The sequence below is a fragment of the Nilaparvata lugens genome, chromosome 1, assembly GCF_014356525.2.
Source record: "Nilaparvata lugens isolate BPH chromosome 1, ASM1435652v1, whole genome shotgun sequence".
Lineage (NCBI taxonomy): Eukaryota > Metazoa > Arthropoda > Insecta > Hemiptera > Delphacidae > Nilaparvata > Nilaparvata lugens.
This window is the reverse complement of record NC_052504.1, coordinates 67,335,883-67,595,767: the sequence shown is the minus strand read 5'-3', so window position 1 is coordinate 67,595,767 and position 259,885 is coordinate 67,335,883. Positions and strand designations below refer to the sequence as shown.

General features: G+C 34.3%; 11 protein-coding genes across 20 annotated transcripts in view; 4 read left to right on the top strand and 7 right to left on the bottom strand.

Annotated features, from left to right (window-relative positions):
* Window positions 1–36,095: 36,095 nt before the first annotated feature.
* LOC111057354 lies at window positions 36,096–43,367 on the bottom strand. The gene is made up of 6 exons (XM_039440782.1): window positions 43,116–43,367; window positions 40,611–40,822; window positions 39,726–39,955; window positions 38,545–38,911; window positions 37,172–37,369; window positions 36,096–36,815 (listed from the first exon to the last, which is right to left on the bottom strand). Exons 3-6 carry the CDS (start codon window positions 39,803–39,805, stop codon window positions 36,432–36,434), a joined length of 1,029 nt encoding a protein of 342 aa, XP_039296716.1. The 5' UTR covers window positions 39,806–39,955; window positions 40,611–40,822; window positions 43,116–43,367; the 3' UTR covers window positions 36,096–36,431.
* Window positions 43,368–57,259: 13,892 nt separating this feature from the next.
* LOC111062618 lies at window positions 57,260–74,372 on the top strand. Of its 3 annotated transcripts, none has more exons than XM_039440767.1 (3): window positions 57,260–57,392; window positions 62,589–62,801; window positions 73,360–74,372. In XM_039440767.1, exons 1-3 carry the CDS (start codon window positions 57,354–57,356, stop codon window positions 74,131–74,133), a joined length of 1,026 nt encoding a protein of 341 aa, XP_039296701.1. In that variant the 5' UTR covers window positions 57,260–57,353; the 3' UTR covers window positions 74,134–74,372. The 3 variants fall into 3 exon arrangements, with proteins under 3 accessions (XP_039296701.1, XP_039296694.1, XP_022205998.2); XM_039440760.1 differs by having other exon boundaries at window positions 57,281–57,632; XM_022350306.2 differs by lacking the exons at window positions 57,260–57,392; window positions 62,589–62,801 and adding an exon at window positions 69,695–69,907.
* A 13,678-nt stretch (window positions 74,373–88,050) lies between these two features.
* On the top strand, window positions 88,051–88,572 carry LOC120353393. Its single transcript, XM_039436993.1, has one exon. The coding sequence runs from the start codon at window positions 88,051–88,053 to the stop codon at window positions 88,570–88,572; it is 522 nt and encodes a 173-aa protein (XP_039292927.1).
* An 11,245-nt stretch (window positions 88,573–99,817) lies between these two features.
* On the bottom strand, window positions 99,818–119,593 carry LOC120354190 (protein ANTAGONIST OF LIKE HETEROCHROMATIN PROTEIN 1-like). Of its 2 annotated transcripts, none has more exons than XM_039440750.1 (3): window positions 119,490–119,593; window positions 102,225–102,537; window positions 99,818–101,014 (listed from the first exon to the last, which is right to left on the bottom strand). In XM_039440750.1, exons 1-3 carry the CDS (start codon window positions 119,567–119,569, stop codon window positions 100,931–100,933), a joined length of 477 nt encoding a protein of 158 aa, XP_039296684.1. In that variant the 5' UTR covers window positions 119,570–119,593; the 3' UTR covers window positions 99,818–100,930. The 2 variants fall into 2 exon arrangements, with proteins under 2 accessions (XP_039296684.1, XP_039296674.1); XM_039440740.1 differs by lacking the exon at window positions 119,490–119,593 and adding an exon at window positions 102,788–103,357.
* On the top strand, window positions 119,059–141,966 carry LOC111043441 (tRNA-splicing endonuclease subunit Sen2). Its single transcript, XM_022328397.2, has 5 exons — window positions 119,059–119,215; window positions 126,585–126,775; window positions 134,826–135,663; window positions 138,137–138,291; window positions 140,592–141,966. The coding sequence occupies exons 2-5, from the start codon at window positions 126,593–126,595 to the stop codon at window positions 140,736–140,738; spliced, it is 1,323 nt and encodes a 440-aa protein (XP_022184089.2). The 5' UTR covers window positions 119,059–119,215; window positions 126,585–126,592; the 3' UTR covers window positions 140,739–141,966.
* A 5,682-nt stretch (window positions 141,967–147,648) lies between these two features.
* Window positions 147,649–156,154, bottom strand: LOC111043440 (COX assembly mitochondrial protein homolog). The gene is made up of 3 exons (XM_022328396.2): window positions 156,003–156,154; window positions 150,535–150,639; window positions 147,649–148,922 (listed from the first exon to the last, which is right to left on the bottom strand). The coding sequence occupies exons 1-3, from the start codon at window positions 156,058–156,060 to the stop codon at window positions 148,723–148,725; spliced, it is 363 nt and encodes a 120-aa protein (XP_022184088.2). The 5' UTR covers window positions 156,061–156,154; the 3' UTR covers window positions 147,649–148,722.
* Window positions 156,155–158,763: 2,609 nt separating this feature from the next.
* LOC111043439 (26S proteasome non-ATPase regulatory subunit 14) lies at window positions 158,764–169,863 on the top strand. Of its 3 annotated transcripts, XM_039440708.1 has the most exons (7): window positions 158,764–159,073; window positions 162,879–163,121; window positions 165,958–166,174; window positions 167,493–167,605; window positions 168,383–168,583; window positions 169,532–169,693; window positions 169,732–169,863. In XM_039440708.1, the coding sequence occupies exons 2-6, from the start codon at window positions 162,879–162,881 to the stop codon at window positions 169,691–169,693; spliced, it is 936 nt and encodes a 311-aa protein (XP_039296642.1). In that variant the 5' UTR covers window positions 158,764–159,073; the 3' UTR covers window positions 169,732–169,863. The 3 variants fall into 3 exon arrangements, with proteins under 3 accessions (XP_039296642.1, XP_022184087.1, XP_039296650.1); XM_022328395.2 differs by having other exon boundaries at window positions 169,532–169,863; XM_039440716.1 differs by lacking the exon at window positions 158,764–159,073 and adding an exon at window positions 159,962–160,059 and having other exon boundaries at window positions 169,532–169,863.
* A 4,810-nt stretch (window positions 169,864–174,673) lies between these two features.
* On the bottom strand, window positions 174,674–191,771 carry LOC111043438 (V-type proton ATPase subunit H). The gene is given in 11 exon segments (XM_039440687.1): window positions 174,674–175,584; window positions 176,117–176,230; window positions 178,195–178,422; window positions 179,629–179,807; window positions 180,074–180,153; window positions 182,767–182,771; window positions 182,863–183,068; window positions 185,071–185,289; window positions 185,940–186,129; window positions 186,687–186,768; window positions 191,541–191,771. Coding segments are annotated over 11 exon segments (1,530 nt in total). The 5' UTR covers window positions 191,686–191,771; the 3' UTR covers window positions 174,674–175,502.
* A 7,479-nt stretch (window positions 191,772–199,250) lies between these two features.
* Window positions 199,251–206,428, bottom strand: LOC111049491. Its single transcript, XM_039440676.1, has 3 exons — window positions 204,888–206,428; window positions 203,113–203,219; window positions 199,251–199,841 (listed from the first exon to the last, which is right to left on the bottom strand). Exons 1-3 carry the CDS (start codon window positions 204,979–204,981, stop codon window positions 199,728–199,730), a joined length of 315 nt encoding a protein of 104 aa, XP_039296610.1. The 5' UTR covers window positions 204,982–206,428; the 3' UTR covers window positions 199,251–199,727.
* A 5,507-nt stretch (window positions 206,429–211,935) lies between these two features.
* On the bottom strand, window positions 211,936–217,051 carry LOC111043449 (glucose dehydrogenase [FAD, quinone]-like). Of its 2 annotated transcripts, XM_039440625.1 has the most exons (3): window positions 216,289–217,051; window positions 215,446–215,856; window positions 211,936–214,015 (listed from the first exon to the last, which is right to left on the bottom strand). In XM_039440625.1, the coding sequence occupies exons 2-3, from the start codon at window positions 215,799–215,801 to the stop codon at window positions 212,503–212,505; spliced, it is 1,869 nt and encodes a 622-aa protein (XP_039296559.1). In that variant the 5' UTR covers window positions 215,802–215,856; window positions 216,289–217,051; the 3' UTR covers window positions 211,936–212,502. The 2 variants fall into 2 exon arrangements, with proteins under 2 accessions (XP_039296559.1, XP_022184097.2); XM_022328405.2 differs by having other exon boundaries at window positions 215,446–216,291.
* A 137-nt stretch (window positions 217,052–217,188) lies between these two features.
* The window catches only part of LOC111043448 (facilitated trehalose transporter Tret1), a 66,308-nt gene continuing 23,611 nt past the window's right edge, over window positions 217,189–259,885 (bottom strand). For 3 of the 4 annotated variants that reach the window (XM_039440645.1, XM_039440652.1, XM_039440659.1), the window contains exons 2-8: window positions 256,712–256,800; window positions 245,427–245,522; window positions 240,087–240,442; window positions 236,322–236,597; window positions 234,901–235,212; window positions 228,831–228,939; window positions 217,189–221,972 (exon numbers count right to left, since the gene is read on the bottom strand). In XM_039440645.1, coding sequence (XP_039296579.1) covers window positions 221,635–221,972; window positions 228,831–228,939; window positions 234,901–235,212; window positions 236,322–236,597; window positions 240,087–240,442; window positions 245,427–245,522; window positions 256,712–256,727 — 1,503 coding nt within the window. In that variant the 5' untranslated portion in view covers window positions 256,728–256,800 and the 3' untranslated portion in view covers window positions 217,189–221,634. Of the gene's footprint in view, window positions 221,973–228,830; window positions 228,940–234,900; window positions 235,213–236,321; window positions 236,598–240,086; window positions 240,443–243,432; window positions 243,546–245,426; window positions 245,523–256,711; window positions 256,801–259,885 lie in introns of those variants that run through there. The other variant, XM_039440667.1, reaches the window with a different exon arrangement.

The following is a 259,885-nucleotide window of genomic DNA, read 5'->3' as shown; positions in this document are numbered from 1 at the left end:
AGGCTAACAATCATGAAAATCATGAAAAATTGAATTTTTTTATTTTCTCGAAAATCCATGATGTAAATCTCAGAAAATCCATGATGTAGGCTAACCATCATGAAAATCATGAAAAATTGAAATTTTTCATTTTCTCGAAAATCCATGATGTGAATCTCAGAAAATCCATGATACAGGCTAACCATCATGAAAATCATGAAAATTGAAATTTTTTATTTTCTCGAAAATCCATGATGTAAATCTCAGAAAATCCATGATGTAGGCTAACATCATGAAAATCATGGAAAATTGAAATTTTTTATTTTCCTCGAAAATCCATGATGTAAATCTCAGAAAATCCATGATGTAGGCTAACCATCATGAAAATCATGAAAAATTGAAATCTTTTATTTTCTCGAAAATCCATGATGTAAATCTCAGAAAATCCATGATGTAGGCTAACCATCATGAAAATCATGAAAAATTGAAATTTTTTTTCTCGAAAATCCATGATGTAAATCTCAGAAAATCCATGATGTAGGCTAACCATCATGGAAATCATGGAAAATTGAAATTTTTTATTTTCTCGAAAATCCATGATGTAAATCTCAGAAAATCCATGATGTAGGCTAACCATCATGAAAATCTTGAAAAATTGAAATTTTTTATTTTCTCGAAAATCCATGATGTAAATCTCAGAAAATCCATGATGTAGGCTAACCATCATGAAAATCATGAAAAATTGAAATTTTTTATTCTCTCGAAAATCCATGATGTAAATCTCAGAAAATCCATGATGTAGGCTGACCATCATGGAAATCATGAAAAATTGAATTTTTATTTTCTCGAAAATCCATGATGTAAATCTCAGAGAATCCATGATGTAGGCTAACCATCATGAAAATCATGAAAAATTGAATTTTTCATTTTCTTGATAATCCATGATGTAATTCTCAGAAAATCCATGATGTAGGCTAACCATCATGAAATTCATGAAAAATTGAATTTTTTATTTTCTCGAAAATCCATGATGTAAATCTCAGAAAATCCATGATGTAGGCTAACCATCATGAAAATCTTGAAAAATTGAAATTTTTTTTTCTCGAAAATCCATGATGTAAATCTCAGGAAATCCATGATGTAGGCTAACCATCATGAAAATCATGAAAAATTGAAATTTGTTCTTTCTCGAAAATCCATGATGTAAATCTCAGAAAATCCATGATGTAGGCTAACATCATGAAAATCAAAAAAATTAAAATTTTCTATTCTCTCGAAAATCCATGATGTAGATCTCAGAAAATCCATGATGTAGGCTGACCATCATGGAAATCATGGAAAATTGAAATTTTTATTTTCTCGGAAATCCATGATGTAAATTCCAGAGAATCCATGATGTAGGCTAACCATCATGAAAATCATGAAAAATTGAATTCATTCATTTTCTTGATAATCCATGATGTAATTCTCAGAAAATCCATGATGTAGGCTAATCATCATGAAATTCATGAAAAATTGAATTTCTTTATTTTCTCGAGAATCCATGATGTAAATCTCAGAAAATCCATGATGTAGGCTAACCATCATGAAAATCTTGAAAAATTGAAATTTTTTTTTCTCGAAAATCCATTATGTAAATCTCAGGAAATCCATGATGTAGTCTAACCTTCATGAAAATCATGAAAATTGAAATTTTTTTTTTCTCGAAAATCCGTGATGTAAATCTCAGAAAATCCATGATGTATGCTAACCATCATGAAAATCATGAAAAATTGAAATTTTTTATTTTTTCAAAAATCCATGATGTTAATCTCAGAAAATCCATGATGTAGGCTAACCATCATAAAAATCATGAAAAATTGGAATTTTTTTTTTCTCGAAAATCCATGACGTAACACCATCAAGAAAATCATGAAAAATTGAATTTCTTATTTTCTCGAAAATCCATGATGTAAATCTCAGAAAATCCATGATGTAGGCTAACCATCAGAAAATCATGAAAAATTGAAATTTTTTATTCTCTCGAAAATCCATGATGTAAATCTCAGAAAATCCATGATGTAGGCTAACCATCATGAAATCATGAAAAATTGAATTTTTTATTCTCTCGAAAATCCATTATGTAAATCTCAGAAAATCCATGATGTAGGCTAACCTTCATGAAAATCATGAAAAATTTAAATTTTTTATTTACTCGAAAATCCATGATGTGAATCTCAGAAAATCCATGATACAGGCTAACCATCATGAAATCATGAAAAATTGAAATTTTTTATTTTCTCGAAAATCCATGATGTAAATCTCAGAAAATCCATGATGTAGGCTAACCATCATGAAAATCATGAAAAATTGAAATTTTTCATTTTCTCGAAAATCCATGATGTAAATCTCAGAAAATCCATGAGTAGGCTAACCATCATGAAAATCATTAAAATTGAAATCTTTTATTTTCTCGAAAATCCATGATGTAAATCTCAGAAAATCCATGATGTAGGCTAACCATCATGAGAATCATGAAAAATTGAAATTTTTTTTTTCTCGAAAATCCATGATGTAAATCTCAGAAAATCCATGATGTAGGCTAACCATCATGAAAATCATGGAAAATTGAAATTATTTATTTTCTCGAAAATCCATGATGTAAATCTCAGAAAATCCATGATGTAGGCTAACCATCATGAAAATCTTGAAAAATTGAAATTTTTTATTTTCTCGAAAATCCATTATGTGGGCTAACCATCATGAAAATCATGAAAAATTGAAATTTTTTTTTTCTCGAAAATCCATGATGTAAATCTCAGAAAATCCATGATGTAGGCTAACCATCATGAAAATCATGAAAAATTGAAATTTTTTATTTTCTCAAAATCCATGATGTAAATCTCAGAAAATCCATGATGTAGGCTAACCATCATGAAAATCATGAAAAATTGAAATTTTTTATTTTCTCGAAAATCCATGATGTAACACCATCATGAAAATCATGAAAAATTGAAATTTTTTATTTTCCTCGAAAATCCATGATGTAAATCTCAGAAAATCCATGATGTAGGCTAACCATCATGAAAATCATGAAAAATTGAAATTTTTTATTTTCTCGAAAATCCATGATGTAAATCTCAGAAAATCCTGATGTAGGCTAACCATCATGAAAATCATGAAAAATTGAAATTTTTCATTTTCTCGAAAATCCATGATGTAACACCATCATGAAAATCATGAAAAATTGAAATTTTTTATTTTCTCGAAAATCCATGATGTAAATCTCAGAAAATCCATGATGTAGGCTAACCATCATGAAAATCATGAAAAATTGAAATTTTTTATTTTCCTCGAAAATCCATGATGTAACACCATCATGAAAATCATGAAAAATTGAAATTTTTTATTTTCTCGAAAATCCATGATGTAAATCTCAGAAAATCCATGATGTAGGCTAACCATCATGAAAATCATGAAAAATTGAAATTTTTTATTTTCTCGAAAATCCATGATGTAATCTCAGAAAATCCATGATGTAGGCTACCATCATGAAAATCATGAAAAATTGAAATTTTTTATTTTCTCGAAAATCATGATGTAAATCTCAGAAAATCCATGATGTAGGCTAACCATCATGAAAATCATGAAAAATTGAAATTTTTTATTTTCTCGAAAATCCATTATGTAAATCTCAGAAAATCCATGATGTAATCTCAGAAAATCCATGATGTAGGCTAACCATCATGAAAATCATGAAAAATTGAAATTTTTTATTTTCTCGAAAATCCTGATGTAAATCTCAGAAAATCCATGATGTAGGCTACCATCATGAAAATCATGAAAATTGAAATTTTTTATTTTCTCGAAAATCCTGATGTAAATCTCAGAAAATCCATGATGTAGGCTAACCATCATGAAAATCATGAAAAATTGAAATTTTTTATTTTCTCGAAAATCCATGATGTAAATCTCAGAAAATCCATGATGTAGGCTAACCATCATGAAAATCATGAAAAATTGAAATTTTTTATTTTCTCAAAATCCATGATGTAAATCTCAGGAAATCCATGATGTAGGCTAACCATCATGAAAATCATGAAAAATTGAAATTTTTTATTTTCTCGAAAATCCATGATGTAAATCTCAGAAAATCCTGATGTAGGCTAACCTTTTTTATTTTCTCGAAAATCCATGATGTAAATCTCAGAAAATCCATGATGTAGGCTAACCATCATGAAAATCATGAAAAATTGAAATTTTTTATTTTCTCGAAAATCCATGATGTAAATCTCAGAAAATCCATGATGTAGGCTAACCATCATGAAAATCATGAAAAATTGAATTTTTTTTCTCGAAAATCCATGATGTAAATCTCAGAAAATCCATGATGTAGGCTAACCATCATGAAAATCATGAAAAATTGAAATTTTTCATTTTCTCGAAAATCCATGATGTAAATCTCAGGAAATCCATGATGTAGGCTAACATCATGAAAATCATGAAAAATTGAAATTTTTTATTTTCTCGAAAATCCATGATGTAAATCTCAGAAAATCCATGATGTAGGCTAACCATCATGAAAATCATGAAAAATTGAAATTTTTTATTTTCTCGGAAATCCATGATGTAACACCATCATGAAAATCATGAAAAATTGAAATTTTTTTTTTCTCGAAAATCCATGATGTAATTCTCAGAAAATCCATGATGTAGGCTAACCATCATGAAAATCATGAAAAATTGAAATTTTTTATTTTCTCAAAATCCATGATGTAAATCTCAGAAAATCCATGATGTAGGCTAACCATCATGAAAATCATGAAAAATTGAAATTTTTATTTTCTCGAAAATCCATGATGTAAATCTCAGAAAATCCATGATGTAGGCTAACCATCATGAAAATCATGAAAAATTGAAATTTTTTATTTTCTCAAAATCCATGATGTTAATCTCAGAAAATCCATGATGTAGGCTAACCATCATGAAAATCATGAAAAATTGAAATTTTTTATTTTCTCGAGAATCCATGATGTAAATCTCAGAAAATCCATGATGTAGGCTCACCATCATGAAAATCATTAAAAATTGAAATCTTTTATTTTCTCGAAAATCCATGATGTAAATCTCAGGAAATCCATGATGTAGGCTAACCATCATGAAAATCATGAAAAATTGAAATTTTTTTTTTCTCGAAAATCCATGATGTAAATCTCAGAAAATCCATGATGTAGGCTAACCATCATGAAAATCAAAAAAAATTAAAATTTTCTATTCTCTCGAAAATCCATGATGTAGATCTCAGAAAATCCATGATGTAGGCTAACCATCATGGAAATCATGGAAAATTGAAATTTTTTATTTTCTCGGAAATCCATGATGTAAATTCCAGAAAATCCATGATGTAGGCTAACCATCATGAAAATCATGAAAAATTGAATTTTTCATTTTCTTGATAATCCATGATGTAATTCTCAGAAAATCCATGATGTAGGCTAACCATCATGAAATTCATGAAAAATTGAATTTCTTTATTTTCTCGAAAATCCATGATGTAAATCTCAGAAAATCCATGATGTAGGCTAACCATCATGAAAATCATGAAAAATGAAATTTTTTTTTTCTCGAAAATCCATTATGTAAATCTCAGGAAATCCATGATGTAGGCTAACCATCATGAAAATCATGGAAAATTGAAATTTTTTTTTCTCGAAAATCCATGATGTAAATCTCAGAAAATCCATGATGTATGCTAACCATCATGAAAATCATGAAAAATTGAAATTTTTTATTTTCTCGAAAATCCATGATGTTAATCTCAGAAAATCCATGATGTAGGCTAACCATCATAAAATCATGAAAAATTGAAATTTTTTTTTTCTCGAAAATCCATGACGTAACACCATCAAGAAAATCATGAAAAATTGAAATTTTTTATTTTTTCAAAAATCCATGATGTTAATCTCAGAAAATCCATGATGTAGGCTAACCATCATAAAAATCATGAAAAATTGGAATTTTTTATTTTCTCGAAAATCCATGACGTAACACCATCAAGAAAATCATGAAAAATTGAAATTTCTTATTTTCTCGAAAATCCATGATGTAAATCTCAGAAAATCCATGATGTAGGCTAACCATCATGAAAATCATGAAAAATTGAATTCTTTATTCTCTCGAAAATCCATGATGTAGATCTCAGAAAATCCATGATGTAGGCTAACCATCATGAAAATCATGAAAAATTGAATTTTTTATTTTCTCGAAAATCCATTATGTAAATCTCAGAAAATCCATGATGTAGGCTAACCTTCATGAAAATCATGAAAAATTTAAATTTTTTATTTACTCGAAAATCCATGATGTGAATCTCAGAAAATCCATGATACAGGCTAACCATCATGAAAATCATGAAAAATTGAAATTTTTTATTTTCTCGAATATCCATGATGTAAATCTCAGAAAATCCATGATGTAGGCTAACCATCATGAAAATCATGAAAAATTGAAATTTTTCATTTTCTCGAAAATCCATGATGTAAATCTCAGAAAATCAATGATGTAGGCTAACCATCATGAAAATCATTAAAAATTGAAATCTTTTATTTTCTCGAAAATCCATGATGTAAATCTCATGAAATCCATGATGTAGGCTAACCATCATGAGAATCATGAAAAATTGAAATTTTTTTTTCTCGAAAAACCATGATGTAAATCTCAGAAAATCCATGATGTAGGCTAACCATCATGGAAATCATGGAAAATTGAAATTATTTATTTTCTCGAAAATCCATGATGTAAATCTCAGAAAATCCATGATGTAGGCTAACCATCATGAAAATCTTGAAAAATTGAAATTTTTTATTTTCTCGAAAATCCATTATGTGAATCTCAGGAAATGCATGATGTAGGCTAACCATAATGAAAATCATGGAAAATTGAAATTTTTCATTTTCTCGAAAATCCATGATGTAAATCTCAGAAAATCCATGATGTAGGCTAACCATCATGAAAATCATGAAAAATTGAAATTTTTCATTTTCTCAAAATCATGATGTAAATCTCAGAAAATCCATGATGTAGGCTAACCATCATGAAAATCATGAAAAATTATATTTTTTTTTTCTCGGAAATCCATGACGTAACACCATCATGAAAATCATGAAAAATTGAAATTTTTTATTTTCTCGAAAATCCATGATGTAAATCTCAGAAAATCCATGATGTAGGCTAACCATCATGAAAATCATGAAAAATTGAAATTCTTTTTTTTCTCGAAAATCCATGATGTAAATCTCAGAAAATCCATGATGTAGGCTAACCATCATGAAAATCATGAAAAATTGAAATTTTTTTTTCTCGAAAATCCATGATGTAAATCTCAGAAAATCCATGATGTAGGCTAACCATCATGAAGATCATGAAAAATTTTAATTTTTTATTTACTCGAAAATCCATGATGTGAATCTCAGAAAATCCATGATGTAGGCTAACCATCATGAAATTCATGAAAAATTGAATTTCTTTATTTTCTCGAGAATCCATGATGTAAATCTCAGAAAATCCATGATGTAGGCTAACCATCATGAAAATCTTGAAAAATTGAAATTTTTTTTTTCTCGAAAATCCATTATGTAAATCTCAGGAAATCCATGATGTAGGCTAACCATCATGAAAATCATGGAAAATTGAATTTTTTTTTTCTCGAAAATCCGTGATGTAAATCTCAGAAAATCCATGATGTATGCTAACCATCATGAAAATCATGAAAAATTGAAATTTTTTATTTTTTCAAAAATCCATGATGTTAATCTCAGAAAATCCATGATGTAGGCCAACCATCATAAAAATCATGAAAAATTGGAATTTTTTTTTTTCTCGAAAATCCATGACGTAACACCATCAAGAAAATCATGAAAAATTGAAATTTCTTATTTTCTCGAAAATCCATGATGTAAATCTCAGAAAATCCATGATGTAGGCTAACCATCAGAAAATCATGAAAAATTGAATTTCTTTATTCTCTCGAAAATCCATCATGTAAATCTCAGAAAATCCATGATGTAGGCTAACCATCATGAAAATCATGAAAAATTGAATTTTTTTATTTTCTCGAAAATCCATTATGTAAATCTCAGAAAATCCATGATGTAGGCTAACCTTCATGAAAATCATGAAAAATTTAAATTTTTTATTTACTCGAAAATCCATGATGTGAATCTCAGAAAATCCATGATACAGGCTAACCATCATGAAAATCATGAAAAATTGAAATTTTTTATTTTCTCGAATATCCATGATGTAAATCTCAGAAAATCCTGATGTAGGCTAACCATCATGAAAATCATGAAAAATTGAAATTTTTCATTTTCTCGAAAATCCATGATGTAAATCTCAGAAAATCAATGATGTAGGCTAACCATCATGAAAATCATTAAAAATTGAAATCTTTTATTTTCTCGAAAATCCATGATGTAAATCTCAGGAAATCCATGATGTAGGCTAACCATCATGAAAATCATGAAAAATTGAAATTTTTTTTTCTCGAAAAACCATGATGTAATCTCAGAAAATCCATGATGTAGGCTAACCATCATGGAAATCATGGAAAATTGAAATTATTTATTTTCTCGAAAATCCATGATGTAAATCTCAGAAAATCCATGATGTAGGCTAACCATCATGAAAATCTTGAAAAATTGAAATTTTTTATTTTCTCGAAAATCCATTATGTGAATCTCAGGAAATGCATGATGTAGGCTAACCATAATGAAAATCATGGAAAATTGAAATTTTTCATTTTCTCGAAAATCCATGATGTAAATCTCAGAAAATCCATGATGTAGGCTAACCATCATGAAAATCATGAAAAATTGAAATTTTTCATTTTCTCGAAAATCATGATGTAAATCTCAGAAAATCCATGATGTAGGCTAACCATCATGAAAATCATGAAAAATTATATTTTTTTTTTCTCGGAAATCCATGACGTAACACCATCATGAAAATCATGAAAAATTGAAATTTTTTATTTTCTCGAAAATCCATGATGTAAATCTCAGAAAATCCATGATGTAGGCTAACCATCATGAAAATCATGAAAAATTGAAATTCTTTTTTTTCTCGAAAATCCATGATGTAAATCTCAGAAAATCCATGATGTAGGCTAACCATCATGAAAATCATGAAAAATTGAAATTTTTTTTTCTCGAAAATCCATGATGTAAATCTCAGAAAATCCATGATGTAGGCTAACCATCATGAAGATCATGAAAAATTTTAATTTTTTATTTACTCGAAAATCCATGATGTGAATCACAGAAAATCCATGATGTAGGCTAACCATCATGAAAATCATGAAAAATTGAAATTTTTTATTTTCTCGAAAATCCATGATGTAAATTTCAGAAAATCCATGATGTAGGCTAACCATCATGAAAATCATGAAAAATTGAAATTTCTCATTCTCTCGAAAATCCATGATGTAAATCTCAGAAAATCCATGATGTAGGCTAACCATCATGAAAATCATGAAAAATTGAAATTTTTTATTTTCTCGAATATCCATGATGTAAATCTCAGAAAATCCATGATGTAGGCTAACCATCATGAAAATCATGAAAAATTGAAATTTTTCATTTTCTCGAAAATCCATGATGTAAATCTCAGAAAATCCATGATGTAGGCTAACCATCATGAAAATCATTAAAAATTGAAATCTTTTATTTTCTCGAAAATCCATGATGTAAATCTCAGGAAATCCATGATGTAGGCTAACCATCATGAAAATCATGAAAAATTGAATTTTTTTTTCTCGAAAATCCATGATGTAAATCTCAGGAAATCCATGATGTAGGCTAACCATCATGAAAATCTTGAAAAATTGAAATTTTTTTTTCTCGAAAATCCATTATGTGAATCTCAGGAAATGCATGATGTAGGCTAACCATCATGAAAATCATGAAAAATTGAAATTTTTCATTTTCTCGAAAATCCATGATGTAAATCTCAGAAAATCCATGATGTAGGCTAACCATCATGAAAATCATGAAAAATTGAAATTTTTCATTTTCTCAAAAATCCATGATGTAATCTCAGAAAATCCATGATGTAGGCTAACCATCATGAAAATCATGAAAAATTATAATTTTTTATTTTCTCGGAAATCCATGATGTAACACCATCATGAAAATCATGAAAAATTGAATTTTTTATTTTCTCGAAAATCCATGATGTAAATCTCAGAAAATCCATGATGTAGGCTAACCATCATGAAAATCATGAAAAATTGGAATTTTTTATTTTCTCGAAAATCCATGATGTAAGTCTCAGAAAATCCATGATGTAGGCTAACCTTCAGATTTATACCATGGATAGCTATTCATAAGTTTTATCAACTGACATGAGTCTCATTTCTGGGAAAATTGCAGGAGCTCCGTAATATTCTTGAGAAAAATGGTGGATAATTACTAAAAAACCATGTTATTCACGATTTTCTCAAGAATGGCTCTAACGATTTTCAACAAATTCATACCATGGATAGCTATTTATAAGCCCTATCAACTGACATGAGTCTTATTTCTGGAAAAATTGCAGGAGCTCCGTTATATTCTTGAGAAAAATGGCGGATAATTACTAAAAAATCATGTTTTTCACGATTTTCTCAAAAATAGCTAGACCTTTTTTTCAAATTCATACCCTGTATAGTTATTTATCAGCCTATCCACTGGCATGAGTCTCCGTTCTGAGAAACTGATGTGGGTCCACCCCCATCCTTGAGAAATGGACTTAGTAACCTCCTTCTCGTGCATGAGTTAGGTAGGTAGCGCAGTTCATAAAAATAATACATAGTCGAGATATTTCATCTGTAGAACAGCTGTTTTGACGACTTTGAAAAAATCCATCGAATTTCACAATTTACACAAGGGAAAAAGGACTCTGAAAAAAATTATACGTACACATACACAGAAGTCTGATCGTTGTTTCAAATATGAGCAAGGAAAGTTGTGTGAGTGTACCACGCCAGATTTTTAGCAAACTATTCATTGAGAAAAAAATGCTCCAGAGAACTAACAGAAATGAATCGACCATATGATTTTTACATGGAAGATTTTTAAACAGATAATCATGATATCAGGTTAAAATAAAAACAAAAAATCTGGTGTGGCGCACTCACACAACTTTCCTTGCTGTTATGAAAATTGATCACCTGACGCTAGTGTGCACGCGCATCTCAAGTCTACTTTTAAACAAAGATCTAAGCCAGCTGATGACAGGACAATAACGCTGGAGACATACGAGGTCTGCTATCTCTTCATAGTGAATCATTTAATAGAATCAACAGTTGCCAACAGTTTGCAATTGGAATAATAACATTTTCTCGAATTTCGTGCTTATTTTCAATTTTAGGTGAAAATGTTACTGAACATTAATTGTAGAAATTTTCATGCTTAATTTTTTCCACTCAAAATTTTTTGTTTAAATTTTATCTGAAGCCTGATAATTGGGAATCTAAAATCGAACTTTGCATAGATGGGGCGGAGCTCCTGAAATTTTTACAGATATGAGACTTGTGGCAGTTGATAGAGCTTATCAATTACTATTTTTGTATAAATTTAATCGAAATCGTTGGAGCCGTTTTTGAGAAAATCACGAAAAACCCTGTTTTTGACAACATTTTTGCCATTTCAACCGCCATCTTGAATTGCATTTGATCGAAATTGTTTGTGTCGGATCCTTATATTGTAAGGACCTTAAGTTCCAAATTTCAAGACATTCCGTTAATTGGGAGATGAGATATCGTGTACACAGACGCACATACACTCATACACACACACACTCACACATACAGACCAATACCCAAAAACCACTTTTTTGGACTCAGGGGACCTTGAAACGTATAGAAATTCAGAAATTGGGGTACCTTAAATTTTTTCGGAAAGCAATACTTTCCTTACCTATGGTAATAGGGCAAGGAAAGTAAAAAAGCGAGCGTGTGTAAAAGACTTTTTTTATTGTGTAAAAGAGTTTTTGTTTCCGGTTTCCGAGCAACGAATTCGAATAATTATGATAAAACCTATTCATGTTGAGGGGGCGTTCGGTGCTATGCTGTTGCTATTCGGAACCGAATTGAAACCGAATTATCGTTTCACACTTATCGGAATTTGCCGAAAATGAAACGAACCGAATGTGTGTCAAACTAGCCAGTTCTAATATTTACATAAGGCCTATTGCATTTTTTTAAACATGTTTTAACTTACTCATTTCAATCATAAGATTGGCCGAATCATTATTTCACATACATTTCAAATCATTCTGATGCAGAGATATTGAATTTAGGTTGGCTATATTATGTTGAAAAGTTGAATAATTCAGTGAAATTTGACAGCTATATTTTCTATTCTATTGGAGTGGTTTAAGTGTTATGAATGTACACTGTGTGTTTTCTGGTAACCTTGATAAGTGGGTAGTTTCCATTGAAGCCTCATTCATATCCTCCGACACCAAACATAACGTGTCCGACGCAAACCGTCAAGAGTATATTATTGTTCACAATGTGTAATTGGGCATGCCGTTCCGTGTCGTTGGGCTCAGTTGCCGCAGGCAGACTATGTAAATACGACCATTTAAATCACATTGAAGCATACCTTGTTGGGCACACGTTACGTGTCAGTCAATGTCGGCAGTTATGAGTGAGGCTTTGAAGGGTAGAGTACAGACTTACTTACTCCATGGCACTACAGCCCATCCAGGGCCTTGGCCTCCTCAAGAATGCCTCTCCACTCCTCTCTGTCGGCAGTCTTGCGTCTCCACCCCCAAACGCCTATTTTCCGGAGATCATCTTCTACATCCTCCAGCCAGCGCTTGCATGGACGTCCTTTCAACCTTCTTCCACCTGGGTTTTCTCTGAAAACTTTTTTAACGGCTCTTTCATCGCTCATTCTTTCTACATGACCTAAGCAGCTCAAGCGTCTCACTTTGATCTCATGTACAATAGGTGGTTTTCTGTAAAGGTCATGCAGCCCTTGATTCAAATGAAGTCTCCATTCTCCATCAATACATACTGGACCATATATTCTTCTCAAAATCTTCCATTCCCATATACTCAGTAAGGTCTTCATCCTTCTTTTTCAAAACCCAGGTTTCTGCCCCGTATAACACAACTGGTTTTATAATAGTTTCATAGATTTGTTGTTTAATTTCCCTTGACAGTGTTTTGGATCTCAAGTATTGGCTAAGTGCATAATAACATCAATTTCCTGCCGCTATTTTTGCTTTTATATCAGAAGGGTAGAGTAAAGTATCTATTTTGCTAGCCATGTTTTAAAAATATAGTGAATTCATTATAATTATTTACTTTTCTTTCTGTATAGTATACCAATCCCGTTGCATCCCACATAGCCTAGTATATTATATCCTGCTGCTCTTTTATTTAGTTTTAGTTTACCAGAGATTGACAATAATGGTGTAACAATCAAAACATGTATCTCGTATTTTAATAAACAAGTTATGTGTTGTGACAATCTCAAGTATTTTTATTCATTATAATTATTTTAGGCGGAACTTTCGTGATGATGATTACAAGAATATAATAATTTTATAACATTTTTATTAGCTCGGAACTTCTCAATGAGCTAAGTATTTGCCCCAAGCTAAGTTTCACGTGCCCCAAGTTGTACGCCTACCACAATTTGAGAACCACGACTTGTCTAATAAGTTGATTGTTTCTATTGCAGCTTACAATCACGGAAACCTGTCTGGCCTCATGGCTAGATGCAACATGAGAATTAAGCAGCACGTTCGATTGAGCATACAATGTAATTTGTCATTGTAGTGAGCGGACGATCTCGAGAGAAAGCCGAGGAATAATGAAGAAATGAATTTGTAAGTGACTCATATAATACATAGGATTTTCTATAATCAATATAGTTTTTTATTAGATATTATTTTTTTAATACATTAGATTTAAAAGTATAGTTGGAGAGGGCGCTAGTGAAGCAAAATATGGAACTTTTGTATTGGAGTAGAATGGCAAACAAATATAAAATGATTAATAACTGATTGTGATCTGCCTTCACTACAGAAACTGTGTAATCAGTAATTGGTGTGAAGTTCCTTACTTTTTGTGTCTATGATATTAATAAGAAGTGTCCACAATAATCTTTAGTATCCACTTCCTTTGGTCTACTAAAGTTGTTCAATAGAATATTGTTACTGAGATCATTCTACCTACTTTGCGGCTTTAACCATCATGAAAATAATGAAAAATTTAAATTTTTTATTTTCTCGAAGATCCATGATGTAAATCTCAGAAAATCCATGATGTAGGCTAACCATCATGAAAATCATGAAAAATTGAAATTTTTTATTTTCTCGAAATCCATGATGTAAATCTCAGAAAATCCATGATGTAGGTTAAGAAGCGGGAGGTAAGAACCCTTCAAGATAATAAACAGAGGACGACCCTAACGTTTGTAAATGTGAAGGAATCTTAACAAACAATAGCATATTCTTTCCAGCTCATCAAGCCAGTATGAATCCACAAATTCGGTCAAATTATGGAAATTTCAACACAGAGAGTAGGCTTATTTTAAAGTTTTCTCAAAAAAGGCTATCTTGGTTTCAAAATACTGATATCTTGAAAGTCTTTGATGATAAGAGCTTGTTTCAAATTGTAAAGAAAATCCCCTCTATCATAATTTATGCAATAGATAACTCTCAAAAAAGTTTTTCAATTGCATTCGATGTTTTTATCTGCAAATTGAACATTTAATTGTCAATACGTGCACAAAAGAGGAGAATTTTCTCTTTCATTTGTATCATCTCTATCATTAACACAATTTCTTAAAGACTTGGTGAAAGTTTGAAAAAATTCTTGCAAGCTTTTGCTGATTCTCTGACAATTCGATTAGTAAAGTTAAGAAAAAAGACTTATTGATTTCTGAAATGTATATTTCCTTATCCCTTGTATTCCTTCATTTGTAATTACATTTATTACTTAGTTGGTGTCTGCTAATAATTTTTTGTTTGTTTCAGGTAATACTTCTATGCTGTCCACTATGCTCCATCAACTAGCAACTAGTCTTTGATCGAGTTTTTCAACTGTAGGAGGGTAAATACCCTAAATATGCTATAATTATGCTGGCGACTTGCTGTTAATAAATAATTATCTCAAGCATATTCTTTCCATTCAAGTTTTCTGAAGCCTTGATCAATATGTTGAAACTCACATCAAATTCTTCAGTAATTTCGAATTTAGCGCCTTACCGCTCCGTCTGTTGCCAACTCAACAGCCATTGTTTTAACTATTCTCGATTTTGTCATTATTGTATTCTGTAGTTGTATTTCTTGTCTGATTTTGTATTATTGAGTATTTTTAGTGCCTCTCCATTTGGCATTGATTTGTTGATTGTAATTTTAATACGGTACTGAATATGAATTCAGATGTGTGTGGCAGTGTTTTTCTTTGCCACTTTTTCGCAATGGCTTCTTGTTTGTTCTACCACAGTGGTTCTACACACTACAGCATCTTTTCCTGGTTGTTCCTGATACATCTTTTTCAGTGACTGCAAAACTGATACTAATTCATCTAATCTTTTTGAACAATTACCTATGTATTCAAGTCGAAATTCATGAGCGGCGTCTCATTTCTCAGTGATTTCCAACAATTACTTCTCAATTTCTACAACATCGTTTGGTGACGTATTCTTATTCAGAACTCTAACCTATTATGGATTTCAAACACGTTGAAATTCGAACTAGCAATATTTATTATTATCAATTATTTTGAGAACTTTACATATCTTTATTCAACAAGACATACAAATCATTGATTTGGTTCACTTCATCAGGACTTACAATACTAGGACTCAATTTTTGCAAGCCTAGCCTAGCCTGCATTGACATACATTGTGCATGGTCCGGCCAGAGAATTCGAACTGTAGCGCCAAAATCCCAGACTACAGTTCTGCCAATAGCAGGCTTGTTTGCACCAGTGCCGCTTGTCGAGAAAAAAAGCCCCAGTCATTTTTGTTTCGTCGTTCAGTTTGTCTTGTCTCGTCCCCGTTGTTGTGAAGACCGAGTTTGTATTTTTTGTCATATAATTTCAATCGGAAATTTCTTGTAGATAATTGTTTGAGTGTAGTGTGTGTGAATTATGAGTATAACAGCGTAAATAGTGTTAAATTGAATTAATTTGAATCGGATTTGAATTTATAAAGAATCCAGTTTGAGCTTTGTTCAAAACCCAGTACATAGCCTGCAAGTTTAACACAGAATCAACGAAAAGACAGCCCGGAAGCCAGACCTGTCTTATTCCCAGATTTTCATCCCACCCTGAACCTGACCAAAACACCTAATAAAGGCTTAAAAGGGCAAGTAGACAAGATTGGATTAAATCTGGTGAGTTTTTGCTCTTTTTTATTGTTCATTAATGCAGAGTTTAACTGTACAAATAACCTGGCTCAAATTGAAGATTGAATTTTGCCCCTTGTTTGTATTTGATTATATAAATAGTAAATTACAGTCCTCTAGTAGCTCTAGCCTGAGCTTCGTTCAGAACAGTGCATCACGATTTTTCATGTAATCAGTGCCTACAAATTTTGAGATATTCCAACTTTGAACAATTATTCATCTTTAAAAACTACATTATTCTCTCCATGGTACATCATCCTTGCTGAAACCCTGGTTCCTGGATTTCAAGTTTCATTGAATCTCCTTATTCAACTCTGGTTCCTGATATTCAAATTTCTCTGGACATTGAGATTGGTTGGCAGCACACTTGAAAGGCGATATCTGTTCCTTTTATTAACTTATTCACCTGATTATTTACAACAATTCTATTACTGATTTGAATAATAGTTATTCTCATAGCTGGCCTGGAAATTTGCCAGCCATTTTGAAATTACCTGCTCAGACCTACTACAAATTTATTACATTGAATTTGAACTATTCTAATAGCTAGCCTAGAGATTTTTGCCAGTCATTTAAAATAATTTTTATTATTTAAACTACTTACTTTCACTGGCATTTGTATATTAATACATTACTTGTATTTGACTCATTTTGTATCATCCTTTGGTGATACTTAAGGTTAATAAGCTTTTTCATTTCAATAATTTACTTCATTAAGTCAAAGCAGTTTTAAACATTTTGATTGATTAATTTAAGGTTATTTTTTCTAGTTTCAATTGTTTCCAAATCAATTAAATTCTCAGATTCAATCATTCATAATTCAGTAATTTATTTTCAATATCAATTAATAGCCTACAGTTTAAATATTCCAAATTTTACTTACATTACTGATTTTTCAATTTGCTAATAAATATTAGGCTCACTACTTTTATACTATTTTTCAATACTGTATTTCTCTTCACAGATACTTTGGATTAATTTTCAATTTTGGGCATCGAATGCCATCTTAATAATATTTTTGGATTATATAGCATACCTATTTTTGACCATCCTCTATGGCATATATTCAATATTTGTAATTGTTTTACTATTGAAGCCCGGGAGCTTCCCTCATTAAAATTTATTACTATTATCATCAATAAATATTATATATTGTTGAATCTGTTTTATTATTGAATGATGCCTGCTCTTTACTTTAATTCTTGAACCTTGCTCTCTCATCTGATGATAAGGGAACAAGGCTCTGGTCCTCCTGGTTTTTATTTCACTACTATCAATTCTCATTCATTCTCCAGTGAAGTGGCACATGTTTACTCAACTCCCCAGTGGCATCAGTTGTAATTTGATCATAAGCAGTCCACTGCCAGTTGTGCGGAGTGCATGCAATGCTTCATTGTTTGGTCCTCCGGGCCGGATTTACCAGTGCATGATTGATTTATCAAATTTGAATTTTTATTTAAAATTTATTCATTCAGAATTGCTCCAGGACAACATTCTCAATGCAAAATTAACTGTATCCCATGCCTGCATCATTCAATTCAATGATACTTACTTACTTTCCGAGTCTGGTCAACACTTCCAAAAAATAGCTGCCACCATGGCATTGTCAGATGCTAAAGTTAGGTCTTCATTAGTGCAGGGTTGGTCCATGAGAGGGCAGCAGTATGAATGTTTTTGGTCTTGGATTTCTCCACATCTGCAGTTTAGGTCCATATTTCCTTCCAGGTACCCCCACTTCATCATGTTTGATTTGCAGTTTGCTACTCCCACCCGCAGTTGGTTTAGTGATTTCCATACACTGTATGTAAGGTTTCCTCCAGTCAGTAATGTCTCGGACACCGTGACATGGGCCTTCTCTTTCCATAGTTCAAGATGGGCTGCTGTAGTAGTTGTCTGCAGTAGATAGGTCCTAGCCATGAAACTCTTCCTTGACTTAAGGCGTTTTGCTTGTATCTGATGTTAGTGAAGAGGGTGATGAGGGTCAGTTTCCTGCTTAGATCTTTCCACATCACCAGCCACTTTTCTCCTTATAGCGGGAGGTGCTATTCCTGCTAGAGGGTACACTTTATCAATTGGAGTAGGTTTCAAGCATCCAGCAGTCTCATTCTTGCAGTCTCATTCACCACTGTGTCAACTTTATTTGTATGAGCAGAAGCGGACCATACTGGAGCTGCGTATTCTGCAGCTGATAAACTAAGTGCAATTGCTGATGTTCGAAGTGTATGGGGGTTGGCTCCCCATGTGCTCCCAGTTAGTTTACGGATTATACAATTTTGTACAGCAACCTTTTTTCCTGTAGTTAAACAGTGCTCCTTAAATGACAGTGTTTGATCTAAGATCACTCCCAGGTATCTTGGTGTGGCACAGTGCTGAAGCTTCTGTCCTTGTCATGTTATATCAAGCTCTCGTTTGGCATCCCTGTTTCTCAGATGAAAAGCGCATGTTTGTGTCTTGATCGAATTTGTTTTCAGGTGGTTCCTCTTGTAGTATTCTGCCATATCTTCCAGGGCAGAAGATAGCTTATTCTCGACCACATCAAAAGAAGAGCCTTGTGCTGCCAAAGCTGTATCATCAGCATACATAAAAGATCTTGTTTTGCTTGGTACTGGTTGATCATTAGTATATATATTGAACAAGATTGGAGCAAGTATGCTGCCTTGTGGTAGTCCATTCTTCTGTATGTGCCATCTGCTCTTCTTTCCTTGGAGAAAGACCTGGAAATGTTGGTTTTGAAGCAAACTTCCAATGACAGAGGTTAGTCTGAAATCCCTGGTGAAATCATACACCTTCTTCAACAGAATTCTGTGATTTACTGTATTGTATGCAGCTGTTAAATCCACGAAACACACACCTGTGATATCTCCCCTCTCAAACCCATCTTCAATGTGCTGTGTCAGATTAAGCACCTGTCCACAACACAATTCGCCTGGCCTAAAGCCTGCTTGCTCAGGTATGAACTTTGTTTCAAGGAAACCAGCTATTCGGTTTAGAATCATGCATTCAAAGGCTTTGAAAGTTTGACATAGAAGAGATACTGGCCAATAAATCTTTGGATCATTAAGGTCTTTACCAGGCTTAGGCAAGGAACAGATATTCGCTTTTCTCCATGATTTTGGCATTTGCAGTTTATTAACACAGCTATTCATCATAGCAAGCAGCCATTCAAGGGTTTTATGTCCGAAATGTTTGATCTGTTCATCCCTGATTCCATCAATACCAGCAGCTCTGTTTGATTTGAGAGACTTTATTGCAATATCAAGCTCTATTGAAGAAAATGGTGACTCAAGGAAGTTGTTTTCATTCTGAATATCACGTTGTATTTGCATATGGTGTTTGATACCACTAGTCTTTCCATTCAGCAACAGCTGAGTAGCTATCTGGTCAGCTGTCACTTTGGTTTGGATGTCCTTTGGCTCAGTAGGATCGCCACTCAGATTCTCGAGGTGCCTCCATGCTCTACGGCTGTTTATTTTCATATCCAAGTTTTCCATCAAACTAGTCCATCTTTCTCGCCTGTTTGTTGATATTATTTCCATGATTTCTTCACCGGCTTCAACTGTTTCCTCTGAAAAAGGGTCATTTTTGTACATTCTCTGATATTGCTTCAACATTTCCTTTTTGCTTCCATCAAGTCCTGGCAAATAATTAGTCCTGCATCCTCGTGGAATCATCTGTCTTGATATCCTCTGAACCTGTTCGACAAAAACCTCATAGTTTTCTGGATCTGGCTGAATGCTTTGTACTTCTTCATCAAGTGTTTCACTGAAATGCTTCCAATCGGCCTTTTTGAAATTAAACCGTCTTTTGAAGGGAACTCTTTCTGGTTTTACAGGTGCCTGCAGATGACAGATAATTGGCCTGTGTTATGATCTTGGGATTGGATTGCCCACTGTTTTGAAACATTGCCCTCCGATTTTTGAGCTGGAAAAAATGTTGTCAGGATTATATCCCCTTCTCCATCGTCCACTATTAAATGATGACGGTAATTTAGGATCATGGATCAGCTGTAGGTTGTGGGATTCTGCCCATGATTCCAGCCTTTCCCCATCTGCATTGGTGTTTGTGTAGCCCCATGATGTACTCTGGCTATTAAAATCCCCCATGATCAAGTTTACATCTTGATAATCAAAAGTGCTTGGTTCTTTGAAATTGAAAACGGCACTTGGTGGTTTGTATACAGAGGTGATGCTCAGATGTTTTGTTTTAACATTCAGGATTTCAATATCATCTCTTTCAGTGTACAATGAGGCTAGGACAGGTAAACTCGGTGTACAAAAAATAGCACTACCATATTTGTTGTGTGGCCTCTCCAAAACCAAATTCATGCCTGGAACATTTGGTCTGTGTCTTGTGCTGCCTTGATGCGTTTCTTGAACTATCAGAATATTGCATGAACTCTCCCTGCACATGTCAGATAGTAAGATTTCCTTATCTCTAGAAAAGCCTTCAATGTTAATTGAAATTGTCACAAATGGTCTTGAAAAAGACCGGTTGTGATGTTCTGATGACATCTCTAGGTGTGTTGGTGTTGCCGGTAGTGGAAGAATTTGCCATTCTACAATCGTTTCCAGGGTGCGCTTGATTGTGTTTTTCGTGCGTAGCATTTTTGTATTAGTTCACAATCTTCTGGGAGGCTTCTTCCATGCACCCCAATTCAATGATAATTTAGTTGTATACTGTATAGAATTATAGGATGTATTTATGTATAGATACTCACTTATTGTTTTCAACTTTCAGTCATATTGCTGGCTTCCAGTCATTGATCATTATCCATGCTGAGAAAACTGAGCCTTGCTGTCATCGCATTTCAAGTGAAGCTGTTCAATCTCAATGCTAAGCAACACTACTTGCCAATCAGCCTGTGCCTTTTGCACACTGAGAGCACTTCCTGCAATTTAAGGTCGTATACATTCATTTCTAAGCATGCCTGCCAACCGTCAGCAGCAAGCAGCTTTTGACAAGCTCAAAGCTTCTCAAGCATCCATGTCTACACAACTAGACTGGTTCATTGACAAGTATGACAACTATCAAGTCACTGATGAGGCAACCTTTCAAGAGTTGTCTCTCATAAAAACTGAAGTAGAAGGCATCTCTACTAAATACAAATCCAATCATGCTACACTTGTAGATCATTCTGAAGAGGATAATGATACATACTTTAGATTTTTTCAAATCTTTATTCGATTTTTAGCCAAAGTCAATGCTAACTTGAAAGGCTTCACTTACCAACAGGAACAACAGAACCATGCAACCCCTAATGTTCCTCCTTCTGTTGCCACTCAACCTGTACAACAAACATTTAGATAACCTGAAATTCCTATGCCAGTTTTATCTGGTTCCTTCCAACTTTGGAGAGAATTCAAAACTTCATTCACTAGTATTATCATTGTTTAACCATCAGTGATGCAATGAAACTTAGATATCTCAAGCAAGCATTATCTGGTGAAGCATTGGCACGAATCCAGAATATCACAGCTGGTGATGACAATTTCAAGGTAGCTTGGCGATTGCTTGAGGAGAGATATGAAAACCCACATCTAATAGCATCCAGTCATGTGTTTGCATTGGACAATCCACCAGCAATTAAAAAGAATTGTGCACAGTCACTCAGGGCTTATATAGATCATAATAAATCTAATATTGAAGCTCTTGAAGCTTTAAAGCTTGGTATTGAAATCAAAGATTTGATTTTTTCTCACAAAATATTGTCACATCTTGATCAATCCGCACTTAGGGATTGGGAAAAACGTTCCTCTTTCAACAAAATACCATCCTTGTCTATGGGAATTCCTGGAAACTCAATGTAAGGTTTGGGAAGCTATGTCTGCAAAGAACAATTCTCAACCAGCTCAAAAGCTGTTGCAGAAACCTCAAAGCAATTCAAATACTTATCAGCAAAACAGTAATCAACACGTCAATTTAATATAAGAACAAATTTTCAAACTTCCCAAATTATCACTCATAATGAGGTCTCAAATAAAAATTCAAATCAGTATTTCATGTTTATTCTGTCAAGGTCAGTCACACACTGTATTTGAGTGTGAAGCTTTATTGAAGTTGCAGCCATCTGCTCGACTTGATTCAATAAAATCAAGAAAATTATGCTTCAATTGTCTGAAGCCATATAATGCACATCACACATGCTCAACTAAAACTTGTCATCAGTGTGGCAAACGACACCACACTCTTCTTCATGATAGTTTTTCTTCCATTAAAGTAAAAGATCAAGTCATTTCCAATGCTATGGAGTCTAATTTTAATTAAGGTGACAATAGTCAACAAGATAATTTGCCATCATTGCAATTTATTCAAACCAACAGACAATCATTGTCTCCGGATCATGATAGTAACTCCGGTCAATCTGTTACTGTTCATAGCAATGTTGCTTCAGGTACTTCATCATTCAAACAATCTTTTGTTTCAGTGATACCTACAGCAAAAATTTTTGTTCAAGACAAATATGGCTGTTCAATTCCAGTTACAGCACTGCTTGATAGTGGTAGTGATTGTAACTTAATTTCCAATGAACTTGCAGTCAAGCTCAATCTTCCACCAGGCCATGTAGAAACACAAATTCACAGTGTTTGCTCTAATGAATCTGAGTCCTCAGTGTTGCATTGTCTGACTGTTAAATCCACTGATCATACTTGGTCAAGTCAGCAGTCATGTATAGTTGTTGAACAGATTTCACAAGCTATTCCTTCTTCAAAAATTGATTTGTACAATTCTACTATTCCTGACAATCTGAAATTGGCTGACCCCCAATTCTATCAATCGAAAAAATTGATATACTGCTTGGTGTTGAAGTCTTTGCCTCAATACTATCTTTTGGTCAGATCACCACTAATCCTGGTTCATTAATTCTTCAAAATAGTAAACTTGGCTGGATCATTTTTGGAAATTGTGAAACTACTTCCTCATCACAATCTTTTGATGAAGTCATCTCAAACTTTATCACTACTAGTGTATCAAGTCAACTCGAAAAATTTTGGAAGCTAGAAGAAGTTTCTAGTGTTGTTCCATTATCTGCTGAGGATAAGTTTGTAGAAGATCATTATAAAAATCATACTATTCGTCAAGATGATGGTAGGTTTATGGTCTCACTTCCAAGGAAGGATTCCTTTGATCTCTTAGGCAATTCAAGATGGCAAGCTGTCAAACGCTTTCATTCCCTGGAGAAAAGATTGTCATCCAATCCAGAATTGAAATCACAATATGTGTCATTTATGGATGAATATTTACAACTTGATCACATGATTCAAGCTCCTGAAATTGCAACAGATCAAAAGGCTTATTATCTACCAGATCATTGTGTTTTAAAACCAGATTCAACTTCTACAAAACTACATGTAGTTTTTGATGCTTCAGCCAAAACTATCAGTGGATTATCTTTGGATGATGTTTTACATGTAGGACCTACTGTACGACAAGAATTATTTCAAATTATTCTGCGCTTTAGAACTTACCCTAATCATGTAAGAACTGCTCATAACCCCTCTGATATTATATCACGTGGTTGTATGCCTCAAGAGCTTATTGATCATTGCCTTTGGTGGAATGGCCCTAAGTTTCTATCAATGCCCAGTTCTTCTTGGAGCTCAGTCTCATCAAATGTTCTTCTTTTACATGTTTCAAATGTTCTAGTATCCAATGCTAATACTCTGCAAATTTTTGTTCTATCTCAGATAATATCCAAATTTTCTGAATGTCACAAAATTATTCGCTCCACTGCTTTTCTGCTGCGATTCATTCAAAATTCACATAGTTCAATTGAGAATCATCATACTGGTTTTCCATCCATTGATGAACTTTCAAATGCTGAACTTCAACTTGTAAAGGCTGTTCAATGTGAAGCTTTTTCTACGGAATTAAACCTTCTAGCTGAGGATAAAGAGTTGTCATCAAAAAGCCCATTGAAGAATCTAACACCTTTTCTCCATTCAGATGGCACTATAAGAGTTGGTGGTCGTTTAGAAAATGCCAAAATTCCTTTTGAATATAAACATCAAGTTGTACTGCCAAGCAAACATAAATTTGTTAAAGCTTTAGTAATTGCAACTCATTTGTGCTTGCTTCATGCTGGAGTACAAAGCACCATGGCTGCTATTCGTCAGAAATATTGGATCATATCTACTCGCCGTACTGTTGAAAGTATCTTGCACACTTCTGAAGGTACTTACAAAAGACCTATCATAAGTATTGCTCCTCTTCCTCAGGACAATTCTGAATAATTCATCCTTTTGTTTCAACATATTCTCTTTATTTTTGTTTTTGTACAATTCTTTGAATTACACAACTGGCCTGGCTTATGTTGAAACTCACATAAAATTCTTCAGTAATTTTGAATTTAGCGCCTTCCAACTCCCTCTGTTGCCAACCCAACAGCCATTGTCATTAACTATTCTCGATTCTGTCATTATTGTATTCTGTAGTTGTATTTCTTGTCTGATTTTGTATTATTGAGTATTTTTAGTGCCTCTCCATTTGGCATTGATTTGTTGATTGTAATTCTAATACGGTACTGAATATGAATTCAGATGTGTGTGGCAGTGTTTTTCTTTGCCGCTTTTTCGGAATGGATTCTCGTTTGTTCTACCACAGTGGTTCTACGCACTACAGCATCTTTTCCTGGTTGTTCCTGATACATCTTTTTCAGTGACTGCAAAACTGATACTAATTCATCTAATCTTTTTGAACAATTACCTATGTATTCAAGTCGAAATTCATGAGCGGCGTCTCATTTCTCAGTGATTTCTAACAATTACTTCTCAATTTCTACAACATCGTTTGGTGACGTATTCTTATTCAGAACTCTAACCTATTATGGATTTCAAACACGTTGAAATTCGAACTAGCAATATTTATTATTATCAATTATTTTGAGAACTTTACATATCTTTATTCAACAAGACATACAAATCATTGATTTGGTTCACTTCATCAGGACTTACAATACTAGGACTCAATTTTTGCAAGCCTAGCCTAGCCTGCATTGACATACATTGTGCATCACGATTTTTCATGTAATCAGTGCCTACAAATTTTGAGATATTCCAACTTTGAACAATTATTCATCTTTAAAAACTACATTATTCTCTCCATGGTACATCATCCTTGCTGAAACCCTGGTTCCTGAATTTGAAGTTTCATTGAATCTCCTTATTCAACTCTGGTTCCTGATATTCAAATTTCTCCGGACATTGAGATTGGATGGCAGCACACTTGAAAGGCAATATCTGTTCCTTTTATTAACTTATTCACCTGATTATTTACAACAATTCTATTACTGATTTGAATAATAGTTATTCTCATAGCTGGCCTGGAGATTTGCCAGCCATTTTGAAATTACCTGCTCAGACCTACTACAAATTTATTACATTGAATTTGAACTATTCTAATAGCTAGCCTAGAGATTTTTGCCAGTCATTTAAAATAAGTTTTATTATTTAAACTACTTACGGCAAAATTCTAGCCGGCATGCTCCCCCTGTTATCTCAGTTATTATTGAAGATATCGACTCAAATTTTTTTTTTAAATAAAAGAGGAGGAAAAAATAAAGCGCGCTAGCCTATTTTTATACAATTTAGTTAGATTTTAATATTGGAAATAGCTGTTTCAAAACTAACCTTATTTTGAAGAATGGACGATTCTAAATATATTATTATCTCAACTATTTTTGAAGGTATCAACTCAATTTTTTTTTTTTTGATGAAAGAAGAAAGAAAAATAGGTGTTGCTTCTATGAATTTTATTTTGAAAGACTTTTTAAAACATTAAAAAAAAACAGTTTGAATTTCTGAAGTGAGACTCAACAATGAAGAATGAGGTTATGTAAACAATGAAGAATGAACTGTGATTAATGAAGCCAATAGCACAGCTGACTCATATTTTATGGCCGAATTAAAGATTTCAAAATAAGCGATTGCTCGAATGAATGTTCGCATCAATTCAACTTCTTCGAAAGTGATTGAAGAGGTAACTACAGGCAAGCATGGACATTGGAATACAATATAATTGATTAATCGATGAATTAAATAGAAATTAGATATTATTCTGGGGAGTTTTTCATTAAATTAACATTAACTTTCTAAAGCTGACCCTGAAACAGAACAGAAATTGGTAATTTTTGGTTTATGTGACTAACAATAATTGTATCTCACAATAAATTGTATCTCAACTATTTTTTAAGATATCAATCAATTTTTTTTAAATTGAAGAGGAAGAAAAAATAGGTGTCGGTAATATAAATTCTATCCTAAAATACTAATTTAAACATTAAAAAAACAATTAGGTTCTGGTCAATTTATGTCAGGTTCAAGTCATTTATATTTATAGTAATTAAGATGATTGAATAGAACAATTGAACATTGAGATAGGATTCAAGAGTTAAGATAAAGAGATTTTTCAATAGTGGAGACTCTTTGAGTATGGAAAGAACTATAATGTTAAGAACTAGGAGTTGAAGAAGTGGTGGACAATGTACAAAACTTTACTATTAATCACATTTTCTTATGACAATGATACATTTTAATTGAATGAACTTGTTATATATATATATTTGAACTACCGCCTCAACAGAGTAGTCAACATAAAATATTGCACAGAAATGAAGAAAACACTGATTCAATTTATTACCAACAACATTTATTTTACATGAATATGATATGAATATTACAAACATTTGCATTATAATCTAAATTATTATCCATTGTACATTTCTACACTACAACATTCAAAAAGATCAGACAGGCATTGAATTTGAAACACAAAGACAGACACATTCATAAGGCGCTGTTCACCTGTTCTAGTATTTTCTATTCTGTATCGTATTCGACTTAACAATAATATAAAGTGTTCAATAAAGATCATTGAAATAATTCTACTGAGAGTTCTTATTCTTTCAAAAATACACAACAGAACTCTTGAATCAAGTCAAATAATTACTAACTTGAACAAGTATGACCAAAGCTTACTGAGCCTGGGCCAAGAACAGATCTCTCCTAAACTAAACTTTTTCTAATCTGAGATTTTCCTAAAATTAGCTTCACCTAACTAGAGTTTTTCCCAACCTAAAGCTTTTCCTAACCTAAGCTTTAACTAACCAAAGCTTTTCCTAACATAAGCTTTACCTAACCTTAGCTTCTCCTAACCTTAGCTTCTTCTAACCTAAGCTTTCCCTAACACTTGACTTTTTCCTGACCTAAGCTTCTCCTAACCTTTGCTTCTCCTAACCTAAGTTTTTCCTAACTCAAAGCTTTCCCTAACCTAAAGCTTATCCTAACCTATGCTTTCACTAACCAAAGCTTTCCCTAACCCTAGCTTTTCCTAACCTGAGCTTTACCTAACGTTAGCTTCTCCTAACCTAAGTTTTACTAACCCAAGCTTTACCTAACCTTAACTTTTCCCAACCAAAGCTTTTCCCAACCTAAGCTTTTCCTAACCTTGGCTTCTCCTAACCTAAGTTCCTCCTAACTCAAAGGTTTTCCTCAACTAAGCCTTCACTAACCAAAGCTTTTCCCAACCTAAGCTTTCACAAACCAAAGCTTTTCCTAACCTAAGCTTCCTCTAACCTAATCTTTTCCTAACCCAACAGTTTCCTAACCTAAGTTTCTCCTAACCCAAGCTTCTCCTAACCTAAGCTTTTCCTAACCTAAAGCTTTTCCTAACCTTAGCTTCTTCTAACCTAAGCTTTCACTAACCAAAGCTTTCCTTAATCAAAGCTTTTCCTAACCTAAGCTTTTCCTAACCTGAGCTTTTCCTAACCTGAGCTTCCACTAACCAAAGCTTTCCCTAACCTAAGCTTTACCTAACCTTAGATTCTCCCAACCTTAGCTTCTCCTAACCTAAGCTTTCCTAACCAAAGCTTTTCCCAACCTAAGCTTATCCCTCACCCAAGCTTTTCTCAACCTAAGCTTTTCCTAATCAAAGCTTTTCCCAACCTTAGCTTCTCCTAACCTGAGCTTTTCCTAACCTTATCTTTTCCTAACATAGGCTTTCCCTAACCTTAGCTTCTCCTAACCTTAGCTTCTTCTAACCTAAGCTTTCCCTAACACTTGACTTTTTCCTGACCTAAGCTTATCCTAACCTTTGCTTCTCCTAACCTAAGTTTTTCCCAACTCAAAGCTTTCCCTAACCTAAAGCTTTTCCTAACCTAAGCTTTCACTAACCAAAGCTTTCCCTAACCCTAGCTTTTCCTAACCTAAGCTTTACCTAACGTTAGCTTCTCCTAACCTAAGTTTTACCTAACCCAAGCTTTACCTAACCTTAACTTTTCCCAACCAAAGCTTTTCCCAACCTAAGCTTTTCCTAACCTGAGCTTTTTCCCAGCCTATGCTTTTCCTAACCTTAGCTTCTCCTTACCTAAGTTTCTCCTAACTCAAATGATTTCCTCAACTAAGCCTTCACTAACCAAAGCTTTCCCCAACCAAAGCTTTTCCCAACCAAAGCTTTTCCCAACCTAAGCTTTCACAAACCAAAGCTTTTGCTAACTAAAGCTTTTCCTAACCTGAGCTTCCTCTAACCTAATCTTTTCCTAACCCAACAGTTTCCTAACCTAAGTTTCTCCTAACCCAAGCTTCTCCTAACCTAAGTTTCTCCTAACTCAAAGCTTTTCCTAACCTAAGCTTTCACTAACCAAAGCTTTCCCTAATCAAAGCTTTTCCAACCTAAAAGCTTTTCCTAACCTGAGCTTTCACTAACCAAAGCTTCCCCTAACCTAAGCTTTACCTAACCTTAGATTCTCCTAACCTAAGCTTCTCCTAACCTGAGCTTTCCCCAATTTTAACTTTTCCCAACCAAAGCTTTTCCTAACCCATGCTTTTCTCAACCTAAGCTTTTCCTAACCTAAGCTTTTCCTAACCTAAGCTTTTCCTAACCTTGGCTTGACCTAACCTAAGTTTCTCCTAACTTGAAGCTTTTCCTCACCTAAGCTTTCACTAACCAAAGCTTTCCCTAACCTAAGCTTCACTCAACCTTAGATTCTCCCAACCTTAGCTTCTCCTAACCTAAGCTTTCCTAACCAGAGTTTTTCCCAACTTAAGCTTATTCCTCACCCAAGGTTTTCTTAACCTAAGCTTTCCCCAACCAAAGCTTCTCCTTACCTTAGCTTCTCCTAACCTGTGCTTTTCCTAACATAGGCTTTCCCTAACCTTAGATTTTTCCAACCTTAGCTTTTCCTCACCAATTTTTCCCCAACCTAAGCTTTCCCTAACTTGTGCTTTTTTTAACCTAAGCATTTCCTAATCGAAGCTTTCCCCAACCAAAGCTTTTCCTAACCTAAGCTTTCACAAACCAAAGCTTTTTCTAACCTAATTTTTCCCAACCCAACAGTTTCCTAGCCTAAGTATCTCCTAACCTAAGATTTTCTCAACCTAAGTGTTTCTAAGCTAATGCCTCCTAACCAAATCCTTTCTATGCAAAATCTTTCCAACCTAACCTCCCCTAACCTAACCTTTTTCAACCCAAACCTTTGTAACCTGAGTTTTTTATTATCCCCAACCCAACAAAGCCTAACTCGAACTAACAAATGCAGTCCAGCCCAACCATTGAGCTCCCCTCTAACCAAGCATTTTCCAACCTAATATAACAAAGCCTTACCAGATAAAGACTGAGCAACCCTCAGACTTGCTCAGTCTTCATCACTTAAGGTTTGATAGTCACATCAAACTTTGGTAGGTAGGGTTTCATCAATATCGTTAGATACAGGAGAAAATGTGGTCAGCAGTAATTATGGTTAGCTCCATTTAAAAATATTCTCAACATTTTTCAGGCAAACAACTGGCACATTTTTGATATTTTCCAGATTTCCTATCAACTTCATCAATAGCATTAAATACAGAAGAAAATGTGGTCAGAAGTAATGGTTAGCTCTTTGATGGAATTAGAATTTTTATTCAAATTTGATACATTTGAGTTCTAATTCAAAATTATTTTTTCCCAAAATTGGATTTTTTTTTTTTAAATTGAAGATAGGTAGTGAAAATTATAACTGGAACCGTTTTAAGCATAAGTTAGCCTGTGGTACTTTTCTGTAAGTTGTATAATTCTGAATGATTGAATAAATAAATAAACTTTAATTATTAATACCTAAATGAGACTTTACAAATTTAGTACCAATTGGGGTTTCCAATTTTTTCAAAAAAAAGTTTGAATTGGTTTGTTTTTTCAGATTGGTTTCTACAAGGATGCAGGTTTGATGCCTAGTGAGATCGGACTCCCCGATTATGTATTAAGTATTCCAATTATGGGAAAAAATGTAGAACAAATTATAATTTAAATATATCAAATTGAAGTTTGTAAAACAATAACAATAAAAAAACAATAAAATAAATATTGAACTCTTGAATCATTAATCGAACAAGTTGAAATCGGAATCTTTCTTATCGAGCAATTTCAAAAACCGATGACAACTCTATTTAGCATGCTTCAAATTTGTGACCTTTAGAGAATAGAGCAGCAACTCTATAACTCTACAACTCTATGGTGCTAGTAAAAACATGATAGTATTATAGGTTGGACAAAATTCAAAATTTGCTGTTAATATTAATAACATTAAATTTCATTGATTAGAATTGTTATTCAGTTACCGACACGTATTTTTTCTTCTTCTTTCATTAAAAAAATTTAGTCCCATAATATCTTTAATAATAGTTGATACAAATCATTATAATTTAGAATCGTCCATTCTATAGAATAAGGTTAGTTTTGAAACAGCTATTTCTAATATTAAAATTAAATCAAATGGTATAAAAATATGCTAGCGCGCTTTATTTTGTCTTCCTCTTTCATTTAAAAAAAAAATTGAGTCGATATCTTCAATAATAACTGAGATAATAGGGGGAGCATACCGGCTAGAGCTTAGCCCTACTTACTTTCACTGGCATTTGTATATTAATACATAACTTGTATTTGACTCATTTTGTATCATCCTTTGGTGATACTTAAGGTTAATAAGCTTTTTCATTTCAATAATTTACTTCATTAAGTCAAAGCAGTTTTAGACATTTTGATTGATTAATTTAAGGTTATTTTTTCTAGTTTCAATTGTTTCCAAATCAATTAAATTCTCAGATTCAATCATTCATAATTCAGTAATTTATTTTCAATATCAATTAATAGCCTACAGTTTAAATATTCCAAATTTTACTTACATTACTGATTTTTCAATTTGCTAATAAATATTAGGCTTACTACTTTTATACTATTTTTCAATACTGTATTTCTCTTCACAGATACTTTGGATTAATTTTCAATTTTGGGCATCGAATGCCATCTTAATAATATTTTTGGATTATATAGCATACCTATTTTTGACCATCCTCTATGGCATATATTCAATATTTGTAATTGTTTTACTATTGAAGCCCGGGAGCTTCCCTCATTAAAATTTATTACTATTATCATCAATAAATATTATATATTGTTGAATCTGTTTTATTATTGAATGATGCCTGCTCTTTACTTTAATTCTTGAACCTTGCTCTCTCATCTGATGATAAGGGAACAAGGCTCTGGTCCTCCTGGTTATTATTTCACTACTATCAATTCTCATTCATTCTCCAGTGAAGTGGCGCATGTTTACTCAACTCCCCAGTGCCATACAATGAATACAATGATTTGAATCAAGAATTTTTCTTGAGATTTTCAAATCAAGATTTGCTAAATTCTAGAAGATAATTCATGGAAAACTCCAATTTAAAAAGTTTACAGTAGCCTATAGAAAAATAATCTAGAAACAGGACGATCATATCAAATAATAAATGCTTTTTATTATAAAATTTATTGAATAATTGTCCAGTACACAATAGAAAAATAATCATAACTACGAATTTCAGACTTTATTGAAGATTTACAAGTGATTTGTATATAACAAGTAATTTGAAGCATGAATGAATAAAAAGTGATAGAATGCAACAATTTACGAGATATATTCAATTAGGTCATCAAATTTTCTATCAATACTAGTACATTTCAAGCGGTATATATATATATTAATTTGAACATGTAACACGATGTAGATAGGTGAAAAACACTTGGAGACTTACATTATAATCCGAAATTTTCGGTGGCTACGCCAACCTAAAGCTGCCACTGGAACAACGCCAAGAAAAGGTTGGCGTAGCCAATGAAAATTTCGGAAAATAATGAAATAATGTAAGTTTCCAAGTGTTTTTCACCTATCTGTATCGTGTTACCTGTTCAAATTAGTATTATAAAACTGTAAAGTGTTATGTGAATTATTTCTTTTTCTGGCAATAAATGAATTATTATAAAAAAGCACTTTGCTAAGCTCGATCAATAATAGTAGAGAATAGAGAACATTTACATATAAATACATAGAAAATTTGAAAAAATGAACATACAAATTTACAAAGAAAAACTGAATATTTTTTAATGTTAAAGTTCAAGAATCAAGAATTTTATAAAAAAATAAAACAACATTACAAAATGTAAGCAATAGGCTCAATCAATTATTTTATTCAGAAAAATGCATTACAAAATTGGTTTCACTAAACCTAAAAGATTTTACAGCAGGTGCCTACAAATTTAATAATAAAATACATAAATAGAATGATATGCTTGCTAACTTTAACAATAAACTAAGGAAATAAAATTCATGAAAAATAGGCTTTGTCAATAAAAGGTAAAATATCACAAGGTAGACCATACAAACAATAAAATTTACACATACACATTGAGTTATTCCAGTTACTCATTAACAGAATAAAAAGCTTTAGACTTGAGCCATTCATCAACAGCAATACAAAACGTTTTCAATGGTAACTGCTTAACATTATCTGGTAGTAAATTAGACATGCAAATTTGTAGGTACTTATGACTCTTCAGAGTTTTAGTCAATCTAACTGTAGGTCTAGTTATATCATCCTTATGTCTAATGTAATGTGAATGTACAGAAATATTTATATATATTAGCCCTTTCTCTTCTGTTTTGTACCTTTCTCTTATAATGATGAATACTCTATGAACTCCTTTCAACTATCCCAATTCACATAGTCCCAATAATTTTGTCATACTTAATATTATACAACTTAACTTAACCTATAATCTAACTTACCCATATCTCAATGTTATCTCATACTTCATTGGATAACTAGAATATGTTAACTTTTTGTTAATTTCTATCTAATTCCTAACTTCACATTAGCTACTCCCCTGTGTTGAAATAACTCAATAATATATTAGCAATAGCCTATAGCCCAATATTATTGACTGACCATGCTGTCTGTTATCCTATTTTGTTAATTCCAATATTCTTATAACCTAACACTGATTACTTCCTTGTTTTTGTAATAATTAATTATTTATGAATAATAATCTTTATCCTGATATTCTCCACTCACCAACTTCTATCCTAATAGTAAATTAGCTCTCTCTACCAATTCCTATCTTGCTTTGTGATTGTTGATTTATCCTAAACTGAGCCAATCTACTTACTTCCTTGCTTTCACATTTACATAGTACTCAATATCCCTTCTCTCATTTCCCTCAACGTTAAACACCATGCTACAATTTCATCTTAACTTTGCTTGCAATTACTGGTTCCAACAAATTCATTTCCATTCCAAAAAACTCTCCAAATACATTAGTCATGTTGAATTCCTCTCCACCTTCAAGCTTCTTCAAATACCTCCAAATGGTTTATCAATACAACTCCCACTATCTGGTCTTTCTCCCCAATTCCACCCAACTTTGTTCAAATTCCAACATCAGATTTCACTGCAGTTTCTTGATATTGTTCATGAACAGTACACTCTATCTGTCAACTCCAATCTCGGTCAACTTATGTCTTTTGTCAAACTGATTAATTTCCACAATGATCCTTCCCTATCCAATATTTGTGATGAAATCCTCATGAAATCAGATTGTGCTCTAGAGAAAAACAGAAACTCTCACCTTGAAAAACTTTCTTCCCTGTACAAATCCCACTTCCAAAATTACCTGCCTCTTCAAATGCATCATTCCAACATTCCCAACCCCCCGCCCCCCTCATCTGTGACAAACCCAGCCTTGCCTCAATCTTGAACCTACCACCACCCTGCCATATTCCGCCCTCCTTACCCAAACGTAAGCCCCAACAATCTACATCTCCTTCAATTCATCAAGAAAACGTTGAAAATCCCACTGTCCTCAACCTATCCTCAAGAAACCTTTCACCTACAGATCAATCAGTCCTCAACAAGGGTCTCTCTTTTGCCCCAACTCCCAAACTTAATGCCATAAACCTTCTCTCTGATACTGTTCACTTCACTAGATATCTCAGATGGCAAGTATACTTCAGTGGCAACAACACTTCTGACCCTTCTTGCCCTCCCCCCTCGACTACTTCTGACCAAATCATCAAGAGTTTGCCCCAAAATCCAATCGTGAACCCAAGTCTCTCCCAGCCAACCACCCTGTTGAAATCTTCTGCAATTTACTCCTGAACAAAGTCAGCTCTAAAAAATTCATTGAATCCCTCACTCCAACCCCCAACCTCACACCCCAAGAGTTCAAATCCATCAAAGACCTTCACTCTGACCCCAGTATTTTCATCACCAAAGCTGACAAAAGCTCAACTGTAGTCTTACTGAACACCACAGATTACATCAATGAAGCCAACCGGCAACTCACCAACCCTGAACAGTATCAACTCCTGCCTTCTGACCCTACTCCATGAATCCAAAAGAAAGTTTTCAAATTTCTGATGCAATACAGTCCATCTGAAGGCCTCTCGGACTCAGACATCAACATCCTTTCGCCAGACTCTCCCAACACACCACACTTCTATCTTCTTCCACAAATTCATAAAGAAGGCAATCCTGGTCGTCCCATTGTTTCAAGCATAAATAGCCCAACTGAACGAATCTCTGCCCTTGTTGATTTCCACCTCCAACCCATTGTTGCCTCCCTACCCTCTCATATCAGAGATTCCTTCCACTTCATAGATATTCTAAGAAACACAACCCTTCCAACTGACCAACAACTCCTTCTTGTTACCATTGATGTAGCCTCCCTCTACACTTCCATCCCCCATTCTGAAGGCTTAAAATCCCTTGAGCATTTCCTTTCCTCACAACCCACACCCTCCACCCCTTCAACCACCTTCCTAGTAAACCTTGCCAAACTGGTACTCACAAGCAATGCCCTCAGGTTTGAAGATAAATATTATCTTCAAACCCAGGATGCAGCCATGGGCACCAGGATGGCACCATCCTATGCAAACCTATTCATGGGCCTCCTTGAACAGGATTTCCTTTCCAAACAAACCCTATCCCCCTTGATATGGCTCCGTTTCATTGACAACATATTCCTCATATTGCCTCATGGACATGATACCCTCTCCCACTTCCACAATCAACTCAACTCCAACTACTCTGTCTCTTTCACCTGGAATATTTCTGAATCCTCCATCAACTTCCTAGATGTCAATGTAATCCTTTCCAACTCCAATACCTTATCCACCAATACTTTCACCCACACTCAACAGTTCCTACACTTTGAGAGTTGCCATCCCTACCACATCAAAAGATCCCTCCCACGTTCCCTCTCAATCCGAGGCCAAAAACTTTGCAGTGATCCCCACCATCTTGACCAGTACCTCAAAAAACTCCACCAATCCCTCCTGAAATGTAACTATCCTGAAAGGTTGTTACAGAAACAAATCTCCTCCAAAACTGGCACTAATCCAACCACTAAAAATTCCCAAATCCCGCAAACTCCAAAGCTCTGTACCACCTACTTCCCTGGAATCGAAAACCTCAAACCTGTCCTTAAAGATCTGTTCCATGTCGTCTCCTCCAATCCCTCTACCAAACACCTTTTCCAGCAACCACCCACCCTCATTTATAAGCAACCTCCCAACCTCAAAAAATTTTTCAGTAAAAACAAATCGACCAAGTCATTGCTCACACTATGTATTCCTCCATAGAGGAATACATGGATAATTAGTGGATACATTTCAATAATCATGCACTTATAAATAGCTGTCCTACAGTGAAGGTTTCTGTACAAGTTTTGAAAAAATGAAATATATATTATGTAATAGTAGTTTATTATTTCATTTACTCAATTATGAAGCTCCAGATGTCCAGGTTGACACCAAAGGCGGCCAGCATCCTTGAGTGGAAACTTTCCAGATAATTGTTTGTTCTTCGAGGCGCCTGGAATGTTGACAGGCTTTCCACTCCGATCACCCCCACCCAATACCTCCTCACGTAAGCGACTGCGTTTTGCAATCGTCGATCAAGGTTTCCCTCGTCGATGTAGTTGCTGATGGCATTCAGACCATCAGCAATGCCATAAGGAGGGACCCGGTCATCGTGAGGAGGCCCCGGGTGTGGTGGCAAGTGTAGAAGAGCCATGAACATTTTTACAACTTTTTTGACCTCGAAGTCAGCCCGTATTGAAGCAGTAAGGCCTTCAGCTACCACGTAACGCCAAATCGCCTGAAAAATAAGTTACGGTTCATGTTACCTACAATTTTTGGAGTCATGTCTAGTCTAATGATATAAGAGTGAAAACTCTTTGTCATTGTCAACAGTTTAATTAATGAATTTTTAACAATTATTCTGAAGTCTATGGTTTAGGATAGTATATAATGAACAATTTCTTCTGTTAGCCACCATTCAAATGTACAATTCAAAATCCCTCTGGGTGTATTTTTGTGCTCTAAAATCTTAGATCAGGTAGAACGCTCTATCCCATATAGATTTCCTGGTACACCTGACAACAATACTTCTTGTATTGTGAAAAACACCTAATTGTTACCCTACTGATATTAACAACTTAAATCAGCACTCACTTGACAAAAGTGGAACCAGCATCCTATATGCCGCGCTTCTGGGAATACCGCCCTGATGGCATTCACCTGTCCGACTTCGAAGTCAGTGGTGATCGTCATGAAATTCCAATTTAGGAAGTTTTCACGCATGTGACTAAGCACGCGCCGGTAGCTGTCCTCCGTTCTCCTCTTCATGAGGAAGAACGCCACTGGCACAGCCTGAAACAAATAAGCCAATCACTAATCTTATTGCAAAAAAATTTGGTGTGGCACACTCACACCATTTTTTTTACCATTGTGATATTTTCAATTCATAAGCTGCGTTTCCACCAAAGTTATTAACAAAAATTTTATTCTTCTGTCCTTATAGATTTTATTAGATTGAACGGAACTTGACAAACACATTTATGTTCATTGTGTGTATGATAAGTTATGTTCAATCTAATAGAATCTATAACAACAAAGAAATAATTATTTGGTTAATAACGTTGGTGTAAACGCAGCTATAATTTAATGGCATTATTTTAGACAGAATTGAGGAACTTTCACGTCTCCCAGTATAAATCATAAAATCTTGTGAAAATCATGATACATCTTATTGATCAAGTTATTAATTGAAATATCAATTACTGTATTTCGTTTATTTTGCTGCTTTGTTTTTAACTGCATAATGTTGCAAGTTTTTAACTGAAATATTGATAACAACTAATAAACAAACTAATACAAGTTGCTAAACACATGTTCCACACGTGTGAAAAATAGCAGGTGATTCGCCACACATGTGTTAATTTCTTCCATGTAACACACGTTCAAAATATTATCAACTACACATTTTTCGGTCTATCCATGTAATAGAAATAAAATGCAATTTCTTAAAGATTTCTTCAATTTCTTTTGTGGAGGGTGAATTCTGCTGATTTCAGAAAACTCTCCTGAGCTTGAATAATTTTATTTATATCAGGCAATACCATGTAATGGAGAATCCTTAAAAATTAAATGCTTTCAATCCAGAAATTAGGATTTCAATATAGGAAATTATTAAAAACAGCTTCAGAGTTCAAGCAAGTTTTCAATAAAACTTGTCCATTACTAAATAAAAATAATTCAGAGTTCACTTGAAATGTTAACATGGAAGAAATTTCGCCAATTATATAAATTTCAAAACAAACTTTGCAATTTGAACATCAAACGTTTGAGGGGATCGATTCTATTGGGAAATATAGATTTTTTGATACCGAGATCGATCTCCTTATCTTATGATTCGTTTCTCTGATAATGCCTCGAACCGAACTGTTTATCTTACTGCTTATCAACCTCGGCTGACGTATTCTATTGAACTAGATGAAGATGTAAGTATTTGAAAATGTTTTTTAAATAATCAGCGTTTTACTCACAACATCCACGTACAAAACGTGTACTGAAAAAAATTGGTGCACTCCCTCTGGTCGTCTTGGTAGTGTTTTGAATGTTGCGTCCATGAGTAGCTGGGAGGCCTCCGCTGGGTGCCGCCGCAGATGGGCCACCATCCTCTGGCTAACGAAGCCCTCGGCCAGTGTCTCCCCGTCGGCACCCCTTATCGGCTCATCGAGGAAGAATTGTGAACCAACCGATGTGGATCGTAATTCCTCACGACCCACTTGGCTCATTTCCTCCGTCATGTCCTCAAGGGTGCGAGGAATGGCCGGCTGAGTTGCTCCTCTCGCCCTTTTCATGGCCCTGCTGGCGCCAGTAGCGGGAATCTCGTAGGAAGCCTCTGGATCTCTAAAAAAAGCATTCATTTCTCAATCGAATGTCAAAATATTATTTGTGTCATTTTCAATAAACTGTGTCATTTTCAGATCACCCGGTCTTGTCCGGTGTTTAATAAATAAGGGCATCTATTCATCCTCCTTAATTGTAACTGCCATACGTTAAAATATCATCTGTTTAATAGGGTGCCTCAATATAGGGTGCATAATGATATTTATTTCACCATAAGATTAACATTGGATCCTCTTCGGTCCTTTAGGGAACCCAATTGAGTTTGGGCTGAATTGATGGCTTATAAACCTTCTCCTTCAAATTATATATATATATATATATATATATATATATACCATGTCTCATGGCGAACGGTTCAACGGTTTCCGAGTCTGTAGACTTCATACAAACAAACCAACACTCTCTTTTATATATAAGATTTTACAATAAAAATAAAATAAATAACATTCTACTAATGAAGGACCCAAAAATGTTTGACTCTTTACCATTACTTTATTATGCGAAGATTTCTGGAAAACCAAACTGGAAATTGTGTGAACAGCATTAAATTAGCAGTGTCCTTGTGGAGGATTGTTATTCCCATTCAATATTGTGAAAAACTGGAGCATTGTGATCATATTACCGTATAAAATACAATTACCATAACATTTAAAAGTTATTATTGCAAGTCTACAGAACATTTTTCTCTACAATGTGCCTTTAATATAATTTATTGCATAGTACTAGAGTTCTTAATATAGACGCTTTTGGGATCTGCTCTACGATTTAGATTTTAAAATGACTTAGAATAAAAAAATTATTATCATGGGCATACCTCAATGCTTCTTCGTCTATGATTCTACCAACGGAAGACTCCGGCTCCTGCTGTGCCCGCTCTTTCAACCTCGCCATCATCTGCAGCCTCCTGCCTTCTACGTGGTCAGGTTGATGGTTGTGGAACTGTGTGGGCTGTTGAAGGTTGGCAGGATTGGAGACCCTTCCTCCAGTCCCATCGAGGCTCTGGTCATGCAATTTCTTTTCTTTTTCTCTTTGCACCTCAACAATCTGGAATCGATAACATCAAACCATTAAACCTACGTACTCAAGTAGCCTATCTATAATGTAAACAATTTTTTTCCACTGCAGACACAATTTAAAGAAAGTTATATTGATTTTTTAGAAATAATACCAGTTAATTATCGAATTTAGAAAGTCATCTTCAAACAATGTAAGTTAAGTGTGATACAATTAACTTATGCCATGGTCGCATGACAATATTGAGTTGACCTTATTCAAGGTAGGCCTATGCATTAGTGAGGGAGAAATAATTTTTTTGATAAAAAATAAAATATATTTTACATTGTTGGGGAACATTAGACAGGTGTTTAATAATAAAATTTAATGAATAATAGTAGATTGGATAGTAGATTGGATTGAATAATAGTAGATTCCTTCCTTCTATATGAATATACAGTCATACAAACTAGCGCCCTGTAGGGGCCTGTATACTTTTATGATTTAATGCTAGTACAGTAATTTTAAAACAATGTGTATACTATATTAATATATTATTTTAAATACTTCATGAGTAATTTATATTAAAAAATAGTAAGGTAAGTTACAGTTTCACGCACTGTACGGAAAACAAGCAAGCTGCTTTTTCCGCTGCACTGGTGGTCTTGTATTTTTGTGAAATCAATAGTCACAAACAGGCACTTACCTTCGGTTACCACGTACTCTTTCAACATGGTAGTAATAACCGTTGCCATCGCCATGTACAACACTTCCAGGCCTACTACCAGGCATGGTAATTGATGGCAATGGCTGGTTTCTGTTAGCAGGCCCTGGCTGCTGATCTGCGTCATGGCCTGCATCTCTCATGTAGAGGACGCACTTCATCAGCATTTGGAACTCCATCAAATCTATCCATTTCTGCGACAAAGATTTCTCGAGTTATTAATGCAATGTTGTATTAATTATGTCATATTTATCGTACTGTTTATGAACGATATAAATTGCATATATATGTCAATATTTCTAAATAATTCTTATTATTTCATAAGAAATAAAATACAGTATAAACTTTCAAATCATTTAGATATGAAAATTTATTGAAACTAGATAGGTAGCCTTAGAAAAACCTAAAAATCACTTGGTCAAGATCATCCAAATACTATACTTTCGAATCTGAATAATAATAATAATCAATAATCACTTTGCATCCGAATATTTCCAAAATTGCCAGAGTGGATCTAAAACTTGGATCACGCGATTAGCGTGAAAACTCTCTGGTTGGCTGAGTTCATATTGAAATAAGGCCTGCAATCTATCCAGCAAAATAAGAGCGTTCTATCAATAGTAGCCTAATTAGTTACATGCTAGTGTATACATTCCTAGATCTCAGCTTATTATCTACTAATATATATATATATATTATATATATATATATTATATATATATATATATTATATATATATATATATATATTAAAAATGGATGAGAGAACCCTTGCTCTACGTTCGCATTTTGTGCTTGAATCGCAAATACAACACTTCAAATTTCGTTCAATTCAACCAATTTCTTACAAGTTAGAGATTTTAAAATGAATTGCCATTGCTTAATAGGCAACATTTCAAAAAGTCACCGATTTGCTGCCTTCAAAAAGAGAGACCTACTGGCATATCTGTGCAGTGTGTTGTGCGCATGCACACAATGTCCGGGAATTTATTGAAAAATGAGGCATTTTTTCAGGAAATAGTATATTTCGCACCTAGAGTAGAAAATGAGATTTTTCCAGCTCGAAATCGGTTTTCAAGTCCGAGGCCGTAGGCCGAGGACTAGAAAAGATTGAGAGCTGGAAAAACATTTTTGCCCGTGGTGCGAACGATATTTTTCACCACACTACAGGTATTGCTGACAAAATAAATAAAGAATACTCATTAAGCTATCGTACCTATCTCTTGATTTTAGTGGTAGAAGATTTGCAGTCAGGATTTCAGATTCTTTTAAAATTTCACTTGGAATACCACAGTCATCTTCAAGCATTTTTGAAAATTCGGAATGCACTAATCAACAATAAATAATTGAATAAAACTGGTTACGAAGCGAATTAGTTTGATTCGAAACTGGAACTGAAATCATGGCGACTTCAGTTGTTGATGAAAGTGGACACTCGCCCGATCTAGCGGATGACTTATTAACTACTTCCATGAGCGGCTGGAAAGAGACAACTTTCTGACCTAGACCGGAAAAGAAACCCTTTTCTGACGTCGTCTGCAAACAAGGTCTTTCAGATCTACGTAGGGACTGGAAAACAGCTGCTTTCTGTGCAGTGTGGCGAAAAATTATTTTTCCTACAGTTACGTTGAAAAGTGGCCATTGCTGCACTGATTACAGAACGCAAAGAATCACTTTTCCGCTCTAGTGCGGGAAAAATTTTTCTGCACTCCAGATTTGCAACATGGCAACGCAAAATACTTAGTAGGTTATATGGAGCAACAGTGCAGCAAAATCAAAATGAAGTTGGTAACAGTGACTGCTGTGGCTGCTATAGTGAGCAGAGGTGCAACGAAGCACAACGCGCTAATTATTACTATTATATATTATATCGAGGACAGCAACAGCACAGTGCCACCACAGCACACACCACACAGCCGCCTCGCCATTCAAACACTACTAAGCTATTTGATGGATTTCAGGCAATTTTACCCATAATTACCCACTTTTCATATTCAATGGTAACTGTAGGAAAAACTTAATGTGAAATACGTGCGCAAAGTTCCTCTGCTGCACTCAAGAAACCATTCCGCCCTCGCCTACGGCTCGGGCGTAAACGTTTCTTTCGGTGCAGCAAACTGTCACTTTGCGCACTAGTTGCACAAATAACTCTTCTGATCTGGTAGCCCTAGATGGGATCATATATGACACATATTCTATACGTACGGTAACTGCGTTAATATGTGGTAGCGGTCAAGCGGTGGTCTAATATAATGATTTCAAACGATTCATCAAACGATCAAACTTATGAAACCTTATTTAATAAGCATGCCGGTACTCATATAATAATAATTATAAGCTTTCCACAATTGAATCTATTGATGGGTCACATTATGGTATGAGTTGATGAGAATCTGCATGGATTCTTGATTAAGATAGGCTAATAGCTCATCAAATTTCAGAACTATGTTTTCTCTAAGTAGGTACTGTATATTTTATGAGATCTTACCTGAATTTTGATCAGTGATATCTTAATCTAATTCCACCCTCAAGAGTCAAGAATAACTAAACAATAAGTAACTTATGTGAACTTTTAAAGTTGTAAGAGCTTATAACTTTCAGGCTATCAACGACACAAGCTGCAAACAGGAAACAGCAAGGATTGCAGGTTAACGGCGTCCAAAATGTCTAAAAAGTTGAGCCAAATATTTGAAAATTACAAAATAATTATCCGAAAGGTCGAAAAACACACGCATGGTCGCATGCCTCGTCAATGCTGTCGGAGCACTCAACCGCAGTATACATACAGTATGGAAACTTGGCTAGTACCCTGACGCTAAAATCCGCCATCTTGTTAGGAAGAGCCGCATTGTCTATATAGTGAGGTCCACGTTATAATGGTAGTGAATAAAGATAGAAGAATAGCGATGCCGATTAACAAATTATATTTTTACACTGTCAAAAACAAAATTGTCATTGTTGTGGACCAAGAAAAGGATAGTACCACCGTCTTTGTCGAATGATAGACAAGGATAGCAAAACCAAAGTTGATCAAATACTGTCATTATAACGTGAACCTCACTATAGTATTGATGGTAGGTTTGGATCACTTTAATGATCTGGATCAATTGATCTCATTCACTGCCACGAGCCAATCAGAAGACCAGGATTGGAACTTCTCAAGGTCACGTGACGTGTTTAGTATTGGCGTCATGTAAAAAGCATCGGTTAGATAGGCGATTGATTACAAGTTTCCATTCTGTACCTATTCTGTACCGCAACCACAATATACATACCGATCACTTTAGGAAATTCTGTTGGCAAGGTGTTTGAAAAATGCATGTTAATTCGTCTTCTTGAGCATCTTATGCAGAATGGAATATTGGCGCAGGAGCAGCATGGTTTTCAGAAGGATAAATCCACGAAGACGGCAATTGCATCTATGTTTGAGGACATAATTGACATGATGGACATGGGGAAAAAGACTGTTGGAGTTTTCCTGGATTTAAGCAAAGCTTTTGACTGTGTGGACCATGAAATCTTGATGAAGAAGTTGGAGAAAGTGGGTGTGAGAGGTATTGAGCTAGAGTGGTTCAGGTCCTATCTCCTGAATAGGTCTCAAGTTGTTGAGATTTCAAGGGTGGAAGATGGGCAGTTGATAAAACATTTATCGAATAGTCTATCAGTAAATGCAGGTGTCCCACAAGGAAGTATCCTTGGACCATTGTTGTTTCTTTTGTATGTGAATGACATACCACAGGGTAGAGTTTTATTATATGCTGACGACACTTCCTACATTTGTGGATCACAAGATGTGAATGTTTTAGAAATTGACACTTTTTTAAACATAAATGCCATAGCCCAATACCTTCAACAACTTAAGCATGGAATAAATGAATCGAAATCACAATACTTACAGTTTAGACATAAGAATAACTCTAGGCCAACACATAATATTAATGTCCAAGTAAATAATACAAATGTTGACAAGCCTCTTTTTGTTAAGTTCCTAGGGGTAGCTTTATACCAGTATTTATCATGGGATTACTATATTGATCAGCTTTGTAATAGAATCTCCTCAGGTGTTTTTGCACTCAGACAGATTAGAAGGTTAAATGATTCCAAACTGACAATGGCAGTCTTCCATTCCCTAATTATATCACATATTCGCTATGCCATTGTTGTTTGGGGTGGGTCCTGTCAGAATTTGGAGAGAGTTTTCAGGCTGCAGAAAAAAGCTATACGGTCAATAAAAGGAATTATGCCTCTCGAATCTTGCAGGAATCATTTCAAGGAGCTAGGCATTATCACCGTTCCCTCGCTTTACATTTATGAGGTGATTATGTACTTCAGGAGAAATAAGGCTTCGGCTAGAAATAGTGATTCCCACAGGTATCAAACCAGAAATAGAGGAGACTTTGCTTCCATGTACCATAGGACAGCTCTTTTTGAAAAGAAGCCAACATATATGGGTCTTAAATTTTTTAGAAAGCTTCATGTTGATATGAAAAACGTTGAAGATCTCAATTTATTCGGAAAGAAGTTAAAAGAGTTATTGATGGAAGGTGTATTTTATACCACACAGGAATATATGTTTAGGGAGGGGCCCTTTGTGTGTTGATATGTTTGTATGTGTGTGTATGTGTATGTATGTATGTATGTATATGAGTATGTGTCATGTGTATTTTTTCTTATTGAAAGTAATGTTTTCAAGCATTTTTTTTTTTGACAATTCTCATACTCTGTTAAGAGTCTCTGGGAAGATATTAAAAACAAACAAACATACAAACATACAGTATGGAAACTTGGCTAGTACCCTGATGCTAAAATCCGCCATCTTGTTAAGAAGCGCCGCATTGTAATAGTATTGATTGTAGATTCGGATCACTTTAATGATCCGGATCAATTTATCTCATTCACTGCCACGAGCCAATCAGAAGACCAGGATTGGAACTTCATTACAAGATACATTGATTTTTTGGCGGTACACGAAGTTCGCTTGGTAAGCTATAGTAGTACATAAATTAATGATAAATCTTCACTGTTCTTGCTGATACTGGAATTAATAAGTAACTAAACAAAATACAAAAAATACACCGCTCAACTATTATCATCTTTAGGCCTACATCATCTGTAATACCTATATCACCTTACTCTTTTCTAAGGCGGATTTAGCGCCGAAGCCGAGCTGAGCCGGGCGAATCTGCCTGCATTTGTACTGAAAGCAATTGTCAATTTCTCAATAATACAAAAAACAAAATACTGCGCAATACTGCCCACTACGTGGGCAGATCAAACTAAACTGAAAGAAGGCATAATCCGCTTAGCCGAAAACGCTTGAGTTGGGCATTAAACTGACTGCACAAATCTGCTCGGCTCAGTCCAGCGTTGGTTTGAATGATCCCGACTAAATCCTGCATAGTTAGCACACACATGGATTCCACTCAACTTGGCCCGGCCCAGCTTTGGTGTGATACCCCATTAAACTATAAATGTGGGGGCTGAAAAAAAACTGCTAAGTTCATTTCTTTCGAAATTGAGTTATTGGTACCACTGATATATGCTGTATTGTGTCTATAGTTACAGAATATTGAACTCTTACAAGCAAAAATATCTTGGAAATACTTTATTTTAATATCTGAAAAGTGGCCTTAGATGCAAAGTCTACAAAATTCAAGTTCAAATGTTGACATCTGTGAAGCAAAACCGATAAAATCCAATTCCACCTATCAGAGTCCATAATTTAGTCATGTGATCAATTTCAGTGATGGCCGCATGACCGCATCATTCTATTTGTTCTGAACAAAGCTCAGGCTAGAGCTACTAGAGGACTGTAATTTACTATTCAATTTATCAAATACTAACAAGGAGCAAAATTTGGTCTTCAATTTGAGCCAGGTTATTGGTACAGTCAAACTCTGCATTAATGAACAATAAAAAGAGCAAAAACTCACCAGATTTAATCCAATTTTGTCTACTTGCCCTTCGAAGCCTTTATTAGGTGTTTTGGTCAGATTCGAGGTGGGAAGAAATCTGGGAAAAAGATAGGTTTTCGCTTCCAGGCTGGTTTTCCGTGTTCAACTTGCAGGCTCTGTATACTGTATTTTTGAACAAAGCTCAAACTGGATTCTTTATAGATTCAAATGGATTCAATTCAACACTATTTACGCTGTTATATTTATAATTCACACACACTATACTCAAACAATTATCTACAAGAAATTTCCGATTGAAATTACATTACAAATTACAAACTCGGTCTTCACAACAAGACAACGAGACAAGACAAACTAAAATGGACGACTGAACAAGAACAAGATGACTGGGGCTTTTTTCTCCTCGACAAACCAAACAGCTGGACGATCGACACTAGCGCAAACAAGCCTGCTACGGGCAGAACTGTAGTCTGGGATTTGGCGCCACAATTCAAAAATGCTCTGGCCAAACCATACCCCCGCCTCTGAAAAACTATTTTTCAGCCAAGTTACAAAACTGAAAAAACCAAGGAAAGGAAAAAAATCCAGACATGCCAAAGAAGAACAAAAAACACCATCACAAAAAAAAACAACACAAAGAAAAAAAAATGCAACAAGCAAAACAACTATTGAGTTGGGAGTGGATACAGTTTTGTAACTGGTCTTTTATAAATACCAGTTTTTAGGCGAACACTCGCCACTCGAACCTCGCCGTCACTTCCCGGAAACACCTGTTTGATGACACCCAGTGGCCACTGCAATGGAGGTGTGTTTGGTTGGTCCACTACCACAACCGTTCCCACACTGATAGAAGTGGGTGATTTCAACCATTTTTTACGACTTTGGAGTTCGTGCAGGTACTCTCTTCTCCATCGGTTCCAGAACGATTGAATAAGTTGACCAATCAATTCATACCTGGTGAGACGATTCACAGGGACACTGTCCACGTCCCGCATGGGAAACGATTTCAACGGTGTTAGTGTCAAAAAGTGCGCTGGGGTTAAAGCCAGCGGTTCACACGGATCCTCACTCAGTACACACAGTGGGCGGGAATTCAGGACACCTTCAATCTGCACCAACACCGTGTTCAGTTCCTCATAGGTGAGAAGTTGATTGCCAATTACTCGGAACAGATGCAACTTTACAGATTTGACATTTGCCTCCCACAGACCTCCAAAATGCGGTGAACCAGGGGGAATGAATTTCCATTCAATTTTGTGTTCGGCGAGTTGACTAGTCAATGTGGTTTGAAACTCGGACGAATTCAAAAGTTGAGATATCTTTCGCAACTGTTCCTTGGCACCTACAAAATTAGTACCACAATCGGAATACATCACACGACAGGGTCCACGACGGGACAAAAAACGACGAAACGCGGCTAAAAACATGGGCGTTGATAGATCCGATACCAACTCAATATGTACCGCCTTTGTTGCCATACACACAAACAGACAAATGTAGGCTTTCAAAATACAAGGATTACGACGTCTCGTCATAGTAATACGCAAAGGACCAGCGTAATCCACACCACAATTTTCAAATGATTTGCATTTTGACACTCGACAAGCAGGCAGGTCACCCATTTTTGGAATGATTGCATTATTACTAGGTCGAACACGGAAACAACGATTACACTTAAACACACAAATACGAATAATAGAGCGAGCAGACAGTATCCAGAATTTCTGTCTGATCAAGGACAACAATAACGAAGGTCCAGCATGACAGTTCTTCTTGTGATGATAATCAATCAACATCGATACGAAAGCGTCGGATTTTGGTAGGATCATCTGATGACAAGTCTCAAATTCCAGTCCAGCATGAGACAAACGACCGCCGACGCGAATCACGCCTTTATCAATGAATGGAGACAGGCGACAAAGGCACATAGAACAATCTTCTCCCTTCTCCAATTGCACAGATTCAGATGAAAAATGTATCTTCTGCACCACTTTACATAGATACCTCTCAGCAACATCGAAATCTGATTCCTCTGATTGGGGTAAGATTCGTAAGAATTTGAGAACAAGAATTACAATTCTCAAAAGACGACCATAATCCGAACAACAACCAATCAATGAATATACTGCATTGCTGTTACAATCAGGAGATTTTGTGACTGTCAACACTGACGGTTTTTTCGCCTCCGGTGGATCCACGATCTCTTCCATTTGAGTTCGGACGGGCCAATCGCATTCGTCCTCTGCTAACCATGATGGACCTGAGAGCCACAACGGAAAGTTCACAAGCTCAACTGGTGATAAACCTCTAGACAAACAGTCAGCGGGATTTTCAATTCCGGCAACATGCATCCACTCCTGTATACAAGAATCCTGTATTTTTGCGACGCGATTACCAACAAAAGTTTGCCATTTTGCGGATGGAGCATTAATCCAACACAAGGTGACTGTCGAATCAGAGAGTGCGACAATACGAGACACATGACAACGTTCACTAATAATAGTGACTACTGAATTCATGAGTTCTGCCAACAAGAGTGCCGCACACAACTCCAAACGAGGTATTGAAACAACTTTAGATGGTGCTACCTTGGACTTGGAACACAATAATACAACTCTTGACTCCTCGCTCTCCTTCTGCGACTTCACATAGATAACTGCACCATAACCCGACAATGATGCGTCACAAAAACCAATCAAACTGATGTGAGAATCCTGAAACAAACCAACGTGACGTGGAACAGCAAATTTTAATAATAGAGGCAACTCTTTTTGACAATTCTCCCAAAGAGTGCATATAGACTCAGGCGGCTTCTCGTCCCAATCCACTCCTAATTTCCACAGTTTCTGGACAAGACACTTGAGAAATAATGTAAACGGTGACAAGAGACCAAGTGGATCATAGATACGAGCCATCACTGACAGAATAGAACGCTTAGTAGCGACGACCTCACCACACTTGACGGAAAACTGAAACAGATCAGTACTAGGTTGCCAATTCAATCCCAAGATAGCCAAGGAGTTGTCTGCTTCGAAATCCTTGTACGAAAACGATTTCTCTTCCTCCGAGAATTTCTCCAGCATTGATGGTGAATTTGACGTCCACTTTGTGAGCGAGAAACCTCCTCCCTCAAACAGCTGCTTGGACTGATGATACAGCTCCGCGGCCTCTGACTCTGTGGCGACAGATGTGACTAAGTCGTCCATGAACATGTCTCTTGGTATTCTCGCCTTGGCTGCTGGAAAACGATTTCCATCCTCCTCTACAAGCTGGTGGACGGTGCGAAGTGCCAAATATGGAGAGCTTGAAACACCAAAAACAACACAATTGAGCTGATAAATTTCGATCGGATCCTCCGGCGAAAATCTCCACAATACACGCTGATAACGACGGCAGGAATCCTCCACTAATATCTGTCGATACATTTGTTTAATGTCGGCAGTTAGTGCGATTGGGAACAAACGAAAATTAACTAACAAAACAAAAATGTCAGTCTGCAATTTGGGACCAGCATGAAGAACCTGGTTCAATGACAAACCCGATGATGTTCTGGAACCAGCATCAAATACAATTCGGATGGGCGTGGTAGTGCTGCTTGCTTTCACGATGGCGTGATGCGGTATGTAGTAACCACCTCGGTCTGTCTGATCTGCTACAAACGACATGTGACCCTGACGTAGGTAATCAATCAATATTTCATGATATGAAATACGAGTATTGCTGTCATGCTCTAGTCGTCTCTCCAAACTCAGCAGTCGGCGTTCGGCGACAGCATACGAATCTCCCAAGCTGCTGGGCGGCTCCACAAATGACAAGGCAACAACAAAACGACCAGAATTCACACGATGTACAGACTTCCGAAAATTTACCTCACACTCCAACTCGTCCGGTTTCAGTTGACAGCTTGGTGCAGGGCACGATTCCAACTCCCAAAAACGTTCCACAAAACTATCCAATGATGGACTACTAACGAATGGACCACAGATGGCTGTAAAACAATTCGACACATTCTTTGTTGAAGTGAGAATCGGCGCTCTCCCCATCAGAATGTGACCAAAGACACTATTAACAGTCATCAATTCGTGCGATTCACCTGTACTAGGACTCCCACGTAGCAAGTGAGGAACTAACTCTGCACCAATGATGCCATCTATTCTACTAGGAAGGTAGAATTTGTCGTCAGCCAGTGTGAGATTTTCAAGATGATGAAGTTTGGATCTGTCGATTTCACAAGAAGGCAACTTGTCGATGATTTTATCTACCACTGTGGCATCCATCGAAAACTTGACGGTAGGATCCAACTTCGACTGAATCGACACACAAGTACGACCTCGAACTTCACTAGTACCACCACCAAATCCACGAACAACGGTTTTCATGGGCTGGAATGGTAGTCTCAAACGCCGACACAATTTGGCTGTAACAAAATGACACTGACTCCCGGTGTCAATCAAGAAACGAACATCACAAAGCTGACCATTACAATCTCGAATATGTGCAGTGACGGTCGACAACACAACGGTCGAATTTTCTACATCATTGGATGTAGAACAACAACTAATAGGTGATGTGCCACCTGCCTTGGAGTTCGACGAGGACGCAACACCTTCATTGGAACTTGATCTGGAAAAGTGCAATAAAGAATGATGAGATTCTCGACATTGAGCACACTGAGTTTTACTACGACAATTTTTACTCAAATGATCCACATCAAGACAACGAAAACAACAAAACTTTCCTTTAATCAAACAATAACGATCCCAAGGAGTCATTTTCAAGAAACTAGCACAATCTACTAACCGATGACCCGGTTTTGAGCACTTCAGACAATTGGGATTTTTACTAGATGCATCATTAGATGAATCATTGGATTGAACCACAAACACCTTTGATTTATTATCTTTTTTGTGCTTCATATTAAACGATTCAGTCTGTTTCTCATCAGAAGGAAGAGTCTTAATTTGCTTTTCAATGAATTTGACATAATCGGCATAAGTTGGCATAGCCTTGTCACGTACGGCCGATTCAAAATTTCTACGAGAACTTGGATCCAGCAATCTCAAGCCATGATAGAGGAATATCGAGTCTGACAAATCAGTGAGTCGCAATCTCTTCACTGCATTGATGGAACTGCAAAACCCATCCAAAATCGCAATACAACCTGCCTTTGATTCTGATTTTATTGGACGAAATTCAAAATTTTTTTGAAATAGGCATCGACTTGCGCTCGTGGATCGTTATAGCGGGTCAATAATGCCTGCCAAATTATTAGATAATTATTAGCCAATGGTGGCAAATGACGACAAATATTTGCTGCTTGTCCAGTAAGTCTACTTACAAGATATTGGACCTTCTGCTGATCGTTCAAACTCTTGTTGTCATGTACCAATGCCTTAAATAATTCATAAAACACCGACCATTGAGTCTGGTTCCCATCAAATTTTGGAAGGTCGATTTTGGGCAGTACTGACTCGGACACGACCGGCTGTGCACTAGCTGCTGGAGCTGCCGAAGATTGAGCAATAGCATCAGTGGCCTCTTTCTGTTTGATAGTGTTAGCCGCTACTTCAATATACTGAAACAGATCTAGATGTGAGTCGTTGAATGCTACAACATGGTCTTTATTCAACTCAAGTTCCAACTCATTAACCACTAATTCTGTCTTTTCATAATCCGAAATGGTCTGAGACACCCGAGGATACAACACTAAAAATTGCTCAGCAACTTTTGGATCAGAGACATTTTTAGACAGGTCATAAATTTTTTGCAATCTGGCATACAATTGTTCCAGTTTAGCGCGATGAACCCTGATTTGTTTCTGTAATTTTTCCTCCATCCTGAACTCATACACAAAACAATTCAGCCCCGACAATACAAACAACAGACAAAAAAAAAAAACAAGAATGAGTTCAAAAACTAAATGGAAGGAAGAATCACGACTAGTAAGTTATCAAAGTTAAACTTTGATTATCAATTCACAAGACAAGTTACTGCTGAAGACAAAACTATATGATTAGATAATGTTCTTCCAAAAACTCACAAACAAACGATAACTTGTTGAATTGAACAAACAAAATCATGCAGGTGATTAACGTTCACTAACATGTACAATACAAAATGGACAATACAAAATCCAACAAACAAATTCCTGAGAAAAGAGCACAATGAGCCTAGTTTCAGGAAAATTTCAATTTTAACTGAAATAAATTTAATTTCAGACAAATACAAATTGACAAGAAACCTTGCTCTAGAACAAGGCTACAACAAACTAGAGTTGTGCATAGATCAGACCATTCTGAACATGCCAACATTGGACAAATACGAAATTGCTTAAATCTAATGTGTGTGAATTAATCAACAAATTACAAATTTAAATTCATCACGGTTCGGAGGCCCAGAAATGTTCTGAACAAAGCTCAGGCTAGAGCTACTAGAGGACTGTAATTTACTATTCAATTTATCAAATACTAACAAGGAGCAAAATTTCGTCTTCAATTTGAGCCAGGTTATTGGTACAGTCAAACTCTGCATTAATGAACAATAAAAAGAGCAAAAACTCACCAGATTTAATCCAATTTTGTCTACTTGCCCTTCGAAGCCTTTATTAGGTGTTTTGGTCAGATTCAAGGTGGGAAGAAATCTGGGAAAAAGATAGGTTTTCGCTTCCAGGCTGGTTTTCCGTGTTCAACTTGCAGGCTCTGTATACTGTATTTTTGAACAAAGCTCAAACTGGATTCTTTATAGATTCAAATGGATTCAATTCAACACTATTTACGCTGTTATATTTATAATTCACACACACTATACTCAAACAATTATCTACAAGAAATTTCCGATTGAAATTACATTACAAATTACAAACTCGGTCTTCACAACAAGACAACGAGACAAGACAAACTAAAATGGACGACTGAACAAGAACAAGATGACTGGGGCTTTTTTCTCCTCGACAAACCAAACAGCTGGACGATCGACACTAGCGCAAACAAGCCTGCTACGGGCAGAACTGTAGTCTGGGATTTGGCGCCACAATTCAAGAATGCTCTGGCCAAACCACTATTCTTATTGTTTACTGTTTATGAAAGATTGTAGTTGGAAAGTTTATCAAATTATTCATATTTTTAATAAGTTTTTGTTACCGCCAACCAGTTGCGGTAAGTAACCGCTACGAGCGCTGTCTCTAGTCCCTACAGAGCTATTTGAACTATCATTCACCGCTCCAAGTTACATTCATGTCAATTCTCTACAAGATTAATCGGCTCCAAGTGTTTTATTACTGTGATACCGCTTCAATATCAACCTGAGACTTATCATTGATGAGTATAATTCATAAAGACAGTATAGAACTAAGCAAGTTGTGTTTCCGCCTCGTGTAGTGAGATTCCCGCCTTCATATTATAAAGACTTTGTTTTACACCGCTTTGCTGTATTGAACTTGATTTATTTGTTTGAGTAATTCATTCGATCAACTTATTGTAGGTCTGGTCCTCCGATTATTAATAAAAGTGTATTCGTTTCAATTAGTGTTCACTCAGTCCAACCTGGCTGAACCAGTAGAAGCTACTAAGTAATTTGTTATTGCACCCACCTCAGTGGCCGTAACAAAAACCCTGATCCTCTGAGCCATGATAAAAGTGAACCAAGAAACCTATGATATTTTTAAGTATAAAAAGACTGTGAGTATTAGTTATTTGTGCAACTAGTGCACAAAGTGACAGTTTGCTGTACCAAAAGAAACGTTTACACCCGAGCTGTAGGCGAGGGTGGAATGGTTTCTTGAGTGCAGCAGAGGAACTTTGCAAATGTATTTCACATTGAGTTTTTCCTACAGTTACCATTGAATATGAAAAGTGGGTAATTATGGGTAAAATCGTCTGAAATGCATCAAATGTATATCTGTGTAATTTTATTATTAATAAATAGAATAGAATGTAGTATGTGTGTTTGAATGGCGGCTGTTTGCTGTCAGCTGCTGTCATCCACTGTTGTCCACCCCATCAAGATTCTTATAACGTGCACCACCACACTATACCACAGTTACCAACTTAATTTAGATTTTGCTGCACTGGTGCTCCATATAACCTACTAACTATTTTGCATTGACATGCTGCAAATCTGGAGTACGCAAAGTAATACTTTGTGCACTAGAGCAGAAGAGTGATTCTTTGCAGCCTGCAATCAGTGCAGAAATGGTCACTTTTCAAGGTAGGCCTATTTGTAGGAAAAAAAATTACACATTAAGTTGAAAAAGTTTGAGGTTAGATATCGATTTGAACAATCGTCAATTGTCAGTACATCAACATAACCTATACATTCCACTTCTGTTGATCTTGAACTGTTGTCTACAATGTTTATTGAGTTTTATTACCACAGAATTAGTGATTAAAATAAAGAAAACTGCTAAAAGTGACTGTGTACTTGGAATTAAAATACAAAACTATTGAAAAGGAACTCATTCTAGCAGGTAATTGCAATCAATTCCTTTGTAAAAAAATGGCAGATTTTCCGTTGCTGAATAAATTGAAAAGACTCAATCTCTGCACTTGCTAATAGATACGAATTTGAAGTCCCCATGAAGTTATGTGAATTATACCTAGATCATAACAAAGACTTCAAAAAACTATGTGATGATTTTGATCAAGTAAATGTTGACGATGTACCCTTGGATCAAATTGCTGAATTTAACACACTATAGTTCCCTAATAAATAAGTCTTTATAGTTCCTTACGCATCGTATGGAAAACTTTCAGATTGTGTCTATTTCAGATTCATGGTGTTTTTAGGTTATTTCTAGCTACAGGCAAAAACGATATCAGTTAAGTTCAGTGGTGGATCTATGGGGGGGCTTTCGGGCTCAAGCCCCCCCCCAAAACGCCTAAATTTTTTTTTGTAAGAATGTAAATTTTATACAAATATAATTAGTTTGAAGCTGGTAAAGTATATTCATTGGCAAGAATGACCTAATTCCACTACTACGTCTTCAATTGTATGATATCCGTTAACGTTTTAATACTTTGTATAATATCTTAGTTACATTTACATTGCCTGCCCGCTCCGTTTATCTGGTTTCATTGAAACAAACGCGCACTATAGAGGAAGCACATACAGTGACTTAGCGGTTTCCCCTAGAGGCGTCGGCGCTGGTTCCCCCCCCTCCTTGGCCCCCCCCCCAAATAAAATTCTAGATCCGCCACTGGTTAAGTTATAATTTTTTATGTGATATCAGCTTCAAAGTTATGTGTTTTGAAAATAATAAGGTACGTCAGCCTACAAAACTAATTTATTGTCATGCTGCAATGAGTTCACTTACATCATAAACAAGGATAATATTACAGTTACAACTTACAATATTTATGTGTATAAATTTCAACTTATGCATGAAAAGATATTCCACTTTTTTTCCTAAAAACTTCAGTGCAATTATATGCTGCGCAGGAGATTACCATTTTCATAAATAATAATCTGCTATGGAAAACAAGCTATGTTTAACAACAATGCATTGTTTAACAACAATTTAGGCCTAAGTTAAACACCACAAACGTAAGTTACACAACAAACTCAAAAAGGTTTCTATTATTTCTATACGATGCGTGACGTCACTGCTGTGACGTCAAGATGGGTGGATTTGGCAGTAGATGCCAATCGACTTTGGCAGTAAATGGCTTCATCGACTTTCAGTATGAATATACAATGGGGCGTGTCTATTCTATAACTGGTCTAAGCGTTCACCCAACGCCAATGCCACATAATAAGTACAGAATGGGAACTTGTAATAAATCGCCTATCTAACCAATGCTTTTTACATGACCCCAATACTAAACACGTCACGTGACCTTGGGAAGTTCCAATCCTAGTCTTCTGATTGGCTCGTAGCAGCGAACGAGATCAATTGATCCGGATCATTAAAGTGATCCGAACCTACCATCAATACCACAGAATATACAGAATGGAAACTTGTAATCAATCGCCTATCTAACCAATGCTTTTTACATGACGCCAATACTAAACACGTCACGTGACCTTGGGAAGTTCCAATCCTGGTCTTCTGATTGGCTCGTAGCAATGAACGAGATCAATTGACCCGGATCATTGAAGTGATCCGAACCTACCATCAATACTATTACAATGCGGCGCTTCCTAACAAGATGGCGGATTTTAGCGTCAGGGAAGTTCACCCAACGCCAATGCCACATAATAAGTACAGAATGGAAACTTGTAATAAATCGCCTATCTAACCAATGCTTTTTACATGACCCCAATACTAAACACGTCACGTGACCTTGGGAAGTTCCAATCCTAGTCTTCTGATTGGCTCGTAGCAGCGAACGAGATCAATTGATCCGGATCATTAAAGTGATCCGAACCTACCATCAATACCACAGAATATACAGAATGGAAACTTGTAATCAATCGCCTATCTAACCAATGCTTTTTACATGACGCCAATACTAAACACGTCACGTGACCTTGGGAAGTTCCAATCCTGGTCTTCTGATTGGCTCGTAGCAATGAACGAGATCAATTGATCCGGATCATTGAAGTGATCCGAACCTACCATCAATACTATTACAATGCGGCGCTTCCTAACAAGATGGCGGATTTTAGCGTCAGGGTACTAGCCAAGTTTCCGTACTGTATGTATACTGTGTCAATACTACCACAATGCGGCGCTTCCTAACAAGATGGCGGATTTTGGCGTCAGGGTATAGCCAAGTTTCCGTACTGTATGTATACTGTGCCAATGCAAAAACAAAACAAGCAACAATAACAAAAACATCATTCATAGAATTATAGAATTGAAAGTTGAAGAAATGTCTTCCAGAGAATTATTACGTAGAAGTATTTTAGAGGTTTGTCGTAGTTTAGCAATAGAAATACGACATCAACTTATACCTAAAAAGCGCATCGAAAAGACACATAATATAATTTCTAAAAAACCTAAGAAAAGGATATGGGTTAGGTCGAATATATTACGTCGGCAAATGTTAGGTACAACTTTGTTACGAAAAGATTTATCTTTTAATAATTCTGACAGCTTTTTGTCACAACTAAAATTGCCAAATGCACTTTTTGAAAATCTTCTAAGAAAGGTGAGAGATTCAATCTATTCCAATGCTTCACACCAGAAAGAAAGACTGGTTTAGGTCCAGTGCCATTATGCCTGTCATAAAATTATCACAAATTGAAAAAAATTTAGTTTCACCAACCTCACTTCAAGACTTTCCACACACCTCTGGACCTAGAATTACGCCGGTTAGAGATTTGGTTGAGTTATGTTTATTAGTGTTTAAAAGGGTAGGTTAGGTTTTTGGTTTGAGATTGCAATATGCTGGAAGTGGTTGGGCTCCAGGTTGAGGTTTTTTACTAATGTATCAAATGTAAAAGGGTAGGTTAGGAGGTTAGGTTTTTGCTTTTAAATAGCAATAATATGCTGGTAGGGGTGTGGGGTCAGATCAGTACATCTATAAAATACTGTATCGACCAATCATATTTTAAAAACTGACATGGCTGACACGATATAGGTTAAATGCATGAAAAATTGTGTTACTTTGAACTTTGTTTATTTTAAAAACAATAGTGACCGCCTTTTAATTTTTTTGATCAAAATAACATATTAAATCGATCCCAACCAAAAATTTGATGACAGGAATAACGGCAATGAACCTAGATTTACGCCCTACAGAAATAATAGGACTACTATTTATTCTTTTCATCAGGTAGGCCCAATCATAATATAGGTCTTCATTCAATTTGATGCCTCATAGGGTACACTTTAGTTAAAATTAGCCGCAGAATCCATCATTGAAACTCACATAGAGTGAAAAGGTCTTATTACCGCTACGTTGCCGTTGACCAGTTGTCGCTGGATAGGCTGTGCCAATGTTGCTTAGGCCTTATTTTTATCGGTCGCAGTCCCCTCGTCATAAATGAACTCTTCCATACTTGAATACTTGAGGTTGTTGCCAATGACTGGGGTTTCCGGATAGGCAGTATCGTAATTCTCAATAAAAATAACCTACATGGTCATTCATGCTGTGGAGGTGCTTGACTCCCAAAATAGAGTATAGACCATAGAGTATAGAGGATTGGATGCCAGCTTTCATCTCATCCTTCTCTTGAAGTCGAAATAACCCAGCCTTCTTATCTCGTCAAGCAGGAAATTGAAGAGCTTCAGCGCCAACATTGGAAATGATCCCTGAGTTCTTGAAACTCTACATCTTGAGATGCCAAGTTCCTTGCTTATCTGGTTTGGTGGTGGTGAGTCGCACCTTTGTTCATTCCTTCCAATGCTTTCCTTTACATGCATAGATTCAATTATACATTCTGACTATAGACGGTCAATATGTTAAGAGCCGAGATCAGTGGTCTGCAGTGCTCAATTCTTCCCACAGATGACAAAAAATCCGAACTGCCAAAAATTCAGAATTTTGCAGCAGCAATAAGTTACTCTTCTCATCCCTGCTGCATGACCCCACATTAGAATTCCATAGGTTACATTACTATGGAATAAGGCATGGTAGGCGGTAACAAAATAGTCTGATGGGATAGATGTCTATTTGAGATATACGCGTATGCTCGTTCCATGTCAGCTTGGGATCTATCCAAAACCCAAGTAATTTAACTGAGCATGTACTTACAGGTCTAGCCTTTTTCAACATACATATTAGGCTTTTTGTCTTGTCCTCGTTCAACTGAAGCCTATTTTCTCTGAACCAACCTTGAGCTACAGTAAGGAATCGCTCACCCTCCACCTGGACCTGTCCTATACTTCTTTCCCTAGCCAACAGGGTTATATCATCGGCATACAGCACTGATCCTTGTGGGATTCCATGAAGCACATCAAGCTTAGCCGACTGTGCCTTTTCCACCTTCACAATCTGATTTCTGTTCTGTAGATTGTTGAGCACTACACAACTCCACTTTAGTTTCTGTAGCAGAAAAGTGTGTGATACGCAATCAAAGGCTTTACTCAAATCACATAGCACCAATGCCATCAAACAGCCCGAACAAGATACATTACAGCTATAGTGGTAGATTTGCCCCTGCAAAAACCATTTTGACTCTCCACAAATAACTCATCACTCTCAAAGTGGTTGTTCCTTCATTACAGACTCTATGACTTTACCAATATAGAGACAATGGAAACTGGTCTGAAATTTGCCAAAGATTAGGATCTCCTTTCTTGTATATTGGGACATTCCTTCACTGTTTCAGCTCGTCTGGAAAAACCCCCTCAATGAGACAGGCATTAATGAGATCGGACAAAGAAGCTGCCTCATAGGGTACACTTTAGTTAAAATTAGCCGCAGAATCCATCATTGAAACTCACATAGAGTGAAAAGGTCTTATTACCGCTACGTTGCCGTTGACCAGTTGTCGCTGGATAGGCTGTGCCAATGTTGCTTAGGCCTTATTTTTATCGGTCGCAGTCCCCTCGTCATAAATGAACTCTTCCATACTTGAATACTTGAGGTTGTTGCCAATGACTGGGGTTTCCGGATAGGCAGTATCGTAATTCTCAATAAAAATAACCTACATGGTCATTCATGCTGTGGAGGTGCTTGACTCCCAAAATAGAGTATAGAGGATTGGATGCCAGCTTTCATCTCATCCTTCTCTTGAAGTCGAAATAACCCAGCCTTCTTATCTCGTCAAGCAGGAAATTGAAGAGCTTCAGCGCCAACATTGGAAATGATCCCTGAGTTCTTGAAACTCTACATCTTGAGATGCCAAGGTTCCTTGCTTATCTGGTTTGGTGGTGGTGAGTCGCACCTTTGTTCATTCCTTCCAATGCTTTCCTTTACATGCATAGATTCAATTATACATTCTGACTATAGACGGTCAATATGTTAAGAGCCGAGATCAGTGGTCTGCAGTGCTCAATTCTTCCCACAGATGACAAAAAATCCGAACTGCCAAAAATTCAGAATTTTGCAGCAGCAATAAGTTACTCTTCTCATCCCTGCTGCATGACCCCACATTAGAATTCCATAGGTTACATTACTATGGAATAAGGCATGGTAGGCGGTAACAAAATAGTCTGATGGGATAGATGTCTATTTGAGATATACGCGTATGCTCGTTCCATGTCAGCTTGGGATCTATCCAAAACCCAAGTAATTTAACTGAGCATGTACTTACAGGTCTAGCCTTTTTCAACATACATATTAGGCTTTTTGTCTTGTCCTCGTTCAACTGAAGCCTATTTTCTCTGAACCAACCTTGAGCTACAGTAAGGAATCGCTCACCCTCCACCTGGACCTGTCCTATACTTCTTTCCCTAGCCAACAGGGTTATATCATCGGCATACAGCACTGATCCTTGTGGGATTCCATGAAGCACATCAAGCTTAGCCGACTGTGCCTTTTCCACCTTCACAATCTGATTTCTGTTCTGTAGATTGTTGAGCACTACACAACTCCACTTTAGTTTCTGTAGCAGAAAAGTGTGTGATACGCAATCAAAGGCTTTACTCAAATCACATAGCACCAATGCCATCAAAACAGCCCGAACAAGATACATTACAGCTATAGTGGTAGATTTGCCCCTGCAAAAACCATTTTGACTCTCCACAAATAACTCATCACTCTCAAAGTGGTTGTTCCTTCATTACAGACTCTATGACTTTACCAAATATAGAGACAATGGAAACTGGTCTGAAATTTGCCAAAAGATTAGGATCTCCTTTCTTGTATATTGGGACATTCCTTCACTGTTTCAGCTCGTCTGGAAAAACCCCCTCAATGAGACAGGCATTAATGAGATCGGACAAAGAAGCTGCCACAACATCCACAATGGCTGTTAAAATGTAACTAGAAATACCAAATATATCTTGACTGTGGGAAATCTTGTAGCCCTTCACCATTCTTACCACATTTTCAGGACTTGTCCTCTTCTATGAAACCAGGCCAGGAGGTTGATTTTGGACTCTTTTCAGCTCCATGTATGGAGCTGACAAGAATCTAACAGTGTTGGCTACCATATTGCTTTTACGATTCATATTAAATTTAATGAATTTATACCTTATTTGAATTATTTTATTCGTGTGCTCTAGCCGTGACGGCTCTCCACGCGTCTCGACATGCCTGCTTATAGCCGCGCGTCTCGAGACTCCTCTAAGTAATTGCACATTAAATGACATTTAATGCAGTGCTGCACATTGTGTAATTCCTAAGAGGCGTTCTAGCAGCACTGCTCGAGCAGTGCAGCTTTAAGCAAGCAGAGAGCTCGCAGCTATAAGCAGTCTTGACTGCGCCAAACCTAGAACGCCTCTAGGGAATTTCACCTTAAGAGTTGTGGTCTAATTTTGGTAAAAACTCGCCAAGGATACGCCAAGAAACTTTAGTAACTGTTTGCCTCAGACTAGTTTTCTAAAACCGCTTTCTTCTCAATGAGGGCAGCATGCAGTCTTTTGTAATTAGCCTCAAATTTAGGAATGGCGATAACTTTGTTTTAGTGATGTTACTGGTGATTATCGTGGCAAAGAAGCTGGAATTATTAATAATTCCATTGTCTACTACCTATATGAATTTTCATTTTGGGACATAGGCTACTTATGATTAATGTTTGTATTATTGTTGTTCATTTTAGATCAGTCCTCAAGTAAATATTATGTTCAAAAAATATGTCAATGATATAGAATATCTCTATTATTATTGGCATGATCATATTTATAACTTGATCAAACTTGTATCAGGTAAGCTTCCTGATGGCTCACTGTTGTTCCAGCCTACTGTATGATTAATGTATGTATAAACATTATTCATTTTGGATCTGTACTCAAGTAAATATTATTTTTTTAAATAAGTCAATGATATAGAATATCTCTGTATTATTGGTGTGAGCATATTCATAACTTGATCTAATCCGAATCACATACGTTCCTGGTGTTTAACTGTTGTCCCAGCATACTGTCCTATTCAAGCCTTATTCATGAGAAGTAATGTTATATTTTTATACACTTTTACACTTATTGTGATTTATACACTTTCTAGATTTCACAATGGATGCCAATTTATACATTGATTAATGTATTTTTGTTGTAGGTGAGCCCCATAATTGGTAGAAGAGATACGAATATGAGGCTGGCATTGTCCAGTAGAGTGAAGCTGCAAATAACTTTGAGATTCCTTGCTCTGGGTTATACTTATAGTAGATTGGAAGATATTTACTCTGTGCCTAGATCCTCAATTTCTCATTTTATCAAGGAAGTCTTGGATGCTATGTCAGAAGTACTTGCAGACTACGGACCTATACAGGTAATCCTCAATTATTTGCTATTTATAAAAAACAGTATTGCATTAGAGCTCATAGAGAATGGATGTATAGTGGAGTAGTCATAATGTAGTGTAGAAGTGGTAAGTCAGCAGTTTGTTCGTGATTGAAAAGTGGGATAAAAATATTGCATCGAGTATTGGTTGTCAACCTCGGAATTTATGCAAGCAAAGCGACCTGCTTTTCGCGGCCTTTCTACAGCTCGCGCTCGCGTTTCCTTGTGCGTGAGTGTTATTGATACGAGAGCTGTTTGGTTTGAAAGGCATGTTTGCAAAATATGTCAAACTTGGTGAAGCCACCTAGTATTCCTACAGAAGAGCAAGGAGAACAGGAAGCCACTAACGACAGAATGGACACCAACAACATGCTAAATACATCAGAAATCCAATGTTCACCGGATCAGTATATCAAATTGAATGAACTTGAAACTCAAGTCGAGTTTGGCTGGAAAGAGACCGATGAGAAGAGGAAGGAATTACAGAAAACTCAATGAAAAAACTATAGCTGACAAATATCCTCTACCAAATATTGAAGATCTATTTGGAAAAATAGGACGAGCTACGTATTCTCGACGATAGATTTATATTCTGGTTTCCATCAGATTGAAATGGACCCAGAGTCTGTCCCAAAAACAGCTTTTTCAACAGAAGACGGCCACTTCGAATTTCTAAGGCTTCCCTTTGGATTGAAAAATGCACCCCCATTTTTTCAGCGTAATATGAACATACTATTTGCTAGAATGCCGAATGTTTTAGTGTATATGGACGACATAATTGTATTCTCTGACAATTTAGAGGAGCATTTGAAACATTTGAGATCCGTTTTCAAAAAATTGAAAGAACACAATCTTAAAATACAACTCGATAAAACTGAATTTTTCAAAAGAGAATTGTTGTACCTAGGACATGTAATCTCAGAAGAAGGAATTCAACCAAATCCCGCCAAATTGAAAGCAATCAAAGACTTCCCGATTCCCAAAACCGAAAAACAAATAAAAACATTTTTAGGATTAACTGGTTACTACAGAAAAATGATCAAAAACTATGCAAAAATCGCTAAGCCTCTGACTCAAGCTTTGAAAAAAGATGTCAAGGTTGACATTTCTAATAAGGAGTACGTTAATGCATTTGAAAAACTGAAAACAATGCTACAAAACAGTCCAATATTGCAGTTACCCGATTTTTACCCGAGTTACTACTGACGCTAGCAATTTGCTATTGGAGGAGTGCTTTCACAGATTTTCAATGGTAAAGATCTACCTGTTGCCTATGCTTCAAGGACATTGAACAAAAATGAGATCAATCTTTCAACCATAGAAAAAGAACTATTGGCTATTGTGTGGTGTTGTAAATATTTTAGGCCCTACTTATATGGACGTAAGTTTTTAATTCAGACTGATCACAAACCTCTCCAATGGCTTCATAGTATTAAAGAGCCAAATTCCAAATTGATAAGATGGAAACTTTTGTTAGAAGAATTCGATTTTGACATTACCTACATAAAAGGAAAACCAACTTTGTAGCGGATGCTTTGTCCCGTCCTTATGACGTCACTATGATGGAAAATAAAGAGAATGGTTTTCGAGGTTTCGAGGATGGTTTTCGAGGTTTTGTGAATGATTTTCAAGGTTTGGAGAATACTAGTGATGACCCCCACGAATATGATGATATAAGTATAGACGATTTGATAAGGTTCAATACTAACACTGACGTACCCTCGATAGATAGTAGTACCTACGAAGATTTTTTTCAACGAATAGGTACATTAGGCGAGCGGAATGATAATACTGGTAATGATAACTTAGTAAATAATGCTAATCAAGGAAACTTTGTAAATAATAATGCTTATGATGACATTGATCGTGAGAATATCGTGAGTAATGATAATAATGATGACGAACAAGAAGCCGAGAACGATAATCGCAGCTTAGCTACGATACACTCGCAAGAAAGCTCAAATGAACAGGTAGTTATAGCTGATGATGATAAGTTGCTTAATATTGAGCATAACCAACTTATTCTTGAAAGAGGTGACCAAGCCCCTCAATTAAGAAAAATTTTTGGTAAAAGACGATTGACCATTTATTTTAGGAACGCTAACGATTATGATGACATGAAAAATAAATGTATTGAGTTTTTGAAACCAAAAACAGTATATGGAGTTTTCTGTTCGCGAGAAGGTGTTTTGTATGATGAGTACGAGAAAATTTTCAACAATTTTAAAAATGTGTTATTAGAAACGTTCGATTCGATAAAACTGAAAAGGTATAGGAAAATGAATTTAGATATAGTGGATACTGATGAACAAAAACAGATAATTTCAAATCACCATGAAGGAAAGACGTACCACAGAGGTATCAATGAAACGTATAATCAGGTAAGAAGAAGATATTACTGGCCATCAATGCTACGAGACGTAACAGATTACATTAACAAGTGTGCTGTATGCCTGAAAGTAAAGTATGATAGACAACCTGTTAGAGTCACATATAAAGTCACTCCTACTCCAGATAAACCATTTGAAAAACTACAAATTGACTGTTTCCAATACGATAAAATAAAGTTTTTGACAATGATTGATTGTTTTTCCAAACGATTAACAGTCCATCCCCTAAAAAGTTTGAACCAAATCGATATTCAAGAACGCCTGAATGATTATTTTTCATCTTTTCCCCTACCCAAAATTATACAAATGGACAACGGCCGTGAGTTTGACAATGCAGGTTTACGCGACTTTTTGAGATTGTACGGTGTTGAATCCTGGACACCCAGACTCTCAGGGCTTAATTGAAAGAGCTCATTCTACGCTTATCGAAATCCTAAATGCAATTCAATTGGAGAATAAAAACTATATAAGAAAAACGAACATGAAACCAGCAGTTATAGCATTTAATAATACGCTCAACTCAACTCTGAAAATGACTCATGAAATAACTTATGGCGTATCAAACAATCCTTTTACTAACGGAGTTACGGAAAGATTGGTGACAGAACAACAGTCTCACCAATATTTAGAGAGAATGAATTTAGTTCACAAGTTGATAAATAATAAAATTGAATCCGAAAAACAAAAACGCACTGAGCAACTGAATGTCAATCGTGAAAAGGATGTAGAAATTGAAAAAGAACCTTACATTAAAACAACTTTTAACAAGAAAACTAAACCGAAATTCTTCAAAGTAAACTACAGTAAAGACGATAAACTAGCTACGAACCCTCGAGCAATTCAGAAACGCCCATTTAAAGTACACCCCAATAGAATGAAACGCCCCAAAAAACTGGTGAAACGAAAGAACTTATGTGTTACAGGACACGATGATACCAATCCTACTTCTCCTGTTGCTGGCCCCAGCAGCACCTTATGAAATGATTGATCTGAGCAAATCCTCCGGTGTTGCTCCCATTAAAATTCAGAACTCCTTTATTGTTAACACGACATACACATATGTTCATAAAATAAGTACTAGCTATTTAAGATTAGAATTAAGTAATATAGAAACATTTATTGATTTTTTAGCTAATAAGGATATTGATAAGAGTCGCCTAAGCATCATGAAATTAAATTTAAAGTATACGAAGAGTAAATTAAATCAAATCCAATCAATTAATTATAGACAAAAACGAGGCCTTTTTAATAGTGTAGGATCTGCACTTTCTTGGCTCACTGGTAATATGGACGCTAACGATAAGGAACGATATGATAAAATTTTACAAACTGTGCAATCAAACGAATACCATCTTAGTAATAATGTAGAAAAACAATTTGCTGTTAATCATAAATTAATGGAGGAATTCAACAATGAAATGAAAACAATACGATCAAATAATATGAAAATCAGTAATTACTTTAATTCATTGTATAATGAATCAAACAGAATCGAACTTAATCAGCAATCCTCATTGTTATTTGACTCTCTCTTGCTTTTAAATAATAAAATTTCTGATATTGTAACAAGCTTAGAATTTTGTAAATTGAATGTACTCCACTCGACTATTATTTCTCACGATGAACTTTTTCTCATGCACCGAAATTCGAATTTTAGCTTCATTTCAAACGATGTCAGTGTAATATGGAAACTCAGTAAAGTCCATTGTGCAATGTTTAAAGACCACATTTCTTATTTCATTGAAGTACCGCTACAGTCGGCAATTTATGAAACATTTTCCTGTTGTCATATCCTGTCATTCAAGAAAATGAAATTGTAACAACAATTGTACATCCTTCTTTTGTACTCCGTAATGATAAATTATTTTTTGGAACTTGCGAACTTATCAATGATAATTATTATTGTAGTAATATAAGTCGTATTGAAAATTTATGTATTGAACAATTGTTAGATGATAGAGATTTAAATGGATGTAATAAATTAGTTTTAAAAGATGGGTCTTCTTTAGTGAAATATATTAACATAATTGATAGTTTTATATTATTTAATGTAAGTTCATGTATAATTTACAGTTCTGCCAAGAAGAAAAATGTTACTCTCTTTCCAAACAGAAAAACTAAATTGTTAAAAATTGATAACTCAGAGACTTTAATTGGATATTACAGACCAAACATATTTTGGGAAAATGAAGTTATTGTGCCAACTAAACTTATAGAAAATAAGAAGATTTCTAATTTTAGTTTTGATGAAGTACATACTGCAAACATAAAATTTCAACAACTTGATATTATTGATGAATTACCTCTCCAAGACAATAGAATCATCTATATTGTTGTAATTACTATATTATTTATTTTGGTTGTAATTTTATTGATATTCATTTTTATTAAAATAATTTGGCAAAAACTGTCCATTTCTAACTCAAATAATTGTAATTCTGGCGTGGATAACGATATTGTTAATACCGATTCCCAACAAATGTATCCAAGATTGCCATGTAACTAATACTTAATTTTTGTACTTGGACTTAATACTATTTTATTTTTGAAGCTGAGGGCAGCTTCACACTTGGGGGGGAGGAGTTACATTTGGTAACCCCTTTATAATGCTGATGTAGCTATGCATTGTTATTTACTAGCCATTAGTTTAGTTGCTTTTTCGAGTCAGTCTGTTGCCAGAGCTCGTAGAGCGTACATCGCTTATAACCATGTATTAGATGTATTAGTATGTTGAAATAAATAATTCTTTTTAAAAAGCACTGATCCTTGTGGGATTCCATGAAGCACATCAAGCTTAGCCGACTGTGCCTTTTCCACCTTCACAATCTGATTTCTGTTCTGTAGATTGTTGAGCACTACACAACTCCACTTTAGTTTCTGTAGCAGAAAAGTGTGTGATACGCAATCAAAGGCTTTACTCAAATCACATAGCACCAATGCCATCAAAACAGCCCGAACAAGAGACAATACAGCTATAGTGGTAGATTTGCCCCTGCAAAAACCATTTTGACTCTCCACAAATAACTCATCACTCTCAAAGTGGTTGTTCCTTCATTACAGACTCTATGACTTTACCAAATATAGAGACAATGGAAACTGGTCTGAAATTTGCCAAAAGATTAGGATCTCCTTTCTTGTATATTGGGACATTCCTTCACTGTTTCAGCTCGTCTGGAAAAAACCCCTCAATGAGACAGGCATTAATGAGATCGGACAAAGAAGCTGCCACAACATCCACAATGGCTGTTAAAATGTAACTAGAAATACCAAATATATCTTGACTGTGGGAAATCTTGTAGCCCTTCACCATTCTTACCACATTTTCAGGACTTGTCCTCTTCTATGAAACCAGGCCAGGAGGTTGATTTTGGACTCTTTTCAGCTCCATGTATGGAGCTGACAAGAATCTAACAGTGTTGGCTAACATATTGCTTTTACGATTCATATTAAATTTAATGAATTTATACCTTATTTGAATTTATTTTATTCGTGTGCTCTAGCCGTGACGGCTCTCCACGCGTCTCGACATGCCTGCTTATAGCCGCGCGTCTCGAGACTCCTCTAAGTAATTGCACATTAAATGACATTTAATGCAGTGCTGCACATTGTGTAATTCCTAAGAGGCGTTCTAGCAGCACTGCTCGAGCAGTGCAGCTTTAAGCAAGCAGAGAGCTCGCAGCTATAAGCAGTCTTGACTGCGCCAAACCTAGAACGCCTCTAGGGAATTTCACCTTAAGAGTTGTGGTCTAATTTTGGTAAAAACTCGCCAAGGATACGCCAAGAAACTTTAGTAACTGTTTGCCTCAGACTAGTTTTCTAAAACCGCTTTCTTCTCAATGAGGGCAGCATGCAGTCTTTTGTAATTAGCCTCAAATTTAGGAATGGCGATAACTTTGTTTTAGTGATGTTACTGGTGATTATCGTGGCAAAGAAGCTGGAATTATTAATAATTCCATTGTCTACTACCTATATGAATTTTCATTTTGGGACATAGGCTACTTATGATTAATGTTTGTATTATTGTTGTTCATTTTAGATCAGTCCTCAAGTAAATATTATGTTCAAAAAATATGTCAATGATATAGAATATCTCTATTATTATTGGCATGATCATATTCATAACTTGATCAAACTTGTATCAGGTAAGCTTCCTGATGGCTCACTGTTGTTCCAGCCTACTGTATGATTAATGTATGTATAAACATTATTCATTTTGGATCTGTACTCAAGTAAATATTATTTTTTTAAATAAGTCAATGATATAGAATATCTCTGTATTATTGGTGTGAGCATATTCATAACTTGATCTAATCCGAATCACATAAGTTTCCTGGTGTTTAACTGTTGTCCCAGCATACTGTCCTATTCAAGCCTTATTCATGAGAAGTAATGTTATATTTTTATACACTTTTACACTTATTGTGATTTATACACTTTCTAGATTTCACAATGGATGCCAATTTATACATTGATTAATGTATTTTTGTTGTAGGTGAGCCCCATAATTGGTAGAAGAGATACGAATATGAGGCTGGCATTGTCCAGTAGAGTGAAGCTGCAAATAACTTTGAGATTCCTTGCTCTGGGTTATACTTATAGTAGATTGGAAGATATTTACTCTGTGCCTAGATCCTCAATTTCTCATTTTATCAAGGAAGTCTTGGATGCTATGTCAGAAGTACTTGCAGACTACGGACCTATACAGGTAATCCTCAATTATTTGCTATTTATAAAAAAACAGTATTGCATTAGAGCTCGTAGAGAATGGATGTATAGTGGAGTAGTCATAATGTAGTGTAGAAGTAGTAAGTCAGCAGTTTGTTCGTGATTGAAAAGTGGGATAAAAATATTGCATCGAGTATTGGTTGTCAACCTCGGAATTTATGCAAGCAAAGCGACCTGCTTTTCGCGGCCTTTCTACAGCTCGCGCTCGCGTTTCCTTGTGCGTGAGTGTTATTGATACGAGAGCTGTTTGGTTTGAAAGGCATGTTTGCAAAATATGTCAAACTTGGTGAAGCCACCTAGTATTCCTACAGAAGAGCAAGGAGAACAGGAAGCCACTAACGACAGAATGGACACCAACAACATGCTAAATACATCAGAAATCCAGTGTTCACCGGATCAGTATATCAAATTGAATGAACTTGAAACTCAAGTCGAGTTTGGCTGGAAAGAGACCGATGAGAAGAGGAAGGAATTAGAGAAAAGCAAATCAGAACTGTTGAAAAAATTCAGGATTTGGGAGCAAGATCTCTGAATATTAAGAGGAAGATTCACAGCCTACCAGTTCAGCAGCCGAGAACTAATCAACAGTTGGGCTAGCAAGAAGAGGAAGCTTTTAGTACTCCATTGCCAGAAGTCAAAAACGTGCCTGCGAAACGAAATCAACAGAATTTGAATCCTAAAATCTCTTCCATGGAAAAATATAGCACTGACGAGGAGAGGAGAAAGAAGAAAGAAGTGCCACCACCCCAATCTAGTGGATGGTATCAAGAATCTAGACGGACTCCTTAAGAGTTTGAAAAAAGTGTCGCTAGCTGACAAATTCAGAATAAAAATCTTAAGTAGAGAAACGTTCAAAATAAATGCAGTCCACTCAAAAACTTATCGATATGCTACCAGTGATTTGATTAATGACGGATTTAACTGGCACTCGTATGAAGATAAGCAGTAAAAGACCAATAAGAGTAATGATTAAAAAACTTCATCACTCTTGTAGTACGGACATGATACTGGAATATTTGAAGATACAAGGATTGAAAGTTCTAGAGGTTGTGAATAAGCTAAAGTGGAAGACAAGAGAGCCATTAAATATGTGCATAGTCTCATTGAGCGCGGAAGAAAATATAAAAAAGTTTTTGAACATAAAAATATACTCGGTTTTAGAGTGGAAGTGGAAGCACTGAAGAAAGCCAACCTGATACCGCAATGCAAACGATGCCAGAAATACTGTAACAAGGAGCCTGTGTGTTAAGTGTGCATGTGAACACCAAAGGAAAGTTCATTGTTCAAACCGAGTGGTGCTTTTCCAAAATGTATCAATTGTGGGGAAGCACATCCAGCCAGCTATCGAGGCTGCACTGTCGCAATCGAATTGCATAAGAATAGGAATTCGAATAAAACAAAAAAGATTTATGAAAGAACGCTGTGAAGAATATTTAATCAAAAATCACAGAAAATACACAAACTCACAATCCAAAAAAATGATAGTGCAGTTAAGAAATTAACTTTCGTCCAGATTGTCTCAAAAGAAAATAGACCGAAATTGGGAGAGTCAAAAAGTGAAGTAGGAGAAGGCATCAATAATATTTTGCAGCTCATCTTGGCAAAACTGAATAGACAAGAATAAATAATCACCTCACTACAGTATAAATTTCAGAAGTTAGAAGAAAGTAAACTACTGAAATTCAAATGATTCATTCACTGAAAATAATTAAATGGAAAGTTCTTACAACAGTAACAGGACTTGGAAGCAGTTCTAAACATTTAAAAAATGGATATATATAATATATATATGTCTTATATCTGAGACTCATTTTACAAAGCAGTCGTTTATATTGCGTCAGGCTTTTAGTCCATTAAGTTTTCAGTTCATCATGTTTTCATTTTGCCTTGTTTTCAGTATTTCAAGTTTATTGTCTACTCTCTCTGAGTAGATTTTACCTATTGTTATTCCAATATTTTTACCATATAGGCTAGTTGGTTGATTTCTATCCTTACTGCAAATCAGCATGTGATACTTTGCTTGAATGGTCGTAGATAAAATAGTGTATACATTAGTTTTATTTGGTCTTTATAGCGCTCGTGAGATGTTTGAGACAGACATTCGCTCACTACGCTTGCTCACGTGTGTCTTAACTCTAATTCGTGCATTAACGAACCTTTTTATAAAACTGTTGTCTGAACTAATATTTATGAAGGTACGGATTATTCGAGATAATTATGTAAATGTAATTCATTGTAATATACAGGGAGTCACACGGATGAGTAACAAGATGGACGAAATTAATCTGTTTGTGAGAGCTTCACTGATAGGCTTCATGTTCTCTGCCTATCCAAACACAAAATGATCTTTTTCTATCACATGTGTTTCAGTATTTAAAACTTATACTTAATCATTGTGGACCTGAGAGAATTGGAGGAATTTCTTGCATTCTTCTTAGGCATAATATAAATAATTGTGAACCAATCAAAGATATTGAAAAAGCAAATCTGAAGCAATATTTTGAATGTTGTGGAGCAAAAATCACTTGGGCTATGAATGTCATCAACATGAAATGTGTAGAGATCACCTGTAAATTCTAAGTTTGCAGTACATTTTTTTGGAACGTCTTAATTGGTAGTTGGATTTATGCTCTAGAAAATTTAAAGACACAAATGCATACCAAGTGTAGATTTTAACATAGATTACATTAAAAGACTCACTGCTCTGCTCTGCTAAAAAAATATTGAATTTTAAATATATTTTTTCAAATTATATTGAATTATATAAATAAATGATTAAATGACCTTACAAAATTATAATTAATCTATTCAAAGCTACTGCGCAACAAATGCATGTTTCTCAAACAAGTATTTACTATAGCGAGGTCCACGTTATAATGGCAGTGGAGAAAGATAGGAGATAGGAGAACACGTTGCCGATCCACACTATCTTGTCAATGCTTTCTCTACGGTAGCTGATACAGGTTTATTAATGTATAATATTAATTGTTCATTCTCGTTTAAAATAATCAATTATGTTTTATTAAACAATTAATCATCTTTTTCAATGATTTCATAATGAATCTTCATATTAAATATTTTGTTAATATTAATTCTACATTGTTGAAAGCCGATCTGGCAACAGAGCAAAGCGAGAGAGAGATAGTGCTGCCCGCTTTGTTGAATGATATACAAGGATAGCAATACCATTGCTAATCAAACCCTGCCATTATAACGTGGACCTCACTATAAGTACAGTGATGATGAGCTTGTCATGTTTGTTGTCGGCGCGACCTGCAAGAGAGCATCTCGCGTGTGTGGTGCAGTATGCAGCACATAAGTTTGTATACGCATCTATGCATCTCATTCATGCCACATGTTTGAGCGTTCTCCATTCATTTTAACCTGCAATGTTTCTCATTTATATTTGAATAAGTTTGTTTTTATTTGCAGGCTCACCAAAATCTTGCACATTGGAAAAAAATTCAAGAAGAGTTCATGTTGAAGTGGCAGTTTCCTTTTTGCTGCGGTGCATTGGGTGGAAAGCATGTATACATAAAGAATCCACCTCCAGGGGGTTCAGAAAATTTCAAATATGAAGGGACATTCAGTATTGTAATGCTAGCGTTAGTAGATGCCAATTACAAATTTATTTATATTGATGTTGGGAAAAATGGACGAACAAATGATGCTTCTATATTTGAAAGCTCATCATTGGATGATTTATTGTCAAATAATACATTGAATTTGCCTGATAAGTCAATACTGGTAGCAAGTGAGACATTTCCTTTAAGGAAAGAAGTGATGACACCATTCACAGGTCAACATCTTACTGATAAGCAGGTATTATTCAACCATCGTCTAGACCGTTGCCAGCGCACTGCTGAGAATGCTTTGGGAATAATGGTATCTCGGTTCAAAGTTTTCCAACGTCCTCAGAATTTGGCTTTGGACAAAGTAGATTCGATCATCAGGACTTGTGCTGTTCTACACAATTGGTTGTTAGAGAATAGTCCTAATTACATTGAATCTGGCCTGATTGATGAGGAAGATGAATTGACAGGGACTTTCACTGCTGGTAGTTGGCGATCAAACCCCAACAGTACTGGTGTTGCTGATATTCAGTATCCAACGTCCAACTCCATTCACACACAAGAAGCTGCCAATTATCGACAGAAACTGGCTGATTATTTCCTCAGCGATGATGCTCGGATTCAATTTGAATAATTATAATTAACTGTCATTCAATTCAATATTGTTGTAGGCTTACGTTTTCTGTGATACATATAGTGATTAATAATTTGAAAACAATCATAAATGATGGGCAAACTTGAATCATTATTAAAAAATATTTCTATATTACTAATAATTGAATTCATTGGAGTGTAAAAAATCCTTTATATCTCAATATCATTCTATAATACCTTACATCCTTAGAAAATAATAAAAATCATTGCAACTTTGAATCAATGCCTCAATTTTAATTCATATTTTTGAAGTTAAATACATAATCTCATTTCCTACAAAAATCTGAAACCGACATGGCTTGTCATAGTGGGGTGGTCAATTTTCTTAATAACACACATTTCATGTCTGTCATATTGTAATCTGCTTGAAAGAATATTGTAATATTGCTTCGAATTATTTTGAAAAAAATATATTCATTGAAAACTCTAGAATTTCGTTATTAAAACACTATATATAGGCTCACTATAATATCAACTCTATTAATTCTCAATTGTACTGTATCGTTCTATCTGCATATATAGACTGTCACGTTATTCTTTATATTTAAATAACGATTAGCCTCCTGCTTGGCATCAGTCGGTAAAGCATGAGATTTGATATAATTAGGTCGTGGTTTTCTAATAGTATTCAGTCTTAAAAAATCTTGATAGGCCTAGATATGGGCTTCTTCAATAACTCTTGTAATTCAATAAATAATAAATATATATATAAATGATACTTATACTATAGAGTTGAGGAATAAAAAATAAATTGCACACCATGAAAGTTTCATACATATATTACATAAATAATGCAAAGATCAGTCGAGGCAAAAAATATATATAGAGCGATAAAAAAAAATATAATATAAAAATAGAACAATAATTGAAATCAATAAAAATATCACAGGCTAACTTTATATTCTAGATTTATGGCACGAATCATTACCATGTGCCTTTATCTTAAAATCATATGCATTCTGTTGCATGTAGTTGCGATATGCGCTTGCTAATACTTGTCGACTTGGACAATTCAATTAAAAATGTGTGCTCTAAGATCAGCTTGATAAATTAGCCACTAATAATCCAAATATATATATATATTAAAATCTCTAGTACTTAGTAGATTTATTTGTATCGAATATATATTTTTATCTCAGGGTGCAAGATTCGGCACCTGACGGAATGGGTAGAGCCATTCATCTAGTGAATTAGAACTATAATAAATTATCGCAAATTGTATTGCAAAAAATTAAATATTATATGCATATGTTTTAATAGCCTAGATTTCGTACTTCTTTGATTTAATAGAATTTCTAAAATATTGATCTATATTTTGCTTTCAAATAAATACCTTTAATACTAATTTTACTTGCGCAAGTATTACTCTTATTAATTTCTCAATTTATAATAAAACCCTTTCGGCGAGCTAGCTTTGATCATCAGATTAATTCGAAGCACTAGGGCGCCCATCACTAATTCAAATTTAATCACTCACGTGTCGAAAATCTTCTTGTAAGCCGCCGATGTCGATCCAACTCCATGTGGTCCGGGAATATGGTAGCCGGAATCGTCTCCTCCAAGGGGTTATAAATTTAATTAAAAATGAAAATGACTTCTGCTTCACAATAGCATCACGAAGTCTTTTAAGAAATTTAATAATTTACTTTAACTTTAACTTTTACAAAATCATTAGTAAGGTACTTCGCTCTAAAATATTTGGGGTCCTCTTATGGTGGCATTTGGCTGGCGAGTGCTGGTTCTTCCTTCTCAAGTTTTACAGATCCTCTTTCCGACTTTCAAATTAGCATAAAATTTAAATATCTAGTCCTCCGCCATTTAGGTTCAAATAGATCTTACAAAAAATACCAAAATATTGCTTAGATTATATGATTAATAATTTCTTTGCATTCGAGCCATATCGATAACATAGATTACACAAATTTTAACACAAAATCTAGTACATTATATAAATATATAGAAATATTTTTGAACTGGCCTACAGTTGCCGCCTATTAACTGCCGTTTTACTATTGGTGCATGCAAATTTTATTCGGTATTCATGCGCCTGGTAACTCTTATTTCCTGAATACATTAAATTATTTTTATTTGGTTTTTTATTTATGCTCTTTGCATGCTAGTTAATATTCTATACATTAATATTAATTCCATGCTACCTAATAATTAGCCACGTGGACGGGTGTTTTTTCATATTGCACACCATCTGATTGCAATAAAGCTCTGCCAAGGGGTTTTGGTCAGATTCTACGTTCCTCGGTTTGATCGATCTCTAGGTCACCGATCCGTGAATACATGTACATAACCTCAATCTTCAAATATTTTATATAATAATCTATTTATGAGCAATAAACTTCCTTCAAATCCTTTTTAGGTTCTTGTACCATTTAGCCAGAATAAGCTGATGCTATCTAATCTTAGTTATTATCTATTGGCGATATTAGCCAGTTACTTTATTTCAGACCTATTACTGTTTCTGTTAGGGCTTTTTGTCTACCCAGATTTAATATGTTACACGCGCCCCTGGGTTTGAATTCAAAATATTTGAGAATCACAATGTTTTTAATGAAAACCCACCCTTCAATACATCGATATACACTATACTTTATTTATAAATTATACTCTCATACTTCTATCACAGTTCGCAGACATATTTGCTGCATCTCCTTTATACCTTTATCAAATACAATAACAAATTCTCCTCCTCAACACACATAAAATATCATAAATATAAACTTCTAAACGTACTCCTCCTGACAACACTTAACATATAGTAATTTTTAAATTCGCCGCTTGCAGGGCCGCCAACCTAACTACACACATTTCATAATTCTCACAAATGATTCCTTTTAGACAATAATTTCGATTCACAAAACTTCTGGGCTTATATCTTATAGTATTTCTTAGGTCTTAATATAATAATTTTCTATACATCAGGTACAATACTTTTCTTTTGCTAATGGCTCTTTGGTTTTGGTAGCTGGTATTCACTTTAAGTCTTTTTCAGGTAACAAACGTGGCATAATTAAAAGTAATAAATATAAAACATATAAATAAATATATCGACATTAATAAATATAATAAATAACAATAATAAATAACTTTTTGGGTACAGTATTTCTTTTTATAAACATATGTTCAACAGACGTCACATATTTGATTTAGGTGGCTTTGCTCAGCTGGTCGCTGTTCTACATTCATAGTGCTACATGTTACATCAGAATTTGCTGTCGACTTTCATAACTAACCTAACTGCTCAATTTTTTCTCTTAAAAAGGTAATTAACAAATTTTAATTTTATTATCCCCGCTTGTGTCCTTTTTTATCTGATGTATATAATTTAATTACATATTTAAAAATTGTTCTTTTCCTTATTGCAGGCTTCTAACGGCTGGAAGGAATTAAAACACTGGATTGTTGCCACGAGGTCCTATACCAATATTAAATTTATTAAGGAAGGTTAGTAATCGGTTTGATAATAATGTTTTCCTTGATTTCTTATCATATTTATTTAAAATTTGACGATATAGCATGTAGAAATGTTGTGGTTTTCCCGTATCTTCTTGCATTCTGTTTGTTGACATGATTGTTGCTGTAGACCATTCGGTTATCTGCTATCCGTTGGTGAGGCTGTCCTAATTGATAATTCTTTCAACATAAATTTAAAGCCCTTGTATCTTGTATACTTTTTTAAACAATTCCTTGATTCATTAATGGTAGATCCTTTCAATTCATTCTTTTTCCAATCATCCTGTAATTTTAATTCATCTTTCCTTTCATTTTCATTTAATACTCTCGATTTCGGTTCATTATAAATTAGTAGGCTCAAGACAATAAACATTCTTATAATATTAAATTTCCAAACATCAATAGTAGATTCATTTAACAACAACAATACAATATTTTTCCTCCTATCCACAACACAGTCTTTTATTAATATCACAGCCATTATTACAAACATTAAACACCATAACAAAACATTTATTTTCTCTTTAATAGTATTATCTCTCATCATATAGCCAGGTACTTCCTTTTTATTAGTATAATTCCTTATTTCCCTCACTCTTAGACACTGTTTATCCTTCATATATCTCCATAAGTAGTCCATTTCGTTGTTGCCCATGCATGAATCCATATTTGTTCTATCAGTAGCTCCGTTTTTATTCCATTCATTTGATCCATTTTGCCGGTCACATCGCTGATTGGCTCTCTTGAAGCGTATGTGCCGCGGATGCATGACGTCGGCAATCTCTTCCTGTCCTCCTTGGTGCCGGTCCGGAATCCTCCTTGGCCTCTTGAAGCGTGCATGCGGCCTCCATCGGTGCGCGCGGTTCCTCCGTTTCTTCCGCCTCCGGGCCTTGCGATGCATGTTCTTTTTTCGGTCATGTAGTCCATCCTCCTCGTCCTGATGCCGGTCGGGTGTCCTCGGGCGCCTCCGTCTCCGGGCCTTGCGATGCATCTTCTTCTCCCGAATGCCGTCCTCTCTGTCCTGATGTCGGTCGGGTGTCCTCGGGCGCCTCCGTCTCCGGGCCTTGCGGTGGTCGCTCCTCTTGTCCTGGATGCCGTCCTCTCGTTCTTCCATGGGGTCCTTGGTTTGCCGTGTGGTGGAATGATGCGCGGGTGTAGACTCTGTGTGCGGATGCATGGTGGTGGTCGAAACAGGTAGTATGGTGGCGGTCAAAACAGGTAGTATAGTGGTGGTCTCCTCCTGGCGGCTGTTTATTTTTAGCAGTGACTCTTCGGTGGCAGGTTGCTCTTCGGTGGGGAACAGGATACTTAAAAAGGGTTGATGTTTGCGGCTGGCTTTAATTGCATGTTTGGCGGCGGTTTTTTGTGGTAGGCTGTCTTGTATGGGCTCCTGTGTGTCTGGTGGTGGGTTATCTTGTGTTTCTTGTAACAAAGTCTCCGGTAAATCATTTCTGAATGTGGTGTATGACGTTGAAATATCCTGCTTTTCTTGGTTTGTTTCATTTGAGCTTGTGCTTGTTATATCGGGGGTATCATATAGTCCTGGTTTATGAGCTGTAGTTTTCTGTATATCTGGTGGCGGGTCGTTGGGTGCTGGGTTCCGGGTTTTTTGTTGATTCAATCCTGTTGCATGCGCTAATGTGTAGTTTGAATTTATTTGAAGAGGTGGTGGTTTGTAATTTCTGTTGTAATTGTTTTGTGTGTGATTATTATGTGAGTTTAATCGATCACGGCCATCATAGTGATTCTTACGATTGCTCTGCTGGGCATAGTGGTTGGTTGTGCGATTTTGAAATTTTTCATTATTCCAGTTACCATTTTGCCTGTGCTTATAGCGGCGTTCAAAATGAGGAGCAGATCGGTAGCGATCATATGATACCGGTTCATAATTTTGGCTGTTATACTGATTAAATTTTGAGTTATGTAGATTTGGTGCGTATCTCTGGTCTGAGCGGTGGTTTGATATTGCCATCACAGACTGTATGCCATATAGATGATTTATCAGCTGCTTACAATCAGTAATGGGTTGTGTGGCGAGTGCCATTCTAACTTGGTACGGTAGCTTCTTTAAAATAATACTTGCTAATGCCGATTCATTAATGGGCTCGCTCAATTGAGAATTTTTAAACTGTAGGGCAGTGACGAAAGTGGTACATGCACCGTCTAAGTTAGGGTTGAACTCGCATGATATGATGTCCGCTAGCACGTCCAACTGTTTACTTCTGCTCCAATACTGTTCCAGGAAGACAGCTACAAACTCATCCAATGATGTAAATTCATGGGCTCTACTCCGAAAGAACATCAGGGGTTCGCCAATCAATAAATTAGTCAAACGAAGACGCCAAAAATTCCAAGAGGTAGGTGCAAGAGTTTGTACTAATTTTATCTGATCAATGAATGGTTGAGGTTGCAAATGGCGATCAGTATTATCAAATTTTCCTAGTCCTTGTAATATACTATGTACGTTGAGGTTGTCTGTTTGAATCCCTTGAGGTCGTTGTTGAATATGATTTTCTAATGCTGTTATTTTTTCCTGTGTTATCTGCCATTGACTATTATGTGTAATTTTATTTGCGTTTACTTCTTGATTTAATTGAGTCAGAGTGGATTTTTGAATTAGTAGAGTTCCGTTTAAAGCTTTACAGGTTTCAGTATTTTGATTGATGCTACCTTGCAGTTGGTTCATTTTTGTGGACATATTAATCTGTTTATTTTGTATTTCTTTAATACTGTTAATATTTTTGTCAACTGTAGTTGTTAATGTTTGATTGGCAACGGTAATTTGTTTGTGGATTTCTTGGTGGCAATCGGCCTTAATGTTATTGGTTATATCCTGAATGGGTGTAGTGATTTGTATGGTTAGGTTATCTATCCTTTCGTTGAGCTCACATGTAACCGTATCCAACCTTTCCGATAATCCTGCCGTAACTTTATCCTGACTTTCTTTCTGTAGATTTATCATTGCTTTTAATTCTTCCCTATGATTCTCTACTTTAGCCTCAATAGTATCCAACCGTCGTTCTACTGATTTTATAGCGCCCGCTGTCTCTTTCATGCCCTGTTCCATTGTTTGCTTATTTGCCTCTTTCATTTCCACATTCTCTTTTTTAATCTCCTGCATCATTTTGTCCATTGTGTTTTGTAGCATAATATTGAACATACTGCTAGTTTGTTCCATCATTACCTTTTGAAAAGGATCTAGCTCTGTGACTGAAAATAGACTTTGTTTGCTCAGATGTGACTCGGCCTCTGGAGATGCGGGTTCGGCAGGCTGCTCCTCGCCCCCTTCAAAGTTGATCTCTACTATCCGTTGATTCAATGGTGTGTCAGCGGCGTCGATTCGAGTGGATGATAGAGGTTGCAGACCTGGTGGATCGAAGACTATCGACCCGACGCTTCCTGGTTCCCTTTCTCGTGGCGTATTGGCATCTACCGTGGTGGGGTTTGATGTGCTTGGAGTCGACAAAGTGGGATCTGTGCAACCGCCGTACATATATGAAACTTCAGAGTTTGCGGGAGTGTGATTCATTATGTCAAATATGATAAATGCTAATTAAACAGTGACAAAAATGATAAGCGAAGATGCTTAAAAAAGAGACACAAACCGGGACTTACAGTGAACAGTGATGTGTAAAGTGTTTGGATACTCTTACAACAAGGTATTTATACTTAAGTTTTTTACAATGCTCTAGCGCCCCCAATGTTTTGTTGATTTATTCTTGGCTAGTTTACAGGCTGCGACTTATTTTCCAACCGGCTTAAACACCTAATATATTTTTGACTAGAAAGTAATAGCAGTTTAGGCTTATAAAATATAATCTCTCTTTATAAACATGTAATTTTTCACAGTACTAATAATATAAAATTTTCTTTAAAACATATAATTTCTCTCTATTTAAAGCTCTTGTTTCCCCAAAAAGTAATACAAATTTCCCTTCGCCAGTTTTCCTCACAACTCGTATAAGTTATCTATAATTTTCAATATGGTTATTGACTTAATTTCAAATAATTATTCAATGAGCTTGGCTCTCATCATCAGTCCCACGTTGGTACGACATGTCTTTGTGTCACGTTATTCTTTATATTTAAATAACGATTAGCCTCCTGCTTGGCATCAGTCGGTAAAGCATGAGATTTGATATAATTAGGTCGTGGTTTTCTAATAGTATTCAGTCTTAAAAAATCTTGATAGGCCTAGATATGGGCTTCTCCAATAACTCTTGTAATTCAATAAATAATAAATATATATATAAATGATACTTATACTATAGAGTTGAGGAATAAAAAATAAATTGCACACCATGAAAGTTTCATACATATATTACATAAATAATGCAAAGATCAGTCGAGGCAAAAAATATATATAGAGCGATAAAAAAAAATATAATATAAAAATAGAACAATAATTGAAATCAATAAAAATATCACAGGCTAACTTTATATTCTAGATTTATGGCACGAATCATTACCATGTGCCTTTATCTTAAAATCATATGCATTCTGTTGCATGTAGTTGCGATATGCGCTTGCTAATACTTGTCGACTTGGATAATTCAATCAAAAAATGTGTGCTCTAAGATCAGCTTGATAAATTAGCCACTAATAATCCAAATATATATATATTAAAATCTCTAGTACTTAGTAGATTTATTTGTATCGAATATATATTTTTATCTCAGGGTGCAAGATTCGGCACCTGACGGAATGGGTAGAGCCATTCATCTAGTGAATTAGAACTATAATAAATTATCGCAAATTGTATTGCAAAAAATTAAATATTATATGCATATGTTTTAATAGCCTAGATTTCGTACTTCTTTGATTTAATAGAATTTCTAAAATATTGATCTATATTTTGCTTTCAAATAAATACCTTTAATACTAATTTTACTTGCGCAAGTATTACTCTTATTAATTTCTCAATTTATAATAAAACCCTTTCGGCGAGCTAGCTTTGATCATCAGATTAATTCGAAGCACTAGGGCGCCCATCACTAATTCAAATTTAATCACTCACGTGTCGAAAATCTTCTTGTAAGCCGCCGATGTCGATCCAACTCCATGTGGTCCGGGAATATGGTAGCCGGAATCGTCTCCTCCAAGGGGTTATAAATTTAATTAAAAATGAAAAATGACTTCTGCTTCACAATAGCATCACGAAGTCTTTTAAGAAATTTAATAATTTACTTTAACTTTAACTTTTACAAAATCATTAGTAAGGTACTTCGCTCTAAAATATTTGGGGTCCTCTTATGGTGGCATTTGGCTGGCGAGTGCTGGTTCTTCCTTCTCAAGTTTTACAGATCCTCTTTCCGACTTTCAAATTAGCATAAAATTTAAATATCTTAGTCCTCCGCCATTTAGGTTCAAATAGATCTTACAAAAAATACCAAAATATTGCTTAGATTATATGATTAATAATTTCTTTGCATTCGAGCCATATCGATAACATAGATTACACAAATTTTAACACAAAATCTAGTACATTATATAAATATATAGAAATATTTTTGAACTGGCCTACAGTTGCCGCCTATTAACTGCCGTTTTACTATTGGTGCATGCAAATTTTATTCGGTATTCATGCGCCTGGTAACTCTTATTTCCTGAATACATTAAATTATTTTTATTTGGTTTTTTATTTATGCTCTTTGCATGCTAGTTAATATTCTATACATTAATATTAATTCCATGCTACCTAATAATTAGCCACGTGGACGGGTGTTTTTTCATATTGCACACCATCTGATTGCAATAAAGCTCTGCCAAGGGGTTTTGGTCAGATTCTACGTTCCTCGGTTTGATCGATCTCTAGGTCACCGATCCGTGAATACATGTACATAACCTCAATCTTCAAATATTTTATATAATAATCTATTTATGAGCAATAAACTTCCTTCAAATCCTTTTTAGGTTCTTGTACCATTTAGCCAGAATAAGCTGATGCTATCTAATCTTAGTTATTATCTATTTGGCGATATTAGCCAGTTACTTTATTTCAGACCTATTACTGTTTCTGTTAGGGCTTTTTGTCTACCCAGATTTAATATGTTACAAGACGCAGTCCATTCTTACTTGAACCACACGCAACTGCTCTGTCTTGTAAACGGTTAGCCTATCGATGTCTTTACGATTCGATCCGACGTTATGGAAGGAGAAACAGCCGACGCGGTTCGGCACGGCTGATTCCTCTCACCATAGTACTGTATCCAACATAATTATCTCATCTTATTTGCTATACGACGCTTGAAACAATTCAATTTTTCGATTGCATCTCATGCTGTGCATGTGCTGAATTAGAACTTCCTCCTTTCAAGCTTATAAATTGTGTGCATTTTCAGTAAGTGTCTCACAACAATAACATGATTTCCAATATCAATGTTTTCAAACAGAATTCCATAATACAGTACCATATTTAGTATCTGAATCTTCCTTCCATTTATCTCAAGCCTCTCCTACCATAGGGGAGCCTTGAGATGAAAAACATCAGAATGGTACATTATTATTTTAATTGATAAAAATAATAGAACAGACAGTAAATACACAAATGATACTCAATACGGTTCACTGAAGAGGTTCCAATGGATAAACAGTTGAAATTTTCAATTTATAATAATTGAAGGGGTTGGGATGAAACGGTGCCAAGCCACATTTTTCTTATTTTGAGCTAGAGGAGTTTCAAAATCCAATCAAATCCTCAAACAATTGTAATATCAACAACATTCTTGATTTTACTATTACTTTAATGTTTCATTTAGGAGTGATGAAACTTAGTATTTTATGAATATGAGATACTATGAGACACTATGACCATAATATTTCAAGTCAAAATCGGGACAAGTTAACTTCCCCCCGGGGGGGGGGGGGGTTGACCTTTTTTTCTATGTTAGGCCTTTAGCAAAAAGCCAATTCTAAGAATAGTTCCAATTGAATTTGAGAGAAATGATTTTTTAAAAATCTCATTTCTTGGTTCACTGAATAAAACAATTATCATTAAACTTGTTTATTGTGTGTAAGTTAATAGATATAATATTAATTTAGGTTCACAAACTCACCTATTCATAATGTGCTTTATACAGTAGTCTATAATATTAAACATATTATTGGATATGATGTATTTTATTTGAATTGATTAATTTAGAGTGATTTTATAGTATCTTTTTAAATATGAGAACAAAAGTAGCAATGCTTTGATTTGAGTGTTTTGAAAATAGCGGTAAATTTAATTCAAATTTACCCATTAATTAATTACTATTTATTCTTAAATAACCCCTTCAATTCATGTGCATCAAACATGAAACATTTCTCAAGCCTCCCACTTCACCCCTAAGGGCCGGTTTCCGAGCTCGGGATTTAGCTAAGTCCTAGACTTTAAACAGCTGGAGACAGAAAATTGGCTTTCCAAAACGGGGCGTAGTCGCAGCTTTTATAACAGTAGTCGTAGTTTTTATTTTCTCATTTCTATAATTGGAAATGTTTTTCCTTGACGAAATTCCTAGACATTCCTAAATAATTCAAAATAGCTGAAACTTTACACTATTTTCTCTTTATTTTATTTTGTGTTCAATTTTCTAGTTTTTAGAAATTTTAATTCTAACGTGAATATGACAATGACTGCGACTACATCCCGTTTTGGAAAACCAATTTCTGACTACAGCTGTTTAAAGTCTAGGACTTAGCACAGATTCCTTCTACTTTGTGCTTATACCCACCCGTGGGCTTCACAATAGCAAGTTGTCTCTGGTGGTGCGCAGAGAATAATGTGGTTTCGCATGTCAACATACAATACGATATAAAGCTTAAATTTCATATTAGGTGAATAAAGCAATATTCTTAGACTCAGTATGGGAAGCAGAAGGTGATTTAATTAAAAAATCAAATATCTCAAATCAAATCTATAACCTGCATGAGTATAACGACCACACAGCTCCACACAATAATGAATGTGTTTGCAATTTTCTATTCTATCTAGTACGATTTGTAAGGTCAAAACAATTTTATATTGTAGTTCTGATTTTTTAATATATTGTTTGAATACATGAGAAAAGTTCAGAACCAAGTTTTTGATGCAAAATTTCCTTGTGCTAGATACAGAGTAGCCCAAAAACCTTGTATTTTCTGTTAGTTTTCCAGTTTTCAGTTATTTCCGCCAAATTCTGTAATCGAACAGAAAAAATTGCTCTTGCCTATTATTTAGATTACGAAATTCCTAATAAAATGAGATCATTCAGAACGTAATGTCTTCAATGAGTACTGAGTTACAATTTTTTAAAAATAAGTGAAGTTTTAAGGGAAAATGAATTTTGATGAATTCTAATTTTTCATCAACATGTAATATTACATTTTTTCTCGATTAAAAGCGAATCTTCAATTCGAGATCTATAAAACTTGATAGTAAATATCAGAGTAATCGATAGGTGGACAACTTTTAACTGAGAATTTATCATAAATAATTGTGTTGCACATTCCATGGTATCACCGAAACAGAGTTAACAGAATTAACATATCATTATAAATAGCATAGAGGATAAATAAATTTAGAATAACAGTTTCGAAATAAAGTTTTATTGAGAACAAATGTAAAATGTAAATTCTAAACTTGTAATTTATAATTTTTTGGAATTTAATATTGATGATGTGTTCATAGCGGCGTCACTGTTTTTGGCTTCATCTAAAATGCTATCTTTGTAGCCCTTCTCTAAAAAATGGTGGCTGGCTATGGAAAGTGTTTTGTGCTCTCTGAATATTTTTCTGTTTATTTGAAATTTATAATGTTTTAATTTGAGATTTGAACAGTTTTATGGTTTTCTAATTTTGTATAATTTGATTTGTGTGTCTACAAGCCTATAGCCATTGTTTTCAACTATATAAATGGATAAGTATTTTAGCTTGTAATGATGCTATATGTTTAAGTGTTGTAAGGTATTGTTTTGTGGATTTGTGTTGTATATTGCCAAAATTCTTATGAAGATTATAAGTTGATTTGCTCTGAAAACTGGATTTCCTATTCATTAGCAATAGATCCATTCATAGTTTATCAAGAATTTACCATTTTGGAGCAGATAACTTTCTTTAGGTTAATAGGTGAAAAATGCTATTCAACCTATTTAGTATAAATTGGTAGCACAGCAAATGGTACGCCCTGGTGTGGGACCAAAACTACAAAATATATCCCTAGTTATAAAAAAATATTGGTAGGATAGATATCTTGATAGATTGTGAATGGGAGATGCTGCTGAGTGGGAAATCAGTTCGAGAAAGTTCAGGTTCTAATGAGTAAATATTTTGTACGCAGTAGCAAGATGGAGAACAATAAAAATAATGAAGTTTTATTCAGTGAAAACATTCAAAACTTAGATGAAGAATCTCAAGATTTAGACCTAACCTTAAACAATGACTCAAACGATAGTGTAGCTGTAAGTGAAAACGTTTCAAATGTAACAATTCATGAGGAAGTAGTAGAAATATCAAATGAAACAAGTATGGTAGGAGCTAAAAATGATCTAAATCTTATAGCGTTTTTAACACAAAAGTTTGATAGACAAGATGCTAGATTTGATGAGCTAAATGCTAGATTTGATGAGCAAAATGCTAGATTTGATGAGCAAAATGCTAAGATTGATGAGCAAAATGCTAAGATTGATAATTTGAAACAAGATCAAAGTGCTAGGTTTGATGATATGAAGCAAGAATTTGCTAGCATAAGACTAGAGCAGGTTAATACAAAGCAGAAAATTGAAGAGATAAATGATACATTAAGTAAAAATCACAAAGAAATAGGTCATCTATTATTACAGTCGTTTATTACTGAATTACGATGTTTCTAAGTTTTTAGGGAATCTTAGTGCATGGCCGCAACTCGGTTAGTTATTTTAAATATTGAGACTTTATTTTTTGGTTGTGAGTAATTTGCAGTGTGACCATTTGTTTAACATATCCTACTAGACATACAAAAATGAGTTGCGGAGTGTGTAACCAGCAGATGAGTCGTGCATTAAAATCAAAAATAAACTGTTCGAGCTGCAATATTGTGTTCCATGGTGTATGTGTTGAGCTCACCGACAATGATCTGGAATTATTTCAAGACACAGGAAAGTCATGGACTTGTAAAAAATGTTCAAGTGAGTTACGTCGCCAATGTGCCAATTCGGACTCTACTCCAGTAAAATCTATCTCAGGTGTAAACAAGCTCAGTGCTCCGGCAAAAACAAACACTAATTCAAGTACCGACAATAATCCACTAACGGTCGATCAATTAAATAGTATATTAACACGGGTTAAGGATGAGTTGCTGGAAAAGTTGGGATCTGATATAGCCGCTTGTAGGAAGACCTTGGATGAAAATGCTGCTGAAATTGCTAAACTAAGAGGAACTGTTAGGGAACTACAAAATGAAAATTCAGTTCTGAACGGAAAAATTAGGGAATTGGAGATGAAAGATGACGATCGGGAGCAATATGGTCGGAGAAATACCCTTGAAGTATACGGTGTTCCGGAGTTGCAGAACGAGGATGTGCAGAGTCGAATACTGGAGATCGGGAAAGCATTGGATGTGAAGCTGGACCGCAGATCGATCGATGCATGTCATCGCCTCCCCAGAAGAAGAGACAACACCGCGCCCGGCATCATTGTTCGTTTTGTCTGTCGAGGAGATAAGGATGCCTTGCTCAAAAAGAGGAAAGAATGTAGAGACTTTTCAACTCAACATATCAACATGCAGGGAAATAGTCCAATCTACATAAACCAATCTATAACGGCGGAGAGACGTAAGCTGTTCGGCAGAGCCAAGATGATACAACGGGAGAATGGGTTTCGACATGTGTGGATCGACCGAGTGGGCCGAATCAAAGTCAGGTACGAGGACGGCGGTCCTGTTAATATTATCAGGTGTGAGGAGGACCTCAACAAGCTCACAAATAGGAATAAGGACAATGTCGGTGTAAGTAAAAAATAATATAGATCAATTTCTGTATGAAGAAAATACCAATTATGACACTTAAAACCATGATTTGTTTGTCCAGATTAAGTTAACATTTTAACGTTCAATGAAATAGTTAATTAGAGAGAAGGAGGAATATTATCATTATAAATTATTTTATTTGAATTTCAGTTGCAAAGTATGGCTCTTGGCTACGTTATTATCACTTTACTCAAGGTAAATTATTGTTATTTTGATGAGCTCAAATAGACTATTTATTATTGCGTATGATTGTTGAAATAAATTTAGGAATAATTTCCATTCCGCTATCTTCCAATTATGATAATTATATTATATTCTATACGATAATTATTAATTATATTCTATCAATTGATAATAATGTATCAATTAAGTGGGAAAGGTTTCAATTGTTTTTTTTGTTTTGTTTTTTTTTTTTTGCCAATATGCTAGACCTATTACTTGTAGTAACGTAATTACTATTCTTTGCTTTTCAATTTGCTGTAGCCTAGTTAAGAGAGAATAATAACTCCTAATAATAAATCATTATAATTTGAAAATATTTTATCATTATGAGAAAAATGATGAATTCTCCTATCTTATCTACAAGGTATATTTAGTACGCTAGTTGATGAGGATTATTGACACGATTGCCTCTGTTGCTACTACTCTCTGAATCTCAAGAATTGAAGGCCTTTAATATTGATAAAATAATACTTGGATTGATAATAGATTTTTCTAACAATTGATTGAAAAATTGGAAATATTTTCTAACAATTGATTCAATTAAATTAATGCTGATTTCCACTTCTCTGTTTGTCCTTATCATCTCAGTAATATTGTTTTATTTTATTCAAATGGATTTGATCACAGGTTTCTGTGCATGAACTAAATTGGTAGGTTTCAAGTCGATGTACATACATTCATTTTGTCTGGACCGGTGGGCTGGCCATGTCTTGATTCTCTCTGATTTTTATTTTTTTTCTTTTCATCGGAAAACCGATACTTTTTTCTCTCTATTTTTTCATTTTACTTTAATTTCTTAACCACTTTGAAATTTTATTTTACAAAATATACGTTTATTCACTTTTCTTACGTTTATGTCTGATTGGGATATTGACGACCTTATAGGGTTTCACGATACAATAGAAGTAAATGATGTTTTCAGTTTTTTACCTCACCAGTCTGAGAGTGTTGGCGTGGAATTAAATATTCTACACACCAACATCAGAAGCATTAATAAAAATTTTGAGGAATTGGTGCACTACATAGGTAATCTATATATATAAAAGCGAAATGGCACTCACTCACTCACTCACTCACTCACTCACTCACTCGCATAACTAAAAATCTACCGGACCAAAAATGTTCAAATTTGGTAGGTATGTTCAGTTGGCCCTTTAGAGGCGCACTAAGAAATCTTTTGGCAATATTTCAACTCTAAGGGTTGTTTTTAAGGGTTTAAAGTTCGTCTTTTAGCATGTATATTCTTCTTCTCCCAATCTCTTAATTAGAATTGAAATTTCCATATCATATGTTACTATAGAACTATAATCTAGATAGAGTACCTCTTCGAAACAGTTGTTAACTGGCAACTAAATTAATAATTTTGTCAGGTTGGCATTAAGTTGAGTTGATTTTGTTAGGTTGGCACCAAGTTGAAGATTTAAATGCATTTATCGCGGAAAAATTGATTGGGCACTGCTACTTCAATCCTGGGAATATTATATTACTAGCCGTCAGGCTCGCTTCGCTCGCCATATCTGTTTGGCCAGACGTTTAGTCTGGACCCCCGACTGGATTGTCCTAATATAATATGATAAAAATGAAAAAATGCAGGCGAGCGAAGCGAGCCTGCTTATCTCATTCTTGGACGATCCAGTCGGGGGTCCAGGGGGCGGAGCCCACTGGCTAGACGGATATGGCGAGCGAAGCGAGCCTGACGGCTAGTACTGTATAAAGTTTCGCTTCAATGTGATTGCATTAACCGAGACGTGGATCACAGACGATGCTTGCTTCAATTATAACTTAGATGGTTACAATGTTTTTTATGCTAATAGTAAACATAGTAAACACTCGAAATGTGATGGATTATGCTTGTTCATTGAAAATAATATCAAAACTGAGCTTATTAATGTCCATATTGAAGAAGCTAACTGTATTGGTATGGCTTGCTGGATTAATGATGTGAAATATTTAATAATTACAATATATCGTTCTCCATTCCTCAACTTAAAAACTTTTATCGAAAGTCTAGACGAATTTCTGAAGAGTATGAAAGATATTTACAACATAATAGTATTGGGTGATATGAATTTAAATATTCTTGCTAATAATAGCCTTTCAAATGAATATTTGAGCACAATGCATATTAATGGTTTCAAATCTTTTATCAATAAACCAACTAGGTCTGTAAATGGCACCAGTACTTGTATCGATCACATATTTTACAAGGGAGAAGAGAATAATAATAATAATAATGTTGTTAGAGGGACTATTCTGAAAACAAATATTACGGACCATTTCACTCACTCACTCACTCACTCACTCACTCACTCACTCACTCACTCACTCACTCACTCACTCACTCACTCACTCACTCACTCACTCACTCACTCACTCACTCACTCACTCACTCACTCACTCACTCACTCACTCACTCACTCACTCACTCACTCACTCACTCACTCACTCACTCACTCACTCACTCACTCACTCACTCACTCACTCACTCACTCACTCACTCACTCACTCACTCACTCACTCACTCACTCACTCACTCACTCACTCACTCACTCACTCACTCACTCACTCACTCACTCACTCACTCACTCACTCACTCACTCACTCACTCACTCACTCACTCACTCACTCACTCACTCACTCACTCACTCACTCACTCACTCACTCACTCACTCACTCACTCACTCACTCACTCACTCACTCACTCACTCACTCACTCACTCACTCACTCACTCACTCACTCACTCACTCACTCACTCACTCACTCACTCACTCACTGACTGACTGACTCACTCACTCACTCACTCACTCACTCACTCACTCACTCACTCACTCACTCACTCACTCACTCACTCACTCACTCACTCACTCACTCACTCGCATAACTAAAAATCTACCGGACCAAAAATGTTCAAATTTGGTAGGTATGTTCAGTTGGCCCTTTAGAGGCGCACTAAGAAATCTTTTGGCAATATTTCAACTCTAAGGGTTGTTTTTAAGGGTTTAAAGTTCGTCTTTTAGCATGTATATTCTTCTTCTCCCAATCTCTTAATTAGAATTGAAATTTCCATATCATATGTTACTATAGAACTATAATCTAGATAGAGTACCTCTTCGAAACAGTTGTTAACTGGCAACTAAATTAATAATTTTGTCAGGTTGGCATTAAGTTGAGTTGATTTTGTTAGGTTGGCACCAAGTTGAAGATTTAAATGCATTTATCGCGGAAAAATTGATTGGGCACTGCTACTTCAATCCTGGGAATATTATATTACTAGCCGTCAGGCTCGCTTCGCTCGCCATATCTGTTTGGCCAGACGTTTAGTCTGGACCCCCGACTGGATTGTCCTAATATAATATGATAAAAATGAAAAAATGCAGGCGAGCGAAGCGAGCCTGACGGCTAGTACTGTATAAAGTTTCGCTTCAATGTGATTGCATTAACCGAGACGTGGATCACAGACGATGCTTGCTTCAATTATAACTTAGATGGTTACAATGTTTTTTATGCTAATAGTAAACACTCGAAATGTGATGGATTATGCTTGTTCATTGAAAATAATATCAAAACTGAGCTTATTAATGTCCATATTGAAGAAGCTAACTGTATTGGTATGGCTTGCTGGATTAATGATGTGAAATATTTAATAATTACAATATATCGTTCTCCATTCCTCAACTTAAAAACTTTTATCGAAAGTCTAGACGAATTTCTGAAGAGTATGAAAGATATTTACAACATAATAGTATTGGGTGATATGAATTTAAATATTCTTGCTAATAATAGCCTTTCAAATGAATATTTGAGCACAATGCATATTAATGGTTTCAAATCTTTTATCAATAAACCAACTAGGTCTGTAAATGGCACCAGTACTTGTATCGATCACATATTTTACAAGGGAGAAGAGAATAATAATAATAATAATAATAATAATAATAATGTTGTTAGAGGGACTATTCTGAAAACAAATATTACGGACCATTTTAGTGTTTCGCTGCATTTCAATAGGAATATTAATGAGGAACCAGCACATATCGATGTAGGATCAAAAAGCATAATTGATTATGTAAATCTAATCTCTGATTTACAAAAAGAATCATGGAAAGAGATATATGATTCAATGGATATTGACGAGATGGTGGACTACTTTGTTAAAAAACTAACAGACCTAACTCATGCTAGAACTAAAACCATAAAAATAAGTAACAAGAAAAAACCTATAAAAAATGGATTACTCCAGCCTTAGTCGCGTCAATACGGGAGAGAGATAAATTACATAGAAAATTATTAAAAAACCCCAATAACTTAGAATTGATAAATCAATATAAGAGATACAGAAATACACTCAATACCCTGATAAAAAAAAGCAAGATTGATTATTTTAACTGTAAATTCGAGGAACACAAAAACGATTCTAAAAAAACCTGGAAATACATTAATGAACTACTCGACTTGAAAAAAAATTCAAAATCAATAAATCTAGATGCTACTACTCTTAATAATATTTCGCTGGTGTTGGAGAATCGTTCGCTAAAAAGATAACTGATAATACAGACAATATAGAGATTCCCTAGTCAATAGCAAATCCTAATGTAAAAGTATCTTCCTCATTCCCACAAACGATTATGAAATAGAGTTATTAATAGATCAACTCAAGAATAAATTTACACCAGGTGTTGATAACTTTACAGGACCTTTCCTCAAAAAAATATCACCCTCTATAACCTCACCTTTAGTTCATATATTTAACAATTGTTTAAGCGAAGGATATTTCCCTAAAAAATTCAAAGAAGCTAAAATTATACCATTACCAAAAACTGGAGACCTTGGAAACCCGGATAGTTACAGACCGATTAGTTTAATGAGTAATATTTCTAAAATACTAGAAAAAATTTTGAAAATCAGATTAATGAGTTTCCTTGATAAACATAAAATCATTGACAACAATCAATATGGTTTCCAAGCAAATAGTTCAACCAAAGATGCGGTAATCCATCTCAACAATATAATTTTTGATAACTTTAATAGAAACAAAAAAACACTGGCTATTTTTATGGACTTATCCAAGGCCTTTGATACAGTTCCTCACAACATACTCCTCTATAAACTGGACAGGGTGGGTGTAAGAGGTTCTGTGAATAAGTTATTCTCAAGTTACTTGTCGAATAGGAAACAGTATCTCACTTTAAATGGACAGACAGACATCAGTTACACCTCTCAGTTCGGTACTCCTCAAGGGACAGTACTATCCCCGATTTTGTTTCTCATCTATGTAAACGACCTGTTAAAATTAAACCTTGAAAATTGCACTATTTTATCTTTCGCCGACGATACAACTTTGATTTTTAGCGGAGACACATGGGAAGAAACGTTCAAAGTTGCAAATAATGGTTTGAAAATAGTTCAACAATGGCTTGAAGATCATATACTAACCCTAAATGCAAAGAAAACTAAATATATAACTTTCTCACCCACCGTAATTGGTCAACCATCAATAGATCTTGAACTTTCTATAAAAAATCAAAGAAAAATAACAATGGCACCCAAATAATGAATGAGGTCGCCCACGAAAATATACCTTTAGAAAGAGTGCAATCTATAAAATATCTTGATATTTTTGTAGATCGCCATATCAAATGGAACATTCACCTAGAGTACCTCTGCTCAAAATTGAAATATCTCATCTATATTTTCTATAAAATAAATAAAATTAACATGTCAACAAAACCGATGTGTAATCATACTGGTGACAATAGTAATTTCGATAGGTTTGAATTCCAAATGCAAATTGACAAAAATAATCCAATGCATTTCTTAGTAAACTTGACCGAGTATCTTGAGAGAAATGAAATCACAAACTGGATCAAAATTAAAGGTATTTTGAAAAACAATTTTAATTCAAATTTTGCTCATCGTGATTGGTGGATTTTCATCCGTTTTGATGTAAATAACTTTGAAGAATTTAAAGAGAAATTCATTGCTAGAATGTGGTCAGACGACATTCAGTCATCTGCTAGAAATGATTTGAGATTAGGAAAATATAAGCCAAACTTATCTAAGAATCTTACTGAGTATTATATTTCTCGTTTCAACATTGCTAAGAAATTCAAGGCTGATGATCTAGTTGTAATTCGAAATTACATTTTGTCAAGCAAGCTGAAGAAGTTTTCTGCCAAGCTGTGTCCTAAATATCGTGGACCTTACATAGTAAGAGATGATCTCAATAAAGGGTGTTTCAAACTTGAAGAGATAAGTACAGGTAAAATTATGAGAGTCAATCAATATATGATGAAGAAATACCATCAGAAAGCACACAATGATTAGGAATCCTGTGTTACAGGGGTGCCCACAAGGGGGGGCATAGCGCAATTTGCGCCATCAACATTTGGGGGGGGGCAAGATTTTTTTTTATATTTTATGTCAACATTTTGAATCATGGCTAAAAAATCAAGGTATTAAATAGAGATATCCTAATGTAGTTAATTTTAATACTTTTTCCCACCTTTACAATGTTATATTTTCCTAAGTGTAACTCAATATAAAGCATAAAAATACAATTGATAATATTTTGTATGCAGGAATTTAAATAATTTAAAGCCTTCGAGTTTGAAGGTAAATCTTTCACAAAAATAAATTATAACTTCATCATCCACTATTATTCTGATTTCTTTTGCTTAATTTCAATTTTTAATGGTCCTGTGTGTTTGAGTTTCCTTGCTGTTGCAACCTAATTTTCTTAAAAGCACAATGATAAATTAAATTGTAAAGACATTTTAATCTAATAATTATTTTAATTTCGAATGCGTTTCATGATGATATTAATGTCTCTGGAATGGGAATGCAATTATAAACAACATCGCAAACTCTAGTGAATTTGACAGAAGAAAAAACTTCTCTTGTCAAAAATTTGTGAAAAATATCAAATGAAGACAATTTTCAATCTTTCAAATTTACACCTTATTTACCACACAGTAATCAAGTAATAATTATTGTAATGCTTCATTACTTTTTTCTGTTTTTTATAATAGTACAGTCAAATTGTCGTTTTTCAGGAAACAGCCCAAACGAATTTTTCGCGACGGTTCTATATGTATTTTGGGGCGCTGAATTCTAATCTGAAATTTGCTGACATGCCAGAAGGCGGCTTCACCACCAAAACTCCCAAAAAACCCCAAAATTTTGGACGTTTTTCAAGTTTTCCATTTAATCTTGAGAACCTTTAACTTTTCGAGAAAAAGCATTCCCTAAAATATTAAAGATGATAAAATTTCCAATAAATTGAGTGGTCGCGCAGGACTCTACGATTTTTGATTCCGTAGCTAAGAGTTTTCAAAAAAGGGGTATTTTTTAAGGGAGTTTCAAAATTATGCAAACCTACCAATTCTAGCCTATACAACTAGGATCTTTTTCTAGTCATGATAGAAAATCATGTCCTACAGCCAAAATTCAAATTCTCATTATAATACCTCTTCATGGCCTTCCTAACAAAAAAGAAACATTTCGGCTGAAATCACCTTACGAGGGTTATATTATATGAGAATCTCTCGTTAGATTTCAGTATTTCCTAGTGGGGGGCACACATAGGGATACGTCCAGGATCAAAATTTTAATCATTTATAACTTTTGACCGAATGATCACATCTCCTCGTACTACAGCTCGTTCATATCAGCTCGTCATGGCGGTTGAAAATCATGTATCATATCACTAAAATTTGTTTAAAAAATAGGAAATTCCTCCTTTAGTGTATTTCAATGCATAGAAAAATTACTGATTTCTATATTCAAAACTGTGTGTCTCGGTAACTCAAAATGATACTTGGTCTTCATTTGAAGAAAAATCCTCTTTCATGTGAGGTGCTGAGGTGAATGATTTTTGTAAAAATATAATCGTGAAGTAAGATACGTTTGTTTCTAAAAATAAAGAAATTTGCGATATTTTTTTTTCATTTTCACAGTCTCGACAGTTTTTCGATATAAACAGTAATGCAAGATCAATTTAAGGCAACTCAGCTTATAGAACATGAAATTTTCTCTCATTTAAGACCAATCGCAAGTTTCTATCATGTATTGTACTCATTTTAGAGACTCTTTAATAACAGTAAAATCAAAAGAAAAATGAGGAAATGGAGATCATTATCAATTGGCTGTAACTTCTGAACGGTATTGAAAACAGGAGTATAATTTATTCATGGGAGTGAAAAGAGGAGAAAATTCATCACAACCTCGACTACTTTTTGGATTTTTCATCTGAAGTGTTCCACAAGATACGCAACGTTGCATATGCGAGACTGTGAAAATGGGGGAAATATCACAAATTTCTTGCACATGCAAAGTTGCGTACTATCTTGTGGAACACTTCAGATAAAAAATCCAAAAAGTAGTCCTGCGCGACCACTCAATTCATTGGAAATTTTATTATCCTTAATATTGTATAGAGAATGCTTTTTCTCGAAAAATTCAAGGTTCTCGAGATTAAATGGGAAACTTAAAAAAAGTCCAAAATTTTGGGGGTGAAGTCGCCCTCTGGCGTGTCAGCAGATTTCAGATTAGAATTCAGCGCCCCAAAATACATATACAACCATCGAAAAAAATTCTTTCGGGGCTGTTTCCTGAAAAACGACCATTGACTGGACTATAAGTTGTTATCCTATTATATTAAGCGAGCAATTTCTGTATATCTGTTTATATTTTTATATCTGGCTATCTGGTTATCTTGTTAAATGGTTATTTATTTTCAACAGGTCTCGGAAACAGCTCTTACGATTTTCAAGAAATTTGGAATATAGTAGGGTTATGATATCAAAATTCGATTGCACTAGGTCTCATCCCTGAGAAAACTCCCTGGAGGAAAAACAGATGATGATTTCGTCGTCTGTCGATAGTAGAAGATGCGTGTGCCTGTGTGGGAGATCAGCTGTGTAATCAATTAGCTTACCGTAACTCGCGAGAAATCTAGAAATTTTAATTGACTCGATCAAAATACAGTAATCTGATTTGTTGACATGAGATGGTATATGTCATAATATTCAAAGTTAATCATTATTTCAGAGTTCTAAGTGATTAGTGAGTGTTATTTTGTCATTCAATTTGGTATGTAAACAATCTAAATTAGAAGTTTCATGTTTTCAAATATTTGGACTGAAAATTTCACTTGTATTCAAGTGTATGAAACATAATCTACTTTTTGGAATATTTAATATTCCAACTATAAATTTTATAGTGCATAAATCAAAATTCAGGGAAGAAACAGTTTTGGGCTGTGCCTATTAGTCCTTCCCCAATCATTTTAAAGAATTTAGTTCTGTTTATCAATGAATAAATAACAAGCAAAGCTTGGTGCCCCGATATTTGGTATTAATAGATGGAATTTACAAAATGTACTTGTTCAGATGATATCTTTATTCCAAAAACCAAACCATTTGAAGATACATTTTGTTCGACTTGTGTTATTCACTCATGTAATGTTAAAAAGTAAATACTACTAACAACGCAACATCAGCAGTGACAACCTGTTCCAATTTATGATAAATATCGGGGCACCGAGCTCCGCTCTGGAGTACCTACAAAAGCATAGGTATAACATTATTAGTGTGTTATGCCGGGATTCAGAATAGCATAATCGCTACGCAGTGTATGGTAAGAGTCCATAATTGTGTCTTTTTTCTTTCCTGTAGCCTATTTTTCTTGGCCCTTAATCGTTTCAAATTTTGATTCTTTCCTGTCTTTGTGTAATGTTCAGTAAATTTCTTCTATGATGCATATCTTAACCAATCTTGTCCATAGTCATTCAAATTTGTATTTTTTTTCTGAAATAATTTTGGAAGTTAAAATAGTAGCTTATTTTCCTAATCTTTAAATTGTTGATAAAACTTAACTTTCCTAAAATCTATCTATTGTAGTGTAAATAATTGTGTGTTTGCGGTATATTTTTTCATCATGTATTACATATTTTAAGTATGTCTATTTTTTGTCAGGTTTCATATTAAGTAACTAGGTTTTTCAGAGCAAATTATGTCCCATTTTCTCATCTTTCATTGCATATCATGCCATAAGCCATATGTAATTAGGTTATAGTTTTCTTCTGGGCTTTTAACCCATTTTGCATTTTATATTTTTTTTTGCTGTCCAATACTTTGGATTTTTGGTAGACAAGTAGGTGTGATTCTTTTAGAGGTGTGGGCGTGAACCACATATGGCTGGACTCGATTATCTGACCTACGACTTGTTTGCGATATAAAAAACCTTAAGACTGCAACATCAAATGTTTGTAAAAACTTTTGCATACTTTTGTTTTTGTGGTCCAATACTAGAGTCTGCTATCACATTGCCTCAAGCCCCGTTCCCACGACCCGTGACTTGCCAAGTGACTGGCCTTGATCTGCCGCTTGTTGAGTAACACGTTGTGAGAACACTGCATCAGTTGCTTTTCGACCTAGCTCGAGGTGGCTCGACCGAGCCACGCGCCGCCACGAGCCGTTCCCGACTTTTGTCGGTAAACTCATGAAACATCAAAGGCGCAAGCTCGAGCAGATGCGAGCCTCACATCGGCTTGTGTACCCGTTCTCACGGCCTGTCATTCGCCGAGCCGAGCGCATGTCGAACGCATGTCCTTTTGTACTGTGTTGTTGTTGAGTTCGGTTGGTGGTTTTTAACTAGTTAAAAATGGAGTGGACCAATGAAATAGTGATAGAGTTTTTAGATTTATACGAGCAGGAACCGATCATATGGAATCCCATCAATGAAGAACATAAAGATAGGAACAAAGTGTATGATGCTTGGAAATGGATTCAATCAAATTTCTCGATAGAATGCTCATTAAAGGAACTGAAAAAGAAAAAAGAGAACCTAATGGCGACCTATAGGAAACTCTCTGCAAAGGTGAAAAAGTGTTAATTTATGTTTGTTTAATTCAATGTAACGTAACGTTATTCAACCTAACCTAATCGTTCAGGTGTCATGTCAGGGACTAACACCAGCAGGGCACACGGGAGAGAAAAGGACAGAGTCATGTGATGTATATAGTTCGACATATATTTAAAAAAAAAACATATTCACATAAAAACATCTATTCAAAGATATTTATCTAATGGAAATATCTGTAATTTTAATTATATTATACATATTACAATCAACATTTTGTATGGACTCTACTTAAGTTTCTTAACATTTTCTCCTCTGTTAAATAGTTATGTTTTACTGCAAATTATGGTGTATTACAATACTTTTACAATACAACGGAGTTGCCAATACAACTTGTAATAGATTGAACTATTCAATTATATCATTGACCAAAACATATATGTAACAAATTGTTCACATGAATATTCACTTCTTTTACACTCTGTGTCACCAGGATCAATACCGCTAGTGTGTATGCTTGACATCCAGTCTTGAGTCTAGCTGTATTTGTTTTGCCAAGCTAACCTCCCACTTGTTGTGAAGTACTCAGCAAAGCACGCGCAAATAGCCTTGGCTACTGCCCCTGGTTTTCTAGGAGCCCCTTGTAATGGCAAGAAAGATGTCATTCCATCTTGGTCATTTCTCCAAGATCCTCCGGCAAATGTACCGTATACTTCAACATCAAACGTACCTGGGGGAGTATACCGTGATCTTGAAACATTATTCTTCCTAAGGAAATTATGTAACAGTGCGCAAGTTAAAGTAACATTGGTTACTTTGTCGGGTTCTAAAGTCATGGGCTTTCTAAATACTCTGAAAACCGAACACATAATTCCGAACACGTTTTCAACAACACGTCGAGCACGACAATGACGGTAGTTGAAAACTCTGCCTGCACTATCCTGGTCCCAGGATATGGCTTCATCATGTTACAACTTAAGGCAAATGCTGAATTGCCTAAGAACACACAAGGCAAAACTTTATCTGATGATGGTAGTTTCCTATTGGATGGAAGATTAGGCCTAAGCTCCCCATTTTGTAATTTACTGTATAAGGATGAATTGTAGTAAACTCCACCATCACTTATTCGACCTTGACATCCAATGTCTACATACGTAAAACAGTAATCTGCATCTACTAACCCCAATAACACAACACTAAAATGAGATTTGTAGTTAAAAAACTCAGATCCTGTATTAGGTGGGCTTTGTATAACGACATGTTTTCCGTCTATCGCCCCAAGCAGTTAGGAAAGTTCCATTGCAGTTCGAACTGTCGAGCGATTTCTAGCCACTGATGCTCCTCCTTAGGCAACTGAAAAAGATAAAATAATTTCATGGTAATATTTGTGGAACAAATATAATTTCATTTTTAAAGCTCACACAATTATTTCTTACTAGCTGACCAGCGCAGGCTTCGCCCTGCGTGACATTTTGAAATAGGTAAACCCTTAGTTACTTCTTACACGTAAATCTGCACTCGCACTCCAAACTTTCACATTTATAATATTAGTAAGATTATAACACACTAAACAACACAATATAATAACAATAAAATAAAATAACACACAATAACACAATGTACAACAAGTCTCCCATTACATTGGTACCATTTATTTTGTTTTAGATTCCGGATAATACACAAGATCATCCACAAGATATGGAGGATGATAACACTGAATTCGACAATACAGGGGAAACAGAAAATAATGCAATTGATCAAGCTAATTCATCGAACCCAACAGCAGCTGCCAACACTATAAATACTGAAAGTATAAGACTTCCTAATTTAAAGAATGGTGGACCACCACTTGCTAAAAAAAGAAAATCGATAGAGGTAGCACAAGTTCAGAAACGAATGGATGACTCTTATGGCTTCTTGAAACAGGTCGCAAATAAACCAAAATCAACAAAGGACGAAAGTGAATTATTTTGTGATCTGTTATGTGTGAAGTTGCGAGCTCTAGACGAAGACACCCGGGCAAATGCAATGCATGACATAAACAACTTGATGTTCAACTACAGGAAACCCATCAATCCGCAAATAAGTTATATGAATCAGTATCAACACCACAGCCCTGGCAGTAGCTCCGTCTCCCCTGCTCCGTCTGCTTCCTATACAAGTGGTACTGCATCCATGGGCGTTTGTGAAGTAAACCAACTACAGGATGTTACTCCCCAAACTACAACAGAGCTACAGGACGATACTCCCCAAAAAATAGCAGGGCTATTTTCAAATTTCCCAAATCATAGTTCACAGGATTTTCATTAGTTAAGCTTATCAATCTTATCCAAGTATAAAATAATCTCCTGAACATTAATTTAAAACCTGTTTATAATACTGTTTATAATAGACAGTTTAAAATTTGGCTGTTCTGGTAATCTTTAAGTACAGCACGAGAGGTACATTTATTTTTATTAGTATAATAATAACAATCATCTGCGCTTTTTCTCCATTAACAGTAAGATTGTAATATGGACAACATGTTTCTTGTTTGTTTAATTAAAGATTATAAAAAAATTACCTGTATTTCGTCTTTTAGTTCTTCTATTAAAGCCTTGCACACTTCGTCAACACATTTTGATACGGTTTGTTTTGAAATCTTAAATAAGAATGATAAACTACCACAGCTGTCTCCACTGGCAAAAAATCTTAAAGCTACAGCCAATCTCTCTTGAGCAGGTATACTTTTCTGCATGTTTGTATCTTTTTTGATTAATGTTTGTGCAATTCTACTAAGTAAACTTTCAAAATCAGTAGCATCCATCTGACAAAAGTTATGAAATCTTCCGGATGGTTCTTTTTTTAAGTCAACCAGCATGTCAGTAGCATTGTACCTGTAACAAACATATTATTTGTAAGAACGAAAATTATTGTCGTTTTTGGTGGTTCAGCACGACAAAAGAAAGAGTTCTATTATTTTTTCCTTGTATGTGTATGTCCATAAAACAATACATATATATATATATTTAGTGAGTTGGTGGCGCAGACGGTAGCGCGGTGGACTTGAAATCCAAGGTAGCGATATCGTGGGTTTGAATCCCCGTGCCGCCGCATACTTTTGTCAATAGTTTTTTATGTACATACCTTTTTCGGCTTTTATTATAGGAATCCACCCACCAACGCTTTTTTCGTCTCATTCGTCTTTTCAAATATTCTCCAGTGCAGACTACATAGTACACTGCAGCGCAAGCTATTAATTCGTTATCATCATTCCACATATTTCTACACTTCACAAAACCTACATCAACTGGTTTACATCAAACTCGAGAAGTCACAACAGTTCTTTGCTTCAACAATTCTTTTCTTCAACAGTTCTTTGCACAACAGTTCTAAACAACAACTAGACACTGACCCAGAGACCACGGTGCTCGCGTACGTCCGAACGGGCTTGAGGTACGACGTGCCGCCCCAAGTCCCACCGAGTCACCCCGCGCCGTGAGAACTGTTGGCTCGCAATTCCAGAGACTTCTCGTCGATCTGTGGCAGATCCAAGGACGTCTGTGACTTGGCAAGTCACACGTCGTAAGAACGAGGCTTTACAGACATCTAGGAACTCTCCACCCAGTCACAATAGTCAAAATATTTTTCCTTCACCAGTGTTGTTTCTGTGGGAGTGATAGCTCACAGTTATAACAAATTAGAGTCATACTTGGAATCTACAAAATTCCATAGTGGTATATTTTATTAAATATACTTCCTTATGAAAGTTTAGTACTGACATGTAGGATAGGCTCTATTTAATCTTTATCTTCCTTGTATTATTTAGGAAATTTATTTACCCAATTTTCTTTTTCTCTTATTTGTATTTTTTAGAGAACTTATTTACCCATTATCCATCTTGATTGTCTTTGTATTGTAATCTTGAAATGGTTTGTACTTATTATACAGTCTTCAAGTTCTGAAATTATTTAAAAAATAAATGGTTCAATTTAGAACATGCTGAAATTTAATCTTATGTATAAATTCTTTTGTTATAATAATAAAACTTCAAAATTTGAAAGTATTAATGAATTGTGTCGCCATAAATATGAGATGTTCAATATAAATGAAAGTTAACTTGAATAATAATGTTTTCATTAAATAAAAACATCTTGTCTGCCGTGCTACCAATTTCTCCTAAATAGGTTGGATAGCATTTCTCACCTATTAACCTAAGGAAAGTTATCGGCTCCAAAATAGTAGATTCTTGATAAACTATGAATGGATCTATTGCTTATGAATGAGAAATCCAGTTTTCAGAGCAAACCAACTTATAATCTTCAGAAGAATTTTGGCAATATTAAAGAACAACACTTAAACATAATATAGCATCATTACAAGCTAAAATACTTATCCAGTTTATATAGTTGAAAACAATGGCTATAGGCTTGTAAACACAAGAAACAATTAATTATAGACAAAATTAGAACACTATAAACTGTTCAAAACTCAATTAAAACATTAAAAATTTCAATTAAACAGAAAAATATTCAGAGAGCACAAAACACTTTTCAATAGCCAGCCACCATTTTTAGAGAAGAAGAAAAAGTACAGAGCAAACCAACTTCAAACAGTGATGACTTCATGAACACGTCACCAAAAAATTATAAATTACAAGTCTAGAATTTACATTTTACATTTGTTCTCAATAAAACTTTATTTCGAAACTGTTATTTTAAATTAATATATCCTCTATATGATCTGTTAATTCTGTTAACTCTGTTTACTCTGTTTCGGTGATACCATGGAATATGCAACACAATTATTTACGATAAATTCTCAGTTAAAAAGTTGTCCGTATATCGATTACTATCAAGTTTTATAGATCTCGAATTGAAGATTCGATTCCAATCAAGAAAAAATGTAATTTTACAAATACCCCCCTCTTGACATAAAAAATTTTACTGTTTGAGAATTTAATGAAGAAAAATTACATTGAAACAAATTGTTGAAATTAAATTCGAGAACAGTAACAATTTTTCTATAAAAACATTACATGTCATCCTATAATATTGAAAATTATTATAAAAATTCATCAATAGCATTTGTTATATATTTCTAGACAATATTTCAAAGTATAGAATATCAAAATTACTTTTGATTTAGCTTTATAATTCAAAGGAAAATATCTCAATGGAAAGTTTTATATATATAAAGAATGTTTTTGAAATTGCACATAAATTTAATAGATAGAAAAATTCAATTTTTTATTGCATGAAAATTTAGTATGTTGAACAAAAAAAATTATTATTATTATTTTTTTTTAATGAATTGATGAATTGTTACATTTAATTTTCACATAAAATTTCAATAAATCAAAAAATGTTCATTTCTTTCACTATTGACGCAGTTGATTTTATCGATGCAAAATTTTGGAAAACAGTCCGTTAAGGCACTCAGTGTGAATTTCAGTTAAGTGTGACTCCAGTGTGATGACATCAGTGTTGGGCTGATCTGGATGCACGTAGTGTTGGGCTGATACTTGTAGTCGACTGATGCATACCAAACTTGATACAGGTGACATCTCAGTTAGCATTGCCTCATGCTTGTAGTAGACGGCTGCATACCAAACTCGATACAGAGTCACGTAAATTTTGTATCATATTTGTAATTATACAATGTACATTTCAGGCTTGAAATGACAATGTAATTTGTTTTTTGGAAAAGAGATAGACGCTGCATACAGGATTAACTTAGGTGAGGATTAATTTAGGTAAGGTTTGGTTTTTGATATTTTCAGCTTTCAAGGTTTAGAGTTCTGCATACAGGAATAATTTAGGAGAGGATTTTTTGAATCAATTTCTTTCATGATACTGTGACTGTTATTCTGAATTCAAAGTTGTGAATGTGAACATGGATGGCAATTACCTCCAGGTAATGTGGTAGTGTTGAGTTACATGGTCAGCAATAGGCGTTGGCATTGTCATAGGCATTGGCATCAACATTGGCGCAGGCATTGGCATCGGCGCAGACATGCGTAAACGTCAATGTAGATATTGGCATCGGCACAGGCATCGGCATAGACATCAACGTAGATATTGGCATTGGTGTAGACATCAGAGCAGATATTGGCATTGATATTGGCATAGGCATCAGCATAGATATTGGCATAGTTATTAGTGTAGATATTGGCGTTGGTATTGGTGTAGGCATCAGCGTAGATATTGGTATAGATATTCAATTGATGAGTCACACTAGTTCGAAAATCACCCAAATGTTCTTAACACTCTTCATGGCGTTCACTTGTTGCTGATTTCAAGATTCACATGATAATTATTTCAATGTTAATGTCCACGCTGTACCTGTTATCTTAAAATGCTTATAAACTAAAAGAAAATTTTGATTAGGCTACCAATACAATCTAATACACATGAAAATTATTTCTAAGTATATAATCAATATAAAAATGAAATTTGTTAACATCTTATTATACAATCAGCAATACATAAATTATTAAATTTGGAGATATCAATTACAAAATTTTAATAGAAAAAATAATTTCATTTCCATTTATTCATTGTTCAAATATTTTATGAAAAGCAAATTATTCAATATTATTAATCATCGTTTGTTGGATACTATAGTTTATTTTGACTTTTCAATGTTCTAAACACAAACTATATTTCATGACAAAACTTTACTATCAATCATTAAACAAGAAATCATTCAAAACATCAATAATATTTTGCTTCAAAGGCAATCAATATTCATCATCTGCATCTATGGCAATCAACATTATTAATCATTATTTTGCATCTATGGCAATCAACATAAGTAATCAACACAGAAAATATTATCTCATTACTGCCTCTCTAAGTCATAACCTTCTGGTCATTTCTTCTTTGGGCAATAATGGTTTTCCATCTCAAAAACAATCACATACCAGCAAAATTCTAATCAACACAAACCCCACTAAAAATTCTACATACACTCCAGCATCCATTTCAAACGATAATCAATCATATCAAAGTTTATAGAACAGTTTTTAAAATTTAGAAAAAGACATCAATTACAAAAACTTTAGAGAAATTTTAATCCTTAACTCATTTCAATTAATAATATGACAAAACGTTTTTATTTAATGAAAACATTATTATTCAAGTTAACTTTCATTTATATTGAACATCTCATATATATGGCGACACAATTCATCAATACTTTAAAATTTTAAGGTTTATTTATTATAACAAAAGAATTTATACATAAGATTAAATTTCAGCATGTTCTAAATTGTACCATTTATTTTTTAAATAAATTCAGAATTTGAAGACTGTATAATAAGAACAAACATTTCAAGATTACAATACAAAGACGATCAAGATAATGGATGATGGGTAAATAAGTTCCCTAAAAAATACAAATAAGAGAAAAAGAAAAATTGAGTAAATAAATTTCCTAAATAATACAAGGAAGATAAAGATTAATTAGAGCCTATCCTACATGTCAGTTCTAAACTTTCATAAGGAAGTATATTTAATAAAATATACTACTATGGAATCTTGTAGATTCCAAGTATGACTCTAATTTGTTATAATTACTGTGAGCTATCACTCCCACAAAACAACTGGTGAAGGAAAAAAAATATTTTGACTATTGTGACTGGGTGGAGAGTTCCTAGATGTCTGTAAGGCAATGTGATAGCAGACTCTAGTATCGGACCACAAAAACAAAAGTATGCAAAAGTTTTTACAAACATTTGATGTTGCAGTCTTAAGGTTTTTATATCGCAAACAAGTAGGTCAGATAATCGAGTCCAGCCATATGTGGTTCACGTCCACACCTCTAAAAGAATCACACCTACTTGTCTACCAAAAATCCAAAGTATTGGACAGAAAAAAAAATATAAAATGCAAAATGGGTTAAAAGCCCAGAAGAAAACTATAACCTAATTACATATGGCTTATGGGCACGATATGCAATGAAAGATGAGAAAATGGGACATAAATTTGCTCTGAAAAACCTAATTACCTAATATAATACCTGAAAAAAATGAACATAATTAAAATATGTAATACATGATGAAAAAATATACCGCAAGCAAACAATTATTTACACTACAATGGATAGATTTTAGAAAAGTTAAGTTTATCAACAATTTAAAGATTAGGAAAATAAGCTACTGTTTTAACTTCCAAAATTATTTCAGAAAATAAAATACAAATTTAAATGGCTATGGACAAGATTGGTTAAGATATCCATCATAGAAGAATTTTACTGAACATTACACAAAGACAGGAAAGAATCGAAATTTGAAACGATTAAGGGCCAAGAAAAATAGGCTACAGGAAAGAAAAAAGATACAATTATGGACTCTTACCATACATAGTATTTACGGTCATTGCTATTCTGAATCCCGGCATGACACAGGATTCCTAATCATTGTGTGCTGGGGAATACCCTTTCATCATGTGATTCACAGTCATCATCTTGTAAGTAAGCAACTTGAAACAACCTTTGAATACTAACACATCAATGGTGACTTTGTGCTTTGTTTTCTTCAAGAACATGATTTTATTCATGGGTTCATTTGTTTCAACAAAGCCATTTTGCTTACAAAAGTTAGTCATGTTCACTAGATAATGCTTTGCATACACCTTTTCAATTTTTAGTTGAAAGTTGAATTCATCAACTTGATTCAAAGCAAGATTCATTTTGTTTACATTGTTCCTAACCTCTGCAGAAACCTGTCTCATGTAAACATTCACTTGATTTACTGGTTTCCTAACCTTCAATTTGGCAATACTACTTTCTTTAATGTTGACTTTCAATAAAGACAACTCCCTACCTACTTCATTACTCAATTCTACTATCTCACTAGGATTTACTTTTTCAATAACAGTAACTAGGCCTACATTATCTAAAACTTGAAATAATTGATCTTGTATCTCAACACTACTATCATCCTGCTTCAATTTGCTTTCATCTTCATGATTATCAATCAATGTTTCATGTGTATCTTTTAATAGAAGGGTTATACTAACCTGCTCTAGTCTTATGCTAGCAAATTCTTGCTTCATCTCATCAAACCTAGCACTTTGATCTTGTTTCAAATTATCAATCTTAGCATTTTGCTTATCAAACAGTTGTGTTAAGGCAGCTATTAACTCATCATCATTTTTAATATTTTTCATATTGTATGCCATTTTGCTAGTCTGCACAGATAATATATTCATTAGGACTTGATCTCTCTTGAACCGATTTCCCACTCAGCAGCATCTCATTCATAACCTATCAAGACATCAGCCTACACATAATTTCTATAACCAGGGATTTCATGGTGTACCATTTGGGACATATTTATTTTGTAATTTGGTCCCACCACAGGGGTAACATTTGCCATGCTACCAATTTCTCCTAAATAGGTTGGATAGCATTTCTCACCTATTAACCTAAGGAAAGTTATCGGCTCCAAAATAGTAGATTCTTGATAAACTATGAATGGATCTATTGCTTATGAATGAGAAATCCAGTTTTCAGAGCAAACCAACTTATAATCTTCAGAAGAATTTTGGCAATATTAAAGAACAACACTTAAACATAATATAGCATCATTACAAGCTAAAATACTTATCCAGTTTATATAGTTGAAAACAATGGCTATAGGCTTGTAAACACAAGAAACAATTAATTATAGACAAAATTAGAACACTATAAACTGTTCAAAACTCAATTTAAAACATTAAAAATTTCAATTAAACAGAAAAATATTCAGAGAGCACAAAACACTTTTCAATAGCCAGCCACCATTTTTTAGAGAAGAAGAAAAAGTACAGAGCAAACCAACTTCAAACAGTGATGACTTCATGAACACGTCACCAAAAAATTATAAATTACAAGTCTAGAATTTACATTTTACATTTGTTCTCAATAAAACTTTATTTCGAAACTGTTATTTTAAATTAATATATCCTCTATATGATCTGTTAATTCTGTTAACTCTGTTTACTCTGTTTCGGTGATACCATGGAATATGCAACACAATTATTTACGATAAATTCTCAGTTAAAAAGTTGTCCGTATATCGATTACTCTGATATTTACTATCAAGTTTTATAGATCTCGAATTGAAGATTCGAGTCCAATTGAGAAAAAATGTAATATCACACTTGTCATATTATTAATTGAAATGAGTTAAAGGTTAAAATTTCTCTAAAGTTTTTGTAATTGATGTCTTTTTCTAAATTAAAAAAAAACTGTTTGTTCTATAAATTTTGATATGATTGATTATCGTTTGAAATGGATGCTGGAGTGTATGTAGAATTTTTAGTGGGGTTTGTTGATTAGAATTTTCCTGGTATGTGATTGTTTTTTGAGATGGAAACCCATTATTGCCTAAAGAAGGAATAACAGAGGTTATGACTTAGAGAGGCAGTAATGAGATAATATTTTTTGTGTTGATTACTTATGTTGATTGCCATAGATGCAGATGATTACTTATGAATATTGATTGCCTTTGAAGCAAAATATTATTGATGTTTTGAATGATTTCTTGTTTAATGTTTGATAGTAAAGTTTTGTCATGAAATGTAGTTTGTGTTTAGAACATTGAAAAGTCGAAATAAACTATAGAATTCAACAAACGATGATTAATAATATTGAATATTTTGCTTTTTATACAATATTTGAACAAAAAATCAGAATGAAAATTTATAAATTTGTCTACATAAATAATTTTGAAACCCTGAATGATAAATCATAAATGTGAAATGCTATAATTGAAATGTTATACTAAATGATAATGAAATGCAGATATATTATGAAATGATTGTGAAATAGAAGACCAATTGTCTGAAATTATTGAAATATGTATTGAAATTATTTTTGTTGTGATGATCTGATGTTTTTTACAATTTTGATAATTATACAGAATGTTATGAAATTTATGTAACATGTATTTGTTTATGTTCTAAATTTTGAAGAATGGATTGAATTTTGTTATTTGAACAGTGAATAAATGGAAATGAAATTATTTTTATTAAAATTTTGTAATTGATATCTCTATAGAGTTTGGGGAAATTTCACAATTTATGTATTGCTGACTGTATAATAAGATGTTAACAATAAATTTCATTTTTTATATTGATTATATACTTGGAAATAATTCTCATGTGTATTAGATTGTATTGGTAGCCTAATCAAAATTTTCTTTTTAGTTTATAAGCATTTTAAAATAACAGGTACAGCATGGACATTAACATCAAAATAATTATCACGTAAATCTCGAAATCAACAACAAGTGAATGCCATGAAGAGTGTTAAGAACATTTGGGTGATTTTCGAACTAGTGTGACTCATTAATTGAATATCTACACCAATATCTACGCTGATGCCTACACCAATGCCAACGCCAATATCTACGCCAATATCTACACCAATAACTACGCCGATATCTACACTGATGTCTACACCAATGTCTGCGCCAATGTCGAAGCCAATGCCTACCACAATGCCGATGCCAATGCCTGCGCCAATGTTGATGCCAATGCCTACGACAATGCCAACGCCAATGCCGACACCAATGCATACGCCAATGACAATGCCAATGCCTATTGCTGACCATGTAACTCAAACTTCAACACTACCACATTACCTGGAGGTAATTGCCATCCATGTTCACGTCGCAACTTTGAATTCAGAATAACAGTCACAGTATCATGAGAGAAATTGATTCAAGAAAATCCTCTCCTAAATTATTCCTGTATGCAGAACTCTAAACCTTGAAAGCTGAAAATATCAAAAAACCAAAACTTACCTAAATTAATCCTCACCTAAGTTAATCCTGTATGCAGCGTCTATCTCTTTTCCAAAAAACAAATTACATTGTCATTTCAAGCCTGAAATGTACATTGTATAATTAAATGATACAAAATTTATGTGACTCTGTATCGAGTTTGGTATGCAGCCGTCTACTACAAGCATGAGGCAATGCTAACTGAGATGTCACCTGTATTGAGTTTGGTATGCAGCCGTCTACTACAAGCATGAGGCAATGCTAACTGAGATGTCACCTGTATTGAGTTTGGTATGCAGCCATCTACTACAAGCATGAGGCAATGCTAACTGAGATGTCACCTGTATCCAGTTTGGTATGCATCAGTCGACTACAAGTATCAGCCAACACTACGAGTATTTGGATCAGCCCAACACTGATGTCATCACACTGGAGTCACACTTAACTGAAATTCATACTGAGTGCCTTAACAGACTGTTTTCCAAAATTTGCATCGATAAAATCAACCGCGTCAATAGTGAAAGAAATGAACATTTTTTGATTTATTGAAATTTTATGTGAAAATTAAATGTAACAATTCATCAATTCATTAAAAAAATTTTTTTTTGTTCAACATACTAAATTTTCATGCAATAAAAAATTGAATTTTTCTATCTATTAAATTTATGTGCAATTTCAAAAACTATTCTTTATATATATTAACTTTCTGTCGAGATATTTTCCTTAAATTATAAAGCTAAATCAAAAGTAATTTTGATATTCTATACTTTGAAATATTGTTTGGAAATGTATAACAAATGTTATTGATGAATTTTTATAATAATTTTCAATATTATAGGATGACATGTAATGTTTTTATAGAAAAAATTGTTACTGTTCTCGAATTTAATTTCAACAATTTGTTTCAATGTAATTTTTCTTCTTTAAATTCTCAAACAGTAAAATTTTTTTTGTCAAGAGGGGGGTATTTGTAAAATTACATTTTTTCTTGATTAAAATCGAATCTTCAATTCGAGATCTATAAAACTTGATAGTAAATATCAGAGTAATCGATAGGCGGACAACTTTTAACTGAGAATTTATCATAAATAATTGTGTTGCACATTCCATGGTATCACCGAAACAGAGTTAACAGAATTAACATATCATTATAAATAGCATAGAGGATAAATAAATTTAGAATAACAGTTTCGAAATAAAGTTTTATTGAGAACAAATGTAAAATGTAAATTCTAAACTTGTAATTTATAATTTTTTGGAATTTAATATTGATGATGTGTTCATAGCGGCGTCACTGTTTTTGGCTTCATCTAAAATGCTATCTTTGTAGCCCTTCTCTAAAAAATGGTGGCTGGCTATGGAAAGTGTTTTGTGCTCTCTGAATATTTTTCTGTTTATTTGAAATTTATAATGTTTTAATTTGAGATTTGAACAGTTTTATGGTGTTCTAATTTTGTATAATTTGATTTGTGTGTCTACAAGCCTATAGCCATTGTTTTCAACTATATAAATGGATAAGTATTTTAGCTTGTAATGATGCTATATGTTTAAGTGTTGTAAGGTATTGTTTTGTGGATTTGTGTTGTATATTGCCAAAATTCTTATGAAGATTATAAGTTGATTTGCTCTGAAAACTGGATTTCCTATTCATTAGCAATAGATCCATTCATAGTTTATCAAGAATTTACCATTTTGGAGCCAATAACTTTCTTTAGGTTAATAGGTGAAAAATGCTATTCAACCTATTTAGGATAAATTGGTAGCACAGCAAATGGTACGCCCTGGTGTGGGACCAAAACTTCAAAATATATCCCTGGTTATAAAAAAATATTGGTAGGATAGATATCTTGATAGATTGTGAATGGGAGATGCTGCTGAGTGGGAAATCAGTTCGAGAAAGTTCAGGTTCTAATGAGTAAATATTTTGTATGCAGTAGCAAGATGGAGAACAATAAAAATAATGAAGTTTTATTCAGTGAAAACATTCAAAACTTAGATGAAGAATCTCAAGATTTAGACCTAACTTGCATGAAAAAATTGGACTTCTCTTATGTATCCAAATTGAGAATTCAAATCTACAATATAAAATGCAAGCACACCCATGAAACTCATGGTTGGTTCTAAATTTTATCCTATAGGAGCTCAGTTGCCTTAAATATTTATCTTCATGCAACTCCTGTTTTCTATCTTAGAACTACCGAGATCGTGAATATGAGGAGAATATCTTCAATCTCTTGATGTTTTCAAGTGATTGAATTGTACCGTGCGTCCAAGTGAACTATGAATGAAAATGATAAAATCAACAGAATTTTTTGCGTTTCAAGTTTTATCAACATGGTCAAATTTGATTAGCAGATTCAGCCACAAAGTTTCTTCTAAAAGGTCATGAATATTATTTCAAAATCGATTTACGATTTTAGTTTTGCTCTTTACTGCTTTACTTATAATTTTGTATTATATCAAGCAAAGGAAATACATTTACGACAAAAATACACATAACTTAGGCGGGTGCATACCAACTGACCCAATTCCCATTTGACCCAACCTACCACTTGACCCAATTTTTTAAATCGAGAAAAGCTGCGAAACCACTTGACCCAATAGACATCTGACCCAATATACCATTTGCCCCAATATTATAAACATCACAAAACCATCTGACCCAATTGACATCTGACCCAACCTACCACTAGACCCAACTACTGTGCTGCGCTCTCGTGGCATAGTTTATTGTGCGCAAAACATCAATGCCTTCTTGATGAGTGGTACTCCTTCGGCAGCCATGACAGTTGACATTCCGATATTTTCTGGTAGATGTCAGGACGGTCAAGACTAACCTACTTATGTGGTGACATTTGGTACAACATTTTCAGTATTGTTTTCAAAAGCGGGAATCATAATTATTTTCAAAGTTGACTGCTTGAACTGTATTTCAGAATTATTGAACTGCCTTGATGGAATTAGAAAATGCCTTGATGGAAAATTAAATGTATTAATTATTATTTGAAGCTACAGTAGTTTAAAATATTGGAAATTTCAGTTCACGAGAAACACTTGATGATGTCTTGTTTAAAGATTAAAATATGGTAGGTAGAATACTAATAAAAATCAACAATATATACTCTTGTGAAAATAGAGTAGTATCTATTATGTTTCAATCTCTGCTATGTGAATTAGTAAACATTGAAATAGAATCTATCCATTCTAGAGCTAGAATATAAAATAATAATGAATAAAATGGCAATGTCGTTTCATTTATTCACCCATTAATCACCATGATCCTGAATTTGACCTTGGATCAAATTCAGTGAAATAGGCATAGTCTGTCCAAGCAAAGAAGACCCTCTGGAAAGATGGGAAATTGACTCAAGCTCGGTCAATATTGGTTCAAAAATTATCAATTTGACCTAAAATTGTAGGAAACAATTTGATCCACTATTAAGACCACATTTATAATGGAAGTTTGATCTCATTTGCTATGTATCTTCCATAATATAACAACAAATAAATGGCCAACAATGGTCAATAGTAAATTTATTAATAATCATTACAAAGTAAAGTTTTATTTATCAGCAATGATGTGCAGATCTATGTTAGTCTGGTAGGGTATCTAACAAGAATGAGAAAAATAAGAGTTTCATGAGCTGAACCTTGTTCAGTTGACAATATGATCTTACAGCTGAAATCGTAAGTATATTCATTAGTCTATATTGTATCACTCCGGACTTGGCAATTTGTATTGAGACAGCTAGGCTGCTTTCATATTGTTGTATTTTGTTGTTTTGTTGCATGTATTAATGTATTAAGCCTCATGTTTTGAATTTTGTCCCTACATATGTTTATTATAATCTTGAATATTGGGCATATGATATTATAAAGATGAATTTGAAAACATGAGGCTTAATAATGCAACAAAACGACAAAATACACCAATGTGAAAGCAGCCCTAGGTTTGAACTGGCTCTTATTGTTTTCTGTAAAAGGCAGAAAATTGGTTGATCCGTATAGCCTACTGTATCCGTATATTCACAATGTAGGTAAACATCAAACATCATCATTCACTCACTCATCATCATCATCATCATCACCTTTGCTTAAAATACTTGCTATCAAGTCGCAATTGTAACAATACATTTTAAAAAAACTGGAGATGTCCAATGAAAGATACCAAAAAAAGTGTTAGGCCTATGATTTTATGGTAGCACAACTGGCGCGGTAAGGAGGATAGATTCAATTGGGTATATTTACTAAAGCTGAAGAAACAGTTCCGATATGCCTCAGCAGAGAATATGTGGACAGATAATGGGATTGATGTAAACTATTCAAAGCAAAATTGTATAGAGCTGATACATAACTTATATATAAATGTGGTAATATTAAGCCTGCAATTCAGATGTGGGTAGAGCCGTACATTCCCAATCCTCTCCCAGATACACGGAATTGAATCCAAATTTTGTTTTGGGTGAGCAATTCAAATACGTATGGATTGGCTTTCTAAAAAATTCGATGTTTAACCCAACTGAGATTAGCTGGTAGGCCTAATCTGGTTATGTTCTTATTTGTTGAAGAAAAGGGTATTTGGATAAATTGTAAAGAAAACTGTCCAATATATGCAATTTGCAAACTGACTAAACAGTAGAACACTTCTTATTGGTCTGTCCAATGTATAATCACATAAGAGACAATTCATTGCTAAATTTATACAGAATATTATATTGTGAATGACGAAGATAAAGCAACGGTACTCTTGTCCAACTTGAGTGTAGACAAAATAAACTCTGTGTACAATTTTACTGTGGAAGCAGTTCGAACAAGATCAGAGATATTGAGCCAACAGTGATATTATAAACAATATATTTATACAATTGAAGATATTACATTGAATTGATGTAAATATTTTATGTGACTTGTTATATCCATTGTATTGTTTGTATGCATGATTTTTCACTATGACATGTGTTTGTAACAATTTGTATGGGGCATAGCATAGCTCCGATTGCAAATAAACTTATTTATTTATTATTTATTCATTAGCCTAATATAAGTCTATATTGTGTTCATGGATACGGTCAATAAAGTGAAATATAGACAATCTGAACTTTTCAAACAATCTCTGGGCATATAACTTGGACCTAATGCTATGAAGATAGGCAGAGATAGTGAATAGGTTTTGGAATATTTGAGATTTTTTATATACATTAAATCTATTGTATCATTCATTCTCTTCTGATTGGATCTATGAAGAAGGAATAATAAATGCTTCCTATTTAAAATATGATTCGCAGTACAATTATTAAATTATTTTTATTTTAGCATTATATGTTTCAGCTCATAAGAGTCATTTCCAAATGCAACTGAGTTGCATAAAATAAAAAATAATTTCAAAAGAGTATCGTGATTCATATTTTAAATAGAAAACTTCGATAACTAGCCCTAAGAAAAAGGAAATCAGGAATATTGAAATAGAGCCAGGAAGGGGCCCAATTTTTTTTTTGTGGGGGCTATAGGTAAGTACCGATTACGGCACTGCTCAGACTTCATTGACTTTGAGCATGTCTGTTTGAAAAATGTACGTATTGCATGCTGTAATAGAGCCTATTATATATAATAGAATAGTTGTATGATATTGCCTGTCAACTCTATCCGATTGATAATAATTTTTTCCATATACCGTATTTCATTTACATCTACTGTCTGACCGGGGAACAGATTTTGATAACAGCACAATCACATTGATAAGCCCTTCCCGTCTTTTGGAGGAGACAATCATAATAAATTACGGTAGGCCTACAGACTAACTCATAAAATGTTAATATATTTTATTGAAATTTCTAGGTTTTTAAAGTGCAGTTCAATAAATAACTCAACTGAGAAATGCAGTCTCATAAGTACCGGTAACCGAGAATTGTAGGGTACTATATCATGGAGATTATTTGATTTTTTTTTACAAATTTCGTTGTGCAAATTGTTTATTTCTCAGTAAATAAATAGTACAACCAGAAACATAGCTTCTGAAATATTCATAAAACTATGTAGGTAGGCTACTCTAAATCGATGTATTCTAGAAACACTTATCCAAATTTACTGAGGGAAGAAACTTGTGAGGAAATTTTTTAAGGCAGATTCCATCAAAGTCATTCTTTACAATTATTTATGTTGTAGGTTTTAACCTAGGTTATAAGGAATGTCCATAAATATTCATTTCCAATTTCTATTTCTAATACGGTAACTCAAATCCATTGTCTTACAGAACTTATATTGTAGGCTGTAGGATACCTGTCAACAGCTTTTTTCTGACTTAATAAAAACTATGATAGCAACAATAGACTACAATACTTGGAGTAAGGTAAAATCTAGTTGTGAAAAGTTACCTATATCAAATGAATAATCATCAATCATTTACTGATTGATAAGATGCTTTTATGGTGGTTTTACCAAATCTAATAACCTCATCCAAATTTAATAATACAGATCTAACCTCAAAATAACACAAATCTAACCTCAAAGATAGCAAGAACTGTCAAAACAGTTGTGCTTGGTTTCAAGGCCTTCTAGACTTTTACCTGAAGAGTAGACCGTAGGTAGAGAGTAACCAAGCCTGGAACATTGCAGACGTTTTGCCAGAGTGCAGCACAGTAGTTGGGTCAAGTCGTAGGTTGGGGCAGATGTCAATTGGGTCAGTTGGTTTTTTGATATTCATAGAGTTGGGACAAACTGTATATTGGGTCAAATGGTTTCGCGGTTTTCCTCTATTTTGAAAAATTGGGTCTAGTGGTAGGTTGGGTCAAATGGCAGTTGGTTGAGTGCCGCTACATAATAACAGGGGTAGGTAAATTTTTTCAAGGAGTATCAAACAATTTCCTCCTTATCATAATATACAATGGAACTGGATGTTATTTCACTGAATGCTTAATAGATAGTGGCTCTTATAAGTTTATAATGAGAGAAATTCATTGAATTTTCAAATTACTCCCTCTTCCCCAATCTCCCGCTAGACGGCTCGCCTAACAGCATTTAGTTCATATGCAAAATTAGAACTTTCCACTATGGATACAGTCTATGAAAAAGGTTGACAACCATTGGCTATTCAATGAAAACAAAAAGCAACTGAAATAATATTATTTTTAATGAGCAGTTTTGACATCATTTATTAGAATCATTTTAGAACAATAATAGAAAAATATAATGCTGCATTACACAGCACCTCAAGAACATGTCATGATTAAAATAATTCCATGCTCTTTCTCAATTTTCAAGTTCAAAATCGCAATTATGAATTAAATTAGATCGATTTAAATTATTCAATTGAAGAACATATTGTAATAAAGTTTGGATTATGCTACATTTTTATAATGGACAATAGTTTATCTAGCCACTGATTCACTTATTGTTTTCTTGTTCTTGTTGATTACAAATAAAAATTAATCCACTTTGTCATTGGAGACGTAGCGCTCATGCGATCTGGAGAGTTGAGACACAGTGCCCCTACTACAGCACCAATCCAGCTCAGACAGAAATCGTCATTTGCGTATACAAGCGCTTTCTACCGGTATACGATGATACTGCACATTAGGCGAAACAATAGCCGGTAAGAATGTTCTCTCTGTTCCTTCTACTTGTGGGTGGTGCTGACTGGAATCTAATCTACTTCAAGATGGTGGAATTGTAGCACGATTCTGTCAATTTTGTTTCTGTTTGTATTCTGCGGACAAAACTTAGGAGCATCAGAGTCAGAGGTTATGTTCTGCATTCTGATTGATATTTTCATATTGTCTACAATCTAATTTACTTCGAGGATTAAGGTTGGTGTTGAAAAACGATTCATTCATTCAAGTAGAAAAATAGTAAATAATCCATATTAATTGGCAGCAAGCTAGAAGTTTAGATTTTCACTACTTTAAGTCAAGCTTGTTGACAACCACTTTCTTTTTTTGAACAAAAACTCAGGTCTTAAAACTACTATACATTTACCGTATCTTAATATTCATACTTTCTAATTTTCTGTGCAATTTGACAAATTTGAATAATTTACTTACATAGTAGTTTTGTGTTTACTTATATAGTAGTTTTACTTACCAATTGAGTTTCTTCATCCTATGCAATGAGAGTTGTGTCGTCAGCAAACGGGAGTGCTTCTCCATCAATACTAAGGTCATTTATGAAGATGAGGAACAGAAAAGGGCCAATGATTCATCCCTGTGGCTCTCCATACTTGACCTGAAGCTCCTGTAATTTGGCACCGTTTACTGTTACAACCTGGCTACACCGTAGAAGGTACTCCTCCATTGTTTTCATGACCACTCCTCCAATCCCATATCTCAAAGCTTCCCCAGCAAAATCTCATGAGACACGCAATTGAATGCTTTGGTGAAGTTACAGAGATTCATGGCAGTTGAATGTTTCTTCTCCATCGCATCAAGAATGGTGTAATGAAAAACCTCTGCATTCTAGGCTTTTATTGATCAGTAATGAATTCATAACAGATTCAAAATTAGAATAAATAGTTCAACATCTGATAACAGAAACATAAGAAGAAAACACTAGTCATATGATGATTCAATATCATCACATTCTTCCCGTCTTTAGGAATTCAATGAATAGTCTTTCAAATAAGAAGGCATTTTGCGCTCTCTATAAGATCTTCGCAGGGTGCCATCAGGAGGCTCTTCTTCATCACTGAGGGGGAATCCTGTATTTGTTTCATCTTGATTTTCATTATAATTTTCTTGATTGTTCTCAGGCTCTGCGTGATCACTAAGGCTTGATCCTGCATTTGTATCATCTTGATTTTTATCGTTATCTTCTTGAATGCTCTCTTCTCCTCGAGGGGCAAGGTTTTTCAGTGATACAGTTGTCTCTCTTCCATCACTAAGCCGTACCTTGGCATATTGTGGGTTGATTTGAAGAATATCCACCTCCTCGACCAATGGATCGAATTTACTTCTTCGTATAGGTACTTTCATTAGGACTTTGTTTGAAGGGGCAAGCCAGGTTGGAAGTGCTATACCATTAGATGATTGTCTATAGTGTCGGAACATCCTATCATGTGGCGTCTCATTAGTAGCCGTGCACAATAGGGATCGAATAGAATGTAGAGAATCTGGGAGCACAGATTCCCAATCAGATACATCCAAATTTCTATGCTTCAATGTAAGAGACACTGTGCGCCAAATTGTACCCTTTTCTCGTTCGATTTGGCCATTTCCTGGTGCGTTATAAGGTGATGACATGGAAGTGGCTACTCCTCGATTATGAAGGAATTCCTGCAGCTCTCTGGATTTGAAAGAGGTTCCATTGTCAGTATGTACATAAGAAGGTAAACCAAATGTGGTAAACAAGTTCACAAGGCACTGAATTACAGTTGATGAATTCATATTCGGACAAGGGTATGTAAACGGAAACCTAGAGTACTCATCAATTATTGTCAACAAATATTTGTTTTTAGTTTTTGATGGAAGAGGACCCTTGAAGTCCATGCTTAATCTTTCAAATGGATGTGTCGCCTTTATGAGAGTAGATTTCAATTTCTTGAAAAATTGAGGTTTTATGGCATTACATGTTTGACATGAAGAAGTCATTTTTCTGACATCCTCAACTGAATAGGGTAAATTATGAGTTCTTACCCAATGAATCATTCTGGTCACTCCAGGGTGACACAAGTCACAGTGTAGGGAGTGTAATTTATCGGTTTGAGTTGCATTACACACTCTGGAAAGTGCATCTGCTACTTGGTTGTCCTTTCCTGGTCTGTAAATTATTTCGTAATTGTAGCATGACATCTCCAATCGCCATCGTTGTATTTTTTCATTTTTTATTTTATTTTGATGAGTCATATCAAACATGAATGATACAGAGCGCTGGTCAGTGATAATTTTGAAGAATCTTCCAAGTAAGAAATGTCTCCACTTTTTAAGAGCACACACAATAGCAAAAGCCTCTTTTTCAATGGATGAATGTTTACGCTCACTATCATTCAGCTTCTGAGAAAAGAATGCTACTGGACGTCCACACTGTGATAGGACAGCTGAAATTGAAAAATCAGATGCATCTGTTTCAACCACAAAAGGTTCAAAGTCGTCAATTGTACTAACTACTGCCTTAGAAATCTCAGTTTTGAGTTGATTGAAGTCAGCTATAGCTTCAGAAGTCAAAGGAAAGGTCTTTGCTGTAAGAAGCCGTTTAGCTTTATCTGAATAATTGGATATCCATTTGGAATAGTGTGCAAACATTCCAATTGTTCGCTCAAGAGCCTTTCTATTATCTGGGGGTGGAAGATTGAGCAATGGTTTCAGACGTTCAGGGTCAGGAGAAATTGTCCCATTTTTAATTTTATAGCCAAGCAAGCTTATTGAAGTAAGTGAATATTTGCTTTTTTCTGTATTGATTGTAAAATTATATTTTTGTACTGCATCTAAGAATTTTTTGAGATTCAAATCATGTTCCTTCTGATTCTTACCACATATTGTCACATCATCCAGGTATGCATACGTTTTTTCAAGTTTTTCATTATTAATAACATTATCAATGACTCGCTGAAAAGTGGGTACACCATCTGTCAGACCAAAAGCAAGCCTTCGAAATTGATACAAACGGCCACATGCCTCAAATGCAGTGAAAGGTCGATCTTTTTCTCGTAGGGGTACCTGGTGGTAAGCGCTTTTCAAGTCAATAGTGGTGAATACAGAGTTTTTTGAGACCTTAGAAACAATATCTTCAAGACTAGGGAGGGGATATGCGTCAAGATGTGTGTATCGGTTAATAGTTTGAGAATAGTCTATTACCATTCGCTTTTTGTGATTTTCGTTCTTCACTACAAATGCTTGAGCTCTCCAGGGAGACCTGCTTTCTTCAATAATTCCATCAGCTAGCAGTTTCTCAATTTCTTTCTCCATGAAACTAGTGTCTTCAAGAGAATGCTTTCGGGATTTAGTAATTATAGGTTTAATGTCTTTAGTTAAAAACTCAAAAAGTGGTGGAGGTTCTATCTTTGCTGGAGCCAGATAATTGATAGTCAATGGGGGTTTAGTTCCTCCAAATGAAACTCTAAGTTCAGAGTGTTGATTAAGTAAGTCATGTCCTACAATAACATTAGCACACAAATCAGGCAATACACTGAATTTTGTTTTGGGGTAATGTTGACCTGAAAATTCTAAATGAGCTACACAATAAAAGGAAATGTTCTTTCTTAGTGATGTTGAAGCCATGGACACTGCACCAGTTGTAGGGTACATTTCAAGTCCACATTTTTTAGCAAAACAGTGTGAAATAAATGTCTCAGAGCTTCCTGTATCTATCAAAGCAGAAGTAGGAATGTTGTTTACCTGAGCTTGTACTGTAGCATTTTCAAGAACAGTAGAGGCTGCAATAAGCGCCGAAGATGAAGAAGTTTTAGTAGATTTGCAGACATTTTTCCAATGACCTATTTTCTGGCATTTTTCGCATGAGTCATTTAGTGCAGGGCACTGCTGACGTGTTTTATGTCGCTGACGACCACAAAAATAACATTTTTGAAAACTTGAGCTTCCAGTTTTTACAGCTGACAAATTTGTTTCTTTACATGAATTTTCTGAAGAATTATTTGAAGTGGCATTAAGAGTTATTTCAGAAGAGTAAGAAGCTGATTGATTTCTGGCAGATTCCAAGGCACGTGCTTTTTCAATAGCTTCATCAAGAGTTAGCTTGTCAAACTCCAAAAGTCTCAGTCTTATCTGATGAGAGCTGAGGCCCCGGATAAATGAATCACGAATGTATGTTTTCCTATGAGTTTCAGAATCAACATCTGCAAACCCACAATTCTTACTCAGTTGTTGTAAAGCTTGGTTATATTGGTCAATTGTCTCATCTGAAGACTGTTTTCTAGTTGCCAATTTATGTCTAGCGAATATTTCATTTATTGGTTTTACATATGCAGATTTTAGTGCGTCAATAGCCGAAGTATATGAATTTTTGTCGGCAATTGTTTGATAAACAGAATGAGATAGAAAGTTGGTAAGCAACCGCAACTTACTTTCATCATCGATGTCTTCTTCGTCAAAAGATGCGATGAAATTCTCGAAAGTCTTTAGCCAGAAGTTCCATTCTTGTAGAGCTGTTGGAGAATTCGGATCACCATCAAACTTGTCTGGTTTCAAAAATTTGTCCATCGTAAAGCGAATTTTCAGTTTTCGTTTCCAAAAAAGATTTGAAGATTATACATTTGTTGTTGAATAGAAATTGTGAAATAGAGAATAGAAATTGATTGACTCGTATTTGATAAGATGAATTGATTTGATGATTTTTGATTACTGATCAATAAATTGTAATGAAAAACCTCTGCATTCTAGGCTTTATTGATCAGTAATGAATTCATAACAGATTCAAAATTAGAATAAATAGTTCAACATCTGATAACAGAAACATAAGAAGAAAACACTAGTCATATGATGATTCAATATCATCACAAATGGATTCTACCAGGCGTTGGACAGCACCCGTAGTAGACCTCCCACGGCGAAAACCAAACTTGTCCTCCGTGAAGAGTGAATTCTCCTTAAAATAAGCCGAAAGCTGAAAGAGCATCACAGACTCCATAATCCTTGCAAACACCGGAATCAGAGATATAGATCGGTAGTTTGACAACTCTTCAGTATCACCCTTTTTGAAGGTTGGCACTGTTCTTGAAATCTCCAGTAGATCAGGAAAGACACCTGCTGATTAGCCTGCTAAGTGGTGAGGCTATTGAAGAAATGACTGCCTTCATAAGAAAGTTAGACAATCCATAGACGTCAGGGCTTCTCGAGCTCTTTTAGCCATTTACAATAATTCTTATCAAGTCCATAGGTGAAACTCTTCTCCATTTTTCAAATATACAGTTTTGTAATGGTATTCTGTCCACCGCACATGATGTAGTTCCTGTAAAACTAACAACAATCTGTGTAACAGAGTGAACAAAAAAATTGTTGGAATCATCTGGACTTGCATATTTTGGAAGAGCAGACTGTTTCTTTTTAGACTCATTTATAATATTCCAGGCTGCCTTACAGGGGTTTGCGGCTTGACTAATGATTTTTTTCCACACTGGACTTTTTGGCATCAGCAATTTCCTGATGATAGATTTTCTCAAGTCTTAGGTATGCAGTATAATACCTATTCCTCAGTTCATCACTGGTGGCAGATTTACAAAGGCTTCTTGCCAGAATCACTAAGGCTTTAATATTGGCCAATTCAGCAGTGAACCATGACTTCTGAACTTTCTTTTCCAGTCCATGCTTCTTTCCTACATCCACAGTAGGCCGTTTAGAACTCAGTGGGGAAAAACTGTCGAAAAGAGAATTACATTTCTCAAAGAACTGTACAAAAGCTAATCGAGGCTCACTGTCAACGATAATTGTACTCCTATCCATTCTTTCCAGTGCACCATTAAGTAATGGAATGTTGCATTCATCAATTCTTCTGTAAGTAAAAGCTTACCTGGTACACCAATCAGGGACCTCCTTCATCCCCTCACACAAACCGGAAATGTCTATCACAAGGGCTTGATGATCGGCCACAACAGGACCCACTACGTCCACACTATAGTCCCAGGAGTTCAAATTGGTAACAACTGTGTCAAGAGTTGATCAACTCTTGTTGGTGCTCTATTGCCAATAAACAAGCCAAAAGTTTTTAATAAAATAGTAAAGCGCTTCTCACTTACACTGTTTTTTTTTCTAAATGAATGTTGTAGTCACCACACCTGAACTTGAAGAAGCATTTGAAACCTGCAAGAACTGCATTTCTTCAGCTTCTCTCCTTGTCCATCCCCAAATTGGCGCACCACTTGGTTTATTTACTGATGCTTCCAACCATTCAGTTGGAGCATGCCTACAACAACTGGTTGAAGGCATATGGCAACCTCTTGCTTTATTTTCAAAAAACATATCTTTGAAAGAAGGCCGTTGGCCTGCATACTATCGTAAGCAATTTGCGGTTTATGCAGCGGTGCAGCATTTTCGCCACCTCTTAGAAGGACACCCTTTCACTATCTACTCAGACCACAAGCCTTTAATCTATGCTTTTCGAACCGTAAAAAACTTCCACCAATTCAACCAAACCAATTATCATTTATCTCTGAGTTTTCAACAGATATACAATATGTCAAAGACACCCAAAACATTGTTGCTGATACACCTTGTGGAAATTTTGTGACACCAACAAAAAGATTTTCCCATATTCACGTCGATCTAATTGGCCTACTTCCTCCTGCACGATCTTTCAAATATTGCTTAACTGTCACAGATCGTTTTACTCGATGGCCGGAAGTTTATCCACTATCTGACATAACTGCAGAGACAGTGTGTCATGCACTTTTGGATTGCTGGATATCTCGTTTTGGCTTCCCAGAAGCTGTGACTACAGATCGCGGGACACAATTCACTTCCAACCTCTCTTCAACACATTCTGAAGGAATCCAATGTGATAAAAAAGCAAAATCTGAAATCTTGGAATGTATAATTCCACAGTAACTCCTTCATGAGTTGCAGACTTTGGTTGTGGAAATGATTATATTTTGGTTCAGTTGTTCTCTCAAATATTAATTTATTCACAATATATTTGATGTTTTCAATAATTATTAAACGGAAGTGGTTTATTGGATTTATACTCAATTGGGGAACTATTCTGAACGATAGCCTATTTGGTTATCCGTCTAATAATTGAATAGTGTTGAATTGATCACAAGTACTGTGGAATAATAAGTAAATGATTAATGGATGCCTCAATCGCTATTCAACAAATGGAAATTGCTCTTAAAAGCTCTCAAGCATTCCGGTCACGTGTTAGACGCTCTCTCTTCCTCTCTCTTAACTAATTGGCGCAACATCTCCGGCCTTTATTTGCCACTTGATGGAATCAGTAGGGAAATACTGCCAATGATTGAATATTAACCATTATGAAAATATATTACCTTCCTAACCATGCTTATAAAACATTTCTTCTTCTTCTTCTTCTTCTCTTCTTCTTCTTCTTCTTCTTCTTCTCTTCTTCTTCTTCTTCTTCTTCTTCTTCTTCTTCTTCTTCTCTTCTTCTTCTTCTCCTCCTCCTCCTCTTACTCCTCCTGTCGTCTTCTCCTTCTCCTGTCGTCGTCTTCTTCTTCTTCTTTAGTAGTAGTTTGTTTCTTTCTTTAAATTCAATTATTCTCAATTTTCATTTCAGTTATCATAATGGACCTCAAAGAACCGAAAAGAAAGCGTTTTAGTGGAGACCACCTCCGACGCCCAGTGCTGATTGATGACATCTCCGATTTATCTGTTTGCAAATCTCTTTGGCCAACGGCTGTCGGCTATTTTAATGGTGACTGTGTCATCATTAATAATCGAGAAGAAATATCTGCGTTGTACAATGCAGTAAGTTTTTATTTTTTCCCATTCACTATCATAAATCAAGTAAAGAGTCTTTAGTTGAGCATCACGGTTAGCATCAGTTTATCTTTTCTCAACAACCAACTACTCTTCTCTGTCAATTCTTTTTCCCCCATTTCTGTTCTGTTGGTGGCAGAAACTCTGTTCCATTGCAGTCAATTTATATTATTATTCTAATGAGTAGAGGATCAATTAAACTGTTTTGTTACTTTTAAAGATCTCTCTTGTATTCCTGCTTTCTCATACCTATTCCTCCTGTTTGATCATGCAGTTTATGACTTCACCATTTGAATATTAAGCCTTTAGTTTAATGTATAATTATTGAAATTGAAGTAATATAGGGTTGTACTACTATTGCATATTCAATTCAGTTTAAAACTCAACTGTAATTCTTGATCAAAAATAATTGAAATATCAAGTTTTTATTTTATTACATGACCTATCATTTATTGTTATTTTTCATCTAGGCCTACAATCTATCATCGTAGATTATTATAATCAATCAATTAAGAATTGTTGGATGTTATCCAACTTCTAATTATATTTATTCAGCACTGTATTTACTGTTACAGCACTATTCATCAAATAATATCGGGGCACCGAGCTTTGCTCGTTATTTTAATTTATTGATAAACAGAACACAGTTCTCTAAAATGGTCGTGTTTATATTTTACAACTGGCTGTACGTCAGCTTATGAATTTCGGGGATGCCATATTTTGATTTTCCACATACTCACTCGCTCACTCACTATTTTAATATCCACAGACGACGAAAGTCACAGCTGTTTCAGCCAAGGATGAATTATCCTTTTATTGTCGTTCAGCGAGTTTTCCTAGGGATGAGACCTAGTGCAATCGAATTTTTATATCATAAACCTACTATATTGTAAATTTCGTCAAAATCGTTAGAGCTGTTTTCGAGATCCGTTGGACATAATTAAATACACATATAATCATATAAAAAGATAACTATATAAATATATAATATAGGGACACCGAGCTTCGCTCGTTATTTATTTATTGATAAACAGAACTCAATTCTTTAAAATTATTGGGGAAGGACTAACAAGCACAGCCCAGAACTGTTTCTTCCCCGAATTTTGATTTATACAATATACATATTCCAAAAAGTAGGTTATGTTCCATACTCTTGAATTCAGGTCAAATTTTCAGTCCAAATGTTTGAAAACATAAAAGTTCTAATTTAGATTGTTTACATACCAAATTGAATAACAAAATAACACTCACTAATTACTTAGAACTGTAAAATAATGATCATTGAATAATTGAATAATTTATTTGCCAAAAAAACAAAATACAAAAACTTTACTAAAAATAAATAAGCACTTAACTAAAATACATAAATGTTAATTTATTTAATTTTCAATAATATATTTTTAATGACATTGCTAGCATAGACAATTAGTCTGTTCGCTAGCAATGAGTTGAGATTAAAAAATAATAAATAATAATAATACAGTAATATATTCAGAAAAATAAATAATAATGTTCTCACATTTTGCAACATTTAATATGGAGCTTTCATATTTATTCTCAAAACCCTGGACCACAGATGAGAAATTTAAAAAAAAATTACGGATTTCATCTTTATTATATTAGCTTTCTATGAATAATTTCATTTGAATTGCTAAATTTTTTTGTTTACATTACTTAATCACAAAATTGAAATTAAAACAATATTTTGAAAAAAATGTTAGATTTAACCCAGTCATCAATTAGAGTAATAAAGTTTTCATTCATTTTATGTCTTAACAGATTTCTAGGAATTTTATTTATGAGAATATTGCAGTTGTGATCAAATTGCCTTCTGCTTACTGAGAGTCTGGAAAATCGTATTATAAATTGATTTGTAATTAGTGGTCGAGTACTGTAGCTGAGTGCACGGGATTGTGGTGAGTGTTTGGCTTTATTAATAGATAGGATCAAGTTTTTAATATATATTTGTCTGATCGTTAGGACGTTAATTTCTTGAAAAATGGCTCTACTGGGATAAATCCGAGGTTTACCCAAAGCTGCTCGGGTCAAAAATTTCTGTAGAGTGGAAACTTTCTTCAAATGAGTATCATATGCACCACCCCACACCTCCAAACAGTAGGTGAAAAGGACATGTGCATATGCTAAATAAATATTTCTAATAATGACACGGTTTGCTAACTGGTTTATTCTATAAGAAGTGTGAATCAGATACTTCAATTTATTACAAAGATATAGTGTATGTGCAGTCCATTTTAAATGATCGTCCAACATAACACCAAGGTATTTTATTGATTTTACTTTTTGTATTTCTGGACATGTGCAGTTGAAATTTTCATGACTTTCAGTACTGTACAATTTCAGTTTTAGATTTGAGTTTGGTTGTCCATTTTCATTGGGAGAGAAGGTGATAAACTTGGGTTTCTCGTAATTTAAAGTCAAAATATGGCTTTTTAACCAAGTATGAATTGAATTTAGTCCCGTGTTGGCTGATTTAAAAACGTCATCCCAATTTCTATCATGAAACAGCAAGGCTGTGTCGTCAGAAAATGAAATAATGTTACAGTTTGGGATAATCAACTTTGATTATTATGATATATACCATCTCATGTCAACAAATCAGATTATATTGATCGAGTCGATTAAAATTTTTAGATTTATCACGAGATACGGTAAGCTAACTGATTACACATCTGATCTCCCACACAGGCACACGCATCTTCTGTTATCGACAGACGACGAAATTATCATCTGTTTTTCCAAGAATGAATTATCCTCTTCATGTCCTTCAGCGAGTTTTCTCAGGGACGAGATCTAGTACAATCGAATTTTTATATCATAAACCTACTATATTCCAAATTTAATGAAAATCGTTAGAGCCGTTTTCGAGATCCATTGAATAAATAACCAGATATCCTATTATATTAAGCGAGCAATTTCTGTATTTATATATCTGGTTATCTATGTTTAACGGATCTTGAAAACGGCTCTAACGATTTTCACAAAATTTGGAACATAGTAGGTTTATGATATGAAGATTCGATTGCACTAGGTCTCATCCTTGAGAAAACTCGCTGAACGACATTAAAAGGATAATTCTTCCTAGGCTGAAACAGCTGTGGATAGTAAGAAAGTATGTGAAAAATCAAAATATTGCATCCCCTAAATTCATAAGTTGACGTATTGCCAGCTGTGAAATATAAACACGATCATTTTAGAGAATTGTGTTCTGTTTATTAATAAATAAAAATAACGAGTGAAGCTCGGTGCCCCGATATTAAAAATATAAACAGATATACAGAAATTGCTCGCATAAATATAATAGGATTTCTATATATATATATATTATATATATATATATATATATATATATATATATATATATATATATATATATATATATATATAAACAGGAGACACGATATAAATAGATTGAAAACACTTAAAAACTTACATTAGAAATGGGGGAAATTTTCGGAGACTGTGTCTTCTTTCTCAACCGAGAAGACTGCAGTTTTGAATCCAACGGTCGTGTGACCACAGAGTACGCACAGAGACTTAATTGTAGCAGCAGAGACCACAGATTACGCGGTGCAGACGGATGGAGAGAAAAAAGGATACAGAATAAGGGGACATTATGGGGTATTTAGGGGGCGGTTACAAACGGGATATTTAAGATTTGAGTGAGTTATGAATAAGGAAAGGTGTAGCTTATGATATCAAACATTTAAAAAGAAAAAAGGTTCTAATTTAGATTATTTACAAACTAAATTGAATAACAAAATAACACTCACTAATCACTTTAAATTGTCAAATAATGAATAACTTTGAAAATTATGATTTACTCTAGCTTAGAATGATTATCATGTCATATGAACAAATCAGATTATTTTGATCAACTCGATTAAAATTTCTCGCTGATTGATTACACAGCTGGAAATAATTCTGTCTCTCTCCCACTCACGCTACTTATAACAAAATTATAATCTGTTTTTCCAAGGATGAATAATTTTTTTATCCTTTTCATGTTCTTCATCAAGTTTTCCCAGGGGTGAGACCTAGTGCTATCGAATTTTTATATCATAAACCTACTATGTTCCAAATTTCGTGAAAATCGTTAGAGCTGTTTTTGAGATCCGTTGAACATGAATAATCAGATAACCAAATATAAAAATATAAACAGATATACAGAAATTGCTCGCTATTCTATATATTATAGTGCCCCAATATTAGGATTATTTAGCATTAAATTGTTTTTTCTACAGATACCTTGAAAAGTGACCATTTCTGCACTGATTGCAGGCTGCGAAGAATCACTTTTCCGCTCAAGTGTGCAAGTATTACTTTGCATACTCCAGATTTGCAGCATGACAACACAAAATAGTTAGTAGGTTGTATGGAGCACCAGTGCAGGAAAATCAAAATTAAGTTGGTAACAATGTCTGTGGTTAGATAAGAATCATCAATGGCTGTATGGCTGCATATTTATGATAAAATCGCAATCTAGAAATCCAAAACCATAATAATGTTTATCTAAATCATAATCAAATAATAACTTCTCATCATTCAATAATAAATAATGTTTCTTTTCTATTGACATTGTGAGATTGTGCTCTGTGACCTTGGAGGGTTACCTCTCATGATAGAGCGATGATATTAGTATTTATTTATAAGAGCAGTCTCTAAATTCCCTCTTTTGCGAATAAATTCACAAAAAATTAAGGCCGTCCGGCTCGCAAAATTACTGGGTTCAAACCTCAGCTCTAGCTCAGTGGTAGATACACGAATATTCCAAATATAAGTAATTACCATAAGGTTCAATGACCAGTGATTGATAATTCTTACCGCTGCTTCTGTGAAGTTCTTGAAGAATACCAGTGAGGAAATTAAAAGAATATTTGATGACTGATCATCAGTAACCATGTATCACTAGAGAATAATAAGGACCAACTATAGTTGTTTCTAGTTGATTCTTAAAACGCTCGTCGTTAATACAAGTATTCACCAATATACCCCTTCAAAATTCCTTAGAACTTACAACGCCAGTTCTTGAAACTCTCTGGATCCTTATATGATATAACTGGAACCTTATTAATATAATTTTTCAATATACTTGTTCTGGCTGATAAAATGAATATCATCAAAGGATGATAAATATTGAGTGCTCTGAATAAGGTTAATATTACTTGATTCAATAATTTTAAGTGCTGCTAAATATTTGTTGATATTAAAATAGCTCAAACTGTATATCACGAGATGAGTTAGGATATAATAAAAAATTCTATGAGTTTGTATGCTGACATAAAACACAAAATATATTCCCATAAAAAAGATGTGCATAAAATATTCGATATATCTATAATTCACTTAAATAATCTATTTCAAAAATCTGAATAATTATCACAGGCTTTACTAATATTCACAATAGTGAGTTTCAAATTCATAAATATATTATATTTAATACTGGTACTTAGACTTCCAATCAATACAAAATTCTGCAAATAAAAACCTGTTCGGTCTATAGGTTTGATATACTATACTTGGTTCAATTAACAAATTTATAATTAATAAATCAATATTCAGACACAAGATCTCAGGGATTTGTATGAATTCGGGCCGTGCGTGGAAGTAAGCTTCCTACATATATTAAATAAATTTATAAAATGTTCTTATGAACTATGTGATATTATTCAACACGTGGTGATTTTTAATTTAATTCAAGTTAATTTGAATAGTGCTTTTTTATTAATTACCCCACTGAACGTAGAAAAACGAGCTCGTGAACTTATCACTCACTGAACTGAAGTTCTAGATGGTCTCGTGGATTGAATTAATTATTTCCAATAATTAATTAGGTAGGCTCCTTTTCGTCACTGCTGGGCTAACGCGTGATCCAGATTTTTATAAGTTTCTTTCGAATTAAAGCTATTTTTATGGGAATCTTTACAAATTACGAACTCTTTGACAGCACTGAGTTCACAGATAATTGACATTTAATACAAATACTTTACATTTAAAAAAGGGTTTGGCTTAATAGTTTTTAAAATTTTTAAAAAGGAAGAAGAAAGAACCCTAAACTCCATGTGCATCCTCTCAGGTCGGGATCTTAAGCCAGAAGAAGGAGGTTTTTAGAAAAATTTGTCTCTTCTAAGAATAATTCTGTAAGCTACTCTCTGATTGGCCTTCAATTTAATAGACTCAATACAATTGGTTGCCTTGGGCACCAGTGCAGGAAAATCAAAATTAAGTTGGTAACAATGTCTGTGGTTAGATAAGAATCATCAATGGCTGTATGGCTGCATATTTATGATAAAATCGCAATCTAGAAATCCAAAACCATAATAATGTTTATCTTAATCATAATCAAATAATAACTTCTCATCATTCAATAATAAATAATGTTTCTTTTCTATTGACATTAATAATTATTTCAACTCCAAGCAATGAGAAATGTAGCAAACACACATTATGAAATTCGAATTTTCAGGTTAAATAATTACCATTCGAAATCCATGTAAATAAAATTAATAAAATAACATTAGAATATACTACAATAAAATATTCTCTGTTGTCTATGCTATTTTATAAATATTTTCAGTTTACTTATAGTATTTTTCGGTAATTTTTGTTAACCATAAGTCTAAATATCTGAATCCTGTTTTTAGCTGGATGAAATGAAGTTAGGTACAATTTTATTCTTCCAGTAATTCGCGCGCTTGTCGGTTCAGCCATTTTGCAGCCATCCCAATCAGCTATCAACAATGTTGTTGACTGTGTATTTTGAATGTGAATTTTCTTATATCTGTATTCTTTTCTGATTTTTGTATAATTATAAAAATGAGAACTTTTGCTGAGAATTTTCAACTTCAATGAAAATTATTCATGTAATTTTGACAAAATAAATATTTAAAATGTAAAATTAAAAATTTAAATTATTTGAATTATTAATTGATTAATTAATAATAAGTACTTATATTCTTATTATTTGAAATAATATAATTTATAAAAATATTAAATATTGAAATGAAAATTAATGATAGAATAATTAATAAACCAATTTAATAATTCAATAAATGATAAATAAAAAAACTGATATTATTATAAATATTAATACTGAATATTAAATATTGAAATATATTTAATTATACATTTTGAATTTTATTTATCATTCATTATTTTAAATTATATATTTTTTTATTTAAAAATTGATTGGTTGATAAATTATTTAGAAATTGGAAATTATTTACATTTGCAAATTAATTGGTTTATTTCAATAAATTATTGATTGAAATAAATTTTCAATTGAATTACTAATCATTATAATTAAATTATTATTTTATTTTAAATAAATTAAGGTCTTATAAATAAAATAAATTATTAATAACAAAATTACACAGAAAAACATTTGATGGATTTTAGGGAATTTTACCCATAATTAATCACTTTTCATATTCAATGGTAACTGTAGGAAAAATTTAATGTGAAATACATGCACAAAGTTCGTTTGCTGCACTCAAGAAACCTTTATTCCGCACTCGCCTACGGCTCGTGCATAAACGTTTCTTTTGGTGCAGCAAACTGTCACTTTGCGCACTAGTTGCACAAATAACTATTTCGGATTTCTAACAAAATTACTAAATTAAAAATTGTTTTATTACTGTATTTTTATATTATTTTATATTTATATCTGGTTATTTATGTTTAACGGATCTCGTAAACGGCTCTAACGATTTTCACGAAATTTGGAACATTTGTTCCAAATATTTGTGTTAGGTTTATGATATAAAAATTCGATTGCACTAGGTCTCAACCTTGGGATAACTCGCTGAACGACAAGGATAATTCATCCTTGGCTGAAACAGCTGTGGATAGTAAAAAAGTGAGTGAGCGAGTGAGTATGTGAAAAATCAAAATATCGCATCCCCGAAATTCATAAGAATAACTTAGCCCACCGTGTTCAAATTTGCTTGTTATAGATTCATTTTACTCATTTCTAGAAATAAATAGTCTTGAAACTCATTCTAGATCATTCTTTTTACAGGGATGCTTTGGGAAAGGCTGTTACTCGAGAGCGTTTCCTTGTTTTGATAAAGGCAAATTAGCTTCACCTCCGGTCCTGCAACAAAGACAATGGGATAGACGCCTGTCTTGGATTAAAAAGCTGTCTCCCTCTACACTCGATGGAGCAACCAATGAATCTGATAATATACAAGAACATGCTGATAGCAGTAGTCATGTAATTTCTAATTCAATATCTGCACAAAAGACTCCTGAAATTCTGTCTGATGAAAGTATGGTTGATGCAATAGTAAATGAAATATCAATTAGCAGCGACGATGATAAAGAATCTACTAGATCCACTAGCAGAAAACGCAAGCATGAATTTGAGTCAGATCTTAGATCAAAAAAACTCACTTTCATCAGTGATGAATTGCAACCTTCTGAAGAAACTGCAGGTCTCAATTCCAAGCCTATTGAGCTATCAGAAGATTCAAATTCAAGAAGTAAAACAGATGAGAATGAGAACAATCCACAGCCTTTGGAAACGGATGATCAGGATATTCCTGAGAACTCAGTTATTGTAATAAATGATGTGATCGACTATGATAAGTGCGACTTCGAACCTCGATTGTGCATAGAATCCCGAAAAACTGTGCAGGAAACACTCAATTTATCACTGGAAGAAGCGTTCTTCCTCAGCTATGCTCTTCGTTGTTTACAAGTAGTCGATCTCTCTGGGACATCTTTGTTGCTAACAGAAATGTGGCAGATCTACCAAGAAGCGAAGCCAACATTCATATCTTCGTATATTGTTTATCACCATTTCAGATCAAAAGGTTGGGTCGTCAAATCTGGGTTAAAGTACGGGGGCGATTTTTGTAAGTACCTATATATTAAATAAATACACTAGAATATAGTTTATTGTATTTAATATTTTTCATTCAGTGACCTCCTGTGAAAGGGGTATAAGAATTTGTCAAATCATTACTAAAATTTAAGTTTCGTCTAAACTTATGTATCATAGTGTTAGAGTCAATTGTCTGATTACAGAAGTAATCATTGAACTGAGTAATGTATTAAAGTAATTTTCTCACCAAAATGTGCAGCTCTGCAGAGTCTGTGGATGGATATTTTAAAAAGATCTGTCTCCGGCTTAAACAATGCGAGTGCTCACACTGACATCTGTGTATCTGCCGGCCGACGTCCTAAGACGTATTTATAAGATTAATACAATGCGTTCTTGCAGACCTTATTTTAAAGAAAAGAGATTGCTGACGGCTCCTGCTATTTATATATTAGATTTAGCAATCTTCGTTTTTAAAAATAGACGAATGTATGAGGAGAACCAGGTGAGTCATCCCCATAATACAACATTTAGAGGTTTTGTTTACACACACCACAGACCCACACCACAGACTTATCCTGCTGGAGAGTGTTCCGTTTTATATGGGAATGAAGATATTTAATTCAATCCCATCTCTCATGAGAGAAATTGATGGCTTGAAGGAGTTCAAAAAAACACTCAGGGAATTCCTTATTGTATTGTGTCCGTACAGGTTAGCAGACTTCATTGTTGAATAATGTTTGTTTGATGTATGTTATGTGGGATCTGTTATGTTGAAATATGAGGGATGGTAGATATTAGATTAAACTTTGACGTGTCATATACTGCGGGATCGTTGCTCCCTTAATGCAGTTTAATAATTGTGACGAACAAGAAAAGTAAAGTAAAGTAAGAAAACTCTGCTTGCAGACGATGTTTTCGAATCGCTCTGGGAGCGATTTTCTCCAGACATCCGATTTCGATAAAGATCTCTCATCAAAAACCTAAATCACGTAAAAATAAAAATAGGAGAATTCTAATTTCAGACTCGGATTCAGCGCCTTGAAATAAATAATTTGGCTTGCGTTTGCTCAAAAAAATGAAAAATGAATGTAATAATTATAAATTTTGGAATCAGAGTGCAACTGAAAACAGCGAAAATAGCTATGTCGGTCCACAGATGTATGAACACAAACTCTGCGGACGTTCAGATATCTGTTGCTCTGTCGCTTTGTAGCTCTGCAGAGTAAAATAGCTTGGTCTGAACATACCTTGTAAAAGTCACACTTTATCCTCTTTAATTTTTTCAAGTCCAGCATTTTCATGTCATCTGGTAAAGCATTTAATAGAGATTAACTCTTAACCTCATTAGCATAATAGTGTGGTTCCATGCTAATCATCTCCATTTTGATAACAACTATGTTACTTAAGAATGTCACTTATTCCACCATTATCATTCTTTTATAATACTAATACATTCTAATATTAAAATACTTTGAAGTGGTAGAATTGGTAGCACTTTGCAGTATATTTATCTACCTGTATTGAGAAATGTACTCGTTCTTAGTTTATAGATGGAATAAGTTAGTTATACATAGTTCGAATGAGATGTTCAATAACTCACTCACCACATACCTGAATATAACTCCACTTTATTTTTAATAGGTGAAAAGAAATGTCCAGTTAATATAGACATGCAAAGTGGGTGTGCTTGCAATTTATATTGTAGTTCTGATTTTTTAATATAACATAAGATACGTTCAGAACCAATTTTTCATGCAAAATTTCCTTGTGCTTGATACAGAGTGGCCAGCACACTGTATTGTCAGTCTAAAATTTCAATTGATTGTACAAACAATATCAACACCGCAGAGTTACCGTACCTCAAAATAGTTTCAAAGATAACATCTTTCAGAATTTACACTATAGTTATATTAAAAGGTGAAATGAAATGCAAAAGAACTGCAGTGTCAAATATCACTCCAAATGCTATTCATTTTTGTATACTGTTTTTGAAAGAATAAGATGTTGATGTTGTCAACAGCACTATATTCAACATCAATTTAAATAACAGAAACCAGGTTTCATGGCAGCACCTGCCATATATATTTTTGTAGATAACAATCGATCATCAGTTCAGCTGAAGATGTGGCAGGTGTTGCCATGAAACCTGGTTCTGTAATATGAATTAATTTTCGAATAAATTAAAGTGGTACATTGACAACATCAACGTCTTATTCTTTCAATAATGGAGAAATACCACATCATCTCCTCCTATACAATTAAATTATTAATATACTATATTTTTTATTCTTTATTATTGTACTGTGTCAATATGTGGTGGAAGCTTCAAGAGTAGGATCTAGATGTAACCATATTGTACCTGAATGGGATAAATTTTGCTTTGATAGAATTTAATGATCACGCATGTACTCCATTTCGTTCAATTATATACATAATTTTTTATTATGTGTGACATCTTTGTGTAACACATCATAATCTTGGATCATTATTTGTTTGTTTCGCAGTGCTTTATAAGAAAGGACCGAAATTCTATCATGCATCTTACATAGTAGTAATCCAAGATGCAGGCCAACCCACGGATGGAAGTTTTGCTTTGAATAAGCCCTTCGATTGGACTAAATTCGTCACTCTACAAAGACTTGCTGAAACCGTTTCTAAGGTAACGTTCTATGTCCCAGTATTATTATTGAATAAAATTGTTATTCCATGATGTTTAGAGATATCACTTTATCAATTTCTCTGCTTCATTCTTGATAGATTAAAATAATTCTAATGAGATTATGCTATGGAGTATTCTGCAAAACACAAAATCACTGCAGAGTTGTTCAATAATATGAAATGCAATTTGACAATACCGATGATAGTACAGTACCAATGTGACCGAAGGCTGTATAGATGAATCAGTGAACGTAGAACATATCAATTTCCATTCTTGATACATGATACCTTTTCCATCAACAATTAACCATGAAGAGAGACGGAGAAAGAATAAGGATAGTGGTGAAGAATGTGTAATTTCCATTTCATGGACAAATGCCTGATTGCTGTCAAACTCCCAAACATTGATAAATGAATTTCTTTCATTTTCTTCATCAGTCTATTCAATATATACATGTAAAAGGGAGTGTGATTGCAAAAAATATTGTAGTTCTGTTTTTAATATGTTGTTTGGATACATAAAAGGAGTCCATAACCAACTTTTTTCTTACTGCTTCCTTTCAGGCGCTAGATTCAAATAATGCCTAATCTTATGCCAGCTGAGCAAGCCAACTCTACTTCAAACTGTTAACATTACTTACATTATACGTTCACATTAATGATTCCCACCCATTCAACCAACATTCCATTTGAACCCCATTAAAATTCAGCGAAATCGTGATTCAAGTTCGGTCGGAAAATGGAAAATTCATCCTTGACTGAACATTGATCCGTATTTCCATAAACAAAAAATTCTATTTTCAAACTTTGTATCTCGGTAACCTTATAAGATAAAAAATTTTACTAGTCTAGAATTGTAGAGCAAAATCTCCTCATTGATTCGAAGTGAATAACTAATGAAGAAATATAAATATGAGGTGGAGTTGCGGCGTAACTAGAAGGGATAGAAACGAAAATAAATGTAAATTTATTACAAAAATGAAAATAGGTTTATAACAATTGTTGGTAATATAAGAATCTTTATGCAGAATTTCAAGTTCATCAGTTCATTAGTACAGACGCGATGATGCGTCAAACATGTATCTTGTATCCCGTACATGTGTAGGCCAATTCCTTCTTTTATATATATATACACCGTGTACCTCAAAGAGGTTTACACGTTTAATTTTATATTACGTGCCCATTCATGCACCGACACAGTTTACAAAGTAGGTTCTAGAAATATTCTGGGCAAATTTCAGCTCCCTAACCTTCGTAGAAACAATATGGTGGCATTCTGAAAATTTTACCAATTCATTTAAATTTTCAATATGCCGCCATTTTGTTTCTACGAAGTAGGGAGCTAAAATTTTCCCAGAATATTTTTAGGACCTACCTTGTAAACTGTGTAAAATTTAAAAATATTCGGTGCATGAATGGACACGTAATATAAAATTAAACGTGTAGACCTCTTCGTGGGACCCGGTGTCTAGTAATACAGAAGAAGTGGATATAGATAAAAGAAGAAGATATAATATAAAACCGTTGAATACAATATTTTATATAAGACCATCATATAACACACCATTTTATATAAGATCACTCAAGCAAAGCATAACAAACTGGAAGCATGACAAATTTGAAACTTGACAAACTGAAAGCTTGATGTAATAAAATCTTGAAGAATTCAAAATAGGCATATAACCATCCTTGGTAAATGAAATATCTATATGCAAAATTTCAAGTTAATCATTTCAGTAGTTTAGACGTGATGATGAGTCATTCGTGAATTTATCCCCTACCTACATGTATAAGCCGATTTTTTCCTTTTATTTATTATATTATAGATAAGTTTTATTTTCACTATTTGAATAATTGCAATATTACGGTTAACCAGCGATTGCTCCGATAAGTGTTAGAGGAGTTGCTCTGTGAGTGCCTTTTAGAGGCATACCTGCGACCCCCATTGGAACGGGTGACCTCTTGAGGAGTCGACTCCACTAAATATAATCTATTCATTGAAAAGTCGATTCCACCTGAATCTGAAGTTGAACTCATTTTCCATAATCATAATCTATCCCAATACCCACCCACAAACCTAGAGGTAATGTAAGCATCACCCCCAAAATGAATTATCCGAAATTCCTGGAATTCTGATCTAAGAAACTTCGTTCCCGTTACCAGTCCAAACATTTGAGAAAACAGAATCGAATAAAGTCAAGTGAATCGTAAATAATTAAGTTTCTAGACTGGAGAGTTTTGAAAGCAGTTTCGATCCCTCAAACGAAATAATCAGTAACCTCCATGTTTCTGATTTTTCAGGATGTTCTTCTCTGCCATGTACAATGGCCAACTGTAGACGACATATCACAGTTTGACTCTCCCGAAGTGGTGAAACAATTCAAAGTTCAAGAAGTAATTTACCGGAGATGGACCTCTAACAAGAACGTCAAAGATACCAATAATTGATAGAACCTTAACTATATTAATTAATACTACTGTAAGTCATTGCTAAAACTTGAATGTAAATCACTCATATTGATCTCAAAGATATTCGATTTGATGAAGTAATAAAAAACCACAATCTGTCATGTTTTTACTGGAATGGTTTTATTGATACGAGACCAAATTTGAAATGCTCAAGACATCATCATCATGAAAAAATAATGAAGCTGAAATTTCGTTTCAACTCTGAGTTCATATCAATGTATAGATATGGATGAAAGCTAAGTGTTTCGATTGCTCTTAAATTGTAAGTAGCAAAATTATTATGATTCAGCCTATTGCTGGCGAACCTGTCAGACACGGTTCCCAACAACAAAAATATTTTATTTTCGATACCAGAATGAATAAAGAAATACTCATTCACAACAATAATTACTTAGAGTGGCCCACTTACGACAGCCAGGACAAGTGTGTCGAGCATGTGTGAACGGACAGTCTTCAAACATAAAAGACATTCATGCGAAAGGCTTCGAACAAAACATAGTTGTTTGTCAGCAGCTTCTAACTTAAAATGAGCAACCAATAACAATAAATAATTTAACCTCAAATAGAGCAACAAAAAACGAACATACAAAAACCTAACTACCTACCTAAAACCTAACATCAAAAAATGTTGTTCAAAGCCTTTTGCTGATGACATAACATGCATGATGAGCATGTCTGTACACCCATATTCAACACACTTGTCCTGTCATTAGTGACAACCTCAGGAAAAATATCCGCCATTTTTCAGTACTTGTAGCTGTATTATGATTAGTTGATAATGTTATTCAAGTTGAACATTATATGGTTAAATCGCCAACACTTTACAACGAGTGCACTAACATTTTATGATTTCTATGGCATTAGTTATCTTTTCTCTATGGCAATATTTACTATCGACAATTCCAGTGCACGCGTGTAAAGAGTACCCGGTTTGACCATGTTCAAATGTCTTGACCAAGCATTAGTCTGTAACTATTCAATTCTTTCTATGAAACAAGCCATTGCAATATCTCAATAATTATATTTATTGGAATTGAATCAATTTTTCATGAATCTATATTACAAGAGCTTCATTTTTGTGTTTACTTTCCAGTACTTATTTTTCAAACTTCTTAGAGATTGATAGGTGAGCTTTCTGATATTTTCGCTGTAGATTTGGCAAGTTAATTGAAATACAGCTATAATATTGAAGCATATTAATATAAAATGTCGTATTTTTCTTTGTCATATGAAGAATCTACTAATAATCCTGAAATTCTCATTAAAACTCAAGACTAATTTAATGAGAAGTAATTCTTTGAGTTTGCGATTGCGATCAAATATTAGGCTATCCATTATAATAAAGTTTGTAAACATATATATTTTGACAGCACAAGTCTTATGACAGTAGTAGGTAGTAGTATGACCTATTCAATCTATTCATCCGTACGCAAAGGAGCCAATCTATGCCTAATAAGCATTGTCATTTTGTACCAATCTATAGATAATATATACTGTGCATTCTAAACTTTTTGGTACAAATACGAGTGACTTCATGCATATTATACATTTAGGATTAGAGAAAAGATAGCATAAGAATATATCTCATGGTTTAGTTCCCATATGTTCCAAATTTCACTATTACGCCAATTTGATAGTCCAAGTATTATAATATGATTGTATACCTTCATATTACAAATAATATTGTAATTTCTAATTATTTAAGAGTGCAAGTGCAGCATTATTCTGATATCAATCAAAGGCTGATTTTTAATTAGTAGTAATGTATGAATAATATTTTGATTAGAAAGAAAAAAAATATGAAGAAGTAGTGGAGAATCTATATTGTTATGGATGAGGCCTTTAGAGAGGTGACAGAGGCGAGAGGCTTCTAGATTCTCCTAGTGTGTTCGGTTTTTTTGCGCACAGAGCTGTCGACCAATGGCAAACGCAGTCTAGAAGCTTCTGGTGACTTCCATGCGCTGTGATTGGTCGGACGTGTTTGCCACCTCAAGATTATTCTCGAGACTTCTGTTGCCTATACAGAGTGTTTCAGAAGTAGTGTCGAACATTTTAGGGTATTGTTCCTGGATGATAGGATACAACAAATGTCGTATTTCAAGTGTCCAAAACTCAGCGGTTATCCTTATAGCTGCCATTTTGCTTTTTTTACTTGGGAATTTTTATCTCAAGAACGAAATGATGTATTGATCTGAAACTTGGCATGAATATTTATGCTATAAAGTCTCAACTTTAAAAAATAAAATAAAAACTTTTCTATGTAAATTTTCAAAATGGCGGCCATTTTAAATTTTTGGTTGCAAATTACACGAAAACCGTTCACTTTACAGAAAATTTACAAGAAACATAAAAGCTAGCAAATGTTATCAAGATTTCAACTTTTAGAGGGTTTATTTTCTCAAGCTTTTCTTTCATTGAGTTTTCAATTCATTTTTCTACATTTCTCAAGCAAATTCATTCTTGAGTGGGTTGAATCAGGACTATATTATTTTCTGATCCTATATACCAGACCTGCGCCTACAAAAAAAAAATGGGTGGCCGTAGGTGGTGACCGGCATTGATATTGATTTAGATGAACTGAGATTTCGACAAACTGAGACGCTCTCTAACAGCTGATTAGCGATTTTTTCTCAGTAGGAATTTCTATAAGACCACCACAAACGGCGGCCATTTTTTTCTAGGCTCAGGTCCGGTAGTAGGTATATAGGAGGTCCTGTTCAAATATGGATGTTTATTAAGTTCTCCAAATCATTCCTGTTTCAAATTTCAAAGAACGGGTCGATGTCAAACGAGGCAAACGACAGAAGAGTCCTGCGACAGTCGAGACCAGCGATGGTAGAGACCTGAGACAATCGAGGCCAGCGACGGTAGAGGACTCCTGAAAAAGAGGCCTCAAATGTCGCCTGCGTTAGGCGACAGTTGAGGCCTCTCTAATTTTTGTACAGCCCCGACAGTCGAGACCTGCGACGGTAGAGGACTCCTGAAAAAGAGGCCTCAAATGTTGCCTGCGTTAGGCGACAGTTGAGGCCTCTCTAATTTTTGTACAGCCCCGACAGTCGAGACCTGCGACCGTAGAGGACTCATGAAAAAGAGGCCTCAACTGTCGCCTGAGCTAGGCTCTCCAGAATGGCAGACAGCACCAAAAGAATTATCATTTAATTAGTATGGATTTACCAGCAATTGAATGGATTTGAATCCATTAGTATGGATTTACCAGCAATTGAATGGATTGAATCCATTAGTATGGATTTACCAGCAACTTACAACTGTAAATATACCTTAGTTGCTTCTTCATAGAAAACGACATTTTCAAACTCGTAAATACCTTTTTGATACGTGGATGTCAAATTCTCAGTACATTATAGATGTAGGATATTATTCTACAAATCAATATCCTGTTACAAATCAATAACTTTTATTAAATTCACACATCCTCATTTACATTTTCTTGATCTATACATTGAGCTTTTCTCATAAAAAAAAATTGGTTTATTAATCTTATTAACGATGTTGCTTATGGAATTAATCACATGATTACTTTCATATGATGATAACATCATACGTCAAAATAGAATTACCATCGCTACAATCTCATATCCTACGCTCGGCCATTCTGACAAATTGGCTTGCCTTCAAGCCATAAAATAAATAAATATGAAAAACTTTTTGTGTAGTTGAGAAGTTGATATTGTGGTAATTATTCATATTGAATGAAAAAGACTAAGAAATTGTCAAAAAACCACTGATTTATTGATAATTAGAAAGACCAGTTTCGGTTATTACACCATTGTCAATCTCTGATAAACTAAAACTAAATACAAGAGCAGCAGAATTTATACTAGTAGGCGAGTACTGCTATTGGTCGAGGGCATGAACGCCTGCCATTGGCCTAGCTAGACAGTCTCCTCCCCCTCAACAGTGTGACAAAATGGCGGCTTAAGCAACAGAATCGCCATGATAATGAAATTTACTTTTAGTACAAAATAAGAACCAAGAAAACAAATGTGAAAGATAATAAAACAAATACGTAAATGGAAAAACTATTGACTAATGGGTCAGACTGGTAGAAGTTTCAAAAGTAGAATTAAAGAACACATCAGAGATTGGAATAAACAAAATGGGAATCTAACTTTGCAGAACATTTGATAACAAATAATCACAAGTTCACAGTTAAGGAGAATGTTGAGTTTCTGCATGTTAATAACAAAGGCAGATCTTTGAATATTCTAGAGGCTTTAGAAATAACAAGAGTAATTAAGGAAAATCCCCAGTATAGTTTAAATGACCAGATTCATTTCAACCAGTACAACACTACGAATTTAGTTTTATCATATAAACATGTAAGCATACATTAGTCAATAGTTTTTCCATTTACATATTTGTTTTATTATCTTTCACATTTGTTCCTCCAACTTATAGGAAATATTGACAAATTTTAGTGAATCACACTCCTCTTCCTTCTTCCATCTCTTGCTTTTTTCTTCTGTTTTTCCATTCTCTTTCATCCTCTAATTCTATTTTTTCTTAACTTTTTTGTTTAACTTCTCCATTATATATTTTCCTTTTCTCTTCTGCACTTTCACTTTCATCTTTCCTGTGGAGTGTTAGTGAAAATTATATCCATGATAACCTTTTCCAACGATCATGGACGGTTAAACTTGGCCGATTAAGTAGATACAGAACAATATTGTATTATCGAATACAAATAGCATTTCATCTTCAGACCGTTCATTCATTTTTCAAATCGTACTGTAAAGAATTAATTGATGTTAGCTGTATCGTTGATATTATGAATAATTATGAACCAACGATCATGATGCTACAAAAATGATTACGCGACAGCTGCAACCCCAAACTCTAGACTAACAATGAGAAAGAAAGAAATGTACAACACTATTCATTCATTCATTTTGTATATGCCAACTAAGGACCACAGTAATTCACCATTCACCATTATCATAAACTTTATCATTATTATTATTATTTACGTTGGTCTCCCGCTTTCGCCTCCAACACTCTTCATCCACGCACTCTGAGCGATTCGTCTTTCTAACGACCAAGTTTCAATTCTGGCTTCTTCTGGGAAAACATTAACTTTAAGCTGATTCCGTAGCCCTTCTCTGATTAGTAAATCTGCCTCTGTTATATTTAATTTTTGCATATCCTTCTTAGACTCTAAAAACCAGTTCAATTTGGATATCCCTCTTATTTTCTTGGGGGTTCATGGAAGTTATTTACAGTTCCACCACATGACAAATTAAAGGAAATGGGGATATTATTTTCTAAGAAATTTCACTTGAATTTTAAAAAACTTTTGAAGTGAAAATGCACTTACTTTTTGTATAGTGACGATCGTTTCGACCTGTTGTTGGTCATCATCAGACTGTCTGATTCAAGTTTCAAGTTTAATTTTAATAGTGAAAAAGTATGGATATACAACAGAGTAAGAAATTTCTTTCTTTTTCTGGGTCATTGTAAACTGATGGTACAAAATAGCATTGTTCTTGACTTGCTATTTCTACCTGGAGAAGTTTCACCGAAACCCTTCTATTGTCTAGCTTTACTGCTCCTACACATATTGTTTATTGTTAGATGTCTCGGGAATTCCCCAGGTTAGTTGGGCACATTTTCAATGTCTGAGTTGATGTACAGTACAAATACATGTCTACTCTATCTCGATCATGAATTTCAATTTCAAACAAAGATGAATTTATTATAGATGAATATGAATTCTCATCTGAATTGATAAGAACATTATTATAAACCCATTCCAAATAACAGTTTTTACATTCTCTACAATTGCAATGATGGTTTCAACGCTTTTAGACTATTGAAATTGATATTCATGATCCTGATAGAGTAGACTTGTAGGCTATCTTTACTGTCTGTACAAGTACATCAACTCAGACATTGAAAATGTGCTCAACTAACCTGGGGAATTCCCGAGCCATTATTTTACAATAGATTCATTAAATCAATGTGAGAGAAAGCATAAAATATTTTTTGGGTCTTTTTCGTTATTCGCACCAGCCCCAGAAAAATAGCATCAAATCTATCGGAAGTTTGTGAGAAAGTACGGTATGGGATTATGAAATTCAATTAATTTTAAGGTGAAAAATGAAAACATTTTTAATATTATTTTTATATATTGCCCATTTCGTGGAAATTATTAACGAAATTTTGATTTTCAGTAATTTATTGATATCTTTGGTTCTAACTTGAAATATCAATCAAATGTTGATTGTAAAACATGTTGTTAAATATTATTTAATGTCTTAAAGTTAGTTACCTTTTCTGATAGGCCTTTCTTCTCGGCAAGATCTTGCACATCCACCGGACGTTTTTCGAATGAACTTTCATTACCATCGCACGCTTCTTGCACAATCTCCACTTATGAATAATCCCAATTTCCTAGACTCGATCGATTTGTGCGATAATAATGTGTGCAACCAGAGGTAGATTCTAGGCGGGGGGGGGGGTGTTGGTTAAGGACTCATATTATCTGAGCTAATGTCACGTCGTTCATGTAACGTTTCTCTTCTCGAAATATGAGCAGACATGGTGGACTTGAAGACTGCACAATACCAATACAAATGAATTCTGCCAACTGACAACATCAATCTAATTATTATACACTCAAAGAACTGGGGAGAACTGAGATGTGTTTTAATGGTTAAGTGCAGTTGAATCTATCCAAAAATACTATCAATACCGATCCAACCTATTCCGCTTCATTAATTCCATACACTTTACTCTTATAAACCTCTGTACCAAATTTGAAAATTTTCTGTCTATTACTTGATGAAATAACTGAGAAAACTAAAAAAAACGCTAATTTTGGATGTATCTATGGCGTTATTTCAAATTCCTTTTAACACAACATTATTACATCCAAGCTGAGCTTCTGTAGTAAATTTGAACATTTTCTGTTCATTTGTTCTCGATAAAGCTGAGAAAGCAAAAAAAAAAAAAAAAAACGCAGATTTTGGGCGTATCTTTGGCGTTATTTCAAATTCCTTCTAACACATTATTACATCCCAGCTGAGCTTCTGTAGTAAATTTGAAAAATGTCGGATCAGTGATTCAAACAGTTGATACCAACTACTCAAGTTAAATACGAAGCGCGGTTTTGCCAAGCTCAGTCAAGACATTTGATCATGGTCAAATCAGTACATCATCAAAACTTAACATACAGAGTACCGACCGATCCGGTAACGGTTAGCTGATTCACATATGATTTCTATGTCGATATTATAAAGCGATTATTGTAAAGCAATTAGTGCACGTTATTATTGTAAAGCTGGGTTTTCGTTTGTGCGTAAATGCCATCGTCAACCACGACAGTGAGGGAATCTCAGATTGGATAGATTTCAATTTGTCTACATAACCTAAAAGATTATGTTCAATTATGTTTTAATGGGGCAGGTTGAGCTTATACTTTTAAATGGTAATATGTTGATATTATTAGAAATGTTTCATTCTTTAATAATAAAGACAAATAATGAGAAGTTGTTTGATCAGCTGTTTTAGCACAGTTGAAATTTGGACAATATGAATGTCAACAATGCTTGTCGTCGTCGACTGCGGAAATTTACGCACAAACGAAATTGCACCTTAAGCGTACCCGGCTTTACAATAAATTGGACAAATTATGAACCCGGCTTTACCTCCCCCTCCCCCCCATTTGAACATAGACCATGTTCAAATGTCTTGACATAGAATGAATTGCTTGGTGATTTGAATCTGAATCTAAAGGTGGAATTCCTTAGCGACGACTGTAAGCACTCTAGCCGCTCGGCTGCTGTAGCTACAATACAATGAGGAAAGTGATACACGAATACTTCGACCGTTTTTGCAACAGCTGCTTTCATAAACGCATCATGCTCTTCGAAAAATAGAACTTCCAATAAATTGTGATTGCTATTCCAGTTGCACATTACAGTAGAAGAAAATGCCCTGGATACTATCGATGAAGTTTTTCAGGAATTACAGTTTCACCAGTCCGTCTATACACAGCTCTTTCTTTTAAATACTCGTTTGTACACTCTTGCCTGAAGCCCTCGTCATTGAACCACCTGGCGTAGCATTCTTGCATAAGCTTATTTTCGGCTCGACAGTTCATGAAGAAAAGTATCTTATTCTGTTTACCGCACTCCATGAAAGCTGAAATGGAATGAACAATTATAATTAACTTACCGATATGAACATTTCAAAAAATGTAAAAAGTCAGTTTTAAAGTAATTTTGCCTTGAACTGTTTCTCAGTAAAAGAATAATTTTATAAACTTCAGTTTGCTAATGAGTGACTAATTCAGAGCGGCTCATGAAATCTCTCTCGGAATGTACGTACATCTTCAACAGAACTTCTTTAGAATCTAAATATTCAATTTAATTAGAGATCCTTAGGTATAGCTGGTACTACGCAGTGTAAAGGTAAATGTTGTCATAGCAGAAAATTGCTTTTCAAGCCTAGAAAGCCATGATTTTCGTGCTTAGAGCTTGATATTGGGCGCAGAGGAATTTTGAATAATACATTTGAATAGTAAAAATAAGAAGATATAACTTCGATTAGAAACGGAAATTTCTCAAAATTTCAATTTTTCCGTAAATATACCCCCGTTTTTGAAAAATGTTAACTCAGCACTTGATAAAGATATAGAGCTCCGAATGATGAAATTCTATCCGAAATTTCATTATTTTAAAAAAGGCAATAGTTAGTTTTTCTGTTTGATTGCTCGACTTGGCGAAGATCACAGGAAACTGGAAAAGGAACCGAAAATTGGTGGGTTTTGAGGAACCCTGTAAAAGGCTCCACGGAAAGGTCAACGTTTTGTATTTGAGCTTCCAAATACACTAGAATAATTGAAAGAAAAAATCAGCTTTTACGTTATTCCCCAAACAGCCAATTTCTACTCGTGACTGGACTATGAATTCAACTAGTTCAATAACTGAATGATGATGAAGAATAAAACGTATAATACTAGCGACCCCCTGGGTTGGAGAACTCGCTCAAGAACCTGTTGTCCTGTAATCTTTGAAACCCGCAACTTTTAATCGTACAGAGTTAGTGAAAATATTATGGAAACAGCTAAATATTTATTTTACAAGAATAATTTGTCTGTAGGTTTCATTGGGGATCCCATTTGAAATGAAAAATTACTCTTTCGCTTCAACATCTTCATCCCCCACATGAATTCCAATTAATTTTTTTTAATGAGAAAATGATCATGTGATACATGATTTCGTTACATATTTATAGAGTTCCAAGAAAAAATGCATGGTGAAAATCGCACATGGATATCTCAACCCGTATCAGTTTGTTGATGTAGAAGTTGTAAATTATTTTGTATATTAACCAGCTGAAATCATGTATCAGCACATGAAGGTCTGTCTGTGTGTTAGCTTCCAAATAGCCTCAGCTGATGTTATGAATGAATGAATGAATGGAAAAACAGTAGTAATTGCATGCAATGAATTCTTCAGCTGAATAAATGATAAACCACAACATTTTTTTTCTTATGCACTTTAAATGTTATTTATTATATCCTTAAGAAGGACGAAGGAGTGAGTCAATTCTGTTGTCCAAATAACTTGACCTGTAAAAAGGTTTGAAGAATTCGTGTTCAAAATTTGAAGCTGATTGATTAATTGTTTGTAAAGTTATTGTAGAACATACAGACGGACGACTTTGGCCGTCAGTAAGTCAAAAGTGAGAACTCGCTAACGCTCGTTCAATTATGAATTTGTATTAGTAGAAATGGAATAATCGTGTTTACCTTTTACTAGATCAACACACTTCTCAGTTCTTGCTTTATCTCGCATTTTCTGTGGTATCTTCACGTTCCGCTCGACCTTACGTAGCGAAGTGTCCTCTGGATCTCCTGAAAAATAAAAATGAGTATTAATGAAAATAGTAAAAATAGAAAGCATTTTTTGAGTTGCAAACAACCGTATGCTTAGTGGTATTGGAAACTCACCATTCTTCTGAGCCAGCAATTCACTGACTTGACATATCAAGGCACAAACCCCAGAATGTGCCAAAGCTATAACAGCTTTGATGTCATAATTTAAGTTTTACATGATGATATAGAGGACTTGAAAAATGAGATAAAAATGCTACGGACAAACAATAGTCGTCTGTCAGAAATAGTAGCAAGAAAGACAAGTTTAATTTACAGCATGGAAAATATAATTCGTGACTTGTCACAGGGTATCCATCCAGAGCCCTGCTGCCCGGTAAGAAAGAGGACTGAGGATGCTACAGCAATCTTGATTGGTGACTCCGAGGGTACAAATGAGGTAAACCCTGTCCGGATCAAAGAATCCTCTACAGTGACAAAGAGTGCACCAGAGCCACTGTCAAGCGTGGGAGCTGAAGTTCGAAACAGGATCACGGAGGCCTGCAATGCCAAATCAAAACCACATTCAAATAATGTAAACGAGAGTTGTGCTGATGAGAACAGGAATGCGTATCAAAACGGTCCACAGGATGAGGGGCGCCCTGCTCAAGGATTTGGGGAGCGGGCTGAGGGAAAGGAAGGGAAGGCACCACTGCTGATCGGGGACAATACGCTAAGGCTGGTGGGAGATATAATGAGAGGCACATTTGGGCAAGATTTGGAGGTGGAAATTGTACCCTTTGGAAAAATCCAGGATGTCAGTAGAGCACTTAAAATCAGAAACACTATTCCATCGAAGGTTACACTCAATGTAGGCTCAAATAACCTGTGTAGGGCTTAGACACCGAATCATGTCATGAGACCATTATGGCTCACTTTAGAGGCTAACATAAAACGGTTTCCACACACTAATTGGTACGTTACGTCTATTCCAATTTGGGAGGATATAGGTGAGAGATTCATTGACGAAACAAACAAGGCTCCAAAGTTTATGTGCTGGTAGCTTAATGTTACATTTATTGACAACTCAAATCATTTAGATAAGTGTCACCTGAGCTGGGATGGACAAAGTTTAAACCTAGAAGGTTCTAAAATCTTGGCAGAACAACTTGCAAGTGCACTGGAGTGTCAAGGTAGGAATTCAGGATAGTAGCTAACCAAACAGAAAGATGACCGAAAACGCCATAGACCAAATAATACAGCCAATAAAACAATAGGAAATGCACATTCATGCAAAAAATCGTTGACTGTTCTTCACCTAAACATTCAAAGAGGTCTTCAAAATAAACTTGATGGACTGGTTGTAGAACTTGAAAAATTTCACCCTGATATTCTAATTATCTCGGAACATGGCTTAGGCACTGACCAATTACATCTCACAAATATCGAAGGTTTCAGACTGACCTCCAGTTATTCCCGAACTGAACGTACGTGGGGTGGCATAGCTGTTTTTGTAAAAAATATTTTTTCTGTTGACATGGATGAGCTTCAGTTGCTGGAACAATGCAAGTCAGAGGAACAAGTGTTTGAAACTGTTGGATTAATACTCAAATATCAATCAAGGAAAATGATTCTAATAGGGACATACAGATCTCCTAGCACTGATACAGCAGAATTTTTAGGAAAATTGGGACAGTTACTGGGACAACACACAAAGAAGTCTAATGATATAATAATACTAGGAGATGCAAACTTTGACATACTCAGACTAGATGAACGTAGTGTAAAGGACCTTCGAAATGTGTTATCTGAGTTTGGATGCAGAATACATCACATCCCTGTAACAAGGAAAACCCCCACTACTGTATCCAGCATTGATGGGTGTTTCACAACTATCAAACAAGAGGAGATCGAGGTAAAAGCACACTATACACCACTGTCGGACCACCATTTGTTGCTATGCAAAATAAAAAATAGAAGTAAAAGTTGCCACACCATCTACAGATACTCTAGGAATGTCTAAAAAAACAAATTAACTGAACTAAAGCAAATGTTAAATACAACCAATTGGGAGTCTGTCTATAAACCAAAGTCTGTTGAAGTAAAATATAATAACTTTCTACAAATAATGCGCCAGAGCCTTGACCACATTATGCCTCTAGGGCCGAAAAAAATTAATGTACCAAATAAAATTATTTTTATGGATTGTGAGTTGCAGAAGATGAAAGCCTCCCTTCAAAGTTTGCTTGACAGATTCCTGCTGACAGGATCAACTGAAGACAAAGACAGGTTTCAAGAGTCAAAGAGAACCTATGACATTGAAGTGAAGAGGAAGAGAACGGATCACACAATGAACAAAATAAAAAACTAAAAAGACAAAACCAAAGAGCTGTGTTAAACTGTGAATGGTGAAAGAAATAAGCAAGATGGAAGGCAGAACAGCATAAGGCTTCTTCTGGATGGTAAGCTGACAGCGGATCCACTTGAAATCAGCAATATTTTCAAAGGCATCATCACCTCACCTCAAGCATCGAACCACACAAATCAATCACAAACCAGTACCACATCTGAAGCTGAGCCCGACAATGGTATACCAATTTTCTCAACCTTCAAAAATGTCACACATCACGAAATGTATTAACTTCTTAATAATTTAAGTCTAACAATTCGGCAGGCTTTGATGAAATCTCTGGGAAGATGCTTAAACTCTGCAAATAAGAAGTCATAAAACCATTGACCCACATCATCAACACCTCATTGAGTCAATCTACTTTGCCTAGTAAGATGAAGATTTCCAAAGTGTATCCAGTTTTCAAGAAAGGAGACAAGCTTAATCCAAGTAACTACAAACCAATATCAAATTTGCCAGGAACTTCAAAGCTGACTGAGCGGGTGGTGTACAAATCAGTTGATAGCACATCTGGAAAAAATGAACTGATTTCATCATTTCAACATGGTTTTAGGACGGGGCGAAGTACAAACACAGCAATAGCACATCTCTGCAGGGTGATTAATGAGATCTGGGAGGAAAAGAGGATAGTATCAGGCTTGTTCCTAGACTTGCAGAAGGCATTCGACAACTTAGACCAGGAAATCCTAATCAAAAAATTGAATCAGCTAAACATTCAGGGCCAAGTCATAGAATGGATCCAAAACTATTTCACTGAAAGGTATCAGTATGTCGAAATCAGTTATCAGCAGCACACAGCCTTGACTAGTGCCAAATCATCTCTTTGCAGAATATCCAAAGGTGTTCCTCAAGGGTCAATCATAGGACCCTTGTTCTTTCTCATTTACATAAATGACTTCCCAAATAATCTCGAGAAGGACCAAAAATGTGTTCTATTTGCAGACGATAGCACCATAATAATCCCACCAGACAGAGAATCCGAAAGCAACGATATAAGCTCGACACTTGAAATGGCCACAAATATATGTAGAAAACTGAAGCTATCAATCAATAAAGACAAGACAGTAACAACATCCACAACATCTCTGTGCAAAGTGTTAATTTTACAAGACAGTAAATATAGACTTCACACCAAAGGGACAGATATTCAATAGGCTATAGACATCAATGTAACCAATGAACCAACAAATACAAAGGATTGTACAAGATTTCTTGGTATCATGATGGACAAGAACCTGAACTGGAGTGAACATATTGACCTTTTGTGTGAGAAATTAGCTTCAGCCACATATGTACTTTGTAGAATTACAGATGTAACATTGATGTCAGTACCACATTTATCGCGTATCATGCCCTATTTTCCTCACAGCTGCGATATGGAATTGTTGCCTGGGGAGCATCAGCGCAGGTACACATGGACAGAGTTCTACGAAGTCAGAAAAAAGCCTTACGAACCATCCTAAGAAGAGATGCACTGGAGCATTGTAGACCATTTTTATCAAAAACAAACTGCTTACAGTGGTCTCAATCTACATACTTGAAACCATAACCCTTGCCATAGACTCAAGCCCGAATCTCAGAAATAGCCAACACACGCATAACACAAGAAGCAAGCTGAACCTTCCGCAACACAGGCTCGGCAAATTCAAGAACATACCTACCTATGCAGACTCACATTTCTTCAACTATCTACCGGACAGCCTAAAGACTTTGAGGGATTCACGGACAACATTCCACAGAAAGCTGAAAAAATACCTCATTGCAAGACCGTACTATACGGTGACCGAATTTATTGAGGAGCATACGTATCACCACCTTAGAGTATAGTGCAAGATACTCTACACACCTTCTTGACGACTCTGACAGAGGAGACCATCCATTGACGATTCCCGATCCCAGGACCGTGAGGAAGACATCAAAAGTAAGAAGTAAGTAAGTAAGCTGGGTTCTGAGGGATTCAATGAAATTCGACTGAGGGAGTCGGAAATTGAAATTGAAATGCTGGGTTCTGAGGGCCATTTATAGGCTACTTGAGAGCAGCCACTTGGTCCATTCATAATACAGAGTGTTTACAAATGATAGTCGGGGTTTCAACTCTTTATACAATTTATTACATTAAACTTACTCTTTTATTTGACATAATATCATTATTATAACTGTAAGTAATGTAATAAATTTTATAAAGAGTTCAAAAAACCTCGACTATCATTTGTAAACACTCTGTATTATAAATAGACCAAGTATATGCAAGTGGCTACACTTAAGTAGCCTTTATATAGCCCTAAGATATTATGTCAAATAAAAGACTAACTCAAACAATTTTGTTTGTTGGCACCAATGTGCAATTTTTCCGTTAGGCAGCGGATTGTGAACATACTGTATGGTAACTGGCACTTCTTATCTAGATACAAATAAATAATGTGTCTTCCCTTAGACGAAAATGAGCCAGAGAACTTCATTTTCCACCAGGGTGGTGCACCAGCTCACTCGCATAACGAAGTACGAAACTGGTTATAGGTCGCAAGGATTCCAATGACACGACTTGCTAAGCATGGCCGCCTCGTTCTCCCTACTTAACGCTATGCGACTTTTACCCTTTGGGCTTTATCAAAGATCGTGTGTATTGTGTATGTGTCTCCACTACCAGCTAACCTGCCTGAATCGAGAAATCGGATTGAAGCAGCTGTTGCTACAATTACTGAAGACACACTTATCAACGTTTAGGAAGAACTAGGCTATAGGATAATTATGTGAGCCGTGTGACATTTGGTAGTACCATTGAACATTTATAAGGTTGATAATAAAATTGTTTCAGTTACTTTTTCATTTGACATATCATTTATCAAGTCTAATGTAATAAATTTTATAAAGAGTTAGAACCCCAAAAATCATTTGTAGGCTAAACATTCTGTATTATTGACAGACATTTCTTATAGAATTAGTTATACTGTATATTTTTTTCTAGATCAAGTGGGTGAATAAAGAAAAAGCTTACCTAATCCTAGAGGCCCGTTTGTACTATTAGCATACTTGCTTACATTAGCAGAATCCATTTATTGAAATTATTTCTAGTGTTATTGTGAAATGAAATTGAAGGTTGGGTATTAGAATTTAAGGTTATGATCTTATGATAATAAAGTCTTGATACTCGATATGAACAGATCGATCGTAAAAAATCTCGAAACCAACAACTTCTTTCAAAATAGTTGAATAATGTCCTCTAATTATTGAATTGAATATTGTGTTTTCTTGATCCGATAAAAAATGTTAATTGATGATTCACCAGAAGAATTATGGATGAAATTTTTAATTGGAAATATTCATCAGAGGTATTATCACCTGTGTCCAAAAAATCGATATACCGGTATCGTAAGTTTCAGTTTCGCGGCAATTGGAGAGTGAACTGAGACTGACAATCATAGAGATGTAACATTTTGTGAGCGTGATGGCTTGTGAGAAGAGTTTTAAAAAAATATAATGAGAAACAAGAAGAATCAATCGATTGATAAGAATTTTTTTTCAATTTTGGAAGTTGGAGATGTAACAATTAATTTTCAATTAAGTAATATCAATGTCAGAAATTAACATGCCCGGAGCACTCTATAATACTTGCTAGTCATTCTTCACGAGTGTTTTGTGAAGTTGTGTGACCACAGAATAGATACAGAATGGAAACTTGTAATCAAACGCCTATCTAACCAATGCTTTTTACATGACCCCAATACTAAACACGTCACGTGACCTTGGGAAGTTCCAATCCTGGTCTTCTGATTGGCTCGTGGCAGTGAATGAGATCAATTGATCCGGATCATTAAAGTGATCCGAACCTACCATCAATACTATTCAGTGAACTCTATACTAACTGGAACGGGCTGTCCAATGCTAAGCTACAGCCAAAAGTGTGTAAGGCGGAGTGAGTGAGAGGCCTACCGTGTGGGATTCCCTTCTCTCTCGTACTCATACATTAAAGCAGGTTGTTGCAGCTCTTGAGTACGATTATTCATTTTTAAAGTTGAAAAACGGATTTATCAGGGCTATCAGTATTAGATCACAACCTTTCCTCTTGAATATTGTGATTTATTTGTCGTAAAATGCGTAGAATTAAATAAAAATACGACCGAGAAATGGTCATGTATTGTGTTGCATTTGGATGCAAGAATGGGCATGTTAAAGGAAATAAAATACCATTTCACAGTTGAGTCAAACATTTCTAGTCTATTAATTGATATTTGAAGATTTTTTTTTGTTTTAGATACATTTCCAATATTTTTTTCTATATTGATCAGTTTATTTGACCAAAAATAAAACAACAAATTTGGTTATATTCCTAGTATACGGTGATAGTTTCTATGCTAATTGAAAATTAAGACCTACTTTATAGCATCTAAAATAAAGAAACATAGTTGAAGAACAAATTAATACTTATTCAAAAAAGAATAAATACAAATGATTAATAATTCTGTGTTATCATCATGAGATAACATAATTTATTTAAGGTACGGTACCTACTTATATTTTGAAAAATATGATATTGCTATCAGCGGAATTGTGATTAATTTTTGAAACCTTTCCGTTTCAAATAAATAAGTCTTCATCATTCAATTTACAACATTATAATAATTATTTATCATATTTTACTGTTTGCTTATCATATGGTCATAATTATAATACAATTAATATAAATGCTTCTTCATAGATTTCTTTGCATCATTTCTGAAACTCCCACACTTACATGATTTGAAATGTTATCAGAATGCATAGTATATTGCTATCATTACATATTCAATAATCCTGTGTTATTGAATCATCATGAGTTCACATAATTCATTTTATTTACCTACTTTTATTGTAAAAAATATGAGATTGTTATCAGCTGGATTGTAATTAATTTGAAAAACCTTTTAATTTCAAATTGTTCATTTTACTCTGGTAATTATGTAGCATATTTTACTGTTTGCTTATCATAGTCATATAATAAAATAAAATGTTTCTTCGTTATTTGCTTCATTTCTGAAACTCCCACTTTTACATGATTTGAAATTACACCAATGCACACCTACATAATTCTACATTCATTGCCTGCTGTAAGTAGGCCTATATTATTAAATTGAGATATTTCCTTTAACAATAAATCATAAATCTTTCCTTTAACAATAACAATAAATCATATAATCCAAAAAACAATAGTATATCCTATCAAAATAAACATAAGACTGTTTTTAATAGTTTCAATTAAACACAGCCCTCCTTTGGACTGTGTACGAACAAAATTCGGGATTGGAATATTAAAGGACTATGAGACTGTTTTTTCATTCCCAATCATTTCATGACAGTTTATATTTGTCCTTGTTAAATAAATAAAAATTAATAAATGATACGCTTCTCTGAAATCTGGCCCAAAGTTATTCCCTTGCTTGTGAAAAATTGACAATACTAAGACTACTGCAGTCACAAATGAAAAAAATCTTTTCTTTTCTATTCAACCTATTTCATTATTTTTGCTCTCAAAAAGTTAACAATGAACTGCTTAATAAAGGAGTAATAACGCTTCCATGGAATAAGACATACAATATAGAAATAAAATAGAAATTGAAACTGTGCAATGCATTTTCCATAAGAGCCAATGTGTTACAAAATGACGAATCCCACAGCAATGCGGGTTGCCTATCTTTACCAGCTGCCTCACTTTCTTTGTGTTGCTAGTCCATTCTAGTTAGTATAGAGTTCAGTGATACTATTACAATGCGGCGCTTTCTAACAAGATGGCGGATTTCGGCGTCAGGGTATAGCCAAGTTTCCGTACTGTATGTATACTGTGGTGTGACTGTGACTTGTGTGTCTGTGTGTGACTCTTGTGAATTCGTTCTCGTTGTCGTTTACAAGTATTATCAAGTCATTCTTCTTTTGTCTTGATCATTCAAATTTACTTTATTTTTTCAATTTTTAAAACTGGGGATGTTTGAATTGACTTCATCAGAGTAATTATTGTTAAGTTGATCTCCAAAAGGAGAAATAGTACTACTGCACCTTTAAAATCGTATTCATCTTTAGTATAACTTTTTTGAGGTTAGTGTAACATTCTGCAAAAATAATGTTTACAACATGTCAGAAGCTTTCTGTCAAATATTTTATCACATTTAAGTGCAATAAATCATAATATTCTAGTATTATAATTTCTTTCATGTTTAGAATTTACTTTTATCATGAAATTGAAATCTTCAATGAACAATGACTTTGCACTCTTTTGACCATAACCTATACTTTTATAGAGGTTTAGTTAGTATAATGACAACCCAATTTGCTTTTCATTTTTTAATAGTATTAAGTATTCTCATTTTTTGTTATTGCTGATTATTTTTTATTTATTGACAATTAATTAAAATTTTGTTTTGTAATTTGTCGGCTATATAATATTAACATTATGCTGGCAATATAACTTTCGGCGACACCTGTTAGGCCTACATATTAACTTTGAGGTTTTTTATAGAGTACAAGATTACTAAGCAACCACATTCGATTTTTACATTACAAAATTTTTAAATAATTAATAAATAACAACAATTATGGGCTAGAAATTTTCTTATATTTATCTAGGCCTAGATTTTATATTAACCTTCCTGCAGTCGCACTGTTGATGCACAAAACTATTGAATGGGGTGGTGTCAGTGAATGAGTTTTACTTATGCATTTCAAAACTTTCTCTTCATCACTCCACTGAGTTGCAGTATCAACCGAGCTATGGTTCAGTCTTTAGATGCCATTTAGTTCCGACAGTGCATAAGTATGATAGGAAAAGAGATTGTCAACGAACCAATAACACGGAATTGTTAGCTTTGCTTGGTGTACCTTATTGGGCTACAAACAGGTAATCATGCAAATGTTCATAGGCGTATAATAATCCAATAAGATGGAAATAGTAGTTATACAATTAATTAAAATGTTTTGACAGTAAACGGAGTACATAAGACTTGGAAAATTGGATTTTGTAACAAATTACAACACGCGACTGCTCGTGTGATTGAATAGGGCGCGACCACCGGAAGGTGGATAAGGTAGGTGGAAGGTAACTAGATGTTATGTTGGGGATACTCTACTTTGAGTGCATCAGCACTATCAACGTCAATAGTGTAAAATTTCAGTATTGATACTATCGGAAATGGAACTAAAAATAATACAGTTGAAATAAAATTGGAAATTATCTACTCAAAATGAAACTATAATAACTACTGTAATAACAAACTCATTTGTCTATAGCCTAAGTATAAATATTATAGATAATCCTTCAGGTTTTTGTTACTTATGTGTTTACTTAGGCTATATATTTCTGTAATTTGTACTAGAATAATTGATATCGGTTTAATTTTTAGCTTTCCAATGATTTAAGGCCTACTTATCCTATTAAATGCATGGTAGCTGGTGTATCTGTAATCAATTGATATCTATCTGTTTTTCAAAGCTCGACTTACATTGTAGTCCAAATATCAAATTTCGTGATCAAGATCAAGTCTTCTTGCATAGATCGTGTCAAGTTAATAACACAATACATAAACTGAAGGCAACTTCACAATCCAGCAAAGCTTTCATCAAAAGCTTCCTCCAACTGATAGAAGTTTCTCCCAATGAGGCACCTTGACAATGAGCTCTTGAATACATTGACTGGGTGCGCCCTAACTGAGATTGACAGGCAGTTGAAAATTCGCACCGTCAACACTGGAAAACTGTCCTTCACTCTTGACAGGCGACAGCGCGGCACTTCCACGTCAAGCCCCTCTCGAGTTTTATGTGAATGCACTTTTTCCCTTCTAGTACCTAAATATGCAGATGTTTTCCTGACATTTAGGAGCGATGACAGTATGAGTACACGCAATCTCGTGAGTCTTGGTCTCATTCAACTTTAGCTTATTACTGGCAAACCACTTCTTTGCCTCAGAGAAGAGCGCATGAGCCTTGAATTTGGCATCATGAGGCTGTCTGCCCTGAACAATGATCTTGGTGTCATCAGCAAAATGCAAGCTGTTTATGATCACTTGTGCAAGTTATTTATCATCAATAGGAACAGCAGCGGGCCTAGTGTTGATCGTTGAGATAAACCATGTGGTAGATTTTCTTCATTTCATGTGGCGCCCATTATTGAAACTACCCGCTTTCTATCCTAGTCGGCGACCATCTTTCATGATCTTCCCTGATAGCCAGCTTTCTCAACAAGATGATATGAGACACACAATCGAAAGCTTTTGAGAGATCGCACAATACAAACTCAATTGATCCGTGTTTTTCAAAAGCCTCTTGTATCCTTTGAACAAGAGAGAGCACTGCTGCTGTAGTGGACCTGCCCCTCTAAAACCATGCTGCATGTCAACAAGGAGGTTATTACTATCCAAATACTCCCTCATTTTACACAACGTACCAGTATCTTTAATTCTACTGATGACATAGGCCTACTGATTCTACTGATAGTCTACATTCAAATATAAAAAACAAACAAATTTCAACTAACCTATGTCTATAATTTATCAGTTTTCTATGATTTGTTCATGACAGGCTTAACTCACACTTACGCGACTCAGGACGAGAAGAGACTCGATTCTAGTCGAGAGCATGTGTTTTCAAATGGTGACGTCGCGGAGACTAGAATCGACTGGTCTGATTGTCACCATTTGGAAACGCATGCTCTCGACTAGAGTCGAGTCTCTTCTCGACCTGAGTCGCGTAAGTGTGAGTTGAGCCATATTCAGTGGCGGCTCGTCCTATGTGTTCAATGGTTCATTGAACCCCCAGAATTGAATCAACTTCCTATACAATGATGAATTTGCAACTCAAATGATTATATTTCTATTTTATACTCATTAAATTACATCACAACATTTTTCATCTACGTAAACTTAATGTCAATGTTTTGCGGCCGGTGCCTGAGAGCCCGGAGTGGCTTGCTTGAAACAGCACCTAATGGAATGACGATGGAATGGTGGAGATGGAAAGCAGTGTTCATTTCCCGATGTGAACCCAGAAACAGGGCTGGGTATGGTAGTGGAACGGAGGAGGGGAATCGGTTTGCTAGCACGGATTTGGTTCACAATCCTGTGTGAACCAAGTTTGCACGAGTTCATCCGAGAGTAGCCGAACCTAGCCGAGGCAAGTGAAGCATTCGGTAAACCTCGGAATGAATCGTGAGTATTCGTGATATGGATACAGTGCCATCTTGAACTTGCTTATAACCAATAAATTTAAATTTGGTGGCAGTAAACAGTAAAAAGCGGTAAACAAGAAGTAGCCTAAGCGTGACAGTTTTGAGGTTATACGGTATGGTTACGGGTATACACTGTTTACAGTTGTGATAGATCTCACTGCATTTTTCGTTATATAAATTTGTTTTGCGTGTAGAAGAATATAGTAATTTCTAGTGTGTTTTGTGTATTCGTGAGTATTTCTAGTGTGTTCATTTTCTTTTAGTGAGAGTGTGAATATAATTTATTGTGTTACCGTAACAGCATTTTGATGAAGAAATATGAATAAGGTTCAGTATTTGTTAAATACAAACAATATTAATATTGAGGGTAGGTGTAAAATAAAACATAATGGTGACCAACTCTCGAAGTAAAAATCAAACAAGAAAAATATGAACAGGACAAAAAATTTATATTTGTAGAAAATAAGCTCAACCTTTGGGGTGTAATTATTATCGATCACGTTTACACTTGATTATGCGCAATACTCTATATCCTATTGACCTTTCTCTCCAATAGATCATGAGGTTGAACCCCCAAGCTAGAAGATCACGAGCCGCTACTGGCCATATTGTTATTCAGATTGTCTCTAGCAATAAATAGAAAAACTGGTTCAGATTAATATTTCAGTTCATTTCTTATTTCAGATGGATAGACTTCTGCGTTTGGGTGGCGGAGTGCCTGGTCTGAGCCAAGCCCCTCCTCAATCAGATGCTCCTGTGGTTGATACCGCAGAGCAAGTCTACATCTCTTCACTGGCCTTATTGAAAATGCTTAAGCACGGTCGCGCCGGTGTTCCCATGGAAGTTATGGGCCTAATGCTGGGCGAATTTGTAGACGACTACACTGTGCGTGTCATTGATGTATTCGCTATGCCACAGAGTGGAACGGTAGGAAATTCAAATTCAATTGTCATACGCATACTTTCTATAATGTTTTTAACATTAACCTTTTATTAAAAAAAATATGAGAGAAATGGTACAGGCTCAGCCTAGTTTTTCTTCCATATTCATAATTATGTGTTTTGTACAATAAATGAAATGTTACTCGAACATTCAATTTTCAATCAATTGTAGAACATGGCTAACTTAGTCAACCCAGTTGACTATCTATTACAGTTCTAGGTAATATTATACCAATGAATAGATAAAGCAATTATTCCATTGTTTCAATTTATATTCCATTTTTTTTTTTATTTAGTGCCTAAGTGTGTTTATTTCTATGCACTATTATATTGTTTAAGAACTTATATCGGTAAGTCTTGATAATATTCAACTAAAATCATTAACTGTGCCGTATTTAACTTGTATGCACTGAGCATTATATTTCAATAATACTTGCATTGTTGAGTTTTATAAATTATTTGGTATTATTTTTAGGCTCTATTCAATCACCGATGTAAGAATTATTATATTTTAGTCTAGTTCTTCAAAACATATAATGTACAGAAATTACAAAACATTCATCCACCCTTTCAAGTTCCAACTTGAAAAATCTAGAAGAATGAATTTAAAAACTGTAGGAAAGGAACTCTCAAATCTAGGAGCGCTATTACCCAAACAGGACTTGTGTAGTTTTAACTCTCAATTTGTCATCCCTGAAAACCCTTTTGTAGAATCTTGTAGCTCTTTCTAACAATTTCTTGAGACTCTAGAAGAACCTCTGTTCTAACACATAAAGGATCTGTACTCCTGTAAAACGCAAAAAACGCCGATTTAGGAAGTATTATTGGCATAATTTCTAAGCACACTAAATACACAATTTATACACTTTAGTTGAATCACTGTACCAAATTTCAAACTTTTCTGTCAATCACTAATCATAAAACTGAGAAAAAGCAGAAAAACGCCGATTTTAGGCGTACATTTGGTGAAAATTTGGGTATGTTTGGTGAAAAGTGCTTAGAGTAAAAAAATCTAGAATTTAGCTGACAATATGTGTCAAATTTTAAAACTTTCTGTTTGCTCTTGTTAAAGCTGAGAAAACGTAAATGGACGCTGGAAAACGCCGATTTTTGGCGTATATTTGGCGAAATATTCAAGCCCTTCAACCACAACAGCTTATCTATACAACATTGTACACTTTAGCTGAACCAATGTTCTAAAGTTCTAATGTTCTATTTTCTATGTTCTAGCTGAACCAAGGTACTTAATATGAACAATTGCCCTTAAACTTAATTATTGAAAAATCTGAGAAAACTCAGAAAAACCGCTGGGTAATGCTAGGAGAACGCTGTAGAACCGCCTGTTTTTAGCGTATCTTTGGCGTAATTTGGAATTACTCTCAAGAAATCATTTCTAGACCCAAGCTGAAACTCTGTACCAAATTTGAACATTTCTCTCAATTATTTCTTGAAAAAGCCGCAAAAACCGCCGATTTCGGGTGTTATTTCAAAATCCTTCTTATACAACATTTTTACTCCTCAGCTGAGCCTGTGCACCAAATTTGGACATTTTTTGCCAATTGTTTCATGAAAAATCGGAGAAAACGCAGATTTTTCCCTGAATGCACTGCAGCCAATGTAGCTGTGCTTCTGGGCGTATGCCGCCTAGTAACTGCGTCACTCGATTCACGTTCTAATTGGCACAACTGGTTCTGCATCTCATTCCAAAAATGAAGGATTCGTGAGATTGAAATAAATTCAATTCCAACCTTGGTTCGCACCTCTACTCAAATTCAAAAGTTACGAAGACCAAAGTATAGTTAGCCACTTTCATATTTGTTATAATTTATTAGATTATTTTTTATTCCTGATAATGACCACATGAGCTTTTGCTTGAGCGTGGATAATGGGAAGTGCGAGGGTGAATTATTAGATGATCAAACGTCCATGCCTATCGATGGGATTCGGCGGGATTCGAACCCGCAACCAGGTAGCACTAGCAGACTGAAGGTGGCAACGCCTTAATCATCTCGGCTATCTGGCCGGCATAAAAGCATACTTATATTTTTCATTTTACTAGTCGGTAAAAGTTTGCTCTGTTGTATATCCATACTTTTTCACTGTTAAAATTAAACTTGAATTTTAAAAAACACTTTTGAAGTGAAAATGCACTTACTTTTGTAGTGACGATCGTTTCGACCTGTTGTTGGTCATCATCAGACTGTGGGAATTTACTCAGATGACAATGCTATGTGTGGTAAGGGATGAAGGTGGTGGAATAGGTTTTGGTGGGGGTTGGGTTGGTGGATACTATCCACATCTGAGTAAACTCCCACAGTCTGATGATGACCAACAACAAGTCGAAACGATCGTCACTACAAAAGTAAGTGCATTTTCACTTCAAAAGTGTTTTTTGAAATTCAAGTTTAAAAGTTTGCTATAATTTGTGTACATCATTGTGCAATCAATACTCATTTACAATAAGCAATATACGCTACAATAGCAAAGTTGGCCTCAAGCAACCACCATTTTCAAATTGGTTTTCAGAAAAATTGCATTAATTGAATTTGACAAATAGTTTCTGTACTTAATTCTGCTTCCCAATATTCTACACAATACCATAGAGTAAACAATCTTGAATAAACAACATTTTTGTATAAGTTTTCTCTGAAAGTATTTTGTTTTTACATAATATGTCTCATTAATTTGTGAACATTGAATATAAAGGACTTGAAATTCTCATAACTCCTTATCAATGGAAACATCTTGAGAAACTGGTTTCAATTGTTACTCCATTATGAAGAACACATAGTGAATCGGAGAACATGCTATTGTTTTGACAGGGAGTGAGTGTGGAGGCTGTAGACCCGGTGTTCCAAGCGAAGATGTTGGACATGCTAAAGCAGACAGGACGGCCCGAGATGGTGGTGGGCTGGTACCACTCGCACCCGGGCTTCGGCTGCTGGCTGTCGGGTGTCGACATCAACACGCAGGAGAGCTTCGAGCAACTATCCAAGAGAGCCGTTGCCGTCGTCGTCGATCCCATTCAGAGTGTCAAAGGTCAATTCACAACTCACACCTTTCTCAATCATACTCAACGTTGGCTGGCTTGTATTCTTATCAATACTCTTTCAATTATATTGTAGAATTGCTCTGGTATGGTTTGATAGTAATTTTATTAATTTATTATTCATCACACTATTGGTTGTGATGACTGGAAGCGGATGACAACATTATAATATCATACCTACGTTACTGCTGATTACGAATGAACATACTTGAATAGGAAGACGCCAAATGTAATTATACTAGTGATGTGAAATTCCCGCTAATTGAAAATTTAGGAAATTCAAGGAAAATGTTCCCAGGAATTTATTATTTTGGTGGTAAAATAACTAGAAAACCTCATTTTTTATCAAACTAAGTGGTAATTACAAGTTATACATGAACAGTTATAGGTTATTTAAGAATGATTAGAATATATAAATTTAAAACTGTTATATGTCAAAGAATGCAATAACTTCAAGTAAATGGATGATAAATTTTCATGATAGGTGTAAGGAGGAATGAGCACTCATTTTCATTCATATTCAATTGTATACAACCATTAACATGCTACTTTTATATTTTTTATTAAATGTCTTCTTCGTCTTGCACAAGAAGTTTAATAATATAATTATTTATTACTTTTTAGGACATAATTTACTTTTGCTTATAATAATTATTTTTGCTCAATATTACTTTTGCCTGCAATAATTTAAATCCAAATTCAAGAACAATGTAGAAGGGGCCACTTTAGTGAAAGTATCGAATTTCATTATCGATACTTGATTCTATCTATCTAAAACTTGATACTATCCATATTTTAATATTGATATAAGTGATTATTGGACTCCAATGTGCCTAGAATACATCATAGAATGAATTCTAGCTAAATTGTTACCTCAAAGTAGTCTAGTCAAATTATATGCATTAGTGTATGACCTATTAACTCTGTAACTATGTATGGATGATTAATAGATTATCCTTTCAAATGTGACTGAAATTGATTTTATAATAAATTCTCAAATTGTCTTGGCCAGGGAAATATTCACGAATCATAAGTTCCTTCTCAGTGGGAATATTCAGGACCCACATAATCACTTGATACCAAGCTTACATTTCGACTACGTTGTCTGTATTGTATATAAAGATATTCCACTCTCAAGTAATCCCAAGTGTCAAGTGTGCCGAGGTAATGTCCTTTCACTGAGAAGAATAACTTAGCTAAAACCATACTGAGTTTTTGTTTTAATTGTGAACATACTCATTTAAAAATATATTCTTTCATATTCCTGTATGCTTTCTAAAACTAATTTTGTGTTTTTGTCGATTACAGGAAAAGTTGTCATTGATGCTTTCCGATTGATCAATCCGAATTTGATGGTTTTGGGCCAAGAACCACGTCAGACCACTTCCAATCTGGGTCATCTTCAAAAGCCCTCTGTCCAGGTAGGCTACCTACTCATATTTCAAGATTAAATCATATTCTCTATTAATGCAAATGTTCCGTTATTTTAACTGATTCGTTTCTAGCTTAGTGCTTTAGCCCATCCTTCAAATATTTCAATAATATATTATATATTGATTATTTATAATAATATATTGAAACTAGGAAGGAAACTCTTCAATAATTCACAGTACTTAGATTCTGCATGTTTGTACTAAGAGTCTAGTAATGGTCTCAAAAATCTATGTATTTAAATTTTTTCAACAGGAACTTGTTAAGGACACTTAGAATAAGAGCGACTCAATATTGTCAAACCACTAATTTATCAACTATTTTGAGATACTAGTTTCAGTTGTTACACCATTTCTAGTACTCTACTACCTGGTAGTCTACCTGGTAGACTGGTGTAGTAGATAACCTCATTATCACCTTTATTGGACCTGTCAGTCCACTTTTCTGTAGTATTGATAGATAGAGAGTTGATCAGAGACGAGAGAGAAAACATCTGTTTGGTAATATATTAATACAGCAATCACCAATCGTGTGCGGACGGATGAAGTCTGTTCCACTTCTAATGTGCAGATTGATCCACCCCTATGGACACGTGTTTATATGTCTGCTTATCAGCAGCGAATCGTTTTGTTCTTTTTCCCACTTGAATTTTGCTAAATTTAAAATAGTTTATTAAGTACTGAGAAAAGTGTTCTATTTTCTAAAAATGTTTGGAAAATTGAAGAAATTTATCCGATAATAACAAACTTTTTCCTTGATTTGTATAGGCTTTAATTCACGGACTTAACAGACACTATTACTCAATCAGCATCAACTATCGCAAAAATGAATTGGAACAGAAAATGCTGCTAAATCTGCATAAAAAGTCGTGGATGGATGGCTTGATGCTTGCCGATTACGCTGAGCATTGCAAGCTGAATGAAACTACTGTCCATGACATGCTCGACTTGGCCAAGAACTATAATAAGGTAAACTCTAGTTCTAATGTCGACAATCTGAATTTCCTTCCAAATTGTTTGTCAATTTCAGAAATCACTATTATTTAGTCGATTAAAATATGCACGTATTGCTGTTTGTATTTACTTTCAAATTATTCCTATTGATTTGTATTAGTAAAAACAGTTCACCATTATTGAGTAATGAAAAATAATTCATTGCAAAATTAAATTTTTAATTCATTTCTGAAGCAGTCAGACTTACGAAGCGCTACAGCCCTGCATGGACCTTGGCCTCCTCAACAATTCGCCTCCATTCATCCCTCTGATTGACCTGCCTATTCCAGTTCCTCACTCCTAAGCACGCTAGATCTTGAAGTAATCAGACTAACAACTATAAAATACAGTGTATTAATACTGCACATTTTTAAAGCAGGTGTAGAAAAATATCGAAATGATGGAATTTTTATAGATTTATTTTTGTCCTAATCCTAAACTCACATCTTTGAAGCATTAGAACTATCCAAGTTACCTTTATTAACATTGCAATTCGCACTCAATTAAAATGACAAATTCTATCAGAATTTATAAGTGGCAGCTGCATTTGTTAAATCAGTTGCATCAATTTTGAGGATCCAAATTACCGCATCCGATTTCAGATACTAGAAATTACGATTCAAGGATCAATTTAAGCATTGTACTCTTAAAACTTGTTTATTTATTTAAATATATTCAATTCCTTGCAAATATAAATTCCTAATGTTTAAATGCTGTACTAATTAACTTTCATCTAAACTAATATCTAACTATTCATATAATTTTGTAATGTCGGATATTACAACTAGTAAAACCGGTATATTAGTAATATCGGCTAGTAAGACTGTTATAAGAATTTCTTCATCTCTTATTTTCATTTGTGCACTTAAATTCATTAATTTAATAGGTACCATTTCAGATATTAATTGATTACCTTATTTTTAGGCTCTGGAGGAGGAAGAGAAAATGACCCCTGAACAACTTGCTATCAAGAATGTTGGCAAACAAGACCCGAAGAGGCATTTAGAGGAGAAGGTGGATGTACTCATGGCTGCCAACATCGTGCAGTGCTTAGGAGCCATGCTGGATACAGTTGTCTTCAAGTGATGTTCTTTAATAATGTCAATGATCGTTCAGTATGTTGTTGCAATGACTCAACATGAAAAAGACTTACTAATCAATTTTCGAATTTATTTCTTATTAAAACAGTAATTATGTTTGTAATTTCAAATACTTTTTCATTTACAGTATTGACAAATAATATTTTCTAAATTATTTGCAATGCCTTTTGAATTCCAAAATTCAAATTGATTTCTCCGTTCCTGCCCAACTTGAATTTTTCAAGTTCAATAAAAAGTGATTTGTTTTTTACATTATATAAATTATTTTTCTTCTATTGAAACAGACGAATACTTGAATTATTATTCATTTCGACCCTTTCCTCTTGTGAATTACTCAATATTTCAACCGAATAAAGCTCATCCTCAATGTTATTAGTCTAATGCCCGGTTTCACCAAGCTCAGTCTAGGCATTTGAACATGCTCAAATCAGGTACGGTTTACGAGTGCACTGAAACGTATGATTTCAATGGGGATGCTTACTATCAATAATTGCAGTGCACACTTGTAAAGCGTACACTGCTAGACCATGTTTAAATGTTGACCGAGCTTGGTGTAACCGGACATAAGGCTCTTATCACATTCAGCCACCAGTGCACTTGCAATCAGTGGGTCGCCAACAATCGGGGGCTTCAATTCTTATTGCGCTCATTACACTAGGATCGCGGACCACCAACACGGCAGCCAATCCTGGTGTCCCAACATGCTTAAGTAGGGGTAAAGTGAGAGTACAGAAGAAAAGCTGCCCCAAAGCTGGCTCAAGGCTGCCCCAAATCAGATTTTTGGTTCTAACCTTACCCAATCCAATGTAATCTGAACTAACTTAACCTAGCCATACCCCTAATCTCGCAATAAACCTCAAATGAAGATCCCCATTCCCACTTTTTAGAAAAAACTAGATCCAGCTTTTTTTATTTCTTGAATAACTAAGAAACCATTAATTTTACAAAAAAATTACAAGAATAACTTTTTCCAGTAAATCTAATTACGAATCCATTGACACCCCATTTGTTAAGATTAAACATAAAATAAGGATCTTATGAGAAAAGTAGATCCAATTTCTTGAATAACTAAGAAACCATTGATTTTACGAAAAATTACAAGGATAACTTTTTCCAGTAAATCTAATCACGAATCCATTTATTAAGATTGAACAGAAAATAAGGATCAGTCCCACTCTTATGGAAAAAGTAGATCCAATTTCTTGAATAACTAAGAAACCATTAATTTTATCAAAAAGCTACAAGAATAATTTTTTCAGTAAATCCATTTGTCAAGGGATCAGTCACCCTCAACTTTTTCTGAAACTGAGCAACAAGCACACAGAATCTCCAATAATATTTTTATGAGACCTAGCACAGCACTCTTTCTTAAGGAACACCAACCTCAGCACTTAACCCCCCCTGTGGGGGGGGGGTGACCCTCTTTCTTTAACCAGCTAAGTTTGAACTACTTGAAAACTCACCTCAGGTTTTATTGAGAAGAAAAAATATATAATAAAAATGTATAAGAAAGAAGTCAAGTCAGATATATTAAGTACTTGTTGATCAGAGTGTACACCTTGATGAGAGTATTACCAAATATGAGTACATCACTCACACACCATATATTCAACAAACATTCAATTACAATGATGAAATTCGAATTAGTTTTAAACAAGGAGATATTTATCACTTCCGAGTAGAAGTTTTCTTATAATAATTGAAGGTGAAATCAAAGTGAAAGATAAGGATTATATAGAAACCAAAGACAATTCGCTTATCAATAATGGAGCTGCATACATATTTGATGAATTCAGATATGAATTGGGAGGGGTTGAGGTTGATCGCACACGTAATGTAGGATTGACAACAAACATGAAAAACTATCTATGTCAATGAAAAAATTATGGAGAATGCAGGATGGAAGTTGACTGGATGGAAAAGTTTAGATAAATTCTGCTTTTGCATTCCTTTGGATATGTGGTTAGGTGTAATGGAAGACTATAGAAAAGTTCTATTAAAAGTTTAGATAAATTCTGCTTTTGCATTCCTTTGGATATGTGGTTAGGTGTAATGGAAGACTATAGAAAAGTTCTATTAGGCCTAAATGTTCGTCAGGAAATTGTTCTATTAAGATCATCATCAGACTTGAATTGTATTGAATCAGAGACAGCAAAATCGGTGAAAATTGATATTACAAAACTACAATGGAAAGTACCCTACATACATGCTTCTGACACTGTTCGTCTTGATCTGCTGAGTTTAACACATAGTGATATACCAATATTCCATTCAGGTCATGGGAATTGCATGAATTTCCACAAATTACCTGAAACTACCAATCTTCAATGGGCAGTTAAGACAACTTCGAACATATTGAAACCTAGATTCATTATTCTTGGATCTCAAAAGAATAGGAAAAATGTTATAACTGCTAACAGGTCACATTTCGATTTCTGTAATCTGAACAATGTTAATCTCTATTCAAATGCACAATCATTCCCCTATGAAAATATTGCTGGTAATAAACATTTATTGTATCACATGTTCTCTGGATTCCAAAATGAATACTATCCTTATAACAGCAGTACATCAATTGGACACGTTAAGCCGTCGGTCCCGGCTGCCTAAAAAGCAGTCGTTAGGTCATGTCAGAGGCCCTGAAATTGATCAGTTGCGACCTGAAAACTCTGACACCAGACCTGAGCCAGCCAGGTCACTCGATATTATTATTATTTTATCAATTGAGTACGGTATAAAACATTTGATGAATATGCACCATTGGTTGTTATAGACTGTAGTAAGCAAAATGAACTATTGAAATTTGGAGCAATAGACATAAAGTTGACATTGGAAACAACAAATAATTTCTCAGCAAAAACCAGTGCCTACTGTTTAATCCTCTATGATAATGAGTTGCAATATACACCACTGAGTGGAACAGTAAAAAGAGTATTATAAATTTGAAAAAATCTATAAAATAACAAAAAAAATGGTTAAAAACTAGACAATATTCAAATCAAAAGTATTAATCTTCCAACCACTTCCACACTCTACAAATGAATCAATATTTTACCTTCAGTATCATCGCATTGATTACTAAACTCCTTTATATTATCATTAGTTCCTAGAATTGTGCTTGTCCTCCCATAGAATGATCTCCAACCATTTTCTTCAATTTAATTTTAAAGCAACATACCATTTTATATTATTATTCGATTTATCAGCTTCTTTCAAAGCACAAGATATTCAAATACTGACTGTGATGATATAGTGTCAAATTTGCGCCATCTATATGAGCTTAGATTTTTCAAATGAATTTATTTTATTAAAGTTGAATAATGTTCCTAGTCTGGGTAACCAAATCTACATTTTTTTCTGGGTGTACTCACCTACACCTACAATTTCTTTCTGGGTGTACTCACCTAAACCTAAGATTTTCCACCTATATTTATTACATTTTTTCATACCATTCTTTAAAAGAGATTCCAGAAGAAAGTGAGAATTGTTGAATTAAGTTTGGATCAGTCATATACATACTTCCACTCTTTTTCATTATTGAGATTGATGTTTGGTATGCAAGTTGCAGCTAATGGTATGCATTGTAAAAATAGAAAAAATTCTGAATCAAATTTTTGATATCAACATTAATATCACTATTACTATTTTATCATACAAAATATCGACCAAATTTATCAACACTCATGATCTATTTTTATAATAAATGTTTAATAAAACCTGAGGTGAGTTTTCAAGTAGTTCAAACTTAGCTGGTTAAAGAAAGAGGGTCACCCCCGCCACCACAGGGGGGGGGGGCTTTAGTGCTGAGGTTGGTGTTCCTTAAGAAAGGGTGCTGTGCTAGGTCTCAACATAAAAATATCATTGGAGATTCTGTGTGCTTGTTGCTCAGATTCAGAAAAAGTTGAGGGTGACTGATCCCTTGACAAATGGATTTACTGAAAAAAATTATTCTTGTAGCTTTTTGATAAAATTAATGGTTTCTTAGTTATTCAAGAAATTAGATCTACTTTTTCCATAAGAGTGGGACTGATCCTTATTTTCTGTTCAATCTTAATAAATGGATTCGTAATTAGATTTACTGGGAAAAGTTATCCTTGTAATTTTTTGTAAAATCAATGGTTTCTTAGTTATTCAAGAAATTGGATCTACTTTTCCCATAAGATCCTTATTTTCTGTTCAATCTTAACAAATGGGGTGTCAATGGATTCGTAATTAGATTTACTGGAAAAAGTTATTCTTGTAATTTTTTTGTAAAATTAATGGTTTCTTAGTTATTCAAGAAATAAAAAAAGCTGGATCTAGTTTTTTCTAAAAAGTGGGAATGGGGATCTTCATTTGAGGTTTATTGTGAGATTAGGGGTCTGGCTAGGTCAAGTTAGTTCAGATTACATTGGATTGGGCAAGGTTAGAACCAAGAATCAGATTTGGGGCAGCCTTGAGCCAGCTTTGGGGCAGCTTTTCTTCAGTACTCTCACTTTCCCCCTACTTGCTTACACTAGGCCGCCAGTAGTTACTCTCTGGCCTCCCATTGTTGGCCGAATATAATTTCGGCAGAATAATAACTCAACCAGAGTTTACATTAGTCAAGTTTTATTGAATTCAAGAAACCCTGAAACAACAGAAACCTGAATCCACTATATCAATATAAAACATTTCAAGTTTCTTCATGTTAAGAAAACTTGTAAACCCTTCAAGTTTTCTTGATGTTAAGAAAACTTGTAAACCCTTCAAGTTTTCTTGATGTTGAGAAATTTGAATACAAGGAAACTTTACTAATGTAAACTCTACTCAAGGCCCAGCGCTCACGGTCCAGCTGTCGGCTGTGTGCGGACTGAGGTTTTGTTTCAGTTGAAACAGACAGACCGTGTGCACTGGGCCTTAAAAGATCACATTATCATTTTGAACGGAAGTCAACAATACAGAACTGCAAAACTCTTTTGAGGAAAATGATAAAATAACGATTGAATTGGAATCAAATTCATATAACCGTCTAATTTATTCAACAAGAATGGAATAAACATCTAAAATATTCAACAAATTACAATATTAGCAAGATTTTCAAGAAGAAAACTTCAAAATCTACTTTCCACGCCAGGATATAACTATCGTACAAGATTGTTCGTGATTTTCAGTTTTTGAAATGTGATGAATTCTTATTTACATTAAATTTCATGTTTCATGCAATAACACACAAATTCAAATGAATGATTTATTATAATTATAGAGTATTTACATATTTATTTCCCAAAGTTTGCGTCAAAATTTTTCACATGAAATTGAAAACTTATTAAAATGAAGTCGAATTAGAAATTTTCCAATAAATATTTGCTGCACTAAATAATGTCACAATTTTGGAAAAATGAGTTCTATATGCATCTTTTTATACCGGGATTCAAGTTGTTGAAATTTCTTATAATATCCTGAGAAGGTAAATAACTCAATACACCCCCTCTCCTCACAGTATGTCATAATTTTATAGATGGTTTTACATGAGTGATGAAAGATTTATTATTATTATCAAGGTTTTTGAAACAACCTTCTCTTACATTTTGAACGAAACACTGCATTAAAATTAAAAGTAATTAAAATTTATTAGCTACCCCTTTTCTCATACTATCCACAAATTCAAATAATGAAACTCATAGACGTGATATACTGCATCATACTTCTAAGACTAACTACAAAGGAATGTTGTTTACATTATAATGTACATATCCATTGGACAGATATACTGTTTCTTGAAATACATAGAATATTACTGAACACTGGTCATGAACCGATTCTCATAATAGTTATTAGGCTTTAGTGTTGAGTACAGTGCCGCTTTTGGTAGTGGCAGTGCTCTGCTCCTTCTCCAGCTGTCGTCCCAGATACTCCCTGCAAAGTTCAAACATTGAAACAATTAGACGTGCATTCATCAAGTAATATAACAATGATAAATAGTAGTGTTACAAAAATATGTCGTGGGAGAGGTGTAAATTCAGCTGTTTAATTATGTTTTAGAATCGATTTCCTACACAATATTGATGTTTATTTCAAAGATTTCTGTCATTTATTTTGTATTGAACTTATACAATAATGTACGCAATGTAGTTACTTATTTGCCGGCTCATTCAAATTTCCAAGAAGAAAATTATAGAACAGTATGTCTTCTATACTTCAATCAACTTGATCTACATGAATTAGAATGTATAATCATATAGGTAATGCCAAGTAGGTATGGAAGAAAGTCTCATTCAAATGAAAAGATTCGCTGATAGTGGATAAATTGTTCAATACATGTTTTTATGTCAACCAAAGCAAGTTATTTCGTGGATGAAGAATGCTTCATAAGAAAATTAACGGCAGTAGGTACCAAAAGCAAAGACATTGTACAATTTGACAAAATGAAGAAACATTGATTACTTACCAGTTATGTACCATGAGTTTCTGAACAGCTAGAAGAGCTTCATAACGTACATTGGGATCATCGTGGGAGAGAAGCTGCATCACGAGTTGCTTTCCTCCAAGCTGCTCTATTACACTGTTCAACATACAAAATAGATTTTAAACTAAAAAAACTCAAATTTACTTTGAAAGCAATACTCTCCTCTTCTAGAGCAAAGTCTCATTAATAATTCTGTAAGAGACGTTTACACAGCATTTGATTTATTTGGCAATGAAAGCCTGTACCTTTAGAAAAATAAACCAAATCCTGCTTCAATTTCATTATTTTTCTTGATTCCTAGAACAATAAAATTAATATTGAATTCTAGTTTTAGTTTCACGCCAAATGCAATTATCTACACTAGAAGATATATTAATCATTCTAGGTAATCTTACTATATTATCGCTCCTTGGATTCCCCACACTGCATTTTGGCTGACCTCTATCAGTATCATAAGTATGCTACCTTTACAATTTTTGCTATCTTATCTTATATTAACGTTATGGAAATTTAATTTTGTGAATTACAATTTATGATTGACTGAAGGTCCTTTTGATATTCTTTTATGATATAATAAAGGAAAGGAAATACTACGATTTTCAAAACAATATTCTACCGTGGAAATTGTTTTTTTTTGTATTCTATTAATTCCAATACTAAGATGTAATCTTTGCAGTATAATAAAAACTAAACATTTTTCCCCAGGTTTTAAAGACTCTTAAAGAGTCTTTTAGAGGTTTTTATCAATGGTAATAAATCTTCTCAATACGAATTTTATTTGTAAGGTCATTTCTAATTTCCTTGAATTGGTTTCTTAGTTCTAAATTATTGCCTTTTTTAAGCCTTTACCATGTGCGATTTTTGGTATCTAGGCTACTAGTTGCTTGATTGTTATTAATCCAGGGATTTCTATCTTGTTTATTGTTGGCTTTTATTCTTATTGCACTATTATTATAAATGTATCAAATCTTTCAACTATTTCATTGAAAATATTCATGGGCCACCAATTTTCCAAGTTTTCAAGTTTATGAATCATTTTATGAAAATAAATTACTTTTTATACTAATATATCAATGAATTATGAAACTATCAATTCAAGATACATGAGTTGTTTTCGTATAATGTTGATAATTATGGGCGGAAATTTATAAAATGAAATTTATGAGTCTGCTAATTGCTTGGAATGTGCATCGATTGTTTGTTATTCTTTTCAAATGAGGGAAAATGGATTAAAATGTTAATATACATGTATTATCTAAACTAAAATTCCTTACCCAGTCATATTATGCAAGTTCCGACTCGGCAAAATAATTCAATGCTTATTTTTTTCTTAATTAAGAATATGATGGTGCCCCAAACAGGAATTTTAGTCCTCGGGGCACTTAAAATTATTTATGCTTCTATTGATGTAAATGAGCTATTGTGATTTCTTTGTACAACGTGTAATTGTATTATTTTATTATCTTTATTTTTATAATTTGCAATATTGTTGTTGTGATATATCTGCTCTACTGCTCATAATTTCTGATTATATGTAATGTATCAACTGGAAGAATAAATTAATTTATTATCATTATGATTATAAGGAACAATAATTGAGTACTTTTAGTAGAATCTGGAATAATTTCTTCAAGATTGAAGGAATTATTTGCACTAGAAAGTTCGCATGGTAAAGCTCAGTGTGATCTTTATTATAGCTTAAAATAAGTTAGGTTTATCAAATAATGTTTTCCAACGAAAGTATTGTTTTTGAACTTTCCTAAATCACACGACACCACGAGAAATATTATTTTTAAAAAATATTCAGTTCTAAATAGTGTGTTTGTCTTTTCGGTCACAAAATTATTCAGTTTCTCTAGTTTAAATTTAATTATTTGTAATTAATTTGATTCATTTTAGAAGTATTTTTTAATTGAAAAATGTGGAAGTGACACATAACCTAACTAAATTTGGACTGGTGTAAATTAGAATTGAAACCGTTTTGGGGGTAAGTCTGTGGTACTCTTCTAAAAGTAATGTTATTCTGAATGATTAAATATTTAAATAAATATTCAACTGACTGCTTTCCTCTGGGATAATGTCTGACATATTCGCCAATATCGAAGGAAGCAACGCTAAGGACGAGAGGGTCACTGCTAGTTTCCAGAAGGTGGATGAGAATTTTGAGCAGTTCGTAGTTCTTCTCGTTGAGACGGCTGGCGTTCTCTCGCCAGAACGGGGCAGAGCGGTGCACGGGACTCCACTCCAAGCGGCCAGACTTCAACTCGGTGGCATACTCATCGAATGAACTGCAATAGCATCCAACTAAATTACTATGCAGGCAAATTACTCTTCCAAACCATTCTGTAAGTGAGTTTCTTCAATCATTAATCACCATTATGATTATCAAATTAAATAAAGTTTCTTCAAAACCACAAATACCCAAAATAACCAGAAATACATGTCTGAGATTTTAACTGAGAAAATTGAAACCTACACAGGTACGGAGCAAAAATAATAATTCAGAAAAATTGGCCCACTTAACTATGGTAACCCCGTGAGAAATAGAGACTACATTATAAATCAAGTTACCATAAAAAAAACGTTTTTTCAATACAAATTTTGAAATTTTCATTCAAATACTATTTATATTATCATTCTTCATAGGCCAGTTCATCAATTTGAAATTTCATTCAATTTAACTACAAGAAATTTGTCTTTTATAATTTACTACTTGAATGAGAAAATTTGTTGAGATATTGATGTAAGCTTATAATTGACCGAGCGAAGTGAGGTCTAAGATTCAAGTAGACGATTTCGCATTTCTCTTTATGTATTTATGTTTATATGTTCCGCATTTACGGCGTAACGTGACAAAAGATTTTCATAAAATTTGTCAGCTATGTTCCTTTTTGAATTAAGGTGTTTTGAAATTTAGCATTTTAAGGATAATATGAATGGAAAAGGAGTTTCTTCCATACGCCAATATTACCGTGAAAATCAGAATATAGAATTTATTATTAATGATTAATCAGCTGTGGAGTGGATTATTAATTGCATGCAATTCAAATTAACATAGTATTTTCTCTTGAACTTCCTCTGCTTTCAACTCAGGCTGACCAGTTGCCAGTATGTCTTGTAGGAAATTAACTGAATGATAGTAGTTGTTTACAGCAGATGATTAGCATTGTCGTTACACCAACCCAAATCAGCCATTAGCTGTTTTCACACCGATATCTCGCCGACACGACAGGATAGGACAGGACAGGACAGAATTTACTCCGATGGACAGTATTAGAGAAGGCTGTGGTTTATAACTGAGCGAGTTCTACTGTTCACAGAACTACTAGTATCAAGTAAGTAGTAGCGGTATTCCAAATTTAAATAAGTGTTCAAATAATTCGTAAAATTTCTGATTTCTTGAAATTTGTATCATAATTCAATGAAATTAATATATTAATTTTTATACTATTGTTGATTTAATGATGATTTTTCCCTACAATAAGCTAACGTACCTCAGATCCTGTACCGATGCTTGTAGTTTTTCATTGAGAAATTCGACGTCTTCAACAATATCTTCATCATCGAACTTGCGTTGCTCCAATATGCTCAACTGTTTCAGAACCTTGCTCTGCACCATCGCGATGCAATGCTCTTTCGCCATAGAAGGGTCTTCTGGCTTCTCAATAAGGTTCTGCAAAAATATTTGAGCATACTAACATTTCAACAAAACCAGCCACTCATCTAAGAAAAGTTTTTGAAATGGAAACAACGAGACCAATGCTATTAAGTATAGTATTATGTGGAAACTGCAAATGATGTCAGCACATCATTCTATGGGTGTAACACACAGTAATTAACTTGTGCTAAGTATTATAAAACAATCAATATTTTGGAGCAGGATTTGACAATTCACATGTAAAAAATTATGTTTTCAATATTAATTTTGAGAATACTGACCCTGAAAACTGCTAGGATGATACGTGTTACTTTTTCCTTGACAGAATCACTGAGAATGTCAGACAGAATTTATAATAAGACTGAATCAGTACAATACTCTGAAATTTGAAATCAATATCAAGTTTCTACTGCAGGAGAGTTGAAATATCTGTTTTCACACAATAAGACTAATACAGGTTGCACTACAACTAAAAATAAAATAGGGAAACAAAATGGAAATACTATAACAATGAACCATTCCATAAAAGTATTGGTAATTAATTACCATAAATAAGTATAATTAGCAAACCAGTAATAACCGGGTTCTGAGATCAAAAACAAACCTCTATACAAAGCTACTCTGAATAAAAAGAAGATATTGCTGAATGGAAAATTTCTGGGATAGATGTTGAATAATTTCCTCCTTAGAATGAGAATAAGGTAGCCTAATTACTACAGAAAAGTCCTAGCTACAGATTCATTCCAATATATTGGAGAACGCTGCGCATGATAATACTCACTTTGAGAGCAAATCACAAAGGAAATAGGCATGAGAAAGAATGAAAACATACAGATTACAGGTAACTGTCACATTAGCTTTTATATTATAGTTTTTCAATTTTATCAACATAATTTGAGCCTACATAAAGTTAGGCTAAGATGGATGAGAACTTCATGGAGAATTATGAGCAAGTCTCAAGGCACCTCCATACGTAGACATCGCTCTACGTCTAAACCAAACTGTGAGATAAGCACAGAGAAATCCCACACTAACAAATTAGTTATTTTTGCAACTAGTGCGCAAAGTGACAGTTTGCTGCACCGAAAGAAACGTTAACGGCTCGGGCGGAATGGTTTGTTGAGTGCAGCAGAAGAACTTTGTGCACGTATTTCACATTAATTTTTTCCTACAGTTACCATTGAATATGAAAAGTGGTTAATTATGGATAAAATTGCCTGAAATCCATCAAATGTTTTTCTGTGTAATTTTATTATTAATAAATAAAATTGAATAATGTAGTAGTGTTTGAATGGCGGGGCGGCTGTGTGCTGAATGTGGCACTGTGCTGTCGCTGTCCACGATGTCCTTGATATTATTATAACGTGGGCCTCACTATGAGTATTACCAACTTAATTTTGATTTTCCTGCACTGGTGCTCCATATAACCTACTAACTATTTTGCGTTGCCATGCTGCAAATCTGGAGTACGCAAAGTACTCACTTTGCGCACTAGTGCGGAAAAGTGATTCTTTGCAGCCTGCAATCAGTGCAGAAATGGTCACTTTTCAAGGTATCTGTAGGAAAATAATATTTTCGGCTTCGAGATCGATCTTTAGTCTGACCCGACTGACAACCGGCCGTCTGGAAGGCTGATTTCTACAATCATGTGAAAGAGCCTCTAAAACTTGGCAAGTGAAATTATGTTAATAGATGGAAATATAATTTATAGGATCCAAGAAATCATTCAAGGTTTTTCCAAGAACGAATAATTTAACACAACAATATGGAAGGTGGACGAATCATCCATCATAATGGATTTAAATGACAACTGTGTAAGTCAAGAAAATGAGTTATTGTTTTGTTTAAAAAACAATAACTCTAAAATTCAATAAATTAGTAGGCTACATATTATTGAAGAGTAAATTCTTCAATTCAAGTTTGTGAAGGAAGTCTGGAGTGTAATAAAAATAATTCATTATCACACTACACAGACAACGAGAATAAACACTAATATTAATAAATAGACATTGATCAATTATTATTGATACTATTATTTTTATGGCATCCAAACAGAAAATATTTAAATTTTATATGAATCAATACCAACAAAATATGTTACGCTTGACTGAGAGCAGTTCAACTGATGAGAGCATTCGAAATAAATTATTATAGTAGTTTTCCAATATCCAAGCTTTGGATATTGAAAAATATGCACGGAAATTCAAGTGGGATGATATTAAAGTGATGGCCGTCAAGACGTACATCGATGTTGGCGCTCGTCATTGAGGTTAGAGTTGGGGTTAGGGAAAGGTCGGGGGGTTGGGATTAAGGTTTCAATATTCAATCATTTAGGAATTTCGAATTAGGAATTTGGTCATTGCAGTTGACGAAACGCTCTCCGAAGTGCTGAAGGTTACCAGTTGGATAAACAGTGACTATAAATAAAGACTATAGTGATTATATTTTTTGTCTCAGTACCAGTTAAAGTCTATAGAGAGAGGTCAAGACACGATCCCATGATACAATGCATAATTAAGTCTCAATAAGGCATATTACTCATCTCAAAATAAAAACAAGTCTTCCGACGGAATTAGATTATTCAGGCTCCGCAGAGATAAGGTTGATAAAATAAGATTTTCAAATTTTCCGCCCGATGTGACATAAGGACCGGCTATATGGAGTCTTCTCGAAAATTAGCATTTGTGTCGATACCTCTTTTTATAGACCTTGGTATATGGCAGATAGATAGACGATCTTGACGGATGAGTAGTCACTACCAATATTATAAATAGAGCTAGGTACTTCAAAAATTTCAACGAACAGTTTGAGGACTACTAGACACATCCACTGGGATCAGAAAAGAAAATACATTAGAGAGTGGCCTTAATGCTATTCTTGTCATTTTCTGGTGTTTTAATGGCATCAATGGAATTACTTCTCTTACTGTTCAGAATATAAGAATAGAACAAAATTATATTTCTGCCTCAGTTACAAAGTCTTTTATTGGAATCACTTCATTAATTATACCGCATCCCTACCTAAAAATTGTAGAATTATCATGTACCAATCAACAGCAGTTTATACTCACTTGTTCATGCGCTCAGCCAATTTTGGATTGAACGTAAGCACCCAAAGACAGAAAATGAGTTGGTATTGAACCTGGAAATTGAGTCTGCCCGAGAGGACACTGAGAAGTGTGGAGATGCCATCCACTGAAATGAAAGCGCTGCGATAGTCGTCAATGCGCAACATCATTTGAAGACAGCGAGCTACAGACTGCATGTATTCGTTGTTCTGTAAAATCACAAAAAGCCTTCAGAGTTTCTATAGCTTCAAATCAAAAATCGTTTATTTATCCTTAATAAAAAGCATATTGAGTCTTCTGATTCATTTATTCTAGGTAATTGTTATCATTGTTTTTCAACCTCCGATTGGTAATAGATAAATATGACGAATGTAAATAGAAGAATAATTTCATCACTGAAGGTTTCTTACACATAGGAGTATTTTTCAACATAATCTCCTTGACGATTCATCATACCAGTGGGCCAGCCAACTGAAATCCGGTTCATAAAACATGCCTCCAAATAAGTTGAAGTTGGCTATGGCGTTGTTTTGGAGCTCCACGATAGTTTTGAGAAACTGCCCTCCAAATCTTGTCTTAAGTTTGGGGAAACTGTATAAGTTACTGGAAAACAAAATGAGGATTGTATAGCGGGTGATCGTTTGATTCGCTGAAGAAACAATTTGGTTGCACCAGCACTGTGAGGCCGAGTTGGCGTTGATCATAGCGATTCCGCAAGTAATTTAAACTGGCGTATTTAATTTCCGACACCATTCACGCACAACATCAAAACGTTTTCTAATCCTGAATCATTCTTTGGAAGATTTATTCTGTACTATTAAGAAAACCAAATTATGATTTATTATTTAGAATATGGCTGCTAACAGATTGAGTGATGAAATAAAGCAGAGTAATAGCTGGCAATCGTGCCTATTATGCCAATATTAAATTGATCACCTCTCGGTCTCTATCTAGGGCAACCAAACTGAAAATTTACAAAACGCTGATCCGACCAATAATCACTTATGGCTCAGAGACATGGAATGTCACCGCTCTTGATGCCTCTAAACTAAGAATTTTTGAAAGAAAAATTACCAGGCGAATATATGAGGGTGTCAACGACAATGGAGTGTAGAGGAGAAGATCGAACAATGAAATAAATGAAATTCTTGGGGGTGAGGATGTAGTTCGTTTCATTAAATCACAAAGATTGCGCTGGGCTGGTCATGTTGAGAGAATGCCAAGAGCAATTTATAAGGCCAGGATGGAGGGCAGAAGACGACAGGGGGGACCACGCAACCGATGGAGTGATGAAGTGGAGGGTGATATCCGAAAGATGGAGATAAGAGCATGAAGACGAAAGGCATGAGACCGTGATGTGTGGAGGGCTCTTGTGCGAGAGGCTAAAGCTCACATCGAGCTGTAAAGCCAGAAGAAGAAGAAGAAGAAGAAGAAGAAGAAGAAGAAGAAGAAGAAGAAGAAGAGAAGAAGAAGAAGAAGAAGAAGAAGAAGAAGAAGAAGAAGAAGAAGAAGAAGATTTAGAATATGGCAGATACACAACACAAATCAATCTTATAAGTCTCAATTTCCTCAGATTATACACTGAATATTTTCAATTTCTTTGATATCTTATGGTAGTGTTTGGTCAGAAGAATATAAGTTTGTCCGACCGCCATTATTTACTTGTCCATTTTAGTGTATACCAATAGGCATAATTTGGAAGCAAACTAGCGTTTCACAGATTTCAATTTAGAAAAAGTAATTGGGAGAATAATTTTGAGGTTGAAGGAGGTTGAAATTTTTCAACAAAAAAACATTGAAAATATTGTATGTAGAAGATGAATTATTGTTTTTTATTTCATCAAGTCAGGACTATTTTCAGATGAAAACCAAGAGAGTAGAATAATTTTCTTGTATTACGTAACAAACACTCCGAAAGATTCGGATGATATATTATGTTCGTGATAATATAAGGGAAACAACATGGTTTCATTTTTTCATGGTTCAATCTGCTAATAGAAAAAAAAACAAAATAAGAAGTTATTTCACTTGTCAGATAAACATAAAAGATATTCAATAGAAGTTTCTCCTAAAGAGCATTTGAAATACTTTCATTTATTTCATTTCATCCACCGACCTTCTACAAAAGGGATATATGGATTTGTAAAATTTATACCACAAGAAAATGTGTACTATCCTCTTAAACCTCACAATACTCCTCTTAATACTCACAGGGTTTTTCAATTCCTCCTTCAACCAACCCAGGTAGAAGACGAGGTCGTTGTCCTCCATACGATGGGAGCCCCAACAGGCGATTTTCGCCATAATTCTGGCCGACATGTTGGATATGAAGGGGTCGGAGCAGTTCAGCAGATTGATGAACATGCCACAGATTGGCTCTTTCTTCTTCAGCGAATAGTCGCGGAAAATATCCACTCTGGATCGATCTTCCTGCAAAATAGAATAAAAGTTAATAAACAAAATTTAACATTCTGACTGGTTAGCCTATTATGTTTTTTCAGTTTTTACTTTATTGTTAACTGTAAACTTGAAAATGAAATATTGAAGGTGGAGAAATTTTGGCTGAAGAAGTTACTATTATTTTCATTTGATATAACAAATTTACGATAACTGACATGTTTTATTAGTCATCCATAAATAACTCAATTTGCTAATAGAAAGATCAAAATAGCAAGAGGTTCTTTCACTTGTCAGAAAAAGTTTTTCAATTTCAAACACCGAACAATGTCATAACTGATATGATGAAAATCCACCATGATATCAAATTATGGGTTTTTTTATTCAATGGGTTTTATTTGATTCCCGCATCGCCTTATTTTACACAAAAAATCGAGTCGAACCCTTGTCGTTAAAACATAAAACACGCTATTGTTATGAACACCGTTTAGTTTCACTAGAGCTGGCAAGGAATATTAAATTGAGAAGGGAATTTGAATTTGAGATGGACTGGATCTCGTATTTTGAGGCGGAAAATGTGTAAATTTAAAACACTGAATGAAATATATATATATATTATTTTCAATTAAAATGTTTTCTTGTATCACCATATTTATAAAGAGGAGAAAATGAAATGAACTTACTTGAAGCATATCATCAATAAGTACAAGAACATATTGCACAGTCTGGTCCTTGGAAACGTGTTCCAAGAGATTGAGAAAAGTCTTGGCGCACTGCATTCTCTGTTCAGCAAGAAGTTCTTCCCTTTTGGCAGAATCAGCATTGTCAAACGCCGAAATGAAAGCAAAGTCCTCGGCTGTTATCATCTGCGATCTGCAAACAATTATCAGATATTATCAATGTCATGAATAGTACTTGAACTACTGTACTTTAGATGCTAAATGAGCAATATATTATTTATCATTGACATTGGTTAGGATCTACCTGCAAATTCATTTAGGAATACAGTTACATATCACTAGCAATTCATTGAAAAAAAATAGTTCCTTGTAATTTGACTGCAATGTAACACTTTGGTTGATGAACAGTTCAATTCTAGCTTAAATTAATAGGTTGAAGTTTGACACTCAAGGGGTATATCATTCCTTCACAGTCTAATTGAGCGATGCGCAGTGTATCATATACCCATGCACTGTTACTATTATTAGTATCACTCTGATACATTTAAACGAGATCTGTGGGCTTCTTCCTTTTCAGTTTCCTCACTGTATTAGAGATGTCAATGAGGTGTAGAGCTTGAATGTTCCGATGATTATGTAGAGTACCGTTTACATGATTTTCATCGAAGATAAAGTGTAATCCACAAACTCTACATGTAATGAAAGCAAGTGATCCGATGAATAAAGCTAGCAATGCAAAATTGTACTCACTGGTGATAGGATTGCCAGTTGATCCTGTGGGTTCTAACTTCAGTTGCCTGCTGTTGCAACTTACTAGTTGCAGCAAGCATATCTGTAAAAAATATAGTTTTATGTAAAGAGAATAAATTTCAAATAATGTTACCGTATTTAACCTTAATTTAAAAAAATCACAAAGATGTGATTATCATCAACACATAGTAGCACGTGAATACACATAATTTTACAATAAATAATATGAGTTCATTCGATTTCTATGAATCACTTGAATAAATAAAACCTAACCTAACTTAACTTGCTTAATCAAATGACTGATCGATTATATGCATTAAATAAAATTATTTATTAATTATGTTTACTAAAATTATTAAATAAAAAGACTGAGAAATTGTCAAAAACGACAGATTTTATTGATAGTTAGAAAGACCGGTTTCGGTTGTTACACCGTTGTCAATCTCTGATAAACTGAAACTATTTTTAATGTCAAGGGCATGAACGCCTGCCATTGACCCAGCTAGACAGTCTCCTCCCACTTGACCGTATAACAGAAACGTCACATATTCCAGTTTCTGTTATACGGTTAAGTGGGAGGAGATTGTCTAGCTGGGCCAATGGCAGGTATTCATGCCCTTGACCAATAGCAGTACTCGCCTACTAGTATAAATTCTGCTGCTCTTGTATTTAGTTTCAGTTTATCAGAGATTGACAACGGTGTAACAACCGAAACCGGTCTTTCTAACTATCAATAAAATCTGTCGTTTTTGACAATTTCTCAGTCTTTTTATTTAATAATTTTAGTAAACATAATTAATAAATAATTTTATTTAATGCATATAATCGATCAGTCATTTGATTAGTCAAGTTAAGTTAGGTTAGGTTTTATTTATTCAAGTGATTCATAGAAATCGAATGAACTCATATTATTTATTGTAAAATTATGTGTATTCAAGTGCTACTATGTGTTGATGATAATCACATCTTTGTGATTTTTTTTAAATTTAAGTTCAATACGGTAACATCAATTTCTTAGAATTTTTATTTAATATGAATAATTACCACAATATCAACTTCTCAACTACACAAAAAATACTAAAATTATTTCTTAGCATCATTGACGTATACCTCAAACAGCTTATATCTAGAGATCACTTAAGAATTTATGTATTTTGCTGCTATACTAAAATTGTATTTGGAATAAATTGGAACAAGAGATTTCTTACAATTCAATTTTTCTAATGCTCTTTTTGAAATTCATAATGAGTAGACCTATTACAATAGAACACCGAATTCATTCTCAACATTAAGGAATTTAAAACTAAATTTTAAAATAGACAAGTTAATAATTTTGAATTTTAAACAACGAATTATGACATAATAACTGGTATGATGAAAATCCACCATGCTATCAAATGTTGAGTTTTTTATTCAATGATTTTTATTTGATTCTCACATCGCCTCATTTCACACAAAAAATGAAGTCGTACCCTTGTCTTTGAAAATTGAAACACGCTATTGCTATGAACAACGTTTAGTTTCACTAGAGCTGGCAAGGAAAATTGGATTGAGAAGGGAATTTAAATTTGAGTTGGACTGCATCTATTATGAGACGGAAAATGTGTAAATTAGAAACACTGCATGAAATATATATGTCATTCATAAATAATAAAAGTAGATCAGTTAGAATATTATTGACTTTAAAGCTAATATCAACACAACAGTTCATGAGTAAAAAACAATGAACAACAAATATTTACAGCATCTTTTGAATGAAGCAATCTAATTCAATAGAATAGCAGGAAAACTACACAATAAAAGTAGCCTGATCAACAAATTTTCACGATTTCAACGTAGTTGCACCTCAAAAGGTTTCAAAGATAATGACTTAGTAAAAATGAATATAGTAAAGAAAAAATTTTAACCTGAAATGTGAAAAACATCAATATTGCTTTTCAAATGTTGAGAACATACTATATAAAATGTAATATATAAATGTAACATGTTATATAAAAAATCAAGTTATTCAACTGACTAATTTACTCAGCTAATGATATTGGACTTTTTGAACTAAGTAAAACAACGCTGGTGCTCGAACAAATTATTATAAGAATTATTTATAATTATAGGTTGAGTTGAGTTTATATATGTTTTGGCGGAACAGTTATTGTTTTACATACAAGTGATGTAGGTTGGCTGATGTGGCCTGAGAAGCATTGTGTTTACTTGACAGGCGCTCCTCTACCGAAGCTGCTACCCAACGTACTGACAAAAACAATAGAAGCTACCTAAAAATAGATGAATCCACCACTTCACTTTCTTTAGCTAAAATTAGGCTTTATCTATTATATTCGGGGACTTGCATTAATACGCCACACAGTGGAGAGGAGCTGTCATTTGACGTTCGGCTTGTATTTAATTAAAAGTGTTGTCTTCCACCTCTTTTCGCGTAACGAAAAATTGGACTTCTGTCAACTTCAAACCTGAACAACTTTTCATCAAATTTTAGTTATTAGGGCAGCAATAGTTCGTAAGATGGATTCTATGAAAGGTAAATGAGTTCATTACATTTTCTTGGATAGATGTTTAAAATTCTTCATGTTTATTGAATGTCAGCTATAATTGCATTATTGCATATTAAATTATACTACACCATCATTAATGAATTATTCAAAGAATCAAATAAATTATTGTATCTAATTTATGACACGCCCCTAAGTGAACTGAAGCAAGATTATTCTTCACATTATTAATTTGATTATACTCTTTCACTCATCAGTTTTTCCATCTACAAATTCCGATTATCATTTATTCTGTAAATATTTATCATTATTTCACTTTATCTACGAACAAATAAAATGTATTATGGATAAGTTATTACAGACTTTGATCCCTTGATCCTAATGGCGACTGATTGAATAATATAGTATAATTATTTAATATAGATATTGCTTGAACGGTTTTTTGAATTTGAAGAGCTTGAATTTTGTTAAACTTGAAGTTCTTGATCTAACCTCCTCATCAATCAACCTTTTGATATCAGAACAAAAAGTGGCTGAAAAGTTAATTTCTTAATAATGTAGTTCTAATATATACAATGCAATAGTGTAATACTAATTGTACTAATAAGTGTAATAATTGATGCCTCATATCAAGAATATAAAATGAAATAGTTCTTTGCTTAGTAAGATATAATTCAGAAATTTCAACTAACATCTCAAAACTGGTAGCCTATAATATACTAGTAACTGGCATCTAACTGGTATACTGGTAACTGGTATTTGTCAATTTTACCTACAGTTGTTGCCAGTGAGTATTGTAATATAATGTTGTAGATTGCAGGATCAATAGAATAATATTGAAAACATTATGAGATTTACCACCCACATAAATTTGTGATACATCATTACAATGTACACAATTAGGACGGGGGGATAATGACAACCTTAATTCTCAATCAAGCTCAATTTTTGTCTTTACAAAGTGTAGTTAGGATGATCCATTACAGAAAAATGAAATATTCATTTAATTCTAGATAAAAATTAATGGCGGCCATTCCTATTTTGAAAGCTCTCTTGCTAACGACATAGATGTGTCGTACATATTCTTCTGAAGCATTTCATGAGGAACCACACGATTTTTCATCGTGTAATAATAATATTCAGTGACCTGGCCGGCTCTGGTATGGTGTCAAAGTTTTCAGGTCGCACCTGATCTGACATGATCTAAAGACTGGTTTCAGGCAGCCGGGCCGACGTCTTAACGTGTCCATCGGAAATACGAAAGATGCCCGAGAAAAATATCTTGCCCAGGCCGGGATTTGAACCCGGGCCTCTGAATTATAAAGCCAGCATCTAATCCACTCGATTACGGCCTCTCTTTTCATGTGTGTAATTGGTACGTTGATTAGTTCTCATAAAAAATATAGTCACTGAATGATCGCTGATCGGTTAGTTCACTCAGAATCTCCAAACATAAAAATCAGACGTCCAGGAAAGGTATACCTTAAATGTTTTAATAGCTGCTTGCAATGTATGACATATCACTAATTTCAGGTTACTTTGAGACAAAAAAACTTATGCATCACCTCTGGTGATGAAATGTGATAAAAGTCACGGTGCCACTTTGCACAACTTTGTGATCTACGGAGATTTCTTACGGTATTATAACAACCAATTACAATACTCTTGAAGTCATGAGTCAAAAAATAGAAGAGATTTTAGTGGTTCCACTGATGAGATTGATCAACTTCCGACAAATTTGTTAGCAATGTGTGGAAAAAATGGCCGCCACCATTTGCATTTAATTTTGTTCTCTGTGATGGCGATGCAAAATGAACACATTGAAAAAATAAAAGTTGAAAATGACTAGGTATTTTTTGCCTAACTCCTTTCCCATTCCTTGACTTATCCTGTATTTTAACTTATATTACAATTATTATTCAAATTAAAATAATTGTCTAACTCATTTTCAACAATAAAACAGTTCAAATCGGATTCAAAGCAAGATTTTTTCCAAATTGATTACATTCTATGATAATTGGCATTACAAAGCTAAGGTTAAAAAGCATCAAGTTCATGGGAAATGATTAGAATACGTTCAAAACATTCTTCTTAGAGTTCATTGTAATCAAAACATTGACTATTGAGATTGAGCAAACAGATAAATGTACTACTGTATGTTGAATCGGTAGCAACATACTTAAAACAATCTAGAACAATAACTAAAGTGATGATAGTAGAATGTTTTTGACAAGCATTAGATGACGTTGAGCATTATAAAAATAAAATAGAAGCTTGAACGAAATAGGTTGAAATACTGTATTAATGGAACTAAAATATAATTGAAAGTTATGACTATTTGGGATAGTACCCGGACAGATGGTCATTGCTGCAGGCTCACCGAGGTCTGGTCGATTGTCATAAAGACTAATACTTTGAACCGCTGTCTTTCTGACGCAATCCGAAGCATTGTTACTATGGTTCTCGTCTTTACGTGAAGACATATTCCTAGACATTTAATGGATTGAGAGTAATGGTCTTGAATAATGAAAGATTCTGATTATTTTGTTCCAACGAAAGGATCTTTCAACAACAGAATAGAGTTTCTAAAAAAGAAAAAAAAGTGATTCAACAGAAAATGAAAATAGTCAGAATAGGATAGATTAATATTATTTCTTGCAGAATAGAAGTCTACTATTAGGCTAGTTCGGGATTATAAGCTTTCAATAATTGGTTATGATTGTGTAATTGATAATAATGGTTTTTAGAAAAGTAGGAATAAGGTTGGAGAAAAAGTAATAGAAAAAATACAATCAATCACGGTACTTTGAATTTGAACATCATGGCGCGGTTGCACGAAAGCCTATCAAGTTTTAATCGTAATTAAATAACACGATAACCAACAGAGAAGCCTTTTTTGAGTAGAACAAAGAAGGACTTTCCTTCAAAAAAGGCATGTTAGAAAAATGTTTTATTGAAAATAAGTCTTTTCTGATAGGTTCTTGTGACATTCAATTGCCGTTAAAATTTAACATGGTTCTGTAGAATCGGACCCAAGAGATATAATATGAAACTGTTATTTGATCTGGAAACTTTTGATATGATAGAAAATAAAATCATCTAAGGTAGGTACTATACCTATTCTAAAAAATTCTAATAGTAATTTGTTTAAAATTCTTTAAAAAAATAGGTCTATAATATGAATTTTATAGTAGTCCTGATTAAATATCAATAACTAGATCAGATCATTTTAATTTAATAATCATACATTTTATAGGGGTTATCAAAGTTGATTTAGTCATCTGGACTAGGCTAATAAAAATTTATAAATAGGCCTTCATATATATATATATATATATATATATATATATATATATATATATATATTATTCCTAAGTTGATGAAATAACAACAGCTAATTCGAACAGTTATCTTTTAAATGTTTCAGTTAATATATAATAGACATAAATTTGTGTTCTGACTGGCCACTTTCCCCTGAATGCCATTATCTTGGATTTTTGAGGTGAGATTTTCATGCCAAAGTCCAACCCAATTTCGAGACCAAGTGAGATCAAGTGAGAGACTTCAGCAACTTGGGATGCCGCATTTCATTCGATAAGGATGAAGATGTTGGTGAAAAAGTGGCGAGATTCAGTGCGGTCTGTGGCACTATAAGACCTTGGTAACAGACAGCAGGTCGTATCCATCATGGATGCTACTTCAGATAGAGCAGGAGTAACACACGGAGTACCCCAGGGCTCAGTGCTTGGACCACTGTCAATCCTGATCATGATAAATGACCTGCATCTGCGGAACTCCAGCCTGCTTTTTGCGGATGATACCACCATCTTGAGACAGGGCAAGGGGTCAGAGGAAGCTGAGCTGAAGAAGGCTCACGAGGTTTTTAAAGAGGCAAAGAGTTGGTTTTGCACAAATAAGCTCAAGTAGAATGAGAGCAAAACCCAAGAGATGCTGTGTACACTGGCCAGAACAGCGGTTGTCAGTGCTGCTCCTGTCACCTTGCTTGGTTTTAGCATTGATACCAAATTGTCATGAGAACCTCACATCATCAGAGTCTGTAGAAAACTTTTTAGAGTGGTCTATCAGCTACGTAAAATGAGAGGACTTCTGAGTGCCCATAGACTGCTGATGCTGTTTCATGCTGTGTTCGGCTGTCATATCCAGTATGGAATACTTGTGTGGGGTCATTCTGCTATTCTAAGAACATTCTCCTGCTTCAAAAAAGGCACTTCGTGTGATGACTTATAGCAAGTTTGATGCTCACTGCCAGCCCATATTTCAACGTCTGGGCATCCATACTGTGTATGGACTTTACATACTAGTATCACTCTTGCTCGTCTAATAACTCCAGTCTACGTTCTCAAGAAGAGAAGAAGTACACACCTACAACACTCGGGGGAGGACCAACTTGTATGTTCCCCGCCGTCGACTGTCTAAGGTCAGTGATTGTTTTCCGGTGCCGACAATCAAGATGTTCAACTGCCTACCACGCTCAATGAAGGGCACTCACCTACCGCGTTCAAGAACACCCTATCAAGGTGGCTCATTGGGATGAGCTTTTATTCTTTAGAGGATTTTTTCAATGATGACTATAGTTGCCAGGGTTGAGGATGTCGACGGAGATACACAGGTCTGCCCAACTATTGGAGGTTGCCAGTGATTGGTTCCGGGTGAACAGACTTGCACTGAACGAGAGGAAGACGCAAAATCTACTCTGCACTCTCAGGCGGAACCCTCCAATCTTTGGGGATTGCGATGTGAGGCTGCTCGGATTCATGATGGATGCCACTTTGACATGAGAGCAGCATGCTGACTTGATCTTCAATAGACTGTCAAGAGTCTCTTATTTGATGCGTAAGCTGAGGGGTCATGTTTCTTTGGAGTGCCTGGATACGGCAAACCTCTTCCACAGTCATATCAATTATGGCATAGTGCTTTGGGGTCATGCAGCAAGCTGTAGAAGGATCTTGCTTCTGCAAAAGAAGGTCCTCCGGTTCCTCACCTCATCTCATCGGCTGGAGCACTGTGCGCCAATCTTTAGGAGGCTGAGGATTATGACGGTCTATCCTATCTCTTTAGTTTCCTGTTAATGTTGAGGAGGACATCATACCTTTCAGCAGAGAGGACATGTACATAGTCACAACACAAGGAGGAGGAATGACATCAATTTTCCTCAGGCCAGACTGACTCGATCTCATAATAGCTTCCATGTCCGTGCACTCAAGATTTACAACAGGATACCGGTGTATTTCCGTGAAATGGAGGAAAATATCTTCAAGAAGGCACTTTGTGAGAAGCTTGTGAGTCTGGCTCTCTACTCCCTGGATGAAGAGTCAATCCAATGTTTTCTGAGATCTATGACTGACCTCCCACCTTGATCTAAGTCTAGTTATCAAGTTTTAAGTTTTATTTTTTATGACGCAATCTATCCAGAAAGTGCTGGTTATGGATGGAGACTACTGAATTACTTAATTATGCTGGTCTGTGACGCCGCCATCTATGTGTAAAATACAGTTTTAATTCATAACACGAACTATCCGGGGAAGCCTGGTCATCGATCACGATATTGGGTAATTGGATATTTTAAATTGGTTTTTATCACTTCCTATTCCTACTTAACCGCGAATTTTTAATTTCAATCACGAGATTCATACATTGCGAATTATATTAATTTACTAGGAATAAATTTGTTTGATGGATGAATTACGAGATTTTATTTGATGAAGTAGGCTAAGTTTTGTAGCTTGATGAAAAATTAATAGTCGAACCTGTCATTTGAAAAATCAAGCAATAAAGTATGCTGTTACGACCATGCTGAAATGAACAAAAAATATGATTTGACTGACAAAATTTATCTTTTGATAATTATTGAGATTTTTCAAATGCCAGGTTCGATTATTATTTTTCATCAAGCTACAAAACTTAGCCTACTTCATCAAATAAAATTGAATGATGGTGACTAATTCCTAGATAAATAATATCCTTCCTTATTTATCCAGCATATTGTTGAATTGAAAATTAGAAAGATCTAAGCAAGTAAATAAATAACATTACATTTTAAAAATAATAATTGCAATATGGAAACAAAGTTACCGTATATATTCACTTCTCCTTATATGGCCATCAAAATTGATAGAATCAATGAAAATTCTTAAGTAATTTATTGAAATGTTTGATTATAATATTGATTAATTTTTCAATTACAGTAACTTAATTAATTGAAAATGGCAAAGAAAAATAGTCGATTCATGTCAGTAGTCGGTAAATTGATGAAACATTTTGAAAGCTATATAGGTAACTACTTACTTGCAATGAGAATTTTTATTTCATTCCGTTTTCAGTAATATTATGAGGATTTTTTTCATGAATATTACTGCCAAGCAGTGCTAGATTTAAACCGGTGCACAACAGAGCTGAACAATATTAGTACCTACCTCTACCTAGGCATATATTCAGCAGTTTAATTTCATCCCAGTTAATACATTTAAGAGAATTTAAATCCTATTCTAATCCTGTATATGTTATGTTTGCTGTCTTTCAACTAAAACTGAAACATGAAAATGAATCGTCATCATGATATAAAATACTATTGACCTAATGCTGATGATTTTTATTTAAACCTGACACAGGAAAAATTTCGTTTGAATAGTAATCAAAATTGATACAAATTGGCCAATTTTATTAAATAAAGAAAAAAATTTCCCGGGGGAAGACTACAGTATACTCCCTTCCACATGGGAGGCATTCCATACCCTCCCGGAGCATAGCTCCGGTACTTTCTTGTGTCAAGTATCAAATAATTAACTATGCTTTTTTAGATTTCTATTTAAAAAAATATTATGCACATAATTATATAGCCTACCTGTATGGGCCTACAATATAGAATGCAGTTATTATACAATATATTGTATCTTATCGCTCAAAACGATGAAAGATTCAAGGCTGCTACCGTACTCCTTTAAACCAATGACCGCACTTGAACTGGCTCTGCTTAATAATCGAACCCCACCTTGGAATAATATTATATCATATCCATCAAAAATATTGATATATTATATCCTTTCCATATCCACATCATCATTATTTCACATACTGTACCCGCTCTTTCGAGGAACACGTTCAGTAAAAAACTTCCACAAAAAATAGGAAAACAGACTATCATAAAAATTTTTAATTCTTAATAACGTATAAATCATTTGCGCTCTTTATTTATTGTTTAAAAAATTATATTTTAGTTTTTTATATCGACATCTTCTATAAAATTATTGAATAAAATCTCAATGCCCATTGCAACTTCAAATTCAAAATAATTAATCACAGTTATATCTATGCAATTGTAAATAAGACAAAAAAACTCACGTCCCTTAAAATAAGAGTGCCGTCTCTGGTGGATGTGCTGCCACATTTCCACTTGTTCGTCAAGTAAATTCAAGGGCTCATTTTCGAGCTCGGGATTTAGCTAAGTTCTAGACTTTAAACAGCTGGAGCCAGAAAATTGGCTTTCCGAAAAAGGGCGTATTCGTAGTTTTTATGCTAATCTTCATTTTCTCATTTCTATAATTATTGGAGACGTTTATTGCCTTGACGAAATGATACATTTCTAAATAATTCAAAATAGGTAGCTGAAACTTTACACTATTTTCTCTTTATTTTATTTTGTGTTCAATTTTATAGTTTTTCAAAATTTAATTTAAACGTGGACTACGACGACGCCCCGTTTCGGAAAGCCAATTTTCTGACTCCAGTTGTTTAAATTCTAGAACTTAGCTAAATCCCGAGCTCAGAAACTGGCCCTAATATTTTATATTTTCAAATCACTCCAATTATTCCAGTCCGTTCATTCCATTCAGCTGTATGTATGAGTGAATTAACGAAGTTGATAAATTGTGACCCATTAAAAAAATATGATTCCACCTCTTGGCAGGATACAATTAGCAACGTCCCGTCCGAATCCCTCCTCACAGGGATAATAAACCGATTTTCAGTAGCCGCTACCAGGTCTAGTAGACGCCAAAAGTAGATTTAAATAATAACAATAGAGTACTTAAAGTGAGAAAACGGAAAAAATGACATGAATTCAATAATTATAATTAATGCTGTTTAATTCATAGATAGTAAAAAATAGACTCAATTACAATTTTACGATATAATTCTAAACAAAAACACTTATTTTAGAGGCAAAATAATCAAATTGTTAAAAAAGATTACCATTACACTACTTCAACAAACAGAGTGCCCCAATATTAGATTTTATCAACTTGTAGGTTATACAATTCAAGAGATTTAGGTTATTACAGAATGACCCAAAAAGAATGGTCGGCTTTTAAGTGACTATAGAATAATTTCCAACATACATTTTATTTCTATATATTATGAGCTTGTTCAATTGTCTAATTTCAGAAAACGTCATAATTAACAAAACTGCTTCAAAGTCGTCGACGTTCCATTAGGTGGCGTGATTATCTTTTGGCCTTTGTTTGCCGCTCTTCCTTTACAGTATTATGTATGTTAATTATGACGTTTTCTGAAATTTGACAATTGAACAAACACAGCAATATAGAAAACTAAATGTATGTTGGAAATTATTCAAGTTATAGTAATTTAAAAACCGACCATCCTTTTTGGGCCATTCTGTATCTTACAACAACACACAACGTTCACATTACACATAAGGAACTAATTTTATCATCGGAAGAAACATAAATTATCAGCCATACTAAATTAGGATATTTATTGAGAACAATATTTTCAATAAGTCAAAATCACACTGATTATCCAGAAGCGAAATGCTAGTTGCAATTCAATACAGAAGTGGAATTAGTGTTAATCTAGCTCTAGAAGATCCACATTTACGAGTAACATTTTGAATGAATAACGCAACACATTGAAAAAACTGGTTATTTATATAGTAATCAGTCTCCTACTATTTACATTTTATTTTACATACTACTATATTCATTTCATTTACATTTATGACAGACTGGCACACTGTCAAACGAGAGAAGGAGGTAGTAATTTCAAGCATCTTTTAAAATGAAATGTTAGTAGCAGACAGATTACTAAATAAATAACCATGTTTTTCAATGTATTTCGTTATTCATTCAAAAAAGTGTTGATTTAAGTTTCATTACTTTACCTATCATTTCTTTACAAACTAAAACTTCAATCAACCGCCATTTTTGGTAGAAGTATAATAGAAAATTTTTATTGATGCCATATTTCTAGTTTTAAAAAAGCATTTAAAATGATGTAGCACACAATGGGTGTTAACAATATTAGAGTTACAACCCCTAAGTCACCCCCTTCCTTATGAGGGGTTGAAATTCAGTTGTACGTCAAAAGGTAGAGTATTCGTCTAATAACTTATCTGAAAGTTACAGTATTATAACTACAACAGTCTCCAACTTATTGAAGGGTTCCCATACATTATGACTTACTCTGTATAAATACATTTTCAACTCAACTAACTTAACTACCGTATATGATATGAGCAGAATAATAGTTTCTTCGTGTAGATACCTCTCCAGCCGCTTCCAGTAGAATGGGAAATTATCAATTTTAAAAACAACTTCCTCACTTTACCAAAAGCGGCCCAGAGATCCTTGTTTGTCAGCTATCTTGTTAACAATAAGTTAATACAAAAGTGGTGAGTCTTTTTTCCTATTACATGAATATTAATTTCATTTATTGACTGATGGAAATATCGGTATGGATCGCTAACGATTTTTCATCACTGTATAAAAAAAATTATTAGAAGTTCAATTCAAATTTATGTTTAAGTAACTTGAAAGTAGAGCAACAAGGAGACATAATTTTAGGGCCGGCCTCCGAGTTCGAGATTTAGCTTAGTTCTAGACTTTAAACAGCTGGAGTCAGAAAATTGGCTTTCCGATATGGAGAGTAGTCGTGGTTTTTAAGATATTTATTTTCTCATTTCTAAAATATTGGAAACATTTTTTCTTGACAAAATGAAGCATTCCTAAATAATTAAAATAGCTGAAACTTTACACAATTTAGTCGTTATTTTATTTTGTGTTCAACTTAAGTGTTTTTGGGAAATTTAATTTAAACGTGGACTACGACGAGGCCCCGTTTCGGAAAGCCAGTTTTCTGACTCCAGCTGTTTAAAGTCTAGAACTTAGCTAAATCCCGAGCTCGGAAACCGTCCCTTAAAATATTTTTATGGTAAACTTCATTCGCATTGATCTGGCAAAAACCCATGCACAATTCTGGGTGATTCACAACCGAACAAAGATAATTCAAGAAACATAAATTCGGGTTGACCGTCACCTTTTCAAGTAATTCATCTAGCACTTCAATCTCAAGGGTTTACTATAAAATGAGGATTATTGACATATCGGAGATGTTATCAATTGACTTATTATAGCATGGTGATCCAAGTCTGAGCAGAAGTAATCTATGATGCAGCCTGGTGTATAGACTAGATTTTTTTTAAGATTTCGTCTTGGAGACTTCAGGAGGGAGTATAAGACAAGTCATTCTTATGAATACTCAAATTCCATACAGTACAGAACAGTCAAAGTGTATAAATCACCAATCCATACGAAATAGTCAAGTGAAATAGATGGTGATATTCTTGGTTGTGTGGTATAATAGCAAGTTCCGTTGAAGCGGCGACAAACCAGTTCAACTGAAACAGGAGAGAAAAGCGATCAGAAACAACAGCAAAATACCAAGGAATAATAAGCTTTTAATGAAATTTGTTATTACTTCATTACAAGGCATATAAGTGCTGAAATTATTGAATATTGAATATGAAAAATATTCAATATATGAATATTTCTTGTAACCGGTGGAGGGTTTTATCATAGCCACCTCTAATACAAGGCCCCGGCCTTGCAACGTCGCAGCGTAGGCCTAGAATCTAATACATGATTGGTGAAAAAGATCAGCTGGTATTTTAAAAAATCTTTTTACCAATCATGTATTAGATTCTAGGCCTACACTGCGACGTTGCAATATCGTAGGCCGGGGCCTTGTATTAGAAGTGGCTATGGTTATTTATAAGCCTCTTCAACTCACACCGTACATAAAATTATGTAGCTGAGAATCTCTCTATACGATGACTTAGTTAATTTTCCAAAATATGAAATATATAAAAATGCATGTGGTTCGATAGACATTATACTACTGCTGTGCGAGGTATATCGAGGGGGTGTTTCTTCTCTTCAATAATATTTTCTAAAATAACTGCTATGAAATCTCTTTTGATTGGTTTAGGAGCTTATAGTGACAAATGCACAGATTATTATCATTATTCAATTGTCACCTAGTTAAGAAACTAGCAACTACGAGCCAGGAACTTTAATGAAAAATATTCATAAAATTCGACTTCAGGCTTATTAAACTAATCAAAACTAATAAATAGAATCATGTCACATTTGAAATTTTCAAACAAAACAAAGTTATTCAGCAATCAATTCAGGTCAAGAAGGCATATTCAATTTTTAATTTCAATACTTGGGAACTTGCTAACTTGCTGCAACTATTGTAGGTTTGGGCCTCGGTCATTCTATGAAACTGAATTTTGAGCTATAAGCTTATAAGAAAACAACAAGAGTTTGCCACTCACCATTTTAACAATTTAAACTTGGACTCTTCAGAGACACTCACATACGATTTAAGAAAACTCACTATACTTGAGCTCACACGCACAAATTATTTCCTGATTCTTCTCTTACTAACTCTATAAAATTTGATTTCCTATTTATATAGATAAAAATTACTGATAACTGAAATTTGTCAATTAGTCCCTCTGGATGGGAAATTGACCCATTCAGAGGACCGAGGCTCGCACACCGTTACACGATGTTTTCCGGTAACGTCTCAATTAGGACTGTGGCCTTTTCACTGAAAATTATTCCCCTTCCACTAGCGTTGAGCATAACTTTCAGTGGAAAAGCCAAAGCTGCAAAAAGGTCAACGTTCGTAAAATTCCCAAATAAAGAAGCTTTTTCGACATGAAATTGAAATTGTATTTAAAAATGCACGAAAATTGCTTTAATTTCGACAACTAAGCAACAAGTTAGCAAATTCAATAAAAACATGGTCAATTCTCATACTAAAAACTCAAGGTTCAACATAAGGTAAAAATCAAAGTTCTTTCAGTTCAATAACCTGCAAAAGAATATAAGATACACAGAAAAAAATAACTACAATTATATCCACTCAATATCACACTATTACATTTCAAACAATATGAGTATGAAATATTCACAATACAGACAATTAAAACTTACAAAACTACATTCCAAACTACAATATGAGATATCCAAAAACTGTAAAAAGATTTCACTTTTGACACTGCCAACTGAATGAAATTTTGTGAGTTGTGATTACAGTAGGAAAGAAATAATTCTTGTTAGGATGTAGTAAGCTAAATGAGCTCACCCATCATCTCTCGTTCATCACTGCTCATATATTTTCTATGATATTCACAACCATTCTATAGTGAGGTCCACGTTATAATGGCAGTGGAGAAAGATAGCAAAACAACGTTGCCGATCCTCTGTATTGTCAATGCCTTCTATAGACGGTAGCTAATACAGGTTTATTGATATAATATTTAACTTATTTCTTGTTTGAAATAATCAATTTTATTTTATTAAGCACGAAATTATATTTTCCAATAATTTCATACTGAATTTTAATGATGAAGATGAAATATTTTGTTAATTTATTATTAATTCTACATTGTTAAAAGACGATTTGGCAACAGAGTAAAGCGAGAAAGAGATAGCGCTATTTGCTTTATTGAATGATCGACAAGGATAGTAATACGATTGCTAATCAAACACTGCCATTATAACGTGGACCTCACTATAGGAAGTTGTATGGTCGCTGAAGAGAATGAATTATTATTGTTTGTAAGCAGGATTATACCAGGGTCATCTTTTTCAACCTCCGATCTCATATCATAAGACACAGACAAGCGATAGGGGGGCAACTTTCACAGAGCTCAACAGTTAAATATCATTCCCACCAAACGCCCTGTGATCCATGCGGCCAGAACGTGAATTTTTGTCAAGTTATAGAACCACAAACACAAACATGGCCGCCTAACTTGAGTCTGCTGCCAAGTGCTAGTTACGTAGCGTTATTAGTTTTTGCAAGCAAAATGCAAAAGTTCAGCATAAATCTGAAAATTATTTTAATAATGTGTGGTTACCGGAAATCAGATGCATTTGAGTACCAAGTACTAAATGAAGTAACGTGAGTAATCAAAGTATCGTTTCTATTGAATACGTTAAGTAGTGAGGGATAATGACTGCATCAAGTAGATGCTTAATACCAACATAACAATATCACTGAAGAGAGAAAGAAACCGAGGATTAACGTGCCGTTCGTAAGATTTGGAGCCAAGCCATATGAGGCGTTTTTCAGACGAGTCGACAGGGCAGGAAGCTCTCAGATTGACTGATTGGGTAGGCGTTCCGGAATCAGCTGATAATTAGCCAATCGGTGAGCTTCCTGCCCTGCCGACTCGTCTGAAAAACGCCTCATGTGGCTTGGCCCTTGGATCGTATGGATATATTGGAATATTACGCTAAGGAAGCGGACCTCAAACATAAATTCGGCAGACATCTCTAAAAACATATGAGTAAATTTGTAAATTCTCATTTGAATAAGCTTGAGATAATATGTCAGCAACAGACTAAAATGTTTTAAAATAGTTTTTTAAACAGACTATGTCTAAAACCCCAACAAACCGACACTGTTGGAGTTTTGATGGAACATGTGTGACAAGCTCATGTGAGCATCATCTGTGCTCTAATTTAGATTGACCAATAATTGATGATTGAACAATCTATAAATTTGATGATTGAACAGTCTATAAATTTGATGATTGAACTAATTTATAAATTTGATGGGCAAAAATATGTATTCAGTCCAACGCTCACCTTCAAGCTTAGTATTGATAGAAAATCCAAATAGAGCACTGGAGGAGCATCTACTATTTCAAGAGAGAGCCTGCCATAAGCATGAATATCAAGATTATCAATCCATTCTGAAAAAAGAGTTATACAGCATGGGTTAAATTGTGTTTTGTTAAAGAAATTTAATCTAATTATTATTCTTGTAGATCCATCTATTCAGTGCGCTCCTTAATTAATAAATTATAAAAGTGTATGAACTGTCAAAAGTGAGGAAATTGTCATGATGAGCAACGAACTCCAATTTCAGGAAACAGTTTGGAAATCTGTCAATGGCTTATTTGTAAACGTAGAGCATTTTAATGAAAACGTACAGATGCAAATGAATCTATAAATTAAATAAATATAAAGAATATATTATTAATATGGTAATATTATATAATATACAATATCATATAGTAATATGATCGATATTAGTAGTCACTAATAGGCCTACTATATATCGGCCTGTCTCCCAAGATCTTTCTTAATTGAGATTTTGATTGGTTGCCTTTCAGGGATTTGATGTGCTCTGGCAATTTATTGAAAAATATGACACCTTTAATAAATTAATCATTCTCTGTTAGTTTCTTATTTACCCTTATACTGTGATAAAATTTAGAGTTTCTACTGTTCTTGCTATGTATGTCACTTGAAGCAGTCAATTTATGTAAATTTTTGTGGATGAAGATTATGGTTTTATATATGTAGAGAGCATAAACTGTCAATATTTTATAGTTTTGAAATGTAGTTCTACAAGAGTCTCTATATCCTAGTCTAAAAATATATCTCAATATTCTTTTTTGAACGGGAAAAGGTCTATTCATGTATTTATTGGCAGCTCCTCCCCATATTATACCATAGGCTAGATGAGAGTACATGATTCCATAATAAATCAGAAGAAGCCGATCTTCAGTTAAATATTTGGAAAGCCTTTTGAGAATGTAGGAATTTCTATTTATTTTATTTGTGATGTAATTGATATGATCTTCCCGGGTCAGTTTTTCAACAATGTGAATACCAAGAAAATTCAACTTTTTCCTTACTTCTAGTGGTTCATATCTACGAGAGCAGTTTGGATCCAGTGAAAATTGATGTAAAAATCTGGTGTGGCGCACTCACACAACTTTTCTTTGCTATTATGAAAATTATTGATCACCTGACGCTAGTGTTCACGCGCATCTCAAGTCTATTATCCAAAGATCTGAGCCAGCTGGTGACAGGACAATAACGCTGGAGACACACGAGGTCTGCTATCTCTTCATAGTGAATGATTTAATAGAATCAACAGTGGCCAACAGTTTGCAATTGAATAATAACATTTTCTTGAATTTCAAGCTTATTTTCAATTTTAGGTGAACATTTTACTGAACATTAATTGTAGAGATTTTCATTCTCAATCTTTCCCACTTATTTTGTGTTTAAATTGTATCTGAAGCCTGATTATTGGGAATCTAAAATCAAACTTTGCATAGATGGGGCGGAGCTCTTGAAATTTCTACAGATGTGGGACTTGTGGCAGTTGATAGAGCTTATCGATGACTATTTTAGGTATAAATTTGATTGTGAAAAACCCTGTTTTTGACAACATTTTCACCATTCTAGCCGCCATCATAAATTGCAGTTGATCGAAATTGTTCGAGTCGGATCCTTATTGTTTAAGGACCTTGTTATAGCCTACACTGTATCTTATAATATTCAACGTGACATTTGCCGCTTGCGTTATATGGTAATTTTAAATGAAAAATAAATTAGACCTTTACCTTCGATCTTGTTATGGGTGAATCGAGCATCTGCACTAGATGCAACGCCAACTCTTTCACGATGGAACTCAGCCGGAATATTCTTGCACTTCATTCTATAAAGAAGAATAATTCAAGTTTAGAAGTTGTTAATCAGTTGGTTTCTACAATTGTTCACTAAAGGCGTAATCCCTTAGCGATGAGTTGTTGGGAATAGCACTTTGGGAAGTAAATTGAAATAAAATGATTTTATATACCGTACACAATTTAACTTAGGCTATGCGTTAAATAATATCAAAATCAAATCATTTATTGTCACACAACATTAAAATGTTACAACAACGTCATTAATAACACAGAAACATCAGTTTAAAAATCTATTACAAAGAAATATTCAACTTTCATTGACCAATACTTTTTTAAATATTTACAGTAACTATTAAAGCTCATTCTTTTGATATTTTCAGGCAAAGAGTTATAAAGTTTTATTGACATGTATTGCCAGTTTTTTTGGGAACTTGTAAACTGGCAATACTCGACTCTTATATTATTCCTATTTCTAGTGTTATGTTGGTGTATACTAGAGTTAACATCATATTGATTTTCAGTTTTCTTCACTGAAATCAAGCATGACAATACATACAAAGATGGCAGAGTTAATAGTCCGAGTTCAATAAATAATGATTTGCATGGACTACGAGGAGCCTTGTGGCAATTTATTCTCACTGCTTTCTTTTGACATTTAAACAAGATGTCTGTAGTTGAGCCATTTCCCCACAGCTGGATTCCATATAGCAAAAGGCTATGAATAAGGGCAAACTAAACACTCATTAAAACAGACATATCTACAATATTACATAATCTACGTAAAAGGAAGATGCCCTTGTTGATTTTTTTATAAATTAGTTAGCCTATATGACATTTCCAAGTCAGGTTAGTATCAATTCTCACGCCAAGAAACTTAGGCTTAATTGAGTTTATGTCATTAATTTTTCTGTCAAAGCTCAAAGTTATATCCTCTGTTTTTGTGGAATTAATGCTCAGATTGTTTGCTGCACACCAATCTTCAATTTTAGAGGTATTATTCAATGTGTTAGAATACAAATGATCCTTATTCTTATTAGCCACTTTCAAACCTAAGTCATCTGCAAACAAATACGAAGCACTATCGTCATTACAAGAATCAATAATATTAGGCAAATCATTAATATAAACAATGAATAACAGTGGACCAAGAATGAAACCTTGTGGCACACCGTATTTGACTATTCCACCTCTATAATACTCGCCATTTTTTTAAAACATACTGTATGGTACTCTATTTGTGAGATAGGAATAAATAGGGTCAACAGCCAATTGATTCAACCCGTAATAAGATAGTTTATGACATAATATAGTATGAGTAATATAATAAACAACAATTTTGGTGTAGTGCACTATATTTATGGGCTTCTGACAATTAAGTTAGTTAGGTTTGGTATGGGTTGTGTAGGTTTTAAATCCATACAGTACCGTACTGATCAATGTTTATCACAAAAGTCGATGTAGCCTATATTATTATTTTACTCCCAAAGGTTGTAGTAGACTGGATAAAATAAGGAATGACAACATAAGAGCTGAATTGAATGTAGAACCGCTATTGGATATTCTGAAGAAATATTGGGAAAATTGGTCTACTCATTTATTCAGAATGCCATCCAATAGGCTCCCAATATTAGCATGGGAGTACAAACCCGAAGGAAAGCGAGGCATAGGAAGACCAAGGAAGAAATGGATGCCGGTACAGGCCAATAGAGCCTAATCCTTGTAAGAAGATGATGGTGATGATCAATTTGTGTTTGAGGCTGTTGGTGTTTTATAAAAAAAACTTGTCGCTGATTTTAATTATTGTTTTCTACTGCTCAAATGTTCAATTTTTTTCTAATTTATTGTCCAGCTTGTACAGTGTCTTGATTTTGTGTCTCATCGTGCTGATAGTGTGTACATAGGTGGTGATTTCAATGTTCATCTGAACTATGATGATATAAAGGTGGACAGACTTCAAAATGTTTTATTTATTCTGGACCCTCCTTGAACCCACAAGAGGACCTTACTGTCTGGATGAAGTTGCAACAAATGATAGCCCTGACAAGTTCACTGCCAAGGTTGTAAACCCAATGGTGGCAGACCACTCTGCAGTGTTGGTGGATGTGGTTCATGGATCCAAGAGAGATGTAAATTGTCCAGAGTGGATGTCCAAATACAGGTTACAAGTGAGGAGAGTGCTAGATGATAGTGTGGAAGTGTTTAGGCAGCGCCTTTCTGACGTGAATTGGGATTTTATTTGCATCATGACAACATCAGCTGAGGACAGATTCAACATTTTCTACAGAAAATTGTTAGAGGTCTATGACCAATCATGCCCAGCAGTGTCCTTCACGCCAGTTATTCAGCATGGAGTCAACAGGAAAAAGAAAGCCAGGCACCAGAATGATTGGTATACTCCAGAGTTGAGGAGGATCAAACTGCTTGTTATCATGCTGTATGCGTCCTATAGGGAAAATCCATCGTTGCAGGGTGTGTAATACAGGAACTACCTTGGAGCCAAGCAGATCTACAAAAAAGAGATTGACAGGGCAAAAAGAGAATCTAATAGTTGTTACATTGAGAGATCTGATAATCCTACAAAGGCAGCATGGAATTTCATCAATGACTCCTACAAATCCAAACCACAAGTAAGGTGTAAAAAGAGTCCTGATGTGGTCAATGAGGCATTTCTGAAGTCTGTGGCTGAGATAGTGGAGGTGATTCCGGCTTCAACTATTGATCCAGTTTCCCTGGTACCTGAGACTCCTCATAAATTTGAGCAATTTTGTTTGCTGAGTGAGAGTGAGCTTTTCAAAATCATCATGAACTTCAAGACTACCTACAGTCAGGATTTCTATGGCCTAACTACATACATCCTAAGAAAAGTGGCAGAAATACTGGCTGGCCCACTTCTACTGCTAGTGAATGCATCTCTGTCTGAGGGAGTTTTTCCGGACTGTCTCAAAGTGTCTAAAACGGTGCCAGTTTTCAAGAAGGGTTGTCCTGATGATATTGGTCATTTTCGTCCAGTCCCCATTGTGCCGACACTTGGTAAGATCATTGAGGGGTTATGTTGAGAGAGATGACCAAGTTCCTCGAATGCAACAATCTGCTTGGAGACATGCAGCACGTATTCAGAAGGGGAGGTCGACCTCATCAGCTGTGAAAGGTCTTTGCTGTAAGAAGCCGTTTAGCTTTATCTGAATAATTGGATATCCATTTGGAATAGTGTGCAAACATTCCAATTGTTCGCTCAAGAGCCTTTCTATTATCTGGGGGTGGAAGATTGAGCAATGGTTTCAGACGTTCAGGGTCAGGAGAAATTGTCCCATTTTCAATTTTATAGCCAAGCAAGCTTATTGAAGTAAGTGAATATTTGCTTTTTTCTGTATTGATTGTAAAATTATATTTTTGTACTGCATCTAAGAATTTTTTGAGATTCAAATCATGTTCCTTCTGATTCTTACCACATATTGTCACATCATCCAGGTATGCATACGTTTTTTCAAGTTTTTCATTATTAATAACATTATCAATGACTCGCTGAAAAGTGGGTACACCATCTGTCAGACCAAAAGCAAGCCTTCGAAATTGATACAAACGGCCACATGCCTCAAATGCAGTGAAAGGTCGATCTTTTTCTCGTAGGGGTACCTGGTGGTAAGCGCTTTTCAAGTCAATAGTGGTGAATACAGAGTTTTTTGAGACCTTAGAAACAATATCTTCAAGACTAGGGAGGGGATATGCGTCAAGATGTGTGTATCGGTTAATAGTTTGAGAATAGTCTATTACCATTCGCTTTTTGTGATTTTCGTTCTTCACTACAAATGCTTGAGCTCTCCAGGGAGACCTGCTTTCTTCAATAATTCCATCAGCTAGCAGTTTCTCAATTTCTTTCTCCATGAAACTAGTGTCTTCAAGAGAATGCTTTCGGGATTTAGTAATTATAGGTTTAATGTCTTTAGTTAAAAACTCAAAAAGTGGTGGAGGTTCTATCTTTGCTGGAGCCAGATAATTGATAGTCAATGGGGGTTTAGTTCCTCCAAATGAAACTCTAAGTTCAGAGTGTTGATTAAGTAAGTCATGTCCTACAATAACATTAGCACACAAATCAGGCAATACACTGAATTTTGTTTTGGGGTAATGTTGACCTGAAAATTCTAAATGAGCTACACAATAAAAGGAAATGTTCTTTCTTAGTGATGTTGAAGCCATGGACACTGCACCAGTTGTAGGGTACATTTCAAGTCCACATTTTTTAGCAAAACAGTGTGAAATAAATGTCTCAGAGCTTCCTGTATCTATCAAAGCAGAAGTAGGAATGTTGTTTACCTGAGCTTGTACTGTAGCATTTTCAAGAACAGTAGAGGCTGCAATAAGCGCCGAAGATGAAGAAGTTTTAGTAGATTTGCAGACATTTTTCCAATGACCTATTTTCTGGCATTTTTCGCATGAGTCATTTAGTGCAGGGCACTGCTGACGTGTTTTATGTCGCTGACGACCACAAAAATAACATTTTTGAAAACTTGAGCTTCCAGTTTTTACAGCTGACAAATTTGTTTCTTTACATGAATTTTCTGAAGAATTATTTGAAGTGGCATTAAGAGTTATTTCAGAAGAGTAAGAAGCTGATTGATTTCTGGCAGATTCCAAGGCACGTGCTTTTTCAATAGCTTCATCAAGAGTTAGCTTGTCAAACTCCAAAAATTTCAATATCTGGAACACAGAATTTCTACGCCCCAAGTTTAACCAAAATTTCAATCCTGTCATATGATTTTTGAAGTTCTGCCAACTTCTCGGGAAAAAACTATGTACATATTCCCTTTCTATAAAACTCGAGGATAATAGAATTATTTTCATCAGTATTTCAGTTTTTGAACTGAAGAGTTTCAATTATGATTAATTAAAGAGTTATTATGAATATTTTGAAGCATTTTAAACTGTTTCTTGGTACATAAGCATTTTTAGAGTCATACAAGTTGGTTCATTAGTTGGTTAGATTGATCGTAACTAATAAACCTTGGTATGGCGCTCATATTCAAAATGCCTTTATGTTGTATCAAGAGAGCGGATCCGTCATCTGAGCGGATTGTATTAGCTCTTGAAAAAATCTTTCTTCCCCATAATATGTGAAGAATAAATCTATCCAAACTGGGAAGTACTCAAAATCACAACCTATATTAATAACAATAATAAAAAAATTATGAAATAATAAAATAACAATTTTACTATAATGCTATCTTTAGGTACCGGTAATAGGGTACGAGGTAATCCTACAAAAAAAAGTACGAAGATCTTATTGAGATGATAAGACCAAAGTGTTCAAAGTATAAATAATTAAGGTTGTAATCGTAATTTTGTAATGAAGAATTATTCATATTTATGTTATTCTGAATCTCTGTTATTCTAGATCTCTGTTATACGAAATCGATGTTCACCATCGAAAGCCGTAGCCGAGGTTCTACAATCGATACATTAGTAAGTTGCAGTTGAACTATCGACATATTAAAACCAATCTACCTGTTGCATCCTGTGATTTCATTGTCAGGAAACAACTTATAAGAAACCCCATTTCTAAAAGTCTTTTTATGATTTCATTTTTGACTTTTTATTATAAATTTCAATGATATATCCATACTTGAACTGGTTCGGATTCTATTATTAGTTAAATACAAGAAGGTCACTTTTATGTTAAACTTGGGGTGACTGTCCCAGTCTAAAAATTATGGTATTATCCATGATATACCGTATGTTGCAAATACATTACAAAATATGTTGAATATTTGTATTTTATCTAATTGAACAAAATTACCTTGAATTGCTCGAAATTAATACTTTCTAAATATTCATTTCTTCATTTGATTCTGCCGCTGCAGCCAAAACATGCCTTGATGCTACAAAAGCTCTAGCTCTTTGTGCAGCAGTAATTGAAATGTTTTTCAATACATCGTTTTTGGTTCTTTAAAGTAGAATTCATTCATTTTCAATGTTATTGTTTGTATATCATATTAAAGTTCACCTTGTTCAACTCTTCAAAATGAACTTAAATCCATATATTTTTCAAAGTTAGACAAATAAATCACCCCAACTCGTGGTTGACATTGTCTCTTATTTTATTAAAAAAAACTATATAGAGATATATATCTCTATTAAACTAAAAAAAGTATATGGAAGAAATAATACTCTTTGTACTTTGAAAGATGCAATAAAAAATATTGACTCTGTTGTAGTTCTGACACTGTGTTACTTGTAAATATTTGAAAAACACTTACTTTTCTTGGAGTATTAAGGAATATATTTCACTCCTGAAGAGGAGCTTCATCAGCCTCCTAGCAAAAATATTGCTAGGGATTTCTTTAAACTTGAGTATTGATTGCAAGCTATTTCAAATTTCAACTCCCAAAAATTAGTACAAAGTCATCCCGGTTTACCGTACCGTAATGTATTCGTGCCATCTGTAGAAGGAAGCCATCTGAAGGAAGTAATTTTTAAACAATATTATAATATTGTGATTCATGATCCTTGAATGGCAAGTTTTCAAGTTTCCATTGTCATGAATAAAATTGTTTTCTCACTTCTGCATAAATAAAGCACTAAATCGATCAATCGTTTTATGACGTTCTCAGGTTTGCCATTATTGTGGGCTATATTATTGTACTCTATATTTATGAGCAAATATCAAAATACAGAGCTACTCTTGAATAGAAATAGAAATAAAAAGCTAAGTACCGGTACTCATTTTTGAAAGATAAAACATTTGTAAGCGATTTTTAAAAAGGGTTCTTGGATTTTTATTTTCATTTCTATCAAAATAGATATCAAGAGGTCAAAACTATATTGATAAGGAAGTAAAGACGACTAGGCACTGGGCAATAATTCAGCATATAAATAGAATAAACTTTCAATTGATTAATATTTTTTATAATTGATTCAATTGGGATTAGATTATTTATTTTCACTTTCATTTCATGATGTTTTTAAAGTTCCCGTTATTCTGGGACACTCCAATCTGTAACTGCTACTTCAATGAGGAACCAGAAAGATAAAAATAGTTTGAGATTTATACAATAATACGGGTTATAATAATTAAATTGATAAGTATCTAAAACAAAACAAATATAATTACTAATGTAGCCATTCCACTTCGTATGAGAAATAAAATTTCAAACAAAAGGAGTACGCGGTACTCAATTGAGTAATTGAGTAATTGAGATTGGGAAGATATAATAAGAGTCGTCTTATGGATTTTTGATGAAATGATAGATTGAAATTCAAGTTCATTGATTTGAGCAGTTGAGTCTCTGTCATGTTTGCCCTTATATTATAAAAAATGGAAAATCAGTATTGCTAGAGCTAACGTTTAGAATACTCTATATAACTTACAGGAATGGAGATGAAGGTTACAAATTAAAACATAAAAATTAAATGATTCATTGAAACAAAAGTATTCAAAAAATGATATGTTTAATCAAACTACAGGTAAACATTTCAGTGATTTTGACAAGTATTTCGAGGTAGATTGGTAATATTCCATCATACTGAGGAGTTGAATCTGTGGTGGAAAATTAGATTATTGAACATTAAAAGCACGGTATGGAATATTATTCTTAGAAATCCAGTCTTCTTTAATAAAATCAGATCCTTTTTCAGCGACCATAATAGTAGGTGCATTGGTGTTTCCACTGGTCACCCTAGGAAAAACTGAAGCATCTATTACTCTCAAACCTCTTATACCATAAACCTTTAATCTGGGATCAACGACTGCTGAAGGATTGTTGGCGGCACCCATTCTGCAGGTGCCCACTTGATGATAGATACTTCCTCCAACTTGAGATAATGCACAAACCCAGTAATCGTCTGTGTCGAATGTATAATTGGCACATTTTTCAAATCTGATGTTAAGGAGTGTTGCATTAAACTTCTTCATTGCATTTGTATAACACAATCTTTTCAAATATAAAATTGCTCTTATCATAGTGGAAATATCAGCTTGCTCTTTCATGTAACCTGAATAAAGTTTAGGGGAATTAAATGGATTGGTATTTTTCAACAGTAATCTGCCTTTCCCTTCTGGCTGCAGTAGTATAGGCATCATCAACAGTAGATCTTTATTCTTGTTTTCCTCAACAATGTACTGCACAAAACCGTCATCGATTCCTGTCCTTGAGAAAATCGACTTGATACCAAATGCATCATTTTGATGAAAGTATAAATTATGCACCTGTATATCCGGCCAGTCACTGTCATTGTTCTTGGTGTTAATAAACCCAATAAGTGATGACGCTCTTATGGATGCTAAAGGACCAGTCCTATTAGTTAAGTAAAGAAATGCTTTTTCTTTCAGAGGAACTGCCTTGTTGACACTATCAAATTTAAATATTAAACCATAGAATATAAAGTGATCCTCCAAGTTCTCACCCACTCTCAAATTCTGTACACTCTCGATTCCCAATTTTTGAAGTTGGTCTTTGGGTCCTATACCAGAAAGCATAAGTAATTGAGGGCTATTTATTGAACCCGCAGAAAGAATTACTTCATTTTTTGATTTAATGATGAATAACCGACCATTTTTACTAACTTGAACACCATACACTTGTTTATTTCTATTAATGAGAACTTTAGTTACAAAAGCGTTTTTCATTACGTGCAAATTACTTCTTTTCTTTGCTGGCCAAAGATAGCTTTTAGCTACATTGCTACGTTCCCCTCGGCACACAGTGACTGAAGTCATTGTAAATCCCATCTGTGATTCCCCGTTGACGTCTTCTACCCTTTTCAAACCAAGCTCATCAATTGAAGCAGACAACAAATCGATCATACCTTTGTAATCATCCGTGTACATTTCACCCACACATAGATATCCTTTTGTGCCATGATAAGAACTATTCCTCAACCGTTCAATTGTCATATTTTCTGCTTTTTTAAAATAGGGAAGTACATCTTTGTAATTCCATCCGGGACATCCTAATTTCTCCCAACCATCATAATCCTTCCTATTGCCTCGTATGTAGAGCATTGTATTGACTGAGCTTGTTCCACCTAGAGCTTTCCCCCTTGGCCAATAGCAACTCTTTCCTTTAAATCTGGAAAAATAATAAAATTGGATTATACGAATGCAAATTAACTATGTATCATATTTAGAATCATGTTGAACAAGCATGGATTTTCTATCTGAATAATTTGATGTTTTAAAATTAAAGAAATTTTTACTACCCATGTGAGCAACGAATTTATTAGTAGTGATTGTTCATTGTTGATTAGCCGGCCGGGTTGGTCTAGTGGTAAGGAGTGTTACAACAAACTTCGGTCTGCAAGCAGCTCCTGGTTCGTGGGTTGAAGCCCGTCGATGGCATGGGCGGGCGTTTGATCATCTTATCAATTCACCAACGCACTTTCCATTAATCATGCACAAGCAAATAGCTCATGTGGGCATCATCCGCAATAAAAAATAACAGTTTGATTACTGAGGTACATTCAATTTCATGAAAAATAATATATTGCTCAAATTACATTTCATTACAAATCTTGTTCCAATTTGGACAATTTTTGTTATTTGAAAATATCACGCTTACATCTGAATCTTTAGGAAATGGCATATTAGAGCAAAGCCAAACAAAACGTTTTTTAGTCGTTTTCAGACGAGTCGGCAGTGCAGGAATATGGCTCCGATTGGGTTGATGTTTGGGAATCAGCTGATAATAAACCAATCGGAGAACTTGCTGCCCTGATGACTCGTCAGAAAATGACTGAAAAACGCTTTGTGTAGCTTAGCCCTAATTGCATTGTCAGGCAAAGGTAGTGAAGAGAGTTACTTTTATCAATTCAACAAAAGCGGTTTATTGTGATGCCTATGATTAGTATTACAAGGGTACCAGTTATTTCCTATAATATTAATGACACTATGTATCTACGGTACCTACATATATAGCCTACAGTATATTAATTTATTGATTTGTACAATGTTTATCTAAACATATTTCGTGGTACCTTAAGGTCTACTTGTAACGAACCGAGTGGAAAGTGAAATTAAGTCCAGTACTCTTGCATTATAATTGACATTGGATAGAATTCAGTTTTCAAAGTTTAAGTGGAATTACATAAACTTCCAGAAATGATAGGATTAGATCTCCCAGGAGATATTGACAAGTAATGGATCTTTAGTTCGGTAACGTGATATATTTCTACCTATATGTTTTTTCAAGTTGATCTCAGATCCAATATTCTTTTGTAACATCTTGACTAGTCAATGGTCTTAGTGCAAATAAGATATGAATAGTAGTAATAAAATAAGGTTGACACCCAGAATGACGGAAGAAACATTTTGACGATTCTATGGTCAATCTGTCAATCAATTGTGATGAATTGATACATAAAAGGATTGAACTAAATTATTATGGACCAATAAATATTAAATATTTATAAATAAATACATTTTATTCATCATAACTGAGATTTATTGGTTATCATCAAACATGTTGGGCATTTTTCAGTGACTGCATAATATGAGGCTTACCCTTCACAAACTCCAGCTTCAGGTTCCGTAAAATAGTTGAAATACATTTCATCCTCAATGTTGAAGGCGGCTCCTGGAATGTTGGATGCCAAAGTTGGATTAGCACCAGCCTCAATCAGTAGGACATTCCACTTGTCAACTTCGCTCAGTCTCGCAGCCACAACTGATCCGGCTGATCCCGCGCCCACCACTATGAAGTCAAACTCCGAACCAAAACGTGGAGTTTCATCTTCAGGATAGAGGTCACGTCGTCCTATATCACAGAATGATTTCGACAGAGACCAGAAAAAACTGCAAAATACGATTTCAGTGAATCCTAAATTCGCTGATTGATTGGGCCGACACAAAGTTTCCATGTCTTATTGGATTGGATGAATATGGATGTAGGTTTTTGATAGATGTTTCTCCAATCTGAAATTCGGTCATGAAATAGTAGTGTTAAGATTCAATGCAAATCATATTAATCATTTTTCAAATGGGATATGATGGGATGGAAAGACAGGTGAAGGCTTAGAGCTTTCAACATTATGAATTCACTCATATGTGGGCATCAGATTACATAAAGTGATCCGTTAGTAAACTACATATGCATTCTCTGTATCCCCCAAGTTATGTTATTTTCTTAAAGTTGAGAAACAACCTAGCATAAACTCTTTGGTATAATTGAAAGATGAGTTATCAAGAGTCTCAATCAAAATCTAATGTGAAATTAATTTTCTAAAATAATTGTTAAAAGGTTTTAATTGGCAACAGTGGAAATAAAAAATAGATTTTATCATATTGGACAATGAAAGAGTATATTGTTAGGAAAAGTTGAATGTAATAATACACGAATAAACTTACCAATTACCAGCCAGAATAATTCAAAATGAAGGTAGATGAGAAGATTTTGTTCGTTATTGCGAGCTGCAATTGTGAATGATAAATGAATAGAAGAATGTCATTGGTACAATAAGCTGCGAGTAGTTATCAGAGATACGTTCTAAAGCTCTACTGTCAGTTATTTGGAAATGATCACTGCTTGAGACATTTAAAGAATGAAATATTTCATGAGAAGAACTGAAGAATCGTTTGGTCGAGGTTTTTAAATTTATTTGAACAAGGATGAATCATGAGTTGAAAACGTCAAATAGTAGACCTACAAGGAACAATTGAGGAAGACGTCGGTTGCTCATTCCAAAACGTCGGAAAATTTACAGGTGATGAGCTACCATCACTCTACTGATTAGTTCATTGCACATTTAACGCAGTTCATTCTATTGTAAAATGAATTAAGTGAACTCAAATGACAATCACTACCGTTGCTTGCTAGCTTGCAGTGTCATCGTATCCTCCTTCACTAGGTATTGTTATTCATACTACAAGAAAAAAGAATAATGCTTCTGTAATTTGCAATACTCTTCATAATTGTAACATGCAGCATGGAATCATAGAGGTTTTTACAAGAAATTCATTGACTTGATATTGAAGAGTGTAGTAAGTATGGCTTATTATGGCTATAATTAGACAAGTATGGCTTAAGAGCCAATTATGACAGTACGAGTACCGTAGTATAGAAGTAGTAAAATCAGAGGCCCTGAAATTGGCCAGGTGCGACTTGGTCAATCAAGTATTATTAGAACATTTTCTTTCAACATGAATGTTTAATAGACCAATATATCACAAAACTTATTCATTTCAAAATGTATTAAGCTTATTACTTTCAAGGAAATTAAGGAAAGTCTAGAAAAAAGTAAAAACACATTTTACATGAAGAACTCACAAAATATAATTTCCTATCAGGCTAGTTCACAGGTATAACAAAGTATCTTATTAAAAATAAACACATTTATACTATAATAATAGAGTAATATACTCTATAAATCACCCAAGATAAACATTCCAAGGTAGCACCTAATAATACAGTATATACACACATTTTCAGTACTAAGGTGATTTTTTAATCATAATGGAATGAATAGAAATACTGACTGAGTGCAAAAATAGTATTATTGTAAGTCAAAATAGAAAAAAATATTCGAAGAAAATAACCATCAGCAAGATTTTATTAATAACTTTTGTGATATAAATGTAATATTAATGTATATTGGATAAGAAACCTGTAAATTCCCTAGCTTATAAAACTTTCCTTTTTCTACAAAACTGTAATTTGTTCATTCTGTTAACGGGATCGGAATACGGTTGCTATACAATTACATATTCTTCGCAAACTATAATTAAAGCCAATCTTTTGAAATGTATAAGATAAAAACTAAAATTGAAGTAAATGTGGGGTTTTACTCAATAACCGAGGGATAGCAATAGTTTAAGAAATAATAACTTTTAAAATGTATGGAAGAGAATATAGAATTTGAAGCAATGCGCATTCACATAATGGTTGACTCACTTTAACTTTACCCTGTTGAGATTTGAATACTGCTTGTTTATCACTAGAAAACATTGATGTAAGTGATTTTTCATTACAATACACAATAAAAAAATGATTCTAAAATATTCTCAGAGTGCATTTAGTTACAAAATTAATTTATAGTATTTAGAAAATGAGACTGAATTTATTTCTAATAAAAAATAACGGTGATAATTTTTTACTTTTGTTGCCTTATTGATGATATTCAAATGCATTCTCAGACTTATAATGGATAGGAGTACTTGAGCTTGACTAATAAATACAATGAGTAATTTGATCTTGACCTGATAATTTCAAAAGTTAGATAAAAACTTGATTATCAAGAAATTCAGACTAAGCGGCACTCACTCTATAAGAATATTCAAAGATTGATTTTCAATTACATTGGTAAATCTGGAGCAATTATTAAATAATTATTGCTACTTGGTATAAATTTATTGCCCAAAATCATGGAAACAATGGGATGCATACATTTCCAAGTTATTGATATGTCCTGGCAGAGTATAAAAACAATTCTCATGAAGTGGAAAATCCTCAAATTGAGTCACAATTCAAACAAACAATATGTGATACATCATACATTCTATGTGTCTTTCAGAGAACAAATGTGAGAACAGGATTTCGAGTTGGTGAGTTCTGACAGAATACATTGTTTAAACTCTCGGATTGAATTCGAGTCATTAATAAAAATAATTTGATAACAGAGAAAACATTTCATGAAAAGAATGTTCGAATATCAAGATTGATTACAGTAAAATTATTTTAAATTTGAGCGCAAAAAGATTCTGCTTCATAATGTTTATGCAGCAATTTTGTACAGAATAAAGCTCTTAAATTTATAATATGAATAAAAATAAATATAAAATTAAAGTTAGAACTTCAATCTATGATTCATCTTTCTAATGATACGAAATATTTTAAAAATTGATATTACTGGCAGTGAGTTTTTATATGAGGTACTTTGAGACCTGTCAAGATGATTAAAGAACAAGTTAGTGTGATACTTTGATATTAAAATTCAACATAGAAGCTACAAAACTATGTATTGAACATCACAATAATTGTTATTTGTTGTAAAATAAAATTCCAATCAAGAATTGTTGAGAAAATTGAAATGAATCAAATTGAGTATTAATCTTCGAATATAGTATTTCTTTAATCAATTGGATTATAAGCCTATATAGGCTAGACTGCATATTCATGAGCTTCAAAAGATGAACACCAACAAATATTTAACTTTATATTAATTTTTGATAAATAATTATTAGTAAAATATTTTAAAATTCTGGTGATTACACCTGACCTTGGTAAAATATTTTAAAATTCTGGTGATTAAACTTGACCATACTTCACTTTATTATAATTTATTCACAGTTCAGATTTAATATAAAGAATAAGAATAAACTCTAAGGAGTTGGTTTCAATATATCAGTTGCTTTTACTGTCTATAACGATGAATTTAGTTCTTATTCAATTTCCGTGATTTTTATACAATTGGTTTGAAATTAGCACCACTAAAGCCCTTTAGTTCTAAGCACATTATGCCTACTGTATTTAAAAGGACTGAATAATAATAATAATGAGTTTTCCATTTCACAATAGATAATCTCCAGTTTAACAAAAGAACGGGTTTAGATCTTACGAAATTGAAAATTTTAAGATCGAGTATTCCTACATTAGGACATTTCACTTCAAACTCTAGATTATTGAACACAAGTTCAGTATTGAACTGCAGTCTCAGTCTTATTGTCTACATAAGAACAATAGTGTACTGAACAATTTCAGGGTGTGTAATCATTGATCATAGAGGAGGGTTTCTAAGCTTATTCTATGGTATTATCCACTTGATGATAAACATAAGTTGTCATCATGTGTTTGTATGAGTCAGTTTTAATAATTCAGAAGTATTGAAGTTCTTGAACAACAAGTTATTTTAGATTTTTGAAGGACGATTTTTTCAATTTCAGTCTCAATGTTTAATGATCAGGTCTCCGAAATGAAAACTTTTAAAATTAATTTCTAATTTACTTACGATTTATAGATTTTTCCTTAATTGTGGACAATATTTATACAACCTATGCACTTGAGATGGAAAAATATGAGTAACATTCAAAGTGAAAAATTAAGATTGATAAATACGTCATTACTTTATACACATGCACTTCATTCAGCATTAATATATTTCATTTTATCATGGAAGCGGTATAACCTTGAATTTATTAAGCTCATTTGTTGGTCCAAATAGAATATCTGTATTATATTGAACAATCTCTATATACCTGTCCCATTGTTTAAAGGTAATTGTATTTACAAATTATTTTAGGATCTTTCAATTGACAGGAGACAGCTATAAATTATTTACTACATAAAAAAGAAAATAATAGTTTATGATAATTATGTATTATTACTGGAGTGGATGAAATGGAATAAGTAAGATTATATTGTCAATAAAAATCCACTGAACTAAAACAGCAGTGAAAAATATTTATGATATTTTTATAGAAAGAATTATTTTTTAATAGTAGTGCCGATAAATATTACCTACGGTATTTTAAATGAATACAAAAATAAATTTGAAATATCGTTTGTAAAGAGCATTAAAAAATAATTTACTGGAAGAGGAAGATTAAATATTGTCATAACTCCAAATAAGCTAAAACATAGAAGTTAGTTCACACACATTATTTCTTGAATCTCAAAAATCTCCAATAACGGTTAAAGAAATCAATTGAACATGTTAAGAACTATTCTTGATGGAAATTATTTCGGATATAGGATATGGATGAACAAGAATTAACTGGTTAATCTAGCAAACAATTTTGATTAGCAAAAAAAATGTTCGTTTCGATTGAATAATAGAATTGATTCTGTACATTTGATTCACTGCGACACTAATAAAAATAGAAGTAAATCTTGCTTTTGAAAGATAATTAACAATTAGAATAATAGAACTAGTAATATTCAGTGCCAGGAATCACTTTCCCAAAGGGAATAACAACATTCTTCAGTAAAGTAAATTCATGTTTTCGTTTTGTTACTTGGTCAATTTTATAATAAACGAGATTTAACTTCTCCGAAAATCATAAATAATTTTCAAGACCAATATTTTTTTAAAGAAAAATACTATATTTTTTAATAAATTAATTTGTTTTTCATCAAGCTCAAAATTCATATTGTAACGCAAAAATTTAGAACTCATTTAGGCAATAACATTCACTGCAGTAGAGATTCTGAATAACAGCGATTTTAATAATTTAAGAAAATTTCAGAATGATACTTTTGAGGCTAGATTGAACTGAAGATAAGGAACTTATCAAACTTAGCACCAGTATAATGGAATCATACATTAATACTCAAGGAACAATTTTAGATAAATTGAGTCAAGTTTGTATAAGATACCACTAAGCGTCACGCTTACATCAAATTCCGATGGTTATGATTACAACAATAACAATAATTGATAACAATAACAAATGACAAATTAATCATAATATGATAGTTTGTCCAACATAAATTTTCTAAAGCTAGTCAATGCACAATACTATATAGTATAATACTAAATATACTACAAGTTCTTGATAAAACTAATAGCGAATGAAATTCAAGAATAGTTCAAGTTTCTATTAAAGCTATAAAATAGAGTAGCCTAAATCACATTTTGATGCGATTAAAATACAACGCAACAAGTTGAAATAAATTCTACTGAAAGTCACGTACGTTCAATAATCTAACACTCATTAATAAGATCAACGAATCATGCATGCTTGAATAATAGGACTGATTTAGATAAGATTAGTACCAGCATTCTTGACAGTGGGCTCTTCCGGGATTTTGTCGAGTCTAGTGATGGGCCGGCCATTCAACAGGTCCTGGATCTCAGGCAGCGACAGGCCTCGTGTGTTCGGCATCAAGAAGATGACAAAGTTGAACGCCAAAATGCAGAATCCCGAGAATATCCAGAATGCCGTGAATGTTCCCAGCTTCTCATCAACGTTCGGGTAAAATTTGGTAATGATGAACGCCAAGAAGAAGCTGAAAGACGTGACACAGCCAGACGCAGTCTCCTTCACGTTCGGTGGGAATATTTCGCCAAGAAATGCCCATGGAAGAGGTCCAAAGCCTGCAAATGAGACCATAATGTATATATTTTTGCACAATCAAATAGAATGAACTGAAACAAAGGATCATGGAAAAACTAATGAGAAGTGGAACGATTACTATAGCAATAAGAGTGATTATTCAGCGTTCCGTAACTACTTGAAGGTCACAGATCAATAATTTAGTCCAGTGAAATGGTCGTTTTTCAGGAAACAGCCCCGAAAGAATTTTTCTCGACGGTTTCAAATGTATTTTGGGGCGCTGAGTTCGAATCTGGAATTTGCTGACACGCCAGGGGGCGGCTCCACCCCCAAAACCCCTAAAACTTCGGACTTTTTTATTTTTTTCATTTAATCTCGAAAGCTTCGAGTTTTAGGAGAAAAATCATTCTATACAAAATTGAATATAATAAAATTTGCAATAAATTGAGTGGTCGCGCAGGATTCTACCATTTTTGGTTCTGGAGCTACGAATTTTCAAAAAAGAGGTATTTTTAAGGGGTTTTCAAAATTATGCAAACCTACCACTTCTATCCTATACAAATTGGATATTTTTCTAGTATAGATAAAAAGTTCACACATCACGTAAAAGAACAACTAATTCTGAACAGGATTCCTTAAGAATTTTTGAATTTAGTAGTGGGGGGAGGGGAATACACCCAAAAATTCAAAATCATGTCCTATAGCCAAAATACAAATTTTTCATTATAACTTAATACCTTTTCAAGGCCTCACTAACAAAAATACATATTTCAGCTAAAATAATCTCACGAGGGTTATTTTCTATGAGAATCACCCGTTAGAAACATTTAATTTCAGTATTTCCTAGTGGGGGGGGGGGGTACGTCATAAGGATACGCCAAGGTTCAAAACTTTAAACACTTATAACTTTTGACAGAATGATCAGATCTCCTCGTACTACAGCTCATTCTTCTCAGCTCGTCAAGGCGGTTCAAAATCTTTATAAGAAAATAAAAATTCCTTTTTTAGTGTATTTTAGCCCATATTTAATAATCAATAATCTTTATTCTTGTCATCGAACATTACAAATGTTATAAACAAACGTCATGTGGAGATAAAACATAGCATTGCATATAATAACAATATATCGTACCGCTAACACATATATACATAACATTAAACATGTACACATACGTATACATATATACATATACAAATATAATATAAAACAGTCAGATGCTCACGTTATGACTTAGGTATTCGTCAATTGTATAAAAAGCCTGTTTTTTGAACCATTGTGCTACTGTAGATATGAACTTTTTTGTGGTAAATTTTTTATTCTTGTCGGTAATTTATTGAATAATAAGTATTGTTGATACTTATAGCTTTTGAATGTTTTTTGCAGTCTGATGTATGGGGTAATTAGGTTATTCCTATTTCTAGTTCTATGTTCATGCTGATGGCTATGTCTTGTTGATAGAGTTAGGTTTTTTAACATGGACCAGGTTACAATAAATGTACATTGAAGGGAGAGTCATGATTCCAAGCTCGATTAAACTATTTTTACAGCTTTCAACACTCCTTAGACCAACAATGCAGCGAATTGCTTTTTTTGCCAAATAAATGCCTTCTTCATATCACTTGAGTTACCCCAAAGACGGAGCCCATAATTGAGATGGGAATGAAACAAACCATAGTAAGTCAGAATAAGTACCTCCCTACTGACACAACATTTTAGTTTTCTTAGTAGGTACATAACTCTGGACAGTTTCTTACACAGATACTCTATGTGGCTACTCCAACTCAATTTACTGTCTAGGAAAAAACCCAGCAGTTTAATCGGCTTCAGGTACTCCTGGTGCTCCCTGCTTAAATTATTTCTAAGCGTGAATAGAATGTTTTCTGTTTTACTCTCATTGAGAGTCAAACAATTAGCAGCATACCACTCCCTGCAGCGTTCAACCGAGGAGTCAAGCCTATCAAGTACAGCCTCTACACTAGTATTAGAATCAAGTATGGTAGTGTCATCAGCATAGAGCACAGATAAACATGGAACATTAACACTAAAATCATTCACAAAAGCTAAGAATAGAAAGGGTCCAAGGACTGATCCTTGTGGAACACCTGCCAATACTTTTTTGGTTCTGAACATTTATTATTTTGCCTATTCAGTCGAACTATTTGTGTTCTGTCACTAAGGTAACTTCTGATCAATTTTAATTCCTTATCTCTAATGCCATAATGTTCAAGCTTGCTGCAGAGAACACTGTGAGAAACTGTATCGAAAGCTCTACTCAAATCCAGCATTTTTCCTCCAACTATCATATTTTTCTCGAATCCCTGAAGAATAGAATCTACAATCTTTTCTACAGCCATAGTGGTTGAGCAATTAGGTCTGAACCCAAATTGGTTTTCATGTAAAATAGAGTTGACTGTCATGTACTCATACATTTGTTGGAAAATACAGGTTTCAATGATTTTACTTATTATTGGTACAATCGCTATTGGCCTGTAGTTTTCGGGCAGGTCTCGATCCCCTTTTTTGAAAATTGGATTGATCAAGGACAGCTTCAAGCAATCAGGAAACTGTCCTGTTATCAAAACAAAATTTATTATTAGAGTCAGAGGTACCAACATGGAATCAATTATATTTTTAATTATAAAATTAGACAGACCAAAACAGTCTTCACTTCGCGAGGAGCTTAAACGGCTTACAATCAATCTCACTGTTTCCACTTCCACCATTCTCCAAGATAGCCACACTCTAGTACGATCAGTCGTCTCTGAAAATTTGAAATTATTTGAAAGGTCAGTAAATGTTGTCGCAGAAGAAGATAGCTGATCTCGATTTTTTAGACTTGATATACTGATGAAGTAGTCATTAAGGGCATCGGGTGCAAGATTAATTTCAGAGGGTGCTGAGTCCTGGCCTGTTTCATTCCTTACTATTTTCCAGGCTGCTTTACATCTGTTGGTTGACTTGGAAATACATTTATTATTGGCTTCTATTTTTGCTTTATTTATTGCTGAATTATACATTTTTTTATAATTTTTATAGCTCACCTCAGCATTATCAGTATTATCAAGCTTTCAAGTATTATACAGGAGCATCAGCTGTTCCCTCATTCCACTAAGTTCAGCGGTAAACCAATTATTATGACTAGACTTTGGCCCAGGTCTACAACTGATTATCGGACATGCAAGCTCCAGGTAAAAGGACAAGACATTGAGAAACATTGAGGTCATAACATTTACATCACCGGCATTGAATATATTTGTCCACGTGTAGTTTGCGAGAAATGCATTCAAGTGCATCAGTCGGTCGTTTGTGATGAGACGTTTTTTGTGGAATTCAGGGTATATTTCCTTATTTACACTTTGGTTGATCGTTTTGAAATTTACAAATAATCCCGCGTGATCAGAGATCAGGTCCTGCTCATACAAGTGACATTCCAACCGTTCAGATTCAATAGATGTGAACACATTATCAAGACATGCTCTCCCTCTCGTCGGAAGGCAATGAACATGGTATAAATTAAACGACCTCATTACATTTAAGAATTGTGAAACTTCTTGCTCATGTTGATCAAGGATATTCACATTGAAATCGCCAGCAATTGCAATGAATAAGGGTTTTTTGTTAAAAAAATTGAAACTTCTTCTAGTCGACTCAAAAAATCTTTGATATCAGAGTCAGGGGTCTTACTATGATAGTCATTACTAAGAAGCCTTATCGCTGACATTAAATACACAGAAAAATGACCAATTTCTATATTCAAAACTGTGTATCTCGGTAGCCCGAAATGATAATTGGTCTTGATTTGAAGAACGAAATCTCCTCTTTCATGTAAGGTAAATGAATTTTGTAAAAATATAATCGTGAAGTAAGATACGTTTGTTTCAAAAAATCAAGAAATTTGCGATATTTTCCTCATTTTTTCAGTCTTGACAGTTTTTCTATAATAAAAAGTCATGCAAAATGGATTTAAGGCAACGTAGCTTATAGAGCTATAGTAACTATATTGCCCACAGTATGGCCATTGGAATTTTTTTCCCGCCGCCGCCATGAAGATACCAAATATTTGAATTTTACAATGGAGCTTATATGGGATTATAAGTAAAATCGCTTGCTTTTACTTATTAAAGTATATTTTTGTGATTATTAACTCCGATATAATTTCTTTTATGTTTTTTCTGTATTCCCAATATAGTTTTGGAGCTTGATATGGTAAATCGTAGATAATAGCGAGTAAAAATGAAAGCTAGGTAACGTAACCTGAAAGCTGAATTTCCAAAAAAAACCATGAAACATTTGAAATGTGTCATGATATTGTAATAAATTTTGTTCCATTGACAAATAATAAAGTAATAATATCTATTTATAGAAGCATGATGGAATTCTCATCACAATAGATTCCATAACATTTAAATAGGTAGCTTGTTTTATTCAGCCAATAAGTCTGACGAAAATATTGTAAAGCACAACATTGAATATAAACTCTGGAGAGCCAATTATTATAGCCATAGTACTACTTGATGAATTCAATAAACATGTAAGAAATTGAAAAATAACACACATAACCATTATTGTTTATATTTAGTGATATTTCTAATCTTAACCACTGCTCGTGGGAATGCAACTCGAAAATCATATCAATAGGTATTGTACCAACAGGTTATGGGTAGGGTACTCAGTACTGAAGAGAATCAATCAGAGAAGTCAAGACGTCTTTAATCAGCACTTAATCATGGTTAAATATTTCATAAAATGTTATATTCAATTGAGCCACAAAAAATAATTTGAAATTGGATTATTTGAAGTTCGATCCAATAAATGGGATGAGGAAATACACAAAATTGAAATTTATCTTTCTACCTATTTATATAGATCACTGGTTCCCAATAAGTTGTCCGCGAAAGCTCTAGAAGTGGTCCGCAAGGAGTCCGAGGGAAGGAAAATTGATGTTTTAAGCTTTATTATTGTTTTTCAAAGTTATATTTTTTGTCTATATTAAAGTATAATCAATTTCTCTTCGAAAATGATATATCGAACTCATTTTAAGTTGATAATATGTTTCCAATCGGTAAAATAAGTGATAAGTTCCAAATGTCTAATGCTATAAGATAGGACTTGAAAGTTTGTTTGGAATCTTAATGGCAGATTTGTACCATGTGACCGAGCTAACCAATCAGAAGCGTGACAGTCAATGACCATACCGTATTGTGGGTAATATAGTTACTGTAATAGAGCATGTAATTCTCTTTCATTCGAGGCCAATCGCAAGTTTCTATCATGTATCTTACTCGTTTTAGAGACTCTTGAATAACAGTTAAATCGAAGAAAAAATGATAGAATAAGAATAATCATCTTTTCAATTGGCTGTAACTTTTCAACGGTACTGTATTAAAAACCGAAAAACGATTAATGGGAGCGAAAAGAGGAGAAAATTCTCTACAACCTGACTTCTTTTTGGATTTTTCAAGTGAAGTGTTTCACAAGATATGCAACTGTGAAAATTATTAGCATAATATCACAAATTTCTCGCATATTCTTGTGAAACACTTCAGTTAGAAAATTTCAGGTTCGAATTTAGCGCCCCAAAATACATTATACAACCGTCGAAAAAATTCTTTCGGGGATGTTTCCTGAAAAACGACCATTTGACTGGACTAATAACTTATAGGAAATGAGAAAGGTTTCTATGAACATTAAAAATGCAACAATTTTTACCAAGACAGAGCACAGTGGTGGTGAAAAGTAGCAATATAGTTGAACATTTTATAATTTGAAGGAAAGCCAAAATTTATAAAATCAATGGTGCTTTAATCTTTATTCAAAACACAAAAAATAAATGCTTAATAGATAAAGAAACAATTATTACAGAACTATCTTTCAGAGAGAAGTATCAATTTCATACTAAAAATCTAAATCCTACAAGTTTGGTACTTCAAAAATAATTCATTCTCATCTAGATACATGATATTAATTGGACTAAAATTTACGAATTATTTTTTCACCCTCCGATCACATATCATAAGACACAGACAATGGGTAGGGGGGCAATTTCCAAGCTGAACAGCTCCCAAGCTGGTCATCCCCGCCAAACGCCCTGATATGAAATTGCTGATCGTTCACTGTTGTCCAGTTATATTCACAGAAACATGGTCACCTCGCTTGAGTCTCCGGTAAGTGTTAGTTGCATAGTATTATATTCGTCTTTGCAAACAAAAGGCAATAGTTTAGCATAAATCTACCGAAGAATGATCCAAGTTTACGCAGGAAACGTTATGGGTGATGATGTTTGTGCGTGAATTATGTTGGAGAACTATAGACGCCAGAAGAAAATAATGTATTTATAGGAATCGCTGTGATTCATGACAACTCGGCCTCACAGTGCTGGTGCACTTGACTTCTCTAGCAAATCAAATGAGATGATTTCGATCACCCGCCATATAAACCTGATTGAAACCCGCTAGTAATTCCTTCTCCCCAAACACACGACATTACTTTGAGGCCAGAGCTTTCAAACTAACGAGGAGCCCTAAAACAAAATCATAGTCCACTTAAACTCATCTGTCGGTAGCATTTTATGGAAAGTGTTTTGGTAGGCTGATCCACTAGGGTTGACAAATGTCTCAATCTTCACGGCTATTATGTTGAAGAATGATCATAAGTAGCGCAATTAACTTTTAGTGAAAAAATTATCTTTTCATATTACCCGACTTGTCTCATACGGTACTCCATAACTGGAGTACTTAGGACGTAGTCTTACGGCACTAAACATTAGTATTTTATTTATGGCCAATTGGAGGTTCAAAAAATGACCCTCCTATAATCTTGACAGTAAATAGACCAAGTGAAACTGAATGGTGGATATTGAGCTCCAACAGATCAAAGAAATTATTAGAATACGACTTACCGATACAATACACATGAATATAAAGCATGAGGCACGTAACTGGTAACCAATAAACAGCTGACACGTCGTTTCCTGTTTCCTCAAAGAAAAAGAAGATTCCAAGAATAGCCTGAGAATAGAAGAACGACGAATTGAGAATAAGTTTTACAAAGAAAATTAAGGTTGTGCAAAGGCTGCAAAAAAACTTTCTACTGATGGTGACATTTTTCAAAGTTTTTGGATTTGTTTACCATACTATCAAGCTATCAAAATTAAAAAGTTTTATCAGGAAAAAAGTTTTTCTCCGATCATTACTTTATGAGATATGAGCGCATAAAATTAAATATTTTTTATTCGGTAAGAAATAAATCAATGAAATTTTGAGAATAAATTCTTCATTGTATTATTGATTCAAACATTTTCTGAAAATATCGATTTTTGAGAAAGTTATTCAATTTACCTACAATAACTTCCAGTTGAGTTTTTTTTTGGTAAATTGAATAACTTTCTCAAAAACTGATATTTTCAGAAAATTTATCAATCAACGATTCCATGAAGTATAAAAATTTCATGGATTTATTTCTTACCGAATTTGAAATGTCCTGTCCCAAAAATTTGAATTTTATGCGCTCATATCTCAAAAAGTAATGATTGAAGAAAAATGTTTCCTAAGAAAACTTTTTCATTTTGATAGCTTGATAGTATACAAATCGAAAAACTTTGAAAAATGTCACCAATACATTAAAATAGTATTATTTTATTATATAATTTATACAAAGATCAAATACATCATAAATTCATCTTGAGAACATTTAACCAATTTAAAATTCATAAATTTACAGATTTTCCAAATCATCCTAAGTTATTTTTTTGGAGTAGCTTATAAGAATACAGTTTATTGTTACACAGCAACATTCAAAGATTCAAATTTCAATATTATTGTAATATACAGAATACGTACCGTATTTTATAACAGACAAAATTTCTTTTATGCATAGGCCTACAGTTTGGTAATCCAATTTTGGATCAGGGATTTGGACGAATGAACCTGACTAATTCAGTTACTGAGCGATTAAAGATTGTTCAAGTACGAAGCATAAAATTAGGGTACAGTATTTCAAATCTATTTTAATCCAATGCAATAGTTCTTATAAGAAAAATTAAGACAGATGTAGGAACTGGAAGTTAGCTTATGAAATTAAGAAGGGATAGACATGAGTAAAATATTGACTGTTTCCTCTACACAAATTCTCCAATCATTACAAGTGTTCAACAGATTTTGAGAAAATTATTTTTCATAGATTTCTTATAAAACTAGCCCAACAACCAAAGGTAAAAAACAAATAATTTAGAGTTTGACGGCCAGGATAGCCGATCCGACTAAGGTGTTGTACCCTTCAGTCTGCTAGTGCTGCCTGGTCGCGGGTTAGAATCCCATCCCGTCGAAAACCATCGAATAGGCATGGACATAAATCACCCTCACACTTCCCATTGCCCACGCACAAGCAAAAAGCTCATGTGGGTATCATCGGATCCGCAATAATTCAAATTCAAATAATCTTTATTCCTTCTTTACAACATAGGTACTTTACAAAAATAGCAAGCGAGATACATATAGTACACGGAATTCCCCCACAAAGACCAATCGTCTGCGTGTGGAGGAGAGTTCCATGGACAACACATTTGCAATCACAAAATATTTTTTATAATAATTACAAAGTAAATGAATATTTTTTAGAAAATAAGTAAAATAAAGAAAGATAACTTATTCATAATGAGAGAGGATGGCTCTGAGACCGTGTTACGCTGGGTTACAAGAGAAAGGACTAATTTATAATTAAAGAAAGGAAAAATAACATTTATATCGTGTCAAGAAAAATCACTTAATGATTTCAAGGAATTTTATCTCTACAAGGGTTGTTGGCGGGTGTAACGAGAGCAGAGAAGGGCTTCAGCTGCCTCCCAGCCAATGCTATATAGCCACCTGTCGACACCTCTTCTATACACGGCCAAACAGCACACCTCAGCCTCTATGATCTCATTTGGAATATTTCTATAATTATAAAATGTGTGCTAAGTAATATGAATTTGATAGTTCTGACCCATGTGTCAATTGAGGAATTTCATAATTATAGTTGGACCTATGGCGAGTTTCATAACGGGAATTTAAATTTGTTTCGCCAATGATCTGAGATTTGTATTTTTTTATGTGAATTAAAAGTGATTTGATAAAAAATTGTCTGATATTTAAAACCGGAAATTATGAAAAAAGCAAGGTAGTCGGGTATCTGTGATTTCTTTTCAGTATTTTTTTGATTATTGTTCTTTGTGTTACGGCTAGGGGTTTAACAATAGTAGAGGAAACACCACCCCAAGCCAGGATGCCATACTGGATCAGCGACTGAACATATGCAAAGTACACCATTCTGCACTGGTCTATGCTCATTACTTGGCTGATCTCAGAAAAAGCAAATAATAATTTTCTGAGTCTGCTCTTGAGACACTGAATAAGCTGCACCCAACTCAACTTATTATCTATTATAACACCTAAGTATTTGTAGTAATCAACTCGTTCAAGGGAATGACAGTCACAGTCCTGACTCCTTGCATTTCCGCATGAGTGTATCTGCAATATGAGTTGGCCAGGATCAGTTTGGTTTCTTGTTACTATTGGCATGTATTTAGTTTTTGTGACATTAACGGTCAGGCAGTTGTGATCAAACCAATTTTTAATTCTTGCAAGGTCCAATGATGCACCGCAATAAGTCCTCTCCCATGTGCCCTCAGCTGACACCAACACCGTGTCATCAGCAAATAAGAACAATTTTCCATTAGTTTGCAATTTTGAAATATTATTTACATAGATGAGAAAGAGAAGAGGTTCAAGAGTGCTACCTTGAACCACTCCAAACTCAACAGGTTCTGTTTCACTAAATTTTCCATCAATTGAAACGTACTGCTGTCGATTATCAAATTAACTTTTGAACCACTGCAGTGAGTTGTTCTTGATGCCACACATCTCGAGTTTGGTGATAAGTTTAGATCCATCAACAGAATCAAAGGCCTTTGCCAAGTCTAAAAAGGTTATTAAAACTTTTTTTTATCTTAATATTATTTGAAATATGCCGTGTCAAATCAAAAAGAGCATCAGAGGTGTTTTTTGATTGTTGAAACCCATATTGGTTTTCAGAGATCAAATCATTCTCATTCAAGTACTTGGATAATTGTTTCTTAACACATTTTTCAACAATTTTGGATATTGTTACTGAAAAAGAAATTGGCCTATAGTTTGACAAGACATTCTTTTGTCCTGATTTATATATTGGTATTACCTTGGCAGTTTTGAGAGCACACGGGAAACGGCCCACCGCAATGCTTAAGATTGACTATGTGATGGATCGGTGAAATTTGTGAATCTAAGTTATCTCTGAAAACCCTAGTTGGGATACCGTCGTGGCCAGGGGCAGAACGGCCTTTTAGACTCTTGACTACATCAGCAATTTCTTGTCTTGAAACTGGCTGAAACTCGAATACAGTCTCCACTGCATGATCTTGATCTTTTATTTCTGGCGCACCCTGCACCATGATAGAACCAGCCAGCCAGGTTTACCCCAACTGCCGAAAAGTATTGGTTGAAATCATTGCAGATTTCTCCAATTCCTTCGGAGCTGTTTGTTTCTCCACTTTGAGTAAAAGCGCTTATTGGAAAAGGTTGCTTATTGGCTGGACGACCCGAAATTTCATTAATAACAGCCCACAGTTTTCTTGGATTATGAGAAGATTCTTCAATTTTGTTTCTGTAGTATCTATGTTTGGCTTGTTTGATTGCAGAATGAAGAGAATTCCTGTATTGTTTGAACTCGTTCTTTAAAATTTGATTAAAAGGCTGTCTGTTTAGTTTTTTCTAAGTTTGTCACGATGCCGTATTGAGTTAACAAGTCCCGCACTGATGCAAGGCTTGATTTGGGTTTTTTAGCTGTAAGTTTAATCACTGATGTTTTGGATTCAATAACATTCTGAAGAATGTTAGTGAATTGGTTAGCAGCCATATCAACTTCATTTTGATCAATGACGCTATCTCAATTTTGGCTTGAGAGAGATTTTGAAATTTCGTTCCAGTCTGTTCTTGAAACGAATTTAACATTCGTGGGCTTGAGTGAGTTGGAAGATACTAAATTCAAAACATATGGCATAGTGATCTGTTATAGAGGACTGTAAGATAACGGATGATGCTTTGAAGGTACGCGGAAGTTTGATAAAATAGTGGTCAATACATGTGCCACTAGCGGAACGAGTGACTTTATCTATGCATGCCACATAACCCGCGCCGTTCAATACATCCACGTAACGTTCTTCAAGAGAGTTGGGAGCAACATTCAGTAAGTCGCGATTGATATCACCGGCTAATAGCCGAATAGAGCTATTTGAATGTTCATTACAATAAATTTCAAGTGCGTCTATGAAATCAGAGAGGCTGGAGTTCGGACTGCGATAGACGGATAGAAGCTCGCATGTTGCACCCGCCCATTCAAACTTCAAACTCAAACAGGTGGCCAGGCCGCCAATTAAATGCTCGCTATCAATATAGACAACCAATTCATCACTCTAATTCAAGCTGTTATAAGTTCTGAATAAATTGTATCCTGGAATTGAAATTAAGTTACTTTCATCTTTTAGCCATGCTTCGGTTAAAATAATACAATTAAATTTATGCTCAAGTCCATGTAAAACAGTTAAAAATTCATCTATATTTCTACCGTAGCTTCGAATATTTTGGTGAATTACTGAAAACCCATGACACTGGCAATTCTCAGAGCCCTCCTCATCTCTAAATAAATATTGAAAATAATTAATGTGATTGCACTCTGTGCATTTAACGAATGGAAGATCCAATTCATCGAACACGTCTCTTAGCATTTTTATGACAACTTACCCGGCCGCCTGGTATTCAATTAAATGGTACTGTACTGTACATTTGAGAGCAAACAAAATAAGAATAAAAAGTCTCAATTATTTTAATTTGAAATAAATTAAAACTAACACTTTGGTGTAATATCGTAATTACGAAAAAAGTGTAATGTGAAAAAGCGTAGGCTAACCGACGTTAAAAAAATGATAATAAAAAAGTAAATTGATCTACTAAAATAAGTAAATTGTTATACTTTTGTTAATATTTTGTATGAATTTCGAGTGAATAAATTTGAATTTGAAATTTGAAAAATTTTTTATGCGAACTGTATCGTTTCATTGAATAGCCTTATATAAAGCAGCTGAACAGAATAAGAAATTTAGTTGAGTTACTTAATTGAGAAGGGAAAGAGAATATATAAGTTGTTAATAAGAGATAATATTTCAATTGATTCTAGGTTTAAAGAATTGGAAAAATATAGTATTTAAGGTAAATTAAATATATATTATTCAATCATGTGTGTAGGATTTCACACTGGTTAGAGTTATATCTGAAACATGCTACACTTTGTGATAATATATCGGAAAAATAAAGATAATGATTTCCATAAGAAGTGTAATTTATAAGTGATGATTTATAATTTATCACCTTAATTATAAATCAAGTTAGATATAGCGTTGCTCTACTGAAGCTAATAGTAATTGCCAATGAAATCACAGCTAGACTTAATCTCTACAATAAAAGATAGCTTGTTATTACAACGGTGTAATCAGTGCTTTATGATAACGAAATTTTCCAACTGTGGCAACAGCACGCCTCTAACTTCGTTTCATTGCATATTATCTCAACAAGTTGAATAGTCGAATATAGGGTATAATCATGCTTTAGCAAATACCTATAAAGCCTATTCATACATTCAACTTTATTTACGTACTACTCTATTAGAATTGTTGAAACTAATATTATAGAGACTGTATAATCAGTCTCAATATATGTGATTAAACAGTCTCTAATGATAATACTGATGTGAGGAAATGCAGTATAATCAGTATAATAACAATAATAATAAAAAAATGGGCTACTGCAATTGAAAAAAATCGTTATAACCCTAGTTCTAAAATGTTTTATACTTGAAATAGAACATTGAACAGGAAAATAGGATATTATGTATGAGCAACTCACATGAGCAATGGTCATTCCCAGAGCAGACACTGCTAAGGGAGTTTTGAAACCGAAGCGTTTGACTAGAGCAGGAGTGAAGGAGGCTGAGATGAGTTGGACCGCTCCCACAGTCATGGCGCAGTACTCGGAAGGCAGGTTGCCGGCCTTGTCGAAGATCTGCTGTGCATAGAACAGCACCACATTGATGCCACTGAACTGCTGCAGGAACATCAGGCCACATGACAGCCACATCGCTTTCACACTGCCCGGACTCGACAGGATGTCGTGGAATGTAGATCGCTGTCCTGTATGGAGGCCTTGTTCTATTGACGCCTGTAATATCAATATATTTATTTATTTCATATTGTACAAGAAACTATATTCATGAAATAATTGTGACTATGGAGGAAAAACTAGGCTGAGCCTGGACTATTTCTCTCCAGAATTTTGATAAATAGTTAATAGATGACATGAGGATGACACTAATCGATGACATGTACAATAAATGGTATTCCTGAAAAACTTTAAAAAAAATCCAAACAACGATTTTTGTCAGGAAATAGGAGGCTAACTTTTCACATTTCTGGTAGCGTGAATAAGCGAAAAAGGCGTCATAACATTTGTTACTACAGAATAATGGACTGTTCATGATAACCAGTTCAAGATAACCATCTACCAACCCAAACCTGGATAAGAAAATGGGCCAAGTTGTATCCTGTAAGTACGTCAATTTGTTCCATGGAAAACATAGTTATTTGGCTGATTTAGGCCTATATGCACCATCTCGGAGATTGATTAATTGTTCGTTTAAACGCGGAGACACATTATATTGGATGCGACCATACCTTTTGGTAATTGTAGATTAACGTTAAACGTAGATGGTGTATATGGATGGCCTTAAGCTTTATAATCCAAAGAACAACTTGTGAGATAAAATAAATCTATACCGTACTGTAATGTAATTGCTAATAAAAATATGAAGAAGACATTCATAAACTAAACTGAACTGAGCAATAAATAAAGCCCCAGTTCTGTATTTTATTTGATTAGAATTAAAGTGAAATAAATAATATCCAAAAATGAAATTGTAATGCTTATTGGACAAAACATAATAAGGAATGTTGTGATTAAATCTATGTTTCAATTTCAATATTTTATTTTTGAAATAAAAACTCTAGTAGAATTATCTAAATTGAATCACCGTACAGTAAGTTATAAAATATAGTGGGTAAAGTTTTCAATAAGGAATAAATAATCAACCTCAGCATTAATTCATTGTTTACAATATCGCCACTAAGCAAAGTTATTGCAGTCAATCATATAATAACTGGCCAAGATCTCAGACTGAAATATGAATGTTTTGTTATTTTGCAAGAATAGGGATATTAAATATTATCCTGAATTAATATTGTTGATATTCTCATTGGACAAACTATACTTGCCTGTATCATAGCAATTTCTCTCTTAGCCGCAGTCACAGACACATTTCCGCGCAACCATCTCAGGTCCTTCATTGCCTTGTTCTTGTTTCCAGCCTGGAGCAGGAAGTGCGGCGACTCGGGAACGAAGAAGAAGAGCACGAATGTGAGGATGGGCATGATGGAGGAGACTACAATGAGCCACACGTAGGACAGGTAAGGGCCCACCGCGTACTCCATCATGTAGCCGAGTGCAAGGAACACCTCCGACGATGAGGCCAGCACTGCACGCAGTTTTCGCTGTTCACAAAAAAACTCCCCTAAGTATCATTCAAGCTACAATAATACAAAGTCAGTATAATTAGAACTGGACAATAATTATTATGGAAGGAAATTGAATAAAATATATATTTTTTTAGAATGAATTTTTATTTTTTATGAGGAATCACTTGTTGATAGTTAAAAATATTAAGCCTACACTTTATGATTACATACTAGGACGGAATTGGTAGGTCACACTTCTCATCACTGGAACTGACAATCTATTAACATAGATAAAATATAACATAAAAAGATGTCCAATGGTATAGGGCGTTTATGTTCCATATTTTACTGTTAACTCAAGCAAATCGTCCTAGTAGTTGTTTTTCGTGAAGCTATGTGACGCTGGTAGTCTCTCAAACCGTGTCGTTCTTACACTCTCACCCCAACAAAACAGTAATAATAGACAGCAGTCGACAGTAATTGGCTTGAGTTAACAAAAAATCGGCTTGAAAATTGGAACATAAACGATCTATACCATGGAATGCTATCTTTTCTCTATGATTTTAGTCACTAATTCCTAATAATGATTTAATGGTTACTGATTAATGATTACGGTATTATTGAACAAAAATCCAAATTAAATATTGTAAATCATCCCGAATACTTCTGCTACTGCAAATATTGACAACAGGGTAAACAGCTAGATGGAAATTCGATGAGTGCTATTATTCAAAAATTATTTGCCAGCCCGGGAATTATTTGTAGTGCTCATAGAAGTTCCATCTAGGTTCAACTGTATAATCTATTTGTTGTTAATTAAAAATATTTTGTTGTGACCTAGTAACTGTTTATTAAAAAAAAATGAATAGCCTAGATTAGATGACTAGATTAGTACAAATTCATCAAGTATTATTATAAATATTCGAAAAAGTTTTCAATTCAGAAGGAATTTCTAAATCCAAGTTCACCAAATATTTTCTAGCCTTACAATTTACAATGCAAGTGAAGTAGTTAGGCTATCTATTATAAGAATCTTTAAATAAGACCACTAAAGCAAAAAGCAAAAAAAAAGTTATATTAATTACAGTTAAGTGCTCCGCAGACATTTTCTCCTTGGAATAGAATAATATTAGTTTAAAAAAAAACTATATATTAATTACAGTTGAGTGCTCCGCAGACATTTTTTTCATGGAATAGAAAAATATTTCCTATAATAATAATATGGCTTTTATTGTTGGGGAGTCGCTGACGGAAGTTTCACCTCGCCTGAATTATATCATTTAAGCCGTCAATGGGCCTTACTGTCATACTTCAACCGGGGCCGACAGTTTAACGTCATCCGATAACACGGGAGTGACCTGGTCAAAAACGTTTGGTTATGAGCGGGTTTGAACCGGGGATCTCTAGGCTGCTATGCAAGCACTCTATCCACTAGACCACGGCTCTTTTAGCCACCATATTAGCTATTTATAAAAAAATGTTACCTACTAATATTAGATAATTACAATAATGCGAGCTTAACTGGAACAAAATTACAAAAATATGGTGTGGTACTCTCACACAACTTTCCTTGCTCATTGTACTGTAAGCCCCATTCTTAGATGAGAATAATTTAGGGGAATAACATAATGACGATTGGCGGCAACATATTTGAAACTACGATCCAGACTTCTGTATAATGTGTATATAATATTATAATTGTTTTCAGAGTACTTTTTACTTTGTGTAAATTGTGAAATTCGTTGATTTTTTAAAATTCGTTAAAACAGCTGTTCTACAAATGAAATATCTATGTGTTATTTTTATGAACTGCTCTACCTACCTAATGCACGAGAAGGAGGTTACAAAGTCCATTTCTCAAGGATGGGGTGGACCCCCCATTAGTTTCCCAGAAAGGAGACTCATGCCAGTTGATAGAGCTGATAAATACAGGGTATGAATTTGAAAAAAATCGGTAAGTCATTTTTGAGAAAATCGTGAAAAACATGGTTTTTTAGTAATTATCCGCCATTTTTCTCAAGAATATTACGGAGCTCCAGCAACTTTCCCAGAAATGAGACTCATGTCAGTTGATAGGGCTTATAAATAGCTATCCATGGTATGAATTTTAAGAAAATCGTTTGAGCCGTTTTCGAGAAACCCGTGAAAAACATGGTTTTTTAGTAATTTTCCGCCATTTTGAATTGAATTTCAATGAATTTCTTACTGTCGGATCCTCATGGTATAAGGACCTTGAGTTTAAAATTTCAAGTCAATCGGTTGATTAGGAATGGAGTTATCGTGTTCACAGACACACACACACACACACACACACACACACACACACACACACACACACACAGACCAACACCCAAAAATCATGTTTTTGGAATCAGGGGACCTTGAAACGTATAGAAAACTTCTTGAAATTAGGGTACCTTGATTTTTTTTGGAAAGCAATACTTTCCTTACCTATGGTAATAGGGCAAGGAAAGTGAAAAAAACGTTAAAATTCAAATGTATTTAAAAAACGTCATAACTGTAACATATTTTTATACTATTCTATAGCCTACATGTCTACAAGTGAGTATAACAAGTAAAAAGTAAATCAAAATCAATTTTGAAAAAATAGAATATTTATACGCTCATTGATGAAGATAAAACACAAGTTTCATTGTGTACATGGCAGTGGGAAGAACACTACAGAGCCTCAATATGGTACAATATTTCAACTGACATGCAAACTATCATTATTCAATCAAAGTAATGAAATTACAAACGACACAAACCACTCAGCTCAACTTTTACCATAGTGCTAGTAGAAATAAGGAGGTGAAATAAGTTCACCAACTTCTCCAAAAAAATAAAAATTGTTTGCAAGATCAAATCACTAAGATCAGCTTTTACTATACAGTGCTAGCAGAAGGAAAAAAGGGAAATAAGTTTTCAACTTCTCAAAAAAAGTATAATGTAATAAATACTTCAATTTGATATTAGAATTCTTCGAAGTGAGATCACAAGCTGATGCTTAGATTTGAGCGCCACGAACACGCTTATAGTCTTCAATTTGATATTAGAATATCTCAAGTGAAATCACAAGCTGCGTATAGACTTCAGTGCCACGAACCACTACCTCCGTAAACAAAGCCGTAATGCATTCGTGTGACGTCAGTACTACAGGTAGGGCTCCTACACCACTGAAAATTCGTTGATTTCAGCTGATCTATATCAGCTAGTGTTTTTATTGGTGTAGGAGCCCTAACCTGTACTGACGTCACACGAATGTACAATGGCTTTGTTTACGGAGGTAGTGCACGAACACGCGCATTGCACTTTTCATCAGCTGATGAAGCTTATTATTTCTTACTGTTTCTGTAAAAATACATATATAATCAGCTGATGAAGAGTGAAATGCGTGTGTTAGGTTGGGCAGTCTGTACGCAGCAGCACAATATGTTAACATATATGTTGATCATTTATTATGATCAGAAAATCCAGGTTTCAGCTTTTGTTCGATTGACAGTGTTGTCGGATGATGAGACTTACCTCAGCTATTTCGCCGACATACATGGGCACAGCTGTGAAAGCAATAGCGACGGCCACCCCTTGAATGAATCGGCACAAATAGATGACCTCCAAGCTAGGAGCAAAGCCAAGACCAATCCAAGAGAGCAGATGGAGGGCGGCTGACGTGATGAGCGTCTTCTTGCGGCCGACGTTGTTGAGCAGGAGTCCGGCGACCACTGGCCCAGTGGCGGCGCCCAGCATCAGGAAGGAGGCGATCAGCGAGCCGATCTCGCTGGTGATTGGTGGCAGCCACGGCTCGTGGCCCTTGGTCAACCGGGGCAGCGTCGGCGACGTCCAAGACAGCGATGCTCCGCACGAGAAGAATGCCAGGTTGGCTGTCAAACCACAAAACACATTTTCAAATTGAATGTTCCATAGTTAAATACAAAATATAACAAAACTTGATAAGAACGTTTCAATCAATATAAATTTAGCAACATAACCTACGTTTCAGGCATAGCCTACTACCCTACTTCTATAAAAATTCGGAAAGGGAAGAGTTTTGGGCTAGGCCTATTGGTCCTTTTCTAATCATGTATTTGATTTGTCTATTAGGAAATGTAAATATACAAATTATAATAGTAGGTTATGTATTAATGTCACTCCGACATAATATTAGTAGCCTAATGAGAATTACTTATTTCTCTCCTTCATAATATTAAATCTTCTAAGCTTCTATGTTTTTATTAGTTTCAAAATAATTACTATAGTAGTGGGTTATCATCTATACTAAATATTTTGAAATTAAAATAATTGTTTGAAGTGGGTAATAAGATGAATTATGATATAATATAATACATGAGATATCTAAGATTACTCGATAAACTATCTACTCTGGATTTGTTGTGCATCATCCAGAGAAATTATTAATTAATAATATAGGCCTAATTATAATTTCTTCATTACTAAGACCACATTGGTTTTGAAATATTTGACTATTAGATCAATCTATTAATAAAAAAATCGACCTATAGTTATGAAGTAAAATCTTTTGAAAATTGGGAGCTAGTTTTATCTTATTACCTTTACCTTCACCTTTATTGGGATAATATCTGGTGTACTAAAACGGCACAAGTGGGATATGATATTATGAAGTTATGAATGTTTTCACATCCATTGAACTAGATTAATTTGATTATTTTTTCAATTTATTTTTATATCGTTTACACTAATCGCAAAAACTACTATATGCACTGAAAAACTAAACAACTATTATACGATCAACATTTCAGTCATTTTCAACATGACTTTGACTTGACATTCCAATAATCATACCAAACCCATTCAACTTGTGTTAATAAAGCTAACTTGTACACCGCTTTATTGATTCATGAAGTCATAATTCATACAAGGTGCGTCAGAACAGATTGAGCAGTTTGCTTCGATTGTCATATCAAACGTAACTTATTTATAATTTCACCATGGTCAATTCTTGTTCATTATTTTCATACATTCGAATAGGCAACATTATTTGGACCGATGCTCATCGTGGTTTTTCCGTTCGCGGTTATTATGAAAACAATTTTAATATGAGATACGGTAGCTACACAACGAGCTTTTCAATTACAGTTCATCATTCCACGTAACAACTCCGTTCCTAATGTTAACACAATTTCGTCCTGGTTTCGGCAGTTGGAGCAAACTGGCAGTACACTAGGAACAGACACAAATGGTCGTTGGTCGTCGAAAAATTGTGCTAATAAGGATGAAAACAGTAGGTAGTCCAACGATCACTGGAACGTTCTGCTCGTCGACATTCTATTGCACTTGGGATCTGTTTGAGACAGATTATGTGACTAATTCAGCATTTCGATTTTTTATCCTTTCAAAATAGTGATTCCTCAAGAATTTGAGACGAATTTCGCATTTCGATTTGAAGTTTTATCCTTTAAAAATAATGATTGCTCAAGAATTACGTCCAGCAGACTATGGCAATCGACAAAATTTGTGTGAGCAAAAATGCTTGCTATAATAATAATCTAAATAAGTTTATGATTATAAGCAAGGCATGTTTATTAACATGCTTGCTTAGATCCCTCCAAATGCCGCTTTCTTTAGTAGTGACGTGGCACAGTTTCATCTTAATGGATAAGTGAATAATCAATAACTCCGCTACTAAGCTGAAGAAAACCCTCGAATTATCACCACAAAAAAATAATCATTGATGAATTTAATGCTATACGACGCGACATTTGTGCTAGAGCTAATGAAAATTTTATAATTTGTCTCCAACAATGTATTGATGCTCATCTTCAGGACATTATTATCAAAACCCAGTTAATATAAAATGTGCTGCTGCTTTATCGGTCTATAAAATGGAAAACAATTTTGACTATCTATCCTTAGTCACTTCTACAGCTTCTAAAAACTGCTTAATCGGTTCTGCTTCACCTGTAGTACGAATAGCTATCAAATAGCTTGATAGTGAGTGAGTTATGGGCTGTGATTGTTTCTTGCAAAATGTATAATTATATACGCTCACAAATTTAAAAATTTACGAAGCTTATAATTCCGAGCAAACAAATACTAATTTGATAATCGATTGAGAGTGAATTCGATAACATATTATAAATAATAAGGAATGAGCATTACGTTATGATAATTATTCAGTTCTACACATAAATTATGAATGATGGGAGTAATCACATGATGATAACAATCAAAGACAGTGTGAGATAGACTCTCATTGAATAAAGCAGTCATTGATGAAGGATACCACTACATTCAAATGAGGACAAGAACAAGAACGGTTCAAATCAATAGCATGATATTGGGTATAAGTATAATAAAACCACAGTGCCTGTATAATATTTGTGAATAGATTATTTCGAATAGATACCGTTCTTTCAATGTTAAAAGAGGAAACTGTATATTTTATAAGAGAAGATACACTTAATGCGTGTAAGATAAAAATAGTATTTCAAAAAGTTGATTAGTAAATAAATGTATCAAACAATCCTATTTTATAAGTGAGAAATATTAATCAGAAATGAAAAATAATGTAGAAGATTGAGAAAGTAAGTGCAGAAGGTTGATTAAGCAACTAATACTCTATCGTACTAAGCAAGATGATCTCATACTTGCAAAATCAATATAAATCTTGATAGCAAAATAGAAAAAGAGGATATTCTGAACCTGGTAAAAGGTTTTTTACTATCAATCATTCTGCTGAAATGAAAAATAATAAATTCTGATTGAGATCTGACATGAATTGACTTAAAGAAACTTCGAACAAGGCAAATAAATTACAATTTTAAGAAGAAATTCTACCAAAATAATACGTATCTGAATATGTGTTTATTATCTAGAACGAGATGCACTAAACTTTTAAAGTGTTTGAACAGTCCATTTTCATGGAGGAGTCATACTAGCCCAAGCCCAGCTAAATGTCTTTCAACTGCTTGGGCTTATTCTTAGAACTGATCAAAGTTGTATGATCTGCAATGAAACGAAACATTTTCAATTATTCTATTTCACAGATGATACAGTACAAAGCACAACAATAGAGAAGAAATCTGTAAATTTTTCTTTCTAGCTATCAATTTGGAGAATGATAGTACTTTGTACTCGAGCTGAGGTGTAAATTTAAACTAACTGCAATGTTGAGCATTGAAAATCCCATTTCAATTTAAAAAAATATTATTAATAACATTCAGTTTGATTCCTTTATTGTGGATAGATGCATTAAAATACCTCATCCCTTAATAATACAGCTGTAAGCTGGTAATTACCGTACATGAATGATACAATATTACATTTACTATCATAAAGTAAATTGTATGAAACGTTTATATAAAATAAACATTTACTATCATTTAATGCTTCAACTTATAATTCCAATGCAATCGCTTCCACTCAATATTAAAGTAGTAGCTCAATAGCTTGTGCTCCTAGTGAACAGTTGAATATAATAAGTTTGCATTAAAATAATTTTGAGATAAAACGGGCAATTTGTGAGTAGTTGAGGCAAAAATGTAATCATTTTGAGTTAATCGAATAACTCGAAACTATTAATATCGGTAACAAAAGTTCATGCAATCGATGAATGACAGGTGAGAGGATAACAATACAGATGAATTGACAACACTCAGATTTTGACAATAGTGCATAGTGAATTTGAAAAATAAAATAATTTTGCAAACAGTGTTATAAAAACTCGTATTATACTGTGTATACGAATACTCTGATTCAACATATTTTTATACCGTTATGATTTGACATATTTATATACCGTACAAAACTGAATTCTGTACGGTATGATTCGATAAACGCTTTCATTTTTATTCTTAAAAATCAATTCTTTGTTTTGCCACATCTTTTTTACTATTTTTCAATTTCCTGTTTTATTTGAATTCTGCTATTTTATTAATTTTCGGAGTATATTCTGATTTGTAACGGAAAAAACATTTCTCAACAAACACAAATTTACAATATAGTGAACAGAATTTCAAGTGAGCTACTTAATGTCACTGGTTTATGGATTAATCTCCACAAACAAAAAAATCAAGTACAGTATGTGCGAATCAGGGGCGTATTCTTAGGGCCTGGTCATTCAGAGAGCGATCTACGATCAGAGTTAATTATGAATACATAAATGGATTCCTTTGACCGCTCTGATAGCAATCGCCAGACCCTATAAGAACTATCAAGAGCAGGTTCTTGATATAGACTTGTTAGTCCCGTAGTTGCTAAAAGTTTTCAGCAATAATGTACCTATATGTCTTTTCTCACTAATAAACTTGACAGTTTACACCATTTACCCTTGTCCCCTCAGTAGCTTTAGCCAGACGGTGATTCTTGTACAGAGTTTCTCAATATAACTAAAAAGTCTGCTTTGAAAATGAGATTTTATTTGCAACTCCGAATTGCCTTTGTAAATTTCAAAACCTCTGATTGAGATTCCTAATTTAATAGCTTCGAAAAATAATACAGAATATCAAGTATTTAATACTTAATATTAAACAGACCCAATACTAGTTCATTAGCCTCAAAGCCATTGATAGAAATTTAAAAATATCTCATGTTTATAATTTACAATACCTAATGAATATCTGTTAATCTCTTAGTAAATTGAGATGATCAAGGTAAAAATTCATAGAAAATGTTTGGAGGAATGATAGCAGATTAATGCTCAACTCTTATATTAAATTATACGCCTTATCAAATAAACCTTCATCCAAACTAATTAAAATACTATGAAATATTGATAATTTAAAGATGGATCAAATATGGATAGGTGTTGCATTCAGAATGCAAGAATGCAAATTGTTGTTGCACAAGGTCAAAGTCAACCAGTGGTCAGATAGTTCACTTACTAACCGGTTAAAGCGGCATAGTAGAGCCTAGTTCGTTTCGTCTTCTCCCTTTCCACGATGTTTGCATTGTTTTCAACTTCGAAGGTCGAAAAATTAGCTTCTGAAAAAGTAAGCATCCATTAGATACTGAAACTAGAATGCATACAAAAGATTAGGTACTCTATATTCAAGATCATTATGCGTACTCTCTGACTTCAACACACACTACTTTTCATTTCAATAGCCAGCTTCACACAACAATATAAAAAAATAGAATACTCTGATTTTACATTATTATCTTTCCCAAACTGTATTCCAACCACATTTCGCCTAGTTTTCTTCTACTTATATTATTTGATGAACTCATTTGCAGAATTGTTAATCATAAACTATTACAAATTTAACATATATTTATTTTTAAAAAATCTATTACCTAGTCATGTGAAACACATGTACCCTAGAACTAGCTACAATGGAGAGCTGTGTAAATACAGTATCTCAACATTAAACATAAATCAATATTCATATTTTCTAGTTTGATCAATATGAATATTTACCAGAGCTACAACTACAAGTGTATGATCAGGTTCAACTAGCTAAAATTGAATTTAGGAATTGCACCATTTCAAGCCACTAACATTCTTCAAAACTCTACAATAAAAATAGGAAGAAGGCTATCGAATTTAGAGGGAAATCGTTAATAATATAAACAACCATTTTATGAATTAATTAACCTAAGCGGAAAAATCAGGACTTATTTAATTACTTTTGAACAAAAATTGTAGAATTTATTTTGTTACAGGTTCCAGAAAAAGAATACAGATAATAACCTACTAACAAAAGATGTAATTGATACATCATTTTATTGCTAAATAATAACTCCAGTTATTACAAAACAGAGAGTTATAACAAAATGAAAAATATCAAATTTCCAGCTACAAGGAAAACAGATAATGATAATTACCAATTCAAGAATGTTTAAAACAAGGATACACATCCCTATTCTTAATCCTAGATTATTTACAGCTAGCAGTTTACAAATTATTATTCAAATTAGTATTTTGCGCAATAACGTGAGGATGCACGATTGAACAGAAAAATAAAGACGTTTTGTACAAGGTTATAGTTATAAATAATGCACACATATTGCTGAAACAATGTAACATGTATAAGCAATGTAATTGTAAATAAAACAGAATCTCATCAAGGCCAAGGCTTTATTAAGTTTAGGCAACGGCTCCAAGTGTCTGCGAACTGCGGGGCGGGATGCGATCGGTTGGCTACATTGATTGCTTGAAGCCATACTCTGTATTGATAGAGTCAGCAGTACAAAGTAATTGACTAGCCAGAGCTAGCTGATGAATTGACCACAATCGTCTCAATAAACCACTTGTTGGAAACGGAAACCACACTTTTATTTCATCATTCCATCATCTTGAGATACAAACTTGAGTATTCTAGAGATAGCATAGCGTAAAGATACCGTTGTACTATTAGTTTCTGGTGATATTGATAAGTTAATATTTGAAATTGAGAAAGAGCTATCAAAACTGAAATCACTCAAGGAATATCATAAATCTAAATTGGGGAAGAATTTTTAACCATTTTGTTCATAAATAATCAACAACTTTTAAAATAATTTAGCCTAATACTCTTTTGTAGTAAAAATATGTTTTCACAGGTTCCTGTTATTTTTATCAGTGAGGAAAACTGAAAATGAATAAATAAATTAAACGCTCAAGATTCAAAAGGACCAAATGTCCAGAGGCAACAATGGAGGAATATCTGTCATGTTAATCTGTAGCGACATGGTGGATTCTGTGAAGAAATTTATTCATATCATATGATCGAATATGATAATAATAATAATAAATGGCCTTTATTCAATTAATCAACAAAAAAACAGTACACAAAGCAAATCATTGAAGGCGTTTTCATCCCATGGCATAGATCCGTCTGGGGGAGTTGATTAGAAATAGCAAATAATCATTCAAATAAAGAAGAAATTAAAAATCATGCTTTCACAAAAGTTCATATAAGTTAGAAATTGAATTGCTAAACCAGGAAGTGTTTATACTGCCAGGTATCCTAGCAGTAGTGGCTCACAGCTCACTGCCTGCCAGTCCCGTCCATTCAGATGTGACAGCAGCTCCTCTTCAGGCAAGATACTCTTCTGAAGGTGCCTTCTACGAATTTCAGCGAGTACAGGGCATCTGGCAATAAAGTGCGGTACATCCTCCTCCTCCTTCATGCTGCAGAGCGAGCAGATCCTCACCTCCCGGCGAAATAAGTACTTGTTCAGCAGAATAAGCTCTGTCCTCGCCTTCAAAAACCACTTCACCAGCGCAAAGTCGATCGGTTGATGTACATAATTGGTGAAATCTGCAAGTTGTGGATAGATCAAGCATCTGTGACTCCTCATCAATCTTTCCTTGAACCCGCGCTGCAGCCCCTCATCAACCGTTGAGAACCTTCTGGATATCGCACGTTAGAATATCGCCTGCAGCAGGAACTCCATACACCCTTTGCAGAACGATTCAGTTGTTATGCCAGAATACTTTTTCCTCAATGATTTTCCTGAGCAGTATGTTGGGATATCTGTGTTCAGGCAGCCTCATGCATCGATGCAAGTATTTGAGATGCAGCTTCAACGTGTAGAGCAGCAGTGGCCTCACTCCTGTCTCCAAGAACAAGCAGTAGACAGGTGCCCACACTGGCAAGCTGAAGATCTTTATCAGAAAGAAACGTTGCACCTTCTCCACCGGAGCAGATAATGATAGATTCCGAGTAGAGGCTGTGTCAGGTTCGAGCTCCTCGTTTTTTATAGATTTTCGTTAGTTAAAAGTTGGATTTTTGAATTTTTATATGTACCATCGTGTGCAGTTTTCTTTGTTTTATAAAATTGTCAGTTTATAATTCCTGTTACTTTCGTGTTGTGGCTGCAAATTGTGTCTTAAAACGAAAATTAATCATGAATTCACCAAAACACACTACTGTGACTCGTTCTCAGTCAGGCAAAGCAGATAAGCAGTCATCGTCATCATCGCATTCGTCCTCATCAGCTGTGAAAGATAAGGTGCCACAGCAGACGACTTCGAAGCAAGGCTCTGCCTCTGAGCCGGCTCGCCCTTTATCACCGGCTGTTATCTCAGGTATTGAGGACAATTTCGTGCTTAGAATTCTAAATGACAGCAATGTATATAACAAATTAGTTAAAGACGTTGTGTCCAGCGTGTCTTCCCTAGTCATTGAGGGGTTGACAGCATCTCTGAACTCTGCTATTCTTCAAATAGTGGATCTTCAAAAAGAAGTGTCATCGTTGAAAGAGCAGCTTAAGCTCAGTGATGAGAAAGTCAAGCAATCGTTTGATCGTGCCGATAATTTAGAGCAGTATCAAAGAAGAAACTGTATTGGCATATTTGGAGTGCCAGAAGCAAATAAGGAAGATACTGATCAACTAGTGATCGATGTTTGTAAAGATAAGCTGGGTGTTAACATCGAGCTGCAAGACATCGATCGCTCGCATTGCGTGGGGCGTCGGCTGGCCGTCGTGGCGTCCAACACCCCTCCACCCCAACATCATTGTCAAATTCGTTAGCTATCGTTAACGGTATGCAGTTTTCTCTCAGAAGAAAAAGCTCAAGGGTACTGGCGTTGTTATAAGGGAGGACTTAACACAACAAAGAATACAATTATATAATTCAATGGTCGAAAAATTTGGATATAAAAACGTATGGTCCTTTGATGGAATTATTTATTGGACTGACACTGAGGGTAAAAAGCATAGTGCAGCCGACCATGTCTGAGAAATGTATTTATGCTTTGAGTTTTAAATTTCCATTAATGATATGATTTTATTTAATTTATTTGTTCCATTTATTTAACACTATATACAGCATATCTATTTGATTTCATATTTCATACTCTCTGTCCACTTAATTTCATTCAATGAATCATTAATTACTATTATTACTATCATTATTATTATTATTATTATTATTTGTTTTTTCTTAGAATTTTATGACTTTATTTCTCTTTATTGTTGGTCGGCTAGATGAATGAAGTATGATTCAGTATAACATTTCTCTTCAACAGAACCTTTACATTCAGTCAAATCCATATATTATCTTGATGTTACTTTTGCATTATATTTCTGTGTGTGAATGAAGAGTAGAATCTCACGTGATTGTGATCTAGTTGTCTTTCTCATCCCGTTATCATGACTACGCCTAACTTATCTGTTGCCTCCGTTCTCTGTTCTAATTCTTCCTAATCGGTAGGGTTTACCTCTTTGTCAGGAGTACATGATAACATTATTCACTTTTCTATTATTATTATTATTTTCGACTATTTATTCTTTTATTATTATTATCATATATTAGTATATGTTTATGTATGTTTTTATGGTGATCTTATCTTTTTTCTGTGTCACAATGGAAATAAGTTACCACTCATACACTATCAGTATGCAGTTTGTTGCCTAATATATGTATGTGTATATATATATATTTTTTTTTTCTCTCTAATTATTTTGCTAATTACAGTATTTTGATTAAGTTTTCAGCCTTCTGCTTCTTTTTTCTTCTCAATATTCGCTATTCCTGTGGTACTCGTATTTGATTAACAGTATTAGTATGCTTGTATCAATGGAGCTGAACCGCCTTGGCCATCTAATACAGCGTTATCCTATTGTTCATAGCACTCGACTTCTTCACTTGATTTTGTTTTTCTTTTATCTCATATGATTTCTATATTTCTTCTCTCATTTCTTTCTTTGTGTGTGTGTGTCAGTATGAATGTGGTAAGTGTCTTTTTTGTATCTTCTTGTTGTTTCGCCGTTTCACCCCTCTCTTCTGCCTTGCTGCTTCGTTGTCTATACAGCAGGATGACGGCGCGGCCGCGCTGAGTGTCGGCAATGCCCTCAAGCGGGCTGTCTCTCCTTTCCCTGATCGTCTTAAAGTTGCTCATGTCAATGTGCAATCCCTTCTCTGCCATATAGATGAATTTAGTCACACTTTCAAGGGCAAAGATTGTGACATCATTCTTATATCTGAAACCTGGCTAAAACCGACAATCCCTAATAGACTTGTTGCACTCAAGGATTATGTGCTCATTAGGAATGACCAGTTACACAAGAATGGGGGAGGGGTTGCCACGTTCGTCAAGCGTTCTCTGTTGCCTGTTCATAAGTTTTCCTCTGATACCTCCCGTGCAGCTAGACCTGAATACATGTTTTTTGAGGTAAAGTGTAATGGAGTTAAAATTTTAATAGCAGTTTGCTACAGGCCGCCTCATATTGGGTATATGTCAGAATTTGAGGAAGCACTACTTGAGCTGATGGTGCCCTATGAACATGTGGCTATCATGGGTGACTTCAATACTGACTTACTTGGACCTGATACTCATGACAAAATACAAGTGACCACTATGTTTTTTGCGAATGGTATGACCTTGCTGCCTCTCCAAGCTACGCACCATACATCCACTTCAGACACATTGCTTGATGTTATTGCAGTTGCTGATAAGAAGTCAGCTGTGTGCCATGGGCAGATCCCTTTTCCAGGCCTTTCTGCACATGATATGATATTCCTTGTCTATAATATCAAGAGGCCTAAGCCTAAACCTAAAATAATCACTTATAGAGATTATAAGAATATTAACCTTGACTGGCTACACATATTCCATACTAACGATGTTAATGTTATGTTGAACATTTTGAACAGATTGAACAATATAATCTCTCTTTTTGAAAAACATGTTCCTTTGAAAAATCATAGAATAACCAGGGATCCTGCTCCATGGCTCACTGATTAGATACGCCTGCTGATGAGGGATCGAGATTATTGGTGTAAAAAAGCAAGAGTGTCAAAAAGCCCCAATGATTTCAATCATTATAAGCGTTTGAGAAACTCTTGCAAGCAAAAAATTCGAAATTCTAAAGCTACATTCTACCGAAACTTGATCTCCTCAAAGCAATCATCAACTTCATCTTTGTGGCATGCTCTGTAGGAGATTGGGGCTGGCAAGGAGAGGCAGGTACCGACTGTTGCTCACTCGCTGGATGATCTCAATGATTTCTTCACTGACATCCCTGTAAGTTTGGACCAAGCTCGTGCTCACTTCAACTCTCTGCCTGATTGTCATCCAAATGAGGATTTCTACTTCTCCAATGTCACGGAGCAAGAGGTCTTCTTGGCTGTTCATAGAGTAAAGAGTAATGCTGTTGGTGAAGATGGTATCCCAATCAAATTTATCAAAATTATCCTTCCTCTCATCCTTCCTTTCCTCACTCATTTAATCAATACCTCACTTTTAACGTCGGTTTTTCCTGATGACTGGAAGTCATCCATTGTAATCCCCTTGAACAAGATCCCTAACCCTCTCTCTCCATCTGATTACAGGCTTATTAGCTTATTGTCCGTCTTGTCATGGGTTCTGGAAATCATTGTTCACTCCCAATTGAGCACATTCGTCCATGGCTCTGGATTGATTGATGACTTTCAATCGGGGTTCCGCAGCGGTCATAGCACCAACTCTGCACTCCTGAGAGTAACTGACGACATCCGTAGGGCCATGGATAATAGAGAGCTAACAGTTCTAGTCCTAATAGATTTTAGCAAGGCATTCGACAGTATTTTCCATCCTACTCTACTCTACAAACTCAGAAAATTAGGTTTTTCCAACTCCACTGTGGCATGGGTGAGGTCCTATCTTTGGGGTCGGTGTCAGTGTGTGAGAGTTGGGGATGCCTCTTCATGGTGGCGTGAAGTTAACAGAGGAGTTCCTCAGGGTTCGGTATTGGGTCCTCTACTGTTCAGCATTTACATAAATGACGAGACAAGCACTCTACTTACAACCAGACATCACCTGTATGCTGACGATTTACAAATATACCGACACTGCAAGAAAAATGACTTTGGCATCACAGTTGATGAGGTCAATGCTGACTTGACTCGTTTGGTACAGTGGACTGAGAATAATGGACTGAAAATTAACGAGACAAAATCGAAATCTATAGTGATAGGTTACTCAAGACTTTTAAACACAATTGGCATAGCTAACGGACCATACATAACATTGAATAACATACAATTGGAATACAGTTCTGACGTGAAAAATTTGGGACTGACAATGACAAGGACTCTTGACTGGACCAGCCACGTGACTCAGTCTTGTAACAGAGTCATTGGGGGGATCAAGACATTGAAGAGGATCTCTGACTTCATTCCCTTTCCAACAAAGGTTATGCTGGTCAAGACTCTGATTTTCCCAATCTTCAACTACTGTGACATTGTGACTCTTGACATGACAGTTCAACTTTTGCAGAGGATGCAGTGTGCACATAATTATTGTGTTTGCTTTATCTTCAACCTGAGACGTGATGACCATGTGACCAAATACTTTAACAGACTTGAACTCATGAAGCTGCGTGAGAGTAGATCACATCATGCTTTGTGCTTCCTGCATAAGATATTGAAAACCAGAACGCCTAAGTATCTGGCAGTGGAGTACCGTTACTTGGGTGATTTTGGCCGTGGAGGAACGCAGCATGGATCCCATCTGCTGGCTGTCCCAACACATAGGACTGTTATGTTCAATAAGTCGTTCCTTGTGACAGCCTGTAGTTTATGGAATTCTTTGCCTGCTGAGCTGAAGCTAGTTGAGGGACGTCGCCGGTTCGGCGCGGCTGTCTTGCGGTGGATCAGAGGTGGTGGACCTGGCTGGAATGCTCCCTAACCCGTAATTCAAGTCTGTACATGTGTGTGTGTGTGTGTGTGTGTGTGTGTGTGTGTGTGTGTGTGTGTGTGTGTGTGTGTGTGTGTGTGTGTGTGTGTGTATGTGTGGTTCCTCTCTTTCTTCCTTCTTTCTCTCTTCCTTTTTCTTTTCTTTCTTTTCCCTTCTTCCCTTTCTTCTACCGGAATAATCTATGGATTTGGACTGAAAATTCTCAACTGTATTCACTTTTCTCTTCTTCCTTTTGCATAACCCCCTTTATGTACTTAAATTCGAAAGGAGTTCAAGTTTTCTCTTTTTTTTATTTTTATTATATTTATATATAATTATAAATAGTTATAATATAATAAAAAATTAAATATAATTATTATATTTATATTTTTTTTTCTTGTTAATTTGTTTTCTAAGTTATTGTTTTCTTTTACTTTAGTTAATTGTTTATGATGTTGTTTTAGTTGTAACTTAGAATTGTATGGAGGGTTAAGTGTAAGAGAGGGCCGGCTGCACCCTCCTAGGTTTTTAATAAAGGCAGCGATTCAATTCAATTCAATTCAATTCACCTCATCAATCATCCTTCCTCCCCAGATTTGGGCTCCATAGCAGACTATAGATCTTGAAACCGCCTCAAAGATCTGAAGCTTCTGTTTGAGTGGGACACTGCTATGTGTTCAGAGACTATTGAACACATTCAGTGCCATCTTTGCTGCAGATGATTTCTCTCTGAAATGATGCTTCAGTGATAGTTGAGTTGTGAGGTTCACTCTCAGGTATGTATAATTTCCAACTACCTCAATTGGCTCATTCTTATACTTCCATACATCATATCTACTCGCTCTGCCTCCTCTCCTGAAAACCATGATTTTGGACTTGTTCAGATTGACCTGAAGGCTCCACCTTTCACAGTACACTTCCAGGCAGGCAATCATCTTCTTCATCGACACTCTATCTGGAGCAAGAATAACCATGTCATCAGCATAAGCTAAGAGTTTTATGCAAACGCCACCAACACTGATTCCACCATCCAAGTAGTCCTCCAAGTCATTCACATACAATGAGAAAAGTAAGGGGCTCAACAGACAACCCTGCTTAACGCCTGTGCCAGTGTCAAACTTCTCTGACAATCCTTCCTGACACCAAACTCTCGATGTTGATCCATCATAGGTTCCTGATTACATTCAACATATTTTGTGACACTCCAATTTCAGTGAGCTTGTAGAACAAGGCATGCCTATCTATTCGGTCGAACGCAGCAGAGAAGTCCACAAAGAAGGCATAGACTTTCTTTCCTCTTCCACTTAACTTGATGTTTATGATGCTCATTAGATTAAATACATTGTCGACGGTGGAATATGACCTCCTGAACCCAGCCTGGAACTCCCTCAAAATGTTGTTGTGAGTAATCCATTTTTGCATCCTATCCAGCAGTGTCCCAGCAAACAGCTTGCCCACTGTATTACCAAAAGATATGCCCCTTCAGTTTGCTGCTTTATTACTGTTTCCTTTCTTGAAGATAGGATATATTATTGATTCCTTGAAGTTCTCTGGTATGACAGAATATTCTAGCAGGCCATTTCAAATCCACCAGTTTTCCCAAGAAATCTCCTGATGCGTGCTTGAAGAATTCATAAGTTATTTGGTCCTCCTCGGGTGCCTTATTCTCTTTGACTCTACCAAGAACATCATGCAAATCTTGCAGAGAAGTCGGTGCATCGAGAATCTCATCTACAAAGCATGGTGCAGCATACAACACCCTACCTGCCGTAATACAAGGATTTAGTAGCTGCTGAAAGTGCATCACCCAGTCCTTTATTTAATATGAATAATTACCACAATATCAACTTCTCAACTACACAAAACGTAATGAAGTATACATTGATCGCCATTCAACTCATAAGTTTGTTTTCAGATGAATCTAGCCTACAGACCCGTTGAAAGCTCAGCAAGTATTGATTACTTCCACTTTATGACATGTTAACTTGATTTCCAACAAAAATAGAGTTAGGCCAATACTCATGAACGCTACAGGAGCGATAAAAATTATAGTAGTAGGCACCAAAGTTTCAGCATAAATTTAAGTAACTTTCAGGTTTCTAGTGATCAATAAAAAAACTGACATTAGTTATCATTTTTGCACTTATGTTTTCTTAATTGTTCATGATTCAAAGATACTGTAGCTACATTGGAAAAAATCTTCGTAAAAATTGACTGAATTATTTTCTAAATCACTGTTTTTGTTAGAGCGTCTTCCATAAATGAGATCTCGGTGTCACAGTAAGTGAATAAATTCCTTTATTGAAGAAATTTGACTGCTAGTCGTTCTATTTAATAACAAAAAAGTGATTTAATAGTAAACAGTTCATGATGAATAACAAAATTGAAGAATTTTGTCTTTTGAAACTGATACTTGAATGTTAAACAAAGCTGAATATCTTGTAGGAAATACTCATAAATAAACGAGGAGAATATTGTTTATAATGTGAAGTTCGAGATCTTTTGGTGATCCTATGTGATGCAAATAATTACACGAAACTCCTTTTAATTTGATCACGCCAATCTGGCCAAGTGAATGGTTATAATTATAATGGTATATATAATTTATTTCAACACTTTTTTGATAGTTGTAAAACATTGAAAAGCATATAGCATATAAGTTTATGAGAAACGGAACACAATTTTTAAATAAAATACTTTGTAACTTGTAACTAGTTGAAGCTTTTAAATTGAAAAGAGAGAAAAACTGCTTCTCAAGATCAAGCTTAATCAGTAAACCTTGATAATAAATAATAAATCTCATCAATTTGATTGAGTCCTAAATACTATTTCATTACTAATTGCAATTAAATAAACTACCGTATAACTATTATCAATCACCTTATAGAGAGTCTTGTAATTCGAATAGAGATGTTGCATTCCAATGCGCTGGTTGGATATAGGCATAGTCACCTCTAATACAGTGGTATTGCATCCTATATAGACAATACAATAACCAAGCAATTACTGTCATACATGAAGTATGAGACTATCATTATTATCAACTGTTTTGGCTCTATAACATAACATTTTATGGAAATGACTCTCCTGTTAGGAATGACATGTAATGTATATTAGAAAGATTTTAATGAGTCCCAATACAAAGCCTCTTCGGGCATTATTGTTTATCGGGTGTCATCCAATACGGGTATTGGATGACATCCGATAAACAATAATTTAACTAATCACCCATAGGTGATTTATTGTTTTTGTCAGTATGCTAATGTAATGTAATTCAGGTAAATTAGAAAACTCACCGAGTTTCGAAACATTCTAATTAAGAAATTAAGTACCGGTATTCCTGATTGAGATAATAATTTTTCAATATTGATATTGAGTATAAAATCTTGAAATCGACAATCATTTTAGAGGTATGATTAGCTCATCGGTAAGGCTAACTAAATTAGTACTAACTACCAGCTTCAAAATCACTTGTAACAAACTGGCACAGAGGTTCGATAACCAATCAAAACAATACCTCCATCATTTCATCATAGTCACACTTCTTTGGTAAACAGGTGATGGCCTAAAACAATCACTACTTACTTCCGACTCCGGGCATTTCAACAGCAGCCTAGCAGCAGTAGCACTTAACAATTTTCAGCTTCAATTTTTTTCTACCAGAGCTCCAAAGTCTGAAACAAAAGGAAAACGAAATAATATGTTTTACCTAGGTATAGAGGTTGACAAAATGATGAATATTCATAATTAGAATAGTACGGTTAAGGGGAAGTAGGAGGTCAAATGAAGCAAGCAATTAAGATTGGAAGGGTGGGTGCATGGGTGGTTGTACCTTGTACGAACAAAATAATGACCAATTTCTATGAATACAAAGTTAATCAGAGAAGAAGAATTTTTGCTTACTTATTTTTAACCAGTCATTTCTCAGGCTGATACATTTAGACTACTACTCCAATTATAGCTCGAATAATAGTCCAATTTCACTAAATTGAATTGCTTCCTGTTGATTCACATTCACTGAATTCAGGCTCAAGTATTGAAGCTAATATTTAAGCAATTAATATTAGCCATTAATATTTAGCAAACAATATAATTACACAGAGGATAAAAATAGACTTGAATGGAGGACATTAACACAAATAGTGTTGGCTATGTCACTCACTATGTAAACAGAAAATCACGTGACTGATCGAGGTCATTGAAACAAACAGAGAAATTTGCATGAGTGAAAACTGTTATACAGCGAATGGAAATCTATGATTTATTTGATGGCGTTTCAATATCGATATATTCTGAGTCTATAAGTGGGCTGTACGTGAGAAATTAAAAAGTACTTGGAAATTCTGGTAATTCGTTGAAAAAATAGAAATACAGATTTTAAATTTTTCATTAGTTGCTTATATTTATAAAATTGTGATTCATCAAACGAATCTTTGGATCATTGTAAAACCGGAGTCTCTGGTTTTGTTACCAAAATCTACTGTATAAGCGGAAAAGCAAATAATTATTTTTATGGAATTGGAAAATGGAAATGCCAACCTTATCCTGCATCAGCAACAAAAACTCAAGTGGTTGTATGAAATGTTGACATTAGAAATAGGATTGATCGCATTCAACATTTCTAGATAAAAAGTAGGAAGGTATTCAAGGTTTAAGTTTTTAAACCTTCATAAATGGACAGAAAAGTAAATTGATTCAACTTGAACGATCAGTATCAGTATCGTGGGAAATCAATTCCGAGTTTCTAGGCCAAACTGAACGAGGATGGCGATATATAGGTAGGTATAGCAGCCTTAGAGCCTTTCATAGTAGGCTTCTCTGAAAATTAAGTGCATTGTTAAGTGATAGCTGATAGTAACTGTTTTCCTTCCTATTCATACTTAATCGCTACTTCCCAATTAGAAACATGGAAAAATCGGTGAATTTTTATAGCGCTAGAATTTAACATGTGAAAAGTAAATGAAAACTTAATATTCATTGACATATTTTAAAATATTTTTCAATAGATTGGTAGATTCATCACTTTACAATCAACCAATCCAATGTGATAATGAATTGCAATTGAATAATTCAATAACAGCAATGATAAAGAGTAAATTGAAATTCTTCAATCAAGGCATTTTTTCAAATTGTTGTTATAGGCAGTTTCTCAATGTTTCTATGATTTATAGTTTAGATTTCTACTGGCACTGCTTAAAAATTAGTATGTTCAAACAAAATTCATAATTATGGTACTTTTGTAATTATATATTCAATTGTGACACAGACATCCCACAATTGATACAGACATCTGATGCTCATAAGATCATGAATCTTCCAGTAGGAATTTATACCTATTTTGAACTTTCAGTTTGACTAAATAGAATCAGGCCATTGGGTCGGAATCAGTTTATGCGTAAACGAGGCGTTCAGACTGAAAATAGATTTAAATATCCCACAATTAGCCGGAAGTAGGCTGAACTGCCAGAAGCTTTCCGACAATATTCCCCAAACTAAACAGTACACAGACCATTGCCCAAATCACTACACAAACCATTCAAAGAACTCGTAAAAACTACACAATGCGTTTTCTCTAGCGAAACATCAAAATACCAATGAGTAAATAGTAAACCAGATCAGAGTGAATAACAATGAAGAACAGATGGAGGTGACCATGGAATATCTATTAGCCTTCACTACATCGTTTCAAAATAAATAGGAAAAAATAATAGGCCTTTGAAAAACGATGAATCTGTATTCTCGAAGGAGACTTGATACAAGAACAAATCTCCAGTAATACCACAGTAGTTTATGAATTAACACGGCTTTATCAAAATAAATATTCAGAATAAAATATATTTCCATTGCCTAATAATGGAACAAAGAGGGTAAAACATTGAATTGTAGGTGCATGAATATCAATGAAATACATGCTATTTTTAGAAAGCAAAGATATAATTATATTACAAATTGTGAATGAGTTGCTTATATTACAGTTTTATTTGATGTTTAGAGTGCGGTTATTTATAAATAAAACTGTTAAATACGGGTACGGTACCATATAAAACGAAGAAAGCTCAAGGGCTTTACACCATACACCATCAAATTGTGCCTTATTAATTAAGACATCTCACAATTTGAAAATGTCGGAAATGTCAGAGATAAGAAATAATGATGTGATAATTCGACTGTGGAAGTTATTATTGTTCTCGAATCATGCTTCCCTGACATGTCCCGTTTGACAAGCAAATCCTCATTGCCAACATTTATCATCAACGAGTTCTTGTACTGTAATGAAGAATGAATCAATGTTGCAAAGTTTCATGGCTGAAGAATTTCACAGGCAAAGTTGTAAGATCAAACTCTTTCTTCTATAACCAATACAGATGTTTTATGAGAAGATTCCAGTGGTTTGGTGACGTGATTTGTCACTAGTTAATGTTTTGAAGGGACGGATTCAAAGAGCCTCACACGTCAACCGAAGCTTATTGTGTGTCCTGCCACTAGTTACTATTTTTATTCAAACGTTTAATGAAGAGTATACAGTACGGTTTGAGTATAAATTTCTGTTACAAATAAATCTAATATAAAACTGTACCCGTAATACACAATATGACGATATAATGACGATATCACATATTTCTCTAACTCTGTAACACAACTTCCTTTGCACTGTTGATACTATGTTGTGATAAGAATTTTGGGATTGACAAGTACAGTATTTGAAATATGTTTTATGTATTGTATTCTGTTGCTTTGCATAACTCAAGAAGCAAAAAA

Bases quoted from the DNA above. Each gene is read 5' to 3' on its own strand.
- LOC111062618 (XM_039440760.1), top strand. From the start codon at position 57,354: ATGTCTTCCAGAGAATTATTACGTAGAAGTATTTTAGAGGTTTGTCGT. The intron at 57,633-62,588 runs GTGAGAGATTCA...TTTTTGTTGTAG, and splicing joins TTGAAAATCTTCTAAGAAAG to GTGAGCCCCATAATTGGTAG. The intron at 62,802-73,359 runs GTAATCCTCAAT...TTTTATTTGCAG, and splicing joins CAGACTACGGACCTATACAG to GCTCACCAAAATCTTGCACA.
- LOC111057354 (XM_039440782.1), bottom strand. From the start codon at position 39,805: ATGATGGCGAGGTTGAAAGAGCGGGCACAGCAGGAGCCGGAGTCTTCC. The intron at 37,370-38,544 runs GTGAGTAAAACG...TATTTGTTTCAG, and splicing joins ACGTTTTGTACGTGGATGTT to GCTGTGCCAGTGGCGTTCTT. The intron at 36,816-37,171 runs GTGAGTGCTGAT...CTTATTTTTCAG, and splicing joins GCTGGTTCCACTTTTGTCAA to GCGATTTGGCGTTACGTGGT.
- LOC120354190 (XM_039440740.1), bottom strand. From the start codon at position 102,921: ATGTGGAATGATGATAACGAATTAATAGCTTGCGCTGCAGTGTACTAT. The intron at 102,538-102,787 runs GTATGTACATAA...TGTTTGTTACAG, and splicing joins TATAATAAAAGCCGAAAAAG to GTACAATGCTACTGACATGC. The intron at 101,015-102,224 runs GTAATTTTTTTA...TATCTTTTTCAG, and splicing joins AACTAAAAGACGAAATACAG to TTGCCTAAGGAGGAGCATCA.
- LOC111043449 (XM_039440625.1), bottom strand. From the start codon at position 215,801: ATGGAAACTTTGTGTCGGCCCAATCAATCAGCGAATTTAGGATTCACT. The intron at 214,016-215,445 runs GTAAGCCTCATA...TTATTTTTCCAG, and splicing joins GAAGCTGGAGTTTGTGAAGG to ATTTAAAGGAAAGAGTTGCT.
- LOC111043439 (XM_039440708.1), top strand. From the start codon at position 162,879: ATGGATAGACTTCTGCGTTTGGGTGGCGGAGTGCCTGGTCTGAGCCAA. The intron at 163,122-165,957 runs GTAGGAAATTCA...TTGTTTTGACAG, and splicing joins CTATGCCACAGAGTGGAACG to GGAGTGAGTGTGGAGGCTGT. The intron at 168,584-169,531 runs GTAAACTCTAGT...CCTTATTTTTAG, and splicing joins TGGCCAAGAACTATAATAAG to GCTCTGGAGGAGGAAGAGAA.
- LOC111049491 (XM_039440676.1), bottom strand. From the start codon at position 204,981: ATGAAGTGCAAGAATATTCCGGCTGAGTTCCATCGTGAAAGAGTTGGC. The intron at 203,220-204,887 runs GTAAAGGTCTAA...CTCTTTTTTCAG, and splicing joins CACCCATAACAAGATCGAAG to AATGGATTGATAATCTTGAT. The intron at 199,842-203,112 runs GTGAGCGTTGGA...CTCCTGTTTCAG, and splicing joins TATCAATACTAAGCTTGAAG to TTGAACTGGTTTGTCGCCGC.
- LOC111043440 (XM_022328396.2), bottom strand. From the start codon at position 156,060: ATGGATTCTGCTAATGTAAGCAAGTATGCTAATAGTACAAACGGGCCT. The intron at 150,640-156,002 runs GTAAGCTTTTTC...TTTATTTTTCAG, and splicing joins AAACGGGCCTCTAGGATTAG to GAGATCCAGAGGACACTTCG. The intron at 148,923-150,534 runs GTAAACACGATT...ATTCCATTTCAG, and splicing joins GTGTGTTGATCTAGTAAAAG to CTTTCATGGAGTGCGGTAAA.
- LOC120353393 (XM_039436993.1), top strand. From the start codon at position 88,051: ATGAAAGATGACGATCGGGAGCAATATGGTCGGAGAAATACCCTTGAA.
- LOC111043441 (XM_022328397.2), top strand. From the start codon at position 126,593: ATGGACCTCAAAGAACCGAAAAGAAAGCGTTTTAGTGGAGACCACCTC. The intron at 126,776-134,825 runs GTAAGTTTTTAT...TTCTTTTTACAG, and splicing joins TATCTGCGTTGTACAATGCA to GGATGCTTTGGGAAAGGCTG. The intron at 138,292-140,591 runs GTAACGTTCTAT...CTGATTTTTCAG, and splicing joins TTGCTGAAACCGTTTCTAAG to GATGTTCTTCTCTGCCATGT.